This window comes from Neodiprion virginianus, chromosome 3, assembly GCF_021901495.1.
Source record: "Neodiprion virginianus isolate iyNeoVirg1 chromosome 3, iyNeoVirg1.1, whole genome shotgun sequence".
Lineage (NCBI taxonomy): Eukaryota > Metazoa > Arthropoda > Insecta > Hymenoptera > Diprionidae > Neodiprion > Neodiprion virginianus.
The window spans coordinates 6,578,234-6,866,591 of NC_060879.1; the positions used below are offsets into that span (position 1 = coordinate 6,578,234).

At 37.8% G+C, this 288,358-nt stretch overlaps 12 protein-coding genes and 3 long non-coding RNA genes across 29 annotated transcripts in view; 7 read left to right on the forward strand and 8 right to left on the reverse strand.

Annotated features, from left to right (window-relative positions):
- Positions 1 to 1,275: 1,275 nt before the first annotated feature.
- On the reverse strand, positions 1,276 to 6,545 carry LOC124300840 (protein preli-like). 3 transcript variants are annotated; one of them, XM_046755264.1, is made up of 7 exons: positions 6,354 to 6,545; positions 5,867 to 5,958; positions 3,767 to 3,859; positions 2,901 to 3,283; positions 2,537 to 2,750; positions 2,166 to 2,414; positions 1,276 to 2,054 (listed from the first exon to the last, which is right to left on the reverse strand). In XM_046755264.1, the coding sequence occupies exons 4-7, from the start codon at positions 2,990 to 2,992 to the stop codon at positions 1,890 to 1,892; spliced, it is 720 nt and encodes a 239-aa protein (XP_046611220.1). In that variant the 5' UTR covers positions 2,993 to 3,283; positions 3,767 to 3,859; positions 5,867 to 5,958; positions 6,354 to 6,545; the 3' UTR covers positions 1,276 to 1,889. The 3 variants fall into 3 exon arrangements, with proteins under 3 accessions (XP_046611220.1, XP_046611218.1, XP_046611219.1); XM_046755262.1 differs by lacking the exon at positions 3,767 to 3,859; XM_046755263.1 differs by lacking the exons at positions 3,767 to 3,859; positions 5,867 to 5,958.
- A 354-nt stretch (positions 6,546 to 6,899) lies between these two features.
- On the forward strand, positions 6,900 to 8,794 carry LOC124300835 (uncharacterized). Its single transcript, XM_046755253.1, has one exon. The coding sequence runs from the start codon at positions 7,150 to 7,152 to the stop codon at positions 8,695 to 8,697; it is 1,548 nt and encodes a 515-aa protein (XP_046611209.1). The 5' UTR covers positions 6,900 to 7,149; the 3' UTR covers positions 8,698 to 8,794.
- Positions 8,795 to 9,984: 1,190 nt separating this feature from the next.
- LOC124300836 (free fatty acid receptor 4-like) lies at positions 9,985 to 39,652 on the reverse strand. 2 transcript variants are annotated; one of them, XM_046755255.1, is made up of 7 exons: positions 39,490 to 39,652; positions 38,876 to 39,395; positions 21,297 to 21,863; positions 17,787 to 18,014; positions 13,336 to 13,518; positions 13,041 to 13,235; positions 9,985 to 12,355 (listed from the first exon to the last, which is right to left on the reverse strand). In XM_046755255.1, the coding sequence occupies exons 3-7, from the start codon at positions 21,399 to 21,401 to the stop codon at positions 11,738 to 11,740; spliced, it is 1,329 nt and encodes a 442-aa protein (XP_046611211.1). In that variant the 5' UTR covers positions 21,402 to 21,863; positions 38,876 to 39,395; positions 39,490 to 39,652; the 3' UTR covers positions 9,985 to 11,737. The 2 variants fall into 2 exon arrangements, with proteins under 2 accessions (XP_046611211.1, XP_046611210.1); XM_046755254.1 differs by having other exon boundaries at positions 38,876 to 39,652.
- LOC124300843 (uncharacterized) lies at positions 28,667 to 48,202 on the forward strand. Its single transcript, XR_006907341.1, has 3 exons — positions 28,667 to 28,677; positions 38,326 to 38,329; positions 48,016 to 48,202. It is a non-coding gene; the product is annotated as an uncharacterized LOC124300843 (long non-coding RNA).
- A 1,735-nt stretch (positions 48,203 to 49,937) lies between these two features.
- On the reverse strand, positions 49,938 to 100,619 carry LOC124300833 (unextended protein). Of its 4 annotated transcripts, none has more exons than XM_046755248.1 (14): positions 100,111 to 100,618; positions 63,998 to 64,295; positions 63,646 to 63,783; positions 62,991 to 63,146; positions 62,146 to 62,334; positions 61,777 to 61,950; positions 58,133 to 58,304; positions 57,432 to 57,623; positions 57,033 to 57,179; positions 56,801 to 56,932; positions 56,411 to 56,680; positions 56,062 to 56,300; positions 55,276 to 55,515; positions 49,938 to 53,631 (listed from the first exon to the last, which is right to left on the reverse strand). In XM_046755248.1, the coding sequence occupies exons 1-14, from the start codon at positions 100,584 to 100,586 to the stop codon at positions 53,464 to 53,466; spliced, it is 2,991 nt and encodes a 996-aa protein (XP_046611204.1). In that variant the 5' UTR covers positions 100,587 to 100,618; the 3' UTR covers positions 49,938 to 53,463. The 4 variants fall into 4 exon arrangements, with proteins under 4 accessions (XP_046611204.1, XP_046611205.1, XP_046611203.1 ...); XM_046755249.1 differs by having other exon boundaries at positions 55,366 to 55,515; positions 56,411 to 56,683; XM_046755247.1 differs by having other exon boundaries at positions 56,411 to 56,683.
- On the forward strand, positions 100,550 to 103,144 carry LOC124300844 (uncharacterized). 2 transcript variants are annotated; one of them, XR_006907343.1, is made up of 3 exons: positions 100,550 to 100,623; positions 100,910 to 101,118; positions 101,545 to 103,144. It is a non-coding gene; the product is annotated as an uncharacterized LOC124300844 (long non-coding RNA). The 2 variants fall into 2 exon arrangements; XR_006907342.1 differs by having other exon boundaries at positions 100,910 to 101,017.
- A 1,891-nt stretch (positions 103,145 to 105,035) lies between these two features.
- LOC124300834 (lysosomal acid glucosylceramidase-like) lies at positions 105,036 to 111,280 on the forward strand. The gene is made up of 8 exons (XM_046755252.1): positions 105,036 to 105,221; positions 106,265 to 106,324; positions 106,744 to 107,068; positions 107,231 to 107,493; positions 107,630 to 108,061; positions 108,138 to 108,220; positions 109,019 to 109,302; positions 110,745 to 111,280. The coding sequence occupies exons 2-8, from the start codon at positions 106,279 to 106,281 to the stop codon at positions 110,857 to 110,859; spliced, it is 1,548 nt and encodes a 515-aa protein (XP_046611208.1). The 5' UTR covers positions 105,036 to 105,221; positions 106,265 to 106,278; the 3' UTR covers positions 110,860 to 111,280.
- Positions 111,281 to 111,710: 430 nt separating this feature from the next.
- LOC124300839 (lysosomal acid glucosylceramidase-like) lies at positions 111,711 to 114,717 on the reverse strand. The gene is made up of 6 exons (XM_046755261.1): positions 114,397 to 114,717; positions 114,059 to 114,324; positions 113,512 to 113,943; positions 113,339 to 113,415; positions 112,222 to 112,505; positions 111,711 to 111,970 (listed from the first exon to the last, which is right to left on the reverse strand). Exons 2-6 carry the CDS (start codon positions 114,090 to 114,092, stop codon positions 111,871 to 111,873), a joined length of 927 nt encoding a protein of 308 aa, XP_046611217.1. The 5' UTR covers positions 114,093 to 114,324; positions 114,397 to 114,717; the 3' UTR covers positions 111,711 to 111,870.
- A 2,464-nt stretch (positions 114,718 to 117,181) lies between these two features.
- On the reverse strand, positions 117,182 to 128,635 carry LOC124300837 (sorbitol dehydrogenase-like). 2 transcript variants are annotated; one of them, XM_046755256.1, is made up of 8 exons: positions 128,370 to 128,635; positions 127,284 to 127,317; positions 125,094 to 125,254; positions 124,324 to 124,487; positions 122,273 to 122,457; positions 119,140 to 119,318; positions 118,936 to 119,057; positions 117,182 to 118,207 (listed from the first exon to the last, which is right to left on the reverse strand). In XM_046755256.1, exons 1-8 carry the CDS (start codon positions 128,421 to 128,423, stop codon positions 118,048 to 118,050), a joined length of 1,059 nt encoding a protein of 352 aa, XP_046611212.1. In that variant the 5' UTR covers positions 128,424 to 128,635; the 3' UTR covers positions 117,182 to 118,047. The 2 variants fall into 2 exon arrangements, with proteins under 2 accessions (XP_046611212.1, XP_046611213.1); XM_046755257.1 differs by lacking the exon at positions 127,284 to 127,317.
- A 13,897-nt stretch (positions 128,636 to 142,532) lies between these two features.
- LOC124300086 (serine/threonine-protein kinase RIO2) lies at positions 142,533 to 146,173 on the reverse strand. Its single transcript, XM_046753749.1, has 5 exons — positions 145,704 to 146,173; positions 145,163 to 145,304; positions 144,492 to 144,870; positions 143,647 to 143,931; positions 142,533 to 143,551 (listed from the first exon to the last, which is right to left on the reverse strand). The coding sequence occupies exons 1-5, from the start codon at positions 145,767 to 145,769 to the stop codon at positions 142,924 to 142,926; spliced, it is 1,500 nt and encodes a 499-aa protein (XP_046609705.1). The 5' UTR covers positions 145,770 to 146,173; the 3' UTR covers positions 142,533 to 142,923.
- Positions 146,174 to 148,917: 2,744 nt separating this feature from the next.
- LOC124300087 (zinc transporter ZIP3-like) lies at positions 148,918 to 151,168 on the forward strand. Its single transcript, XM_046753751.1, has 5 exons — positions 148,918 to 149,750; positions 149,979 to 150,366; positions 150,461 to 150,625; positions 150,731 to 150,929; positions 151,003 to 151,168. The coding sequence occupies exons 1-5, from the start codon at positions 149,404 to 149,406 to the stop codon at positions 151,011 to 151,013; spliced, it is 1,110 nt and encodes a 369-aa protein (XP_046609707.1). The 5' UTR covers positions 148,918 to 149,403; the 3' UTR covers positions 151,014 to 151,168.
- LOC124300085 (neither inactivation nor afterpotential protein G-like) lies at positions 151,161 to 155,187 on the reverse strand. 3 transcript variants are annotated; one of them, XM_046753747.1, is made up of 9 exons: positions 154,575 to 154,791; positions 154,307 to 154,509; positions 153,423 to 153,782; positions 153,129 to 153,299; positions 152,778 to 152,931; positions 152,155 to 152,276; positions 151,881 to 152,064; positions 151,567 to 151,795; positions 151,161 to 151,367 (listed from the first exon to the last, which is right to left on the reverse strand). In XM_046753747.1, exons 1-9 carry the CDS (start codon positions 154,699 to 154,701, stop codon positions 151,238 to 151,240), a joined length of 1,680 nt encoding a protein of 559 aa, XP_046609703.1. In that variant the 5' UTR covers positions 154,702 to 154,791; the 3' UTR covers positions 151,161 to 151,237. The 3 variants fall into 3 exon arrangements, with proteins under 3 accessions (XP_046609703.1, XP_046609704.1, XP_046609702.1); XM_046753748.1 differs by lacking the exon at positions 154,575 to 154,791 and adding an exon at positions 155,147 to 155,187 and having other exon boundaries at positions 151,881 to 152,276; XM_046753746.1 differs by having other exon boundaries at positions 151,881 to 152,276.
- A 29-nt stretch (positions 155,188 to 155,216) lies between these two features.
- LOC124300088 (probable ribosome biogenesis protein RLP24) lies at positions 155,217 to 156,607 on the forward strand. The gene is made up of 2 exons (XM_046753752.1): positions 155,217 to 155,376; positions 155,711 to 156,607. Exons 1-2 carry the CDS (start codon positions 155,296 to 155,298, stop codon positions 156,146 to 156,148), a joined length of 519 nt encoding a protein of 172 aa, XP_046609708.1. The 5' UTR covers positions 155,217 to 155,295; the 3' UTR covers positions 156,149 to 156,607.
- A 29,214-nt stretch (positions 156,608 to 185,821) lies between these two features.
- LOC124300591 (uncharacterized) overlaps positions 185,822 to 288,358 on the forward strand; it is a 106,106-nt gene continuing 3,569 nt past the window's right edge. The window contains exons 1-4 of one of the 4 annotated variants that reach the window (XM_046754858.1): positions 185,822 to 186,890; positions 187,016 to 187,274; positions 273,000 to 273,248; positions 288,268 to 288,358. The exon at positions 288,268 to 288,358 is cut by the window's right edge and continues 25 nt beyond it. In XM_046754858.1, the coding sequence (XP_046610814.1) occupies positions 273,216 to 273,248; positions 288,268 to 288,358 (124 nt within the window). In that variant the 5' untranslated portion in view covers positions 185,822 to 186,890; positions 187,016 to 187,274; positions 273,000 to 273,215. Of the gene's footprint in view, positions 186,891 to 186,993; positions 187,275 to 271,866; positions 272,191 to 272,865; positions 272,886 to 272,999; positions 273,249 to 288,267 lie in introns of those variants that run through there. The other 3 variants (XM_046754859.1, XM_046754857.1, XM_046754860.1) reach the window with 3 other exon arrangements.
- LOC124300592 (uncharacterized) lies at positions 234,719 to 236,351 on the reverse strand. Of its 2 annotated transcripts, XR_006907249.1 has the most exons (4): positions 236,273 to 236,351; positions 236,011 to 236,189; positions 234,981 to 235,172; positions 234,719 to 234,882 (listed from the first exon to the last, which is right to left on the reverse strand). It is a non-coding gene; the product is annotated as an uncharacterized LOC124300592 (long non-coding RNA). The 2 variants fall into 2 exon arrangements; XR_006907248.1 differs by having other exon boundaries at positions 234,719 to 235,172.

The window sequence follows — 288,358 nt, forward strand, 5'->3', positions numbered from 1 at the left end:
GTGCTCAAGCGTGTCGTTACCGAATTTCTGATGAATATTGGATGAACTTTTTTTGTGTTGAATACAAGAATTATTGCAATGCATTAGAGGAACTAGTTTGTGTAAGAAAGCTACGTAGAAGTAATGTTGTAGATAATCAAATTGAATCAGACTTTATAAAAAATTTCCGACGTATAAAACTGGTGAAGAAACAGAAGATAATACCTCGACGCATCGAAGTTTAGAATTTTAATGTCCGGAGGAATTTTGCAAGACGACACTCGATGCGTGCAAAGATTTCTCATCATAATTTACAGACTGATTGACTTGTGCGAATACGGTTGATCCTAAGTACGATATTAATAGCTGGTAAGTTTTCTATATACGATTTTTTATTCAACCTCATCCATAAAATGAATACACAGTTATATGATTGCAAATGCACAGATAACAATGTATTTTCAAAGTCAACCTATGTCAATAATCCTAATCTAAAATGTATATAGTATATTATAGGTAATACCAGTTCCTCTTTCTCTTTTCCTCGACGTGTCATTTACTTTTGTACTAAAAATTATTCCTCAGGCTTCTTAAGACTACAGGTACATGCACGGGACCTAAAATTACCGTGGCTTTAATAACAAATTTATGTTCAACCGTTTGATTTGTTTTATAATAAGTTTTCTGTACGGTTTTCTTAATTCAAACTCGAATCGAGGTAATTTTCAGACCAGCAATTGTTCACTAGACGAAATATTCGCGACATATTTATCACTAAGATTACATCGCTGGGATCAAACAGCTATTGTTTAAAATTGAAAACCTAATTTTTTACAAGTACACACATTTAACGAAATCTAAAAGGTTTAGTCGTTCACTCGTCCTGCCATTATGCAACTGACGAGGAAGCATAACTAAATTATGGGGCACCGTGGAAATAACCATACCCTGGTTGCGGAACCTTTTTCAAGTAAAGATCTAAATACCGTTAATCGTATTCTTCAGAATATTCATTTGCATTATAATTATAGGTATACTTATGGCATATAGTATCATATAACGCGTAATATATTTTCGATATTTAAACACATGGCAAGTTAGAATTACTCGACAACACTACAACGGATATTTCGAACGAAGATTTTTAACCCGAGTTCTTAAGACAAGAGTTAAAATGGAAAAAAAAAAACAAAATAAGAAAATACTTTAACATAACATACTATATGTTCTACGATTTAGGTGGAGAAAAATTAGAAACGTATCGAACGAATTTGTTGATATTTGCGTTTTGACTACATGATTGATTCTTATATAGTTATTACATAGCGATTGTTTTTTTTTTTCAAACTGTACCTCGAAATATTTACAATGAATCAAAAACGATCAATAAAATCCAATCTTTAAATGCGTATGTCGGCCATACACGCGAATTAAGACTTTTATATGTACACTTACACATAAATTCTTGCCAATGAGAACACATCGGTATTCAGTTTGCAATTGTATAAGAAAAAAGAAACATAGATGAAAAACAAAAGAAAGAATGACATCAGAAACGAATGATGCTTGTGAAAAAATAAGATTTTAGACAATGTCTTTCGAAACATCATTATGAATGGTTAGTTATACCTAATCTGAATTTGAAATTAATAATATACTGTACTGTATCTCGTGGAATCGTAACACAGGATATATAACATTCATACAATTCACAAACACTGTTCGGACGTACTTCTAAGCGTATCTATACAATTCTATTCCCTGTAAACTACTAGAAACAATTGCATTGCAGTTATTGAACATCAGTATCGACGCATCGAAAATGCAGACTTATTTCACACATGTATATTTTATCATGCGGTGTGATTTAATTTTTATACACGTTCGTATAGACTTATCGAATAATACCATTAGGACTGACTTGGCTGACAAGACGCATAAATTGGTCCAGCCTTTTGCTTGGCAAGATCGGTCGCCTTCTTGGCAGCATCTTTCATCTTCTCAGCCTTATCGTGGAACGAATGCTGGATATCACCCGCAGCATGTGTCAACTTCGCTATGGATGGTTGCTCCGTCTGAAATGAAAATTACGAAGGTTATTCCACTCACGGATAATTATGATTTGCCCACTGTGCAACGTTGAACATATCGTCAACTATTCTCTCAAAATAAAAACTTGTTAAAACCTTATCTATGTATCCCATTTGCACCAGGCTGGGATTCATATATTCCGCGGTTCCCGGAAACATGTGAGCCAAAACGTAATTGAATCCACCCGACATTTTTGCACAGTTCTTTCTAAATCTGTCCATTCCAAAGGCCTGAATCGCCCGGCTGAATCCGTAAACTTGACTGTCGATCCAGGCCGATCTTACAGCCACCGTCCATTTAGGATTCTCGTCGGACACCTTGTACACAACCTTTTCAATGACGCTCTAAAACGAAATATTTTTATGAAAATTTAACGAGAATATAAACAGATTTCGATGAATTTCCGAATAACGATTCCATTCCACATTTCGTTGTTTACAAACAGTCATTTATTTTATGGCCCTACCATAACTTTGGCGTATCCCAAATTTCTCGTGTAAGTAGTCAAGGTTTTCTTTTTTGGGTCGACTACACTTTCTTCCACAATTTTCACGACATTCTTACTAATAAACCGTTCACCCCATTTTGGCACTCTGTTTGTTTTTGTTAAAAGTCTCTTCGAATATAGTTTATTGTTCTTCACTTCTCTTGATATCGTATCCTCGGATAAGACATGGGTGCTGTAATAATATTCAATCAAACGTAAAAACACAAGGTAAAGACTTTCCTTGGGTTAGGACTCAGAGTCCAATGATTACGTTGAGTGAAAAATTAGACTGAAACTTTGCATTGCGAATATTGGTAAGTGGTTTTTAAATTTGTTCACTGACCTGTGAGGATTTGGATAGCGATGCCAGTAACCTTGAGCAACTTGTTCCCAACTGAATTGGAATACTGTACTACTTTCAAAATATTTAACCATTTTGATAGAAGTTTTTTGGAACGTATATGACAATATGACTTTTGCGTTATTTGTATTTATGTGATTTTATTGCGATAAACAATACGATGCATACGTGATGAGGAATGGATCTGAGCACGTAACTTTGGGATTAAAGTTACTCGGTATTAATTCTGGCGTTGGCGCTTCGTTCAAACACAAACAGAGTGAAGTAATCTTTATCTAAGAACATTTATCGTGTCTCCAAATTTCAAGATGTTATCACAGTATTGGAGACTTCAACAGTCGCTGTGGATTACAATTCAGTCACACCTGAAACAGAAATATAGTGCGTTCCAAATAAGTCACTGTTGTTCTTAAAACTTTCATGGTATAATTAAGAAAATCAGTGACGTACATGTTTGTTAATCGGCATTGAAATGTTACAACAAGTGAAACAAACGATTTTCCGCACTTTTTCTATCCTAACAAGTTTTGGTTACAAGAAAAAATGTTCTCTTCGTTCGAATTCTGATTTTTACTCATAAACTCAAAACTGTGCAATCTATTCATGAACTTCTTTAATTTTCACGTCTGCGATCAACGGAATAAAAATCTTCTCGAGATATTATCGTATTAGATTTTGAAACTGAAACGGTATTTCAATTATTTTACCTAGCAATTGGGTCGTAGATCCCGTTTATTTGTATGCTAAATGAGAAGGTCTACAACATACATACATTTACAATTAGAGCAAAGATGCTAATTTTTAATATAAATAAAAATATAGCATGCATTTTCAAACTAGTCAGATACCTTTGTTCCATCGTCTCGTGATTCATGCGTGCATGTAGTTTTTATCAACGGTTATCTTGACCCCAGCAATATTGTTATCGCAAGACTCCTCATCTTATATGATATAAATAGAAAATTGTCTTATATTGAAAACTCGTTGATATTACAAGAAACAACATTTCTTTTGTACTGTTTCTGAAGTGAGGGATGCTTTTGAATGAAATAAATTTTGTAATCGTGATATATATGATGTAATTAAGCACACCGTCATTCCGTCGAGTGCAAAAAAATGATCGCTTATCTTTTCAATTGTGAAGATTTGATTTAACAATTGATTAAAACAAATATCTTGTTAGTTTGAGAGAGAATAAGCTTCTCTGTCCTGAGTCTGTGAAAGAAATTCAGACCGCATACTTGACTGAAATTTTTTAAATTAATTTAATTCTTCCACACATTAACCGATCAACAAATCAAGACAATTTGAAACAAATTCAATGGACAAGTTTCGATGAGAAATTTTATTATCCGACCACGTAACGTACTTCACGGATATCAGTCAATATTTTTGGGTTATTCTCGTTCACCCTGATAAACGATGTGTATATAAGAACATTAAGATCGTAGGTCTTCGTGCATATAGAGTGGAACGGAGCATGTCACTTGGTGCGAGTGATAATAAATTTTGTGAGTATCAATATGAATCCAGAGGAAAAGAAATATTCTATTGAAGTGCGACAAGAGAAAGCTTGGAATAATTTTATTGCAGGTAGAATATCAATTATTATCATGATCATTATTGTTATTGTGTAAAACTCTGATTGTTGAATTCAATGTGAGGTACAAAAGCAAAAAATTTTTGGTCAACGATGGGAATCGTTTACTGATAACAGTAGAATTGAAAGTGTCCAGCCTTCCTTTTTTTTTTTTATTTGTCAATCATCGACAACTGAGTCTCGGTAATTCATGAATTATACATGACACCAAAAATACATAATTCAATGAATCCCAAAGCCAATTTTGATCACAAGACAAGATAAACACGCTTTTACGTGACTATCTGTGTCGTAATCAAAAAATTTAGGTTATCGGTGTTTTGCTAAGGTACATTGTACATAACATACGTTATCTTTATAAGACAGAGAAATTACTTAGACGCCAGTTGAAGTTGCCTTCATCAGTTCATATTTCTTGTCTGAATTATTCAACAAATATTCGCCAATTTTCATTCAATAATTATAATTTTTGTATCATCTATTAAGGAAACTCTCGCAAATATGCTTATCTTCTTAAGCACAGATATTATGTAGCCACAGGTGATAATGATCGTCGTTAACAGTTGAATAAGTTAATAATAGATGGTCTACTAGCATAAAATCCCACAGCGTCCAATTTTAGCATCAACGATATACTTAGCTACAAATGACAGAACAAAGCATGGCATGCATGGTAAACTGGGAACATATAATCATCGTCATTTCTCTATCCGAAAATTTATTCAGTGCAACATTCAGCGGCAGCAAAACAATTATTCGCGTAAAATCAATTTGTTACATGGATAAGCAGAATGACGCAGAGAACTTAAATGCGAATATCACGATCGGTTCAAAATCAGGCTTAATTATTATGCGACAAGACTCTTAGCCATCGGACGAAAAGATATCTTTGATAACGGTAAATACCGACGACCTGCATTAATTACGATTTTTAGTTTCAAAATTATCGTTCCACAAAAGTTGATAAAGAAAAAAACAAAAAACAGGATTTAAGCAAATAAACTGACTGACAAAGTAAGTGACACGTGAGTAAAGTGTGAGCTTCACTGCTGATACACTGATAAAAATGTATAAACAATTGTATTATCAATGAATCAACAGTAACCGAGAATCATCAGGTTCAAAGTTGAAATTTGAAGTTTTCGGCCGAATATAAGATTCAAAAGGTAGTCGCATTGGCAACAGACTAAAGAGGCTCTAATTCTATGAAACCCTCAAAGACACTAAATCGAATAGCGTTGACGAGTTTTTAATTGAAAACACGCCTGTAGATAAAACGGAATGATATAATATCCGAAACCATTAAAATGTATGCTTGGGATGACGGCTAAAGCAGCGAATAACTTACGGAAAAAACAGGATTTTATGCGATCGATTCGCTTCCTCAATTCAAGTACCGAACGATGCTGAAATTTTTTTGGGGAGGAGGGTCGGAAGAATCTGTAAACAAGTGAAATTCAGGATGAAAATGTTGTGAGAGAAAATTCGAGAGGCGTCCGATGAACCGAATTATGACATAATGCGACGGCGTGTGCACGGATAGAAAATCAAACGGCATGTATGAAGTTCGTACACAATGAAAGACGTGTGCCTAGGCACGTACGCACGTGGATGTGAGGTGTGATTGAATGGATCTACGCCTCCGAACCTAAGTAAACAACAACGTGCAAGAATTTCAAGAGAATGATCATTGATACGTTTATGATTAAGCGAATCCGCTCGTGCCGAAGGCAAGGCGGCGGACTCTGGTTTATTGCCAGAAAATCAGTTATATAGCTGTGTGATTTTAGTGTATAAATGGCGATTTGAGGATAAATAATCTTGCCGCGACTCACCGGCACCGTTAACACCGTTCACAAATCCATCGGGCTCGAGAAAAATGTATAAATATACATCTTGTTTAGCATCAGCCTGTTATCACGCACAATCAGCACAATGCACGAGTGCTCGGAATCACTTCGTTAATCCAGAAAGCTCGGTCGGTGAAATCCACAATGCAAGGCCATTCTGCTGCCTGTGAACGTTCAAGAGCTGTTAGAAGCTCCTCGCGCACAGTCAGAAGTTTACTGTTCGCCTTGTATCCACCAGATTCGCTGCAAGCAGCCCGCTCCTACCGACGGTACCGTCGGTTCGTCATCTTCTTCTAATATTTGAAAGAAGAAGAGACGAAAGATCATTGTCAGCAGGCTAGTCAGTAATGCCGGTGATGCAGACAATGTACCGATCTGCTATAATTGTAGATCACGGTAGGTTACGAAGCAATTTTTGAACTAATACTCAAATACACACATTAATCCGTTGCTTTATTCGATGACTAAAGACTGCTGAAAACGGGTTACCCCATTACGGTCTGGTATTTGTTATGGGACTGCTTCCGCCGATAAAGAAACTACAGGATCGCCAACAAGACCTTTTATGTCCTCGACTCTACTTATCCGCCGAGTAATTCCTTCATCACACCTGATTCATTTTGTAAATTCAGCTGAACACGCCCTTACATGTGCCTTACATATGGCAAAAGAGGTTAGGGCTGAAATCAGTTTTAAGTTTTTTTACTCACAATCAGTTACGTGCCAATAAGGAATCGTAATCAAGACACGTCAATAAATACGCAATTATCAATTTATTGCGATGCGGTTATACAGTGAAGGCGGTGATTTTATTCCGGAGCATTTCGATATCCTCCAATTCTACGGTGAGACATTATTGTTCGCTTGGCATGCGAACAAATTGAAAGTATGGAACTACGACGATGCGGCAGGCGATTCGACCCCACGGACGATATTGGTTCCGGGAAAAGTTGAATGCGTTCAAAGTTTTAACGAAAGAATTTTCGTCACATGTAGCACGTCGGGTGTTTACAAATTGGCGAAAAATTATCAGTTCGCTGTACTGAGCAAATCTGCGATCGGTATCGGCGCGAAATTTTATCAGGTGTTCAGACTAGAGGAAGGCTACATATACTTGATCGACAAACAAGAGAAAACGTCCAAGCTCCTACTGAAGCATAAACCGAAAGAGGGCGTCACGACACGTTTTGTAGGACTCGGAGATAAAGTCGATAAAGATTTGCTGGCCGTCATGCTAGAAGAATCCGTTGGAGATAGCGAGATATGCATATTCAGCAACGGGTATGAGATTTATAAAATCGCCCAAAACTCGGTGAAAATTCTGTACAGCTCCTCTAGCCCTATCGTCGATGTCGTGAAAATTGAGAAAAACGAAAAAGTCACATCTCTACTGTACGTAACGAAGAAAAACGCTGTTATTCTTATGTATGCTAAGGACAACGAGCTTCGTTTCGAAAAAGTCAAAGTTAATAACAAGGTTAAAACAGCGTATGCCATCATGGACGAAGTTTCAGAAAACGTCGTGTGGATCATTTATTCCGACGGTACGAAGACTTACAAGATTGGTAAAGTCCTGGATAATGATAATCTCAAGAGCGTCGAGTTGAGTGAAAAGAATATTACCTGCCTATGCAGTCACGGTTCTAAAATTCTAGGACTAACTTCAAGCGGTGAGTTGGTAACAGTGGAAGCAAGATTGGATGAAAAATTTAACGATACGGATGACAGAGATAACTTCTTTAACCTGAAACCTGAAATGCTTGAAGAAATCAATTCGATCGTCGATGAGACTTGCAGAAAAGTTAAAGAACTGCAATCGATCGACGATAAGTTGCTCGAGCAACAGAATGTCCTGAAAAGAATCAGCATGTCTACTTGTGAACCGAATATTTTAGTCCCGAAACTGCGTGTGGAAAAAAGGGCGAAACAAACAGTTCTGAACTGTGAATTCGGACAATCTATGCCAGAGAAATGTCTATTTTCATTATCGGTGAAATGTTGCGGGCGGAAAATATTTGTTACGAAACAAGTCGCTGAAAATGAAAAGCAATTCGAACTCTCTGTTCCGGATTCTATGCTCGATCATGAGTTGGATGTTACCACTGATTTGATCACCTTGGCGGAAGAAGGCTCCTCTTGGTGCCTGATTAAAAATTGCGTCAAGGACACAGCAGGCCATCAGCCAGAGTCACAAATATCTGAACGCAAGATCAACTTTCTTAAAGCAAGGCTGACTGCACTGCAAAATCTGAAAGTTGAAAACAACCTAGACATCGCGAAATTAAATTCTATAATAAATGCTGTGAGAAAGGAATTTAATGTCGCTTGAAATAATAATTTTTTTCACTCTTATTATTTAACTAAATGTTTATATTACACACATAACCGAATGTCAATAAATGAGATCTTTTTATACTCAATAAACAAAGAGTCATCATTTATCCAACCTTAATACGATAGGCTGCAAGAAAAATTTCGTGTCTAAGAAAATTGACGTATAGGAAGAACGTCAAATTTCTGCTTTACAGAAATATGTATCTGAAAATAAAAACATACTAGTTTTGAAAAGTACAGGGAGGCGGCAGTATCTTGAGAAAAAAAAAGGTGTCTGAAACTTAACGATTTACCGGGAATATTAATTCACACAATTTTCCGACGTAATTGCGATGGAAAGAAATTGATGAAATGAAAAATCACCGATTTAATTGCAAACAAAACCAGTCAGTATTTCTGACGGGATCTTACACTCTATACTAAAATACCACAGCTTCAATGATACCACGGGAAATTCAGTCCCCCGAGTAATTATTCTAAATCGTTTGACGCCATCCATCCACCTCCGTATTGTCAGTCGTCTTAAATACCTACGATTTATCCCCGTCGTGCAGCAATAAAGCTTTAACTGTGTCTAGCCATAACTCTTGAACATTTCTAAACAGTAGTAGATCGTAGCGTCGATCCAAACATTGAACACCCTGTTAGAAATCACGTTGAAAAATACTGTGCGTCGTGAAAATGTGAAACTCTAAAAATACCCGGCAAACGCACAACGATTTTTATGGAACTAGACCATACATGAATGCACGCACACAAATTCACATACATCGAAGTCAATCCGATTGATTTACGGACCACGTCGCGAGCCTCGGTGTCGTTCCATGTGCCCGTTCGTATTATAAAGAGACTAGATTTCGAAGCTCGCTTTGGGAACCTGACGCAGTTGGCCTTACGTCTATCTACTTTCCACGTGACAGACACACCCCCGCGCTCATTCCACGGCTGTATTGTTCTTTGAAGAAAAAGCCAAGGACGAGCCTGGCGGAAACCTGCAATAGTATAATAGTTAATCAACGTCGGTCAGAGAAGTGATAAAGCTAATTTTGACTCCCAACAGTTGCGTAGTTTACCATTTCAATTTTTCCTAAGCACGAATGGGGTGAGCACGGTTTTATTTTCATTTTCTTACCTTCTCGTCAGCTGACGTAATAAATACATTTATTCATGAATATACATCGTGTATAATTATTTGTATCATAGATAATTGTATAAAATTTGACTGTAATAATATGTAATAAAATAATACTCACAACTTGGGCATTAATATATGTATATACCGTTAGTAGAAAATTTTATAATTATTAGCTTACGAACTATATATTTACAAATTTTTAAGTTAAGTGTTTGCACCACGAAAACGTCGTCTGAGTTTTGTTACGGTCACCTCGCACCTACCATTCGGATCTAAGGTCTTAAATATTTTTGTTTCCAAATTGAAGTACACTTTATACACAAATGCAGAAACATGTCGATCAAAACTTCCACTCATATTACACTTATACACACAGTTTACAAAATGTAAGTCCAGTAATCTGAGTTGATATCTATTTAAAAAAAAATTTACCCATCACAATCACTCTTCAGCCGTATTTGGAAAACAAGTTTTCAATGTGAAAGGACAAGAGAAGATCTACCACGACTCAATTCTTTAAGAAAATTATTACGAGAAGTATTTTTACAGCGTAAAACGAACAGAGTATTCATATGGGAATGTGTCATCATGATACAGCAATCTTAGACTTTCGTTCTTGTGCCTTTTAATCTTATTGTCAGAAGAAACTTAATTCTCAAGAGTTTTTTTTTCGGATGAACGTGACAGAGTATTTTTAGTCTACGATTTTCTTGTTCTTATATTTTACAATGACTGTTATGTACAGATAAGTTATTTAATAAGTAAGTGTCTTGTGCCTGTATTTCACCCGTCAATCATTCCATACGAAGGAATCACGATTCAATTTTTGCGTAAAAAAGTATTCAGTTTTATAAAACACGGCTACAAAGTTGAAATAAAAAGTATCTTATGTCCAAATGTAGAACACAAGCTGGATTTTTTTTCTATTTCCCGACTAGTAAACCTGACATACAATCGTATAGAATGATATAAAATCGTTCACGTGGAAACCACGCATCGCTATAATAAAAGGCGTAATTACTTCGCAGTTTCTCGCATGGGTTAATTATAATAGCATCGTATTTATAAAACGATAAAAAAAAAAAAAAAAAAATCCAGTACATCCCACAAAGGTTGAGGGTATTATTTTAATGGAGTTGGTGGGAGGGCGAGAATTTAAAAATAAATTTTTTTTTTTATGCTCTTACAAATATACACACGACGCGCGACGTGAGTAATTAACTTCGAAAAATATATGTTACGAATTGAGTAAGTATCGCAGATATAAACCTAACATATACATTATTATATTATACATGTACGTACAAGATGACAGCTGCTGACATCGAATTATATGACATCGCTTTATTCCTAAGTTGCTTGTGATCAACAGCCGTAGTGCCCATTCATTTAGCCTAGGTGTTGTCCTAGCAGAGATTCAATTATGTATTACACAGAAAGTGATTTTTCCGGTAGAAATCCAGATTTTGAAAAATCGGGTCTAATGCAATATCAGTAATACGGAGATTTTCATTTGCGAACATTTATCAAGTTACATTTAATACATATTTAAAAATTGATTAACAATAGAACAATTTCTCCAACATCGAGTTGGCCAATACCGTGTCTGATTTGGCTCGCGAATTATAGATAAACTGCGAATAAGTCGCAAGAAAAAACACAAATTCACGTGGTCGTAAAGTCAGCATTGTCATGGAAAATCCTGACAGTGAGCACAGCGCGTCGTGATGTCACAAACATCGACTGGCACCGTCTGATTTAATAACGAGGACACTGCCGTGTAAGAAACTTTGCCGCGGGACGAAAATTACTTACGTCCGAATCCAATTTCCGTTCTCGTCACGTCAATTTCGGTAATCAGTGAGCAAAGTTTTCGGGGATTAATGAGTACGGGGATTACCTAGAGCTTTTCAGAGCTCGGGACTTCGATGATGCTTCCGATGCTGCAGCTCGAGCTCTTCTTGGGTGGCCTGCCACCGGTTCGCAGACTGCTAGGAGTTCTGGGTCCTAATCTGTCCTGAAGAGCCTCAAGCGACCTTCCACCCTTGCGAGTTCCGGTCCCGCCGCTTCCTCTTTCTCCACTTCCGGTCCGGTCGTTGTTCCTTCCCCTTCCCCAGAACTTGGCGAAGCATGACCGGAAGTTTTCGGAAAACACGCCGTAGAGCAGCGGGTTGACAACGGTGTTCAACTGGGCGATAACCAACGCCCAAAGAAAGTGATGGGACTTGAGGAAGAAGTTCGTGTCCTCATTGGGACGACGGCCGTCGATGTATATCAGGAACATCACTATCGTGATCGGCAGCCACATCACCAGAACCGCCACCACGTTTAGCAGCAGGATTCGCACCACCCGAAGGTGCTTGTGCAAACGAATCTCTTCGTGGTGGGACAAACTTCCTGCGCGTCCTTGCCGACCGGACATCGAAGCTGTTGACAATTTTCTACCGGCCCAAGGAACCAGCGTACTGACAACCGACAATTCGGAGTCCCGTCGGACGGTTCCGCCTTCCACGACACCCTGTCAAAACAATATACATCGCCGAATGATTGTCTCGGTGTGATGATTCAGAAGCATATTTAATCAGCGGACACGTCAGCGTAACTGAAAACTTTTTTATGAACATCCGATCTTCTAATTCACGTTGGTAAGGTTTCAGGTATTTTCCTGCCTTAATTTCTGAATAGATTTTGGTTTAAATCATGGCTAACATTGAATGTGTTCTTCTAAAAGTTGGCATCCAATTTGCAATCTTGTGATCAACCATTGAATCACGCCACTGGCTTGCGATGTAAAAAAAAGCGAATGGATAGCGGAAAAATGCGGTAAAAATATTACAATACAATATCAAGAATATTCTGGTAGTTGGATTTTTATAAAACAAAGAATCGACGGAAAAAGTTTGAAATGTTACCGATGTGTTCTTGAACCATACAAAATATGTTCAAATACGACAAAGAATGAACTTAATGTATCGACGAAGTTGCAGATACTGTACAATTTCTCATGTCGACTTAACAAATAGCCGAACATGGCCAAGTCATCTACGTTTCAATGAAACGGAAGTGAGCGATGAAGTTGCTTATATTACTGAAATAAAATCGATGAGACGCTGAATATGACTGCCACGAAGAGTCGATTGGCTTCAAAGGGGATGAAATCTCTCCATAAAACACAGACGATAGGATGTGCGTGGGAATCTTACCTGCGCTACACAGGATACAGCCCATCTATTTCTGGTGTCCAATATTCTCTGAAATATCCGTTGATAATGGTATACCAAAAGTCCCATGGGTAAGAGGCAGGCGAGAATGATAATGGGTATCGTGAAGCACAAAGAGACGTTGATAGACTCGTTCCTTGGAAATATCAGCGTACAAATAACGTCTCCGTTTACCTCCTGCGAATGATACAAAATGTCGCATGTGTTAGAAACGCAAATTCTCGTTTCGCGAAGTCTCCATCGCGATACGTGCGTCGTTTCCAAAGAGCCTCTTTACCTTGGGTTTGAACCAGAAGGCGGCTGGCAAAAATAACGAGGCTCCTATCACCCAAGTGATAAGGCTTGCAGCAACGACTCGAGGACCGGTTAGCGCACTTCTGTACGGTGCAACGGCCAGGCATCTGTGCCTGTCCATCGATATCAGAGTCAACGTCCAGAGCAATACGAAACCGCATACAAACTGAAACACGATGGGAGGTTGGATCAGTCGTGACGAGTGAATGACACGAATGGTTTAAAAGTTGTAAATTTGGAAGCAAGAAGGCGTCTATCATGGAACAGTGACGCAGTAACGAAATTTCTTGGGATACCAGTTCACGTATCAGAAATGACCGACGATGAGCGGCAGAACACAGATACAAAAACGTTTTTATTCACGTTACACGTTATTTCTCGGGTTCTTTCACGCTGGGTGGAATATGCTTCTTTGTACCATTAGCTTCGATCTTTATCTTTGCTTGAAGTAAGTTGAAAAGATTGATGTCAGGCGGACACGTGTAGGGTAAGAGATAAGCGGGAATGAATGGCGTTCAATTTGTGGCTAAGTCGAGGTTGGCCTTCTTCTAGGCAGCAAGTGAAACTCTTTTAAACCAAGTTTCCATCCTTCGTATTCGGAAAAAAAAAAAATTGAAGGAATTGAAAGAATTGCCTCAAAGCATATCGCAAAGATACATCAGAGCACGAGTCTTCCAAATCCTTTCAGCTTGTTTTTGACAAGTTTCATTTTGCAAACTCGTAAACATTTTCCGAGAACCAAAGACACTCGTTTACGGTGAAAGAAAACATTGAAGAAGACCGAATACTGATGATCTCTGACATTAGGCCGCTAGTCTACATGCATAATATTCAGATTTACATGTAATAAGATCAGTCGATCCGTCGCATACCTACACGTACCGATCAGGTGATAAAGCGTGAATAAGTGGATTTGTCTGAAAGCTCTGTGCATCGAAGAAAATTGCGAAATTTCAAATACATATGTATGATGCGTACCGACGTCCATGCCGCATTACTCTTTTTCGAATGGCGTAGCTCTTAGTGATGCGTCGGTTCGATCCATTCTTAGGTGTTAACGTACTTGCGTTACTGGGTAGTAAATCACCGACTACTTTGGTATGGAAGAAATAGGTACAAATAAAAACATAGACACCGATCACCGAAAGCGTGCGACTTTAGAAAAACGAAACCGACAAAGAATACGCAGATCAACGGTAATCCCGAAGATCGTCGCGACGAGTACCAAAGGAAGTCGAAATTTTCGATTATGTTCTGAATTTGTTTTTACTGGATATAAAATGGGATCATAAATGACGGTGTATTCGTACAAATGTTCCCGAAATCTGAAATTTTTTTAACAAGTATATTCTTCATCCTTGGAATATTTGTCCTGATTTAGTTATCGTCCCATTTTCATCCCAATAAAAAACTTTTACGATATAATCCAAAATGTCCGGTTTTTTGGAATAAAAAATTAGAACAATCACTTTTCGTTGTTAAAAATGTGTTTCCTCGGCAGTCCCTGAGGATCTACTTTAAGACGTACGATGGACACAAAAAACACTTTGGATCATGTTTTTCTCCGACGACAGTAAGTGCCGAAAATTTGAAGACAAACCTCGTGTACAATTCGGAAGCGTGATAAAATTGATCGCAACGTGTTTCTTCTGTTAACGAAAATTTAGCGTGCCCAATATCGAAAGAACCGTGAAGGAAATGTAACGTAAACTGAAACGATTTAACATTTCTTGCACACTTATTTGTTTCAATTTAAATATCCTCACTTTTCCTTGTCACTCCATTTTCATCAGACTTGCGAACAATAAGAATTGTGTATCGAAATTGCAGCATGATGCAATAAAAATTGACGAATCATACGCTGTTAAGTTTCAAAAAATGACTGTGAACCGAACCAGCTTAGTTCAAATTTTCGTATATTACTTGAGAAGTTACAAGTTTGAGAGACCGGATGAGCGGGAATTGCGCTTCGCGGGCAGAGCGAGGCCTGAAAATCGTGGTAAACCGTTCTTTCTCAACTTTTTTGCGTCTGCACGAAGCAGCCGCGTCGCACGTGTTTCCTCTATTTCGGCCTTACACCAAAGACAGAACGCCGAAGCGGTCGTCGACACCCCAAAAATCGCTTACAGAACTACGAAGGTGTGAAACGACATGAGTTGTTGCCTTATTTCCCGTGTCGGGCATACAACCGCCCGTATCTCGCGCCTTGCTTTGGGTATAACAAAGTCTGGAATGCAAGGGTTGAAAGTTGCTGGGGTGTTTGAAGAACGGAATCGATCTTCGGAGGCTATTTTGTCACTGTCCGCCTGTCCGTTCTACACGTTTCAACTTTAATCATAAGCGATTAATCACAAAGTTGTCTCGCATTGCGGTAATTGTAAGCTAATTGATCGATACTGTCAGAGTGTGATGAATATTTATCTCCAAAATCTGTTTCGGAATTATGCCGGTTTTGTCAGTTTTCTCTCAATGTTTCGACAAACAAAATATCTAAACATTTCGGAAGGGATCAACGTTTTTCGGTTCATCATTGAATTGAATTTAACCAAATAATTTTTTCTGAAACAAAAGTACCTAATCATTGTGTGTCTTTGAAAACGTCTTTTAAGGTTTGCATCAAAGCAGCGAAATTTTTTTTTTTTTTTTTTCTATTTGGAATCGCGCGGTTCTAAAATTTTTAAATGCAATATTCGGCGGAATATTTTTACCGTAAAAGGAATCACCAAAATTCTTTTAAATATACTCAAGGTTTGTCAGAAAACAGAATTTCATTCCATAAACAACGTTTACAATGAGAAAATAATGAGAAGGTTTTAATTTTTTTTTTTTTCAATTCTTGCAACGCTATTTTTTCTCTTTTATCATCGCTCCGTTCTCTCCGTTTTCTTGCGGAGTGCGAAAAACGTTCGCGTTTCAAACAAATTTTCTAAATTCATCACGGAATCTGAAATACGTACCAAAATCTAGAATCTCTGTAGATCTTCTCTCAATTCTACAAGGAGATTCGTATTACAAGGAAAATTATGCGAATACCTCAAGACACATGAGAAAGCTTTGTGCAAGCCACTATATAGACAAAGTAAATGGAAAAACAAGTTTTATAGTTAAATACAGCCGGCAGTTGAAGCGTTCTACGTTTTAGCACCAGATGTTAGGGCAGCAAATTTTCTTTCTCAATGCCGTTTACCTTTTCTTGTCATTATACTTAAACTCCACGGCCCAGCTGTCGACAAAAGTTTGTCAATTTTATGTCATGCCGTCTGAAAAGCGCACATTATTATCTGCCCACTCGGTCAATCGCACCGGAACTCGTAATATTTCAGAATCCGAACAATGGACCGGAACTCGTGCAGCCGACGGTCGTACCAATTTAGTTATATTATTTCAGTATTTCAATCTTATTGTTAAATGAGCGGAAAGTTGTGACACGTCACGTGGAAATGTTTGTATACCATGGGTATGTATTTAGCCCGGAAATGTGATTAATTTATCGCTTGATAACGCGGCGAACGTGCACTTTAATCAAACTAATTGCCAGCGAACACACTTTGCAGTTGGTTGGTTTGATGTTCGGCATTATTAAAAGACCGGCGGTCACTCAATTTCCGGAACGACCGTGTCAACTCACGGCAACAACCGCGATGTCAGCTTTAATCGAAAACAAACTCCGATACATTGCTGCTTTTTGTAGCTCCGAGCATTTTCTTTTTTTTTTTTTCTCTCGACTGATTATTCGCGAATTGAACATTTAACAGCGGTACGAAATTACGGTGAACAAACCTTGTACCAAAGGGGAAAAAAATAATATAAATACACAAATGATCAAGTCTGGGATAAAAAAGCGAAACTGTGGAATGTAATTGAGTTGATTTAATTCATAGAATATTTCCTCAGCGTGAAAAACAAAGATTAATAACCGTATATTTTGATAAAGAAAAATTATTTGTCAAATAACTTCAATAACTTCAACTTTTAAATTTAACCATAGACAAATTGAAAGATTAAACTCGTATCAAAGTTTGTCTATTTTTGTTAAACCAAGGCTCGTTTCAAACTTAATTTACGTTTTGATGAAATATTAGATGGATTCATTTCATTGTGACCTGTAAAACCTATGTAGTCTAAGGTTTTGTGATTGGATAACGAGTTGAGGGTAAAAATCGTCGCCGGCAATTTTAATTGCATGAAAAAATTGATCAACAAGAAAGTTAGCTGATACGTTTTGCGCATTAGAAAAATTCACTAACATTTCTTACGTATGAATCTCTCTGCGCTTATCGATAATCGAGGTTTCCCGTTTGTAAAGGAACGTCGTGAATGGTTTCAAAGTCTCGTTATTGGATTTTAATCACTTACGCGATTGCTTTTTTCGTCAAAACAATTTTCACCGAGACTGTACACTTGACGCATCGTTATATTAAATCCCGGACTTACCTGAGAATAGGGCAGCAGTCTGCAAACAGAGTCTCCGAGTCTCCATTTCTGTGTGAGCCTAGTGTAAGCAACGGCTGGCACTCCAAGAGCGAAGAGGAGATCCGCTGCGGCAAGGTTGACGAGGCAGAGATTCGTTGGAGTCCGCATTTCCTTGTACCGTAAAACGCAGGCAGCGATACCCAGGTTGGCAATCACGGCGATGACGAAAGTTACGGCCAAAATAACCACCTGGAATAAAAAATGAAATTTGAAATTTTCACTTTGGAAACGATGAATTTTTGGATAGGAAAATAGTCGAGGATAATCATCGGCAATTTAAATTGTGTTCGAAAAGTTTCAAGCAATTCCACATCACTCGGTATAACCCGTCTAGTTTTATTTTTGCTTTTCAAGTGTTCTGCACGGTGTGTAAAAAACGCGGTGTTCAATTTCACACTTTGCTCAAATTTTATAGTTCTTCCAGCTCCGCAGCAGCTGTTCGGTGTTGAATTTAACTCCAAATGTTACACGTCTAAACCGGCGTCACGCATCTTTCGTAGAGTTGGAGCGGTGTTAAATTCTACGCCACATTTTCTGCAGAGTGATAAGTGGATTTTGATATTTTTTTTTTCTCGCATCTCCACCAAAGAGCGTATTTGATTGTCAACGAGTTGCCGAATTTTTCAACAACGGTTAGAGACGTCAGCAAAGTTTTTTAAATTTGGTGAAAAAATCGTAAAAATTCTGTTCGAAACCTGAGACATTTTTTATTCCGGAAGAAAAATTCACGAGTCAACCAACAGCTTTTGTATCATTTCATTCAAGCTGACTTCGTCAAGTTTGTAATTAAGTCTGCAGGACTTTATCAATACATCGTTTAGCCAGAGGAGTTATTTCCTACAATAAATTTTTTGATATATCTTGCAATTATGAGAAAAAATAGAGATGGTTGATAGATTAAAATCTAGTATTTTGGGTTCGATGTTTCCCTACATAATCGAAATCAGAACATAAGATCTAAAAAATAATCGCAAGTAAGAAAGTGAGGTAAAACAAGAGCGAACAGTTTGAGAAATGGAAAACGGCTTTGTTTCAAATCGTGTTCAAAGTTGCCCAAGCTGTGCCGAAGAGGTTGAAATGTTGATTTCCGATGCAACCACTTCTAACAGCAGACGCGTTCAGGCAGCACTTTGAAACATATTACATTTGAATGTATGTGCCAACGTGTGTCGGGGAGCATATTCGCACAGTTTACGGTAATGAGCTATGCTTTAAGCTTCCAATTTATATGCAAAGCAGTGCACGAAGTATCAAGCCCAGATGTTTCACTGGTACCTAGGGTCTTGATTGCTGCACCCTTAGTTTCAAAGACCAACTGGTTGTTTGACGAAGTCGTTTTCTTTTTTCAGCGAGGCAAACGCGGCAAGGGAAATCATTCGAGCAATTCGAATTCCCAGTCTTCACAGTACATTGATTCTACGAACTGAGCGAGTCAAGATCGTACGAAAAACTTGGATCTCTGTAACAATTTCGTGCAAGTCCGTTGAACTCTGGGAGTTAAAAACTCCGATAACTTATTACGTGAGGTTTCAATTGCAGCCCGACGCGTGGTGTCGATATAATAGTCCAATATTTTGCCGGTTTATTTTACAATCAATCTAACTTTTTATTCGCGTTTTTTTTTTTTTGCCTCAAGCTGTGTAGCACATTGGTTCAACAAACAGGTACAAATTCCTACCATATATTCGAATACAATACCTGACGCGTGCTTTGAGTCGTGTGTCAAGGTTTGTTGATTTGAAAAAAATCAAATTTTTTTTTTTACTAGTCAATACAATATAGCTATTCATTGTTCATAATCAATATCGGAGCAATGTTTTGTGAAATTAAATGCTGAACGATACCGGCATGATAAAAGAAAAAAAAAAAAAAAACTCGTTTAATTTCTCTGACAGAATGTGCTATCGTAGAGTGAAATCGAACGAATTTACTAGATTCTACACACATTCGAAGCAATATGAAACGAAGCATGCATATATAATTCTTTGTTTATAATTTCAATATTTGGGAATTTTGTATTTTTAAAGAAATCTTTGTAGCCGGTGAATATCATAATTTGGTAAATGCTGAATGCATAATTGAATCATAATACAATGAATACGAAGTATTGATTCTTGGCCAGCCTCGGTATGACAGGTAGGGCCTTATGGTAAGACAGGCAAGGCCCTATGGTAAAACAGATAGGGGCCTTACGATAAAACAGATAGTGGCTTTATGGTAAAATAGTAGGAGTCTCGACAGGTGTGGGCCTTATGGTAGAAACTTCTTTTCAAAAGAAACGTGAGCTTCTCGTTAGATTCTCACAATTACCAACGATTAGTAATCTCTTCAAGTTTTTCTCATTATTTTTCGAATACACTTACGAACTTTTGAAGCAGCCTCCACCGCTCGTCAAATATTTTGCCAAGATACAGACGGAGATAATCGTGCAATGTGGTAAAAAATTAATTGCTCGCAAAAGGTTGGAAAAAAAGAAAAGTTGTAAAAAGTGCAACGTGGGTGGCTTTAATGTAAGATAGAAACTGTGGGTACTTCGCCTACGGAATGAGTGGGATTGATTTATTACCAAGTTGTAAAGAACTTGGGAAAGGATTACTGCATCTTGAGACACGGCTATATTATATAGTGTCTATTCGTTTGCAAAACTAGTGCAGTTTAAACGATATACTGTATCCACATTCCTATGGCAGTCATTCTTTCACTACTATTAGCGCAAGGATGTGGATAAAATTTCATTTCATAATGTTTTAATAATCACTGAAAAATCGCATCCCAAACTCAGCGTCAGGTGGAATTTAAAGGTGATATTTTAGTCACATTAGAGAGTAATGAGTATGAAACAGTAAACACCCTTTATCGTTTAAGAATGAATGACCATCACCGTTTGAATCAAAAGTTACTATAAAATGGGAATGAATGGAAGCAAATTCGAATAACTCAACTTAGATGCCAACAATCCTAGATTATATTTCTTAATTAGAACGTTCAAACTGATTCGTTTTTCAACCGATTATAATGGTTTCAGGCTTACTTTGTTCACAGATCTCTAGATATCGCTAGAATTTTTTTAACGATTATCTTCAAAGTGGATAGGAATTAATTCGGTGATCGATCTTCGTCGATTGTTGAATTTAGGTGCATCAGCTTTGCTATAAGGTTGTGAATGTTTTTTAGCCAATCAGTGACAAGTAAATTGAGCTCAAAATCAATGGAATAGAGTCAAAATTATCACGGTTTGATCAATTCTAATGAAAAAACCATTTGTCGAATCTTTGATACGTTGGCTTGAGTTATTCAACTTTGTTCAGATTCACTTCCATAACGTAGTAGGGATTTGGTTTCATTTCTCACCGCTATCATTGGATCAAATAACATTGTTCGAGATTTTTCGAGCGGTCTTATCTCGCTTCCTAATTTTTTATTCAAACGGTGAGACCCAACCATGCTGAATAATCTAAATGCGAGACTCACCTCGACACCACTGGCTCCATTTCGTTCACCGAACTGACTGTAGTAGGTGAAGAAGTACCTCGGACCCCATTCTTCGTCATCGCCCCAAAGATAAGATGAATTCATTTTCCTCCTTGCGTTTTACTCGTAAAATATCAACACTGTTCAACGTCTGCAGCAGTAAATGCCGGAACTTTACCGTAGAAATCGTTATTGAGATTAGTCATGACTCGCACTATAGTGTAATCAAACATCTGCCGTTGAACCGGAGATATTCGTATGTGACGGCGATTTATCCTCGATTTCATCCACATTTATTACACCCTTTATTCTTTCACACGTGTTACTCTTGAGGAGATTCTTTCAAGCCGATCTGTATAAGAGCAGCCCAGATTGAAATCAGCACAAAAATCGAAAATTGAACCAGCCAATCTTCTATACAAGATGCAATATTCGTTTCATTAACACGTGGAATCTGTCGAATATTCGAAACCGCGATTTATCGGTTCTTCAGATACTTCGGAACCATCGATTTTTCCGATTCCCAGACGATGTAACAGTTTTATAAATCTCATCTTCTGTTACCACCTGAAATCAAAGAAACAGAAGTTAGATATTTACCTTTGACTAACCACAACTCGTAACATATTTTTTTTCAAATGGTTCGATATGATTCTCAGATAACATGTCAGAGTTTTTAAACAATATTTTGAAAATATTAACCATCACCAGCGAAAGTCTGAAGGATAAGGTGATGGTTTTTTATTTATGGATTGAACTTTTTCATCTTGTGCAACGAGGAATTCGAATCATTGTACAATTTTTATGACCGATTTTTTAGAATTTGTATGGCTAATTGACAAAAAATAGTAATTGAAGTGGCTCAATTAATTCCTACGTCAATAAGTAAAAGCGTAATTCCAACATTTTTTTTCAAAAAAAAAAAGAAAAATATATCGCATATATGTAATTTCCATTGGTAACAATTTTGAAAGTGTCAAGGGTTGAAAAATGAAAATCCAGAATTGTAGGTAAGCGGTATGAAAATTCATCACGTGCCAACATTTTTTCCACAGCATTCATGGCAACCCTCCCCGCAATCAGTGCTACATTCGGCAGGAACATCAATTTTCTCTCCGGAAAGGGTGCGTCGTACAAAAAAGACCGTGAAAGGTTTGGATGCTCTCGTCGTGTGGATACGAAAAAATCTCGCAGAGAAAAATATCGAATGCAAATATTTATGAATCACGACAAGCTTTCTCCGTCGGAGACGTATTCAAAAGTTTGATTTAAAAATTTTTAATTACGGTTGCTCAATTCGGACAACGATCAGACTTCAAGGTATCTCATAAGAAATGTTGATACGAAAAAAAGTCGCTATTGGAGTTGAATAAGCTTTCGAGACGAATCGAATCGATTGTAATTCAATTTCATTCTTAGTTCGTCTGTATTAATAAGATCATTTTTCGTATGTGCCTTGTTGAAAGTAAAAATAACAAGGGTGAGTGGGAAAAAGTTGATGTGATCTCTTATCTGCCCCTGAGCAGACTTCGGCTTTTAATGAAAATCCCATACGGTGTTTAAATAATTAAAATTCACGGTACAAAACAAACTTAGAAATTGCGGTGAAATTTCGCACATGTTGGATCGGTTGACACTGTGATATTAATAAAAACAACAACGTAAGTAAAAACACGTTGTCTTCTGATTAATTTTTGAGCGAATACACGACCACGTATACCGTTTGTTTTCGTTCGAGTTGCTGGAAATTGGAGCCAATCTAGTTTAACATCTGCTCAAATTTCCCGCAGCGACGAGAATCCTCGAATTAAATTGCATATTCATACATTACTCACTAAAAACATTACGGTAAAAGAAAATTCAATTTTCACCACGAGATAATGAATTTCAAATTTCACTTGATCGGTCGTGTTTCGTAAAAAATGTTCTTTCGCTTATTTCTCGATTTTGTATTGCTGCAATATGATTCGTTTGAAAATTTGTACAACATTTTGCTCTAATATCATTCTGACTCTAAAAAGAAGGAGAAGATTTATTTTCTTTGCCTATTTTGAAACAGAAATGTTACCTTATATCTCCACTAGGTCATAATTTGTCCACAATCAAAGTTAAAATTTTCACAGAAATCAATAAATACTTCATTATCAATCATATTTCTCGAATAGCTGCGAACACAATTATATCTTGAGTGTGAATTATTATTTCGGGCCAGTTTCTAACAAAAATCGTCCTTGGGGACTGATCGACCAATTGACCACATTTTTGAAGACAAAAAAAAAAAAAAAAATACCCTCACCGCAAACGGTGAAAAGTGCACAGCAGGCAACTCGATGACAGACGTGGGGTTGAGAGAAAAAATTTTGTCTTACAGAAAAACGGTGCAAGTCTGTTAAACACGTGGAGGAGATTTTTGGAAAGTGATTAATTACCCGAGGTTGACATCCAAGAGGCGTCGCGCGATAAGAGAACGTAAAAAGATGCCCTCAGCTTCAGTTTTTCCTTTGTAAAGATTTTTTTTTTACCTTGAAATACGCACGTGATATTACCATGCCTACTTATACATACGTATACATACATTGTACATATACTATAGGTACTAAACTAAAGGATATATGTTTTGCAGACTTTGCGAAGAATTATGGATACAACTAGATAATCATCGTTGAGTAACAGATGGACACACATTCTAAATGCAAAGTTGGAAATTAAAAAATTTCTCTTATCTATACTGTGTGGGAAAGAAAAATCGATGGGAAAAATTCAGAGATCACTCTTATTGATACGAATTCAGAAGAATCATCACGAAAAAAATTCGGTAATTTGTAACGTTGGTGTGTTGATGAGTTTTTTAGGAAAAACTCCTTTTTCGCAACCTTAGAGTTACCTGAAATTGAACACTGAGATAAATTTTTAGTTCCGGTTAGCGCTCCTTAAATATTTTCATTTTTCACCACAATCGAAAAATATAGTTCTAGGTAAAAAATGAAAATTAGTTTTGTAGCTGATACCAGAAAGTCTAGTATCCGTTACTATTCTTTCTCGTTACGATCACTGTTGCTATATTTTCTTGCAACTGTTGCGAAAATTTAATGCTTGTGCAAAAATAAGTTGACGTTAAAGCCTTATTTGACTAAAACAGTGGAGTAAACCTCAGAAACTGGTTTTGCGTCGCAATTACCAAAAAAGGATCGACAATACCGCAAAATGGTTACGCGTACCTCGTTTTTCGTAATTCCAACAATATTCAAACAGTTTTTTTAACGATACCCGTGTTACTGAATTTTTATAGTTACTATAATAAATGAAATTCTTATCAGTGAGTAAACTGTACATAACACATAAAATTCCCATTCAAATTCTACAAACTTAACCAATCTACGATCGTTATAAATTTGCAAAATAGAGTAAGATTTTTTAAATATTTCATTACGTTAAGGTTACTAACTTTAACCGGACAGACAAAAAAAAAAAAAAACTGACCCAGACGCACACTGAGAGAAATTTCTAGCTTCTTAACTATTTTCGTTTATTAGCATAATAAAAAAATATATGTATTTCTGGATATAGAATGCTAATGAGTTTTGTCGCTGTAACCATAGAATCACTCGTACTACATTTTATTACAATATATGCGATAATTTGATGTAAGTGAGAGAAAAAATTGACGTTGAGACCTTAATTAACTAAAAAATGTGGCCATCTCTGTGTTTTCAATTCTCCGTGTAATTTCAATAAATATTATAATTACTTGCACCATATTTTCTTGTGATTCCAAAAACATTCAAACCATTATTGCAATCTTCTAAGATCTACTGCAAATAAAAATTTTTTCTTTGCGATATCATTTGGGTTACATACGTATTTCACTGTTATACGCAAGCGAAGACAGATGTTCTCTCAATTTACGATCTCTTTTGTACCTGAACTCGACTCATTCCGAGTGTGGCCGTGCAGACGTAAAACCTACGTAGGTACAACTTTTTTTCGAATATTTGCACTGACGATGCCTCCGTAGGATTTCCCCACAAACACGACAGCTACTCGATCTCACGTATATAATACATATCGCTGCATTTCTGCAGAAGCTTGATACGTCTCTACTTTGGTGACCATGAATTCATTTACGAGGTAGCTTCTACGATGTCTTTATTAAGTTCGTTGGACAGCCGAAAAATATCGTGAATTTTACGGGGGATCGTATAAAGGAGCGTGTAAGGTTTAAGGTTATGTAACACTCCTACCCTTACCGACCGAGTAAGCTCGCCCTTCTTTTTTTCCTATATTAAATGAACAAACGTGACGAAAAAAACGTTCGAATTTCGACGGTGCATCGCTCTTTTGTAACGGAATTCAGGAAATTCATTCATATCCCGAGACGTGTTGGTATTCCCACATTTTCCGCATCTTAGGAGCCAAAAAGTGCATGGTTGAGATGCGTTGCGCAATTCCGGAAAGAATGAGGAGTAAAATAAGCCATCGTTAGACTGTTTTCAAGCAATATTGAGATCGTTAGACGAGAACTAGGAATTACATTAATTTCGTGGATAAAAGATGCTCGGTCGGTAAGGGTAGGAATACTACACAACCTTAAGAAATGCTTCGAGCAAGGCCAAATGACTGATCCGAGTGTCTGTTTAATAATATTGCCGTGCAGCCTGCAGACGTCTGCCGCAGTTTGCTTTGTTGGAACATTTTAATGACTTTCATAGACAGAGAAAAATACGTTGCGATTTATTCGGAAAAATAATTTCTCAATAAAGAATAGCAGAGTAATTAGGACAATCACCGTCTCTTTATAATTGCCCGCTTTCGGGGCTCTGGGTGCAGAGCATTTTCGGAAATAGCGAGGACAAATTCTTTCCGCGTTAAAATTCAAAACGAACAAAATTGTAGTCTTGTGAAAAGTTTCGATCGATGATGACTTCAGGTTCGTGAATTGCCTCTCTCTGTATGAAATTTCACAAAATCGGCGTTCAACTTTTACACCGTCCTTGATAGTATGCGCTATTCACGCGTGTACCCGAAGAAGAACTATAATAGCTTTTCTGTTTATCCTGTTAGTTTTTACAACAAAAATATTTTCTGGCATCGATGTTCTCAGCATTGAAATATCCTAGCTGACTTATAATAGCGATTAAAACCGTCCTGTGTGGGTGAATTTAAAATTAGAACGTTTGTCAGGTCCGCGCGTATGTATAATGCCCGTTGTGAAAATCGTAAAATCCTTAATTACACAGCGGCGACGATTCACGCTATTGCGGCACTGGTGGTGAAGACGATTTACTCACCCTTCCTCAAAATATCTCATCCGATGTCTCGTATAATAATCCCCGCTTAGTCCGATCACGGTTATTAAAACACGAGCAAACAAATATCCCCGCATTTCCTGATCAGGTTTCAAACGCTTTCAACAAAACCTACTGCCAAAATTTTCCTCAATTCTTTTATCAGAATTTGAAATTAAAAAAAAATATATATGTGATGATTTTTTATTTTATTTCAGTCGAACAGCGAAAAAACTGAAGCAGCTCGTACATCATGAGATACTGTATCTATGGCGAATAAAATTTGTCACGAGACTTTCCAAAAATATTTCAAATAATGACCGATGTAAGAAATTTACTTAAATTTTTGTTTTATTCAAATTCCTTTGTATCTAGTCTAAAACGGCTAAGCTCGGTTGTTGCTGATTCAAAAGTGAATTCAAATGGGATCCCAGACACTAGAGAAAAAAATTTACCATCAAGATTTGAATCCGTGAGGAGACGCATGGTAATACATGTACGTCTTATGGTGATGAAAAGTGGTGTTTGCAGAGCTGCTGTTAGGTTTTAGTTATAACTGCCCGCCAAAGAACAAACACTGTCATAATTAACAAGACCTGAAGTTTGACCAAATACAAATACGACCCAAACGTACACAATCAATTATCGGGCACTGCGTATTTGATGTGTTGTACCATTATAATCCCATCGAATCCCCGAGGGTAGATTAATCGATGAATTTCTAATTCGAATTCACGCGCATCGTATTTGTGCATAAAGTGTGAAAATAGCCCATCGTATTTACCGTTCGGTGTTAGAGGAGTATTTTTGAGCCGTCGAGTCGATTCAAGAACCGTAACGTGCATCGTACAACATTATTAACGTTCCGTTTCGAAAAAGCGAATCGTTTCGGTGCCGGAAGTGGCTCCTCGCGTTTAAAATTGGCTTATTATATCCTCTCGTACAGCGTTTCGAATATGTAAATGTTTTTATCGCGTTGAAGCCGCCGTTTATTCTCGTCGAAATTCTGGCACATATTGCGGTATAATTCAAGTTAGATAATATCCACAGACGAGGATTTTAAGGCTTTGTAGAAACGACGTCGCGTCTAAGCTACTGCCGCGATATTTTCCGCGATGAACTATTTATTTGCCCAATTAGTGGGGGCCCTGCAACCACCTTTGAAAATCCTTATAGACGGTAATATTCCCAAATATCGAGCGTTGAGTGAGTTGATTGCGCGTATATATCGCTCTCGGAACGATCTGTTGCTGGTTTTATTGACACTATGTCATGGACTATATATCCCAAATTAAACAGACTTCGTACTCGGTGAATTATTCTCCCGGTTAATACCGGTGCCAAACTGGCAACCCGTCTTGTCTCTCCTGCGAAATCCGCGATATGGAAATTGGCGATGAGCATATCAAACGAATTCTGCGAACTACATTTGACGCGGGTTCAGACGGATTAGGATTATTGCAGGTTGAATAATATCTCGGGGAAATCGTAATTAACCACCCGCAATATGTACACAAGTCGGATCGATTGCTTTTTACGATCTGCCGCGTGAGGCGCGGGAATGACAGCCTCCAGACATCGGCATCTGCAGCTTTTGAGATTGCGGAAATACGTAGTGCCGATCAATTGCTACACGATACTGAAAATACGTCGCACTCTCAGGCCTGCAAACAGTCCATTTTAAGATCTATGATAATTTTAAGCCCAAGCAAACGATCACTGATGAATATTATTTTATGCAGCAAGAAGGCAAACCGGGTCTTTTCGGGCCGAGCGTAAATTTAAAACTAAGTCGCAGGTGAGACGAAGACGAATATTGAAAATAACCGAGGCGAAAAGATCGCTGCTTCTTTGTTGCACGAGATTCTTTGTGTAACAAGAGTACGAAGCACAAAATTGAGGTTAGGATCGCGCAATGTCAGTTTTACTTGCGACTGCGCGTGCGCGCAGTAAGGAATAGATATTTTTCGGTTCTACGCGCATGCGCAGTGCCAGACTCGCTCTACCGTCATAAAAACTGGTGCTCTGTGTACGAAAAACACGGGTTGAAAAAGCGCTTCGAACATACTAGCGTTATGTAAAGAACGTTTCCGTTGGTTTTTCTCTGAATGATTGTAATATCTGTTACAGCTGCAGCATTTATCCTTATCGAAACGAGTCTACCGTTCATATTTCATAATTTATAATACATAAGTACTTTCGCTTTTCAAATTTGATACCCACTTCAGTTTTACCGCATTTTTTTCACCAATTTCATTCCCGAGAAAGTCGAAATGTGCACAAAAGCCAAACTTGTATAAGATTCTTATTACTAAAAAAAGCCCTGGCAAGGACTGCGAGAGAAAAAGTTAAAGGTCATGCGGGACCTTTCTTTTTCGTCTAGTTTATGATATCTGGGAAATACAATTTTCAGTTGCACGGGACGAAAACGTCTACACACCGCATTGGCCACTAATTATCCGTCGTAAATTAAAGTACTGATAAGAATCGGTTGGTATATAATTATGTATATTAAATGTACATGTACGAGGTTCTTCACTAATTAGCCAGAGCCACTTTTATCTTTTACAGTCAAAGATGCCTTGACGTTGACCAGACATTCGTTAACGTGACACACAAAGGAAGAAACAGACATTCACATGCTTTTAGGATTAACGGAAAGTGGGTAGAAATTGGTTTTTGCATTAATCTCGACAGTTTGTTGAGGATACAATGAGCAAAGAAGATCCTTCAAGATTAACAAACCATCATGGTCTTCGGCTGATCGTGAGGATATGATTATTTCCAAATTCCATACGATTTCTTTCCGTAACTGGATTTTTGGTAAGGTTAAAAATGGTAGAGAGTTTAAAAAGTTTGCTTGATCGGTTGCAGCAAGCTTGTATACCTAATCCTACCCGAAACAAATCAAACTAAACTTAAAACGAACGACCGCACGTAATTCGTTTCTGTAATAATCAGTAAAATAAAGTTTACTAAAAACACTTGGTTTTTTGCGTTGGAAGCTAGAATTCACTTATCGTTAAACAGCAAAAACGGGAATAAGTCCCGGGTTTTTCTTCCATCTGACCATCCGAAAATCTTATCTTCGAACCACTCAACCACCATAAGGTTGTAGGTGCAAAGACCAGACCAGGCTCATGCGTAAAAACTTGTCGGTTCAAGGATTTCGAAAGTTTACACGTGCACAATGACGGACAGGAATTACGGATCTCTGGCCAAGAAGCACTTGGCCCGTTATTTACAACGACTTTATCCTCCGGCTCAAGCTATTAAGAAATCCAACATAAAACGACTGATTAGAGCGATAGATTACTGAACTAAAATTTTGTCCGTTATACCCTGAGCATAATATTGACTGCACGATTTTAAACGAAAAGGAGAATTATAAAGTGTCTGCAATCCAAAGGGTTCAAAAAACGGAGAGAAACTGTTTTTTCTTTGTTCCAATATTATTCGTTGCTTGAATTCATCGTTTGAAAATAATAAAAAAAAAATTAAAGTTGAAGCATTTTTTAATATTCCTGTTCAAATAGAGTTTGCGCGTTAGAATTGGCTCGTAATCTAATTCAGATGATCGAACTGCCCGGAGAAATTCATTTTCATTGCGGTAGATGAAATTCAATTTCTTCGATAAATGAGGAGATCCTGCAGTCTAAATTTGTAAAATTGGGTTCGAGATGTAAGAGTAGAAAAATTTCTATATCCCGAAACCTGGAACCACGGAGACCGTAAACTTCATGCAATCTATCATGCCTGTACGTTTTGTAATTACGCCATTAGATGGTATTTTTTTCTCTCCCTAAGGCACGAAGTTAATTCGATAAGATTTATCCGAGTCAAAGCCTGTATGTTTTCCGGCACCGTGGTTGGAGATTATTCATTTTTCTTCGGCCGTTAGGCGTTCCACGAAAAGCCAATTGTACACCTAATTAGCTCAAGCGTTCCGACCACAAGCGTTCTTTCTTACATGATACGCAGTTAATACGTCTCATTCAACGTTCGTTACGTAAGCTGTTTAGATCAACAGTATTATGAGTATACATAAATAAATACTGACCGTCCGTCCCGGCTTCGGCCGCATACAAATTTAATGTAACAAAATGAAAATTCTATTGAGATAAAACGATCTATCTACTTACAGTCAAGAATATTTGTATGACAGCCTAATCTAAGCTAACCTCGATCTGTAAGAGTTTAGTCACCTTTCGTATAAGTGTGTGATCCCGTTCTGACTTAGTTTACAAATATCGTTACATCTTCAAAACTATTAGTCTGGTTGTAACGAAATATAGCTTAAGACGTGGCCAGATGTTGTACCTTTCCGCAGAAAAAAAATAAATCGAAATCGGTTCGGTAGTTCTGGAGTTATAAGCGAATATGCGGACAGACAGACTTTGAGTTTTATATATAGGGTATTCCACGCCAAATCGATCAGCGTGTGGCCTTGACCTCTCGGATTTGGTTCGAGATTTTTTATATTGTTCTTCCAGCTCTAAAAGGTATTTAACCTGTTTTTCAGAATTTTTTGAATGAATTTATCTTATTTATGATTTTTGAGAACCAACAAGTCTTTGAACGTGATTTAAAAATTTGAGAAAATTCTCAAAAATCTTGAGTCAGGTATCAAAATCTTTAACCCCAGACCCAGATCCAGCTGGCATTTGCTTTCACTCTTTTTTGAGCATTTAATAAAAATGAAAATTGAAAAAATTAGATTCAATAGTTGGACTTTTGCAAGCTGCTGTTTAAACATTTTTCTGCATAATCCAGCATTTCATTCAATTTTTCAATTAGCTTTTCCAGCCGACATGCTGCTTTTCAAAAATGATAAGTAAAACAAATTTACTCAAACGAAAACTGAAAAAATTTGAATCCATTTTAGAGTTCGAATAACGCTATAAAAAATTGCGGATCAAATTTGAGAGGTCGAGTGTCAAACCCTGGTTACTTTGGCGGGGAACGCCCCAGACATAGAGATAAAAAAGATATACGTATATATTTTTGTTGTGCGTACGTGGAAATTCAAGCCGAATATGTGCAACGATCGATTCTATAACAAACCATGTGTAGCTATACACTAATTAGTTTTTTCACCCACCGGAACGAATTTGACGAGCATGAAATTGATGTTTAGTTATTACCAGCAACCATGCAGTTATCACTCCTCCTAATAACCTCTGAAAGATGTAACAAATAAATTTTAAAAAGAATTGACGCAACCTTTTATAAAAACGAAAAAATTGTATATATATATATATATATATATATATATATATATATATATATATATATATATATATATATCTATACATGCACTTTACTGAGAAATAGCTAATTGTAATTGTTTTATGGACAAAACTTTGTGAATTTGCAATTTGTGGGGAATTCGAATAGGAATAGAGCGAAATATTTGCTACTTCGTTAAAATTCAACTAGCATCGCAATTGCGTTTTTGGCGTTGAAAAAAGAAAAAAACAAAAAACAAAGCTAAAACAAATGTAACCTCTCTGAATTTGTTATTAATTGGTCCGTTCCACTCGACTGTATTCACAGTTTAATTCAAACGGTGTCAGTAAATTTAAACCAATGTATTTAGTCTAAAATAACTGTGTGACCAAAAATATGAGAAAAATCACGTTTCTCATGAAAATTTAACGGATATTATTTTGTCGCAAAAAATCGTTAAAAAACGCGATTCATTCGCAACAAGATTTTTCAATTTTTGCCAAATAACGGAACAGCGTCTCATTCGAATTCAGCTCGGCTGACTTCGGTTACGTAATTTATTTCTTTCGAGACTTTGACAGACCTACAAGTTTGACGAATCCTTAAAAAATCGACCGAGGACAAAAAGTCATTTTTAGGTACCTAGATGATGCTTGTCTCGATCGTCTGGAGAGCCTCGAATCGTTAATTGGGATCCTAACTTCGAGTGTTTCTCAGCGACGAGTGACGTTTCCGACTCGCTGTTTACACGAGTCGTAATCACGGGTTGATGACGCGATTCCATTCATCGCCGAGTGTCAAATTGCGTTGGAATTTTTATTCCCCCCCCCCCAATTTTTAGACTAAATACGAAAATTTAGCAGCAGATAGTGTCGAATTGACAGCAAATCGTGTTATTTGTAAGTCCTCGCTATAATATTGCTTTCAGTGGAAAAGAAGAGCTGTTAGAATTTGAGTTACCAAAAATCGAAAAAATCATTCAATTCAAGCAACTTTTCGTTAATCGAAACAACAACGTTTTACTAATCAATATTGTAAATAATTTTTGAATCATAACCGCTGCCTTTTGTCTTCCTTATATATTGAATCGACAAGCTTTTTCCCCGATGAAATAAAATTTAACATTCTATTTCGTCGATATTCATTCGAACTACAATGTAAAACTTATTTTCATATTATTTCTGTTCCTGCTTCTTTGTCAATTCGTTATCAGACTTTCGTGCGATAATCGGTGGTTTCCAGTGGCTTTTAAAATAATCTCCGACGACAAGCTGCAGATAAAAGATTGCAGGCTATTGTCCTTTATAATCATTGTATTTGTTATTGTGTGTGTCTGTTTTTTTTTTCCTTTTTTTTTTATCTAAAAACCGGAAGTGACAATCACCGGCAGATTCGCGGTCGAAATGCAAAGTCCCGACGGACTTGAAACGATTTGATCGTCGTTGTTGATGTGGTTTTTTTTTTCTTTGCTTTCGGAAAGATTCGGAAATAAAGCGCGATTAAAAACTAATTCGGCATCGGGTAAAAACAATCAAAAAAAAAAAAGTGTTTTAGCTAAATATTTCGTGAACAGATTTTGCAACTACGTGTATCGAACGTTTGTTCGTTCATGTGTGACAAAAATTGGAAAAAAAAACCCACTGACAAAAACAAACGTTAAATCATTGAGAAAATGACTTGTCACCTAGGAATTAGAGGATTTGTCGAAACAAAGTGTAAGTTTAAAATCCAATATCGTGAATGAAATGTGTAAAAAAAATCTACCGATACACGCTCTTCGCACACTGTTCTTTTGACAGTATTTTCTGCGCCACGTGACTTCACTTTTATACTATAAATCTCGATCCATGAGACCATGGTGATAATTGTGCACGTATTCATGGAGCTGCACGTGATCGGATTGCATAATGTGAAAATAACAAGACTTTACCGAAAACAAGGAACCATTTACAAGCCCAGTACCGCTGGAACTTTATACATATTATATATATATATGTATGTATATGTATATATTGTATAAACGTACATACATACATACGCACCCTTAGATACATCATTTGTCGTGTTTATCACGGTAGGATGTTGACGCAGTTACTCTAAACACACGAAGTCTATAAAAAGAGGTTGTACGTTATACACGAATGTGCGTACATATATATTATTTTTATATATATATATATATATGTGTGGATCAACCCTCGCAGTGTGGCGACGAGTCTAATTCACTCCAATTAAAGTCTCGTTTGTGAAACTATTGATGTCCGACGAAAGAACGAATGAACGAACGCGCGGAGTGATTAAGACAAATTCAATCATTTGTTGCATTAACCGCCGTCACACCATCCATTCATCCACCTTCGCAGCCACCACGGAGAGAACAAAGGAGCTGATCTTACTCAAAGTTGCGGTAGAAGAAAGAATCGGATTCGGTTTTTTTTTTTTTTTTTTTTCGGTGAGATATACTTCGTTGAATGAAATCTGCTACATTTATAGAAAACGAAATATAGTTGACGCGCGTATTTTTTTTTTGGTTTTTTTTTTCTTTTTCTCACTTTTAGTAAAAAAAAAAAAAAAAAAAAAAGTCCGGTACAAGGATGATCTGCGACAATGTAACTCGTAGCATAAGAACGTTGAGCAAGTTAACACCTGGATTGTGAAATGAAAATCGCATCTTCGTTGCACGACGTAAAATCTTTCAAGCCTTGAACCTGTCATTTATGACGGACGGAAGTGGAATAGAGCCATTGGTGAGTGAAGGAAAAAAATTGGGTTGTAAGATAAGTTCAAAGACGCGAAGAACGTCTCTATTTTTTTTTTAAAAAACGTAGGACGCGTAGCGGAGCTTGCTGAGTATATATACGAAAGGCAGTATCTCTTATTTGCAGTGAGCTTTCTGTTTCTAAACAACCCATCAAAGTTGGAAGAAATATTATTTCTTTTTCCGAAAAATTTACGAATTATATACATATGTATCGTGAACGAGGCGAATTAGAAGCTTGGAATGAGTTTTGGAGTAAGTTAGTAATAACCGACTTTGTTTAACGGCGAAAAATTGTCTGGTATTAAACTATGTGCGCGTTTACGATCGATTTTTCTATTCGGTATTTAATTTGTTACGTAAAAGCTTCTGGCGAGTTTAACATTTCTGTAGGTTGTTAATTGGGTTTGAAACCACGAGATTCGTGTATTCGTCATGCTTTCGACAAATATTATAAATCGGCAATGAAACACGCGAGAGGTTTCGAACAAAAGTGAAATTGTTGCTTGGAATTCGCGTTGTATTTTCAGTTTCGGTCGGAACGTCTTGCATGTTCCGTTTCCGAAATTTAGCCAGTGAAAAATGGCGGAAAACATGTTTACCAGTGGCTTTTGGTCGCAGGTAAACAACGAATGAACTTTTCCCTTGTTCAAACGAAGTTCGAAACGTGGCTCAAGGCTTAAAGCTTTGGTTGAAAATTTCATTATACTCCTTTTTCAGGTTAAACTCCATTGGGATGTGTTGAAAACGCGTGTTTCCAGGTTATTGAAGTTCCGTCATTTATAAAAGAAGAAACTTTTTGCAATCAAATTCGGCTTCAGTGTTCAGGAAATATCCCGTGTTCTGCTTGATTTTGTTTCCGATGTTTCAAACAGTTTTTTTTTAACGACACCTGTCTTACTGAATTTTTCCAGTTACATTAACAAATGAAATTTTTCTCAGTGTAGATTAATCTGTGTATTTCAATGCTGGGATCGTAAAACATACGCGCAGTTTTCTAACCGAAGTTTGATAAACAATGCCGGGATATCAGGTTCGCGAGTGCGTAACTGCAGGGTTAAAATTTCTTTTCACCCCACCCGATTTCATTTTATTCTTCTTTCTCTCGACCCGTTTGGTTCTAAACAAGAGGGTGAATCACACATTTTAATACTCGTTGCGCGAACGAGTTTTGCCAGAGAAGTCATCCCGGTCTGTTGAAAAGAACGACAAAGGTCTGAAACGCAGGATGGAAGGAGTTGAAAGTTAAACGATCGTGAACTTTGCACGTAACGCGATGTGAGATGAATGTGGTTTTTGCATTCAGGCAAGGAGGCTCAAAAAAATTGAGTTATTTTACACCTAAATAGTGACAACGTCGCGTGATGCGTGTTGATGTTACGAAATGACGTAACAATAATCAGAAGTAGCAAGAAATCAACTCGCAGAGGCCAAACCGCAGCTTCCGATTTCGTGGTTGAACTGCAGTGTGATTAAAACGTCAACCAACGTCAACCAGCCAGCCTATTTGAAGGAAAAATGAAAGTTTCGTTTCTCTTGTCGTTAACTCAATTTTCTCAGACAATGCGATACTTTTTTTTTTTCACATCGCGATAATGATAATCGGAACTTCACGCAGTGACAAAAATTCCTGTTATTCCTTCGAGTCATACTTTATTATACTGACGATAAGTCAGCTTTTTTAACAAGACAACAATTTGCTGATTACGAATCTGAAATCAGATTTTTGGATCCGCCATCTTGAATTGTATAAACATGTATACGCGTAGAGGGGTAACTTTCTCGGTAATGAATTATTTCATCAATTTTGACGATCTTTTTCAATAAAATTGTTTCTAACGATGAGAATTCACATCGTATCGCAATAACGACTGTAGGGTATCGAAATTCTATTAGTATACTGTCAGAAATAGCAAAAAAACCGCAAATAGATATTTTGAAAAATTCTCTAAATATGCAAAAAATCAATATAAAACAGATGGGAAGATATATTTCCCACTATGACTCAAAGGGTCGTACAAGTAAACATGCATATTTCTCACCGAATCCCAAAATTTCAGTTCTGATTTTATAAAAAATTTTTACTACGGAGCAAAACATTTTTTATCGCGGAAATAAGAAGCTTTACTAAATGAGGTCCATTTCAAAGTACTCTCTCTTTTTAATTTCTTTTCTTCGTCACTTAACTTCTTTTGTCTTTTATGTTTTTTCGCTCTATATATATATATATCTGTTGAAAATTGAAAAATCATGCTATATAAGCTGAAGAAAACCACTAATGAAGTCCAAATGACAATCTTATATAAAGTTGTTTAGATATAATAATGTTGCACAAGTCATTCCCTCACTTTTAAATGTGACGAAGGAACGACGATTTCGAATAAAAGCTACTGCTTTAACATTTTCTGTACGCATTTTATTCCCCAAAACTCAATAAAAACAATTCGAACATTCATACATATTGATTTACCTTTATATACGTACAGTGAGGTAATGACAAAGAAAAATGCAATTTTGATATAATTTCAGCCAAATGCTTTTTCACACAACTCACTTCAGTGTTGAAAAGAAACCGCAATTTTTTTTTTTTTTTTTTTTCTACGACGATATCTCGATTTTTGTTTCAAATAATCTTACTGTAAATAACTTGCATTTAAATAAAAATGTTACATCGATAATAAATTCATGTGACTCGGTACTAATTACTCGGGACTTAAATTTGAGAATTTGGTGAGAAATACCCATATATTCATTCCATCAATAATTGGTTTCATTCAAATATGACGAACTGAAATATAATTAATCTACTAATTGTTAGATCAATCAACAAGTAAATATTGTCCAATGTCTAAGGTCTTCTCGGATAGTTTTAGGCGATTTGAAATTGTCAAATAATCGCTTTGATCGAATAAAGTTTACGCGAATTAAATTTTTTTAATATCAATCAAGCAAATATTTTAGGGATTTCAAAGGCCTTGATTATTGGACTAGTCCTTGACTGATATTGACTTTTTGTTAGAAAATAAATACCGAATCAAACAATCATTGCGTTTATCTTTTAGAAAAATTATTAGATTCTGTTGCGTTTTATTTGAATCAAACAAATTGTTAATCGAATAGAAAAAAAAAAATCAGGAAGAAAAATCAAATACATTTACATATGAAAAACGAGATAAATGGAACGATTGACTCGAAATTTGACAATCCTCTTTTCTACGGTTCAAATATTTTTCCCATCGAATTGCAAATGGATTTTTATAAGTTTTTTACAAGTTCGCAAACTACGTGAGTCTGGTTTATGAACTTCAATCGTTTTGCGATACAGTTTTAAGATAAAAAAAAAAAAAAAAAACTTATGTCTTAACAAAGTGAAAAGAATAGGATAAAGTTACACGATTAGTTTCTAAGGTGCGGTTTAACGCACGAGTGATATCGGGACGAAAATATATATATAATGCGACGTATAACTGTGAGACTTGATAAAACATTCATGCAGCGTAACGACATAGGGGTGATTATAAGTTCACAATTTAAGTACAAACATGTAAGGTAAATATTCAACGTATATTTCCAAAGAAAATTCAATTATTTCGAATTTCCGGAGAAGACGAAAATCATCTGATTGCAAAATAAAACTAGAAATTTAGAGTTTTGGACGCAGTGTATCGTAATCTGTTTGTTTGAAAAATTGGCGTTTCATTTGTCTGTTTCTTTTTTAACATTTCAACAAGCCAAGAATCTGAAATAAATCCCAGAGTGCGGTTCGAATTATGACTCGTCATTTTTAGTCTTCGAATTACTTCTTTCTCCACAGTTTTCCAAAAAACCACGTTTATCGTGGGTCCGAGATAAGTGAGGAAGAACAGAAAAATAGCTGCAGCATCGTGTGACAGAGATGATTCACGTTCAGATTCGGATTTTGCTTTTGAGAATCTATTAAGCACGCTTTGTTTAATTCCTGACGAATGAATGGTAGAAAAAGTTGTTTTTGTTCACCTGTGTAATTTATTCGATTCGCCTGGTTCGACAAGACATATATATGTTCGAGTCAAATAAACGACGTCGTTAGTACCGCCTTTTCATAGTCTTGTTTCATCGAATATTCGACGAATTTAAACAAATATATTTTTCACCATCTTCATCGTCAAATTCTATTCTACTAGATAAAAATTTTAAGCAACCATCTCGAGTTACACTTTGAGTAGAAAAAGAAAAAAAAAAACACCCGAGTGCATTTACGTTACAACTATTAAGAATTTATGAAAAATGACAAATCATGGTGGAAAAATGTGTTTACGTGTACTTACTAATTAGCGACACGATTCACTCTCTCCGTCACTTGCCTCGTTGTTCCTCCTACCTTTCTCTGTAACTGAATAATTTTTCAGTTCGAAAAATTGGGTCTAATTCATATTGAATATTTGAATTTTCATTCTACGCACTGTTCCCAATCACGATTGAAGTTCGTTGAATCACTTTCACTCAATTTCAATTCGTGCCAATTAGCTGTCAAAAGTTTGAAATTGGTACGTCAGGCTCCCGCCCGATCAATCCATCAATTTCCAAATAAGTTAATCACTTGGAAAAGCGCAATCACAGATCTCTGTGTAGTTGAAAAAAAAAAAAAAAAACTTTCCAACGAACATACAAAAAAATCGTCTTCACTTCTCGAATCGCACTATTCTTCCAGTCACTCGCAAATGTCAATTGAACGTAATACGTAACGGTGAAAAATTATTCGCTCACTTTTTCCATACAGCGACAGCTGCGCTGATTACATTACATAAACGCGAGCTTGATTCTTCGATTTTAAAACGAAAAATGGTCCTGAAAACACAAGCGGACACGTGGAATCGTTCAGCACAATTTATCGCGAATCACGGGCTCGGAGGTTCGTGTATAAATAAAAATTTGCTTTCACATTTAACGTGGAACTTCGCGTCACCGTGACATCAAGTCACGAATGCGTGCGCGATTCGGTAAGAACAAATTTTACTTCAGGCACTTTTCGGAGTGGATTTCTCCGCGGTCTCGCTCCGCGAGAGCACTTCATTCACCGAACGATTCCCGCCGACTAACGACGCCAGGCTCTTCGCATACCACCCGCTTTACTATCAGAAGAACGAACTCCCGACGCGGCGTCCCGACGCCATGCGCTTTGATGCACCCTCCGAGTTTACAGCGGGGTTGCAAAAATTCCCTGCATTCACCCCGTCCGAACAAGGAACATTTGCATGATTGTATTTCAGTGCAGGAACGCCGTTCTTTCACATCGTGCATTCCCGTGGATATAAGTTGATAATTTTCACCGCTCTTCGCAACGACGTCTTAAGGGGGTATTCTAGTGTAGAAATTTGAAAAAATCGATTTTTTTTTTTATATTTTCAAAGCTTAACCTTTCAAGAATGTGTCCTTAAAAGGACAAGTCAAAATTTCAATTATTTTCAGAGATATAGCTATTTTAGTGACACGTCTTCAATACTGGCTCGGCTGGAACGAATTTTACTCGAAACTTTAAACGCGTTTTTCTCAAAACTACATTTTTCAAAACGGTTGACATGATTTCTCAAGTTCTATTGAACCGATTTACTTGAAATTTGGTGAGAATCTTTTCAATACATGTCTCTATCGCACGAACTATTATTATAACGAAATAATAATTTTTACTATTTTTAAAAAATTCAGAAACGTCAAAAAAAGTCAAAAAAAAACGTATTATTTTTTCGGACTGCCGTAATTTGGCAAAAAAAAATTTGTTTTCGACTTTTTTTTAGTTAGTACGATAGCTGCATTTATGTAGATTAATAATCTTTCTTTTTTTTTTTCTGATTTTGAAAATGCTTGCAATCGTGACAACATTGGCGCGCCATTTTTTTTGTACCCCCCACTTCAACAACTCATAGCACTTTCAATTTTGTATTTTTTGACTTGTCTTTTTTTTTTTTTTGTAATCGTGAAATAATAATAAACGCCTGATAAAAAAATGGATGGTAAAAATATTTTTTGTTTTTTGTTTATAGCACTTCAAAAAACACCTCAAATTCATGCCTCTACACTAGAATACCCCCTTAATAGAGTAGCAGCCCGTTACGGCTCTGCTCGATAACATATTTTCAAATATTACTATTGTGGATAAACTATTGGACATAGCCGTATGTTATGGCAAACTTGTTTTTTTTTTTTTTCTGGAGCTTGAAAGCAATTTTACCCTATCTGTAAGAGTTTAGTCAGCCTTCGCATAAGTATGCGATCCCCTTTCGATTCGGATTAACCCTTTCAGTCGCATAAGCCGCTACAGTGGCGCCCTTTTTTCTTTTTTTTTTCCGCTTCGTGCAAAGTTCTGTATTTTTTTTTCAATCTTCGGGTAAAAAAATTATTGAACTTTGGAACGATGAGAATTTTTTGTTAATCCGTAATTGTTTGTTATTTTTGTGAATGAACGTGTGCAAAAAAAAGTGTTCTTTCGTGAACGTGATTCGTTGGCGGAGAAATTTGACGATGAACGTATATTAAAAACGCTTGGAATTCATTGGTTGACAAACAGAGATCTCAGAATGGCCATTCGATTTACTAAATTCAATGCACAGGGGTAGTTTTCACCCTCCTTAGGGGTGCGTATAGATAGTATAGAGGGTTGCGCATATTCTCGGCCTGAAATTGTACTGTCTGTAAATATATATGTTCACGTAAATCTCATTCAAGAACACTGTCTAAAACAATGTTGATAATTCACCCAGTTTTTACCCCATTTCGGGTGTTTTTATCAGCTTTATTAAATTTTTGACATCAGATTCGCATTCAGCGTCGAAAAATATACAATATATACACATTAGACTGGGCCAAAAAAATTGACTATTTTTTTTTTTGAAAAATATATTGAGAATATCATTCAGTATGGCAAAAAAAAAATTTCATGAAATTTTAAGCCCTTAATATTAACTTTAAGAGGTCTATCATCGCTATTTTTGATTTTTAGTAATAATTTGATGTTTTACGTCAGAACTGTCGAAATATTGAAGCGAAAAAATTTATGTTCACTTATCCCTTTATAGAATTAAATTCCCTACAAAAAAGGTCTGATTATAGATTTTTGTCAGACAAGCCGTTTCCGAGTAATTAAGCTTAATAAATTGATATAATTTCTCGATTAATTCTCGATTAATTCTCGATTAATTCTCGATTAATTATATCAATTTATTAAGCTTAATTACTCGGAAACGGCTTGTCTGACAAAAATCTATAATCAGACCTTTTTTGTAGGGAATTTAATTCTATAAAGGGATAAGTGAACATAAATTTTTTCGCTTCAATATTTCGACAGTTCTGACGTAAAACATCAAATTATTACTAAAAATCAAAAATAGCGATGATAGACCTCTTAAAGTTAATATTAAGGGCTTAAAATTTCATGAAATTTTTTTTTTGCTATACTGAATGATATTCTCAATATATTTTTCAAAAAAAAAATAGTCAATTTTTTTGGCCCAGTCTAATATACATGAACTTCCGTGCCAAGAAGAAAAAAACTGAATTTCGTAACTGAGGTGTTAAGAAAGCCGTTATACTTCCAAAACTGTTGATCTGACCGTAACGAAATGAAGCCTAAAATCTAGTCAGACGTAACTATACATAAAAAAAAAAAAAAAAAAAACGAATCAAAATCGGTTCAGTGGTTCTGGAGTTGCAAGCGAACATACGGAAAATCAAGTTTATGACGAATTGTAAGTCAGTTTGAGTACTAAAATTTTGATAAAATATTTTCTGGAAACTCTATCTCGTACAGTCTGACGTGAAAATTTTTTTTTTCACCGCAGGCTGCGCGATTTTTCAATATATCTAAAATTCTAGTCGATTGATTTATGGAAGCTTGGAGAAACAGCGAATCTCAATTTAAATCGGACCTTCGGCAATCCTGGTAAAAATTTCGTTAGACGCGGATAGAAAAACCGTACCAAAAAACGGTTTTTGGAGAGTTTCTTCGTTTAACAGAATTTTTACCATGGAAGAGCAGAATCGTACTTTAACATCACAACGCGAACCCGAGGACACGTGTCAATTCGAATTTATTTGAAAATATCTTGTGAAAGTTGAAAAAAATGACGACAAAATTATACCCATAGAAAAACGTTAAGCAATCGGGATAAAATCGACGTTTGGTCGTGAAGTTTCACTCGTACGATAGATTACGGTTAAATATGCGCGGGCACTGAACTCGATCGGTATCAACGATCGCGCTCTGATCGAAAGGTTAGAGGCATTGTCAGAGGTCGTCGGTGCTTGGATTAGCATAATTGTATTTTCGAAAGCCCCAGCTGACGATATGCATGAGAGTAATCTAAGCTCGTTTATCACGGGCACTGCCTATGGATTCCGTAAAAATGATTATCGCATGGTGTATCCGGTGCGTCTATTTCAGGCTTTTACGAAAACCACCCTTACGCCCGATGAAAATTACCTACAATTAAGTATGCGCAGCTGGATTTAGATTTTTTTCTCATAGTTGCAAAGCCTGCATATTCATGGTTCTAAATTCACGCCGGACGCACATTCTATAAGTTGTGTGTTTCAGCGAGGTAATTTACATTTTAATCTCCAATTCCTCGGAATCTTTGTTTGCGCTTACATCCATCCACTTTTTATTTACGTTACCCATATAAATATAATATTTAATCGAGAGATTACACTTTGAGTGGTTTCGGTTTACTCGTAACTTGAGCAGCGGTTCTATTCAAATTTTAGAATCTATTAGTATTCGTTTGTCGATAATGCTGAATAACTTTCATTGAAAACTGTAATTTATACCGAGGAAAATTTCATTTTTTACAGCAACTGGAAAAATTCAGAAAGCTTCTCTTCGCGACGTATGAAAATATACTTGTCGATAATTTTACTCGAGTTTGTACGAAACTGACGTATAAAAAAATTATCGTCAATCTGTCCGACGTGAATAAGTAAATTTGGTCGTTTACGTAAGTCAGGCAGTCGTTGGTCTGACTTTATTTTTTATTACCTTTAATACGAAATTGGAATACCGTTTGTTCTCAAGTGATTTCGAGTAACAGTTCAAACAGTCAAGCCAATATATGAGAACCGAAGTTGAATACGAGTGTCTTACGCAGTCCGATCGAAAAATAAGTGGTTTCGGACCTCGGAGTTCGTTTGTAGACAAATAAACGGAGACGGTAGTTTCTTGCGTAACCTGAGTAGATAGATGAACGAAAAAGACTGATTGCTGTGAAGTTGTAGGTACTCAGGCGTCCGTTTTTATGCGTCATCCAATTTCAACTCAACTTAGGCACATGTGCTCCTGACTTTTACGATTTTCCAATTTGCTTATCATCGAGTGTCTCGGTAAAACCTACGAGTAAGATATTCAATTTTTCCTCCACCCGTTTGAAATCCAATACTTCGATAAAACGCGATATTGTCTGATAAAAGTAACACCCGAGTTCAAGAAAAGGCGACTTAGAGTGCACTTGGGAATTTAAAACGCCTTTGCTTTACTTCAATCGACTGCAATCGATGTCAAATTACCTTCAAGTGGCACTCCGATCAAACACTTCACTTCTTTTCACATGGCTACGCTATTTCATTTGCATACACGTTATGAAGTTTAAATGTCCTCAAGTCACTTCAAACAACGTTATGTCTGTCAGCATCGCTTTAAGTGAGTTCAAATAATTTGGCTCACCTAATTTCGAGCGAGTATGCATGTTATATTTGTCGCATCGTCATTTTTTTTTTTATCAAAGCAGATAACAAAAACCAAAATTTGAAAAGTGCTCTTAATATATTGAAGGGTGGTCGTTGGTCTGAAATTACAACAATTTCAGTAGATGTAAAAATAAATAAAATAAATTGAAAACGGGATTCAGATTCATTCACTATAGTATTTTCCCAATCCAGATGTCTCTAAGATTTTAATGATTTTCTATTCTTCAACATTACGAATGTTTCACATCACATTTCATTCGAATTGATGTAAATAGGGATCATCTTGTCTTCGATCCTGAAAACCTGAATCACATGTTGAAGTATATTACTATTTATTAGAATGATGAATCTTTTAGGCTAATCGATCGTTTTATGATTTTTTGTGCAATTTCACATTTCACCATTTTTGGGTGAAACGAATTAGAACGTATTTTCCCTTTTTTTTTATTTTCAAACGCGCATCAAAATTTCGGTAGAACATCTCGATTAGAATATCTCAGCAAAATATGAGCTTTTAATATTGATATTTAGAGATGCCTATTTTATTTTTTCCATTTTCCATTTAAATAACAGGTGAGAAAAATCGGAAAATTTTTGAACTTTTTTTTCTCTCGTAAACAGTTTGACTTATAAACTGTCTAAACATAAGTTGTTACAAGAAATTTCACGCTCTACAATAAAGTGCTGAAACAGAAATCTACTAATTCTGATCGGTTAAGAGATATTCAAGACGACTTAAAGTTTATAGGCGAATATCTCGTACCATCAAAATATAGGGGAAAAAAAAACAAAACGTAAATTTCAGTTCAGGTATAGAAAAGCACAATACGAAGTCATCAGACTTCTGACGATTCTATACATATATTGTAGCTTTAAGCGAAGTAAAATTTGTACATTGTGAAATTCTGCAGATCTGATTTTCGGGTGTTTTAAAAATTTTATATCCTGACCGTAATATTTTCGGGTAGAGGTGAAAACGTAGAAGGATCAGAAAATAGGAAGGGCAAAGTATCGAATTTTCATAGATGCGAAAGTCCGTTGCATAAGATTTTTGAAATAGAAAATCGAAGGATAAAAAGTGAGAATAACGAATGGTCAAAGTATAAAAAGACAAAAAATACAATGGCAGAATGAATAAGAATATACCAAAATTACTACGATTCTCCGTTTTACTTTTCTATGCTTGCGCTTTCCTATTTTTATTTTTCTATACTTCGACTTCCTTCGCATAAAATATTCTGTCAAATAGATTTTTACCTCGATTTTCACGTTTTGGAAAATTTCATTTTGTGACTCGTTGAACGGTTGTCCATTCCAAAAATAAAAAATATATACATGCTCAACACGTATCAATGCAAAGTTGAAAACTTGAAAAACAATCATTTGTCCATTGCAACGTGATATAGATTTAGGAAAGAACTGCCAAAAAAAATAAAAAAATAAATAAACAAAATAAAAAATAATCAGACATCTTACTTGAAAAAGACAGAATCGAAATTATACGTTGAAATTTTTTTTTTTTCTTTACCCACCCTTGAATTTATTTCAGTTCTGAAAGATAATGGAAAGAATTCCGCAGAGTGCAAAGAATAAATTGGACCGCCACGCGTTCGCAAGTTTTTTATACAGCCTGCCTGCACACGTGCAGTCTGAAACTTTCCGAGGTATTGAATTTCGTCTTACGCAAAAAGGACTTCCTCAAAGGCAACTCAACGCCACTAGGGGACTGACACTGCCTACCCTATGCATCCCAGACCGTAGAGCTAATGGGGCAGGAAGGGTACAAGGGTAAAAACCGAGGGCGACGCTTTGCCAACCCCTGTAAGGGTCGGTCACGAACATCGGTGTCGTGGCTTATAAATAACTGCAGGCGTCAGTCTCGTCGTATAAGGAAATTTATCTCTCTTTGTCGGCATCGCAGCTCCTGATTTTTTTTTCCCTTCCGTATTATAATTAATAAGAATAAAATAGTCGCGATTGGCTGGTTAGGGTGTTTTTCAAAAATCATTAGATCCTGGCGTTGATGCAAGTGACGAAATTTTTGTAGTTTCATATTGTATTCATTATCGTAAATAATTATCCATACGTTGGTGCTACGCATCGAAGCAATTATTATCATCGAATAATCTATCGGCAAGCGATATTTGAGTCGACGAAACTGTTACGAATCATTCATCGGAACTGTTTGGGTTTTACGTTTGTAGGATGGATCGGAATAAATAATAGTTTACAGTGACTGGTGAGAGAAATGGGTTTTCTAGTAATCGATTATAAATGTATAACGAAGTGATTAAAAATGATTTATCGGTGTATCGTTGTTCGTTTTGTTTCGATTAATTAGTTCAGAGCACTTTTGAATTAATGTGGCGTTCAGTTCGAAATTACCACATTAATTTTCTCCGCTTATTGTACTTGCAGAAAAGCCTGCAGGTAATAACGATTACATATCGCTGCGGTATAATCGCTAGGTATCAATGGTTGCACATAAATATTGACGTTCGCCAGTTTTTTTCCACGAAAAAATTATCCCGAGGATTCGGGAAGAAGTTTGATTGATTAGGTTGAACGTGACTCGAAGATATTGGATTCAGACCGACTTGTAACGTGGAGACCACTTACGTCGGTTGACTGATGGACGGGGATCAACCCTTGGATAACGAACGTAATAAGCAGATGGCTTACGGCCAGCTTGATATCTAGCATCAGTTACTGAGAAGAAATTCATCAGTTACGGTGACTAGAAAATTTCGCTAAAATGGATGTAACGTCACAATAAATAACGGTTTTAATAGTGCCGGAATTACACGGAACGTTGGTGCACAGAGAAGAATTTCATTCGTTATAGTAACTAGAAAAATTCAGTAAAACAGGTATCGTTGAAAAAACTGTTTGAATATTGTTGGAATTACGAAAAACGAGCTGCACGTAACGTAAGATGAAAATATGATAACAGTGATCGTAATGAGAAAGAATAGTAACGGATACTAGCTAGAAAACTAATTTTCATTTTTTACCTAGAACTGTATTTTTGGGTTGTGATAAAAAATGAAAATAGTTAAGGACTAAACGGTAACCGGAACTAAAAATTTTTCTCAGTGCGCAAGTATAATTTTTACAGCGATTACAATTGAAAATCCATTTTCTGGTTAGTTTAAGTTCACCACGTTCTATCAGGACAACAAGTTTTTTAAATTAATTTCTTGTCGCTACAAATCAAATTATCGTAATAGGTACAAAAAAATATACTATTAGTGCGATCATGGTCGAAAAGAATAGCAACACGTACTAAATTTTTTTGATTTTAGCCGTAAAACTCATTCTCTTTTTATACCCAAAACTATTTTCTCAGTTATGGTGAAAAATGAAAATAGTTAAGGCCTGTATGGTAAAAAATTGAACTCGGGTAATTACCAAAATAAAGTAGTTTCATTGTCTAATAATTCGATCATCAACATTTTTTTTTTTTGTCAATCCAGCAGTTCCCATTTTGTGTATGTATAGTCCATTCGTATGAACAGTAGGAAGAGTCGATGATGTGTCGATAAGTCGCATCGGCTGGTTTTTGAGTTAATTTATTCAATATTCTTAAAATTAATACAAATTGTAGACAGAACTGATACACTATTGTTATACGGTGTATATACATATATATATATATATATGTATATGTGTATATATGGTAAATATAATTAATCTACATGATGTAAATGTATAGAATTTGGATCTCAAGAAGACATACATGATAAGTCTGCCTACGAAAGGGTTTGATGAATGATTTTCTTATTTAAATACGTATGCCTTATGTATCCTTGATAAATAGCTAGATAATAATAATAATTTAACAAAATGAATAATCCATTGTTGAAAAATATGTCAACCCTAGCGAAAATTTTTTTTATCAGAATCCTAACAAGGTCCTGTCACAGTTCCAAAATTTGTCCCAATTTACGGAAGTTTTCTTTTGTTACGTGATTTCATTTTGTACGAAAATGAGACTGGATCGGATGTAAATAATCAGTAGGGTATAGATTGTTCGTTTAAATAACAATGTTCAATATGTCCATCTTTATCAAAATGTATTATTGCAGCTCTTTTCTAGGCGTTCAATTTAATATACACAGGGTGAATTCTTAACGACTGCACGGTCCGTCGTCTGCTAATATTTAATGCGCACGCGCTACAATCCGAGAGCGGCTGTTTTTCAGGGTAACCAACCGTCGTAAACATAACCTCAAAAATTTTAACAGTTTGGGCTCACTGGCAGTTGTGCTCAACATTGACAAATTGTCACAATTTTTGAGGTTACGTTTATGAAGGTTGGTTGCCTTGGCAAACAGTCGCTCTCGGATTGTAGCGCGTGTTGCAGTCGTTAGGAATTCACTTATATATATATATAATATAATATATATATATCACGTATATTATTAATTTTTTTTTTTTCATTTCCTAGTCTAAAATATGCGAATATACATGTACGTATATGCAGTATATACACATGTGTGAGTGTGTGGGTTTATGTTTGTTGTGTATGGAGGTATATATTATATCCATACTGTGTATTCGGTTTTAAAGTAGTTGGTTCCTTTATTAAATACATCATTTTAACATTAATCGCAACAACAATACCTTTTATATCGACAACAAAAAAGAAAAAAAAAAAAAAAATTAAATAAAGAGGAAAATAATTTTTTTTTTCAATAACTACAACTTTACCTTTGACATGAATTATTTATACCTTTAAATGTTCATTGATTATCTGCATGCAGAAGCATGACGGTTAAAACGACGACTCGGAAAGTTTTTCCATTTATTGTAAAACTCAGAACATTGGTAATAATAATCAGCCTGTACTCCATAAAACCAAAACTATTGCTCAGTAGATTTAGCAAGTGAATACAAGTTTTCATAAAACATTGGCTCTTTTTCTGCGAAGGCTGCTCGTACAATTGTTGCTTCGGGTTGAATAAATATTTGTTTCTACATACGTACAAAGAATTGCAACTTGTAGTTTTGTTTGACAGATCTTTGATATAAATTGATTGTGAAACTAAGGCATAGCAGTTGGTGAGATTTGAAAAAAAGGAATGGGTATTAGGGATTCGCAATAGCGTTCGTAATTCAATATCATTAATTGACGATTAAATTTCAATTATCGTAAGAGATAATTTGAAAAGACCAGGTTGAAAAAAAAAAAACTCGATTACAAACTCAGTTATTGATTATTTGTTATTCCTCGGGCTCGTTTCAAGTTACAGAATTAATTATTAGCACTATGTTTGAAGGTATCATTTTACGTTGGCAATGTACTTCGCAATACTAATACCTTCGGATTGTAGTGCATAAACGGATATTTATGGACCGAATTGAATTTATATGTAGATACAAATCTACGTAGGTATGTGAATCAAGAATTAACTGGAGAGAAAAACCGTATTGTATTTTGATAAATGAAGCATAAGATATTTTTTCTTTTTCATGCAAACGTTATTTAGAATATTTACGTACTTGATTGCACTTGATTTTATTTTATGTAACAGTATTTTTTGCAACAATATATTCTACCATACGTATGTTATATAATTATTTCTTTTTCTCTCTGTAAATATACATATACAACTCTCTTAACACTTATTGCATTAGAAATTTGGGTTCTTCTTTATACTTCATTTCATGATCATGTTATTATAACATGCGCGGCAAACTTTGAACATTAAAATTTCACCTTCTCAACGATGTGAGTTAGAAGATATAGAAAGAAAACTTTTGCCAAGTTTCAATTCCAAGTACCGTACTTACGAAGTGTCGTACCAAAACTTTGTTTTCGGCTGATATAAGGCTACCGACTTAAAAAAATTGCACAAAAATCCATTTTTTTCACCTTCTTTTCGTCCATCAGCATTTTTTTTTTTCTTCTTTCTTTCCACTCCTGCCTAACAGTACCATAAACCTTGCTTGCATGCATATAACACGCATTAAAATTTTGCAACATTAAAAGTCAATAGCACAGCCTTAATTTTGGGTTATAACAGATAAATATTAAAAATATAAAAGATAAAATGATTCCTTATAAGTACATAATAGTAATAAATTTTACTAGAAAAAAATTGTAACCCGTTAAAAATTTAATTCGGCATAAAGTTTCAAGAGGTTCGTTTAATCTGTCGATTTCTAACTTTTGATTTCATAATTTCTGAGAATAAAATTTGAAATTTAAACGTTTACTTGCCATTAAACATACATAGACTACTGCGATGGTAATAAGTACGTACAGTATTAACATTTCCCCCAATTCTATCAACGTATGTTTATACAGAATATGTGACTCTCCTTTGCTTTTGGCTGGCAAAGAAAACACTGGACAACTCAGAAAAATCAAGAAAATGAAAATTGCATCATCTGGATCAGCGCAATGATTAATAATTTTTTCCAGTTACACTCAGACACATACCAATCAGTATTATTATTTCATATTGTTATTCAAGGAAGAAAATGCTCTGTGAAAAACCAACTGTCATGCGTTTCATACATCTTAGTTAATACGTTTCAACCGATCATCTCATTCGGTAGTAACAAGCTTGAAGAAAAGAAAAATAAAATAATAAAACGAGTAGCATCGTCGAAAACTGTTACTTGATTAGTAATTATAAACTGTCGAGACAAAAGCACTTTCGTTTTTCGATCGCAAAGATCTTTCAATGTTGCTGGGCTATCGCAGACAATACTTTGGAGCAGAATATGCGATAGCTTTCAAGGTTTTATCGGCGACAATTTTGTCCAACCAACTCAATTGGACAGAATTTTGTGATGCCAATACAATAAGTCAAAAACTACTTTCCAGCCTGATTGTTTTGTCTGTTATAATTTACTATTTATCAATAAATTAACAATTACAATGTAAAAACAACAACAATTCATAACATACTAAAATATGGCAGTAGTTAGTTTTAATAGTGTTTTCAGTTATTATTCATTTTTTATTTGTGCCGATATTTCATTTTCTCCTTTCTTTATTCCCTCCCATAGACTTTCACTTTCGCTATCTCCTTTTTCCACTTTCTTTATTCGTGTCTGCATACTATCACATGTTTTACGAAATCAGAAAAAAACATGTTAATTTTGGATTAATCTCAGGATCTCAGGTTTGAACTTTAAAATTATAAAAGTACATAAGCGAATTAAAGTGAAACTATAAAAAGTCTACATTTTACTTCTAGTTAATCGTATAATTATTATTCACTGGATCACACATTCGGAGAACTGAAAAACTGAAGTGAGAAAATATTGACAAGATTTATTCTACAATAGTAAAACGTCGATGGGCTGATACGATGTACGAATAATCGTGAATAAAACTCAAAAGGATCGCATATACTCGAGTTTGTGATCATGTCATTCTAACGAGAGGTGAATTAGTGAGAATGTATGACTTGATCGAAAGTTTGAAAAACACCTCCGCCTTGACTCAGCAACACAATTTTCAGTGAAAAATAATTTCTTTACCTTATTAGCAACAATTTTTGCACCAATTTTTATGAGTAGCTCCGATATTGTGAATTTCGTCCTTAGAATGTCATCGAAACTTGAAGTCTCACCGAAAGTAATATCGTAAATTTGCAACATAACTTTCGCATTAGATGATTTCATTATTCTGAATAACTCATTAGTGTGATTACAGGATTTTACTAATCCCAATAATAGAATATAGGAAAGGTAGAAACGTATGAGAATGGAGTCGGGATAAATGCTGTCGCACTCGCAAGAGTGATGTGTTTTATGTTAACGTTCACAAGAAACCATGTTCTGATGTTATACCGGGATGTTTGTATGAGAAAAAGAAAAAAAAAAAAAAAAAGTTTTGCGATTCAAAAAACATAATGTGCATGAAGAAACTGTCCAAACTGTCGGGATAACTTTCTTACGCAATTTTCATCTCACTTTCTAACGTACTCTGTGATTTTTTACGCCCTAAATAATTACACAATATTACCATTTATACAATATTCGCGCCATACCAAGCCGTGGAATTATAAGGCTGTGTGTTTGACATAACGTAATAAAGGATGGTGGTTCGTTAATGTTATTTGTTTTTTTTTTTTTCGTTTTCTTCTTTTGTAAATGGAAAATACATTAATCTCATGTTTAAGTCATATTTCATCACATGCGGAGTAATTCAATAAAATACAATATACAATATAAAATTAAAAGTCTAAGCTCATTCGTAAATTCGCTGATTCTGGTGCTACTGTTCAAAATTCTCTAGATAATAAAACGTAATATTATCCCTGGTTACTTATAAGTTTAAGTGTAATGTCTTTGCATTCCGATAAAACTTCTGCATATGCCTCATTTCCGCAGCGTTCATGTTGACTCACTGGTATATTATAAACTATATTGACAATATAATGTTATAAACTGTACATCGTCAATTGCAGTTTCTTCTAGAGTCTTAAGTAACAAAAAGTTTTTATTGAATTACTCCGTACTTTTTCATTTCGATTCCATTCATATTCATTGTTATTAATAAATAGAATGGGATTGAAGCAAGTAAAAAGATGTGATATTTACAAATGCTATACGTATTGTATATGTTATACCTATATATACATATACATATGTATATATGTATGTATGTATATAGATACTTGTAATGAATTCTTTAAATTATCGAATACAAAATACAGAAATACCAAACAAATATATAGCAGCAGTAAGACTACTAAATGATAAAGTTCCTTTCTCTTTATTTCTATTATTATTATTATTATTATTATTATTATTATTATTATTATTATTATTATTATTTATATTAATATTATTATTATTATTGTTATTAATAATAATTTTTTTTTTTACTGCATAAATTTTTTTTCTCTCTGAATCGAGTGACTAATAGTTAAGACACGATTTATAGGTACTATGGCCGTAAGTTTGCGTTCCCCTAGGTAAAGTTTGCCTGCATTATTCAAAATTAAAATGAGATCAGCGCGAACTTTCTCACCTGCTAAGTACATAGAAGTTGTATTGTTTAGACATGCCTCGTAACAATCGATCAATTCGATAAACAAATTACCTAGTTTTTCGGGTTATGTCACGCTAATTGGTGTTCCTCGTTGCCTTCTTTCTTCTTCGTTGCTTCGTCGATTGTGATTACGGCCGAACCATTTCGACCGTTTTCTATGTGTTAAGAACGATCTTGTTTAGGCAACAAGTTAGTACTTTCTTCTTGTTCGTGTTCATGTTCTTGTGCTACTAATCCAGATATAATACGAGCTTCTAACTGTCGAGCCTGGATTTCTGCGTCAAGATCCGTACCAGACGTTGGCACCTGAGAACCAGACTCTTCCTGAATCTGTTGTAAATGTTCAAACACATTAATACACTTGGCCATGTTAAAAAATTGACAGACAAAACTTGTGGTGCTAATTTTATAGACGTTCAGTAACATGTTACGCATTGAAAATCAGTACCAACACTCGGACAAGTCATTGTCTTTTTGTTAAAAATTTGCTTCTGTGCCAGTTAGATTTCATATCAATCGCTTCAAACTTGGGACACCAGTTTACCAACTCTGGAATTGTTTTCGATTTCAATGAATCAAAGTTGCGCGTAGATCTTGGGAAATTTAGCGAGTATTGAGAAAATTGAAGCTCGTAGCAAAGCCATGCTGCATTAAGAGGATGCTATGGTCAGTTTTTATCGACAGAGTATAATGTCACTGTTTTTCACTATTATTATGGTATTTACGTTTCTCCAATCGCACGTAGCGTTTTGAGGACTGTGTCGCATGACCGAGAAGAATCGGCATAAATTTCCCACTCTTCGCGCTCTATTTCAAGAACGATCAATTGTATAAAATACGACTTAGGATCAAATTTCTCGAGAATTTTATGCTGTACAACTTTTCTAATAACTTCAAATGTTATTTAGAGCGAAGGAAACAAGATATTTACAAAAAAAAAAAGGTTTTTGCGATCTTTGACCTTGAACGTCTTGACTTGCATACACGAGACTCTATGAGACATCTGAGGTAACTAACATAAAATGTGAAAAGAAAGATTTATGCAAGTTTATAACTTATTATTTTTCATTCCGAGGTTGGACCCCTATTCGATTGGACTGTTGGAATTGTGCACTAGTCATCTAGGTCTGAATAAATATCATCCAGATTTTTTATCGATTAATTTTTCTATGAAACGAGCTTCAAGGTATTCCTTAAAATATTCAATTATTGATGCACACAATAATTTATCAGTTCTGTCTATGACCAGAGCAGACTTTATCATATGACAGAGCTCATATTACAAAAAATTTCAAATCCGGCTGACATTTTAAGAAAATATGGGATGAATTCTCATGTATACTGTTAAATCGGTTATGGCACTCCACACTCGAAATGACTTGAAAAGCTTGAAGGATGTGATAATTAGTCTATACTGCCCACGTAAAATTTCATTTATTTTGACTGTTAGTAGCTTTTTTGTGTCAGTGATGCGTAGGCTTATGTGATGGTCTGATATAAGTGAAATTTTACTCGGTTGGTAGGGACTCACTGTAGCATCTTCTTAAAGGGCAGCCCTGGTCGATACCGACGTGACGTATATATCTCCAAATATTAAAGTCAATGTACCTCAACCGCAAAAAATAGTTTAATAGCCCCATTCTTTACACAATTATGAACAAAAACACTGAATACATCTTTATTTGAGATAGAAGTAAAGAAATTACAGATTTTGCGAAATCGCAGTAGCAAATTCGTAGAATTCATGCCATTTCTTTATTTCTGCGTCAAATGAAAATGTGTTGGACTGTTTTTGTTTATAATGGCGTATAGAATGAGGATGTTATGGCATTTATTGCGTTATATATATATATCAACGTCGAAATCGACCAGGACACTCCCTTAAGCTGTAAGCATGTGCGCGTCAAAGTTTGTTATTTTTTATTTTTTTTTGTCATAAATTAAGCGAAACAAGTGGAAAATGCTGAAGCAGACCTTTCTTGGTGAACCTTTGATCTCGCCGTTGTAAATTTGACCCCCTTTAGGTGAGATAAACTTGGCATTCGTAACAGGACTGGCACTCACTGGTAATGGGGACGACGGTGCAGCAACATGCAGAGGTGTCTGATGACTGTCCTTTTCTTTTTCTTTATCTCTTTCTTTTTCCTTATTCGATCTCGACAATACTGGTGATTCCGGGGCACTTCGGTCATCTTCGTCCAGTGAATGAAGTAGCTTCAAGAAAATGTGAATATTTTCTAAACTCACATTATGTGATACAAAAAAAAAAAAAACTACTGGACTGACCCATGACCAGAAACCATTCAAAGGTTCCACGTTTTTGCCTTCAAATTTGGCAAGGGCGCGGATCCAAGAAATTATAAGCAAATATTAACTCAAAGCATATGTAAGTCAATATAACAAAGACCAAGAAATAATCGGTCTATGTTCATTTCAACATCTGCAGTTTTCTGCGTGTAATGTTGCAGTTTCAACAAACAAATAAGAGAGCCACGAGTATTTAAAGGGACACCATAAGGTTAAAAATTGGTAGGAAATGATCAAGCACTATGTGGGCTTAATTGTTATATTATAAAATCTGGCAAAAACTTAAGCATACTTTTTTACATGTAATTTAAGAAATTTTAGTAACAATCGGCAGAGATGGTTGTTTTTTCGGAATTCAATGATCATGATAATGCGCTTTATTAGGCAATTGTCTGCAATTACTGGTAATTGCACACGTGAGTGAGCTAGCGAAAAAAGAAATATCGACGATACCTTTTCTACTTCGTCGTCAAATTGATCCTGGCTAGGTTGAGGATCCTTTTGACTGCGTTCCAACAGCGAAGCTCGTTTTGCTGCCAAATATAGAGACCGTTTTATTCTCACGTAGAATACTTCGGTAACTGCACGCACGGTGTAATCTGGTACGAATGTGTGGCGCAGCATAGAGTCTAGATTCACCGACTGTATACTTCCCAATGTTTGCGGACTTGCATTTATAGGTGACTCCGCTGCTGTAGACAAAACAAAGATATGTAGATAAACGTTTATTAAATTCACAGATAAACTTGCGGACAAATTAACAGGTAATACTGCTGCCAAAATTAATTAGGTCGTTACTTACCAACGCCGATATTGGCGGTCAAAGCCTGCGTCCCAAAGTAAGTGAACGGACCGCTTTCGAACATCATATTTTCCCTACCGACCGTAACTTCTACACGACCCTCCAGTATCAGAACGAAATAATCTACCGGTTTGCCTTGTTGATAAATTACCGTAGCTGGATCGTTTCTTGCCTTTTCACGATTCTTTATTTTTATGTGATATATGATGTCTTGTTTCAACAGGCGACGTAGAATTGTTTCTGATATGGTATCAGGTTTGAAGGGATCAACAGCTGAAACGAACGTTATTAAAAAAAAGATTTTTTTCAAATATTTGATGGCACATGGTGGGTAATATATATGTTCAAAGATAATTCAAAAACCAAGAAGGTGTTGAGGCTAAAGCTTACTGGTGGAAAGATATTGGAACATGGCGAGGGTCAACTGGGGTGAAATGTGTATACGTTGGTTTTCTTTCTTTTCGGCAAAGACAGTGAAGTCCTTCGGATTAGCCTGTCTCCTTCGTTTACTTCGATTGTCGGCTGTTGGCAGAAAGAAGTAACGTGAATTAGAATTAGGCGTAACAAAACTCGACAGAGATTTCAAACCAAAAAATGATCATACTGGCATCAGTATACTTACTAAACACATCAGTTTCATCCATAATTTCAGCTTGAATCAATTCTTCGATGACATCTTCCAGAGTCACTAAACCGACTACTTCGTAGAACGGATCGCCTTCACCTTCGTTATTCACTCTGTGAACAAAGGCCATGTGGCCTTTGTGTCCTGCGAATAGAAACACACCGTTATAGATACATGTGTGTATGAAATTTGTACTACGTACATCTTTGTAAATGTGACGATTCGTTTAATATCATCTTTCGTTTTGCGATTAGGTCACAGCTTGGTAATGAATTATATATAAAGTTATTGGCAAAAATAGAAGTGAAAATCGATCAATCTCATTGTCAGTAGAGGACGATATAACATAGTCTTTAGGAATAGAGAGCATCCTTATTCGCGGTACGTAAACTTTACCTTCTTTAAAGTGTTTGAACATAACGTCCAGTGTAACATCTTCAAACACAAAGTTACACGAGTTTTGATAGAACTGGCACAGAGTTTTCAATGGTGTGTTATCATCTGGATCAATGAACGCAAGGTCCTTGGTGTACAGCATGGTGACAATGTTATTTCGTGAGCCCTCAAATACAGGTATACGTGAAAATCCTGTTGGAAGAAAACAGATATTGTTGCATATTTATGACGGGTCAAAGGTCTTGATCATTTGGGACTATTCGGAAACATATAAAATTGATGGTATTGATTCAATGGAGGTATTTTTCAGCTATGAAAAAGCTTAGAAAAAGTAGAATTCTTGACAAAATTGATAAAATGTGATATTCTACATGGATATAAGTATTAAAATTCATCGTCATTCGAAGTCATAGGTATAGCAATTACATCTCGACTGAGATTTTGATTTTTTTTCTCCAAGGGATTGTTACAATATCACGTAATACCAGACAGATAAAGATTTACTGAGTTATTAATTAATCTTATCTCACAGCCAGTCGAGTAGATAGTAGAGTAGGTCCGATACGAAGAAAAACTTTAATACGATCCAACTTTTGAATGATTTAAAAAATTAAACATAAGATTTAATGATTCACTGACGCGCCTGTATAAACTTTCGTGACGGTTAAAATGTATTTCTAATATTGATCTGAAAAGCTTACCAGACTTCATGATTTCAGAGACAGTTTCAAAGTCTAGGATAGCATCATAGGATAGCATATAGACGTCTTCAATACGAGTCATCACATCGGAAACCGTCTTCTTTCTGAGTTCAAGTGCGCCTGAAATGATATTCACTTCTTCCTTTTCTAAGTCGTTATAATCTCTCGTAATCTGTAACAAAATAAAATTGCCAGACAGAATGAGTAAGTGGATAGGGGATTAACTGAGATAAGACATTTCATATTCTGAGTATAATGTTCGTATTATAATTGAAATATTAAATCCAAGTGATATTACATTGTATACAAAATAGAATTGACGTAAAAAAAATACGCCGAGCTGTCGCGTGTTTGATTTTCTTTATGTAAAACTCATTTTACATTTGATGAAAAACACAATGAATCACACATTTTCGACAAGCTGCTCATAGTTTTGGTGAATATATTAAAGCTTACATAGATTATTCTTCCTTTCAAATATCCAATTATATCATTACTCCATGCTTTCAAGATGTCGTCAACATTACTCATTATCTTGTGAAATGACGTTAATAAAAAATGATAAAACTCATACAAAGATCAGATGATTATCAAAATTCGAGCCTTCAATTTCTCTGTTATCGGATCATTGAAATGCGGAAAGATAATGATATTGACACATCATTGAGCAAGTGTTGGTAAAACCAGCCTTGGAGCGCAATTTTATCAGTATTCAATAAAAGAATTTTATGCAAGATATCTGGATCAGAACAACGATCAAATCCTTTCAGAGAAAAAAAAAAAAAAAATTGCTATACAAATGTTCGAGGGATATAATCGAAGGTAATCAACTTGAACGTTTTTAACCAGACTGTACATTTGATATCTTGTTAATTATTTTAAGACATCACAGGTGCAATTTGGAGTAAATTGATAAAAACATTTTCTCAACTGTAATTAATTTCAATCAATAACTATTTATCAAACATTGGACAGAAAGTCGAGAATCAAGTTTTACGTTATAGTATATCGAGTTAGACAGAAACTGCGACCGACTTTCTCAATCCCCAACTCTAATTTGTTATCATATCGGATCCATGAATCAATGAGAAATTATCAAGATCGGATCAGAATTCAGAAGGATCTGATTGCAAACACCAATGAAGCGATTATCGAAAGTTGACAGCTTCAGGGTCGTTAGATCTCTCTGTTTTCAATCAAACTTTCAAAATGTGGAACACTGATTTCAGCGATGATAAGTATTCACGTTTTCATCATTTGCTGCATCGTCAATTGCCGATACGCTTGAAAATATATAAGTTATTTCAGGTCGCGACAAGATAATAGTTTGGCGTTCATAGGAATTACCCGTAGTTGCGACATTTCAGATGAGCACTAATTAGTTTTCATCACAATTTATATCGTCTGTGTCACATAGAAGGTTGGGCTAATTAATTGATTGGCGGTATTATTGATTAAAAAATGTGACGTCAAAAAGACTACTTCTGCAATACTCGCTGATATCGATAAATACTATAGCCTTCTGAGATTTTTAATTGATTAATTAATAAGTCACATGATTCTGTGCGTTAAATATATGTACCTATATATATATATACACATATATAAATATGTATAATCTAAGCCGTGACTATCAGAGAGCGTACAAAATTTTGTCACGAGTTTAATAGAATCCATGCTAATTTAGAACTTCACGTACATGTTCAGCATTCTAAGTGCCAGAAATAGAACTTCTCTATGAGAAAAAAAATATATTTTTCATCTTAACATGACCGTGCGAATACAGACAAAACTTTGGGCGGATATTTCTAATTTTATTTACATGTAGAAGATAATTTGCATATTACGCGGCGATACTTTGTAGTTTCAGATTCCGAGGGACCTTGACAGCTTTTAAATGCTCATTAATTATTTGAACTTGAAATTTTTATTAAATTGCACATACATTCGCAACTCTTGATTCGTTAGAAAGATGTATCGTTTTATTTTGTTTTAATTCGCCTATTTTAATTTGATTCTTAATAACAAAGGAATATTCTGAGTAGTGTAGCATAAAATAATTGACAACTGGTAAATTATTTGTAAGTTATTACGAGCGTAAAATTTGAATGACTGATAGGAAAATAATCGTTTACAGATCAATGGAAAATTCCGATGAGATTTATACATTCGAAACGGATGGTTTACTTTGAAAAACAAAGTCTCGCATCTCAAAGAAAGCTGTAATTTGTCAGGGAAAGTGATAATTTCCTAAGAACTTCCTTCCAACAATTCAAAGTCTATCTTGACTAAGCATGTTTTCTAAAGTGAATCTGATGTAAGACAATAATTGCTGTATCTTACTCCAAAAACTGGATAAATATAAGCTTAAACAGAGAAATATGCTTTCGAACATTGTTCGGATCGTTTGTAAGATGATTATGGGATACATTCGAGTTGAGACTCAAGTTATAAAATTAACAAACAAGAACTGTAAGGATAATTAAAATAAAGACCCTTATCCGAAGGTATTAAACCTGAATAAATAATCTAAATCGCAGAGCTCTTTGCTTTTAGTGAGCTTTCCCTGACAAACTTGTGTGACCTGGTTCTAGGAGATGAAGAGAGCCATATATCCACGATTCTAAATTTAAAGATTGCTTATTTGAGGTACCATCACACAAAATCTAGTTACCGAGATGATGTATAATTAGCCTCGACTTACATTTTAATCGCGAGAGTAAAACGAAACAAATATGTTTGAAACAACGTGTGAAAGGGAGTTAAAAATACTTTATCGAATTGTGTGACATGACGACCTTGAATTTATGATTTAATAATTATGAGTCTCAAGCTTCAAGCAGGAATGCATAATTTTAGAGCCAACGAAACTGTATAACGAGTTACACAATACATCCAATCCGTCGGAAATCAATTGACTTTGATTTTTGTCGCGAAGAATGACATGAATATGATCGATCCAATCCACCGATTAATAACAGCGGAACATGTGTCGTGGATTGTGTTACGAAAGGCTTATCTAAGAGATATCTTCACCGAAGCCGCATGCAAAGACACGATACACCTTATATCACGATGCAATATCTTTCAATTGGAATAATTTGAGAGCCGCTGGTCGCTGATAAGCTCTTACTAGAAAATTTTACTCTTTCATTGAGACAATGTTGCAAATTGAAATACTGCGTATCTTTGCGTACCTCAGGATTTCGCATCTTCTATTGCTTTGATGCAATTGTGAAATGTACTTCGAATGACAAATTTAAACTCTGACTCAACTTGAATATCGTTTGCGAATCTCCGCGAATTTTTCAAGCGTATCCATCAAGCTAAATGCCACGCAAACGACCGTCTATTCTGTAATAAAGATCAAATGTGCGGCGGTCATTTGAGCTAATAACACCAGTGATGAATATGTCGCAAATAAGATCCAAAAATAGAAACTGGCCATCAGAAGCAAAATTTGCCTAACCGACAAGAACCTATACTACGATAAACAGCTCAAAAAAGTATATTTCATACGCATCTCTACTTTAAATCTTAACGCTAATAGTAATATTATTCTTTTCTTTTTTTTTTTTTGATTTTCCCAAGTTTTTTATCATGTATCTTTGCGGTAGGTTTATTGAAAAGTTGTTGATTCTTACCCTGACAAGCTCCTTCAGGCGTTCCCGGTTATAGACATTTCCAATTTCTTCACCGAGCAGGCAGTCCAAGAACTTACTGATCGGATAACTCAGCGGAAAGGTCAGAATCATAGTGAATTTGGTGATGTAGATAGTTTTCGCACCTACGCAGAGACCGTGTCTGCTACAGACAGCCTAAGAGGAAAAAGGATAAGAAAAGTTAATCGATCACGTTACAAAACGTGTTAGATATACGTTGTGTCATGCGATATTTGGAAAAGAAATTAGATTATAAATAAAGAAAAGGAAAGAGAAGAAGTAATGCTAGGAAAGAGGAAATAGAGCGACTCATTATTTTTCTTCTTTGTTTTGAAATAAATTGCCACTAACCTGGGGGGATATTTCACCACATATGACGATTGCCACAGTAGAGAAAATCACAGCAATGAGACCAGACGTTAAGTCGTCTAATAAAATTGTGAAAATTGAATTGACGAATACGTTAGCGAGAAGAATGGAACAAAGTAAATAATTTCCGTGTTCTCTGACCGGTTGAATAGCTCTGGCATATTTTTGTTCCTGTGAAAAAGTAAAATCTTTGTTACGCTATTAAACTTGAATCAGAATTCTTTTTATGAACAAAATATAGATGTTTTATAACCGATCGTGAAAATTCTAAGAGGGTAAAAGAACGTGAAAACTTTCTGTGTTATAATTTCCAACGATTATGCGATCCAGGATAAAGAGTAATTGATGTGAAGTTACACATAATTTTCCTTAAAAAATATGTCCTTAATGCAGATTTAGAAGATTTTTCTCAAAAGTTTCAACGTAGTTGACACGTAACTACATTCTAACGGAGCAACCGGCTCCGGTTCATCAACTGATACATCAGCTTTGTTTCGCGAGCAAAGTTCAAGTGTTAACACGGCTCAAGGTCTGCCAAATATGAAAAGAGTCGTGCACACTTCGTTGGTCTGTATCACGCGTACGCACAAGGTACGTATTCCAAATATTTCCATTACATAAGACGATACGGTAGACGAATCAAGCAGGAAAGATGAATGCTCACTTTCACTAACTTCAATCGAGCGTTTGTTTTCTACTATTAGTTTTTTATTTTAATCTATTCTAATACCCTCTGAAGTATACTGTTAGTTGCGCTTCAGACATTCGTATTACTACATCACCTGCGATTATCGTTACTATTTGAGTTACAACGTAATTTGTCTTACCGTTTCTGTACCGGTGTTGCATAAAATTTTCAATTCCGTTCTGTCCATCGACATAAGACCCAAGTTCAGTCCAGAGAAGAGGGCCGAAGCAGACAAGCAGAATATGATTATACAAATACTGAGCCAGAGCGGTAACATTTTTTCGTAACTGTCAACCTGCAAGACAATTGAAACTAATTAAGGATGACGGTTAGTAAATTTATTTCAATTAATGTACGGTAAAAAAAAAACAATAAGAATCGTTGCTACTTGTAAGAAATAATAGAAGAACCTTTCGAGATACGAAATTTATAATATACGAGTATTAAACTCTGTAAAATTTTCTTTCCAAGTTCGGTTCATCTGTAGATTCATTAAAAACAATCTTTATGTGAAAATAAATACATTAGCGGCGAATTGAAATTGCAAGCGGGTAAGTCTTAATAGAAATTCATCAAGACAGTGAGTCATATGGTAAATTGCAAATTCGCCACAATGACGAACAATTGCTGAAACATTCATTTGGCGGTCTTCTCGCCGTGTTATTCTTGACGCATCGTCGCTTTATCCGTCGTATTGTTGCGATTATTACTTTAATATAACGAGAAAAATTCCGGATACATCTGTATTTTTTACAGTAAAAGAAGTAGAATTTCCGAGGAGTAGAGTAACTTACTATGTTCCAAGAATCACGACCCTGATGTTTAAAAATCCCTGCATCACTTCTGTCTTTGACACAAATGTAAAAATGCTTCGTTGGATTTGGGGGAAAACTAACATTTATCAATCCGGTGATATTTCCCAGCGCATATACCTGTAAATATATGAATAAGAAAAATCAAGAACTAGATACGATACTTTACTTTCAAGATTAACGTGATCGTTTGAAAGATTTTATCCAGCAACTATCAGGCAAATTTAATCAAACTAATTCTGTACAAATAATCAAAGATCAGCATTTTAGTGCCAATTCCGTACAATTTTGCTCAAACAACTTTGCTTAATTTTACAAGTTTAAAGGTGCTCACCTGATATTCTGGTGTTTTTAACTCGTTGCAATTTTCGCCTCGATCAGCGGCGACATCGGTGAATCTAATCACTGTCTCGCTTGACAATCCGTCACCGAACAATCGAATAACAGCATTTGTATTGGCGTACAGTGTCGGCACTTTGTCTTCGTCTTCAGAGATGAATGGCTCCTTGTCGGCTGATTCAATCCTGAGCCCCTCGATTCTGACCTCTGGTCCAAGTGAATCTGTTTCCGCTGCGCCTGGAGGTATGCTATCAACTTTTTTCCCATCCTGCCGCTTTGTTCGAGAGAGCGAGCTGCAACAATTTTTACAATGCTATATATTAATTCGTTTAATTTATTGTTTCTACAATTTTGACAATCTGTCAAATTCAAGAAGCATTGCTTTTTGTATTATAATTTACTGTTGTAGCTTTTTGTCGGTTCGATGTTTCATTTCTACGAGTCGATTGCGCAGAAATTTTTTAATCCACTCTACAGCTTGAGTAATATTCTATCCTATAAATTACAATTAACATTATAACCGATAATGTTTAAAAATTAAAAATTTACGATATAAAGGATGACCGACAATGAGAGTTAAAGTCGAAGAATTAGATCCATTCAATCGGAAAGTTGGAAAATAATTGCTGCAAAATTTTTTTTTAAGTACGTTACGAAATACCCTAATGTTTAATAATTATTAACTAAAGTATCGTGTGAAAAAATTTGAAATATAGTCGATCTTGTTCTACGCATTGAAACTAATATTCAATATTCGTCCATCTCTTCTAGTTACGGATCTACGCATGTGATCGTTTAAAAATAAATCCAAGAACAATTTAAGGTTTTTCTTTCTAACAACGATTAATTTGCACGAGTAAATCGATCTGTTACAATGTTAGATCGAGATGACTAAGTCGGTTGGTCAAATATAGAAACAAACTTCGTTTTTTCACCTTCTGCTGGATTACACATCTGCGTGGTTTTATAATTGTACTTCTATAGATATAAGCATTATTTGCTATCTTCATACATTGTACATATACAGGTATATTCTACACGCAGAACGTGCAGAGTTATTAAAAGATTATCTATAATTATCACGTTACATTGACACGCGAGAAATCACATCCAAGATAATGACTTTTATTTGTGGCACATTTATCGAACGGTTGGAAATAACGTTATTTCGATTCAACGATCGGCTGCATGCAAATGCTTCAAATATATTTTACACAATTATTCGCGAATCCCTTAAAACTTTGAATATTTTTCGTGTATACATGTGTGTGTATATATATTAGGGTTCAAAACAGGTTCAAAAGTTTCATTTAGGTATACAAAGACACCAGTTAAAATTTTAGATTTTAATATTAATATTTAGGGGTGGCTCATCGCACTTTTCGATTTTCCATAAGAATAACATAGGAAAAATGTCGTTTGCTTCTTATAGTTTTTATAACCAGCTAACGAAGCGTTGTACAAAAAATCTAAAGACATATGTTTGTAGGAAATTGAATGCTCTAGAAAAAAGGTCTCTTGTCAAAATTTCGTAAAACAAACTGTGTCAAAGTTACAGCCTGTCAAAAGTTGAGTTACTTATAATTTCATCTTTTTTGAATGTTATAGCGTAACTACCGGTCTTATAAAAAAGTGTACATGAGTTTTTTTTTGTAAAGCATATACTCGACTTTAAATAGATGATAAATGATAATTCATTTTTGCAACAATGAAAAAAAACTATCTTTTACCATTAATAAAAAAAAAAATAATAAAACGAGAAAAACAATTTCAGAGCAGATTTCTGCTAAAAATTTTTTTAAAGTGTACGATTTTTTCATTGTTGCAAAAATTGATTATCAGTTATTTAAAAATTTTTTTTTTCTGAATCACCCTGATATATATACATATATACGTATACAAAACGTACGCGTACGGAATCGGTGATTTACGATATGTATATTCGTTCAACGAGGTTGTAAAATCTCTCATTTCATCAAGTATAAAGTATATTATACGTCTGTTTTACGATTACACATACATATGAAAAGTTTTCTCAAATTTGATGTAATTTTCAATATTCACAGCAAGATACGTATAACGTGTAATAAAAAACTTCTTATTGTTAATCGTGTAATACCTGGTGATTACTTTCTTACAATGCAAAACCAAGCAGATAATTGATTGTATATTTAAATGATTCTAATGATCGTAAAGACTTGAAATTTCGCGTTCAATCGTAATTTCCTTCGATCGAAATAAAAACGTCAAGCGAGTTTATTTACGAATTTTCATTTCCATAAATTATTCCTGTTTGCCAAAGTACTACAAAGATTCGACTATCGTGTGACTCAGTTTCACATTGTATTCGAAAATCAATGACTAATTACTAAAAATAAAAATAACTTTAATAATAATAATGTTTAAAATGAGTTAGATGTCGGAGATAAATAAATTTGTCAAAATCGACCGGTATGTGATAACAAGAAAATTCTTTCTTCCCCGAAATTTGAATGCGAGTTGAGGCCAAGGTTTTGATTTGACTTAGTATGTGTTTTCTTCTTTCTTTCCTTTTTCACTTCGTTTATCACAGCGTGGTATTGACACCTGAACGTCTGCCAAGTTTTCGATTTTAAAGTTTTAGACATCCAGGTCTTACCGTTCCCAATATATCAGAGCACCACGCTCTGCTCTTGCGAATATTTCGTACAATTTCTGAGCGGAGCATAGATTCGACCATCTTTCGCATTTTTACGTACCGAAGTTACGAACCTAGTCGCTAGATGGCACGGAGCGAAAAATTTCTCACTTTCCTTGTTTTATTCAAGCTCAAATATCACCATAACCTATAACACATAATCGATGAGTAAATTTTAAGGATTGAATTTCCGCGCCTATGGGAAAAAGTTTGGAATCTCTCCGATAACCCGAGAGTTTTCCCATTTTGCAAACTTGGGCTATTTTTGAAGAAAATGTAAATATTATTACGTAAGCTGTTTAAGAGTTATAAGGCGTGTTGCGTATCAGCCTAAAATATATAATTTTTCCTAGCTATAAAGCAAAGATTTTTGAACTACATAGTATACACACATAAAATGTAATCAAGTTAAAATCGTCAATAGTCGTGTTCGAAGTTGGGTAGAAAATTATTTTAAAACTTTACGAAATTAGTTTTACTTCTTTTTTTTTTCATTTTTTTTTTTTTTTTGCTTGTTTTCCTTTGTTGTTTACTGCAAAGGGAAAGAAGACAAGCTTCGACAAATTCGATCTGACCAAACGATGTGTCAGTATAAAGTGAAACAGCTGGCTGCTAACAACGCGTCTTCATAGGAATTACGACGAGCCAACGACCTAAATATCGAGAGACGCACAAAATGAATGAAATGAGCAATTATAATTGTTGCGACAGACGACGAAGATGAAAGCGGCAGTGAATGAACCCGGCTAACAGATAAACAAACATATATATATATATATATATCAATTATGCCTAGTCGCTGAGAGGCGGTGAAAATAATTAATCGTTGACAAAAATTATTGTTTTGACGAAATCAATTTCCGCTGTGACATCGAACGATTGTATATTTACTCATATACATGATTACGAATATTTCCTTATTTTTTTTTTTAAATATACTATCAAAATTTTCTCACAAACATGCAATGCGCATGCGCTAAAATCCGAGATCAGTTGTTTTTCAGGGCGACCAACATTCATAAATTCCCTAAAAGTTCAAAGTAATCTCACAGCTGTCAGTGATAACTGTTAAAATTTTTTAGGTTACGTTCATGACGGTTGGTAGCCCTGGCAAATAATTTCTTTCGAATCGTAGTGCATGCCCATTGAATTGTAGCACCCGACGGACTATTCGACCGTTAAATAACCACTTCGTATGTGAATTAATGAGAAACAATTCCCGCATCCAATGACAATTTCTTTTATACATCAATGAATCGACTTAACTTGGACAAACCTGCAGATATACAAATATTTAAGCGTATATTTTGTTTAAAACTTTACTACACATGTCAAAATTTTGTCAGGGCTTACAATTAATTTCAGAAAACAACATTACGCGTACTCTCAAAGTGTTGGAGCAAAACTGTTACAGCCACAATTCCCGAATACCGTCAACTTTACTACATTACGAATTTTACTACGACTCGTCGGTTTTTGCTTGAGCAAACAAACGCTGTGTCAAAATATTAGGTCAAGTATTTATTTCGAATACATGTATATTTATACGCATGTGAAAATAATGTATTTAAGGATCCGGAACTTCCGGTTAAAAATGGGATAAAAATTCGCTATTCAAGTATGATGTACCGTTTAGAAACTGGAGGTAAGTCCGCGACAAGTTTTCCCTCGAGTAATTTTCCGAGACTTGGCAAAATTTCAGATCCCGAATACCGCATGCGTACTCCTATAATAACAGGGGATCAGGTGAGATACGCGACACGAAAAATCGAATTCGAAATCCGAAGAATCGTGATTTGTAAATTTGTGAATTATATGTCAACTGACTTAAAGAATGTCAGGAAAATTTTCACGAATCATGTGAAAGAACGGTGTCATTTGTAATAAAAAAAAAAAAAAAAATATCATCGCAACGTTGAACCAAACGTTTACGAAATCTTTGTCGAAGAAACAGATTTCACGATTTAGAAAAAAAAAAAACAACTATAAACCGAAACGAAGCAATCTCACCTAGTGATAAAAAGAGTTCGCCAGGTAGAGAAATAATAAAATTAAATATTGAAAAATAATGAAACTCGGTTACATAATATTATACACTCCAGTATCGGTAAATAATTAAAGATCGCTTGATTCACGTACGTTAAAAGTACAACATATGTACATAATATTACGCCTACATAATTAATTTTTTTTTTTTTCTTCCCGCCCAAAATTCCTAATACAGTGACTTTTTACTCATGTTCTGTTATTTTTGTTCAAAATAAAAAAAAAGGAATAAATAAGGCTAGGCGAAGTTGTTTTTTTTTACCAATTTAGCTACGTAAAAATTGGTGTAGTGTTGCATTTTTGGGAAAATTTTTATACATATATATATATATATATATATATATATATATATATATATATATATATATATACAACGTACGTTATACATGTATATTCACCGACAATAAACGCGAACGGAACTTTTCGTCGCTGCCAAATAAAGTATGTATTTATAGAATGAAAGCACGTTTGAAGTGCTTTAGAATGAGAGCAAAACTCAAGTCTCGAATCTATATATCCCGCCGAATATTGTTGAAGCGGTTGGTTCGATATTCGGTATCATTTTTGCAATTCAATTCGCACGTGTACTGAGAAGAAATTCATTTGTTACACCTTATACCTTTCAAAATTCAAGTAAAATTGTTATCGTTGCAGTTAGGACGGTTTAAATGCTGTTGAAATTAAAGGAAAACTTGTCAAAAGTTACTATTTAGTGTAATTATAATTGTCATTGTTACATTCGTCGGGTTACCGATACGTTGAACTCGTTTGTTTGATGTTCGAAAAAAAAATAATTTTTTTTTTCACCTCAATAAGACCTCACATCAAATTATTCCAGTAGTTAGGAATTTAAAAGAATAGTAACTAACTAATTCTGTATTCACTGGTTACATTTGAAAAAACTAATCGTACAAATTTTCTGCCTGGAACTGTTTCAAAATTTATGGTTCTAGTGAAAAAAAAAAAAAAAATTGCGTTTGTAATTTTTCCAAAACTAAAAATTTCTCTCGGTGCAGACAGAGGCTGAAAATCGGTATTTTTCCGCACCGCAAAACAAGTCAAAGTATATAACCATGGAGGATCAATGAAAATCAATTATCAAACAACAAGCTAAATAAAGGACAATTGACGTCACGTGGTGCGGACGCTAATTAATGTTATACGACTCGAAAGAAGTGAAAACCGTGAATCATCACTCGTCGTAAATTGTGTAACCTTGAGCCTTCAAATTCTAGCGATTTTCGGCTACTGTAATTAAATATTAATAAAACGGTACGTTACGCCGATATAAAAATCATCTCTGCAATTGTACGAAATTTGTAAAAATTACGAAAATCCATAACCGATTGTAAACCCGTAATAATGAAATAATGTGGACTTGAGAGCTTTTGTGAATCTGTTGTATTTCATATTTATCAATTAAAACATCCAATTATTTGATTTTACGTTGAGTAATTATTTATTCATTTCGAATAAACGCGTTTATCTGATTACGGTAGAACCTTTTTCCCCTCTCATATTGCCAAGTTTATCGATATCTTGAACAAGTGTTTCTGAATTTCTAGTTTGCATTTTGTTTGTAAAAAATACGAAACAAAAGTTACAAAACAAATAGAAAAGTTACTCAAAGATCTACACGTGTATTGACATTTGCAAAACCGGAAACTCGTTGGTTATATTTTGTTTTTTAATACAGTAGCACACTTTTCAAAACCAACGTGCCGCGCATTGCATGCGTATAATAAAGTATTTCTTGCGAAACTTTCCACGTCTTCAAGACCCTGAACAACAGGAAAATGTAAATTTGTCAAAACATCCGAATCGCAAAAGAACCGAGGATTGTATAAATTTTTGATCAATCGTAATGTCACGCGAAGAAGATAAAACGATCGATCAAACAATTCGTTATTTTAATATTATAATTAAAAATACATCTTTTTCAGAGAATTAAATCTAGGAAATTATTCCTTCTCCGACCTATTTTCATTCTGTATATTTCAACTAAAATAACTGATTTTTTTAAACAATTTTCATAATTTTTCCACGGCAGTGAACGCCGAATATTTTTCAAATTCACGGCTTTGCAATAATTGGTGTTTAGCTTTACGTACACTTTTTTGCATAACGTTTGAGACTGTTCTAGAAACACAAATATTTTTTCTCGCGCACAAAAAATTAATGTTAAATAATCTAAAAAATTAGAAATGAGAACAAAATTACACCGAGAACTTTGGTTTTCGAAACGAAAGTTTCACTCGTTAGATTGAATATAAGATTTCATTACGTCGCAAAATTCAAGTCGAGTGAAAAATTATCAGTAAAAAGAATTTGAGAATGACTTTCAAGGAGTTGGCTTCATCAGAATAAAGCGTATATTTTGTTTAAAATGGTTACTAAATTTCGGAAAGTCGCGAAGGTACGAATCAGCCATTTTTCCTGCTTAGAAAAAATGTTTATGCTTCGTTACAATAACCTTACTTCATTCTCACTCCTCTCCGATGTTTACACGTGTTTCTCTTTTTTCAGGATAGAAAACTTGGAAAAGTTCGTTAACATTCGATGATAAATACTACATTGTGAAAAAGAAAATAAAAAAAAAAAAAAACGATCTCAATTTCAATCATTTCGATCTTCATTTTTGATTTCAACGCGTTTTTCATCATTTATCGATAACATCATGGAATTCCAATAAATTCTTCGTTAATTAACACCCGTTTATAAGATTCACAGCTCGAACTCGTTTTTTGCGGAAAATAAAATCAGTCTTCTTTAAAACACTCAAATATTGCATGAAACTTATTTTTCCAAACACCTGCAATGATTGTAAAAATACCAAGAGATGTGCAAAAAAAAAAACCAACTGTCTAAAAATTCGCCAAAATTTTCCGCCCACGCGTCTCCACGCATCATTTCCAAATAACATCTCACGATGATATTATATTTGTCCATCGTACGCGATTCACCCATCGTGAAAATCCGATTTTCGGTATCAAGGCTAAAGAGAAAATTCCTAAACCTTAAGCCTATATACACATATATGTATATATATATGTTCTTGTACAGCGATTCATGGTGACTGCTTTTCACATAATATACTTTTATACATATGTACATATGTACACGTATTTTCTGCACACCCACGCAATCACCGAAACCTTACTTTTTACCCGGTTTTGATATCGATTCGGGGTGGACTGAGAGTCGCATCTACCAGTTTCAATCCGAACTTTTCTACTACGCCCCGGGAATCGTCCATATATAGACATATATATATACATATATATATGTATATGAGGCGTTCTCCACCAACTCAGTGACTTTTTGTTCATCCTCTCGGATCTGTTCCATAATTGATAACATGTCAAGTACTACTTGAAGGTACTCTCTGTGAATTTTTTTTACATTTTCTAATTTACTCGTTTCGGATACGTTTTTTTTTTTTTTTTTTCGAACCGTTATAATGTCGCGGAAGATTAAGATCGGGAAAAATTTTTGACATCTTTTTCCATGAACCGTTTAATGCAATACATGTTATATTTTTGATGGCGTGAAAAAGGCGATTTTCAAAGAAAAAAAAAAAAACTTTATATTTGGCAGTGTGTTGGAAACGTATAAAAAAAAAAAATTGGCAATATTCGATTCCTTTCGTCCGTAAACTATTTAACGCGATATATGTTAAATTTTTGATTCCATGCCAGTGTAGACATGTATCGCGTTAAATGGTTCATGGAAAAAATGAACGAGGATGTATCTTGATTCACCTCTTTCGGAAAAATATATTTTCTTCCCGTCAAGAATGTCGACTTCCGCGATGCCAATTGCTTCATACGTTCCCAATACATACACCGCCAAATATCCCGCGAAAATTTATAGCAAGATCAAAAGGTGTCGCGTTAGAATTAAAGAGAAAGAAAAAAAAATGTCTTTTTCTTTTTACTTGATGCCATCAAAAATATAACGTATATCGCATCTGATACTTCATGAAAAAAACACAATTTGTTTATGTTACATTTTTTTCTCCCTCTCTCTCTTTGTTTTCTTTCTCTCCGCTGCGCTGTTTCGAAAGTTAATTTTCGAGTGAAAAATTATATTCCATGTAATTAACTCAAATTTGCGTACCAATAAACTGTCATATTCTATATAGTACAAAACATTTTATCCATCAGTATTTTCTCACGGGCAGATATATTATTTTTTGTTTATCTCACCGATTTCAAATCTAAGATAAAAAAGCTGTGGAGTATTTTTTTTTTTTTTTTCTAACTTGACTCAGAACGACGAATATTGTAAAATAATCTGTGCTGGATTTACGTGAAAATTAATTTACGATATTATTTCTTTATTTCTAATATCAAATTCAAAACAATTTGGCCCCTGACCCAAAATTTTTCGTATCCCAGAATCGATGTTTTTTTTGTTTTTTTTTTTTTAAAAACATTCGTTAAGATGAAAAATTTATATAAATACATCCAAACAGCGTAATAAACTCTAGACTAAATTATTGATACGCGTGATTTGATGTGAAAAAAAAATTGCGTTGTTAGACTTTGACTTATTCTACGTAACAAACCGCGAATAAATATATAAAATAAAAATATTAGTAAGGAATTTCGTTGCTCTTTCGTTGAATTCCGCAATTTATCGTCTTCTCAAAAGCATGACGAGGATGAGAATTCCACACCGTGACCTTAAAACGTACAACGAAGCCTCAACCTCGACCTTCGCAACGGCGCTGAGATGAAGATCGTACGGAAAGGTGAAAGGGCAACTGGGTTAAGGCTGTATTAAAAGCAGCCCTTGACCAAACCACGGCCGATGAAAGGGTGCGGAGGGGTTGCTGAATCGAAACGGTGCCCAGGAAAGGCCGGCACACCCTCGGCGATATCCAAATTACAACTATCGATCTGCGAATCATATCCGCCCGAACGCGTATGGGACATTCCAAGCCAAATCGGCAGACCGTTGTCAATGAATTTCTTATTTTGTGTCGTCAAGGATTTTTCCCTGTGTAAGAAGGACCGCTGAAAGCTTGTCGAAAGATATTTAAATTTTTTTTTTCTTTTTTTCCACCCGTCCTTTATACCCCGACGAATTTTTAAACCCATCTCGAAAAACACTCGAATTCACTTTTTTTACGAATTAACAAAAAAAAAAAAAAAAGAAGAGAAAAAGTTTGTTAAAATCTACGTTTTCGAAATAAATACTATTTCACGCAAGATTGAGAGTCGACGGACGGTTTTTTCGTGTATTTTTAATTGTTATTTACTGTTTTATACCTGTTTCGATTCTATTTACAGTATAATAAATATCGCATCTCCGATTTGTTTGACCGATTTTTTTTTCAAATTTTGGAATACAGCGGGCAGCGTGTCAACTACAAACAAAAAAAAGTATTGCAAACAAAATATTGTAAAAAATCGTGAGATTGTCTTGAGATTAGGGAAAGAATTTTGAAAAATCAGTTACAAATTCAGAGACGCGATATGTTTGTTGGAATAAATTTTGAACAGGTATGTATGAAAATAGAAGACACGATTCAAAGAATAGAAAGAGAAAAACAACGTCTTTTTGTACTCTCAATCTTGCGTGAAAATATTTTATTTCGAAAACGGAACGTTTTTTCTTGCTTCAGAAGAATGAATTGAGGTGTCTTTGAGATGGATTTAAAAAATTTGTAGAGTAATGCAGTGATGAAATAAAACCAAAAAAAAAAATCTGTTTCAGTGACTTTGTCGAAAATACTATTCTGAATAAAATGATCCGTCTAAGAGTGAAATCGAACAGATCGACCAGATTTTCAATAGTTTCGAAGTGATTAAAAGTCGAGCATCGAAACTTTCCTTTACAATTCCAATATTTTGTATTTATTAAATTTTTCGAACAGATCTTTGCAGCTTACGAATATAATAATTCTACAAATACCGGAAGTACTATTCATTTGGTAATAAAATGAATCAAAGGTATAAATTTTCGGCCAACCAATTTTCCTAATTCACGACTCGTGCTTTAATATCTCATTTATTCCCGATGACAGGAATTCGATTTATCACGCGACGTTAAAACCGCGTCAAACAACTGATAACCATATATCTATGAACTTCGCTTCAAGAGGTCGCGGGAATTTTTTTCATCACCAATATAAATAAATAATGCGTAAGAAGTGAGAGGAGGAAGAAAAAAAAAAAAAAAAAACTGATTTTTCGGTTGACGATTACGAGGAAAATGAAAATTCAGCAAGAATTAGCAACGAAAATTTATTCACTTTACGTTGAATTTTTCTTTCATGCTCTAAATATGTGCATAAATGTTTTTGTTTCAAACACGTTCCTTTTTTCCTCTCGCTGAATGAAGCGATTCGTCTGCTCGTTGATCTTCGTGGTCCGATGTTTCAAATTATACAGCATACACGTTGTGCGTGTCTGTTTTTTTTTTTTTTTTTTTAATTTTCTTTTTTTTTTTCATCACAGATACATACCGGAAGTGTGTAATCGCGATCTTATCGTAAACATTTGTACGCATAGCAGCGCGGTAATTCTACTGCGGTGAATGACGCGGTCTAATAACCGGCCGCATCCGGTAGCGAACACATCGTGACGAATAATAGATCCCAATAGTTAACTGTTAATCGTTAAAATCTATTTCGTTTGTTCACGACTTTTTTTTTTTTTTTTTGGTCACTCGGATAAGAATTATATCAAGGTCGCGTAATACTCCTACTGTTGCCGACCGAGCAGACTCGCCCATTTTTATACCGTGTTAAGGGGGTATTCTAGTGTAGAAATTTGAAAAAATCGATTTTTTTTTTTTTATATTTTCAAAGCTTAACCTTTCAAGAATGTGTCCTTAAAAGGACAAGTCAAAATTTCAATTATTTTCAGAGATATAGCTATTTTAGTGACACGTCTTCAATACTGGCTCGGCTGGAACGAATATTTTACTCGAAACTTTACACGCGTTTTTCTCAAAACTACATTTTTCAAAACGGTTGACATGATTTCTCAAGTTCTATTGAACCGATTTACTTGAAATTTGGTGAGAATCTTCTCAATACATGTTTCTATCGCACGAACTATCATTATAACGAAATAATAATTTTTACTATTTTTAAAAAATTCAGAAACGTCCAAAAAAGTCAAAAAAAACGTATTATTTTTTCGGACAGCCGTAATTTGGTAAAAAAAAATTTTTTTTCGACTTTTTTTTAGTTAGTACGATAGCTGCATTTATGTAGATTAATAATCTTTTTTTTTTTTTTTCTGATTTTGAAAATACTTGCAATCGTGACAACATTGGCGCGCCATTTTTTTTGTACCCCCCACTTCAACAACTCATAGCACTTTCAATTTTGTATTTTTTGACTTGTTTTTTTTTTTTTTGTAATCTTGAAATGATAATAAACGCCTGATAAAAAAATGGATGGTAAAAATATTTTTTGTTTTTTGTTTATAGCACTTCAAAAAACGCATCAAATTCATGCCTCTACACTAGAATACCCCCTTAAGTAAACAAACGAGCGAAAAACGGGCGATGCACCGTCGAAATTTAAACTCTTTCCGTTCGTTTGTTTAGTTGATATAAAAAGAAAAAGAGTCAGTTTGCTCGGTCGGTAAGGGTAGGAGCGCTACGCGACCTTAATCAATAGAATTTCTGGACACATGTTTTTGAAGCATACATTTTTTCCTAAAAAATGTTATCTCACTGCGGCGTATAATTATGTGAGGTGGAAAATTAAACAGTTTCCGGAATTGAAAAATGACAACGATGTCCATCCTTAAACAACGTGTATCTTTATTCTTTGAAGATAAAGAATGAAAGAAAGAAAAAAAAAACTAAAAGTGCAGAGCAGAATGCGTTCGGTTACTGTACGAATTATTTCACATATTTTTTATATTTTCCATCGCTATTTTCTCAGTGAAGACAAAGAATCGATTAGCCAAAAATTCATGAAACAAGGAAATATGTTATGCAAAAAATAGTATCGAGGTTAATTAATCGTGCCTGACAGAATTCTTCACGTTTCATTTTATTGTTTCATTAATCATCATTACGACAATAAAAATTATTCATTCGATATTGCTTTACGATACAGGATCAAGAAATCCTTTGGAAAAAAATATTCCAACCTTATTTTTGATTAAAGGAGACAAAATTTTGTAGAAAAATAAAAAAATAAAATAAGAATAAAATCTTCAACAACTCTGAATGAATTTTGCAACTCTTGCCTATCGTTCGAAAGATGTTGTATTCGTCAAAACTCGCGTCTACGTAAATTCATCAATTCCATCTTTGAACCTCGAGTTTCGTAACTGTTTTTAGTACCTGAGCTTAATTTTAAACAAAACGAAAGTGGAAATACGTGCGATAAAATGATTTTTGAAAAGCAATTGTTTGTTTCTCAGTATGAACGATACGAATATCTTGTGCCGAGATTTAACACGTGGAACAATGTTTTGTCTTCACAAACTACGTAGCGAAGAAACGAGTTGCTGAACGATCCACGGATGAACTAAAATAACCAAAGTATAATCTGCAGCGGTTGATTCGATCTGATCTAATTTTTAACAACAGCTGCTTTTGATTCGTCTTCGAATGTGTTTTATGCATACATACATATATAATATATGTATTAAATTTTTCTCAGTGCAAAATAATGATATCGACGCATTTACACGCAGGTATAATAAACATTGGCAATAATTATCCTATGTTTTACCACTAAAATATATATCCGTTCTTTTTTCCGTCGTTATTGTTGTAGCATAAAAAGGAAAAGAAAATAAAAAAAATCTCCCGTCGAGCAGTGTAAAAAGACAATAAACGAACGGCAACGCCGCAGGACGTAGATCGAATTTAACCAATACTCTGACAAACCCCCTAAACGTGTGTCATAGATACAGTATTGTATATGGGAAATTCCATGCGAATTCGACCAACGTCTGAACTTGATCATTTCTGACTTCTTTTAAAAAATTTTCTGCAATTCTCCCAACTCGAAAGCAGTACCCTGAATTTTCACAGATTTTTCATTCAACTACTCAATTGTTTGTAAACAATAATAATATTTTAATATTTAATTGTTTGTAAATATTTAAAGTGATTTTGAGAAGGTTCTTTTTGAAAATTGTTACGAAAAAAAAAAAAAAATGCTCAGAAACTCTACTTTTTATTGCAAATATTGCGAGAACGAGGCCGTTGTGGGCCGATTTTTTTTTTTTTTCGAACGTGCTGAAAACGCCCGAAAAATCCTCGAAATTTCAATTTTTTACCTGCAATTGAAACATTTTTAGGTACCGGTTCCACAAAAGAGTCATCTTCGTTTAATTGCTTGGCAGATTCAACTTTTATTTCGTCAACTTCATACCGAAACCGGTCTAGAAATGACTTAACAAAGTGAAATATAGAAGTTTTGAGAATTTCTAGAGGATTTTTAGACAGTTTAAACAATGTTTTAGTTGCTCAAAAAAAAAAAAAAGACTAAAGTGCTGATACAAAATAGAAACAAAAATAGGCTCGTCATCGGCCCTATTTTGAAACGTTTGTAAAAGAAACTACGGTTTTTGAAAATTTAAAAAAAAAAATAAAAAACGATCTCTTGCAAAATGACACTATATATGTTTATAAACAGCTAACTAAGCGAGTAAAAAATGTGAAAAAAAATTCAGTCCAACGTTTCTGAACTTGGGACAATTGCAGAAAAAAAATTTTCAACAAAATGAAGAATGTTCCGTATGGAATTCCCCATATATAAGCCGTGCCCAAGCATGGTGTTGATCTCGCGTGTAATTCCCGGTCTTGTTTAGCCTTCCATCCACCCTTGGTTAGTAGATAACGGCGTAAACTCGTAACGATCTCCGTGGTAAATTACTCCAATAAAGTGTTGACGCTACGGCACAGCGAATTAATCAACAGCGATAAACATTCTTTCTTCCTTTCTTACTTTTTTTTTGGTCAACCTAGATCCGGCAAAAATAACGTGACGTGGCGTAATACGGCGGATTTTTATTTCACTTTTTTTTTGTTTTTCAAAACATTTTCCCAATTTTTTCCCAATTACGGACGCATCGCTTCTATATTCCAATCAAAAACCTGTGAAGAGGGAAATGTTGTGTAACTAAGGTTCGAATTAAAGTGAGATCGAAGGTAATCGAGTTGAATTTAGTTTAAATGATATTTCCTTGATGCACAAAAAAAAAAAAAAACAATTAAATAAATAAATAAATTAAAATATGATGTTTTTAGTTAAAATTGAAGAGATCACATTATCGAATCATTTTGACAATAAAAAAGATTCCATCGTTTGAACGATTTTAATGAACTTGTTCGGCTCGTTTTGTTCGAAATTGAATTCTCTCAAAATATAAAAAAACGAATTTTGTATATAATTTTTCGATTGTTCAGATAGCTAAATTTCAAGAAATCGAATATAAATGTCGATATCTTGAGAACGGATGGATTCGAACGAAAATTTAGTACCGTGACGTTTTTTGTTTCACCAATCACGAATTTAAGGTCAAATTTGCGAGATTTAACTTTGGCGTATTCAAAAAGCTGAAAAAAAAATAAATAAATAAATAAAAACATTCGGATTCGAATGAAAATTGGCACTCGTAGATCGGTCGGGTAGTTGATGACGAATCTCAAGTCAGGTAGGAAAATTCAAAATGGCGATCTAGGATGATGGAAGAAAACCTAAAAATACTCCAATTTTGGTAGAAATTGGTAACCGTAAGTTTTTTGGGTCACCGATAACAAATCCAAGGTCAGACTTGCAAAATTTGTAATTGTGGATCAATTACAGGGGTTCAAAATTTAAATAAATCATCAAATTTTCTTGTAATATGGTATCCGAGGGCCTTAAAATCGTTAATCACGAATCCGAATTTGTAATTCGAAATTTGAACTGGAAGTTCGAAGGCTGGCTAACGGCCAGTCTAAAAATCGATTGTTTATCAAGACGTTGGTTCACCATTTACAACCAATAATTATTTCACTGATTATGTTTTTCTGATCAATGGAAAAGACAAATATAAAATATGACTTTGTTGATTTGTAGGGAATTAATTAACGGTCAACACGAGTCCTAGTTCGTTAAATTTGTTCAAGCGTTCCGATTTTTTTATTGCAGAAATAATTTTTTAATATCTATAATTGTGCTATTGTAGTTCAAATTTACAGTCTTTCGAAAAATGAGGAAAAAAAATTCTGTTCCAAGGAAATATTGTTTCAATTTTTCAACGTTTCACGTACGGTTATAACATCATCTTCAAGAGACTTGATAAATTTCGTCTCCAACTGGAACATGAAAACTTACCGAGACCGAGTAAAGATTATCGAATGTACGTAAGTGAGTAAAAAAGAAAAAATTGTTTACACAAGAAGACTTGATTACACTGTTTTTTCCGAGCAAAAACTTATAATCGTATAAGCTCGTACATGTTTCCTAGTTTGTACAAAGAATCTAACGAGCACGTGCCATTGTAAATAATAATCGCATATAAACACATATCGAATTGCTGCCTACATCGATAAAAAATCTCATAATCTCAATATAAATACCAATATTTCAGCTTGCTTCAACCGCATGTGAATTAAAAAAGCGCGCAACTGTCGGTATTTGGACGATTGTAAAAGTAATAAACTTTTTCCTTTCACTTTGGATAAAATATCTACCCCGCCAAAATTGTTATTATATATCAACGGAAATCCACATTAACTTTGCATGTGTTTCCGATTCTAATTCAAAAGACAATCTGCGGTTCGATTCGCATATTTTTACATTTATACTTACATATTTGTACGTACATTTAACTTGATTGGTATGAAAATAAATGATGATAATAATAATAGAGGCGGTCAGTTGAACCGTAGAATTTTTGCGTAATATATGTTATAGGAATTTTTCTTGGAACTTGAACGCAAGATTTGAAAGACGAATTATTGATACACTTTATTTATTCATTTCAATTATTTGTTGCAGCTATTGTTTGTGTTTTTTTTTTTTTTTTGGAATTTATGAATTTTTGCAAAACTGTCAAGTTTATAGGGTAATTTTTTCAAATAATTAATTCATCCGAAGAGTTTGAAGAGGAAATTTTTATAATATTCCCAACTGAGAGAAAAAATGATACAACAAACATGAATTCTTATTTCTATGGGTATAAGAATGTGATCTCAAAATCCTGGAACCCGATTTGAAAATCAATGCATCTTTTTACACGTTATTATACATCGTCCGGATTTTGTTCAACGTGTAATTATTACACATGGGGCATTCCGTGCCAACTCAACCCGCGTTGGATAACGATTTTTTATAGGATTCTGGGGCGGAGTCGAAATTCCGAATTTGAAATCTTCCGAAAGCGGTAAATTCGGAATTATTTGGTGGTAAAAATTGAAGTAAAGAAATCGAACTTTGATGAAACATCAAAGTTCCGAAAGGGCAAAATTTCGAGTAGACAAAATGCCAAAAGTGCGAGATAGGAAAAATTTCAAAATCTGAAGCATCGAAATTTTGAATGATCGAGGATTTTCAGTTTTGTGAATTTCTGACTTGGTCAAATTTCACCACTTTGATCTTTCTTTGTGTCGGATTTGCGATATTGTTGTTTTCGGAATTCTGGTTAACGTTTTTTTTTTTTATTTTTTTTATTTTTCACTCTCCAACTCGTTGAGTAAACCATGCTGTTGACATTTTAGTATTCCAAATTTTACTCCATCGAGTTAACTTCACTTCTCGGAATTCTGCCCTATCGTAACTTCAATCTTCGTAATCTTGAATTTCGAAAAAACAATTCGAAATTAAGCGTTTCCGGATCTTTTCTGATTCGTATCTTCAATCCCATTTTCCGTGTCAGACAATTTGACTCTCGAAGTAAGTCAGTTTTTCTTTTTTTCTTTTTTTTTTCCAAATTCCGATATCCGTCACGCAACGTTTTCCCAATTTCACAATTGTCGATCCGCGATGTTCGTTGTCGAAAGTTTTGCACAAACGGTAGAAGTAAAAGAAAAAAAAAAAAAAAAAAAAAGTAGCTTCGACGGTCGAAAAGATCACGTCAAAAAATCGCGGGTCAAATCAGGCCGAGATTGAGTTGGCATGGAATGCACCGTGTAAAAAATGCCTGAATCTTTATTTAAGAGGAACAACTCCGATCTAGGGAGATTTATTTTGGCGCACAAGGTCTTCCGTCGTCGTCGCGTATCGTTGTACCCAACGACGCGATCAGGGCCACCACCACCACCACCAACAACCGGACTGTTTCGTCGAGACGTCGTCGTCGTCACAAACAGCGGGAAGAACGACGACGACGGCGGCTGCTGCGGCGTCTACGCCAAAAAACCAGAAACGAGAACTGACGCGATGAGAGCATCGCTCGGCTACGCGGTTCGGGCGATCAGGAAAGGCAGACGACTAGACGATTTCAGGGTATAAATAAAAAGGAGGAAAGAAAGAAAAGAAAAAAACGTCGCTCTCGCGTTTGTACGCGTAAAACTGATCGTTGCTCGAACCGCGGTGTGGTTTTTTTTTTCTTTTTTTTTTTTTTTTTTAATTTGTTTCATTCTTTCTTTCTTCCATCTAAAAATGTATCTACGCTTGTGAGAAAAATTTCATCTCTTGTAATCATTAGAGAGAATATTTCAGTAAAACGAGCATCGTTACGACAATGGTTTGAACATTTTTTTTTTTTTTTAGGGTTACATGGGTTGTTAAGAGAGATCAAAAACAACATATTTACTCTGATTTTTGTTTTTTTTTTTTCATTCAATTTTTTTAATTCTCATAATAAAAGAGTGATTCTATTCAAACTTCAACCACATGGACAAAAAAAAAAGAATATCTCGCCAGTATTTTACGAAATATTGATCGAAAAATTTTCAAAATTCACCCGTTGAGAACTGGTTTTCCGGAGAAACAAGTATCCTTCGAAATTTTGAGAAATGTAACTTAATGACAAAAATATGTGTTACAAGTTGACTTTTCGTTATCGAAACGTTGAATTTGCTTTTCTTTTTTTTTTGCTTTTTTTTCCCTCAGCGAAACAAAACTTTGACACGAATTTTCATATTCCACAAAAAATCAAATTATAAAACTAAATTTTTTGGTTTCAGTAAGAAAAAAATAGTTTTCATTTCGTACTCAGGAACACGATACTTTTTTGATCGGATTTTATGAAAAAAAAAAATGACGATAGTTTAGGATTGTGTAATCATGATCACACTTTTTCTGAAAATTTCTCTCCCTCTTTCTCTCTCTCGGTGTACATCTACATACATGCAAATAATACATTACCTATAAACTCTAACTTATAAGTTGGTGAAAATTTCTCAATGTACGTAACTTTTATCTACGCTATCTTCATTGATTCAGGAACATATTGTATATATATACAAGCGATAAATATATTCTCTTTTCAACGCCGTGCCGATTATATTATTGATCTACGTATAATGTATACACATTACTACGCGTATCCACGAAGTATGAATGAATGAATAAACTGTTTCATTCTTGGATATTTTTCTCTCTCTGAATTTCACACTTTTTTAATTTTTTTTTTTTTTATTGAACCTTCAATTTACAGAAAATTCTTCACTTCACGGTTAAAGTCAATTTTATATACACACAGCAATAAAAACTTGCAGCAAGAATTTACTGATTTTTGTTTTCTTCCGTAATTTTCGGGAGTTTTCGTTTTTTTTTTTTTTCTATGTCTTGTTCACTTTACAAAATATTCTTTATCAAAGAAAATAGGAGAAATTGATCGGTAAAAATGATTGTTTCGTTTGTCTATACTTGGGGAGAGAGAGAGAGAGAGAGATGGAGGGAGAAAAAAAATACAGATAAATAAAAACGATTTATTATCAAGACTTCCAAATACTTTTATTCGATGAACATGAGAATTTCACTTCATATATTGTTGTATACGTTGAATAACAGAAATAGTTTGAGGGTCAAAAGATTAAATAATATAGTTGGGTTAGGTCAGATTATTTATAAATAAAATACGTTTCGAAACACATACGCAAATTAGTAAATTTCTCTCTCTCTCTCTATCTCTCTATCTCTCTCTCGTAACAACGACGTGTAATTATAGTTTCTACATCAGATTGGATATCTTCATGTTTACACACACATAATATTACAAACGGCTCTTCAAATAAAACGAAATTTCGCAATTTTAATCCAAACGAAATTTACGTCAGTTTCGTACACTCTCAGGCAAATAAGATAAAACGAACATAGAGAAACTTGTTTCAGTGTACCTAAATTCAATCAGCGAAAGTGCAATAAACCGTATCGCAGGTAATAATAACATAAATAAGTCATTCATATATATGGCAAAGTGATAACCGAACTTTGAAAGTGTTCCACGTGTCCGTGATATATCATGATCCAAATGTCTTTGTCATTGTTTTTCTCTCCTTTTTTTCCCCCCTCCTCTCTCTTCCTCAACTTTTTCCCTTCTTTCATCGTTTCTCCTTCTCTCGAACAAGATTTATTACATAACATTCTTGCGTGTGAAATGATCGTAAGTTACCTGATCTCTTTCCTCGATCCGATCCGACTTTAATTTTTTTTTTTTTCCGATACACGATCAGACCAAATAATAATAACAACAACAATAAAAATAATGTTAATTTTCAGGTTCACGTCTCGTTTTACGAACAGGTAAATATTAGAAAAATAATTACAATATTTTAACGAGAATTTGTGACCGATTATTATATAGAAGATTGTGATTCGAGGTATAAAATCTAATCCGAACGCAAACATTTCATTGTCAGTGATAATCAGGTCAAGATACAATGATCAATGGACTCAACGAACGGATAATCAGGGTCTTCGAAAGAAGAGAAAGGAAAAAAAAAAGAAAAAAAAAATTTTTAAAAATAGCTCGATCAAGTTTTTGAAAATTTTCAAAAAGAATTTGGTTCGATTTCTCTGTTTTGTAGCCTGAACTTCCGAGCCTTCTAAACGGAGACAACGTTTAAGGAAGCGAATAAACCACAAACTTCGACATTGATAAAAGCCTATCAATGAGATCGTAAAACGGTAGATACCAGAGGAGAAATGTTAATTCAAAAATGTAAACAAGTTATTAGCCTAAATGTTTTAGCATTATTTTACTATTTACGCGAACAATTGTAAAATCGTGTCCAACTTCATTCATACAATTAACGTAATCAATTATTAATTCTGTCAATCTCAAATGTTGATCATTTCTTATCTAGTTGGTGAGAAAAATTATCTGCCGCGATATGAATTAGACAAAAAACTGTATACCTAGAGTACATTTTTAGAATCGTCTACATCGACTATTTGTACACGGCTACGAGGACTTAGATTTAGGTTTTTCCTATCTCTCGCAGCATTAATACCTTGACGTAAATGAACGAGGAATTCCCGCAACGTCGACTGAATTTTATCGATAAGACTTAGCTTGTAGAAATTTACCGAATCGCCTGTTTTTATCCTGCTAAAATCTTTGGATATTCAATTTTACAACGATGCCATCGACAGGTTTATCATCGTCGACGAATAAAAAAAAAATAAATAAATAAAATTCTTCTCCATAAAACGATCAATCGTAAAGTGAAATCTAACAGCTACTAATTTTTTTTTTTTTTTTTTTTACCATTTTCGATCGATTTAGATCAAAGCATCGATACGTCTTTTTTTTTTTTTTTTACTTTTTTAAAACAAATCTTCGTTAGATAAGGAATACAATGATTCGATAAATAATAAATTAAATCCTAAGTAACGATTTAAATTTTTTTATAGATAGAAAAACATGCACTTGTAATTTTTCTCTCTCGTTACAAGTAGTTTTAAGAACGCTTTGAATATTCCTCCGGCATTTTATAAAGGATAAATAATCGTGTTGAAAGAAAACGACTAAAAAAAAAAAAAAAAAAATTCAAACTTACAAGTACAGCTAAAACGATGTAAAAATATTTTTTATTCGTCACTAACGTTTAATCGGACGTTTATAACGAAATGGAATTTTAATTATCGTTGTAACGAAATATCTTCTGTGTCACAATTCCATTTTCATGGTTTTGTTTGTTTCCCTTTTTTTCTTTTTTTTTTTTGTTTGTTTGTTACCTAATCGGAAAGGTAATTTCGAATAAGTGAAAGCTCTCGTGAGGTGAAACTAGGGGATTTTACTACCGGTGGTAAATAATTAGGTCAATGCTAGCAGAGAGTGAGTAATTTGTCAGAAATCCACGCGCTCGTAATCGGATTGTATTAGCGAATGTTGGGGGAGGGGTGGATTACCGACTGGAAATAGATCTGATCTTTTTCCTTATAGGTGTAAAACCACGGAATTTACTTAGACGATTTTGAAATAGTAACAATATGCGTCTTTGTAATAAATAAACGAAATTAACTCCTCGTGTTTCATTTACAAATTTGTCACGTTCAAAATTTCGACTTAAAATGTAAACGTAATAAATTAACGCTAGAAAACGTTACGAATTCTATGAAATATCAACGTCACTTCGTATTCCGAATCGGCAGTAAAAATGTGAAAACACAAGATTCGTAATCGAGGATCGGAAAAAACATTCGGCACTTCGATACACGATTTTTCTTTGAATTTTCATTTCTCTCATTCGGATTCTCAATAGCTACAAATTTTAATACACGATACTGCACATGGAACTCGAAATCGGTAATTAGGAACAAGAAATCGACAACATTAATAACAAACACATTTAATTTAATAATTAATATTAAAGCAATCATTTCACGTGGTTCATTTTCTTTCACAGAAGGAAAAGGAAAAATGAAAATAAGTAAATGAAAGTGTTGGATGAAATAAAAAAATTCTCAATCCGCGCCCAAATGATATACCATCAAAATCACATCGTCAAACATACGATAAACGTCAATTTTTATTGCAAAATCAAATTAATATTCACAGCAGGCACAGGCAGCAGAACAGAAAGAACAGAATAGTTACGAAGCGTTAACGTTACGTCAATGTGTGTACACGTATGTATATCTGTGAGTCACTTCCGTGACGTAGAAGAGATGATAATATATAGGCCATTCCTCTTAAGCTTCAACGAAAATCAGGAAAAAAAAAAAAACGATGTCTTTAACGTTTAAATAAATGAATTTTGATTCTATACATCGAATAATGACCAAAATCTTCATTCGTTACTTATAAAGTTTAATTTTGTACTTTTTAAGTTGACAATAAGTCTTGAAGTTTTCGTTCAATCAATCGTGACCTAAAACTTCGAGACTTGAGTTTATAAACGTGAGAAAGACAAGAGCAAACTTTATGAGTAATAAATGAAGATATTGTTCGTTATTTTGTATAAACTCGAACAAAAAAAATTCTCTCGACCCTCGATTAATCAGTATTTTTGAATAAAAGTGATTTAAATTAGAAACTGATGTTTGTTATAATTGTTTTTTACGATAAATGTGTGAGAAAATAGGCAGTTTTTCTTAAAATTCCAAAATATCGTTCTGGTTTCTGTAAAATAAAAATTTATCTAATAAAACTGTCTTTTTTTTTTATTAGTTACGTGAAGGAAATAAAAATTTTACTTATGTGTACATATTATACCGATCAGTGACACAAGAGTATTAAATGCATAATATAATGTCGTCACATAATTTCGAGGAATGAGGCGATTTTTATATATTTATTTTTTTTTTGTTAGGAATATTAATTTCGAACTGTTATATAATTCTATTCATTTCTTGATACAATTAATACTGTGAGTCTGATTAATTATCCGGCCAATCACATCTGATACATATTGTTGAAACTTTTGAGATGGAATAATAAAAAAAAAAAAAAAAAAAAAAAAACAATTACGCCTAATATACTTGTGGCGGATAAAAAGAGGAAAAAAATAATGAATGTGGGAAAAAGAATTTTGTTCACTTCTAGAAATAGTTACGTTACTTGCAACGAATGAACGTTGAATTCCGCTTAACGTGTGCTAAAATTTTTTGCGTCAAAATTAGCACGTTTTTTAAGTTGATTTTAAATTTTACACCGTGCTGTGTAGCTGTATTTAATATAGCCTCAATGTCACTTCGTCTCTGCAAATGCGTCGAACGGCACTTATTTGATACTTGTAAAAAAGAAGAAAAACAGAAAAAGAAAATTATTCAGTTCCAAGATCATCGAATAAAAATCAACGCCCACGATCATCTGTCAAACAAATATGTATGTATTTTATCACTTATATAACTCAACTAAACAAATTATATCATCAATTGTTTCGCATCGTGTGATATAATAAATTGAATATGCGGTTTATTGTGTTTAAACTCGTTGCACAGTTACAGTTGGTGTAATAAAAAAAATAACTGAACAAAACTTTATATCAAAGCGATTCTGAATCAAGGTCATGATTATTTGTGAAATATAAACAGCGAGCGTAATGATTTTTATTGTTAATTTCTTTTTCTTTTTTTTTTTAATACCAATGTTATTGAATCAACTTTCATATAGATTTTTTCTTTTCCACGACCTACTTTTCAATCCTCGATGAAAAATCAATCGTTGCCATTTGAATTCGCAAAGAGGAATTAGGAGACTTTGAAAAAATTAATAAATAATCCCGAAGGTATTTTTCGAATGTCACGTGATTGACCTGGAAAAAAAAGTGGAATACAGGCGATATTCAGTCACACGTGGCAGCTAATATAGACAGAGTAACCGATTACATGTAAAACTGCAAAGAATTAAACTTCAGAGTTATAGAATCGTCGGCTATAATATATTGACAGTGAAATTTCGAGAAACGAGTATTGCGAGAAAAATTCTCTAAATTAAATTATTCTCTAAAGTAAATTTTATACATATTGTCCAATATTCGTAACAACATGAAAAATCCTGTGCCTCAAGCACGCGTAAACGAGAAGCGTCATCTTGTTGTAATACCTTATCACTTACGTGAATATAACCTTGTAAGGAATAATTCAAAGAGATATTGAGTAATAACGCGTATCGCATAATATGACGATTCCACGTGGAGAGCAAGCAGGAAGAAAACGATAAACTTTATATATTTGCGGAAGAAATTTATAATTAATATTGTTATCCGTTTGCCTCTCCGAGGACGACGAAAACACGACGACGAATAGAGAAGAAAAAAAAAAAAAAAGAAAAAAGAAAAAAAAAACAAGAACAACGAAGCAATTATCACAACACCGCGATGATGAACAATTTTTTGATCGTTCCCTTGTACAAGAGTATATTGTTTATACACTGCATGATATAATTAATAATAATACACGCTGCCGACGTGACCGAGGAATATAATTATACAACACACTTGAGCATGAATACACAAACGCAAACGGATATGAATTCAACGAACGGATCGAGTTACTCGCGAGCTTCGTAAAATGTTCGAAACTTCTACGGAATGCTTACCGAGAAATTCAATCCCAAATGTGACGTTTAGTTTATAATTAGCTGATTGGAGTGTCGAGATAGCGACACGGGAGAAACAATAACACGTGTGTGTGTGTGTGTGTGTGTGTGTGATATAATATTTGGGGTGTGCAAAAGTTATCGGCGTTGAAGGTAGATACAGAAATTCTTGAGATAGAAAAGGAAAGTTTTCAACAGAACCAACGTTTGGTATCGTCATCCACGTGAAAACGACGAGAAATTTTGCACACCAATAATACGTTGTACCGGGACAATCGCTTGAGACTTGAAAATCAACCGCGCATGCGCCAAATAATTCGATCTCATTGGTCGGCGAAATCTTCCCGCAGCGATGTTCTTGTCTGCGACGCAGGCGTGCCAACGTACGCAAAATGTGTACGTTTGAGTTTTCAAAGAGCATAAGCGTCGAATTCCGATCGTTCTTTGAAGAATCAACTTTCCGACCCGATAACAAATGCTTCCCAAACATTTCCGAGTCGCTGCTTCAATTATTTGAGATTCTAACCTCGAAAATTTGTGTCAACTACATCGCCGTCAGATACAGTTTGACAGCCGAAACTCGGGATGGCCAGCCTGCACGAACAGCCAATAAAACTCGCGCATGCGCGGTTGATTTTCAAGTTTCAAGATTTTTCCGGTATGCGTGTATTAGGGTGATCCTTATTTGGGGGTCGGAAAAATTTTCATTGGGAAGTGTACCAGATCTGTTCCAAACCATTAAAAAAAACCTCTGTGTAACGTTTAAGCTTCTACGTCAACTGAAACACGTATCTGAAAGCTCCGAAAGTTTGAATGTAAAATACGTGTAGTTTATGAAAGCAGTTATTTCGTTTTGTGTAACTTTGGTGTGAATTAAAGAACCGATTTTAAACTAGACAGAGTTGTTGCTTGTAATGACAGGGAACGGACTGAAAATTTCAACATTTAATATGCGGTTGATTTTCAAATTTCGCAGCAATAATCGCAGCATCGTTGTACACCTTTCGTATTATGCACCCACGGCTGACGATGACGGCATTGGTTTCACGCACAATCGAGAGGAGTTGATTAGGATACCGAGAACGAAACGACGATACTCGAGTATCGACGATGAGATGCCTGGAATGTTTTCCAGCTCGCTGCTGGTGCGTGTGTACCACACACATATATGGCGTGGTAGAGATAGGTAAGGAGAATTATCTCATACGACGTTTTCGAGTGAAAAAATGTCGGTCAATAAGCAGGAAAAACTGGTTCGACAAATCGGCAGAACGGCGTTCGTACACCGTTGGAGAAAATTTAACTAAACATAATGACTCGGCAGGTTGACTGTGTATTTGTGGGTGACAACCGATTTCAATGATTTCAAGCGATTTCAAGGGATTTTAAAGTGCCTGCTTACCAAAGGAGTTACCGATTTCACCAAGTGAATATCCCTTCGTTCTACTCCGCTCTGTAGATGCAATTTCGAGATTATGACGATGACTGGGAGTGGAAGCGTTTTATCAATGAAACGTCGTCGCGCACAACAAACATTTGATATATTTTTATACACCCAAGTGCTACCTGTGTGTAGGTTTATATCCACAAGTGTGTAAAAGTCACGCACACCAAGTCCGTTCGTAACTGGGCCGAGTCAAGTTTCACCTACCAAGATCATTCTCGGTCTTGAATGTACAAGGTAGCTGAAATTCCAACGAAGTTCAAGTTCGTAGCGTTGGTGTATAACGTAATAAAGATGCATGAAATTTCATGGGGAAATAACGCTTGTTTCGCCATTTCGAAATCGTCTCAGAAATATCGATAAGCCACGATGGATCAAAACTTAAATATGCACCGTACGTTCTCACAGTTTGCAAATTGAACTCCTTCAAAACCGTTTGCAAAATTGTGAAATAGTGTTGGCAGTGTTTTTTTATGTTAACGTTAAAGATAATCGTGCAAAGAAAATAAAGAAAACTTCAACCTTCAGCTGCAACAATAAAATATGTTCTGAAATACTGTTGTATATACGTACAAAATTTGTTCGCGAATCAAAATTCGATCAATAAAAAAAAAAGAAAAAAAAAAAATTGAAAAAAAATAAATTGTCAACAAAATACTTCGCAGAGTGCGGATTTTAGATCGATTCTACGACAGATTCGATCGTTGGACTTGATTGATTGGTTACCGACCGATGACGTCATGCCGCGTTGTCCCGCAATTTTCCTCACGCATTTCATATCACTTCACTCTTATCCTCAAGTCTGTTTTCGGCCCTCCCATCATACGGTAAACACTGAATCACCCGACAAGGTCTATTATATACGTTTATACGAACGTGTTGCGTTACTCCGACGATACAAGTAAGAGCTGCACTTGCAGCTACATCGAAAATAGCAGACGTCGCATGCCGCATGTTCACCTAGCTCAACGAAATGCGACTTATACTAGGTCAAGATGCGCAGCGTGTGCATTATTATTTCCTTCCGGCCCCTTCCGTCGGTGTGTTTCCTTTTCCGTATCTTTTTTCATCGCCTAATAATCGTCATCGTCATCGTAATCGCGACTTGCAGTCGTAAACACACACGTAACAAAAATTCCTGGACAATTTGCGTGACAAGAGCGTGAATTCCTAACGACTGCACGGTCTGTCGTCTGCAAGAGTTTAATGCGCATGCGCTACAATCTGGGATCAATTGTTTGCCAGGGTGACCAACCGTCACGAACGTAACCTCAAAAATTTTTACGATTGTCGCTGGTGCAGTCGTCTGTGTTCGACACAGACAGCTGTCAAAATTTTTCAGGTTACACAAGCCGCGGTTAACCGTCGTCTAAATTTACGACGGTTGGTCACCCTGATAAAAAATGCTCTCGGATTTTAGCGCACGCGCATTAAACCGTAGATGTCGGAAAATTCCGTAGCTGGCAATCCACACTCTGTACAATAACACATGCATAAAACTCAACATTTATACGTTCGCTCTTAAATCCAGAACTACTGAACCGATTCTATTCGATTTTATTTTCTTCTGTGGATAGCTGCAAAGTCCGGCAAGGTTTTCGACTCTGTTTCGTTACAAACAGATCGATGGTTCTGGAAATGTAACGATATTTGTGCGCCAAGCCGGAACGAGATCACAAACATTCACATGCGAACGCTGACCAAACTTTTACAGATCATAGATGAAAGTTACGCTCTCAAGAGTTTTCAAGGTCTCGATCAGCTCTGAAAAAAAAAAAAAAACTCACCGAGAACTTGTCTAATAATTTTTACACAAAAAGCATTTGAAAATATTCGCCGGCGGACCGGCTACGGACTTGTGAACCAGGTATGACACGAAGTATGGAAGATGATAATGTACGATCGTGATTATATGCGGCCGTGATGTAACTGGACATCGCACTCCTTTCATGCGTTATTCAAACGCCACGGCAACAGCGGCAAACGGGATGAGCTGATGGGTTACTGACGACAGTAAGTACTGAGACATTGCATAACAGTACTTTCTTTGCCTTCTACAAAATATCGTCGGTAGCCGGTGGCCGTCGTCATGTTTCAAGGCTCCAGGGACTCAGGGTGTCCAGCAATACCGGATTTCAAAATTCCCCTATAATTCCTGGTGCTTTTTTTAAAAAATTCCCAGATATTCTTAACAATATTTTGAGCAGCATAAATACTGAATATTAATTATTTCAAACGGTAATCTTTAAACAGGCATGTTTCAAGGCTCCCGAAACTCAGGGTGTCCAGCAATACCGGATTTCAAAATTCCCCTATAATTCCTGGTACTTTTTTTAAAAAATTCCCAGATATTCTTAACAATATTTTGAGCAGCATAAATACTGAATATTAATTATTTCAAATGGTAATCTTTAAACAGGCATGTTTCAAGGCTTCAGAAACTCAGGGTGTCCAGCAATACCGGATTTCAAAATTCCCCTGTAATTCCTGGTGCTTTTTTTAAAAAATTCCCAGATATTCTTAACAATATTTTGAGCAGCGTAAATACTGAATATTAATTATTTCAAACGGTAATCTTTAAACAGGCATGTTTCAAGGCTTCAGAAACTCAGGGTGTCCAGCAATACCGGATTTCAAAATTCCCCTATAATTCCTGGTGCTTTTTTTAAAAAATTCCCAGATATTCTTAACAATATTTTGAGCAGCGTAAATACTGAATATTAATTATTTCAAATGGTAATCTTTAAACAGGCATGTTTCAAGGCTCCAGAAACTCAGGGTGTCCAGCAATACCGGATTTCAAAATTCCCCTATAATTCCTGGTCCTTTTTTTTTTTATATAAATTTCCAGACATTCGTAACAATATTTTGAGCTGCATGGCTACTGAATATAAGTTGTTTCAAATGGTAATATTTACGTAGACACGATACTTGTAAATAATACGCGCTTCGATGAGCATAAATTTCCGAATCAGTTGGATTTCTCGAAAAAAAAGCAGGGTTTAGCATTATAGCTTATATTTATTAATATAATATAACTAGATGAGTTATTATGCCTGTAACACTTCGAAGATATGATTCTAGTATGAAACGTGTTGATTAAGGGCTTTGATTTTTAAACCTAGAAAAAAATTTTACACAAGTTTAATTTCGTGAGAAAATTCCCTGTTGATATATTGAATTCTCGTAAGTTTACAACATTTTAAAGGACATTTTCAAATCCCCAGTCGCTGGACACCCTGTAGAGTGAGTCTAGGTATGTAACGTCTGACTTCTGACTTCTGAGCGTAAAGTGAAAGAACAATGACCACAAGCTGCACGAGTCTCAGAACTTTTCGAATTCTTTCACGACGCTTACGAGCTTCGACTTAATTTTCAGCCGATCTATGAGCTACACGATTCTGTAAGCCAACGGCGGAATCAATTTTTCATTGATTTAGAAATTTTGTATATTAAATATTTTTAAGAATGTATGCTTGGAATCCAAAATAGTCAGTGAATCGGAGATTAGGAAGATAGAAAAAACTGTATTGAAAATTTCCAACAACGTTATTAACGTACTTAAAAAAATTCTATGTATATTTAAACTATTTGAGAAAAGGATTTTATAATTAGAACGTTCTTGATTATTAAACTCTGGTGTTTTTGTACCGTTTCTCATATATTTCTGGGGTCATCTTATTTATTGCGGAAATATTCAGAGATTGCATGAAAAATATTTCACAAATATTTATCTCCAGAGTGGATGAAAATAGATTTGTACGACTAAATTTGCGCGTTATAACTGTAATACAACGTATGAAATTTCATTAATGTTTTATGAATGAGTTCAAAAACAGTGGAATCGGTTTAAAAACGCCATATTTTAATAATTACGAAAGATTTTTTTTAAAAACAAATCTTCGAATTGTTGACATGTTAGCTCGCGTTAATCAAATTTGCTCAGATTCACTTCTATCACATATTAAGTATGTCATTTAATTCGTGTTCACCATTATCGATGAAAATAACACTGCTGCAGACTTTATAAACGGTTTTTTCTCTTTCCCTAACTTCTTAATCGCCGATGATAAACGATGATGATGGAAATTTCAGAGCACAAATTCGATAACATTCCGTCCACTGATTTAGAGCTAATTATTATGTAGAAAATGTGAAGATATCGAAACGAGGAAAAAGCAACAAACCATATTATCACCGCTTGGACGTTATTTATGGATACACGTAAATATCGTTCGGTATTCGGCGAAGAATTGAACATACAAACAAGCGACGCGTGTGTAAATCCTGCACGCGGATTCCTTTTTTTACATATTTTGCAAATTATCTTACCGGCCACATTTAACCCGCAGGAATTTGAAAACAAAGAAACATCAAGATTCATTTGTTTTAAACAACAAACGACAATTCGTCTGCATTAATAATTTTTACCGATCAATTTTGCGAGTCTGTTTAAAATCAATTTCAACAAATCAAAATATCAATCTTCCTAATGAAGATTAGAAATCGCTAAAAAAAATAAACAAAAAAAAAAAAACGAACAATTCGCCAAGTAAAATTTTTGGGTGAAATTTATCACAAAAACTGCGTGTTTAAAAAATATGTTTCACTGGGTTTAAACTCGCACTTAGCTCTCATTTTTTTTTTTTTTTTTTATGAGTCTGAAGTTAGCAACGTTATTGTAGCGATTCGCGATTCGGAAGACTCGTGATTTCGTAATTTTAAGAATATCTGAAACGCGGGAAAGTGCAATAAAGCAAAGATTATTTTTCCTCCTACGTTTCGTTGCGCCAACGTTACTTTCATACAACTTCAGTCTCGTCACGATGATAATCACTGAATCACGCGTTGAAACAAAAGGGAATATGTTTAGACAGAACAGAGACAAAGAGAATAAAATCCATTTCTCACACGGATGTATGTGCCTTAGATAGTTTTTTTCACAATGTGTATTCGCATATGTGTAGAAATTTTTTTTTTTTTTGTGTAGACACAACTGAATTATATTACAAACGAACTTCGTTCTTTCACAGATCGGTAAGGTATGCATGAATATCCATCGTGTGTATCCGAATTCGATGTACAAATATACGTGGAGACATATATACGTGTAAACACATATGAATGGAAACAATGAAACATTGTGAATTGAATAAATACACTGTAACAAATGTATGGATGTACGATGTATAGACACCTCAATGACTATCAGTGCGTAAATGTGGTGTACACCCCGTTTGCATACATACGTGTAGGCGCTTTATAGAAACCTCAGAGAGAGAAAGAGACAGAGAGAGAGAGAGTGAGAGAGAGCGAGAGAGCGAGAGAGATATATAGGTCACACATCTATTTTTACACAGTGACGTGTGGAGGAGAGTCAGTCTCTGACGAATGTTTGGACAATTTGCTTTTTTTCATTTCGTTACTCCATTTAATAACATATCCAGCAAAAAATATAAAAAAAAACCAGCGGACACTGCTGGTTAATTTTTATACGCATGCTACTTGTTGAGAAATAAATTATCACACCGCACACAAGTTTGCGTGAAATTTGTATGAAATTATTGTTAAACCGTTTGTACAGCTGGGTGAATTTTTCTTCAATGTATCGTGTGACCTGAATCATTGTTTCTTAGTTAATACACAATCGGAAAAAATCACACGATGGATTTTCAGCTGCGGCGCTTACCAAATTCTCATGCTTTATTTGTTTACACGGAAAATTTTCGCCGTCGCAATCTCGACTTTTCTATCATCGTGTTCCTCGATTTACGTCGATGACTCGGACCTCCAATCTCCTTATCATTTCATTCACACTGTGTAAAATAATTCTTGATTATTCATAACGCTCTACGCATTTCAAGATCCTTCAAACTGATTGCGAGTATAAGGATTATCAGTCACCGAGAGGAAAAAGCGACAGAACAAAAAACATACGTTTGTTGTATTGAAAATGAATTGTAGGAATAACGGAGCAGTTTTTATGAATTACATTTTTCGGTACATACATATTTTCTTTAAATATTCTAAATGACGATGATTGTTGGGTGTTGAAACGAAAAATCGTCGTTCCTAGATCTTCGTTCGCAATTTAGAAAAAAAAAAAAACAATGATAATTTTTCAAAAATTACCCGACTTTTGTTTTCATTGTTATTAATGTTATTTACTAACTGAATTTCAAAAAATCCTAGGGTCCAAGTAACGAATGTTTTTTTTCTGAACATGCATCGTTAAAGTAACGTTACTAACTTCAACCTCACATTTCTAATGACATGGACAGTCAGAAGTTTTTTTTTTTAGTGTCTACTGGCAGAATTTCAGGGAATCGGTGTTTTAAAATTTCGATATTCGAACGGTACATTGTATTTTTTATTGGTCAAAAAAATTTTAAAATCAATTTCGATCGAATAAGTATAATATGTTTGGACACCACGAGTGTCAATTATTAAAATGCCAAAAGCGACGAGGTTGGAGTTATAATATATATTTTGCAACTTTAGAGTGAGTTCAGACGAGTTGTGTTTTCAAAATATAAGCACGTTTTGTTTTGTCATAGCTTATTTAATTTCAGACTATCCTCAGGTTGATTTTTTTTTTTTTTTGTAAAAGTGGAACATTCGTCGTTCAAATTTCGAAGATTTACTGCGCGTTTCGTTCATATTGAATTATATACTCACTACAAACAACTCGACCAGAGTTTTCGACAAAACTTGAAATATTTTTCCAAAATCATCGATTCATTATTCTTCATCCAAGTGACGATTTTAATATCTCATTTTATCAAGCGATCGTTTTCTATTATGCAAAGAATTAATTTTAACCGAGATCGCGGCTACAGTTTCTTACAAACTTGTCAATCGAGATTATACGCTTCGGGAATTTTCAAAGTCGTTACAATTAAGTGATCCCTCTGAAGTTGACGATTCGACATTTCTAGTTGAAGCTCACAGTTTAATTTCAAATTTGCGTGTATGGAATGCACAACGTGTCATTGAAATTCGGTTAATCTACTTACTTCATTAAACATTAACCTATTGTTTGGCTATTATTTAAGAATCGTCGATGACGTTCAATGAAATCTTTAATGAAAACATTTTCATTTTTTAGATTCGTTAATTTGTCGTTTATTAAAATCGAAGTGCCGAACGAAGAAATTCAATCGCTCGTTGCAAATTACATTTCATTCATCTCGAGTTTTCACTAAAAGCCGAAAACGCATACAAAGCCCGTAACGCTAAGTATTTCGTTAGAATTTCGTAGACAGATGTAAAACTTTGAATTTCAAATTTCAGTTTCTTCGGAAATTCGGTAAAATTCACTAGCTCATTCATTTACTGTGAATCAATGCGACCACCACGTACGTTTATTGTAAGCTTCGTCTTCGCACTTTGCAGCTTATCTCTACTCGATGGGCGTGACCATAAATTAATTCATAATAAAATTACTGAAATTATTTCAACAAAAGTAACAATTGTTATCCTCCATTTTCTGTGCCAGATATCTCTAGACGCTGCGTAGTAATTCTATTCTACAGGGTGAACGATCGAGGGGGAAACAGAAAATCGATCCAAAGTCTTCGTCTGGCTGCATCAAATAGCACGGAGAATTTCCCCTTCTGGATAGTAATTTCGGTCGGTAAAGTAGAACTGGGCGACGGGTGGCCTCAAAGTTGAGAACGAGGAGGAAGAAAAAGAAAAGGAAGTGGACCGTTAATACCGGGAGTTTACTGCGCCACAGAGAAACGACGAAGAAGAATTCTCGCTCATTCGCGTTGTTGGTTAAACTGAAATCGTATTAGATTATAACACGTGCGTTGCAGCCATGCATTCGTACGTCGTGAAATGCAGCAACGTGTACATAATATTCATATATACGATGATGTTGATAGATGTTGAGTTACAAACAAAACAAGTCTGGGGCGTTCGATTTCGCAATTAAACAAGTTAAGAATATAACAGCGACTACGAATGCACGCTACAATCTCTCTATTAATGGTTATTTGTCTCATCGTTGACGTCTACGGGTCGATATTTATAATCGACGACTCGGATATTCCTTGCACGTAAATAAACAATGGGTGATACAATAACGTAACAAGGATTTTTACACCATCGTTTGAATCAACCGCCCATACCATGGTTAGAACGAAGTTGGGACGTGATAAATTTCTGAGGTTACTTGCAATATCCGACACGTCTTTTTAAAACAGGTTTCCGACATTAAACGTTACGTTATGCAATACTCAGAGACGTTTATTTACATCGTTTTTTGGTATAAGCGTGGGTGAAAAAAATTTCTACAGGATTAGACGCGCGTTACATAAATTCGGGAGATATTGGTAGCCTCCTCTTGTTGTGTTATGCTGCAGATTTCTTCTTGACCGACCGATGTTGTCCTGATTACATTTCTTCGAATTTGTTGTCAGTAGCTGATGTTGATTGGAAATCGAGTTTACATCTCGCGCATGAGCTGCTACCGAATATCACGGCCAAATTCTAATCGTAATTATAGCTTTATCTCAAACAGCTACGAAGCTCTTAATGCATCGTCAACGTTTTTATGTCAGATGGGGAACGAAAAATGAAAATGAATCAAAGCTTTAAAAAAAAACTGTGACTGAAGTGAAACAAGTTTTGAATTTAATTGAACGAATATCGGAAGAACAAACTTTATAATAACACCCTCGAATGGAAAAAAAACATTCGATTATTCCAATTTTTAAATACTTATCAGATCGTTTTGCCCAGGAACGAATCATCTAGAAACTGTGTACTAAGAATGAATTTCACGTTCGTCACAAAATCATTTATTATGCAAAATGATTATTGCAGGTTGCTGTTGATAACTTGTTAATTAATGATTAATATAATTGAAGATTGATTTCAGACAATTTTTAAAGAATCTACTCGCAAATCGTGAATCAGCCCTGACACATCAGAAACGATTTTTTCATCCAACCAAAGGAGCAACAAAGCAACATTTCCGAAAAGATAAATAACTCGAACAATCTCAATTGAATTCAGATGGATAAAATTCTGTTCAACTTTCATAAAGCTTGATATTGTCACGTTCTGCGATGCATTTTTAAACTCTGCCGAATTTGACAATTGGAAACGTAATTCACGGCGGTTCGATTCTGAAACGAACAATCGACGATCGAAGAGTAGAAAAAGAGGGGAAAAAAAAACTGACTCGCGTCATCGGTTTTTAAAACTGATTCAAAACTGCCAACGTAACAGTTTAATCGCAGCCACACTCGGAGCGGCATAAACTGCTGATAAGTGTCTGTAATCTCTCGATGGATGAATATTCGTCGGAAATGGAGAGGCGACAGCTAGCCGAGATATGAAACGAGTGGTAGCGTATAACGTGAAATTAACAAATCGAATGTCCCGCTACGCAGCGGCGGTTTTTTTCTAAGAAAAATACAACGACGAGATATAAAACGAAAGAGAGACGGAGAGTGGATATGCCACATTGGCATTCGCCGATTTATGATGAAGAATAAATAAAGCGCATGTTTACTTACGATCGGTCGTATAATATGACGGAATAATCCGCGCCCAGGTTAACCCAAACATGTTGAAGGCGTGATTTCCGTTGGAGGCAAAAATAGACGGTCGTAACCTTAAATTGTTCGGGTTGTTGATAGTCGATCTCGTAAATAGCACGGGTTCCATCACGGTCGAGTGACACTTGACGCAGCTGGTTATTCCCATTGTAATTAACCTCACAGTAACTTTGGTCGAGTGACAACACCAGGGGAAAATCTTCGGTAATACCGGCGCCAGTAACCTCAATATAGAAAAGTGAATTACCGGGCTTTGGATTTGCTACCGAAAACTCCGACGGCAACGACGATTCGTCGACTAATTTCACCGAGGCGATGCTAACCGGCTTGCCGGGCACTCCGAGCGCGTTGCCGCTCGCTAAGTGAAATACTCCGATAGTAATAAATAGAATAAAAGTTGTCCGAGCTCCCGAGTTGATAACATTTTGCGCCATCGTGCGAACACGGGTAACGAGCAGCAACTTCACCTCGGTAAGGATTAACGCATATACTTATAACCTTCGTTTCGGACGGTGCGCCTGCGTAGCTGGCCTTTACGCATCGTCCAGAAAACATCGACCTATTCCGTCTACCTATCTCTCTCTCTCTCGGCCCCTTGACGCCCGGCCACCCTTGACGCCTCTGACCGAGGATGCCGGTGGTCATTATCATCGCCGTGTTAAACCCACGTTCAAAACACGACGACTGGATCGAAACGATTGATTGCTGGACCTACTCGATAGCGATGCGATGCGAATTAACGTGTGTCTGTGTATAGTTTCAGAGTCGCAGCGATTTGAAAATCTTATTCTTATCCGGTGGAAGCCAGTTGCTGATAATCCAATCTTACCGACGGAGTTACTTCCATGGTAATGCAGCTCGCTCGGTAAGGCGCGAATTCAGGGGATATTGACGGTTAGTGTTCATGAATTTCTGCAGGTGTCCGGTGCGCGAATAATGGACCTCGATTTTTCAGTATAAATTCAGGTAAATAAATATCTCATATTTCTATACCGTCGCAGCAGCAATTTCATGTGGTAAATATGTTCTACATTATCTGCTGTGGTGGTAAGTACGGATCGGTGGCGGAAATTTATTTATCGTTAACCGATGATTTCATGAATTCATTTTTTTGCAAGTAGAGTTATTTGGTTTGCGGTTTGGTTTCTACAAACTTTAAAGAAATGAACTTATTTCAAGCATCGGATAATTTCGCTGATTCAGCGTGTGTAAGGTGAAATTTTTATTGCGGAAAATCACGCCGTTATAAAGTTATTTTTCAGCTAGTAGCTGTAAAAAATATTCGATTTCCTCACTTATTGTCTACTTCCAAGGATGGTACAGACATAAATTTCAATTTACAGCAGCTAATATATTTTACTGCTGAAGTAAGTAATGATACATTTCTTACAGTCTAGATTGTCAACACGCAGCGATTCTAAGAATCATATCTCGATGGCCAAAATAAGCTAATGCAGACTGTTGAGATCGGAAGAACATTTAAGATGACGATCGATGATCGTAGATTTTACTGACCATTTCGATCAAAGTTGCACAACATCGAACCCGAAGGGCAAACGCAGTTCAGGTCATTTCTATTTGGCCTAGAAAGTGGATGGATCCGAAATCCGAATCCGATCTGGCATCGTAATATTTCGGTGTAAGGTTGACACTGTCTCTGGGAAGCGAACTTACCGATATCTTCACGACCGGATTCACCGAAGATCAAGCCTCTCAATCCTCCGATGAACTCAAATTTTCAGATCGAAAAATATGTTCTTTCTCACTGTAATGTGAAAATCAATTCTATTCTAAGTGACGGAGAATTGAATTATTTCATCACCTACAGAGCCATTCGTTTTGATGAAAAAAAAAAAAAAAAATGTCGTAATCGAAGGCAAGATCCTCGAAGAATTTTCCGCGGGTATCACAATTCTCCCTGCTAATGCGAAAGAAGTGATAAAAACTAGCGAAGAAAAATCAGCTACATTTGGATAAAATGTTATTTTTCAATATTTGCAAATGTGTGCGTAACTTTGAGAATATTTGTTGGATCGACATGAAATTTTCTGTCTACATAGGTACTTGAATATATATTATTAGAATTTATTGACATTTATGTTAATTAATTAACGAGTAAGCATTACGCATATTTTACAAGGTACGATGAACATAGCACGGATTCCTTTATTCTTTTCTTTATCGATGTATAAAACACGAGCCGCATTAAAGTTTAAAATTCATTCGTTCATCCGGTTCATCATTCATTCATTCCATGTGTTAATTCTTGAAAATGATATATATTGTTAAAATTGTAAATAATTGTCTTTTCATCGATGCACTTGACTCTTGGATTTCACTGAGTTTATTTTGTTTCTTTCTTTTAAATCGTCTCTTTTCAATTTTTACGTGGTTTTTGGAGTTTTTGCTTTTTAGTTTCGAAATGTCTATCTCGATGGTAACTTTGCTTTAACAACACATTAGTCGATCTTCGATATCTGATGTGCGATTACCGAGACGGGAACCTCCGTACCTCGTTCCTCCAAGAAAGTCGTTGTTCAAGAGAGCCGTTTCTTCTGAATATAGTCGAAATTGATGAAGAAACACACCACGTGTCCCCACTCCATGGATCAGATTCTGATCACCTCTCGTTGTGTCCATTTAGCGGGTATATTCGAATCATTCAAATATGTACATTGCGAAAATCCAATTAAAAAAAAAAATCCATTTTTGAGAAATCCTAATTGCGTATAAGCCCTTCGAACGAAAATCACAAAGTTATAAAAGAAATAAAAACCGTCGTTTTTCGTTGGTCACAGTATGTCAATCGCGAAATGACGTTCTGCGTAATTATGATTAGAAGTTAGGAAAGATTATTGGGAATTGATGATACTGCAAATCCAAATTTAACGGAATCTGGTTTACTTTTAATATATTTTCAATAATTTCTTACGCACTGCAGTATTTAAAATTCATCCGTCATTCGTCAAGTCAACTTTCGCTGAAATATTTATAACTATTTTACACAAACATGTAACTGTAGAATAAATTTTTTTCTGATCAACTTTTAAAATAAACAAAATGCCTAGAAGTGTTACTTATACATGTATTATGTATTACGCGATATAAAGGTAAGACAAAAATTCATTGTCTCAACTGAATCGTTGATTATGTCAAAAACTATAATAGTATCCATAAATCTAATAGTCATGCCGAAGCAAGTTGAAAGAATAATTGTTAATGAGACAAAACAGCACACAAAACTGCTTGGTACAAATCCGAATTTTACTTAAATTATATACACCGATATTTGAACAATGCTTTGTGATACTTAAAGTCCCAAAATGTCGCTAGTTGTTCTGATCTTAAAGTCGGAATCTGAAGTCGAAGAATGATGAATCTAAATTCTAGGGTTAATTAAGCTTTATACTTACATGGATATGCAATCATCATAAATGATATTGTGATGTTATAACGATCACGCTTCACGCGCAGATCAGTTTATTTGGCAATTAATCAACATATTGAATCGACGTTTTTTTTTTAAATGGCACCTAACTGAGAGAAAAGAATAACCGCAAACACGCGAGACGAACTTTTTAATGATACGTATTAAAGTAATAATTTTATGTTTCTATTTTCACTCTCAGGAATCATTTAATACTGTGCACTATTTTAATTTCAATTACTCCTGTTATTATTATTATTATTGTTGTTTTTGTTATTGTTAGCTCCGAATTAATCAAATCGGAACTACCCCCAAACCCGTGGAGGAGTACTAATAGGTCTGATTTTTATAGATATTTGCCAAAAATTGAAATCACTTGAAGGTAACGTCATGCAAATATTGAAATTTGCCTGAATTATTCAATTAGACTTTATAAAAATGATATTGTATGCACTAAACTATCGAAACTTGTTATTTATTGTCTGTAGTTTCCGTTGAATTTGATTGAAATTCATTTTTCGACACGAATGTTACGTACATGGTCAAGGAAACTTGACTGAAAATCTCAACGATTGTGCGAAAATTGTTATATTTTGACGAAAATGAGAAAAAAAAAAAAAATATTTGCAGGGCATTGTAGGAATTGACGATGAATAGCCCTTTTGCAATACGAATTTGTCGATATTCGTGACCAAGCGGTTTTTTCGATGAAGAATTCGTTGGAGGAGGTCAAGGAAGGAATAAATGCATGGTTAGCGTTCGATTACGGCGACGTTTCGGTGCTTGGAAATGTTATTTTATAACCGAAACGTCGCCCTAATCAAATGTCAATCAGGCATTTATTCCTTCCTTGACCTTCTCGGAAAAATTCTGCATCGTAATTTATTAATGAAATGCGGAAGATTTCTGTGATGTTTTGGAAAGATCTTGATAAAGAAATTAAAGAAATAGTTTCCATGCCATCTCAGACGCGATATTCCGAAATTTTCTACATTTTCGCTAAATACTCTGTATTTCTTTACACTTCTTTGAATATTTCGGATAATCTCAAAATCTGTGCGGAGTTTCGAAAAGAAATTTTGTATGATTATTTTGAAAAATATTTCTGCAAGAATTCCATCCGGGTCATGTTGTAAATTTATGGAAAATACATTACCCTGAGTTTTTTAGAGTAGAAGGTTATGACTTGGGCCCATGTTTGAAGTATACGTGGTATGTTTGCCCTCAATAATTCCAATTTATTATTTATTCAACTTCTTCAAGTTCTCGATGCGTATGAGAGGTGCCTAATTGAAAACCTATAGCTGAGTTTGCTCAGAAAATAAAGCGCCAATATCGAGGCACAAATACAGTCGTGTAAATTGAATCACTCTAATTTCGCGACATTGAATTTGCGATTAATTAATTAACCTTAAAATAGGTTACAAGTACAGGTTTTATCATTTATACACGACCCACTTAGTCCAATATGTTCACGGACATCAGATAGCGTCTCCGAACTTTAAGGATGTCACATTTGAAAATTTATAAATAAGTTGAGTGATATTACGAAGACTTCAATAGTTGTTTGGCTGTGAATGAAGAACGACTACGTGATCTTTAAAGACCCCTACAGGCGAGCGGTTTGAGTGAACACTTACCGGTAAGTAAATTTTTAATATTTTTAGAACTCGCCGAGCAACTGAAAAAGAATAGAATTTTCAATACGATCTATTCCGATTTCTTTATCCGGCAATTCGAATAAAAACGTGTTTGAAGAAGGTGGATCCGAACATCCCAACAACTGAAAAAGAATAGAAACGGAACGATTAGCAAAATTATGGATCCCGTTTCTTTGGTTTACCGATTTAAGCATGTTTTGTTCCAATGAGTAACTGTTCGTTTTAGTCCGTTTATTCGTTTATATTCGATTTCATCTGTTCTTTTCTATCCCGTCCTATCCGCGACAAACCCACCCAACACAGCCTATTCGTTTCGATCATTCAATTGGAATAGGGGATTGCAATTTCCAATTCGATTCTGTTCATTCCACCCGAATCAGTTAGTTTCAAAGAATACGATTCATCCGAATCCGATTCGTATTTTTCTTTTTTATTCGAAACGAATTCATTCGGATGGAAACAACAGAATCGGATTTGAAACTGCAATCCTCTATTTTAAATGAATAATTGAAAACAATAGGCTGTGTTAGGTGGGATTTTCGCGGACAGGACGGGATAGGAAAGAACAGATAAAATCGAATGTAAAGGAATAAACAGATTAAAACGAACAGTTTCTCATTGAAATGAAACATGCTCAATTCGGTAACCTAAACGAACAGGATCCATAATTCTGCTAATCGTTCTGTTTCTATTCTTTTTCAGTTGCTGGGTCTACACCCAGAGAATTTGATGGGAAAAATTCATGTACTTCGTACAGTAATTGTGAGATATTCTGGCATTATTGCGATCTATCCTATATTTATAGTCAGTCAGGGGTAGTATAAGTATATAACAAACCAGTATACATTTCTCTCAGTGTATTCAGTGTTTCCTGTGACGTATGCAGATGAATATGATTCAAAAGGGAATATTATACATGCAAAGATAATATTTGGTGTTACTTATAAAACTTTGATTTTAGTACTAGGAGAAAAAAAACAAACAACATTTAAGTTATTTTCCAGCTGTTTGAACAAATTTGCAGCCTTCAAACGCGAGATGATGCAACGATGTTTCCTAGTGTTGATTTGGTGGATACAAGCAGGTGAATATACTACTAAGAAAGAATCCTAATTGTCATCAAATGAATAATCAAGGTTTTCGTCACGCATGAAATGGCAGTTTATTTTAAATGCATCGTTTAAGTTTCTTTTATCAGTCATCGTTTATTCATCATTACGACAAAAGATAATGGAAAAAAAAACAACAAAAAACGTATCGAATAAAAGTAGGTATATCATCTTCAATCATTCGTGTTTCATTGTTCAATACAACATTATAAACACTCCTGCCGTGGAAAGAAGAATCTCAGTACTTTGCCAATGGTCTTGATCGCGGTTATAAATTCATCGCAATTAAGTGATTATCCCAATAACCGATCGCTAAAGTAGATGACAATGCTCCATAAATCAGCCCGTCAAGAAAGTGTTCAGGTACTCAAAATACGTCTTGTAATATTTCCAGCGCAGTCCTCTCCGTGTGCACATCGATACTATGGAAATGATCACACAGTGTGCGTGTGTAATTCAACATATTGCGACAGTATTCCAGAATATGATTTTTCGAGTGCCAGTTCGTACATCCGATTCACGTCTGATAAGGCCGGCCAAAGGTTCGAGAAGTCTGAGGGTTTTTTCAGTTATGAAACGACACCGGAATGTAGTACCCGTTTATTTATACATTCTACAAATCTCTATCAAACTATTCAGGGGTTCGGAGGCGCTTTTACAGACTCAGCAGTGATGAACATAAAATCACTGAGCAAAGATGCGCAGGAAAATTTACTCAGGTACATATACATATACCAACTCAATTCCCTCCAGTGTACATCTAACAAAACTCTTTCCCGTGCATTAGTCGTTGCGAAATCTGCTGTCAGACATCAACTGCGAATAACAAGTATTGTAAGATTAATAATAAAGAAAAAGAAAAAAAACGTCCATATTTTCAGCGCGTATTTCAGCATGAAAGGGAGCAGGTACAACCTGGGACGTGTTCCCATTGGTGGCACTGACTTCTCCTCCAGGAAATATACCTACTGCGATAACGCCGATGAAAAGACGTCGAAACTGAACTTTAGCCTGACAGAGGAAGAATACGAGGGAAAAATTCCGTTGTTACAAAAAGCTCTTGAACTGAATCCGGAACTCAGATTGATCGCAGCGTCATGGACAGCGCCACCGTGGATGAAGACGAATAATGATTACGTTAACGGTATGTGTCTTTCGATTTTTGAATCGCTTATAGTAGTGTGTCTGTAACGTTGAATCGGGCCACTGATAAAATATTGCAGATACAGTAACGTAGCACGGGAATGTTCACTAGAAACTCATGGAATTTATATTTCCAGGATCTTTGAAGGAAGAGTACTACCAGATGTACACCGATTACCTCTTAACGTTCCTGGAAGAGTACCGAGACCAAGGATTGGGAATGTGGGCGATCTCGACAGGAAATGAGCCGATCACCGAGTACCTACAATATGTCCGTATCAACTCTATGTCGTGGACGCCAGCCGCCATGGCGACGTGGGTTTCCCGTAACCTAGGCCCAACGTTAAGCAAGTCAAGACATAATCAGACTCTGATATTCGGTCTAGACGACAATAGAGGCCACTTGACCTCTTTCTATGAGGAATTCCTGAGTTACGAATCTTGCACGAATTATATAACCGGGGCCGCTATTCATTGGTATCAAGACGATACGACTTCCGCAAGTTTGCTTGATCAAACCCATTATAAGTTTCCCGAAAAACTCCTCGTGCTGACCGAAGCCTCCATATGTGAGTTATAACGTAACATTTTGTGTACGCATAACCATGTGTCTGACGCTTATAACGTACCGATTGTTCCCAACAGTACCTGATACTACAAAATCGAAGATACCTGTCTCTTTGGGGTCTTGGGACCGAGGGGAACGATACATGCTGAATATAATTGAAGTACGTATTTAATGTCAATACTGTCGACGCGACGGTGAGTTTGTGTTGAACAATGCGAATTCGAATCAGGGTCACATGATATCAATGACCAAACGCTATCATCGTTCGTACACCATGCACGGTACTAGCAGGTACGAGAGTTTCACCATTCATTCGACAATATGCAACCGTCAACGAGAGCTCGTTCACTCAAGGAAATTATAAATTTGACAGTTGGAATTGAAATTGCGAATCAAAACGACTTAAGTAAATGAATGAAATAATCTTCGGGACAGCGAGGAATCAACCAAGATAACTGATATCATATGGAAACCGTTACGAATTACTTGAAATCAGGTGTTGGTGCTAAAAAATCTCACGGCAATTGTTGAAAACAATGTAAAATGGAGTGGGTCTTGCGGTTGACATCAAAATATGGTTTCAGTTCGATAAGATTCTATCAATTTCCACCTCATCAGCCGTTATCGTTGATTTCCAGTTGACCATGTGATTTCCACTTATGTTCAGTGGTTTTTTTTTTACTTACTATGATTCTTCCCAATCCGTAAATCAATGAAAATCGCCTAGCGTGATGAAAAATCAGGGGTAGCATCGGAAATCAATGGAAACCGCTTGGTCTAATGGAAATCCATGGGAATCACATGATAAGGTAGAAATTAATAGAAAGCAATCAAAATCAATGTTCATAAATAGGAACCATTCATTTGATTTACAATAAGTGAACTTCTCTTGGTCATTAATATAAGTATTTGGTAAATTAACAATCGCTTCCCTGTAACGCAATTCTCAATTGTGAAGAATCTGGAACACTGGGTCTCCGGTTGGCTGGACTGGAATCTCGTTCTAAACCAAGATGGCGGACCTTCCTGGGCTAGAAATTACGTAGACGCCTCAATTATCGTGAACCCAGTTGCAGATGAATTTTACAAACAGCCGATGTTCTACGCCATAGCCCATTTCAGCAGCTTTATCCCGCGAAATTCCGTAAGGATAGAAGTTTCTCAATACAATAAATCCACTGGTATCAAATCCGTGGCTTTCCTAACGCCGGACAACGAAATTGTTGTTGTGATCTCCAATACGTAAGTGAAAGACCTCGTGTTATGGGAATAAAAAAAATAATTATTTCGATACTTTTCCACCATAAATATCCCGTGCTCTGGTGAAAATAACTTGTACGCCTAACTACGAATTTTATTTTACGATCAAGGGAATTAGAGCGTCGAAAAAACCGAAAATGCACTTTTTTCATGAATAATTTAGGAACAAATGGATGCCAGTAAAAAAAATCCTTTCGCGCAATGTTCGTTAATACTGTCGAATAACGGAATACAAATTTTTTTAATCTCATAAAGTTAATATTATTAACTCAATGTGGAGTCAAAGGTTAGATGACGTTTTGTACATTTGCTTCGTTTTGCAGCGACAGCTTGAGTTCTGCTGGACCGATTTCAGTCAAGTTTCACTGAAATGCTCCTAGGACTTGTAGTTTTCGGGCCGTACTCGGAGAAAGAAAAGACGAATCAATAAAATTCAACCATTTTCATTGAAATATCAATTTTTCACTACGATTCGAAGCTTTGTTAATTGATAATGAAAAAATTAAATTTTTCTGGCAACTTCCGAGCAGGGTCCAAAAATGAAGCACGTAAAGAAGACGCTGTTCAAATTTCAAGACGATTGAAAGCTCCGTTTTCGATAAATCGTGCAAAAATGTTCGAAAAAATGAAGTGTGAGAAAAGCTCTCTGAAAATTTTGGATGCCTTTTCGTAACGATTGCCAGTGCTTATTACGATCAAAAGTTTCATTCACTGTAATACAAAGTTTCTAGTCGTAAATAGGCAACATTTCTTTTTGGACATTGGCATAAAAACCTGATTTATGTTTATAATCCTGTAGCAGCCCTCAGCTTTTGGTTTTTGCTATGTACACCGACTATCAATTCCGCTTGGGTAAAAGTAGTGCCGCAGGCTTTAATCCGTCAAACTGTTCTGGTAGAGAGTGGCACTAATTGATTTTTTTGATTTTTTCCACCCTGAAACTGTCGCTTCTCATTGCCATTCCATAATATATCATCAGTTCTTTGTTAACTTTTTTTATGAATTTTTTTATGAACTTTAGAGTCCATCATCTTCTGACCGTGACTCACAAACTCTTTTTTGTGGACTACGAAGTCTTCTCCATATGGCTGTTTTTGCCAAAATGGCTTTGAAGGTTTTTGAATCACCATCGCCAATGTAATATTTGTATTCACCTCCATATTGCTCTCAAGTTGTACTTTTGAACGAAATTCTAAGAATACTATGAAATAAAAAGTTTTATATTGTTTGGGTGCAAAATTGTAATTATATTCATAGAAAATTGTTGATTTTGATAATTTTTCGTAGAAATTCGTAATTTTCCGTACAAAATACTACGATTTTTGACGATTTGCTACAATTTTCAACAAACTGCACTTTATCGTACTTTGGCGTAGACATTATTTTCACTAGAGCGTTTTCAAGTAATTGGTTTTTTTTTTCAGGTCGACTAAAGAACAGCAAGTGACTATTTATGATTTGCACAAAGGACATATTTCTGTCCGATTAGAAGCGAAATCATTTCATACTCTAATCTACAAACAATTACTTTGTTATTAAACCAATTGTGAATATACGCTGCATAGAGAATGCAAACGAAATGTACGAGGCCCTGAAAAAGAAGAAGGAAAAGAGAAGTAACAAAGTTTCGGGAACGCTACTTTTAAGGTCATACTTAGAAGTACGGTGCACATTTAATATTATTGATACTAAAATACTTATTTATTTTTTAACATCAAATATCGTGTTTTGGACTGTGAGAATGTTACGATGCTACTTATATTCATATATCAGGCAAATATGTTCTAAGAATATTCAAGTAACTGTCTCTAAAGGTAATTTATGCAAGATGTCGTAGAAACGAGACAACTGTCAAAATTTAATATCATTGGATGTTCATGTATTATATTAATATATGCTCGTTGCCGCCTTGTACGAAAATTTATACTTTTAAGAAATAAAAAGTGATTCATGCGTTTAATATACATACCATAAGTCAGTTTTACGAAACTTATCCATTTTCCTTTCCTCCGCTTAAGATCCAGTATTAAATTCAAACACATGATCGATACCATCGTGAACTAAAAGTTTCTTCTTTCTTTATTAGATTTCTTTTGTTACTATGCATCATGATTGTTATCCGCCACGAGATAGGATTTATTCTTATTCTAGTCAATTGTGAAACAAATTTTTTACCTGACCGATTATCGCCAAGTTAAACTTCATTCGCCGTTTCTGTAATGCTTTACTATTTTGGAAGATTTTGTGTATTTTTTTTTCCACGATCCAAGCTTTGGGTTCATATTTTGTTTGCCTTATCAATGTTTAGTTCATTTAGTTTCAATCCAAGTTTTTTATGTTTCAAACTATACTCCGTATCTCGATCTCAATTGTCTCGTTAAAATTATACACTTCTCGATTTCTTTAGTTTTGTTAAGTTTCGCATCATGGTCATAAACAGTGAACTAAATTTTGCATAAATGATTATTTATGTCAGATTATCGGATACAAGTAGGTCAGTCAAATTTAACCCTCTGTAAACACAAATTTCATCAAAGTAACGTGTAACAATCACTTGTAGAGAATCGTCTGAATTGATTTATATGGTAATTGAAGAGTGAAGTTTCCCCTCTCTGGATCAGAAACAGTCACCTGCTGTTCTTCAGTTGACCTGAAAGAAAAAACATTCAATTCGAAGATACGGCCTAACTTGACAGAGATGTAAATGTATTATTTACTAATAGGCAACACAAACCGATGCTATTTTTATTACAGTTTTTTTTAAAATAATTTGTGGTTAATTGTACGAATTTGAACGTGATTGAAAAATGGAATGGAGAAAATTGTCGTGCCGCTTCTGTACAAACCACCATACCATAAATTTGAATCTTTATGAAGATTGTCATTATATCTTTCACTCACATATTATAGATCACAAGAACGGTCTCGTTTTCCGGTGTCTTGAAAGCGACGGACTTGACCGAAGTCTCATTTTGACTCATTGAAAGTTCCACTCGTACAGATTCCCGTGGGATGAATTTGCTGAAATGGGCTATAGCGTAGAACATTGGCTGTTTGTAAAATTCGTCCTCATCCGCGTTCACGACAATTGAAGCATCCAGAGTATTGTTGTCCCAAGCAGGACCGCTATCTATGTCCAAATCGAGATTCCAGTCCACCCAACCAGTCACCCAGTGTTCCAGATTCTTAGGGAGCATCAGATTCATTTTAATTTTTACAAACAGACAGCATCACGCTGCAGAAATTGCGGTGTGGAATATGAGAACGTGTAGTGTATCATCGGTATGTTACAAACACTGCCTGATTAGAAATTTTCATCAGGCTCAGACAAGGCCATGGTCAGGTACACATCAGGCTACCTGGTCAGAGCCTGACCAGAAATGTAACGTGCCGTTTTCGAATGACCTGATCAGGCTGAGTTCAGTTACTATGGTCAGACTCTGATTAGACGTTGATCAGAACTGGACCAGGGCCTCATCAGGCCTTTAACAGTCCAGGTTAAGGCACTACCTGATCAGACTGTAGGTGGATATCTACAAAAGTAATAAGACGCAAAATGATATTTCGCGCGATTTCGTACGTAGATGGCCAGACTTGATTACAAGTCATTTGATGTTCCCATCGTGAGAACGCCCAGGGCTTCCAGGAGGCCTGGTGGCCACTCGCGGTACTTGCAGTGTTTAAGGTTTAGTCAGGATCAGATCAGGTACGCCGTAGTAGGGTTTCCCAGTGACGGATGCCTGGTAATAACCTGACCAGGGACCCAACAGGCACACCTCAGTAAGAGATCTCTGATGATAACCTGCCGAGGGTCACGTCAGGTGTACCTTAACGAGGCACGCCTGATTTCAACCTGATCAGATCCTGCTGGTACATCAGGCTGGCCTGATCAAATTTCTACTCGGGAGGTATCAGAGTGAACTTTGATGTCATTATCCGAAATGACGACTTCGACTAGACTGATTTGCATAGTTTAACTTGTAAACCGTATTGAACAACACTCTCATAAGATACGTACTTCAATTATATCCAGTATGTACTGTTCAGCCCGATCCCAACATCCCAGAGAGACATATGTGTCAGCTGTTGCATTCCCTTGATAAGAAAGACCGTCAACCATGGACATGAGTGATCAGAAAGTGTTGCGGACATGTGCAGTGTGTGCATTAACTGTGGCCTGCTGTTACTTACATATCGCAGCCTCGGTCAGTAGAAGAAATTTATCGGAATAATTGGAATGGGTCTCGTCGAGTAAATTCGTGGAACTCATTTGATCAAAATACCAATGAACGGCGATTCCGGCTGTATAATTTTTTGCTAACTCGTTTTCAAACATTTCCTCAACGAACCATGATAAACGAGATCTCTGGTCGTCAAGGGTGAAGATAAGAGTTTCACTGTGATTTGATCTGCTGATTGTCGGACCGAGATTTTCGGCAACCCAATTTGCGATACCCTGTGGTGTCCACGCCATACAGTTGTAGATACTTTCCGGTAGGATCCCATTTACCGGCTCATTGCCTGTCGAGATTGCCCACATTTCCAGTCCATGTTCTTTGTACTCGTCCATGAATTTGATGATATAGTCAGCGTACACCTGGTAGTACTCTTCTAACAGGAATCCTACGAATGGAAGTTCTATCAAATTCTAACGAAGCTTCTCAGATCCCATTAGAGGTTGCAATGCATTTTTCAAACGACCCTTGCTTGTGTCGTAAATGGGTACGTAAATCCTCACCGTCTTGGCACAGATAATAGTCATTAGTTTTCATCCAGGATGGAGCAGTCCATGATGCTGCAAAAAATCTGAGTCTCGGATTTAGTTCAAGAGCTTTTTACATCAACGGAATTTTGTAGATCAGATCCTCGTCCGCCAGAGTGAATTTTTCCAGTGACACATCGCCATCGTAGTCATCGTAGGTGTAAATCCTGATAGAGTAGTCAGTCCCAGCAATGGGTACACGTACAAGATTATATTTACTACCTTCCTCGCCAAAATACGATCTAAAAATTCAGGAAACTTTAATAAAGATATAAGTACTATGCAAGTACTACACGCATATAAGTATATACTACCTCAGTACATTTTCCTGGGCACCTTCACTGAGTGATTTTATGTTGATGGCCGCCGAATCCGTCATGGCACCCCCAAATCCGTGAATTCGTTGGTAGGTGATGTCAGGTTCGAGTCGAAGAATGATATCCGCCGATGTGTTTTCGTCGTCGAAGACACCTTGCGTCATGCTCAGCGGTAAACCATCTTCACTCGAGGTGTACCGAATGTATGAACCGACATCCGGAACCTCGTACTCTGGAGTGCTGTCGCAGTAAGTTCCGTTGCACACGCAGACTGTTCCGCCATTTCCGTAATCTCGAGATATACATGGAGTAGCTTCCGCTTTTGGAAGTTCAATACATGTCTTGATATGTGAAAGATGTCTTTGGCAACTGTTGGACATCAAGAAACGAAACGGCAGACATTGCTTAGATGGATCTTTTTGTGCTGTTTGTTCTGACAAGTTATCCTGTAAGTAAACTAGGTCGTACGATGTATTGAATCTATGTCAGAAATTCTACATTCTTCGATTTCGAATTCATCTCACCTATCAGAATTGCGATACAAAGTTCAACCAGGATTTGTTATAAAGTTTGGACATCCGTTTCAGATATCCAACTACGCCGCAATATTGAGAAATACAAAAATTCACTTACCGTCGATGTGCACCTGAAATTTTACGTCTGTGATTGTCGATGGTTCAATTTGCGCTGTGAAAGCGAATTTTTGAGTGGTAAAATCCATACTGATAAAATTGCATTTTTAAGTGGTAAAATCTAGACTGATAAAAGTGAATTTTTGAGAGGTAAAATCCATACTGATATCTCATTGAAACTGCTTTAACCTTTTGTAATCAATTTCGATAATTATCGCCTTTTTATACTATCACAATCAGAACAAGTACTTCGCACGTAATTAAAAGGCTGCGCACTTGGCTTTACATATATCAAACATCTATGGACTTACAATTAGATTAAATTTTTCAAATGCTGTAATCACAGGCTGGTCGATTCTAGAATCTTAGTTAAGAAAATTTGATCATCAACCACGCAAATGTGTAACTGATCAAACTTCAATCTCGTTTCTAAATTCTGAGCTCGACGGACGATAAACATAATCTTTAGCACCGTGTACAGTAGGGTGTCCCTTATTTAGGGCATTGACGAATTTTTTCTGTCTCAGCCCCCAAATCAACTTCAAATAATTCAAAAATAATTGCCTAACTTTTTTCAAATTTTTACCTCAACTCCAACACGTGCCACCAAGCGGATTTTGCCATTTCAAATACACGTATTTCGGATACATTGTCAGTACATATTTTATTGTAACAGTTATAATTCTCAATAAAATCCGTAAATTCGAGGTTTTAGTGGGCATTGGTGCTCCTGTCTGAGGAAAAATTCACATCATCGTACCAGGCAATCTATACGAATCGCACTTGACCTCTAAATGTAAACAAAAAAATAAGATTTCGAGGGTGTGAATGACGAACCAGTAGATGACTTTTGCTACGAACCAATTTTGGAGGTCTGAGATTAAAATCTGTATTTTACCCCCACCCCCTCCCCCAATTACTTGGTTAATTGATAGCTTGCCGGTGCTGATAGTAGACAATTTATATCGACGAATTACTTCAAAGAGACTTGTATTATGTAAATTATTTGGTTATTATAATTTTGAAACGAGAGCATCATGATGTAACATTGTTCGATACATTTTTATGACTTGTTGCTATTTTTTCTCGGTAAGCGAATTCTCCGCGCAAGTGAATTATCCATCAAGTTTCCATCACTCTATCATAGAATCATAACTAGCGAAATTATTACAATTTAACAATAGTAAATTATTGTCTTCGTGCAATATTTTTCCGCCATAAAAACTCTAGCTATATGACCATTTGCCTCGATTTCATAGGCTAGCAAAATCTGATAATGGATTTAAAAAAATAAAAGAAACTATGGCTTTAAATTGTGTAAAAACTTTGACTATTCGTTTTAAAATAGTGGGGAAGAGTGAGGTAAGTGATGAATGAAAAACTCAGCCTGGATTATGTTGAAAAAAGCTTTTTCTTATAATTAAAAACTATATACGTACTGAGTTAGCGCAACGCCATGTCATTATTAAGATTGCATAATTTCTCTACACATCGAAATCAGCGGATAAATTTTTTATTTCGGTTCTTAAGATCTATCTTGAGCTTCTGGTCTCGTATATGAATCAACAGAATATCTTCGCAGAATGATTTGCGGAATGTAATTTGTATACGATAAACAAAACAAAAAAAAAAAATGCTTAACTCTTATAATTGCCAAGATATTCAAATCTTCCGGAGGTTACATTGAATTCTGCAATCTTCATTATCATTATTATGTTTCAGTTAATTAAAGTTCTCCGGGAATAATAAAACCAACGCCTCGATAGTTAAGTAACGAGCACTTTGCTTACGTGAACAAACAAGATTTCGATTTATTATTAGTCGTAATCGCAAAGTAATAACGCAATCAGCCAGGCCCCCAAAACAGAAGTCTCATAATACTGACCTGGATCAAAACTTGGACGCAATAACAGATAGTCGGTAGAAAAGCTCAATCCTGGCGAAAAAAGTTGAAAATATATTTCGAATCGCTGACGGAGACTTCGAAAATAGATTTTTAAATTCGATTTAAAGATTTGTACAGCGGTCCGAAAAGTTTAACTACCATATTTTCTATGTTTCCCTGTAAGTATTTTGAAATACCGTGCGTAATTTTTTTAAGCAAACCTACAACTGTTGTAGTTTCGAACTATAAGCACTAGAGACAGTTGAAATTTTTAATAGTTTTATTTTACAATAAATTCTTCCATCGGGTGAGTTTATACAAAGTTTTATTGCCGCACTTTATTTTACTATACTTGTTTCCGACTCAACCGTAAAGTTAACTTTTCTGACCTCAAAAGAGGGACAAAAGTGGCATATTTTTTCTTAAAACGCATTTGCGGGAAACATGAGCCCAATTTAAAAGTCCCAATTTTCAAATAAATATTCCGTCCAGAGTTGAGTCGAAAATAAAGTCTTACATGTAACGCAGGAATAAAAGTCGACTTTATTCCCTTGTTACATAATGTACTATTTATTTTTGCAGTATAGAAAGATGGTGAAGATATATACAAGGTTGATTAATTTCCAAAGGTTTTGCTCACTTGTACAGTCACGCAAATATGTTATTTAGGAAAATTAAGTGTTTTTCAACAACTGGAATAAATTTATCCATTCTGTACCATAGTATTTTTATCTTATTGTTCTCGTTTTATTTCATTATTATTATTATTATTATTGTTATTATTATTTTTGTCTTATTTTTTTGTTTATCACGTTTTTAGATCGAACTCGTTGAACTTGATTGTTACTAGACATTGAATGTGGTTGTTTTTTACCTTCATTGACAAAACTCTCTCTCTTTTTCTCTCTTTCTACACATAATTGATACCCGTTACGCGTTACAATATATCACAGGATTGTTGATTTTTCAACATCAAGTACACTGCGACGGAATGAGTTTTTTTAAAATTATATTTCCTCTTTTTTTTTTTTATCTGCTTATTTGGTAATTTAACATATGCCCGAAGCAAAAATAAATTATTCTAAAAAATTTGACGGCAACCATAGCAACACCTATGAAATAAATTATATCTCAAGAACGTTTGCAGTGAATCATCACTTTTATAGCACCGCCACGGCCCGTTTTTGCTGTCTCGAATGCTTCGTGCGTTTGCTCGATGTCGTAGTTGTGCGTTATCAACGGTTTCACGTTAACTTTTCCACTTGCAACGAGATCCAATGCGGTTGGATAACTAAAACACAGATACAACATTGTCGTTAGCATCAATGTGCATAATACGAACGACATTCGCGTTGGATTAGATTTTTTTTGATTGCAACTTTTGTAATGATCATTATAGGAGTACGTATGCTCGGATGATCGAGGAATCGAATTTCTGCAGATTTCTGGATATACGAATAACATATATGAACGGGAAAAAAACCAAACGAATACTCGAAATGACTTGTCAAGTGTATGAAAAAGCTGAACTGTGTTACAAATTTTGCGAGCAGTGCAGTAAAGCTTATCCAAAGCACAATAGGTGAGGGTGACTTTAATGGCAAAATTGTATATCCGACTTGATCTATTCTTTATGGAAATGCACCGAGAAAAATTTATAGTTGCGATCGATAGACGAACAACATAATTCTGGGTACAAAATGAAAATGTGTTTTGCAGATGAAACCAGAAAATCTATTACGTGTTATTATTCTTTACAGTTGAGGTAATTCGTACTTTAGTTTCCCTTGTAACTATCACGATCATTTAACGTTGATGCCAAAAGTAGAATATGGCATTAAAAATTATAATCACACCGAACCATTAACTCGTAACACATTTGTTAACACCTTTTTTCTTGCAGTCAAAGAATATTTAGATCGTTATCGCAACGACGCCACGCATTTTACAAGAACCATTAAGTGAAAAAATTAAAATTTTCCTAGGCGTGATTAGTGGATAAGCAGGATTCCAACTCACCAATTAACGTAACGGAAGACTCCTCTGATGTCGATTTCTCGGGCCAACGCGTGGACGAGAGGAAGTTTTACTTCAGGTGGGCCCATTCCGACGAGCACAGCTACGCCACCCGACTTAGTGGCCTAAAATTAACACCAGCAGTGATTGAGACTGTAAATTGATTCTGGAAACTGATGACATGTATAATCAACCTTCAAAACTGACCAGCAACGCCAAGCGAGTCGAGGATTCGGCACCTGAGGCATCCACCGTCTTGTCTGGTTCGCAGCCAAACAGATCGTGAACTTTCTTGACCAGGGTTGCTTCGTCATCGGATCTTTGGACCAAAAGCGTCGCATCGGCGCCGAAATCCTTAGCCACGTCAAGTCGGGTCTGTACGAGGTCTGAAAATTCATTTCAATTGGCTGTTTCACGAATGTTTTATTTCGTATCTAAAGAACGAAACGGTGAAATTTAGCAGACCGAACGTCCGACTGCGCACGCGCAAGTTTTCTTGGATATTCGTGAAAGCTGACCAGTCCAAGCTTATGTAGCAGTTGTACCCTTACCGACCGAGCAGACTCAACCTTTTTCATACTGTATTAAATAAAAATCAACAAAACGGGCTCAATTTTCAACGGTGAATCGCTCTGTCGTAGTTGAATTCAGAAAAATGAGTCATATTCTGGAAAACATAAAAAAAAAATGAGTGGATTTTTGACACGTGTTATTATTATTGTAATTTTTAGTTTTCGTTTAGCGATTTCAATATTGTATGAAAACAGTCCAGCGAAAGCTTATTTTACTTCTGGTTCTTTCCGGAATCGCGGAAATTATCTCCACAATGCACTTTTGGCCTCCGAAATACGGGAAATGTGGAAATACTAACACGTGTCAAAAACCGCAAATTTTTTTGACGACTTTCAGGATATGAGTAACTGTCCCGAACTCTGCTTCGAAATTTGAACTCTTTCCGTTCGTTTCTTTATTTAATTTAGAAAGAGGAAGGGTCAGTTTGTTCGGTCGGTAAGAGTAGGACTGCTATATTACTTTAAGCTTTAGCTGTATAAAACGCAGCTAATGGAGGTTATGTAGGCGATAAGAATTTTTAAGAGTAAAGCGAATCTCAAACGCTTGATGTCACGATTCAGAAAGGCTTGGCAAACTTTTAATTTTAACTGTCAACTGACTGATGGCCATCAGCTACCGTGAAAACGTAATTTTGATTTGCCACTTAACGCGGGAGGTTTTGAAATGTATCTCATTTGCCGTTCCCATTAAATTGGCTGCTCTGATTTGCAAACGAAAATATTGTCGCGGTACGATTTCGACGACTAATCGAGTTCGATTCGTTTGCGCATGCGAAGTTTGTTGCTCGGTATGCTAAGTTTCACCGTTTCCTTTTGATGTGAAATAAAATTGATAAACATTTATTTGAATACAATACAAACCGTGAATATTCTGTTAACCATGCCGCAGAATCTGGCATATTGTTACAATATTAATTAAAATAGCCTGCGTACTGTTCAACGGCACTCACGATTCGGTATAACCACGAGGCAAATGAGCGTCTGCACTGATAAGAATCACCCTTATTTTGTACCAAGACGAGTAATTAATTTTTATGAGTTACTATCAGTAATAATTTATTCGGTATATTCCTGGTAAGACGACAATATAATATGCTTGGTGTTTATTGCCCGTAATAAAGATACTTATTGCACGAGATAAAACTGCTTGGTAACATAACCGATGAACGAACATTTCAATAACAAATACCATTAGTTTAAACCTGTAATAAGACTTAAAAAAAATTCACGTTTAAAATTAAATTAAATCACGAAATGAAAAAAATGTTGGGAAATACCCTTCTCCACTAACCATTAACCATTAATCGTAATTATCTATAGATAATTTTCAAGTTTTCGCAGTCTTTTGAGAAAAATAAAACGGCCCGTATAATTCCAACCTGTGCTCTGTCACGTGGAAGTAAAAGTTGGAAAACGGTCGGTGCGTGCAAGTCCCAATCATTTATCACTCCGAAGATAGCAGATGTGGTTCGTTGGTTGACATGCACGTGGTTCATCTGAACATTCCTAGTGAATACTACGAGTATCGGAGTATTATCACGAGATACTGTGAGTGAAAATATGCATGGAATCCTCCCACAAGCGTTCAGATAAAATAAAAAAGAATAACGTTGTACGCACCGACCGTGGCGATGATGTGGAATCTACGTAGAACGAAAGGTTTCCACTAATGTATCGGAAACGATGGACCTTGGAATGGTTTTTTTCTTTTTTCTAACGGATATCACCAATGACAAATTCGTAATATTTGTCAAAATAATTCACACTTCGAGAGATATTTAAACCGTCCGATGGTCAGATAAGCAGAATTGCAGAATTCGTCAAAGAAGAAAGTATATGTATATTTTTGATTTTGATTATTCAGCCACTTGGAAAATACAGCTTTATAAATATTTGACTAATTATTTTCAACGTTCACGAAGATCTAAGTAATGAAGAAGATCCCTAGAGTTACGCAATTTTATATCTGCCTCTCGATACAACGATGTAAGGATACTTTTATTCTTATACTTCCAAAGAAAATTAGCAACGACATTTCGAACAACTATAAATCATTTGTATTAGCTATTAACTGGACTTGAGTTGTAACTTCTTCTTTTTTTTTCATTCTGATGAAATCTGAGTGTCAGATTATGTCATTCTATAACGACTTATCGAATTGGAGAACGACAACCTTTTTACCTCTCCAAGTTTTAATTTATTCACCCAAAAAAAAAAAAAAAAACATTTGCACGTTTCCGTCTCCAGACAGTTATTATCGACCATTTAGAATTATTTTACTACACGTGTAAAGTAGCTCTATAAATTTTACCTAAAAATCCATTCACGCGCGGACAAGTTGCGCTCGAAATAATGAAATATTGATGCAATAGACGCTATAAACTCTCTATAGTCGAAGATAAAAATTCAGATTTCTGGAAAACGGATTCAAATAATCAGCGAAAAATCGTTCCTGGATACATTCTGGCTTATAACCCGTTTAATCCAACCGCATTCCTACCGCCATAAACACACGGAGACTTTGACCTGCCGCACGGTAAGACTTTCCATTTCGTAAAACTACTCGAAACCCTCTCTGTACATTATTACGCGATTACATAAAGTGGAAGCAGCCTTGATTTCGCGATATTCAAGGCCAGTCACCCGAAATTGTCACTGTACGAAGTTCTAGGCCAGGAATAAAGCGTGTTCCGATTTCAGGACGTGAGTAATTGCTGTTCGTTAATGTCTACATCGCATCTAGGCTTCCAAATGGAATTCGACCCTACCTGTAATCACGGTTTTTGTAGCTCCGAGGGATTTCGCGACCAGGAGAGTGACCAAGCCGATGGGTCCGGCACCTAGAATCAGCACTTTGGATCCCAGGGTGATTCCGGCCCGCTGACAAGCATGGACACCGACTGACAGAGGCTCCAGAAGTGCGCCTTCTTCGAGGGAAACATGATCCGGCAACCTGCGTTGAACAATCGTGCTTTATTCGAACGTCATTCGTGACACGGTAGGTGAAACGAAGGACGATTCTTCCTTAGGATCACAATTCAAGTTACAAACAAGTCATGATTGGTATTCCGATATAACTACCGAACCCATATAAATATCAACGTACAAAAGTCACCAATAATCAATAAAACATCAACCTTATAAAAGGCCGAGATTCGTTACTTTGCCGAGTTGACAGTTTCAAAGAACATGATTACTCGTTCGGAAATTGCCACACGGGATTGCACAAAATCCGGGCGTGACTCGGCGATTTCGGCGATTTTCCACACGGTCTAATCCGTCATGCACGTCGTCATGTTTTCTGGAATAACTTTGTTGATTCGAAATCTGGGTCACGTAGCTCAGCATGGTTTACATATTGTGTAACGAGATTATTGGCATCGATCCATAATGGGATATTAAGTCGCTTTAAAATAGTATGTTTAGTGGTACTTTTCACAAAGCAGTTCAATTATACTGGAAGTACCGTCGAGTATAGTGATCAAGATCTCTTGTCAGATCGATACTTTTTACAGCCTATAACGTAAAATGCCGTGTATCTTAGATTTGATCAAACGATTTTCGAAATTACGTGGTAAAATTCAATGTATAAGTGTCGAAAATCACCATGAAAAAAATCTCAAACATCACTATAAAAGTGGTGACAGTAATAATCATTTTTTATGATTGTGAAATCTACTTTAAATTGCATCTGTTTTGATCCCGTAATTACATGGACACATCTTTTGTTTGAAAATAAATGTGAATATAGGCATAATAACGATATTCGCCTGTTAGATTATCGCAGAATTTCGACTAATTTGTAACTTGGTTTTGCGATTTAACTATTTTTCCTAGATATTGGTTTGAGTGAAACAGTCCTCAGTGGTTGAGTTCCCTCTGGCCAACTCTAAATATTGATCCTGAACTTTTACCATTCCGAAACTTGCCAGTTGGCAATTTAACTCAACTAAAAACTGCCTAGGGTAGAGTCAGACGTAGTTAGGTTATGTTCCAAGTTTGCCACCAAGTCGTTCACTTTCGCTGCAATTTCTTTTCCAACACTAACACCGATTTTTCGTTTAAATATCTGCGTTTCTCCTTCGTTCATGGCTGAATCGAGAATCAGCTGATTGTACTCGACTCAACTAAACTAAACCTAACTCAACTCAACTCAACTCAACTCAACTCTAGGCTTAGGTTTTGGAACATACCCAGCGCCTGCAGAGCGCACAGAGTCATTCCAACCTTAAAATGTGGTTCCATTCGACTCGAACGGCGGCCATGTTTGTTGCGTCAATGTGGTGCATCTGTGTTTTAGTTGTTCATAGGCTATTCTGCCAATATTTTATTCCAATATCAGACTCATTTTTGATTTATCTCGACTGTTTCTGCACCTACCACAATTGTATCCAAGGTACTATTTCCACCCAACAAATGCTCAAAATATTTCTTAGTTATCGAGAATTTAGGGGACGAAAGTCACTCACAGTAGCGTACATTCATGTGTCGTGTATGCGAATACCCCTCCAATACCCTTGAGATAATACATCCATACTATAATCGTCTTAAAGTCAATTAGTGCGAAGAGGTCGATGAACTGGGACTGCTAAGATGAGTTTGACGTCACGTAGTAGGTCACCAACTGCCATTATATTATTCTAGGTCTCGGCCACGGTCGACCGATAGCTCTGGGCTAGTATCAGAAATATACCGGAGTTCGGGCTCAATTACTTCCACAAGGTTCGGTAACGCGATCGGTTTGGAATTCCGTCCTTATTTTGGCAACCCTGACAACGAAATTGGCGGGAAAAATTTGAATACTCGATACGTTACTCACTTGAAACAATAGTCGGCGGCGTGGGTGTAGAATCGTCTGAGATTTCCGTGAACGGGTGGCGTTGCGCAGAATATAACTTCGGGGCAAAGGTTGTATCGTCCGCTTCTGCAGAACTCGCACACACGGCAAGGTACGCCCGGCTCGATAGCGACACGGTCGCCAACCTTGAACCCCATTCACCGATTTAGTTTCGCTATTTATCACCTTCCTCATACTTTACCACAAGCGTGACATTTTCTACAAACGTAAGCAGCTCAGAGGCAAATTAGTCGGACTTTAACTGGTGGAAAAAATTTTCTGTTTGCATGATTAATTCTAATTATAATTCAACACATCTTAAGTAAGTTTAAATTGCCGGAAATTTGGTATCCAAAATAATTTTCACCGTTTAGTGGTTGTTTAATTCAAGGTCATGAACGATGACACCTGTTGAATAAAAAAAATTTTTCCTACATCGAATCGAGCTTTGTACCGAATTCAGTAAAATTCGTCAGTTTCAACGATTCAAAAGAAATATTTTCCAAACTGCGAAATTAAGCTGTTTTAATTATTGTATCGACTTGAGTGAAATTCATCGGTTTTGACAGTGGAAAGTTTGAAATCATCGTAAATCTTGCAGATATTCGGTATAATTTTGTTTGTTTTTTTAATTCAAGTTTTGGTATAAGTCAATGATATCGATTGAATTGAAAGAATATTTTCCCTTGCGTGGAATCAAGCTGCAGTTTCGTACGAAGAAAATCTCTGTATGCACCAGCGAAATTGAGTACCTTGAGGTTTTTCACATTCTTCCCAAGCTTGCTGACAATTCCAGCTGCTTCGTGGCCGATGATCATCGGCGAATTAACTACGAAGTCGCCTATTCTACCGTTCACTAGGTAATGAACATCGGAGCCACAAATCCCAACGCAAGACATCTCCAGCAGTACCTCTGTGAAAATTAGCACTTAGTAGCGAAAATTGTCGACTTAACCGAAAACCCGATGTTCGTCACTAAGGAGATCAGATTTATTCAACACAAATAAAACTGTACACACAGTGAAAAGATACTTGTTGATTCGACTCGTGTTCGTTTGACTGAACGAAATTTAACTAACAACGAAACAAGGCTAAAAGCGATCATTTTTATTTCTCAATCGAAACTAACATGAGTGGATAAGTTGACGCGAAATAATTTTTCCAAAAAGTATAACAACTCGGTAAGTTGAGTTCGAATACTCAAAAATGAGAGAGAGAGAGAGATAGAGAATACTCAAAAAATCATTTCTCTGTGTGTGTATGATACAGAATTCCTTGGACAGTATGAAATTATGACATGATCGTTGTCTCGTGCGTGTAATAAAGACAAGTATTATGGAGTCGTAAGGATACAATTAATATCAATGTGTGAGATTTCCGATTATGACCGATGGTCGTGTAGTACAAGCGTGTCGAGTAAAACGTGCGGTCAAAGTGAAAATAGTTTTGTTATAGATATTGCATTAGGCAATATCGGAATGTCTATAACGGTCAATGGCTAAAAATATAACACGAGTACGTTTCGCGTCGATTGCCATCGATTGGCTTTATAGAGATAAATCTTCGTACACTGATGGAATCAACGCCAGCCTATACAATTATGAAACCGATCTTTGAGCTGTGCTATACCTCAGCCGCGTGCATAACTAACTGGACATAGCTGCGTTTCAAGGATCCCTCCTGTATCTGACATTCAATTTTTTAGATCCGATAACCGAGAAAAAAATAACAGGAGTTACCGCGCGCTTAAACGAAAAAAAAACTCTTGCCGTTCGGAAAGCAAAAAAAAAAGGAGACGAGGAAAAAACGAAGGAACTTCCAGACACTTATTAAGAAATTCGTATTATAATATTAAGACGCTGTCGTCTTATTTGGCAAATAAAATTATATAATAATATGGATATATCCTTCAACTAATACGGTCTTGCCGTATCTAGAATCAAGATAAATCTGTCATTCGTTTGTCACTTTTTCTGCAAATAGAATTACACGTTAATACGGACATTTTGTTCGAACTGTATCTTGCCGTATCTGGAATCAAGATAATCCCGTCATTCATTTATTACTTTTTCTTCGATCGCAAGCTACGTGAAAAAAGTTTTCCTTGTTTCGCCAAACTTCGATAAAACAAATTACTTTGCCCGTTAAATATGCATATTTGTATATATTAAATGTAAAACTATCGTTATTAGTTGATCAAGAGTTAACCTTACGTCAAATTAATATTTAATTAATTCTTCTTTTTATAACGATACAAGCTGTAAAAATGTTTCGCGGCACTCAAGCCTATGGAAACCGATTTACGATTAACGTGTTGGCGAAATTGTTATTTTAATCAATGAAAGTGCGGCCGTCGCGTAACGGACCACGTGGCTCACAGCAAGAACTTACAGTTGCCGGTTATCAGCGTTGGCCGTGGCATACAAATTGCTATATCGTACGTATACGTGACGTAAAACGACTGAGTACACACAAATTCTATCTTTGCGAAATTTGGTAAATTTTTCGAGTCACAGGCATTAGCCTTGCGGTGCGTAGGTGTTGTAAAACACGCGTATCCGCATTCGCTTATTGATCTTTCTGTTACACGAGTGTTGCGGCAAGCTGACGAAAAACGTGTACAAGTTACGTTGGAGGAAGGAATTATAAACCGACCTTGAAGCGTAAAAAAGCGACGCGTGCTTCCAAATCATTACAATATTCAATAATTGCCTCCAATACTTGTTTAGACGAGTCTCTGCAGAAAATTTGCTAAAAACTTGACGAGTGTAGTGTTTTTTTTTTTTTTTTTATTTTTCTTATATAATTTTTTTTATCTCCTTATCTCGTACGTTTGCTGAGCGTAAAGTCTTGTAAGTCGGATTGTAATGGTACCTAATCAATAAGCTGTACGTCACACGTGAGTAGCAGACGAATCACAAGTCCGTAAATAAAAGGCTTACCATCATCTTTCGGCTCTGGAATGTCAGTTTGTTCCTGAAACGTGAAGTAAAGAAAAAATGCCTCTATATTTAAATCTCGGAAGGAGCTTACTATTTAAGTAAAACGAAGAGAAAAAAAAAACAACAAACGAAACAAAACCAAAAGAAAACGATAATCAGGAAAAGAAAACGCTTCCGTACGCAGTCGATATTTCAGAAATATGGAATTCTTTCTCTTTCTTTGTGTATTATTTTTTTTTTTTTAATTTTAATTTTTTTTTTTTTTTTTTTTTTTACGTTTCCCTCTTTTGTTTCGTTTTTATTCGGGGATCATACGATGTGCAAAATTTGCGCAATTCGCCAATCCGCAAATAATGCAATCCCAACAGCTGAGAATACACGTGTCTATTCGCGGACGTCACTGCCACCTCACTACATACACGTACAATTCAGCTCTCAGAGCGGCACACGCTAAGAAATCGATACCGTATTCAGCTTCCTACACAGGAATATAGTGTATACTATACGCAATATTTAGGTCAGCATTGAATTTTAATTTGACCGTATCGGGGTTACGAGTGTATAAATATTATACACATATGTAAGGTGTCGCGGCGCAGCTTCGAAAATTCTAAACTCGTCAGAGACGCGTCGAACGGTAAATAAATAATGATGAAAAGCCGATGTAAATTAGCGTAAACGCGGAACTAAAATCGCGTGTAAAAATCCCACCTGTTACGGTGATTATCGATCAATCGTTAACTTGCTTCGCGAGATTATACGATCATTCTATAAAAGCGAAAAATTTATCTAATCTAAATTGTTCAACCGCAGTTATCTCGAAATCGATTCAAAAACTGTATTCCTGAGATCATTTATCACCATTAATAGCCACAGTTCTATATCGATAAAGTCATTTTCTTCGTTCCTCCGACATATCGAACGTCAAAAATTTATCTCGTTGCAAATCAGGCGAATATGCGAAATAATTGCGGACAATGTTGGCGAGGAACGTGAGTATGAAAAAAAAATGAATTAAAAAAAAGAAAAATTAAAATTTCCAACACGTTTCCCCCAAGTGTCTGAAAAATTGTGAACACTACTCACCAGTCGGAGGTCGTTTATTTTGTAAAGCACCGCGGTGAGATTATCCTTGCCCATATTGCTCGGCGTGTCTTGAGATTTGAATGCTGGTGCAGCACCGGCGGATATCCTCTTCGAGTGCAGTTTTTACTCTGAAACCCGTCTTATACGAGGCAAGTGGCCGTAGTACACGTGATGTTATCACGGTTTCCACCACCCGACAGCAGCAGCTCTCGACTTTCGTCGACTCGACACAAACCGACGTCGAATCGCGCGCACGTTGCGACCAACGCGGATCATCTTTGAGGTTCCTTTGTTTTTTTTTTTTTTTCTTTTTTTGTCCCTCTTCCCTTTCTCCCCCTCTGCTCTCTCCCCCGCCCCCTCCCCGCCAATCACTACGCGCTCGTTCCTTTTATATTCACGCCGCACGGCGATACTTTGTACAACCGTTTTAGTGATTATACCTGCTGCTTTTTGTTACTGGATGCTCCTGCACGGTAGGCAACCATACGTGGTTATGCGCATGCGCAGTACGCTGCGGGTCGGATCTCAACGCAGAGATGAAGTAGGCTTAATCCGTCCGGATGGACGGAGGATGCAGTGAGAAGAAGTTCAACTGTTTATAAAGTAACTAGAAAATCCTGGGGTAGAATGTTTTTGGAATTACAAAAACCGATCTGGTACAAGTGACTGATTGTATTTGTGAATACTATATTTTAGACCTAAACGTCGAATTATCGATGAATCAACGTCAAATTATTGCAATAGTTGTAGGAAAATACAGTAGGAGTGACAATGATGAAAAAGAATAGTAAGAACTGGTAGGAATTTCTGGTTACAATTACAAAACTCATTTTCAATTTGAACTTGGAACTAGACTGAGAAAAATTTCATTCGTTATAGTAACTAGAAAAATTGAGTAAAACAGGTATCGTTGAAAAAAAATTTTCGAATATTGTTGGAATTACGAAAAACTAAAAATTTCTCTTGGTGTATATTTTTCGGTTGTGACATAAAATGACAATATTTAAGGTGCGTAGAATAATCGCAATTGCAGAAATTTCTTTTGGATGCAAGATCTTGTGGCTAACGCGGTTTCGACCTTTACAAAGATCAAGAAGAAAGAATTGAATTGATGTTTTACGTTACATCAGTACCGATTTCCAATTTTTCGCAGCATCCCAACGTCGAGAAAAATACTTTGCAGAATATCCGGTACTTCGGTAAAGAGAAAATTGTATGAAACTTCTCGCAATTGACAACATTACTCGAACAAATTTTAGCTCGTGACGTAATACCAATTTCGAGGATTTTCGGTAAATATTTTATGTTATGTAATATTGTTATGTGATGCGATATTTTACCATTACATTTCGATGATTGTGGTTCATCAAATAAAGAGTAGGTATTGAATTTTGGTGAAAAATCTACTTTATTGTCCTGACATTTTTTTCTCCCTATAAAATTTTGCATATATTCAGATAAAGAATTCAAAATTGCTTTTGAAATGTAAAAATTTGCATTTAAATTTTGCTATCCGAATTTATAAGCCATTTCAAAGAGGGTTAGAGAACTTTGACATTCATTGATTTTTGCATTTGAAAATTTTCTTATCAGATTAATCTAAGGACACGTTTAAATCGGGTTGTGTAATAAATATCATGACAGCGCCCAATTTTACAATTGGAACGATTGAGTTCCTCGTCGTTCGGACCCTCAAACAAAGATTCAGACGGTCAAAATTAGTAAAAACGCCTAGATGACCGTTAAAATCTTACTTGACTTGCAAAAATTCTACCTGCTGAGTCGACTAACATTAACCTTTAGAGGGCCGGTACTTTTTCCTTGAAATTCGACATTTTTTTAAGGTATGATTGATGTATATAAACGGTCAACAGGTTCGGTGGAAAATTCGGGTTTTTTGCTGACTTCTAGAAGAGCCAGGCCGGCCCTCTGAAGGTAAATAATGTGTTATTAGTGGTTCGATCTATTCCGTGAACTATTAGGTCCTATCATAAGTCGGTGGTCACTTTTATTTTTCAACAAATCTTTTATTTTTTATTTAATAATAAACGATATTCTTGTTTAATAATTATTAGTCCCCTCCGCCATCAATGACACGCTGCCAGACTGACGGGAGGTCATTGACCCCATTAAATGTTCCATCTTCATTAAGGCTAGTAATTGCGGTGTTAATGGCGGAATCCAATTCTGGTTTGTTGCTATATCGATGGCCAGACAACCGACGCTTCAAATGGCCAAAGCAGTTGAAATCGCACGGATTCATATCAGGTGAATATGGTGGATGCGGCAACTCAATCCAACTCCTGTCTTCGATTAACTCCTGAACTACGTAGGCTTTGTGGGGTCTGGCGTTGTCATGCGGTAGAACTGGTGCTCTGATGTTGCGATGTATCGCCTATTTTGGGATACATTCCTCTAAAAACGATTTATAGTGCTCGGCTGTCATCGTGATATTTTCCTCATAAGTTTTCCAAAACGCCATGCCGTGAACATCCATGCCCACTATCGGCAAGACCTTTCTCTCGTGCAACTCTGTGCGTGGTATGGGCTCGGCTGATGTGCCTGGTCCAACCCAGGAGCGCGCTTGATGTCTTTGAAGGGGGGTGAAAAATTCGATCCAACTTTCGTCCAGGCAAATGAATCTTCTTAAGTCATCTTTGCGACGACTAAGCCACGACAAGTTCATATGTGCAATATTAACTCGCTTCTCCTTCTGGGAAGGCGACGACGAATGAGGAACATTTTCGCCGAGCTTGGACACCAGACATAAATCGTCTCTTAACAGTCTTTCTACCGATGCGGAAGGTATGTTCAGTTGTGCGGAGATGTCATTAATGCTCACTCTACTGGAGCATCGCTACAGTTCCTGGATTCGTTCTTGCCTTTCTTGTCTGGAAGGCGATCTCGGTCGACCCGACCTCGGTGCAGCCTCAGTCCGTCCCTCCTTGAACGATTTCATCCAATTAATCACTGCACTTTTCTTGAGCGCGTTCTTGCCTACTGCTTTTTGCAAAAGATTTCCCGATAGTCCAGTTGAATAATTCAACAGAGTACAAATTTTCAAAAATGCGCGTTGTTTTTGCACAGTTACAGACTTCCTCAATTCTGCCGTTGTCAAAACGGCGCGTAAAAACAAATTGCGTATGTTTTCTGAAATTTAAACGTCAACAATACATAGAATAACGTAACCTCAAACTTATCACAAACAGGTGGACAACTGTGAAAAAATAAAAGTGACCACCGAATTATGATAGGACCTGATAAAAATGTTTATCGCTGTTCGAAGTGCATATTTTGCCATTGGTCCTTTAAGATCGAATCTTTTTATTAATGATTCAATCGATTCGTTTGGAAACATTGTAATTTGAACTTTTTCAATACATATGAATGACGAGAGCAAATGTTTTTTTTTTTTTTTTGTAACATACATCGAAACTGTTTTGAAATAACACGAATGTACTCCATTTTATAGTCGATACTGAACTCTTGTCGTTTTTTTTATAACGACGAGTCTTTTCAAAATAAACCTTTACGCTGTCTATTGCGAATGAACAAAGACTTTATTTCATTCGGCCTGCAATAAGTCGAATATAAGTCATTTGTGCGTTACTTGGGATACAATATCGTTTAATTACAATGGCAAAGATATGATTAAACAGAAGGAAAAATAATACGTTAATTAATCATGTTATCAAAAGACTGCCTTGTCAAGACATTGAGAACCGCATTACAATAGGTATTTTTTTTCTCCCAGACGGCTTATGTTCAAAATAATAAATGGAACATTGTTCATCCACGTCGCAAATATATTTTCGTGGCGTAACTTTTTGCACTCTAATAATATCGTTAAATACGGTGCTGGTGGCATATACGGATAGTGGAACATAGAGGATAGAACGACGATGTTTCCAACCGGATATCGGTTCAACAATAGTTTAGTTTCGATGCGTTTAGGATGATTTATTATCCGCATTTCGACAAAACCTTGGGCTTATCACGATTAAACGGTTTCACAGTAATACAAGTTGATTATAGATGGATTTGATATTACTTCGTCCGTGCATCGAATTACCGTATGACTGCAAAATTGTGTACAAACATTCACTTTTGTATGGAATTTAACAATGAAGATACGGCTCCAAAATGGAGACTCTCTGCATTCATATACAAATTACAGCGACATATACTTTTCAAAAAAGCTGAATTTGAAAACGTTCAAATGAAGCCAAACATTGTTGAATATACAAGACCTTAAAAATGGCAAGTTTTGTAAGCGAAAGGCATGTTTTCGTCAAAAAGAAAGTTACACAGTTATTTGTACAGTATAATGCGTGGGCTGAGAATACAACAAAAAATAAAAAATATTCACAAAATTTTTTAGAATAGAGAAAAAGAGGAAGTTGAAAATGCAAAATACGCTATGATCGCAATTCATTACGAAATATTTATGGTGATCACAAACACGGTCATAAGTACCTAAATTATTCAAGTGATTATACTCGGTGTTCGTAATTTATTTTTCGTAGATCTATTTTCACTCCACTTTTTCCACTTGCTGTTACATTTGCGTATTAATGTTATCGGCCGGCACATTACTGACAGTCGGATTGACGTAAGATCTTGATTGTGTCAACCTCCGTATAAAAATAAATATTCGTATTGACTGGAGACGGAAAAGTTGTAGCGGCGCCATACGAACGATTGTTTGGAATAGAAAGTCATTCCGTGTATAGTTCACAAAAAATAACAAGGTTTCATTCGAGTTCTACGAGAAGTTCGTGGAAGTTTCCAATAGCTGATCTCTGATCTCTAATACGTTATTAGATAATATATGTATGAGTAATCCAATACGCGATCAGAATAAATTTTTCGTCTCTTTCGAGCTTTCAATTCTTTCCATTATAATTATTATTATTAATGCGCACCGATCATGCGATCGTAATACCGTGCATGTAATAATAATCACTTAAACAAAGTATAGAAATGTTGGTAACTTTGTTTGTGCGTGTTTATGTTATACAGAGTGAATTCCTAACGACTGTATGATCCATTGTCTGCTGAAATTTAATGCGCATGCGCTACAATCCGAGCGCGTCTGTTAGCCAGGGCAACCAACCGTTATAAACGCAACCTCAAAAATTTTTGAGGTTACATCCATAGCGGCGGACTGTCGTCTAAATTCATGACAGTTGGTCACCCTGGCAAACGGCCACTCACTGATTCAGTGCTGCCAACTGTACGCTAAATGTATGGTCTTGGAAAAATTCTAAGGATTTAAATCATTTTTTGGATAGTCTGATATTGCAAAATAATCAAGTTGCAGAAGCATGAAGAAAATTTCCTAGCAATTCATATTTCTGGTTATATATTTTCAATTATACGTTCAAAAATAAAGTAAATAATATTTTCTTCCAGTCTCCAACAACTGTTTTGTGTAATTGCAAATTTTACAATCTTTATCGTTGGTTTGAAACGTTCTTGAACGTAAAAATGTCAATAACGTGGTTAAAATCTGTTTGGTCCTTGAGAAATGAAGCAAAATCATGATATGTATACGATTATAAAATATAAAGAACAAAAATGTACTCCGTGAAATCTTTGTACGATTCTGAAGTTTTGAAGTACGGTCTATTTTCACTTTGAATACAACTTGTTGCCACCAGAGGGTTGGCAGCGCTGCGCCGATTGAAGCGCGTGCGCATTAGATCCTAGAATAGAAACAAACTTTAAATTTTAGGAGACAACGAACCATGCGGACTTTTGGAATTCACTCTGTACATGCACATTGCGCGACAAGCGTCAGTCATTCTTACAAATTTAACAATGAGTCCACATTCTTTTACAAGGTATATTTACGCAAAGGAAACATGAAACTTTTACCGTTAAATATTCATAGTACTTCGCGTCGGTTGCTTCAGCTCGCGTGTGAAACGATAGTAAATTAGAGTTCCTTTCATCTGGTAAAATGTATTGAAACTTTAAAAACTTAGTTTCTGTAATAACGACACATTTCGTATCTCATAGTTCACGTGGTTTGAAACAAGGTTAAGATAACTCAGACAGAATTGAGAATGTTATCCACGTATCTTAAAAGCGAAAAGGGCTCGACAGCCTCATTTTATATGCAATTATGAACAAAAACACTGTGATACATTTTTCACTGACGCAGAAATAAATATATGTGATGAATTCTACGAATTTGTTACTACAATTTCTCAGAATCCATGCCGTTTCTTTATTTCTGCGTCAAATGAAAATGCGTCGGATTGTTTTTGTTCAGTATTGCTCAAAGAATGGAGCTGTTAAGCTCTTTTTTGAGTTTGAGATACGTAGACTTCGATATGTATAGACAAACGTTTTGCGTACATGTGAAATAACTAAAACATAATAGTCATTTTGCTACATGTGACTAATAATTAGTTCCAACTCTCATCATTTATTTTCGTACTTTTGTACCCTACTGAAAATTATTTTGCGATAAAACGCATAACGTTATGACCAAAATTCGATAAAATACATAACAAATCGTAAATCGAAATCTATGATTCGCCATACGATTTTTTTTGTACTATATTTTATATACAAAATTTAAATAATATTGTTCATGTCGTTCGTTAAAAAAAAAAATTTTGAAAAGCAGTCAAATTCTCACCCACTTGACCACAAGGTCCCATTAAGTCATATTCAGATCTTAAATTGCCTCATAAAATACATCAGAATTTCGGCCATAACATTATCTGATTTATCACAGAATAATTAATTTTTAGTAGGGAAATAGGGCAATCAGTGTAATTAAGGCCAAATTTACTAGGTCAATATAAGACCCGGAGAACGTTGTGTCGTTAAAGTTTTAAAATTTTTTTATTAAAACTAGAATAGTGCTAAAAACAAACGTGACAAATTGTAAGACGCGTTGGTATAAACTTGAACTTTTGTTACGTACGTATACGCATGAAAATTGTATAAGCTTAGCTCATTTGCCAAGAAAATACACAATAAACAGAGTTACGCAATACGATTCGATATCTTAGCCTAATAAATCTTCCGATAAGGAACGTCATAAATTTTAAGGTGGAAAAATTTTCTCGAATTATATCCCAACTACGAATTACGATGATATGAAACGGTGGGTGTGGTGATAAAAAATTTACCGACTGTACAGAAGAAAGTGTATAATTGATATAAAATATTATTAATACAGCGGAACGCCGTTGATTAATTATTTTTTATCTCGGGTATATGTCATGTGTCAAAAAAATTCTGTGCTGTATATAATGATAATTAAGTAAAACGTGATGAAAATCACGACAGTTTTAAGCGTGCGCGTGTACTCGACTGTAGTTGAAATACAATACGTTCAAGTAACCATCCATCACATCAGGGCTTAATGCGGTACCGTCGTCATTGCATAAATCCACTTTAAGCATATTTGCGAGCCGTGTACGCAATCCACCCTATTCGTCATCTAATCAAACATCCTTTAATCAGTACTAGACTCCAAGCCACGCAGCGTCGCTTGAAAGGAGCACAAAAATACTTCATTCATCGGTTCCAAATGCATCGTATCGGTTGACATCGTCGGAACTCGACACACATTGAATCCCCCAAAGTGATCAACGGTCCAAATTACGAAAAGATCAACATGTAAATCGGACATGGTAAATTTATAACAAGGACATAAGGATTACTCGACAACTTAGAGCTTTAATTTATCAGGAATTCGAGTCATTGAGAGTTTTGGCTCTTCGGAATGATAAAATTTGACATTTTGGTCCTTGATCCATTCAGCTTGCACCTTTATCTTCACAAGGGAACACTGCAGTTCCATGTTTATATATTTCTTGATATTCTCCAACTGCAGTTAAAATAGAACTAATGGAATTGCAGGACCAACTGCAGCAGACTGTAATAAAGTTACACCGCAGGGTCATGGTCATACCACCAATGCGGAAGTAGCCCGACAGCGGTCTCTAGGCAGAGGCCGATGGCGAGTGTTCCATGCCGATGGCCTTGACATGCACTTGTAACAAGAGCTGATTGCCACTTGGTACGGAACAACACTGCACATGTTGATGTTGCTGGGATAAAATTTTTTAACGCTGTTTCACGACAATTGTTTCTAACAATTCATATACAGGGTGGGGCATTTAAAGTGTGACAGAGCAGTAGTACTCAGACTATTGATGGTACTCAAAAAAGTTTCCGATGAAAGTTACGTTGTTCGAGTAGGCCGTTATGCCGGAACATCTTGTTTCTTTTTCGTTGGAGGCGCTGAAGTTACGTCAAAGTTGACGCCACGTTTTTCAATGGAACAAAGTATTTTTTTTTTTCTACGTTGACTTTGGCGTAGCTTTAGCGCCTCCACCGAAAAAGAAACAAGATGGTCCGGTAAGACGGCCTCCTCGAACAATGTAACTTTCATCTGAAACTTCTTTCAGTATCATATCAGACTTCAAATGCCCAACCCTGTATGTGCAGTAAAATTTTTCAGCAACATATGAATTTACATACGCAATACGGGGTCCGAGTTTCCACTGGAGACACTAAACGCTGCAAGTAAAGATCTCGACGGTCATTGGATCATCGCGTATGACGAAAGGCGAGGTTAAACGGTCATTCAAATGACGGTACAACATTGGGTAACTCATTGTGGTAGATTTCTGAACATTAACTGAGAATTATGGAATTTTTGCGTATCTGAATATTGTATGAGAATGATTTACGATCAGTATTTAATTAGGAACGAAAAAGATCTTGTAATCCAATTGGCGAATTGCTACAGCGAACCTGATTATCAGCCAGTGTGTTATTTGAGAGGAAAAAAGGCCAATCCATTTGGTATGTCGAGACAGCCAATGAAACATCTGGCTCTTAATTACGTCTCGAAATACTATTCGTCTTTCCACAATCAGCACGTAATGAAACGTAATCTTCTCGCGTCATCTACACTACACACCCATATTTCTAAAGAAGCCAATTACCGATTACGAGTGTGTATAATTACTGCGCGATAACGAGCGTCTTGGGTTATGTCATCGGGAAAAATTTTACCACATTTCTGAGCAGTTAGATTAAACGTAGCCCTTGGAAAGCCTGACCGAATTTTTTACCCACGGGTTACATCTGCCAACACCCAGTCAGTGGACGTTAGGAAATGTTAACGTAGAAAATAATTTTCAATTTCATTCGAAGAGTAGCGAATTTTAATTCTGGAAGTTGTAACCGACCCTGACGATAAGATAACCAACGCTCTCAAGTTTCCTCTCATACAGCGTATGCTTGCAGCCTTGAGGAAAGTAACCGATGCTTAATTAAACATGTCGACGGAAAATTGATCATTTTTTTCAAGCATTAAAAACATGCAGTGCTCGATGTGAAAAATATCTTCCCTGTGTGCGTCGTATCAATACAGTTAGCTGCTCATTTAAGCGCATATCTCATACTTTGGCGTATTCAAACATGACAAGTAAGTGTACAGATCTGCAGTATCCGACAAGACTTTGGATAAATTTACAAGCGCATGCCATTTGTACATGATATTTTTTGAATATGGTACTTGCACACCAGTTTTGACCTTGGCAGGTTGATGGCGACAGTGCAAGTATTGAATGTGAATGAGCATACGAATTAACAGCTGTGCTAATTAAAAATAAACGTTTTGCTTATTTTAATTGGTAATATCGCGACGTTCGGTTAAAAATATTTCAAACACACTCACGAGTTGAAATTAAACGTCCTTACACTTCGATATGCGATTGACTAAAAGGAAAAAAAAACCATTTTGCAGAGTTCTGTTTATCTTGAACGGACTTCAAACAACTGTTGGAATTTCTACAGGTAATGTAACTGTCACTTCGGTATGATCAGAGGCTTCTGATACGAGGTACATAGGTATGATAATATATTCAAACTCCGAGATGTCAGGGTCTCTGTCGAGTTTTTTTTATACTAGGTGCCTGACACACTCGAACTTTCATCTCAATTATTTTTATTGTACAAATTAATTCAAGCGTACTTATAAAACGGGCATATTATTTGCGTCTTGTTTAGTTAAACCATGCCAAGGTAAAATTTACGAATAAACAATTACGACGGGTAAATTTTATAGGTACACAAGTCTTGCACACCGATAAACACAAGTGTGAAGATCGTATTATGTATGTACATAGTCGTAAGTACTAGAGCGAAGTGCGTACTATTTATGAATTGTTTAGTAACACAGATGTTACGCTTTTGCAATACGTATCATGTGTGTGTATACAGACCGTTAAAAGTTCGAAATACTGCACTATATCGAACACATGTGTAAACCAGTCGAATTTGACATTTTCTGAACTTGACGAAAAGTTGTTGGATCAGGAACGAAATTTTGCAAGCAATTTTTTACGCGTGTGTGTCTGTAAAAACAGATAAAGGTCGGTACATATATTGGATCGGTTCGGGTTTATCATTGATTGCGTGAGATTCTTGTTTGACATCTGAAATCACGTTACGGTATGATTCGGATCATCATTATTGTAAACCAACAGTGACTGTTGCTGGACCTTCGTACTGTACGCACGTCTCCCCTCTTTAATAAATACCTTTCGCCTGTTCGCCTTTTAATAAGAGTACTTTTATTTTGGCTATAATCTTCCACGTGAGTAAAGAGATAAGATGTTAACTGGCACAAATGCAGAGCTCAACCTGCTACGACTCTAATAAGATTTTACGTAACGCAAACATGTTTTTTCATGTGTGTTTTCCGTACGCAAACTAACCGACTCTACAACGGCAGCGTGAATCCGCTAATGCGCATGCGCGTAGTACAGAAAAGACTGCTTTCAACTCCTAGGGTTTAAAAGTGGTGTTTTCTGTACCGCGCGCATGCGCTGTCGCGAATAAATCTGACATTACGCGATCCTAACCTCAATTTCGTGAAAAAAACGCATAACATACTCTTATTGTGTAAAGAATTGCGCGCAAAAAGGTGGCAGCGGTTTTTTTTTGCCTCGAGTATTTGCGATATTCGTCTTCTACCACTCATATTGCAAACTTACGCTCAGTCTGAAAAGACCGAATTTGCTTTCTTTTACACAACATCCTATTTCATGATCGAATATCTTTCGAGTCGGATTAGTTTTACACCCAGTTCTTAAAGTATTTCGCAGATATAAATCTGCACTTGATACGTATATCAGGTATAATAAACATTATACACACGTGGCTTTCCATATCAAATCGAACAGCCGATTTTCCTGACTCTTCTAAATTTTTTCACTATTTTTCCTGATCGTTAAATGCGATACCGACGACATGAGGTTCGCGATCTAGTTTACACTGCACTTTCGATATCGTTTAAAAATCAACTGAGTCAATTGCGATAGTTTGAAATTTCCTAATCGCAATTTCCGTTGTCTAATTCTTCTGTCGTGCCACGTAACAGTGTTATTTTTCACACATCACATGTACCGACGTATGCATGGTCATATCTCTTATGACACCGCAAATCCCGCCAGATGATCCGACCTGGATAAGAGCTTTTTTATTTCGCATAATAATTATTTATCTAAGCCGGCGCTTTCGGTCTCTCCAATTTGAATGACGAGGAGATTACGATTTCTTCGCTACGCGAACGTTCGAATACTCCAAGCCGAGAGATAGCACCAATATTACTCAGAGGTGTTGATTTGATTTAGTCGCGATTGTGGTTGCTTTTTTTTCCCCGTTGTTTCTTCGTGTTTTATATCCCCACATCGCTCGAACATAAATAGTTCAATTTTTTAACTCATTAATTCGTTGATTTATCAACAGTTTCAACTCGGCGCAATGGTTCGTAATTAATTAATTAGTGATAAAATTTTTATCAACATATTTGTTTATATTTTTCGTCTCATTTTTTTTGTACAATATATAGTTTCTCCGAACAGTGTATAGTTGATAATGAAGACGGGATTACGATTAATTACAATCGACTCTGGCATTTGCAAGTAAATAAGTTGGGTTATTCCTATTGCAAAAGTTACACATGGTAAAGAGATATTAAAATTTAAGGTGGTACTGACCTAGGCGTAAATAATTAATAATGTTCAGCAGGCTATTCACAGTTGGAAAACCACCATGTATCCACGTAAATGTTTTTTTTTTACATTATTATGAGGTTGGTGATGGAAACCAATGAATAATTTTTTTTCAGAAAATTTCAGTGAAACAATTGACCTGATTTTATTGAACTGTCTGGTTTCTGTGAAAATGATCTACAGTTTCTAATCTATATATTTATCTTTTACTAGCATTCTATGGAAATTAATTTCTCGTTTAAAACTCGTGACGCCCGGTGAAGAACAATAAAAAAAAATAGAAAACATTAAAAACACGAACCATAGGTTTTTACAATATGCACGAGTTCAAATTTTAATTCCTAATCTCATTCAACGCGGTCATGAGAATTGCGTCAATTGAGCATGTGTGTACATGTAAGCTACTACGCAAATAAGTCTGTCACTTGCCGTTAATTCAATTGCAGTCACATATAATATACGGGCATCAGATTCTGAAAAAGGCCCTCAACTCGGGTCAAAAAGTCAATTACATCTTTTCATAATCGACCTTCACGTTTAAGGCATTACGATACTCGAATCGAGGTCGAGAACTGTACGACAAAAAGAATCGTTAAAAACAGGTTGATACGAATTGTTCCAATTCAGAGAAAAAGTAATAACGCTTTGTTCGACCTTATTTTAACCACCTAAAAATAGAAAATACTTATTAACGGAGACAGACTGTTTGCTGTTTATAATTTAGCAGTTAAAAAATTCAATCGCTTCGCAAAGGTTGAAGCAAAAAATATGACAAATCGAAACTGCGGTCAACTTTGAATTATGCAGAACCTTTGACGAAGACCGCCGATTGAAGGAGATAAAGTTCTCTGAAGCTAGATAAAACTTTCGTCAACTCAAAGTTAACTAACATTTAAAGATTCAGACTCGATCCAATGAATGTACGGACAACTGATTTTGTATCAGTGACTAATACGGCATTGAAATGAAAATGATTTGTAAGTGAAGTAGTTATTTGATCGATATAAGACGAGTGAATTAAAAATTGTACATCGGATTCAACGGCAGTTGAATCGCGTGAAAATTTCAGTCTTGCTGTATGTCGTAAAAATATTTTCAACGATAATTTAGTAGAGTCAACAGCTGTAATAATAAATTACAGTAGAATTCAGGCTGCATCTTTTATTGCTGGCAAGACACGATCGAGGAATAAAACGTCGAATGAAAAAAAAAAATAAATTAATTTTCTTAGATAAAAATCGAAAGTCTTACGGGTTAAAACTTATCGTTTATATTGCGCTGCGGATGTACATAAATACAATTACGTAACGAAGGATGGATGGAGAGATATTGCTGATTAAGAAATACAGAAAGCGTTCGATCAAGTTTGAAATTTGAACGTGAAGATAAATACGCTCCTGTTATCAAAAGCAGTGAAATGGTGCAATTACGATTACGTTTCGCGATATCTTGTACGGGACTTATCTCAAGTTCTAAATTTCATCGATACTTTCATGATTTTTCATGATCGAGAAAAAAAACATGCGACGATGTTTGCGGAAAAATATTCGGGATTACTTGAATTTTCATTTTCAATCGCGTAAATACGTTTCTTCGTAACGACATAGATGTCAGAAAGAATCAGGTTTCTAATTCTTGTTGAACAAATTGCTGATAAGATTTATTGTTTTCAATAGGAAAACAATGTGAAACACAGAAACAAAATTGATTATAATTTCCGATTAAGTAATATTCCAGATTTCTTCGAAATTGACATAAATTTGGTTTATTGAGCAGTTAATGATAGTAGTTAAAAATTCGGTAACATGTCTGATTCTCCTAATGTACGAAAATTTCGGAAATAAATCAAGAAATAAACCAGTAAATTGACTTATTATTGGCAGGTCAATTTGAGGAGTGTGCAGAACGTCGCCCTTCGAAGAAATCATTAGGAAATTGATCAATATGAGACCTTGCGTTCAATAATGCGATTTAACGCGAGTTTCTACGGCTGCTAGTGACCTAAATCAACGGAAAATACGTAGAGCTTCCCGTGACTTAAACTTTTCTGGTGAATCAGAATATCTTGTGAGCCAAAACACAATAAAATTAACAACACCACCGCTGTTTTGTATGTAGTTGTATTTTCTGAAGCACGATTTCGCGTGAATCTTATAAATTATAATATACCTACATAATAGGGCTGTGCGGATACCAGAATTTCTTGGGTCGGAAAAAATATATTGATTTCGAGTAGGGTTCTCGAGATTTTCGGAATTCCGTGAACATCATTGTTGTCAAAATTTTCAAGATATTTTTTCTTGAATTTTTTTATCGAGATTTCGGGAACCCGCACAGCTTTACCGTATTATTTAGCTGATCGATTAAAAGAAAATAGAATTTCACTAGATTATGTACACATACACGCGAAAATCAAGCACCGTATTGTAAACCTCACATTCACCCAATAATCGATTTTCCCTTCACAGAAGTTCCGCAGTAACACGTCCAGACAATTATTCACAGCCCCAAATACCAGAGCCGGTAGATTCTCTGATGGTGTCGCGATTTTCTCTACGACTTCTGGTTGTGGCGCTGGCCTCACCCTTTGCAAGCGTTTTTCTAGAGTTGTTTTTCCTCGCTCTTTTCTCCAACGATGATCTAACTCGCTTTTTAATTACATCCGGAGCGATTGTAGCTGCTGTTGAAATACTTCTAACACTTTGAGCCACGCTCTGTGCTTGGCTGTAAACTGACTCATCGTCCGATACATCGCAGTTTAAATTTGGGGCGAAGACATCGGTTTTTTGTAAATCGTTATCCTCTGCCAGAATAGTTTGCTGTTTTCCTACTGTGTCGACTTTGATATCTTTTGGCTCGGTATTTTTTTCCGTAGCTTCTGTAGTTTTGCCTGATTGTTGAGAATCCCCAAGATCTGCCTTGAAATCTTCTTCCGATACTTTCTGCACTTCAAGTTTCAATTTTTCAATTTCATTTTCTAGATTGTATCCGTCAACTACTTCGTCATCGTTATCTTCGCTATCCATGTCATCTTCATTTATTCCCATCTCTATAAGCAGATCTTTTTCCATTTTTTTTGTCAACCCACTTGCGCTTACTTCTATGTCTATACAATCTTCACGCCTTAAAGGAGAAAATTTGGAATTAAATATTTGAACATGAAATATGGTGTGCAGTTATCACGTGGAAGTGTGAATAATAAGCCATTTAATACTCACGAGATATCCGAAAACTTTGGATGGAATTCACTTTCGTATGCGAAGCGCCTTCTGAAAAAGTCCCGAATACAGTTCACATCTCTGTCGAACATTAATTCAGCGTTTGGATGCTGTGTTGAAATCATTTGAGGGAAGTCAATTATTACTGGCTTTCCTTCGTTGGTTATCATGATGTTGAATTCGTTGAAATCTCCATGAATAACACCGTGATTTGCGAGCTGATAAATAAGATCCATCAGATCTTGGTAGAGACCTTCTACGTCATTAACCTCGTAAACGCCACACCTGTCCAACATATTTAAAGTATTCAATACTTATTAGTTTGTTCTCAATTTATTTTAAATTTTCAGAGTATTCCTGTATAGTTTATTCTTTTTGATACGAACCTACTTTTTTTCAACTATCATATAGTTTTTGTTAACTGAATATTAATATTGTCGATTTTGGACAAAAAGTCGAATTTAAATTATAAATAGTTACCGTTACAATAAACAGAAAATTCCAGATTGTAGCAAAGAGTATAAAGTATCAAAGAATGCTCTCTCCGAATTTAGAGTTAATCGGTTAAGCCATTTCTAAGATATCGTGGGCAAAATATATCACCAAGCAAAATTGACGTTATTGTTAATAACATTGTTTCCTGAAAATTGAGTCTAATGAATCAAAAGTGAATGAATCTCGGTCTACAAACGTTTCAATAAAGCAAACTGCAATTGAACTGAGTAATTATTTGTCCGCACATGATTCACGAAATTCACCCACTTTTTCTGTTATTCACTTGCGCAGATCTCGCTACATACAGGTCAATAGAAAATTAGAAGTTTCCCACAAATTTTGAACCGTACATTGGTTTGCCGTCAATAAGCTCCATAACGAGGCAATGTCTATTAAAATCGATGGGCTTTGGTACAGGAAATCCTCGATCAAGAAGTGCCTTCATGTAGGCGAATTCCCGTGTAGCTGATATTCGAGAAAGGTAGAGCCAAGACATGGATTTTCTGTGCTGATGATAATCTCTTTTATCCTTTATATTTCTAAAACAAGTGCGTCCCAGCCTGTGTAGCTTCAAGCAGACAGGATTTCCTTCCTCGTCAGCTACTACATAGATATTCGACTCTTTTCCAGTTCCAATCTGGTTGCCGAACGATGAAACAACTCCTCGCGTTGCCAGAACCTTCAGAGCCAGATAGTCGTACCCTGAATTAGTCAGACGATAACCGTCATCTGTAATGACAAATTTATGAAAGTATTCGATTTGACTCTATAGATTCTGTTTACGAATAGTAAAAAGATGAGTTTTGGAATAGAAATAGTAATACAAGTTGTCTAATAATTTTTTCTGAAAATAAATCAATAGGTAACACTCTAAAAGCCTTTGAAATGATGAAGAAAAATGGAAATTACGGTCGAAAAAGCGACCGACACTTAAAGAAGTCTGCAGTTAGCAGTCCTATGATCCAGCAGATCAACCGAAATTCCCTAATCCTGCTTGTCATCCAGAATAAAAACTACTCACAATGTTTTCCACGTTCGTAACTCAACAAACGATGTTTACACAACTCTTTCAGCAATTTGTGTACTCCGCCATGCCGTAGATTAGCTATCTGAGCAGCCAATGATCCTGGAACAAGTTCGTGATTCTTCATTCCCATTTCAATCTGAAACAATTCAGAAAATTATGATTTGAGAAATGTGTCAGAATTATTAGGTATAATTCGATTATTATTAAGGGAATTTCACAAACTGTGATCTGTACATTGAAACAATTTGAGATGAATAATAGAGCCTAAATTGCATGTCAACTTGGTATCGGTTCTCACAAAAGTAAGTGGTAAGAAATTGAACCGATGTGTTGTGTTCAACCCTCAATGATTGATAAATGGATAAAACACAATTTTATTGATCTTGGTTTGCATCAACAAAATCTACGTGTGACGCCTCACAGATATCGCACCGCAGATTTGCATTCATGGACTACTCGACTGCAGAAATAGCGCTGTACTCGAGTTCGAAAGAAAAATAAGAGTGCTTTCATTAATACTATTAATTTCACTCACGGCTGTTAGGACGCGAAAATCTTCACGACTTAGGTAACGCAACATTGTCACGTTCAACTTTCCCATGATGGTTTTTAGAGGTTATGTTCTTAGAGGTTACGGTAATATGTTTCGCAAATTTGCAGACACGTGTCAGAGCAGTCAGTTCTTTTTTGCTTAACGGGGCATACACTCGTAACACTTTTTCACTTTTATTCTAAAACATATTGTTGAAACTCTTTTGGCTTATCGTGTATTATACTGAGTGAACAAACAAATGGCACAAAGTCAGAGTTACTTAAAAGCGGTACTCATCCATACTGTGCGCCCCTCTCTCATGGTCGAACTCAGTTCCAAGCAGTTCCATGAACCTATTTTGCTGTAATTTTGTATGTCAAATTGCATACCATTAGGCGGTTACATACTGCATATCTCTTGCCTACAATTAGGCTGTTAGTGATGAGCAATCCAGGCTGCTTACCGAGTCTGGGTCAGTGGCGTAGCAACCATGGAGCAGTTGGAGCAAGATGCTTCTGAGCGAGGGGCGCACGCTAGGGTAGGGCACTGCGGTGGAGTAATCTGTGCCCGGCGACTGAATTCTCAGATTCACCGCCAGGTGGCGGCGCTTCGTAACTTCACTCACAAGTGAAGTATAGTTGAGCGAGTACTTGACTCCGAATGCTCCCTTTGTTGTTACCGGAAGGTTACCGGCGGTTGTTCAGTCGCGTGTGGGAGTGGTTATCGGTCGGCGTTATGAGAAGTAGATGAATATGAATGATTATAAAGGGCACTTCTCACGTACGCAAAAGCGAGATTGCTGCGTGTTGAATGTGGGATTCGCGGTGAAATCGTGCAACGTGATGACACTGTAAGTGAAGAGGCGGTTGGAGAAGGAAGCGATCGAAACTCCGAGCTTGAATAGCGTGGCCTAAATTAGCGAAATCAAATATAGAAAATCCACTGCGACTGATGAAATTCCGCCAGTTACACTGTTTTCTGACGGAATATTACGACAGTACGCCGCGCCCTCAGGGGCTCATTTTCACTCCAAATGAATACGCAGATCCACATAAATACGTCTGTGCCAAACGCAACTTCGATAACAAATTCGGCCAATGAACAACCTCATGCAAATGTTGATTGCAACACTATCGATCAGACTGAGCTAATTTTCACAATGTTCGCCGCCGGAATAAAACAACTAATTTTTAAACTTGGTCTGAGTCTACCAGTGAGTAGTGTTGCTAAAGACACAACTGGTCGTAACAAGAATCGAGGGTTCAGCGCGAATCTTTATACAGGTGAGGGGCCGATGAAAATCACAAGATGATGGTTGGGTTATTCGACAACAAGAAATATTCTTTCTTGTCGGCCGTATTGGCTTTTTGATGAATCGAATTCAGATGCGAAATTTGTAAAACGAAACGCAGATTGGGCTCATTTAGGTCGCGATATTGAATCACATGAGGAATCGAAGCAACGTGGAATTTCTTGCGAAATTTACTATCGTTGGCAGAATTATTAGCGTAAAGTAAGGAACTCAAGGAACTGATAAAGACATAGAGAAATCAGTTGAGATGCTTTCCTCACTCATTATTCACTTCGCAGACATGAGAAATGATTGGGGCTCCGTGAAGGCTGAGATGCGATTGAGTTATCAAATACATGGAAAATTGAGCCCACTTTTTCCGAAACGCGAGTACGACGTATTAGGCAGTTTTTCGACGAGTTTCGGGGAGATGAACGTACTTCTAACTATTAGAAGCGTTTCAAAATTGAGGTGTTTTATAGAATGCTAGATGTAACAATTACCCAACTTGACACCAGGTTTCAGTCTGTTAATCGGTTGAGTGCCAATTTCAAGTGCCTACAGCCCCCGTTTTTATTACAGTCATCCGATGGAACTATTCTGTCTGCATCAGATGTACTGTTATCAAGGTATTCAACGGAATTGTCAGCAAGCTTGTGTTCAGAACTGCTCCGCTTTAAATCTAGCTACAATAGTCATCTTCCAATATTAACTTCCATTCGCGGAGTAGCGGAACTGCTTTTGATTCACAAGCCTGCATCAAGTAGTTTCACTGATACAATTACAGCATGCATGAGTTTTTAAACCTTGCCAGTTACTGCAGCAGCATACGAAAGCAGCTTTTATGTTTTAAAATTTATGAAAACCTATCTGAGGCATAGGATGTCGCAACATCGTTGAAGTTCTTTGGCAACGTTGTCAATCGAAAAAAAGATAGCACGCCAGTTTGACCTTGAAAAAAATAATCGACCAATTTGCTGAAGCTAAGGTTCGAAAGAAAGTTTTAAAATTTCTTAAAGGTAAGCCTAGTTCTGAAGTTGTGAGTGGGACTAATAGTAGAATATATAACATTGCGTACATACAATTGAAAAAAAATCTAGAATCATGCAACTTGGAACGTTTACAATCATTTTTGTTGCACAACTATGCGAATTAAGATCCATTGGGTCTCTGTTAGAGACTAAATTGTGATGTGATGACAATCCGTTGTAGTGTCAATTACGTAGGTTGAATTACGTGCAGGATAATTTTGCGTAGAATTGAGAGAGTATAAAGAATAGCTTTCTCCCTTCAGAGAGTTACATCGACATCAGAAGTATTCTCATTTTTTTTTTTACTGAAACCCAAGTGTCCACTCAATCTACAACTCAAATTTTTCCCTAACAATTTTTGCCTAACAATTTTTGCTTTTTGATGGAAATTCTTATGGCGCGTCTCTGTATGAAAAGACAATCGATGAAATCCTCATACACGCGGAACGTGATTCATTCTATGCGTATTTATATCCGAGCATTTACCCACCACCATACGTGCAGACGGTGCTTTTCAGTTCAGTGAGAACAATTCACAGAATTTTTATTTATTGCGTTTCTTTTTAGTGAAATGTACAAACAATTTTGCGTATTTTCGTTTTCGAAGATATGTCGTAATTATAAAACTTCCGGAGTGTTGATCTTCACATGAAGTCATTGCCTCGGAAAATCAACATTTTTATGAGGCCATAGGTAGGCATTTGAGATAACTACAAAAATTTGGTTCATTGTTTCAAAGCAGTGATTAAACTTCCACTTGACCGACTTCACGTGACCTCGAAAACGAGAGATCGATGATTGTTTGGCAAATGTATTCTCTATATCAAACACATGCATTACTGCTATCGGTGACCTGCATCTAGCATTTATAGCGGAGTCTCCGAGATAACGTAATCATTGGTATTGTTACATCGAACAAGTCATGTGGGGATTGTGTCTTATAAACTCTGCTGCGTGCTGTCCAAGAGCATAATTTATAATTCATAATTATTATCACAATGCATTGACGTATTGTCGGGATAAACATTGCTTTGGTATGCTTGGACGTGAAGTGACATTAATTTGTAGACGCCTTTTCGCCCGTAAGAAAATTAACCACTTTTACGCGACTGAATACTTCGATGTGCATAATTCCGTTTTCATCACTTCAGCGCAATCAAGCATTCCATTTTCATGCCAGGCACAACAGACAACACACTGCGAACCGTTGAGATTATTGGAGTTATAAATAAAGAAAAAAGGGGTAACTCTCGTTCAAGTTCATGGCAATTATTCACTGCTGTTTGTCGCGGTAAGCTGTAGAGTCTTGAATCGTTGAGTGTAAAGTTTGGTGTAGAAAAGTTTCGACTCTTACCGCAAATCGTGTACCTATCTTGAAACGATGGAATTCAACGATTTGGTCGCGAAGATGTTGTCGATGGCGTTGATATTCGGGGGGAGTATCTTCATCGGAACATTACCCGTATTATGCAGAAACTGCAGTGGACAACGAAGGCAGGTCTCCTCTTCATTGCTTTGTCTCGGCGCTGGAGTTTTATTTGCCACTTGCGCGCTGCACATGCTTCCAGAGTCCATACAATCTCTCCCTGCCTTAAACGCAGGGCTATTATTCTGCGGCGGGTTCTGTTTACTTTACGCGGTGGACGAAATGATTTACTTTATACGGGGTCGACCCATCAACTTGCCGCACGTCCATCGACCTGCAACAAGTCGCAGGATCAAGCCCACGTAAGTCTGGAAATCTCTGAATCGGTGATCCTCACTGAAAACTGTGCAGTAGGACAGTGTAATAGAATTATTGTATTTCATGAGGCTAGATATGATTGTTGGGTTTGCTCCGATGAAGAAAATCTGTGCGACATTTTCTTACGGATAAAACTGAAACGAAACGTAAACTGATGCACGACAAAGATATTCAGACGATTCCATTCAAAACAGTAATCATATTCCTTTCAGATCAATACTTCGACGGAATGATGATTGTAAGGTCACTGTCAGAGATACCAGGGAGGGAAATTTCTCCAATGAATACGTCGGTCACAACCCTGATTCTCAAGTTTCTTATCAGGCTTACACTCACGGCAAACTTCGAGATCATTCGTACGAGCCAAATCTGAAAAACACATCTTCCAATCAGAGAAGTGTATCTGACAATGAGGTCCACTCTACGACACCTTCGACTCCATCACTTTGGCCCGATGAAAACGAAACCTTACTTACCCGTGAAGCACACATCGAACCCGATTCTGAGTTTAACGCGAGTCTACCGGGACTCTTGGCGGCGTTGGCCTTGCATGCGATTTTGGAAGGAGTTGCCATTGGGGTACAAACAGAGACTGCTAAGGTAAGGATTCCTTGATGATACCCATGGCGAAGGTCTTCGCTTAGGTATTTACTTAAGCTGACAATTTAACAATTGAGGGAAATTACATTCTTAGGTGTGGCTCCTCGTGATAGCAGTAGCTGCGCACAAATTGGTCGTCTGCTTCTGTCTTGGCGTCGAAATGGCAAGATCTGTATCAGTTTTGCATCACGTATTCGCTATCGTTCTATTCGCAGGCGGCTCGGTAGCTGGGATTGGTATCGGGATGGCGGTTAAGGAAGTAAGTGTTGAATGAGTAATACTTTCAGATTGATCAGACCGCCTAAACAATCAACTCTCCATGGTTTATAATCGAACGCTTTTCGACTCTTTTCCAATGTTGCAGAACAGCCATGATTGGGTAACAGTGATACCCGCGCTTAATGCTGTGGCTGCTGGGGCACTTCTTTATGTGGCTCTCAGTGAAGTTTTGCCGAGAGAAAGAGCCAGATGGCAGAACACTCCAAACCGCTGGGCAAGAATTTGGCAATTTATTTTCTTCGTATCCGGCATTGTCATAATATTCATAATCAAGAAGTATATAAGTAAGTATTCTTACTGTACCTCATTCGTTGACGCTACGAATAGTTGAAGTTGACAGTATTTTTTTTTTTGCAGAGGCGACCTAATCATCGACTGGCAACGACTAACAGCTTCTATCTCATTGAACGACCATCGACTATAAGTTCCAGAAATGTATCGTAAATTACATAAATAGATTGTAGCGTTTTATATTTTTTTGTAAAATTTGTATTTAATAATATGATAGTCATTTGTACAAATAAATTCATTTATTAATAAAATTTGTAACGTCGGATTGTTTTACACCATCATAGAAAAGTGGGTTTATTTCTTATTTTATTTTCATGATAATGTCAGCGGCTCGTTCTGCCATCGCGATAATCACTGAGTTTGGCATACCTGAGATAGGGGATGGCAAAATACTTGCATCTACGATTCTTACCCCGTTGACTCCAATCACCCTACAAAAGATGTAAAACGAAACCATCACGAGATATAAAAGCTTACATACAATTCTGTTGCATAATCTGCTGATAAATCGATTTCGGAATCGCGTACCTATTCGGAAAAGTTTTCCCACCTTTGTTAATGCAGTGAATATGAATTTCTGGACGTTTCGATGACCGGAGAAATGGATACTCTAGGTCAGAACTGACTTACCTCAGATGTTCGTCCACCACTGCACGATTGTCGTGTCTATTACCCATCTGACAAGTCCCACCAAAATGATGACTGGTTAGACCTGCGGTTCTCGTTAAGCAGTTCGTAAATTCCAGGTTTGAGTAATCCGGTTTTAAATGGTTGCACTCATCCAAATTAGGAATGTGAGGCGTCACACCCAACTCCATGAATTGGCGTGTCCTCAGTGTGTCCATGGCCAGATTGATCGCTGCAAGAAATTGACCACGATATTAAAAGCTGCAGTTTCCAGTTAGCGGCGAGAACTGAGCGGATGGAGAATTTTATTGTTGTACCTTTGTGCGTGCACGTGACGTCGTAATCGTTCTGAAGATATCTGGGATCGATTATTGGTGGATCTGAGAAATGAGATGAACCTAAAGTAACCCTTCCACGACTCTTCGGTTGTAAGCAATTTGCCAAGTAGATGAAACCTTCCTGTTTGGAATTGGCGTACGAAGGGAAAATCGCCCTGAAAGTCTGGATTCCGCAAAAGGATATTACGCTTTGTGTTTGTTCGAATGTCGGATGAAAAGCAAACATTCGTCCGAAATCAGTGCTTGTTTTTACCGTAGTATGGAAATTGGCGATGTCTTTGAGCAAACTCTCGTCCGCTGATCCCATGCCAAAAAAAACAATTCCACTGTGGCCTGTTATTCCTGTGCCCAAAATCGCGGTCGATGCCAAAAGTCCTGAAATTCAACGAAAAATAATAAAACGCAATCGTCATCTTTGGCATCAGAAGTTGATATCCAGTCGTAATTAATTTCGGTCAATCTGGTGGCGCACCATTCACAAAAAGCTGAAATAATTCGTGTTCAAATCAATTTACATAAGAGGTCCTTTGGTAATGGATACCCATAATTTTTTTCACAAGGATCCGGAAATCGTGTCCTGGGATAAAAAACGAATACATAAAATGTTCTTTTACTCCCGAAGAGAGGGTGGAGGGGGGTGACTGAGTTATGAACCGCAGGGCACATGTTTTTATGACTCGAGAAACATTTCGGAATGGATAGTTTGAAAATCCGAAAACAGGAGCATTTGTGTTGAGAAAAAATCAAAGAATTCCGATGCCAATGATAAACAAGGTTAGATCAATTTGTACCGTGCAGGAACTTTAACTCTCACATTATAAACATGCATTACGCATTCGACTTGTGTGAATGTTGGTTTTTCATTCAGGCATTTACCACTGCCAAAAGCGTAGTACTTGAAGATTTCACTCAGTGACATCAACTTGTTCAAAGTGACGCTTACAGGTGTTTTGAGACCGATGTAAATCGGGACATTCAGGTGATCAAACAGGTTCTCTCCAACTTTTTCGAGGTGACTCACAACGGGGATCTGAAAGTGAATCGAAGACGATATCGAGGTTCGCTTGGAAAACCGGCTTTGGGAATTTTGAAAATTGAGAAAACGGGATTTGATATCGACCTTCGGCCATGAATTATCATCGCCAAAAATAACAAATGACAATAATCAATTAGGTGAGACGAATATCTTATCAATCAATTCATGTAGGTCATGCAGCTTTTACTTACGCGATATTTTTTAAGCTCATTAGCCGGTCCGATGCCGGATAGTAATAGTAATTGCGGAGTGTTGAAAGCACCTCCGCACAGAATTATTTCTCTGTTAGCCTTTATTTGATCCATTGTGCCGTTTGGATGTTGAATTTGAACGGCTCGTGCCGTAAGTTTGTCAAAAATTATCTAAACGAAAAATGGACTCTATCACTCCATATGAATTCATTTGATATTTGTTATCTCATAAGTAAGACAATCACGCGATGATTGAGACTAATTAAGACCCACCTTAAGATAGTTAAGACTTACCTTAGTGACGAATGTATTTATTAATATGTGCAAGTTCTCTCGGTCCCACGCTTTATTTAAGTAAGCGTTATAACTGCTCCATCTGGCACCGTTTTTCAGGGTGTGTCTCGCTAAAATAAGACTAGTATTTTCCCGAGAAATTTCGATTCCTGCGTTATGAAAGGCTCGAGCTAATTCTTCTTTCACTGAGACTGTAGTAACAACCATTGCATCCTCTGTACGTTTAAAATACGGCAAAAGATCAGCGTAAGACCATCCAACTGGCCAATTGGCATAGTCTTCGGGTATTCCAAAGGAGTGAAGCAGATAGTTCATTTGGCCACTACCTCCCAATCCCTTGCCTCTGGGCACAAATTGCTTCTGTGTAAATATTAAAGTCAATTATCGGCTATTAGCGACCTTATTAATCGAATTATAAATTACTATCATTTTGTGATCGCTATTATAAGTTGGATGACACAATTGAACGTATTCGGGGAACGTCGATTCATAAAAATATATAAGAGCATGAACATTAGGGTTTTTCAAAAAAGGACAAATTTTTTTTCTTCAAAAAGCAAAAAACAATATTAACAACTTGTTATAAAAATTTTTTAACTTTCAAAATAAAAAAAATAAATTTTCCCGTGTTATTTAAATGGAAAATAAAGAAATGGATAGAGGCAAACCTTACTATTGATATTAAGAGCTCATATTGGCGCCAAAATTTTTGTTTTTAGGTATACTATCAATTTTTGGGCACCATAAGAAAAAAAATTCTTTTTTTTTTTTGAAACCCCTGATGAACATGTTCAATGATGAATCCCTGTTAATTCTTTACTATAGACCATATATTTCACGATACTTCAGTATTTAAATCGTAATTAATATCTATGTATAATTACTTGATCGCGAAGGCCTCTCGATGAAAACGTTTGAGGCTCTGTTTGGTAAGCCCAATTTGCGTCGGTTCCTTGTAGCAGCGGAGCTGCCAAGGGAACGGATGAGAACCATTTGAAGTATCCACCGGCTTCTATAAGAAGAACCGATGCATTCCCCGATTTCGATAGTTGTGATGCAATAACGCACCCTGCCGTTCCAGCCCCGACTAGGTTGAAAACGGTTAAATTTCAGTAAACTAAATAAGTTTTGTAACGGAATTTTCATAGTTACCGATTATGTAGTCGTAATTGTTCGCTGGATTTTCAACTATGTTAATTGGCGTACCATAGTAATAATTGTAAAGTACGGACAGCGTTAAACAAACAAAGGGAAATATGAAAATATTCCACATCATCATTCACGTAATTATCGATAAACTTTCAACTCGAATCAACAGCTCTGCCTCTTCACAATGTTATCAAGATTCTTTTTGTTTCGTCTTAATGATACGGCTACGTAATTGGCATGTATATGTATTATTAAGTTAGCACATGCGTTGGTATGTATGTAAAAGAAATCAATACTTCTAGCTCGGTGAATCTTGGCATTCAAATTTACCGTTTCTTCGAACACGAAAAGACCGCGCACTTGGTCGGTAACTTGATGCAGCAAGTTATTTTAGTCGGTAAGTAAAATAGTAATGCTCGGATTATGTGTGTGTTGATTGAACATCAATCCTTCGGAATTTCCAAAGAAAAACATAGTACCTAGTAAGTGTTGAGCTTACAGATGAAGCACAATTCATATCTGACTGAAAAAGTTGGGAAATTTGAATAAAATGTAGATACAACACGATTACTTACCGAGTTTCGGTAGATAAGGTAGGCAGCGCTTCATTGATGGCTTAAATGCTCAGACTGTCCATTGGCAGCACTGAATTCTTTCACTCGTTGCCAGCAAACGTGATAGTTGATTTGTTTCGGTCTTTCGCGTCTGGTAGAAACGCAACGAGATGCGTATTGAAAACTGTTATTTCTGTTCGTCCCGTATTTATCCGGGACACGGTATACAATTCGTTAGAAACGACTCCAAGGTGAGTAATTTTCTGAGCTTTGCTTTGGTTATTGTGCTTGAACATTCTTAGCGACATTCACAAGGCGTTTATATTGAGATTCGTGAGCACGTGTCTAGCGTGACAGAAAATTTAGGTTATGTTTCTCAACCTCTTGGATATGGATATCAATAATTATTCACTGGATTCAACGTTTTGCTCCGATAACTAACAACTGATAATGAGATAAGAACAAACATCAAATCCCGGATAATGATTATAAGAACTTTTTACAGATTTTCACATTCACAACTCGCTCAACAACATTTGAGCGAAAACAACTTACCGAACTTATCGCATCGTTATATTATTTCAGATATTCAAATTCTGTCGATCAAAATGCCACGCGGCATTCAAAAAGAAGAAGAACCCAAGGAAGGTGAAGTGGACTAAAGCCTACCGAAAGACAGTCGGCAAAGAATTGTCGGTTGATCCGGCGTTCGAGTTTGAAAAGAGAAGAAACGTACCACTTAAATACGATAGAGAGTTGTGGACGAAGTCAGTCGACGCCATGAAGAAAATCGAGTTGATAAGACAGAAAAGGCAGAACGCGCACATAATGCAGAGACTGCGCAAGGGACGCGAACTTGAACAAGACAGAGACGTTAAGGAGGTTCAACGTGATCTGAGTCTAATCCGCTCACCAGCGGCGGGTCTTAAGGAGCGCAAGAAGCTTGAGGAGTCTGTCGAAGAGGATGAGAAAATGGAGGATTCGGATTCTGAGGAAATGGAAGCGGAAGAAGTTGTGCTATGAATGTTGAAGAAGCAATCAGCAATTATTTCTTTGTACAAAACTTTAAGTATATAGTTAATAAGTTATCCGCGTTTTTTTTCACTCAAAACATCGTAACTCAATTATCATTAGCTATTACTCTGCGCAGCTCTGAGTTCTGCACTTTCATAAGTTATTAATATCGTGATTGTTTTCTTGTCAAATTCTGATCACATCAACGTACAGTCACTATTGGCATCCATAAATAAGTACTAAACTATGGCATTGATCCTGATGGCATATACGATTTGGTTCCTATATATCATGAATTAATATTCGGTTAAATTTTCAAATATGTTACGAAATTTATTCATCAACAGCTTATTTGGTACTCATATTTATATAAGCCTATGATCAGCACAGGTTCAAATGTAATGTCTAACTGTTGGGACAAAGTAACACATGAAAATGTAAATAAAATTCATATTCAAAAATTTTCAAGTTATTGTTTTACTGTATGATAGTAAGAGAAGAGTATTTGGGTGTTTTTGAATAAAGAGAATCACATTCACTGATGAAAACAGTTTACAACAATCAAAATTAATATCGGAAATTGTTAATGTTTGAAATTGAAGATGTGTTTCTCAAAAATATTAAGCGCTTTGTTTTGGGTTGTGCGATGTCAACCACGAAGTTTTCTTTCAACATTAGTGAGAATGTCTCGGTCGATGCATCTAATAGCAAACGGTTAGTTTCCGTTACCTACTATTGGTACACAGCCAACCGTTGGAGAATTAGTAATTTGAATCTTGACGTCTGGTATTCAAGAATCCGTACGGATACATGCTAGATCATATAATAGATGACGTTATGGTGTGAGGACCGAATATTTCAGGTTTGCGAGGGAAACAGAAGAACAGTACTAATTACTTCGGAAAGTAGGAAAACGAATTTGTAAAATTGACCTCTTCAGGAATTCCGTAATATACCTTCGAATTCATCGGTGAAGTTAAAATAAACTTAAAACTTGGAATTTGCATCTGATTTGGATGTTATTTAGAATCAGTCCAAATTGTCTTTGTATAGAAGCATCGATTCCCTTCGATCGCAACTATTGCTGCAATAATCGAGAAACAAGTGTTTTTTATCATTAACCCTTTCATACATACATTTTTCCTTATATACGCGATTCACTCGAAATTTTGCGCACATGGGCTATTGGGGTCGCTGATTAAGAATCTGAACTCGAAATTTGAATATTCGAAATGGCGGATGCAATATGGTCGACGTAAATTCGAAAATTGATTTGATTTTTATATAACTATATTTTACATGGTCTTTGGGGTCACTGATTACGTATATGAAGTCGAAATTCGAAAATTAGAAATAGGGGATCCCATATCGCGGGTAAACAAAACAAGAGGTAGAAAAATTTTGAAAAAATACTGTATAATTTTTTGCCGTGTATTGTAAGTTTGTGTAACAATTGGCATTTAGATATTCATAGTGGATTACCAAAAAATGCTTTTTGTCGTGGAAAAGTACAAATTCGACCGTTTGTTTACATGAGCTAGTTTTTAGACTTGAAAATAGTTCATAGATTATCTGGTACCAAAAAACTCGGCAGTCATTACGAAAAAAGTAGCTTAATAAATAAGAAGCTGTAAAAAAAATGAGATAAATCGTGAATTATAGGGTTGACCAGTATCTTCGTTCCCCAAAGAGTGAATTTATTTTATGTAGCCGAGTTTAACAAATAAGCCATTATGTCAAGACCACATCATCGTTTTCCGTACTTTCTTGGAACAGTTGGAAGAAGCGGCTCGAGGAAGGAGATTTTTTGAGGATTCGATAGGCCGGAATGCGAAGGGTGGAAGAAGATCGAGGACTGCCGCAGCGGGACCTCGAGTAAGGTGTGAACCTCGATGACAGAGCAAACAGTGGCCCGATGTTTCGGCAATTACTGGGCAAACTGGGGGCCTTGTTTGTTCTGCCCGAAATGTGTTACAACAATACTAACCCCGAGGACTAACAAAACACTGGCTTGACTCTCAAAGCGGTCAAGAGCGTGACTCGCAGATTCATCTATCGGTCCGAATTGGCCGAATAACCCGCCTTCTACGCGCGACGCCTTTGACGGGCACCGCGACGCCACGACGCCGTTGTTCATCGCTGACAGCTTTCTTTCTACCTTGAAAGTTTGTGTTTTTCATCCTCTACCTTTCTTCGTCCGTACTTTTTCCCATTTTCTGCATCAACGCGGGTGCCAAGTAGTTGCAGCGAATCCCCCTTACCACGATGAAATACATTACATTTAGGGATGAAAGGTGTGCTTTGGTTACACGACAAACTTGACACCACTCGTCGAATCAGGATCTTTACATTCCGGTGAAACTTGACCTGAAATTTCCAGGATTTTTGGGTCAGTGTGATTTTTTTTAACTAGTATACTTCTTGCGAAATCCTTGAAATTATCCATTAATTTTAGCATTGGAAAAAAACTCATTTACCTGTTCGGACAATATCAAAATCAAAACTTCGAAGATATGAAAACTATGTTACCTTATTGATCTATCGATGAAAAAATTATTTTCCCTATACTTACACCTGAAAGAATGTGAAAATTGGCTAGAAAAATCTTATATTTTCGAAGAAATGTGTTTTTACATTTAAATAGACACTGCGTTTACAAAGGAATAGAATTTTGGGTGGAAAACAGAGTACCAAAAATAAGGATACCTCGTAGACTTGATATAACGATGTATTTAATTAATAGAACCGCTGATTCAGCGCTGAATTGTTTTTTCGATAATCGAGTGATCGAGAGACCGATCAACTGAACGTGTCAATTACGAACAACCGAGTGACGACAATACCGATCGATCGAAAAGATTGATGATCGAAATTTCGATGAATCGACGGATCGATAAATTGACAAACAATCGATCGAAGTTCACGATTGATCGTTGAATCGTACACTCCTAGTTATTTCACATCCAGGACCACTGATACGTCAATGTATCAGTGACCAGGACGAAAAGTTCGTGAGGTGAATATAGTCGCGGATCGCGCGCGCGCCACGCATGCTCGAAAATCTCTGCACGATGCTCGACCGATTGACAAGGACAACTTCGGTCAGGTGCCGTCGCGGCGGGCGGTGATTTATTCAAAGCTTTTCCCTCGACTCCTGTCATGTACGAGTGAAACGTGTTTGTAGAATAAAAGAACCGCCGGCTCCATCCGTGGAGTATCGAACTCTGTTTATTGCGAGCCTGCGTCCGCCGTGGATTCTTCTCATTTTTTCAATTTCTCTTGACAAGATCAACGCATCACGCGTGTAATTATAAATATCGCGTCACGATGAACATATTAGATTATTTTTCGTTCAGGTGTTCGGACGCAATTCATCCGCAGGTGTAGAATGATTTAAATTCGTCATAAATGGTACGGTGAGAGTTTGTAGCTGGTGAAACGTTCCTTGCATAATTTGAACTGAACAAACGAGACGTGAAATTGCGGAATTGGATAGTGAGTAAAATTCGAACATCTTTATACTAAATCACAGCTCCGCTCTGTTTTTATTCGGTATTGAATTATGGCTGAAATTGAATTGCTCTTGGTAGTAACAGAGTTCGATTCGAATTTCGTCGATGATAAATTGATCGTCTTATCCAGGATGACTCAATCAGCTCTACCCACCTGCCGCAAATTGAGAGGCTAACGCACGTTACTGTTGTCCATTTGACCAAGCACCGCAGCTTCTCAATGCAAGAACTTCGGATATAAATGGTCCGATTATCAATTATCTGAATTGATCAATTAGTCTGCATGCGGCTCACGTAGTTCAGTAATTGAGTGATTAGGTACAACTTCCTCTTCCGATTTGGTTTTCAATAGGCAGACATGCGGTGATTCTTGCGGGATTCTTCCTCCATTCTTTTTTACTCTCATCCAATTACCAGGGAATTTGGCTCCGAACTCATTGAATATACCGGTCAGGAGTATAACCGTTGTTTTGTTATTACACTCCTTTGATATTTTACCACTAGACTAGACTGGGTGGGTAGGACCTGAGCAACGTGTCGAGACTCTTGTAATAACATGTTCTTCGAAGATCGGAAATACAATAAGACGTGTCACGCACAAATAAGTATAATGCACTTCCAACCACTGGAATTCGGTCGAACAATATTATTCTACGGTGCTTTTCTTTGTCGACCCGACTAAATTTTCAATGTATTTTGAAAATTCTTGTGATTCAAGATGCGGAGCAGTGACACATATATTTTCGAACGCTGGACCAATTCGAGCACCCGAGTTTGGTACCCTATTTACACTGCATTTTGACAGGAATAAGCTACAAAATTTACTCCTTTCGATACCCAATTTGTCGATCGACCGATGTTTTTAGATTGAGATTGATTCGGTACAATTTGGACAGAAACGGACCTTCTCAACCTAGAAATAAAGTTACACATTCAAGAACGACGACGTTATTTAATCATTTCTTCAATAAAAAAGCTTATAGTTGCAACAATTTTGATAAGCAAGTGGCTCGTTTAATTCGTGAATGATTTTCCTAAATCACCTGAAAAGTTTGTCTTTTTTCGTGACGATCAAGTATTTACTAATAAATCACAATTATAGTGGTAGATGTACTATTCTTGTAATATATAATACGTTGACTAATCGTATTGTTGTAATCGAACGAGGAGCCCAATAAGAAAACTGACAATCTAAAAAGAATTAATCCAATAGCGAATTTAGCGATTAGTTCGTCAGGATTGGTTAAATGTTACGATGATCCGATTTCAGAAATAATTCAACGGTTATGTGACTCGCTAGTAGTTATTTTCATAATACATTATTAGAATTGAAACTTGCGATTTTATAATTTTTTCCTCGATTCTGAAAGATTCAACACCGCAATGATCTCAATTAATTAGAAATCATTTGCATCAAGTGCTGAGTCAACTTAACCTAAAACCACTCGGGTCAAACATTAATTTATCGAAATTGGTCAAGTGGTGCGATGATTTGATTAGAAAAATCGTTCCACGATCATGCAATTTTCTCAAAGTCACTAATAATTATGTTATTAGAGTTAAAATCGTGATTTTTGGATAACTTTTAAGGCTTTTAAGGGTTAAAATTTGGCAGCAGTATCAATTAATTACAAAACACTTGCAAGAGTCGATTTAACCCAGAACTATCTGGGGTTAGACCAATTTGGGAATTGGATCGTTGATCGTAGTGTCAACTCAGTTCGAACTTTGGAAGTCCGGCATGAAGTCAATTACAATTTTTTAAATTCAGAATGCCGGTCCATGTACCGGTGACAAAATAACCGTTAGAAGAAACCTTTGACTGCTCGTGGAATGATTTTTACAAACTAATATTGGTGTCCGGGTTCATTCGTGGGTGTCTCAGGTACCGCGTCATCGGCAAAAATTCACCGAACGAATTGATATGTATAGTTCGGAGCGGTGCGTATAAAAAGAAGGGGACAAAGAAGTTCGCAAGAAGTTTGAAGCAAGAGCTGAGCTGCAGGTCAAATTTTGCGAGGACTAGGCCGTCGAAACGCATATCCGGAAGCTCAACGCGCATAAATTCGTCGTTGTCTGTCGGGTTGCATCGGGAAGCTGCAGGTATACTTGTCCCCAGTGATTCTGAGACGGCTAGTTATTTGGACCAGTAGGTCACGTTGGCAATGCAGAATCAGGTCGTAGCGCCACCGCTGGCCAGCCGCGAAACTTTGGCTCAATCTTAGTAAACATAACATAACCTATGACCGAAGAATCTAACCTAAATATAAAAAATTTGACGATCATAGGTTACGTTATGTTTACGAAGTTTGAGCCTGTTTTATAGCTCGCTGATTTCGCGTTGCCAACGTAACTGACTTTTCGAAAAAATTAACGGCCTCAGAATCACTGCGGACGAGTGTACACGGGATATATTGCGGCAACACGCGATGCACGGGACACACGCGTGCACTCAAAGAAACGGGGCCCCGTGCCCACAGTTGGTGGCCTTGAAAGCGGACGATGGAAGTTCGGACAACCGTGTTGCAGCTGGTTCGGTATTTCTCAACCTTATGCACATACCCAGGCAGCGTACTGGTCGTAAGTTTTCGTGATTTCACCACTAAATTAAATACTGCAGCAACAGCTTCTGATCAAGCCGAGTTTACAAGTGACTCTCAGCCGTGGCGTAATCGCTCAAAATCGATGGTACGTTGATTCCGACCGTTCGGCTGGTGTCAGTTCCGCCACTGCTTAATCAAAATCTCAATTTTTATTACAGCGATAGAAAATATCCACGAAAGAAGCCGGTGTCGAGTCGAGGAGACTCGAAAAAAGACTGCTGGGTTTGCCGGAGGTTGAGAACCCCTGAGTCGATCGGACGCCATCTTATATCGACGTTTAATTAAAAGTTTGTCAATGTAAGATGGGCTTAGGGCTAAATTCTTCGGCCGTTACGGAGAGTGGGGATCTTGCCCGGTGGGCATGTACCGAAAGAGAAAGAGAACGAGAAATATGTATATCGACGCGCGAGGTGAATCAAGTTCTGTTTTCCAGTTACATCGAAGGACCACATGGCTGGAATCGTAGCTATAGATGAATCAGGATAATTTATATATGACTGTATATGATACCGTGCACCGCGAGCACAAAATCCCTTTCAAGTTCACCATTCCCCGAGAGCAACCCGAAAACCGAGATTAATGGTGCTTCTACTGTCGTTCAACGTTCCGGCTTGAGTCCGAGGGGAAAATCAAAACCAAGTTCCTAAAATCCCTCTTAATTGGAAGACCGCGATTTTATCTTACTGATAAATGACTTTATTCTTTCTCTTTATACGTATCGACAATAAACAAACTGATCAACTTCCGATATACTTTACAAAGGAATTCACTGCAGTACCAAAACCTTTCGAAGCCTAAGTTTTATACAGAGCAAAAATACGCGTGTAACAATACGATCAACGCTTTTTCGAAAAAAACTTTCCGATTTTATGGTAATGTTCGGAATGAAAAAAAGTCAGCCGATAGCCAGCAACATAGTTGGTAGGTTACTGATAGAATCGAATCTAACTTAATACCATCAAATTGATTACTCAATTTGAATTTTAATGCGTCGCTTGGGTATTCAACGTGTTAATAATAACCATGAAGTTCAAAGGTGTTTTCTATTCTTTCGGGCATCCTTTGAATGGCTGGCATCGCAACTCGGAAGTGTTACACGAAGCCAATGAGCACAGACTGACTTTGTATCGAACCTTTGTGGTACCGAAAGACGAAAGTATTGATCTGGAACATGCTCTGTAAGGTGGTTTGCGTCATTAGCAAGGTTGTGTTAAGGATACGATAAAATATGTGTTACAGGATATGAATGGTACCCAAATTTTCGTGGGTGCGATAAACGATCCACTTGCTGTGTACCGGTTAGAAGCTCGTAGTCGGGACAGATCGCGGCAACTGACAAAAAAATGTCAGCAGCCTGTAGTGATCAGATTTTTGACGATAACGGCTGCTGGTTCACGTCTTAGAGCCCGTGCATACCTAATGACATTCAAATATTTACAAAGATGGTCACGTTCCGATGCTCGAGGCACGTGGATGTTTAAAATTCCTGGATCGTCTTGCGCGGGTCTGCGTGGTTGATCTTTGGATTATCGCACCGGTAAGTAATGCATTCGTATATCATCCGCAGCTCCGTAACTAGTTAACGGCTGTTTATTAATCACCTCCGGGTTGGGATGCAGTCTGAAAAAAAAAAAAAAATAAAATACATATGTATATATGAGGGAAAAAACCACTTGTTTTCCAAGTCTTAGATCCGTCTGTAAATAACCAGAAATGCAATTAAATGTTGTGACACCGGCTGTCGTCGAGGAGCTGAACCGGGAAACCGAGTGCAAAATGACAAGTTTTAACTCAAGCTCGACGATTTATATTCGGGGAGCTTGAAACCTGGATCCTTGAGTTTCATCATCAGGCTACAAACGTTCGATGAAATAACCGATTTTCATCACGAGCAGAATCTTAATACCTGACCTTATAGAAATTAATATTTCACCTCCATCTGACTGAAATATTGTTCGAACTATGCACGGTGAATTTTATTCTCTTTCTATTCAACAGTAAACCATTGTGTGCTAAACCCGCGACAATCATGCGAATTGTTCGTGCTACCAGCTAAATACGACAAAGTCGCAGGCGTTGAACTAGCAATCTCAATTTTTTTTCGCAAGCGGAATAAAATTTCATTTTCATTTTATTGCAATTTCAGAATGTTTGTGTATTGTTACATACTTTTGTCTGTCTCGAACACTTTCAACTTCAAGAACGAAGATAATTATACTCTGAATTAATTTACCATACAGATTAATGTTGATCCAAAATCGAAACTGGTTATACACTCACGTCATTTTCAATTTTGAAATTCTATCGCGTAATTCAAGTCATTACGATTGTGGTTATAAGCGATATTTTTCTCATAATTTGGCTGAATGATTATGTATAGTTAAGGGTGCTAAAACGGGAGTAGGGATTCCTCAAGCACTGTGAGTTTCCTGAAGATTCAAAAATTTCCGCAGCTAGTAAATGTTTTCCATTGGGTTTTTGTTGAATATCTAGAAAAATAGCATTCTCGGTGCGTCTCTATAATTGACAAACTTTTCTTGAAACTCAATTCCATGTACATGAATATTTACCCAGATACAGAGTGAAGTATGATATGGTTAAATATCGACATATTATATTTCATTGGAGTTGAAAAAGAAGCCGAAATCCATTTCTAGCGTTTTCATGCAATATTGGATGGTAAAGATTACAGTAAAAGCAAATATCTCGATACAAGGAAGTCAAATAAAAAGATTCAATTTCGAAATTCAACCGATACTTACCTACGTGTAAATCTGCACATTTGTAATACATTGGGAAGAAAAAGAATGACGCACCAAATTATTCCAACATCGGCATCAAAACGTAGTTCGCTAAACTCCGTGTGTGAAATTCATTTCAATTGCCGCGTGCAATATTTTCAAATACCAGCGGAATTTTCGTACTATAGAGTAATTTAGACCAAAAGCATCCGGACGTTGAGTTTTCGACATCGCTGAATCCGTACTAACTACCTACACTCTCAACAAACCAATTAATAAGACCACTGTAACTCTATCATTCGCTATGAGAGACAATTGTGTTAAAATTGACCAAAATCGGTAGGTTCCGACGACTACAAAACACTTGTGTTCAATTCGAAAAATCAATATCAGATGGTAATGGATTGACATCAGGTATTGTCATAGATTGACATTAAATGCTATTAGATTGACATCAGGAAATGTGATATATTTGCACCAAATACTGTTAGATTGCAATCAGGTATTGTCATACATTGACATCAGATAGTGTAAGATTGACATCAGGACTGTTACATACTGACATTAAATAGCGTTAGATTGACATCAGGAAATGTGATATATTGGCACCAAATACTGTCAGATTGCAATCAGGTAGTGCCGCAAATAGACATCAAGTACCGTAAGATTGACATCGGGATTGTTACATATCGACGTTAGATAGTGTTATATTGACGTATGGTAGTGTGATTGATATCAAATAGTGTTAGATTGATATGATTAGCTAGTGTTGAACATCAGATAGTGTCGGATTGACACCAAATTATACCGTTCAGAAGTCGATGGCGCATTTATCTTGAAGCTATTCGAAAAAGGTCCGTATGTAGTTTTGACGACAGCTAGACTCTCCCGCGGTCCATAAGAATGCTATCCCAGAGTTTCATACTTGAGACCCCGAGCCGACGTAATGAGTGTGGGAAACGACTCTAAGAGTCGACCGCCGCCCTTTGCCGCCCTCCTTGTAGCTCGCGCCTCGCGGCTCACGCCAGGCACATCGCGTCGCCTCAGCTTTCCAACCGTTTCATCCGAGTTTCGTGGCTCCGGTAGTGTTTGTGTTTCCTACCGTGTTTGTATGCTCGGGTATGCCCCGTAGCTCCGACGAAGAGCTGCAGCAGCACTGCTAGGAGCCGTTGCCTCGACTGCCGACCGCCGTAGTTAATCGGCCTCGAGACAGGTTCAAAGGAAAGATCGCGATCGAGTTGACTTTAAACCCGGTGTGAATTGAATAATCCAATAACAGGAATACCTTCGGCTTTCGTCCGCAGCTCACGGCTCCACCTAATGGACGTTCTCCCCGTACCAACTTGGAGAAAATGCGCACACAACTTCGGGATAATTCCCATTCCGAGGTATCGCCGGATGATCGATACGGTACTTGGAAGAAAGATGCAATGTCGCATGTTACCGTCGATCGAGGCACGACGACGTCCGTCGACCTCGCTGATAGCTGGGACAGTTCAGGCTGCACGTCCCAAATAGTCCTCATTCGAGACGTGTGATTGAGGGCCTCTTCACTCGGGCCATGGCGTTTTCAACTTCTTATTCTCGACTCGGTGGATGTCCACTAACAGTAGTTAACTACTGGCTCAGTGATTTGTTGTAGTAGGCAGGAAAGTCCTTGAGGCCTGACGTATGGTACCTACCTAGTACCTACTCTTCGGGGCTCTTCTTCGCTTTCAGAACCAGACACCAAAGAGACTCGAGCGCGCGACACACTCTGAACTCCAAATTGCTTTCAACCGGCAGCGACGAATTCCTCGCATGAGAATTTCACCGCTCGCACAGGGTATGCCAGTGGGAAAATTGTGCCATTGCCCGTGGACCTTTCTTCGAAAGAAAGATGGTGAACGTTCGACAGAATTTGAATTTTGTTTCGCCGGTAGATAAACGAGCACTTGTTTTCACCGTTCTGGCTGTTCGGGTCGGTTTCTAAGACTTTGAACTCTGGCTAACAATAATGTTTCTTATTACACTTTTACAACGTGGTCTGAGACCTAGTCGCTTTGCAGTTTCAATGATGTACTAATTTTATGGCTGTAAATTTTACGATGGATTTTTCTACCCGCGCGCTCAGTTGAATCGGGCTTAAACCTTAGTCCCTCTCCGATGCCTTGTGGAGTTTCGGAACTCCACCAGCTCTCACGGGCTCTTCGCACCTTCGTGTGAACTCCACCCTCCGCTAGGATAATAACTTCGAACAGGACCAACCCAATGCAATGCACGCCAACTTCTGGAGAATGGAATGTCGAGTGTTGCTGAAACTCTTTCCATCCATCACTTAAATTCATCCACGCATACCGTGGAGAAATCTACCTACGTCTTTTCAAGAAATAATGCAAACGAGACCAACGATGTGAGTTTGGAAGTTCTCGGCCCAATTGTATAATCACCATCATGGGCAACATTTCAAGACTCTCTTTAAATCTTACCTCTTGATCAAGCAACAAGTCACAACTGACCTGGTAAATACTTTGATGTGTAAAAACGTTCACCCGAATTGAGAGTAAAGTCAACCGTTTCACATGACGGATATGTCAATGGTTAATCATTGCCTTATATGAAACAATTCGGTAGTAAATCGATGAGAAAAAAATTTATGTATAAAATATTGCATCGTTGAAATCCAAGCAAATGTAAAGTATTATACAATATCTCAAGTACTTCACTCATAAATAATCCAACAAATGAAGGTAGTAGGTAAATCCAGCGAATCTTCTGTTAAAATTAGATAAATAAACACCGCGCGTCGTCAAGCTGCTGGATGTGAATATGGACTGAGTTGATGTCCGATAAACTTTCGTGTAAACAAAATATGTTCAGCCAATCTTAAAGACTATGGTTCACGTGCAGAATAAATCAGCAAAGTTAGCGCTATGATATGTGGGTAGATACTACCGACGCAAGCATTTTATCATTTCAACAAAAGTAACTTACGTATGCAAAACGACATGTAATATTGTTAAAAAAAAAAAAAAAAAATAAAAATATCAAATCCCAGTAAAAAAGTTTACCCTTTGGGAATCGTGTTCGATCATTGGATATGTTACTCACGATCAGGTGCTTCACTTGTTCGCCTCGCTTGAGCGTAACAGAATTGTTCCAGCTCAAGTGATAAAAAAGTTGTATTTAAACAATACAAACGACCTTTTACAGCGCCTCAAGATATGACGTAACACTTGCCAGTGCGACGCGACGGGCCGACTCACAAGCTTGGAGTGAAAATCGGCGAAAATTAGTCAACGTCCGCGTCGAGGAAGAGCTGATATTTCTCGCCGCTTTGAACCCGGGCCGCTTTCTAGCATGTATACATATGTATTAACGGCTGGTAGATGTAGATATCTTTTGTAGTGCCGTCTTGTTTGCAGTAATCAGGAACATGTTACCAGACGTTATTACGACACGGAACAATGTGGACCGACTTGAGGCAAGACGGAACCGCTTCGACTGGTTCTGTAACAACTTAAGCATGAACTCTGATCGGGAAGTGGGATCTCGAATAAATTAGCGGGAAGAATCCTTACACATCGGAAGTACCTAGTTCTATGGTATAAAAGGTTGAAACGTGTGTTATCGAAAGAAATCGAAGAGCTTGAAGAAAAATTCTTTGGAGTAAACGCCCACAGGATGACGAGCGAGGCTTTTTGGTACGAGCCGTATGAGGTGTGCGTCCTTCTGGCACGCGAAAGACAAACCGCTGAGTTAATATTGATGCATTGAGTCACGGTGTTCCCGTAAAACGTTTTCCAGGAATTTTGCAAGCGGTTCCGGAAGGCCGGGGAATTCTTTGCCAGTCACGGGATTTTTTTTTTTTTTTTTTCTCTAAAAAGTCGTGTTGAAAATTGCTTAGGAATTTCCTGTGATCACCGATCGGAAATGTTGTATATTTACCGATAACGCGCTACACGGATCCTTCTGATATTCGGTGCTCACGTCAATCCGGTAGCATAAATAATTTGTTCTATTTTCACACACGGTGAACGCAAAAATATCCAAGAATGTGGGGGCACCTCGTCTATAACCGACCGACTTTACAAGGAGCTTATGAACTGATGTAATAACAAACTATCTGATCTAATGAACTTTCTGTGCGGCCCAAGTGTATCGCAACCCCTTCTTCGTGTATCCACGGCATAGCGAACCGGAAGGACCCTTTTTTTTTAATCACCTAGCAAGGCAAAACCAATCGGCATATCGGAAGGGCACGTGGGGAAAGTTACTAAGGTTATTTAATTTGTGAGACGTATTTTATGTCAAATTTTGCGTTATCGTGTGATGTGTGGTTTGAATCGTTTGTCTTGAATCCTAGATAAAATCATGGTTTTTAACGATTCTCTGTCATTTGATAATCCCAAGGGGATTCTCGACAACAAGATATGTAATGTAATGGAAGTCTTTCGGCTTTTATAAGAAAAATTTTACCAGCGAATGGTGTGTGACGACTCGACGGAAGAAAAACATATGTTTCCAAGGGCGGAGCACAAGAATCAAGACGTTTCGTTTTCATATACGGCAAGTTTAGACGGAAAGACACGGATCCGTGTTTGCTTATAGTAAAACAGAAGTCTCGGTCTAGGCATCCGTTTGTAAATGGTTGTAGTTGCCGCAGAAAGGACTCGGGCATTGCTTGTTACGAGGAATAACGTGAAAGTTTCATTGCTCGGGGAAGCAAAATTTTTGTGTATACGAACAGGTCGCGGAGTTGGCAAAGTTTTGTGCTGTTCGACTGATGGTCACTGATGGATAATGATAAAACCTGAAGTGAACGTTGAGGAAATTGAGTAAATGAGCACAATTTTTTCGTCTTAATGTCTCTGTCCGTAAAAACTGCATCACTCAAAGTATATAAATAGCCTTTGGGTTCCAGGCTCCCATGCTCACACAAGTTTTCTACACAAGCGTCGGAGTTTGAATCAACACCGTCTTTGGCGGGCAAGAAAAGCCAGACTCGCGGGATACGTGTGGACGTCATTCGTCTAAGCGTAAGCAGAAACCTCGTGATTGTTGGCGCCATATTATTTTAGCATCCTACACGTATCACTGGCTGGATTTAAACCAGATTCTAAGGCAGGAAAGTTTAGATTTCTGTGTCCAAAGAATGCGGGAGAGAATGTCGAAAGGGTTCGTCATTTTCAAGACTGAGAGCGGTAAGTCGAGGCCACCCAAGGTTCAACACCGCGGGTGATTACAACATCGTTACTCATCTCTTAACAAACTACTATAGATAATAAACTGTACAATGCTTTACTGACAAACTTCCAGCCTTTCGGCTTGTACGCAGGGTAGTTATAACTTACCAAACAAGCATATCCATGTACCTCCTGATGCTCGTAGCAATATCACGCGGTTGTATTATTTCCACCACTATGAAAACAATTTACACTCCGTCCAGCACAGATCGAGTCATTATAGACTGGTACAATTAACTCTCCCAAGCTTGATTCCGGGGTCAGAGACAGTTTAGTGAAAAGAAATGTTGCAGGGATTTATTCGAGTTTAGCGTAAACCTTGTCTAACTTATTTTGATCAACACATGTTGAAGAATGATCAGGGATTCTACAGTTTTTTGGCTATCGATTCTCGTGTTGTCAAATTCATTTTACATATTTATCTGTCAGCAGTGTCAATGAATGTTGACATAGTATAAGAACTACGCGTTCTTTTAATAACTATCCAAGATCGTTAAAACGATCCTTAAGTTTGGAAAAATTGTGTAGTTGAAAAACTATAAACAGATTTTCTTGAGAATAAGAACGTGCAAATGCTCTTCTGTCACTCATGATTATGGATATTTTGTTTTTATAATTCCTAATTCTCATCATTGGCTTGTCATTAATTTCATGTGACGATCTGTTGAAATTTCATATTGAGACCCTTCAGATGATATAATTCCAGATCAATGATAGGTAATTTTCGTCGAGTAACGGTCAATTGAAGAGAAATTTTTCTTGAGCAATATTTTATTGCAAAGTATCGATCGGAATTTACCCTTTTTTGTAGTCACTAATAAGTGCTTCTTCTGAGAATTCAGATCTGCGGTATCCATTAATTACGTAATTGACTTCATCATCTGTTAGATTTTTCGACATTGCGAATAGTACTGGATTGATGTGTTTATAACTCTGGATAGCTAGGATGTATTTTCCCAACTCTATCTGGATAGTTTCCTATTAGTAGGTCGTTCATAATTTAGGTTCAAGTTTCTTAATTTTAGAAAGCTATCTCTTGACAAAAGTTTTGTAGAATTGATAGAAAAATAAAAAAAAAATTGAATAAAAAAAGTTCCAGATCTTCGGATTTATGTTCAGCGATACCGATCAGCCATATTTAACTTGTTTTTTCACGAGTTTGCATGCGATGATTTTGACGCTTCTCTCAACCTTAGTTTTCCAGTAAGTACATAGATACTCGTGAATTCCATTCGAAATAAATCTATCATTTCGGTTCGAAAATTTTCTACTCCTCTTCAATTGGTGTGTTTCTGTCTGGAATCAAGGGCTTCTTGATAGCTCTACTAATCAAAATCGACGCCGTTGCGGTCGGTCCATAGTTCTATATAATTATTATACGCCTAAGCCACAGTTCTTGTTTTTCGATGACCCCCCGGATTCGACAGGGATTAAATACCAGAGCCGCAGATCAAGCGGAAACAAACGAATGTAGAAAACGTTTGTGTACTCGCACCCCACGGACTAGTAAAAATATTCGTTTCGTGGTGGTAGAGGGTTTGAGACGGGGTAGCCGTGGCGGTGGTCCAATGCGGTGCTCCGTAACACTATAGCCTCGGTAAATCAGCATCATTAGGAAATTGGTCCCGCTAGCCGGGTCTTGTTGTGTTTCTTGTGCCCGCGCTCTCTCAAGATTTACGTTCTATGAAAATATGTATCACCGCGTGGGATTATTCCCCCTTCCAAACCTCAACTTCTAAGCTTTTCGACATTGCCTTGGTTCACTCGATCGTGACGTTGTACTTATGTAACTGGTCGCCGGCTACACGTGTGTGTGTGTGTTTTTTTTTTGTGCTTTATATCTTCATGACATGCAGTAGGTTCGATAATTTTATCAATTGATTCATTAATTTTCACTAATTCCAACAGTAACTGTATGTGATTGACTTTTGGATAGCAATAAAATGTAAATGCAAAGCGTGCATGCTGACTAATCTTAACGGCAATGTGATTGAATTACTTGGATGAAAGTAAAATTAAAACGCAAACCATGATCTTGGATCAATTGCTCAGCGTCGAGGGCGACACTCGGCGGTTATCACCCCCCTGGGATTATGTCTGAGGTAACATCCTTTGATAGCTGTACCGTGGGCTAAACATAGTGACGTATACGTCGTCGAGCCGGAACGTGTGAGGTCCGTAAGTATACTAATTGGTGCTTTCTAAACAAATTAGTAAGCCACGCGGAAGTTTCAAATCATTCTTCTAACGATATGATTAGGGAGGGTTACAAGTCCACCGGTACTTAGACTTCAGAGGGCTAAGAAAGGGGAGATTTGTTTCCAGGAGTGACTAATTAGTGGGTGTGCCACCGAGTGATGGGACTTTCATCTCGTCTCATCTCGTAATGACTCCTGTAAAGATATATACTCTTCACCGCTCGATCGAAGCGATCTATCCCGTACTTACGGTGCCGAATGAAATACGTCTTAATTGCAAGTTATACATCACAAGGAGAAAGATGGGGAGACGGAGAAGGAGGAGAAGCTTTAGTGGCTGCAGTCGGATTTCCCGCACGCGACGTACCGTCTATGCATGTCGTTGATCGAGATATTGGAACAGGAACTGTGTTCACGAGGCTCGGATCTCCTCTCGGCACGAAGATCGCCAAGATTAACCTAGACGTCTATCGAGTGCGGAGATCTTGGAAATTTGTTAGTCACCTCGGTGAATGATGAGTCAAGGTTAAGGGGTTGAATCACTCGGTAAGGAACCCGGGGGGGAGTAAAAAGGAAGAGTCTGCTGCATTTCCGAACTCTAAGGTATGGTAGGACTTCTGAGGCCGCCTCTATAAGAGGACTTCGTAGCTATTTTCGAGCTCCGACTAGACACCGACTGCAAATGTGTTCAGGGTACAGTAGTGGACACGCACCAAAGAGAAACCGCGAAGACGCCGCGTATATAAACATTGAGGGATGCCTGGGCGTCGAGACGCCTCTGAAACGCCTTCGTTTGGAAATAAAAAGATACGTATCAGGCATACATCCGTGTCGTATTCCTTCGCTGCTGAGAACCATCATCATATGGTCGCCAAGAAGTGTTTACCCCATCAACGAGAGTTCAATACTTTAGTACAGTTATCGATACTGATATTGACTTTCGTACAATTGGAAAGAAATCGACACTTTGCTCTTTGGAACGATATTGAAGTTGAAGAAAAATTTGAATATTGTCGAATATGAATTGCTTCACAATGAAGGTACACAACACTAATACAGCATTAGAAATTAACGAGCTCTGCGAGACACGTTGAAGTGGTGATACTGCGGACGGTGATAATTATATCCACATGGACCAACCACGTACTTCGGCATTTCTGGTGATCAAGATGTCCGTGCACCAATCATTGATTGCATCCCAGATGCGAGTCACATTGACTAAACACTATAAGTACTAAGATAATAGGCCGGCACGAGAGGCCGTAAGTAAAACATATCGGGAGTATGAGACTGGTAAGCTGCGCACGTACGCGTTCACTCAACTTTTAAAGGGATATAGGTATTGTTGAAACGAATAAGAGCCTTCTACGTCACTTTCAAATATACGAGCAACACGTTGTTTGAGGTCTTTTCTATTGTTAAGTGTTTTTCAGACTAAGGAAGCTCCGAGAGAATGGGTTTTCACTCGAACAATCACAGTACTTCACTGAAAGCTTGAGTAGAGATTTCATTAAATTACCTTTTTTTCAACTTGGATAATGCCAGAGTTTTGCAACGTGCCTTCTTCGGTCGTTAACTTTACGTTGCCGGTGAAATTGAAGCTGTTAGTCAGAACGCACAAAATCATGTTCCTGTTTATTTCAGCTTTGTGCTCTTTAAGAATCAGTCCGATGTTATAATTGAACGAAACAATTGTATGATTGGCACATCAGATATAGAAATAATATGCTGAATCATTTTAGGTGAAAGGCATTTCAACGTTCAAGTTTTAAGTTTCAAGAGATTGTCCCGGCATATATATATATATATATATATATATATATATAATCTCTTGAAACTTGAAAATCAACCGCGCATGCGCCAAATAATTCAATCTCATTGGTCGGCGAAATCTTCCCGCGGCGATATTTTTTTCAAAATGTGTACGTTTGAATTTTCAAAGAGCATAAGCATTAAATTCCGACCGTTCTTTGAAGAATCAACTTTCTGCCCCAATAAGAAATGGTTTCCAAACCTTTGGGAGCCACTAGCTCAATTATTTGATATTCTAACCTCAAAAATTCGTATCAACTACATACATCGCCGTCAAAAACAGTTTGACAGCTGAAAACTCGGAATGGCCAGCCTGCACGAACAGCCGATAAAACTCGTGCATGCGCAGTTGATTTTCAAGTTTAAGGAGGTGTTCAGTGACACTTGGATGCTTCATTTATTTGTTTCTTGTTGTTTCATGGACGCGCAATCACTGTATTCCACACGTCGGAATGGAACTAGTCAGTTTTGGAGGCAAAAATTGAATAAGTGTTCATCACTTTATCAATTCAACACCGTATCGCATCATTACCAAGGTTACACTTCAAACTTTCATCTCCTAAGGAAGTAATTATTCACTTATTTCCGTACGGTTTCAGAAGATTTCATATAGATATTATGTGACGACACAAGAAAATTGGAATCTCCAGGCAGTTCCATGATTTTCTTATCACCTTGACAGAGATTCTTTGACTCGTGACATTTTCTCTGGCCTCCAAGAATCTTGCGAACTAATTCTGCAACCTCACTCACCATGACAAACGTGATACCGACGTCACTCAGACCTGAATCAAAAAAGTAGCTCGGAGCTCTCATCTCTACGTAAGATATTGCAATGGAAATGTCATAACGTGACAGAACAACTGCCATGTAACGTGTTGCATGTATAGCTAGATAATTGGTGTGAGTGATTGGAAAATATTGAATAAATTATTGCACTTTCTGCTCAAAGACAAGAAACCTTCCGATGTCTTGGCAACAAATTCGCGGGGACAAGTGTCGGTTTCACAGCAATGAGTAAATTGAGAAGGGCGATGAGATTTGCGGTCGGGATGAAAGAGCGCGATACTCTCATTCCTGAAGTTCATCGCTGATGCCGTCGGCCTGGCTGTGAGGGAATTCCTCGACAGGAGCATCAGCGGCGGCAGCCTGAGCAAGTAGAGGCGACGATGCTCACCGCCGGGTCCTAGAAATCATCTCTGAAGAGGATAGCCACGCCCCCTCGTTGCTGGGGCCTTGAGTCCCCCTCCTGCAAACCGGCGATAATATCTTGGCAAATACGTCGGCTGAAACCCTTTAGCTTTGCTCGTTTCGCCGCCTGCACGCAATGCCCTAAAATTAAACAGCCCTCGGCGCCGAAGGCTTTGCGTCGCGTCGTTGAAGCTGAACCTGAACCTCGGAGACTCGCTTTCGGTCCCAATCGGGCCCCGTACTTCGGTCTCTTCTTATTCTCACGTGCGGTAATTGGAATTTGTGCCCGATACCCGTCGAACGATTAAACGTCGACCCCGGTTCCTGGTTATACACCCTCCTTGACAGGGTCTTCCAATATCTCATCTCACGCCTTACGTTCAATTTATGTCAAGTCACAGGTATGCGGATATCTGCAAACTTTAAAGGTCAAAGTATTACTCCGAGAATGATACGCGCTTATTAGAGATATGCTTTTTCATCTCGGTGTGACGGAACGTTTGCTTCATATAATACAGAATTCTATATCGAGGATTAAAGCTTCTTGTTCCTTACTGAATCGATATCCCTTAACTTATTTCTTAATACACGTTTATTAACTTTATTAGCGTAAATATCAATTGTACGAAAATTAGTCGACGAATGATGAATTCACCGATTAAAATTTACATACTCTCTAAATTTGAATCAGTTATGAGTTCTCCATTACAAAATATCAGTGAGATAAACCACATAAAATTGTATAAAATTTTAAAATTTTATACATATTTTTCTCCTTTGCATTTGTTGGTTTAATATAGTTTTTGAGCAGCTTACTGCTTATTCAAGAGCCATTTGATCTTTGAATTTTTTATCACTCCGACGGATCAAAAGTAGATGTGTAAGTATCAAACGGTTTATGCTACAGGCAAAGCAGTTCCTGCTCTAACTTGTTTATAAAACTTATATATATATATATATATTTCTCTTTTTCCGATTTTAAACGCAACTTAATAAATATCCGATGTTATATGTACATGCACTTGCGTAATTATGGCGGCGCCACCACTTGGCAGGCACTCGTTTGCCAGTTGAGTCGTTAATCCAGACTTTGCATTCTATTTTTACGGAAAATAGTAGATTGGCAGCTATTCAAGACCCCGAGGAAAGCATGCTGTGTGCAGATCAAATAGCACGCACCATTTCTTATACCTGCTGTAAGTACGTTATATACCTATACATACATGAAATGCACAGGTATGTGCTTGCGGGAATTTGATATACGTGATGTAAGAATCGATATCATTGAATTCTTGGTGTGAGTATAATCGGAAAATACAAAAAAAGAAAAGAAAAAAAAACCATCTTTTAAACAAAGAAAGAAGTAACTAATTTCTGATTGACGTTGAAGACTAAAATTTGGTATCTGAATAATGAGATAAAATTTTGCTAGAGGAAAATTTGAAATTTCGTTCATTATGTCGTGAATTTGTAGGAAACAGTTTTTCGAATAAAACGAGCCGTCGTAGATTGAAATCGAACGAATTTTACAAGATTTCTAACAAATTGGATGAGATTCGATATCTAAGCTTTTGTTTACAATTCCCTTTATTTTATGTTTCTGTATTTTTAAACAGCTTTTACAGCTTACGAAAATAATAATTTGACGAATTAGTTGGTAAAAAGTATCGATTTTTGGCCAACCAATCTCTTCAACATATAACGATCCGCGTTTATCGTCCTACGTATTTACTTATTCAAAAGCGAGAAGCACGGATAAGATTTTTACATTTATCGAATCTTGATAACGTTTCATCTATACCGCTATCCTTGGCGATAAATCTTCAATATTACGAGGCTGCTTACTTCCTGGAGTACTTACGTTTTATAATTCTTGCCGATGAGGAGGCGAGCAGAAGAAGACCGAAAGAAAAGCTGCGCTGATCTGCGTGAGTGAGAAAGAGACAGAGTCCGGGATCGGAACTCCGATGAGATCGATACTTAACCTATATATTAAATGTAAACAGAAGATACGGTACGATTAGAATTGTTTATAAGATATCCGAGTCGTTACTCCTGTGAATTTATTCCTCCTGTCTCGTACAAAATACGAAATATCCCGTCAAATCTTCTCGAAGAAAAAATAATACCCAAACCAAGCGGTCATTTTACGACGGACATTAAAAAGAGCCGATCCAAGTCGCCTGTTTTTCATATTTTTTCATTTCCCGACGATAGTTTTCGTCTCGCAGCAGACGAACGTTCGTTACATAGAAGCTGCACAGGTATTGCGTCAATGGAAGATGAAGATGCCTGCAGAATGTATAAATATCTGGTCACCATTCAATGTGCCGTGTAGGGTTCTCTGGTTTCCAGCTGGGAATGCGGATTCTAAAACCATTGCTGCTTCAACAATGCAATTGTCGCATCCAGACTTCACTCGAGGAAAATTTCTGACTCTGAAAGATCAAGAAGCATTTCTCAACAACTTAGCGTCTGCTTGGTATCGAAAAATTTTAGACACCCATGATGAGTTATACGTTCAAATTGCCGAACAGTTTCACAGTGAAAAGAAGACTGTCAAAATACGTCAATCATTTTTTCTTATTTGTGTTAATGGACAGCGAAGTTCGCCGCGTAATTAATCCTTACAATCCACACCGGGGTCAAAATGACCCCATTGGATGTTCGCCGTTAATTCCGTATGAAAAGCATCCGAAATAATTTAATGTGATCTAATGTAAATAATAAAATATCGTATAAATCGTTGATTCTTTCTTTTTCCAAAAATATAACTTCACTCACTCGAATGAATACTTTTTTCCATCCCGCAGTATCTTCATATTTGTTTTTTTCTCAAGTATCTATGTCTTGAGAGTTACTGAGTTAATTGTCAGTTCAAAGTATTAAAAATTCAGTTTGTTATGATTTTTTCAGCAGAATCATCCATTTTCCGGTACCTTGTTGTTTTATAAATTTCTCTTTTATATTCAAAATTTCGTTTTGATTAAGACGACTGATTTGTTGTGAAATATGACATTTGAAAAGTATTCCAAATTTTTTTTAAGATATCTGAATCAATATCTCCTTTTCTGTGCAATGATTTTTGATGTCGGTTTTCCAAATGTTTAACGTTAGAAATTAACAAAGAACACATTTCACTTTGTGTATTTCTCGAGAGTCAAATTTTGTATAAATTTTGAGTGTTTGAAGATTTTTGATCGCTATGATTAAAAGTTCATCAATTTTTACCCTCATGAAATTTTCGTACAAATATTTTGGTGTATCAATATTTTGCACCGAGTTATGAACTTGTCCGATTTTTTTTTAAATCTGAAAGAAATATTTTCTTGAAATTTTGCCAAAGAAGTTGAGAACCACGTACCGAGTGAAACACAAACTTAGAAAATTTTCGGAAGCAAAGGAGGTCAACAATATTGACGAGTAAAATATTATTTTATGTAGGTAACGATGCTAAGTGATAGTTTAATAAATATAATCCCCGTCGTGTGTCGATATAAATTACTAAATACCTATCCATGAATTTATTTAGCATATATTATTGTCTGTTTGTCGAGGGAACAATACACGGTTTAGTTAGTAATCGTTAACGAATGAAGTGTAATATACACGTATATAAATATTGTGTTGGTTATTTTCTGTAATAAACTTGTTAGCCACGTTTACAAAATTTTTTTATTACACCTTACTAAAGACATTCTTATACTAAATGGTGATAACCAAACCCTTTTCTCGGTCTATTGGAGCGTGAATTTGAATCTCCAACTCAACCGTGCATTCAACCGCCAGGGCTAACCGTTTTTGTCAAATACCTGAATGACTTTTTCAGTTCCTGCAGTCAAGATATACGCTGGGATTGACATAAAAATGTCTCATATCGTTGTTCAAACGTCAGGATTTTTTACCACGCGCCTTTGAGATGAAATCGACGTTCGTATTTGGATGAATCCTTAGAAAATGTTATGGAATAAAGTTATTTTTGCGAAATTCATAGCCTTGTATAAATTTGGCAGATATTTTAATTCCAAAAAAGCCCCGTAGCATGTATTGGCATTGAATAGCTGTTGAAGTTGAGTAAACTAAAACGAATGTTGGAAAGTATTTTTTGCTAGTTTGAGAACTTGATATTTCTAAGAAGAGAATTGCAGCGTGACCAAATCTATTTTTCAAAACTGTCGGAATCACTTCACATAGTTGACCTTGAATATTTACCATATTATATTGTGGATGGAAAAGCCCGGACAGGTTGAAAGATATTGAACAAAAAATTCCCTCAAACTGTTTACCTTTAATGTGGTAACTTTTACGAGTGATCCGTTTTTAAGCGTGACGACGTGTTAACCTGAGGATAATTCCGAGTATGAATCCTGATAATAAAACGCGCAAACAAGGGCGTAGGTGAATTTGCATCTCTAAGACGCAACCGCGTGCGCCTATATGGACTAATTCGCGTGTAAATATTTACCCGACCAGTTCGAAACAACGTTGCCGGTAAACCGGATTGCAGAGATGTGTCCGGCTTTGTACCTTTTCCCAACGACCGAGTTCAACAAATTCTATATTCTGCATGTAAACGTACGCGCAGTGTTTTTCTGGGGTCAGCATTACGGTACGCTTGCCTTTTTGTCACGATTCTCTTCATACCGACAATTTTCACTTCACGTCTTGACGTTTCACCAGTCGAACACTGCAGAAGTGGTTCTGAATTTCCGATGAAACACCCTGGAGTGACTAGTTTGCGAAACTCTTCGTTAGGGTCATGCAGTACTTCTACCCTTACCGACCGGGTAAACTCACCCTTTTTCTTTCTATAGTAAATAAATAAAGATGAACTCTACTAATTTGCTATTACGATTTCGTAGAATTCATGTCATTTCTTTATTTCTGCGTCAGATGAAGATCGATTTGAGTGCTTGTGTTTTTTTTTTTTTTTTTACTACGTGTTATAAAATTTGTTGCAAAAATCTCTGAGGAATTTTGTGATTCAGGCTTTTGTGATAAATAACATAGAATTTGAACTATCTGTCAAATTTTTTCTAACGCAAAATATTACAAAATGGCAGATGTAGTCATAATAACGTGAAAGACGTGTTTTTTGCTGATTGACGTGCTTTTTGAAGTTCCAGTTGTCACACTGAGAAAATTCAACAAGATTATTCGATTATATGTATAAGTTGAATAATTGAAGAAACAATTATGTGGTTAAAGAAAGGCGAAAGAACGACACTTCAACGTTAAAGTTTAATATCGACATGATTGTAGTTTGAACCATATCCAAACTGAAATAATCTGATCTTTCAGAATTTTCTTTCAGTTTTTACGCTATCATATCTGCAGCCGCTATTTTATAATATTTTTCAATAATAATTTTTCAAAAAATAGTTCAAATTCTACAGTATTGACAGCAAAAACCCGAATCCCAGAATTCCTAATAAATTTTTTCAGAGAAAAAATCTATCAAATGGACAACTCACGACGATTATACTTCAACTCTTCGTCGTTGAAAGTGACTAAATCGATAAATTAATGATTAGATAATGATTCGGTTATGAAATTAAAATAATCTCGTTGCAGACAAAAAATGGTAAGAACATATTTTCTCTCACGCACCGTGCATCTTCGTTTCAAATGTAACGTACAAATTTCCGATTGTCTTCTCCGAAAGTCCAGGTTGTGTTTTTTACGGACTTCTGCGTGAATACTTCTGTAGAAATAATGCGAAGCTTGGCTTCCGGTTTTAAACTGAACTCACTTTTTCGAGGATTTGACTTTCGTCACGGTTTTTCCTTAAACCTGAGACCACTTAGTGCAGGTAACGTCATCCGAGTAACTATGTATACAACACTAAACACTTCAACAACAGCCTCTCGATTGCCTTCTCGGAATTGAACCAGACACTTGAAGTCTGCAGTTCAGGCAAATGGTTCATCACTTCCTCATGTTCCGTGTCAATTACATTTGCCAGAACTATACATCGATACTCGCAGCAACGACAAAAATGTTTTTCAAAACGTGTCATCGAGTTTCCGATCCTCGATTGATCGTTTCTTATCAAAGTAAGGACCGAATGGTTGGCAAAGACCAAAACGTTGCGAAAAAAAAGAACCTTCAAGATTTAGTGCAAATACCATCTTGCATGATTTTTCTATCGGGATGGGATGTTACCAGAAACTCAAGCACATCATTTTCATCAACATATTGGCTCGATGTAAGTGATTTACTGATCAACACTCAGCGCCAATTTGCGCTCACGCATGCGGCTGGTAATTGGAAACCCTTTTACACAGCGAACTTGATCCTTTTCGCGCAGTTATCACGATCATATTCTATCGTCCTCAGCGCTGAACCTGTTGCTCGAAATATGAAGAAGCAAAGAACCGTCTCGAAGCATTCGCGTTACGCTCACCCATGCGAACAGGCATTTGTGACGGAAGATAACATGACGTCGAAATCTGGAGGTGTGGAAAATTGATTTACTGTTTTCGGCTGATGAGTTATTGATCTCAACCATAAGTTTCTGCCTGTGGTGGCCATCACATCCACCCCTCGATTCGACGATACAATCGACTCTGTCATCCGAAGGTTGAAAACTGACGTTTCCGGGTTATACGAAGATCGTGAATGGTGTTGAGGTATGGAAAGCGGTGAAATCCGGCAAAACGAGTACCTACGTTTAATTCGAGGAAAAAATCATTCACCTCGAAGTGAAAAAGAATTCGTACACGACGTGAGAACTCGCGAGAGATACGGAATGACGGCAAGTGAGATTAAAGGGGTCGTTCTGTAACGGTTTTTTTTTTTTGAGGTTCAACCGATACGTTTTGATTTTATGTTATATTAGAAATCTAGATATATTCAATAAACAAAATACATTAAATCAGGAGGAAACAATGTAGAACACAGATTTATTGAGTTTTGGTATAACCTTTTAAAAGAACAGGCAATCATAGAAAATCTCATTCACTCTTTCATTCACACGTTAAAATTACTCAATGCGATTACCGACGTTTTGTATATAATTATTCTGGTAAAATTTTTGTACCACATTAACGAAAGACTGGCTCTCTTTTCCTTTATGCTTCAAATTTAAAAATGATTCTAGTGAAAGAATGAATCTACTGACAAAGGACTCTAAATTATGGTGAGATTACAATAAAGTTAACAGACGAAGATATAAAATACTGACTTAAGAAGGCTATTACAGATTTGTGGCACAATCCACCTACAAATCAGTAATGAAAAGATGACTTAGCTCGGAATATCTCTGATGAAGAGAGGTGGCCTAACGGCTCCGTAGATGATCATGGATGTTGAAGTTCTTTGATATTCCTTTTATAGAATCGGTCTTCACCGATTATACTGCGTGGTCGTTCGTCGATCAGATATTTGGATTTGTTCTTTAGGCTCACAGGCTCCGAAAGATTCGGATTGCGTTGGGTTACACTTCTGGTATGAATCGTCGTCTTAATTTTTTTTTTTTTTTGTTTCCCCTTTTTTTTTTTTTTTTTTTTTTTTTTACTTGTTTTGTTTTCCCAAATGTTAACGAAATTATAAGAATGTGAATATGACAGGACTAGACTTTATATCGACCGTTCGCTTCGACCCCGGCTCGCAGAGAGAGAGAGTTACACTTATTTCACCGGATAGGTGATCTTGACCGACGTGACACCTAGAGTTAAGCGTTTGCCCTTTATTTTGAAACGTTGTATGTGCTTAAGGCGCGTACATACGAATTACTTTATATTCTATGTGACTCGCATGTAATATCGTTACAGTTCCAAGTCCCGTTTCAATGTTGTGTAAGATTAGAGGAGATTACGTAATAAGTCGACGAAATAGGTAGTCGTAAAAAGAAAGTATTGCTTCTTGGAATTCGTCGACGGGGGGAATGAGATGTATATGAGACGACGAAGCGACGGGCAGAGGAGCGGGTATATCCGAGAACAGATGGACTATCGCCGCGGCTCCTCCCTTATCCAGATTAGGGGCCTTATCTTGGGTAAACAGCGGAGCAGTTGGGACAGTGGTTGAAACTGAGCTGGTCATCGGCGCCTCTCGCACCTTCGCGTCACCGTGCATCGATTGGTCCCTCAGATATCGTCATAGGTATGCATCCAGGCACCGACTGACTATCCCTTGGCATAGTTACGACCCGCGTATTTTCCGAGATCTGTGATGCCGCGTGTAGCACGCGTACGTATATGCAAGTACACACGTCCACGGTCCCATGTGTCGCGGCACTATCGCCATGGATTTACCGTTACGCTGTAAGTCAAGCTCCGTTTTTCTGGGTTATATACATACATTCAAGGAAACGACAAAATGCCACTTTATTAAAATCCAGTTCATTCCAAGTAATCGAGTTTCTTTTTTTTTTTTGTTTGTATTTAAACTCCATGTTCGACAGCTACTTACATGGAAGGAAATCGGGGCTACGATTGCTCTCCGATTCTGTTCGTTTGTTATCGATCGCGAACAACAAATCCTCGTCATAAGCATTAGTATAAATGCAGTGTGAACTGTTAGCGACGGAATGGTTCGTTGTCTGGTATAGTTTAATGCGTTTGCGTCGCAATACGGGAGCAGCTGTTTGTCAGGGCGACCAACCGTCATAAATTTGGACGACCGTTCGCCGCGTGTATGTAACCTTAAAAATTTGGACAGCTGTCAGTGTTGAACACAACTGTTAGCGATAACTTTCAACATTTTTGAGGTTACGTTTTTGACGGTTGGTCGCCCTGGCAAACAGCTGCTCTCGGATTGTGGCGCATGCGCACTTTATAGCATTCAAATTATAGCAGACGACGGAGCGTTCTGTCGTTAGGAATTCACTCTTCATATGAAGATTCTTTGAATCTTCACGCTACAAAAATGTCAGAAGATTTACTTTATTCGTTAATCGGTACTCTAAGATTATTTTGCTGATAGGTTTACCTTCTCAGCTGCTCAAGAACGTGCCTCTGCGTTTATTTCATTGGAGAAATTCTAAATCATATATGTTGTAAACGAAACGTCGGAAATTTTTGAATGGCCACCCAAGTTCGAGCCCAACTTGGCATCTACGGCGTAGTAGGATCATTTTAATAGTTTTATGTGTGAGAAGTTTATTCAGCATCTGAAATTGTTGCGGCACCTGCATCGTTCCAAAATAGGAAATTCAACGGAACTCGGAGCGATTTATAGTTATATATATGACGTCAAGAATCATGTTTCAGCGCTTCATTTTATGAATTACGTGGTAATGTGTGCGGTTAATTTTCGAAAGTATTAGCTTCTTGCATACAAAAATTTTTTATTAGTCATTCGTTTATGTTTTTTTTAGAACGACTATTTCTCGATCACTAATTTAAAAATTCTCAAATGTTTGACGAAACTTCGAAAATTGGTAGTAGTATGAAATTCAGGCTGAGAACTAAATGAATAAATAATAAAATATATATTAAAAACGTTTTTTGAGAACATTATTTTCAAGGTTGTTCTCAAAGCAAATATTATAATCAACGCTCGTAAAATAAAGCAGACATATCAAGGAACCGATGAAATAATACGTCAAGTATTAGAATGACGAATTTTCCTATAGATTATATGAACCTATTCTCATCTACGAACGAATGATTTTTTTCAAAGTTGATAACCAAATATTGGCAAAATTCAATTAACCAAAAGAATTAATAACATCCAAATAAAGCAAAATTCTAACCACCGTAAAAGTTATCAAGCTTATTAAGGACAACTTAACGACAGCTGTTACAAAGTTGACTGCTTGTAGAGCTATGCGATTGATCGATTAATCGGCCCTTCCAATGAACGGTTTTTCAATCAATGTATCAATTAGCGCGTTCAATCAATCAATTCCCGATTAACCGATCAATCAGTCTTTCGATCTTTCGTGTCGAATCGACCCCTTTGTCGTCAATGAATTAATCAACCCTCTCAATGAATCGCCCATCGATTGACCGATGAATCGCTGATTCTCCAGCTTCTACAACAATCGACTCGATCCTTTCCGCCAAAGACATACGAGTACCGATACGAAAATCACCCAATTTCCGTATCAGGGCCAGCTCTAAACTGCCCAAAAGCTGGCATCCTCTCGTTCGAAAGAATAGAGCGGGGATAAGAAACGCGATGAAAAACACGTTGTTCAAACTACAAAATCGCAGGGTGTCCGGCTTATTGCGGCTGGCGATCAGCTGATCGACGAGCGAATTCGGAGCGAGAAACGAGGGGCCCGATAGCCGAGCGCGGAAAGTTATCGGAGTCCGTTTCGGGGCCCGACGACACGCGTCCCCCGTTTGGAGTGGGGCGCGAACGAACGGTGGAGGATCGAGGGATCGCTCGAGCGCTCGTGGCTCTCGGGCGGGTCTCGTGGGCGTCCTCAGCTCGTTGGCCAGGAGTCGCCGCGTGGCTCAGTCTTCGGCTCGCACTGTCCTGTCTGGCCATGCGTCGCGCACAACTGGCGTCCGCCGCACTATCGCCCAAACCGTACCGCCGTAGCAGCAACGCCAAGGAGACGACGAGCACGAGAATCACCGGCGGGAGTTTTTCTTGGGTCCAAAAATCGGAATCCAAGGATCGGCCGGGCCCCGAACCCGGACTAACCCCCCGGGCCTTATCCGCCCTCGCCGCTAGTTCAGGAAAGGTGTCGACGGTCCTCGAAGAGCTTGCAACCACCGAAGGCGGTCCAACCCTCGGCGGGATTTCCGGACCCCTGTTCATCCCGGTTTCATGAGTTTTTTCTCACTCGCATCGCGACGCTCGCAGCCCCCGGAGGAGGAGTCAGTGATACAGGATCAAAGTGCATGGGCCCAGTCGATAAGTTACCTTGCGGAACGGTTTTTCGCCGATCGATATCGATCGCGGATCCCTCCCTTCCGCGCTTCAGCCTGAACACTTGCAGTTTCGACCGATTTTTGACATGCGTCACGATCGATCCATCAACCAGCTACTACTCGCCACGCGACTGAACGCCGGTTGAACGAGTGTGTGTTGTGCTTGGTTTAAAAATTCGTCATCGTATAGAACAAATATTTGTTACTCCTTCCCCTTTTTATCACACTTTGTACGTTAATTTTTTTTTTTTTTTTTTTCTTCTCTTCGTTTGTCGTGACGCGTTATCAGACGATCGCATCTCTGCTGTTCTATATCAATATACGGCGGACGATTTATTAATTATCCGACACAGAGTCCAACGAGCTATCAGTGAAATTATATTTGCCACAGTTATGCATTTCGCTGTTACGACGGCGTTGCTATTTTCGAGCACGGAACGTTTCGGAGAACAGGAATAATCAATTCGATTACAGCACACGGTAGATAAATTATCACAATATCGTTGCGACGTTACAATTATGTTCTGTGCAGTTCTACTTGCGACGGTGAAATTCTTCAGCAGTATGGGCTTGCCGTAATCGCTAGTGTGATTTTGATTTATATTGGTATTACGACAAACTGTTTTCGGAACACTTGGTTCGTTTTATTTAATTTATACGTGTGATTCTTTATTCCATCTTTTTTTTTTCTACACGCTTCTCTCATCTTTCTTTATCTTACGAAATACGATCCCGGTTTTATGTTCGCTACGCGTTGTTTAGTTTAGTGATACCTAAGTACTAGCGCGAGGAACGCGTCACGTCGCTACAACGCTACGTTCCAAACAATTTGCGCGATCACTGATATTCTTCTTCACTCTGCACCGTGAAAATACGCTCGGTAACTTCGCATTGTGCAGCAGCTTGTGAATTGTTCATTCAGTGTGTGAGTTTCATTTTTTGTGACACGTAATATTGTTCATCCCGTGTTCAAAGGATCGGATGGTGCGGGCTGCCTTCTTTGCCTCAACTTATCTGAGCGGTAAGTCATTTATACATTATTTTGATCGATCGGTGATCAGCTAGAAGACAGATTGTGTCGCATATACTTGTTTCAATGAGCTAAGTACCTATTCACTTATATTTGGAGCACATTTTGCATCGATTCAGACACTCGTTAGCTGTGCAATATTTTTTTTTCCCTCTTCGTTCACCGCAAAAAGTGTCAACAATGAAAATGTTTGCCTAGAATGTTCGCAGAATTTTTGGTAAAATGTAATTATCATTAATCCAGATTATTTTCAGTGCATAATTAACGGTAAAAGATTTATTTTTTACTCGGGCTCTGTGTCAGTTTATCTTAAATTTGCATCTCAAATTTTACTAACTATATCGATAAAGAAAAGTTTTCAGCCAAGAAAGTATATTTTTACTTCAGAGTTGTATTTAATGTGATGATTTAATCTTTTGAAACGTGTGAAAAATGAATCGGTTTTCAAGTTTATTTTTCGATTATTCACGTAACGGCTTGAGTAGCAAGTCTTTGGGTATAATTTCAACCTCACCTTCTCACTCTTAATTAAAAAGTCACCGGAGTCAGTTTTTTGTCGCGCAATCGTACGGCTCATTTCTTCAAGGATTAATTAAATTTATGTCGTTGTAATTAGCTGTTTATTCTAATCGTTTGACAGCTGGTTATAATATAAATACGAATTGGAATTTAACACGCAACTTTGAATAGCTGTAACGACCGCGAATATCTTTTGCAATTTTCCTGTTTCCGTTTCTGAAAAATATCATTATTATAGTTGAATTATAACAAAAAAGAGGAACTTCAGTTACTGTGATTGAGAAAAGTCACATGTTTTCGCAAATAAAAAATTGACGACTATTCTGGTAAACAAATTGTATTTTTTTCTAGGATTAAAATGAAATTTCATTACAATTGTATCGGTAATTGGTAACATATTTCAATAAATTCACGCTCATGTATATTTAAAGGATCAAACGTTGACACTTATTGTTGTTCATTTTTCGCTCAAACTGTCGAAAATATTTGAAACTCCCTCACTTTGTAAACATCACAAATATGACTCGATCTGTCAACTCGCTCGTATTGTTTTTTCGTAAAAGTGACGGTACGATTTCAGATAATGCGTTTAAAGTACACTGTTGAAAATGATTGTGAATTTGCTACACATTTACTGCACAAAAGAGGTGCAAATTTACAAATTCAATGCAGCAACGTAAATTACTATGCATTTGTCTGAAATTTACAATGAAAATTTTTGATTTTACTAAATTTGACAGGAAAAACACAAAAAATTAATTTGATTTCACTAAATTTTGTAGTAAATTTATTGTGTTCGTAAACTGAATACACGGTAAATGTATGGTGAATTCCCTGTTCCGTATCGGAATAAAATTTCTAATACAGTGTAAGAAGTTCCATACAAAAATTTTTAACAGTGTACCACGCATTATGTACTTGAAAGCTTACAAACAAAAAAATGTTCCAAATTTCCCCAGGGTGGTAAAAATAGGAAATCCCAACATCGTCATGATCAACATGTTTTTTTGAAAATTTGTACTCGAATAAAAAAGAATCGGACAACGACGAATCATCGAGTCGATGCAAAGTGGCCTGTATATATTTTCAGGCAGCTCGAATAACAGAAATGAAATCTGAAATTTAAGTTCATAGTACGACGTATGCATACAAGTTTGTATATTGCTCGAATTGTCGAACATTAAAATGCGCCACGTGACAGTCGACGACACAACATTCCGCTGCGGTTTCACCAGAATCTAAAACTGTTACACAGCTGTATTCCTAAGGTTATGACACTTATACACAGAGACCTTGCCGAATGTATGGTAATGAGAAAATTAATGCGAAATTTGTTATTATTCGCACATCTTTTGAATATCTTAAGATCAGGTTTCACGACCCTGGTCGAAAGGGTAATTTGAAAAATCTCACCTCTGACGACTTCGTCACGGCCAATATCGCCGGTCCATATAATTTGCGAATTTTCGTGTATTCCTTTGACGAGCTGAGGGAGATGGGTGCGAACTCCAAAACGACCCGCTCTAAAAGGCATGAAAATCCCCGCGGGCCGATGCAAGCTAATTGCACGCTTGCCGGCTGACAGTTTGCGGGGTATTCGCTAACGGAGCTGAACGTGTCGGTGCGGCCGATTTTATTTTTATTTTCGCTCTTTCCTCTCCTTAACCACCGCCGCAAGAGTGCTCGTGCAAAACGAGCATTTATCCTCGTTGCATATTAATACAGAATTATTTATACAAATCAGCGACCATAAAATCTGTCACACATTAATTTTATATCTTGTATAATATAAGTACGTAGTCGTTTTGAATTTTCCGTAACTCTTATCCTACTAAATTTCGCGAGAGCGCAACTGGAATGTGGATTAGACAGATAAGAGCCGAGATAGAAAACCAGGAACTTGTGGTGATTTTCAACAGAATTATAATATAAGTATATAAATTACTGGTTCACTTAGCGATCGGAATTGCTATGGTGAAAATTTTCCACGTTCATTTCAGGCGTTACAAAGTTTTGCAAATTCCGAATGAAACGATTGTTTGGAACAGATAATTGCAGACCTAGGTTTTTATCAGCGTGATATTTCGTCTTCGTCGATCTATTTTGTTACCTCAACTGAAAGAAATTCTGTAGATCAATTATAGCGGTATCATTACGTGTGATTTATTATCCGAACCAGTTAATTCCAAATTGACTCAATTAAACGTTCTCTTTACCAAACGATTAATACTTACAGACAATAATCGGCGGTTTTTAAACTAATTCCATTCTTTATCCGGTTAGACGAATTCCGATTGGATTAATCGAGATTGGTACTTGAACGGATGAAGAATGCAGTCGGTTGAAAGGACGGCAACAAGAGTACAATTAATTGCTGACTTTTCTTTTACTGACACGGTTTTTGAAGACGTCGGAAGATAATCAAATGTTCGTGACTACGATTCCCCCACACGAATGTGAACATTCAGTGAAAATTACAAGTTATCGCAAGTATAATATTGAAAAGTCAAATCGAAATCTTGGGTACAACTCTGATTACAAAAAAGCGCGCTATCCGTAACGAAAAAAGGCTGGAATACGTGAAAAAATTGAAACTACCGAAAAATTATTTGATTTTCAATGGAATCCTTTCCCCCTATTTGGTAAATGCGAACCGTTCCCGAATATAATACGACACTCGAAGAAGTGAAAACGTTTTTCCGTTTTCTTTTCGACGATATATTATCTCCTCCTCCTAACGTATTCACGCGTATTATGGGCACGGAGCCAACAAGATCAATATTTATGTCTATTTAAATACCGGTGTTGCGCAGAGCTGATATGTATCGTATTATATGCACACACAGATACGCGCACACCTCGAAGAATTGACAATCTCTATTGCATTTGGTAATACCGCGTAGCGTACGAGTTTTAACGTCGAAGGAGATCCGCGGCTCTCGAGGTCCTGATCAGCTAAGCAAACACCGCGAGGTTCTCACCTTTATCGTGATAATGGCTGTAATTTTGGCAGCTCGTCGCGATGTGTAAACGCAGATTGTTCGACCCCCGTTGATTGCATGGTGCGAAGCATGAGGCCGACGATTTATTACTCAAACCTGCGGTATGTACGCGTATTTTACACACACACACACGTATGCTCAGGTATGCGTTCGAGGCTGTTGTTGCGCCTCCTCGCCGGTTAACTGATGGGGCTCCGCGGACTTTCGTTGAATAAACAATAAATATATTCTCGCCTCCTCGGAGAATTACCTAGTGGCCTATACACCGCGTGGCTCTCTACCCGTGATTACATCCTGCAACGGGGTTAAAAAGGGGGTTCGGATTCTTGCCCCCACGTATTATTTACTTCCTTCGACCTTTTTCCCTTCGCTCCGTTCTCCCTCCCTCCCGACTTACCGTTCTCACCCGACCTCACGTAAGCTCCTCGATGCACGAGGAAGCGCCTCCGCAGTTATGAACCTCTTTGGAAATTTCTGCGTGCATGCAACGCGCGTCGTAATATACATATATACATGTAACGTCGTGTCTATCTCAGCGTAGGGAAAGTGAGAATTTTTATTATTTTTCTCTTCAATCGTCGAGGGGTTAATTATTCTCAAAGTCCGGTTTACACTGGCGCTCCTCGAGTCCCATGGGATACTCGTAAAGCTCTGCGGATCCTTGCGAAGTCTTTCCAAATACGTTGAACAGCACAAATTTGTGTGAATTATTGTTAATTTTACACGTTACGTCTCTGGAACTTTTATTAATATCGTTTAAACTCCTCGTGATATCCATAAATTCTGACAATTCAATCCAACGATGTCTTCGAAATCTGAGAAATACCATCAAGTTCCGCAAAGTCTTGTCGGATTCCACCTGACAAAGTCTGTAAAGTCTTCAAAGCCTTGCGAGGTCCTGTCAAGTTTGAATTTCTCTATTTTTTAGGAATCGTTTGAAGTAGAACTTGAAATGTCGTAAAACCGTCATTATTTCAGATCTCTTGTTTCGTCCATTTCATTTTCCGTCTAGTTATCCAGTATCCTCAACCTTGATGGAACAGGCGTTATATAAATTTCTTTGATACGTAAGAGGACGATGCTAATTCATTTGGCATTTGGAGAGAGTAAATTAGTCTAAAGTCAAGTTTAGTTCACGTTGACGTGTTTATGCTCCCGACATCCAGCTTCAAAGTTATATTCTCCACATTCGATTCTCAGGCCCGATGCTGCTGCTGGAGCATCTGCCACCGGCTTGTTTCCATTTCCCTCCCGTTCCATTAAAAATCTTTTAATTTTTTTACGTATTATTTGTTAGGAAACGGCGAACGGCGACTGCTAATGGTTACAAGTCTTAATTGTAACATGTGCCAAAACTCAGAGCCATGGAAATCCGTGTGGAAGGCTTTTTTTTCTCGGATTATGAAAATCTTTGAAAAGGTGTAAAAAATTCGATGGACTCTGAGCACCGAGAAACGTGCGAACGTGTAGCCATGGACACTTTGACGAGAGTGAGACGGTACATCGGCGATGCTTTTTAACCCATGAGTGACGTTCAGGGCGCCGGGCGATCATGGAGCGGATCACTCGTCAGCTGGCTAAAAAGCGGTGCAACGATAAGATTGACACGTATTGTTTATTGTTGATGAAACATGGTTGGGGAATAGGTGAAAATATTCCGTCTGTCGTGATTGTAAAGAAATAAACACGCGGGGCTAGAGCGTTAGGAGAGTAGCCTAGCCAGCGGGCTTAAATGGCGTCGTCAATCCGGGAGCTGCGTGTATAAAGTATACACACAGTCCAGGCCAACTGAGAGCCGAAGGATGGAAGAGACACTGGATAAACAGACGCCTCTAATCACTTACCGTGAGCACGAAAATAAATTGAGTTGTTGGGGAGAGCCGACGACCCGTGACCCTCTTCGACGGGAACTTCATCAATAATATTTTAACAGTATCGGAACGAACCAGCTCTCGACGATGAACGTAACCAAGCTTCGTTCGAAGTCTGAGGGCTTTTTACCGCTGCGATTTGACTCAAGGACCATCGAAGAAACTCCCATATTTCAACCCCGAATCGGTAGGTCACTGCTTTGGAATTTGGGACACGAAAAATTAATTCTTTCCACGCGCGTTAAGTATTTGGACAATTGGACACAAAAAAGTTTGGAGAAAAATATGCTGAGAAATGAATATGCTATTCATGACACATGTTTCCAAGTTGAGGACGAATCTGTAAGAGGCCGCACTTACGCCTCGCGATCCTGCATAAAAATACCGACCACGAATAAATTTCAATCCAAAATGATGAAGGTTTGCTTTTAATTATACACAAGATTTGGTAATTCGTGATACTTGCCATCGCCAACACTTCGTTCGTGTATTTATTGGAAAAATACACACTAATGATAACACGGGTCAATAAAATTTTTGTTTTTTTTTCTCGAGTCTACATTTAAATAAATAAATCCTGATTCTGAACATCGAATAATAACCAAATTATTCATTTACTGCTTATAAAGTTTGATTTTGTTGTTTTTTTATGTTGATAAATAACACCGGTCAACACGAATTTTGAGTCTGGGTTCTAGATGTCAAATTTTAATTTCTTAGATGTAGCTAATAAGAGAGAAAGTAGTTTTATTATATAGGGTTTACTTTTGTAGAAACCAGATCAATATTTTGGATTGTATGAAAAATTACCTATTTTTTCAAACGCTTGATTATAAATAACAGTTAAACAAACTTGTCGTTTCTACAAAAGCAAACTTTATCTTGTTAGATGAAGACAAAACTATTTACGTGGAAGAAATGAAAATTTGGTATCTAGAATCCGAACTCAAAAATCGTGGTATGGTGTATCAGTGTCTGTTGGGTAATTTTGAATTGATCCGTAGAATCGGTATGGCTTTGCGTCCCTGTTAATTCCCATTTCTCACTGCTTGCACAAAAATATTGATGGTTAATACACGAGCTCAATTACATGTTTTTTATTTCCTCAATTGCTCATGAATGGATTTTGTCCAGTGTACCTATACCTACACTCTAACGGACTTGGCGTGGCTGTTAGTTATATTCAAGGAAACACGGTACATTTTCAAATCAGGAAATTTTGTCTTGCCGAGATACTATTTAGCGGGCCACTGTGTTTAAAGTAGTATGAGAAAATTTTTATGAGAAAGTAAATACTCGTCTCGTTTTTATTTCAAATTCAATTATATTGCAGATTATGTACCGCGAATCGTTATGGTATATAAAGATAAATGTATATATGAGCTTGTGACGCAAGATGACGTAATTATGTTGATATTTGTTGCCGTTCCCAGACCACTCGTGAATATTCTATGAACATATCAACATTCGCGAGTAATATGTATACACAGATAGGCATAGTAACGACGAAGAAAGAAGAACTGAAGAATTTGGAGAATGAACTCGAGTGCGAATGCTCGCCAAATAAGGTATAATAAGTTGTGCGGGAGGTTCGTCGAATATAAATACTCTTAAAAGTTCGTTAAGTACTCCAATATTTGCGCATTCCCCGACTAATACAAGTAATGCGGAACCGGCTTCATAATATTCACAATATTCCCATGATACGTTCGTGTAATCAAACACGAAGAGACCGTTCAGCGATGCATGAGTTATTTTCGATCATTGATTTCAAAAATCTTCAAGAAATCGGTATCTCTTCCTCGACGCAAAAAATCTCTCGAATTCTTCACCGACGCAACTCGACAGTAGCTATTACCGACGAGATGGATATGTGTCCCTCAGCTATAGCCCACTAGGCTAAGTGAGTGTCAGGAGTCGGCAAACTCTGTACAAACTTTGCCATTTTCAAATATCTGATAGACTTTTGACCTTGCTTGGTACTTCTGTAGAAGTAATCGGTCATTCAAAATCAGCGCAGTTCTACCTGCCAAGAAACTTTCACAGCGTGAATTGCCATCGTGTGAATTAAGCATTGATCCTTCAGCCTCGTCGACTTCATCAAATCTTGCAATTTTCAAACCGTGGCTTGTAGAGTACCTCTTGGTACCTTGGGTCAATTTTGACACTTGACAGTTCTTCGATATTATTCGTTTTTTATTTACCATTGATTTCACTCTAGGTCCAGATTTTTTAGGGTCGTTGTCTTTGTGGTTGACGAGTACCGGATTCACTGTTATTAATCTTTCAGTGACGTTCGTCAAGTGTATTCTTTGCCTATGTACCTCGTGAATTGTTCTCGGATAACTCGCCGCATAAGGATCCCATGAAAATTCAACCTCATCCTTTCAAATTATTATGGGACGAATATCGTGGTTTCTCATCAGCTTATGCGCATACTACCATGCTTACCACATCGTTACCACATAACGTGTCCGTCTTTGAGTCAAGCTGTGTTCTAACACATGAGTAACACCGTATCGAAACCATGTAACTCGTGTCAGAACCATGCCTAAATTTCATTAAAACAAGATAACAGCGCGTGAGTGATATATTTCTACAGTGTAAGCCGTGGGATAAGACGTTGTGTTGGACAGTTTTTTTCCCCTCTCATTTCTCCGTGAAACAGGTATTGTAATTCATTTTCTCGTGTTCAAGAGAATTTCGTGCTTCAGGACATAAATAGTCGCTTCATACCGACCGCGTCCTCATGTCTATCCTTTTCATGTTGCGTGCAGACGCATGATTTGAACAGCTTCAATTCATCCGATGAGTTACACGGTTATCGTGTTTAAACTGCTGCAGTTGCATCGCAGTACCAGAAGACGAAACCTTCCAAGCTTTACGTACCGGTCGTTCTGAAATCGGTCACGTACTCGATCGTGCGTGTCACGTCTGTGAGACGAACACTGACCGAGGCAAGAACAAATAAGTTTAACCGTTCGCATCACGCGCAACCGAATTTGACGAAGTATGATGATTGTGGGAACAGCGCCGCAGTATGATCCAAGTAAATATGCGTAGATAAAATTTTACTCACAATCAGTTTCACTCTCGTTCAGCGTTTCCGAGACATGTTCGGGGCATTAAAAAAATCGAAATGAGGAGAAAGGTAGCGACCGGATAACACGTTAAATCAGGACACAACATCGCGCAACATTCGCAAATGTTGATTTGCGACATTCAATTTCCAAGCCTGCAAATCGGAGAGAGAGCACATAATTATAAGATTAATGAGCCTCGGCGAAACTGGGCGTAGTTTTCTCACAAGAGTCAACTTTGATAGATAAACGCGCAAATGAGCTGGGGACCAATGGATTTCTAATGTAACAGGTTCTCACTCAGTGAAAAGCTTCCTTCAATGGTAGTTTCTCATCTTCGTAGAATCATTACGGCATGGACTCGAACCAACCGCAGGTTGTGGCACGGTGCGATTAATTAGACTGATGAAAAGTCCTTCGAAAAGGACTTCTCTGGGAGATGAAGAAAAGAGCACAAAGTGTTCAAATCCCTTCGGGAACATTATAACTTCGGTAGTGATGGAGGTGGCTAGTTTTATGCTGCATATTTTGTGACCAAAATGCTTTGAAGAATGGGGAAAAACCACTCAAGTGTTGATTGTTGCAACGGATGAAGGAGACAGACAAAGTACCCGAATCTTTTGGGTAATACTCCGATGGTGATACAGTGGTGGCTATTTCTATGGTCGAAACTATCTAGCTTTCTAAAATCACAGAATCGTGAAACCGCGTGTGGCCCGAAATAGATGGTATTTAGACGAGGCCCTGTGGCCAAAGAGTGTACTGCCACCACCTCCGTAGCCACCCCTACGCCAAGTGCGGAGGTGTAGAGGGTTCTGTTATGTTTCAAATCCCGCGTGATCTTTGCGCGGCCGTCTCTCTGTGTAAACACCGTCGGAAATACACTCACCACGCTCCTGGCTCCCTCGGGTCCATTCAGAGCGCGTGGTTAGTTTCATTCACGGGTGCCCCCACCCCGAGATCACTCTATACTACGCTATGATATTTCCAGAAACATCGACGCCTCGTGGAAAGATGAAATGGGTACCTCGTATTTCCATCATCCTCCCTCGTATCGGTACAGAGAGACTTGCAGTGCCATTCACCATTCCTCCGACGATTTTCAATCCACGCCGGTGATTCATGGTAGAATTTTTACTTTTGAAAGGTATCGGCAACAGTCTTTGATCAGTTCACCACTAATTTGGTGTCGTCGACGATACGAAATCCACATTATCAGTTTTCATGTGGAATTGAGTCACTTTTAGTTCCATTCTTCAGGGTATCATACGAAAGTGTCTGTACTGTCGGAATTTCGAAACATTTTAGACACACTTCTGACTGATAATGTTTATCAATCATGTTTTGTTTACAGACTTATCGGTTCTTCGTGATTCGCATTCACTGCAAACTGAGAATAAAGTTCCGTGATACGGCCGAGATTGAGAACTCGGTCGCTTTCCTTGGTTGGATAAAAACAATTGCCTGGTCCTTTCCAATTTAGAATGGAATATAAATATCTCAGGTATCTATTTATGCGTATCATGGGTAGTTCACGGTTCAACTGCATAATTATAAACCATGAACACAGACAATTTTTCAATATATATAAATAGTAAAATGGTTTGTTTCTCGTGAAAAATCAATTCATAATCCTCGATATTGGTGAATGCTATTGCGATGAACGTAGAGTAAATTTCAGGTCATTCCAAAGAGTAAGTTCTTGTTTTTAGTCTTGCTTAAAATTATATCCAGGGTAGACCTCAATGACTCATTCCATGACTATTGAAACACGAAAAAACTTCTGTCTAGTGGATTACTTCCGTGAATTTCGCTTCGGTATTTGATGCTGGTGTAAACAGAAGCAGACGGAGAATGTATTTTGTGGATTCTAGTGAAACTCGAGGTGCGAAACACTCGCGTGACTAAATGAGCGTCGCTTCGATCCTGAGAAGGTCTCCTGGTAGAAACAATAGAAGGGAACCTCCCGTGGCTCGGACCTTTACCCATATGTAGGTCGGCTGAGGTCCACATGGAGCATTACCGCAAGTACCCAACATGTTTTTCGTATTTGGGTTCCGTTATGACCATTGGGCGATAGCCATTGACGTATAGTTATAAAGAGAATTATTGGTACTGAGGCAGTTAGTCAGGTAGGTAGATAGGTAGGTATGTATGCCTAGGCACGAAGTGACGGCTTTACACTTATGTCATAGTATGACTTCGGGTGGCACGGACAAAATATTCGTGCGTCAGTGCTCTCTGTTGAACGGATGGGAGGCTGGAATTCTGTCCCCAGGGCTTAGGATCAATATTGTCATTTATATGATGTATTTTTTTTTTTTTTTTACACTTCTAAGACGGTATGTACTTACTCGGCTGCTGCTTGTGTACGCGAGCTATGTTTAAAAATAAAATTCTTCGTAAACTCATCTGATTTCTTATGCGTGACGAATGGGTTTCTCAGCGCTGAAAGAAGGCGCCTTTTTTTTCTGGAAACTCAACGCTCGTTTTTTAGGCAATGAATCTACTGATCCTAGTGTTGTGTCCCACCGTGAGGCATTTGAAGCGTTACAAATTAGTGTGTCGTAAATCCTTCCGAGGTATTGAAAAAATACGTTAAATGAAAAATCAATGGCTTCGGGGGATGCGCATATGGTAGTTGGCCTGTTTCTACACATTAGGAACCAACATTTTCTCACGGATTATCGTAGGCTTCGATTAACAAATTGAACGTTCAAACTTCACGTTTGTTTACGCTTGCTTATTCATTGTACTTTCATGAAAAAAACATTTCGCTTCCAAGAACTTCTACCTGCCTACTTTCACGCTGAAATTTCACTAATCAACAATAACTTTAGTATTCCGTACATTGCCTACTGGACCCGAAAAAATAACATTTAATCCGGATTCTTCCAAATCTCGCAATATTGAGTCACCGTAATCTTGCACAATCTGCTTCACTTGATTATTTGTCTGACGGAATGGATAGGCAGACACTTGTAGCGATTGAATCACACTTTATAGCTTCCAGGCATTCTGGACAAAGAAGAAATGCAGTCGATCGCTGCTTCCACAGGAAAATCAAACCATTTTTCCTAATGTTTGACGGCTTGGCGTTAATTTTTTAAGCTTGTGTGTTCCGTTTCACGATGGCACGCACCTCGTACAGGGTACAAAGTGGAGTTTCGATAAATCCATCACCATTGACAGAAATAGCCTCGATAAATGTCAGGGTGATTAAATTCGAGGATAATTACGATCGAGGGTTGGACACTGACTTCGTTAGAATTGGTCGTTTCGTAAAACGTGTTTTGTTTGGGTTGGATATCGCTTGGCCCCTGACAATGAGTCAGAGACGAGAGTTCTCCGACGTTTCCTCACGCAGAACCCTCTTGGAAGCGCCTCCCAAGTTGTTCCCCGTTGCGCTTTGTAGAAAACAAATTGTGCAATTCGCATTTCGTGTAGCAGGCACACGCTGGCTGTGATTAAAGAGTGACCGTTTATAAACAGGTCAAATTTATTTTCAGTTTAGAGTCGACTGTGCGTAGTTTTTAATACCTTCGATCGGCGTGCTCGGCTCTGAAGATTTATGACTGCCTAATTGAGGAAGTCGTACGTGTTTTATGAGTTATACGTGATCGTGCCATGATTGCTTCACCAAAACGCCTATAGTATAATCTTCTTATCGACAATTGTAACACCAAGCATGCGACACCTACTTCAAATAGACATTTATCGCACATGGCGTTATCGGCCATCGATGAACAGTACTCGACCTGACCAAAATAAACTTATCAAACAATATCACTACTGTGACGTACCTTTTGCGTCACGTCACGCGGAGACTGGATTCATGGCCATCGTCAGTGAAACGCAAATAGGTACTGAAATTCTCAGGGAGGAAAACTCGGGCTGTCCTCAAAATTTTCACTTATAGTTCAATCTGCTTGCGCGTGGCTGAGTTTATTCTAAGAACCGTGAAACCAGCAGGACTCGATTTATCTATCGAAAATTGGAAACGGCAGGGTTTCATTTGAGTCCGAAAATATGTTGCTCGTTTATTAAAAAGCGCAAAACCGTGTTCTAAATATCGCCCACACAACCGCCAGAACATGGTCAGCATGACAAAAATTCTAATAAATATCATTCGTGGAGAAAATTAACGCGTGCACACTCTATGCTTTGAAATTTATAACTCGACACCTGAAACTCATTACGGTTTCGCAACACGTTGGGATGAATTGTGTAGTGGGTAATATTTGGAACACAATGTCGCATTCAGCCACATTAGTCATAGTGAAAGCCGGAAATCTGATCACACGAGTGATCATTGTCAGATGTAAGAAAACCTACCAAATTTTATATCAGTCATAAAATGACAAAAAAAAAATGGCTATTCGTCACAGCCGTAGATCGAAGGTTTCATGGTCTTCACTTTTGTAATGCCAGTTAACCAATGGTTTCAATTGCTCCTAGACGTCAAAGATCGAAACAGAGAATTGTCGATGACAAAATAGTGCTCAGTACTTTGACTTAAGGTTATATTGTCAGATCCAAGATGTTTTCGGGTTGAAAACTTGGCTTCTGCATTTTATTGCCAGAGTATTCATCTTCGAAAGCATAATGTTGTGGAGTCGTGGACTGAACTTGAACCTCTGTTCCTGCTGTTCGAGGTTTTTCTTCAAAATTGACGTGAAAAGTATACTCAATATTGAGGTGGAACATCTGCCTTTTTTCCGCTCTCTGCAGTAGCCGCAGTCGGATCTCAGCAAAGCGATGTCGTGTCGGGACGCACCGCTACTTTGTTTACACTTTCTCTCTGAAGCTGCGCGACGGATAACATCTTTGCGGACACGTTTCACGGTGCACTTTACACAAAAAAAAGTGACAAAACAAAAAAAAAAAATAAATGTTAGGAATTTGAGACCTTCTTTGATAACTTGGAACTCGAATTCGTAGTCCTATGGAATCGAGAACTTTCAACCCAAGTAACTGTTTCACTGTTGGTTGAAAAATATGTACCTTCCAGGAGTGCTTTGGTCACACGAAATTGTTCTCGGGTCTTCGGGTTATCCACCTTCGTCCTGTGTCCAGTTATTCGAAAACCAGCCAAGAAAATTTCTCAACTCCGCGGCATGACGTCCCTCGTGGCGCCATGAATATCAATTTTCTTTGTCTTCTGGTCCAATAGAGTTTGAGCACTTCGTGCGGTACAACAAAGGCCCCATTTCTGGACCTTTAACGTCTGTATACAAAGAGTACTGGACATATAATATCCGTCAACAGAATCATGTTTCTCTGAAAGTGAACAGGACGCGTACAATTTCGTATGATTACCGTAAATGTTCGTAATCGGGGTGACTGAGTTATCGGTTCATCTTCATTCGTCGCTTTATCGGACTGCCGGATAGTTACCTATCGTCTTCGGGATACTCAAAAACGATTTCGCAATACATTATCTGAAGAATCTTTATGGAAAACATTTTCAGCGTCACACATTCCAATTGCCACAGTTGTCAATGAACCACCAGCACGCATGTTTCTCAATCTTTCTCTCTCTCGCGTATCAAAGCTCGCGCCGTTGAGTTTCAAGACTAATGAAACAATGAACGGAATTATTAATTACCTACCTCAAAGGTGGAGCCGGTTTGTGAGCATGTGAAGATGTAATCGGTACTTGATTATCCAGAACTTCATCGATTCGAAACGAGATTGGGCTTGTACAGTCGACAGAATTCTTGGTGGGTGGTCATGAGTGCTGTACTATCTCACAAGATCTACCTCATTATTTTGAATTAAAGACACTTAATTACGGTAGTCGCTTTATCGGCTCGTATGATTTTCGGTGCAGGTCATAATTCACGCCCACGTGAGTCGCGGCTCTACTATATACGCATGGATTACAGTCTCCCTCTGCACAAGGCGTGCGTGTGTACAAAATCCGAAATGCTACCAGGTCCTCTTCTTCCTAGAACTAGACTTCGGTCGATACCTTCCCTCCGTTTTTTCCCACGAGTTGTTAAACGAGACTCTCAAGTGCATTTCGTCTGCAATCGGTGGGCATTAAATTCCGGACAGTTCTTCGATTTTCCATGTTTCATCGTAAAGTGAATATCAACATCGCCATCATCCGCTGCTGAACGTGGCTCTCGCAAGCTGGTTAAGGATGTGCTGGCTTGTGGATCGAAATTGTACTAGGTCAACGACAATTATACCAATTGTTCTCATTTTTAATTTGGACATCTGTATCAGATTTGAAAGCAATTGTCCGAACTGTAACCGAGTTATTTTTCTTTCAATTTTGTGTAATATCACGCTGCGCTAGTCCAAGGGGGCATTCGCTTGTGAAATCGCAAGCCATTTGGAAGGCAGTCAATTTGAAATCACTCTAAATCATGTGTAATCGTGTGGAATCACGTGTAATCGATTGAAATCGCGTGAAATCGGAGGTGTATTCACATGTTGAACTCGCAAGTTACTTTGGAAAGCAGTTGGTTAGAAATCGCTTCAAATGATTTCAAATCATTTGACATCGCCTGAAATCGTATGCGATTTCTTGAAATCACGAGAAGCCACACGTGTATTTACCTGTTGAAATTCCAAACGACTTTGAAAAGTAGTTACTTTAAAATCGCTTGGAATCGCATGAAATCGCTTTCCACCCGATCTGTGATTGATCCTTATGGGAAAACTTTCAGACTCAAAGTAAAATGACGGAAAATGAGAAGTAAAGTAACTCCAGTATGATTCAGAAAATCACCTTTAAATTTTACAAGTATGCTTAAAATCAAAGTAAAAACAATCTGTAAATCCTCCAGCCTTCTAATTACAACAAGTCGTCGATGACCAACCGAGAATGGTATACGCACTCGAGCTAACGAGAGATGATCCGCGATGCATAACCAGTCCGAAGAACAAGGCCTTGTACGGAGGAAGAAGCCTCGTAAACTCGCCGCAGACGTATCTATAATAATCACCCTTCGGCCGTTACGGTTGCCCCGTATTTTCCCTCTATCTTAACGCCCGAGTCAATGAGCCCCGCCCTATCGTCGTTTTGCACTTCAAATGGCTTTTAGTTTACGCCGTTTTTTCCCACTGAAACACAGTTGCAACTGTTATTTTCGATGCCGAGTAAAAAGGAAAAGGCTGTAGGATACGTCCTTGAATTATCTTGCCTATTTGGGGTGCAAGAAAATATTTCCATGTTTTGAGAATCGTTTCCAAGATTCAACTTGGAAAATTTGAACAGAGCTTGGCATGCCGGATTCTGAGTCGCGATCGCGATGTTTGAAGAAAAGCTCAAATGCTGTGTAAAATGCGCAAAAAATTGCTCTCTAGAAATGTTTATGAATTGAAAACCGCTGTCAGCTGTTCGAAATGGTAATACATAAACAACAAATAGTTTTGTATTTCCTTAAGAAATATGAAAAGGCGTAGATATAGAATCGAATTACATGAACAAGGAAGAAGGAAATGTTGGTCAGGATAAATGTGGGCAAAGAACGTTACATGGACTGTTGGATGTAATTTTAGACGGCAAATTATTCCGCTCTCTGTACAATTTATCAATTAACGCTGATCGCAGAATGTTAAGTGAGCGAGGAACTTGGGGAAAATCGTTGACACAATATGTGTCCCTACCATACCGGTTCCAGAAAGGGAAATGTCTTGAAAAAAGGGTAGGGGAATCCGTATATAATCATTTCCTTTAAAACAAGCTGTAAGATATTTCAGTCAACTAAAACTTGCTCAACTTTACACAAGAACAACATTCCGCGTTGCGTTAAATTTTATCGAGGTACAAGTCGTCCGATTTTCGAAGTGGAAATTTTTTTTTCGGTGCATGAAATCAACGCAAGAACTTCTGACCCAGGTAAATTTTGGTTACGATCTATGTGATTCCTTCGAGTTGATGTGTCGAAGTAATTCGCTAATTTGGTCCGTTATACTGAAACGTAACAAGATTTCACAAATTTTCACCTCTGTTACGCATCCTTACAATTAGAATAGATAACAACGTATAAAAGACATAATGTAAAGCATCGAATTATCGCGTTATACGCGAAGTTATCGCGAGGCTCGTTAGCGAGCACGTGATGGTCATTGACCACTGCACAGGTTAAAGCCGAGAGCAGAGATTGAGGAATTTCGAAGAAGCAATGCGTGTTCGGGTTATAATTGTAGGAAATTTATAACACCGTAATAACGATCTTGGTTATCAATTTAAAAGCAATCAACAAAGTGATTGGTCAGAGATCGTTGCGGTTTCGTTTTCCATTAGCTGCTCGTACCTATCTGCGTTTCTAAATAGCGGCGATAGATTCTCACGAGTTTCTTTTCCCCCCCGCTAACGCCTAATTTCTAGGATCTCAGAATTCATTGACCATCGTTTTTGAGATTATTCAATCGTCCGAGAAATTACGTTCGATTCGGATCAATTAGTTATACGCAATTCAAACTGTCTGACAGGATTAATGCATTCGGCTCTTCTTATTTACTATTCGGACCTGAAATATTTCATTGCCATTAAAACCGTAACAGAAATAAAAAAAATCCAACATAAAATCTTTTGGTTAGATATCGGAGCGTGCGTGAAGTACTAAGTTCGATTTTTTCCTTTTTTCTCAATTTGTTAATCCGAGACTCCCTTTCCGACATACGAGGACATAATTCGATGTAACATTTTCCGCTCCACACGATGGTCAACTCATTTTTAATCCATCGATAGCAATTTTTGAGGGAAACTCAGAAAAAAAACCTTCAATTTCGTTGCTTAGATTTTATTTCCTGAGGATCAAAAACCCCTTTACACAAAAATCTAGCCATATCCCGAATATTTTTAACGCACACCCATTTTGACTAGACTATCAAACCTGAGCTGTGACGTGTAAACGAAAAGTTGGGGATGTTTAGGGCCCGGTAAAAGATCCGGCGATTTTGTGTACATGCGTATACCGGGAGAATCTCTTGAAAGTTGAAAGTCAACCGCGCATGCGCAAGTTTTACCGGCTGTTCGAGCAGGCCCGCCACCCTGAGTTTTCAGCTGTCAAACTGTTTCTGGCGGCGATGTAGTTGATACGAATTTTTGAGGTTAGAATCTTAAATAATTGAGGTAGTGACTCGGAAACTTTTCGGAAGCATTTGTTATCGGGTCGGAAAGTTGATTCTTCAAATAACGGTCGGAATTTGACGCTTATGCTCTTTGAAAATTCAAACGTACACATTCTGCGTACGTTGGCACGCCTGCGTCGCAGACAAAGAATATCGCTGCGGGAAGATTTCGCCGACCAATGAGATTGAATTATTTGGCGCATGCGCGGTTGATTTTCAAGTTTCAAGAGATTGTCCCGGTACGCTTAAGGCATGAAATGCGAAGAGACGAGTCATGGTCGGCCAGGTCGGCGGGCGCCTATCGCGTAGCCTGCAGACGACCACCTACACAACGCACAAAAGGCCCATTACCATTCCGCTATAAGTCACAACGCGTCTCAGCCCGAAGCTATGTGCGTTCGGGTATTATCGACTCATTTCATTCACACTCTCCATAATTTAACATCGCGCAAAGAATAATGGCAAAATCGGCAGAGCGTCCCCCGGGCGTACTTTCGAAACAGACTATCCTTCATCCCTTTCCCCAAAATTTTATCCCCCACAATTTCGCTTCATCATCATCTGCGATACTCTTAAGGTTACTCTGTACTAGTCCTGACGTCGTTTTCAGTATTGGCGTAAGCTTTTTGAATGGAACTTTTCATCGCTTTGAACTTTACGAATGATTTTCTGCAGAAGCGGGAAGGCGAGGGAAAAATAACTCGATATTTGAGTGACACGATAATTTTTTGAGTTGAGTTAATTTGAATCAAATTTTTTACTTGAGATAAATTTTTTTATTCCAACTCGGTTCGTTTCATAATTCATGAATTGCAATTTTTTTTATCGCCACATGTCCAATTCATTCTAATTCAAGCGAGTTTCGAAAAATTTTTGTATTTCCTGAAAATTCGAATTGATGTTTTTTAATTCGATATCATTTTTTTATTTCTCTGTAAACAGATAATTCTGGTAGGAATCCAAACTGATTCAAATCAACGTCATTTCTCGGTTAATTTTCATCGTTTCAGGTGAATTATAATGATTTCACAAACCTACTGGCGACGGGAAAGATGGAAAATAAAATGATAGTGAAAAATTAGCCAAGTTTCGTGAGATCTTGTAAAATGCGTATCTAAACATTTTAATTATAACTTGCCCACGGCGATTGAAAACGAAAAGATGTTCACAGCCACTTAAATTTGAAGAGAAAAATGACTTGATTTATCTGGTTTTCAACAAATACCGGTCAAAGTTAGTAATTTACAAACTGTGACTCACATAAAACCAAATTCCAATGGCTAAGTCAATTCGAATACCGAAGTAGACAGTTTCACGCGTATAACATTAGATTATTGACCCTGGCTTTTGACCGAACTAAACCAGTTGAATATTCAATTCAAAGAAACGGCGCAAATCTTGAACCACAACTGGAAAGGAAATTTCCTAGTCTGCGATATCCACGTCCAAGATCATTATAACAATACTGAAAAGTGGCAAAACTTACCCGACTAATTGACCTCCGGAGGGCAAAGCGTGACTGACGATTAAGCCATGCACCGGGGCTTTTTTTTTATGAACTCTGAATTTCGGTCAGTTTGTTACTTCGCCTTCCGCCTCAACAGATCCATTATATGACCGTCCATATAACCCCTTGAAACGTGCCACATTCTTTTCGCTCTGTTGGAACGCCGTGACGGGTGTTCTTCCCTTCCAAGTTTATCAACCCTGAAATCATAGTTTGAGAAGAAAAAAAGAAGAAAAAACACATCATCGACTTAGCTAAACACGAAAAGTGTCGATCCGATCATTTTATGTACTTGTTTATAGCGCATGTTCATAGCGCACAGGGACGGTCGCATATTTTCTCTCTCTACCTATCTAACAATCCATTAAATTACGTAATCTGGGCGTATACAGATCGCCGTAATTACAGGTGATTCAATTATAGGTAACTCGACCGCTGACCGATGAAAAAGCAGTCTCCATATCGAATTATGGCCCCGAATCAAGCATGCAAGCTGGTCGAATTATCATACCGGAAGCGATGCGAGCCCACGCGGCTAAATATTCCGAATCTATTTACTTGTTGTTTTTTTTTTATTTTTTTTTCTTTTTGTTCTTCTGATTTTTCTTTCCTTTTTTCCGTTCGTCGTCCGGTTCCTATAGATCGAGTACGTTCCCCCAAATGTTCCGCGACTGCAGGCAGGTTCGTGTGACCGGGAGCCGACGATAAATCGACCTGTCGCGCCCCCTTCTGGGATCCAATCAGTACAGTAACTCGTCTGTTTCATGTGCCTCGGAATGGGACCACAAATTTATAACTCGTGACGGCGACGGTCACTACAGAACGATATCACGTTTCAATTTTGTGTTAAACACCCGCGTCTGAATTGCCAGAGGCCGGCGAACCATGCCGGAGAAATTCCACCAACTCGGCATCACGCTGCGTATAAACTACATTAGCGCTTTGCTATACCGGTAACCGAATTTTCACATGCATCCAGAGTTGATTCAAACATTTTCTGTGTTTTTCTTTCATTCCCTTGTTTCTCCAAGATGCTCATGAAAGAAGCGTTTCTTTTAGGTAATCGTACAATTTTTTTTATATAAATTACTACGCGTGTCACGTTTTTTTTTTAATTTTTTTTTTTTTTTTTTAACAACTTGTGAAGTATGCATTTTAATCAAGAACGTTGGGAAAGAATTTTTGTAGAATAGTATATCAAATCAAATTTAATCCACCCGTCTGTGAGTAAGAAATCGTGTCTGGTGCAAAAAATATTTGAGATCCGTGCTAATTTCTACTCGAAAAATCCACTTCTCAGCAACATCGTAGACGTTTTACGTGGCGTTATTTTGCAGTTCTTTCAGTACTGGATATGTATCGTTTGTTCAGTTTCGTTAAGAATTAGCTTATTTTACATCGTGAATTATTTCTGTACCACATTTTCCAAGATGGGCTGTTTTTTGGAGCTAATGGATTAATTAAAAAATTACGGTATGAGGGAAAATATCATCGAGAGCCGTTTAAATTATGTAAAATTAAGATTTATAGATACTTATTGCGAATACGTTATTTTTATTTGGTTGTTAGTTGAAAAAAAGTTGTAGATTGAGAGTTCTATACAATTTCGTTGACAATCACGTGTTTCAGTTAAAAATTATGGATTTAATGAAACTGAAACTAGCAGGCAAACTTGTTAAACTTTTTCGTAATAGAAAAATGCTGTTCAGTCTTGTGCTTGAAATTCTATAAAAGTATTGGGGGCTCAAGGTATTTCACAAAATTTTCATTTTCAGACTCAACTACCTTATTCAAATGAACATTAGAACGTTTGGCTGCTAATTATCGCTGCTAGTTTCAGCTTTCTTGGATGTAAAACTTCTTCCGTATTCGAAAAAAAAGTGTTTTATAAAATTTGTTCCAAATTTATCTACCAAGTCGTGAGTTCTCTCAGCAAACATCAGTGAGTCTTGGCGCCCTTTTGTCGTTCGCTTTACATTTCGATAACACCGCGTTTAGAAGTAAGACTAGAAGCCGCGAGTCCAGTGAAGTGCAAGATGCAGCAGTGCCGGAAAAATCTGATTTCACGGAGGCTGCTGGTCAAGACGTCAGACCAGGGCTGATTTACTTTGACAAATCGTCGGGCCGTGCTTATAGACCCAAAACCCCTTGAGCTCTAGGACCACAGGGAGCGTAGGCCCCACGGGCCGGTTATTAGTGAGTCCCCGCCCCTTGGATTTCGACTATAGCAGCCGCCGAAGTAAGAAATGTCTATCCTCCTTCATTCATACCTTCCTCCGTCCGTTGACACTCTCTTCGCTCTTTGAAAAAATCAGTCCAATTGATAATAAAACGAGAAGAACAAGTTTTCTCATTCACGAGGATGAAGTCAGTAACGATTGTCTGAGGTTTAGTAAATCATGATGATAATCAAAACGTACTCATATATTTTGGATTCGTTTCGTTACGCTTAACGTTACTACCTTTAGCCTCGTTCTCATTTGCCTTCCAATTTCAGGTCTCTATATTTTCGCGAGTTGACTGATTATTTTCAATCACGGTACAGATTCCAGATAGTTTCGACGAGTCAGAAATAGCGATGCTCGATTCAACGACTCGTTTGTAGATGTCCATTTTCGTGCGTTATATTTACTGAAATTTTTTCTTCAGCGTAGCTCTGAAGTATAATCAGCTTCTACAAGTTTGAAATTGAGTAACTAAAGATAATGTCAAAAAGTGTAAAAAGGGTCGAAAGGGTTCATTTTCATACATACGAGGCACCGTATATGAATACTTCCAATTCAATTACATTGCTTTCGAATGATTTCTATTGATTGCTTGAAATTGGAGTGCAATCTTTGATGATTTTTAGTGTAACAATGAAATTTCAACGATTGAGACTATTTGTCGTTCACCGCAAGACTTACGCATCGATTTCCATGAATTCCAACGCCTGTAGTGTGATTCCCTGATATTCGTCCTGATCTCCAATGACTTCAGCAGTGATATTCATCGATTCCTGGTCATTAACAGTCGGATTTCCTCCTAGTTTTCAAAAAGGAATTCTTACCCACAGCCGAAACACAACGCAACCGATGCTCGAATCCTTCGATGAAAGAAATTCGCTTCTAAATTCGGTCAGCAGAATACTCGCGATTCCGGCAACGAATTTCTACCGCTCCAAGATCCCGTTAGCAGGCTTCCGTCTTCCACAAGACGTGGCTCAGGTTTGGCGGTGGTGAGAAACGCGCGATTTTCGTCGGTCGATTCGCAAAGTGGGATACTCGGTCAGTCGGTTGGCCGACCGAAAATCGGGGATGAGCAGTGGACCTCGACCAGCGCAAGGGTGCAGTGACCAGTGTAAATAAGCAGGCTTGGTTCTCGGGGCCGAGCCCGAAACCCGACGGTCCGAACCCTCCCACCAGGTCCCCTGACAGCGAACAAGAGCCACGGGCGCACCGCGGGATGCTTCCGAATTTCAGTATCCCGAACTTTCGTGGGAGTATATTTGTTGCCTCCTGGATACCGAGACTGACGGATACACAAAGTCTTCTGCGGCGGAGTCGCGTGTCATTCGGCGATCGGCGGCTCGGCTCGCGTCTTACGCTCTTTCGGATCATTCCTCGTCGCGTTTTCTCGTCAATTTATTCCGTGTCAGACGGTGTGCGAAAGGGAATTTAGAATATTATTACAGCGCGCCTGTATTTGGTCGAAAAGTTGTTTCACGCGCAGCGTTTCCGACGAATATATTACAAACTGTATCGTGATGTAGGCATCGAGTGATAACGTGCAGTGCGATTTTTTTTTTTTTCTCCTTATTCTTCCTCTGGTGATAGTGTGAAAATAATTTCGGAGTTACACTCGTTTTCAGAAGACAGAAGATACTGCGATTTCTGATTGCGGTCTGGCGTGCCCTGAACCCTTGATAACTGGTAACTGTGATTTTATCGTTACTATTTACAATTTATATGGGGTCTGGGAAACTTTATATAATCGTTAACGTGTATTCAAGAAAATTGTTACTTCACCAGTGATATTCATTATTTTTATTCATTTTGGTCAGGTTTCTGTGGCTCTGACCATGATTTCAACGAAGTGATTGTAACTTTTGTATCGAACTTATTTTGTATCGATAAGTGCCGGTAGTGTTCAGCATTGTTGAAATAAGTCAAAATCATCAATGACTGTTCAACTTCAAGAAGTTTAGTTTTGTTTCTCCGCAAAGATTTTCATTTCCATCGTCAAAGGAATTTCGAATATTGGAAAAAAAAAAGTAATTTCTATTCGCTAGTTTTGATAATATATGTGAATCGAGTTATTGTTGGAATTTAACAGTTTTTGAACAGTTCGGTTGGATAAGCAAGTGCGAACCTAATACCTGTTGATCTATTTTTGAAGTTTAACTTAACTTACAATTATAAACAAGTGTTTTTCTAGAGTTTTTTTTTTTCTTTCACCGAATCGTGTTATAATTTTTTTACGAATCAATTATAAACTACCATTTTATCCCCTACTCGACCGGTTAATTTTTCTCGTGAAAAATATTTATCCTCCTTTCAAATCTCGTAATCGTTGATCATTTTCGTTTTCAACTTCGAATGAAACGAACACGATGCCCCACAGTTGATATTCAGTTAATATTTTCTTCTCCATCCATCTCTCTTCGATATCTTGGCTCGTATTTATCGCCTCAGAAACGGCGCGTGATAAATGGAAGGTTAACGACTGCCAAATCTGAATAGGGTACCCAACACCAGCATCGTCCACTTGATCCCTGATCAATTCAAACGCTTGGGCCTTTGAATATCCCGCGTAGTTTTTTTGTCTCGCGAGTTTATGTTATTATACCGCCGGGGAATGAGCCCGGAGCTAGTGAGCGTATAACGAGATCAGATACGCGAAAATCTATGGTTGAATTTGCGAAATGAAATCTGTGGAAGTATAATGGAGCAGGTCGTCTAAATTTGAAGCCTGAATGGCGCGATGAGAATCTCTGAAAGTTCTTTAACGTGGTTTTCGAGACGTCGACGAGACCCTTTGAAACATGGGTCGAGCCTTGTTCCCAGCTTTCTCGCTGAGCTTTTATCAGTCTTGTTAAGATCTTGTTTCAAGCCTCCGGAGATGCCGCCTCGAATTAACGTCTCATTTCCAACTGCGGGATGCCAACCGAAATAATATGTACGAATGGCTTCAAGCGATGAAGCGTTCATTCGTAATTTATTCACGATGATCGCGAAACTCGAAGTCTTTTTCTTCTATTTTCTTTCTTACCTTTTTCAACTCGGCCACAGTTTCTGGGGCCATTTCAGCGAATGAAGACTCACTGTTTTTTTTTTCATACTCTTTACCGCTAATTGATCGTCAGCGATTCATTGGCATGATTTGATTTTCTGGACAATGTTGCGGCTTCACGTAGTTTTTTTTTTTTTTTATTTCAATCGAAAGTCAAATATCTTGGCTCAAATACGAGATGTCAGAATTTCCTCCATTCTTTATGTGACAATTTTTTTTCACAAATATTGACAAACGAACAATACGATAGTTTAAATTGAATTTTCTACGAAATTAGATCCTTTACTATAAATTAGATCGGGCTCAGATCGGCCCATTTTCCAGCGTGCACGTAGCGAAAACGATTAGCTTAAGCAGCTTTTTAAGCTCCACGCATCGCGCTTAAGTATCCATAATTACAATAATACCCGTGATAATTTAGAATTTATAGAGCTCCGAGATATCGAGGATATTTCAAATGAATTAATGACACTGTTTTATTTTACCAACTTTGTTATTACTTTATTATTGAAATGCGATTACTCAGCTTTACTTCCCTTGTAATAATGCTGAGAGAAATCCATTTTCACAATTACGCGATTTAAGATTTTGGTGATAATCGTCATGAGAAAATGAATGAATTTTGGTTTCCGTAGTTTCTATTTTATGACCAACGATTTCGATAATTTTGAAAAACTTTTACAACATTTACAATTTTCACGAATGACATAATAAAACATGTGCAATTAAACGACAAAGTTATTCTAGAACACGAAGGTTTTATTTAAAACTTGTTCTACAAAATTGTAACGATTGTAATGATTTTTAAATTTCCTCCTTCATTCCAAGGAATCAAAAATTTGTACAGACATAAATCAGCGAGAAAAAAAATATCGAGAGAGCAAATCGTTGTGGTTGAAAAAAAAAACAGTGCAGGAGTATTTTCGGTCCATACAAATTGTAATTTTAGAAACGATACAAAGTGTACTTTTCTCCCGTATTATGGAGGGAACCGAAGGAGGGGCGAATTGCAGAGGGCGAAAAAAGCGGCCTCTCACCTTATGCACGATGCTGTTTGCGAAAGTATCAAATTCGGAATTACCGGTATCCATAAGCTCCCTGCCGACTAAACATATAGCGTTGTTTACGATTTTGCCAAGGCAGTGAGGCACGTTTATATGCCACAACAGTTACCGCTGCTGCGGGCCATGTGCGTCGGCTCAATTTGCCAACAGGCGAACCTTCTTAAATCACTTCAAACGTCACGGAGCTGCACAGCCCTCATCTCTCGCATCCGTAAAACCTCCGACCGCAAACCGCTGAATGTATCCGGTTATCTTGACACCCGCGTCGCGTTTGACCGAGAAAAACGCCTATGCCTGTGGCTAACATTATGTTACATTAATAGTCCGTGACTATTCTCATTTGTCGTTATACCATTACCGGAAAAAATTGAAGGTTGGCAATACCGGAATGTTTCTCACCACGTGGCTTCGAGGACGAGAAAATTCGTCGCTTACTACTATTACGCTTACTCGGGTAGCCACATACCTGGAAAATCTGACAATTTTAGGGTATTTGAAAGCGAGCGTGCATAACCTGGAATTGTCGGGGGATTTTTAATTTCGCGATGGAAAAAACTAAAAATATCAGTTTTTTATCATGGAAATTAGAAATGATCCTTTGAGGTAACAAGCTTACTTTTTCCCGTCGAGAAATCAAATTGGCTTGAACTAATTTTTTTTTTTTTGTACATTATATTTTTCTTCAATTCGAATTTAATGTGAACCGAATATAGAGTTGATAAGCTGAACGATTTAGGTTTTGGTAACTTATTGGAACTGGGAAAATGTCGGAGAAAACCTAGAAATATCGTGGAATTTTTTTTCCAAAAATTTGTGGCCACCCTGTATTCGGAAATAGAAGAAGATTGAACACGAGGACAGACCGCACAGGAAGAACGGTCATTTTCGGCGAAAGGGTCGATTTCCGCGAAAATCTATTTTCTCAATACCGTTTTTCGTCTCGGTTTTGAAAACTCTTCGTCACTTTATGCGAATTCTGATTCTTTAGACAGAGTTTTCATAGTTGGTGAGAAAATTGACTGTTCATTGTTATTTCTTTTCTTTCAATTTGTTGCTGCAAACTGCCGGTGGTAAATGATATATTTTTGAAACAGTCGATCCTAGATTTTTAGTCTATAATTGCTGTGATACGTCGATCTCTTACCATTTTTAAAATTTCGAGTCCGAAGACGAAGTGAAAGTAACATTTCTGAGACGAGGTCGAAATTCGTACGGGTGATAAACATCAGTATCAAAAGTTAGTCCTGCTGCAGGGATATTGATCGTGGTAGAAAATCAGAGGCATATAAGTAGTCGGATAAGATCAACGTCCGAATGTCATTCGTAGGGAATTTTACAGCCGCAATATCGAGAATCATAATTCACTGGTTCAAGGGTTACGGTAGTTGAACATAGGATAATCGTAGAGTTTAAGTCGCGGCCGTTCCCCCGTTGCATGATTTATTAACGACCGGATTCTACGGCTGCGGTACGTGTATTATAACATATACGTATATACGGTATATCCTTACAGCCTTACTGTGTGATACCTGCTGCAGCGAACGCTGTAATTTCAAAGAGAACGCGGCTCGCTGTAAACCGCAAGCCTTTGCAAAAAGCATCGTTGATGCGTTACGACGATGAAAAAAAAAAATTATGAATTACGAAATACGGATCTGAAAGCTGAGAAGTTAGTTTCTCATTGTCGGACTTTTCCTTATTCAAATCATCACGTTTTGAACATTTAATATATTCACAGATAGATCACTTTTTTCTCTGCTTTTCTCATTGTACCGTTTCCTTGTACGAGAAAGAAGACTATTGTACAGTAAACCAGTGGTCAGGAACGAGCAATTACCGAAATGTTATAATTATCTTCTGAAAAAATTGGAATTATCGTATCGGTTTCAGTTAATTACATCAAGCATTGCATTCGGCGATGACGTACCGCTAATGAAATTCGCTGTACGTTTTGTACTTGGACGTAACGTGATAAATATAATACCGCGTGTCACTATCAACACCAGACGTGCCTCACACGGTGAAATTTGTGCGTATAGATACGCGACGCAGACTATCGTAGGAGGAATTAGTTTGACGAAAGATTGCATTGGCTCCATAATAATTGACGGTTGGTTTCGACGTCTTGGAATTGACATTCGGCGAAAGACATGCATTCACCAACGTCGACGTCTCAACTTGCGTCGCAAGCGTGTCAGACGTTATCTTCTTCCAGTCATTCGTTATACGTCGAGGGTTTAATCTTGTGATCAAATCCTGATCTACATTTTACAGCTCGCCGTCTTCTCTGTATAACACGGAGAAAAAACCTGTTCCTCAGAAAATTCTCGGTTTGATGATTCGTCAGCCATAGAAAGCTGAGATAAAAGTGGCGGCGGCGGGTAAAGTGCGAAAGAGAAATGCTTCGGCGGGTGTGGAAGAAGTCGTAAACCCGAAGGGTCAAAGTAATCTAATCCTACCGTAGTTGAGGATTTTCAGGACTTTAGTATTTTTCGAATCTTGTTCCTTCGTGAGTTATTGCTCTGGCTCATCGATTACTAATTGAACGAATCAATTGTTCCGGTACTATCGAGGAGACGAGACGAGATGAAAGAGGAGAAGAGGATCGCTGTACGCAGACGCCCCGCCGCATCGGGCCAACCTCTTACGTTGGTAAATGATATGTCAGTCTTGTGTTTACGGGTTTCCGCTAGATAAACAGAGACGGGTAACCGCCATCCTTCACTCGCCCCCTTCCCCATCCTCCCCCCCCCCATTCCCCCACCAACCCGCGAGCCTAGATAGAGTCGGCACATATCCGATGTTTACTTATCTCGAAGACAGGGTGTAATTTAGCTCCCCTCAACCTGAAAATAAATAATCCCCACCCCCTCGCCCCTGAGCCTCTCACGTGACAGTCCGCTGCACGCTTCACGAGACTTATCCCTCGCTTTTCGGCTATACCGGTCGTGATCTTATCAAAATCCGAGCATGAGAAGACTCCGCTCATTTTAGGATCATGAATGGGCTGGACTGTCTGAATCGAAAGTTGGGATAAGAGCAAAAATCGTTTAAAAAGTTGCCAAGAAGGCTGTTTGCATCAATGTCGATAGTGAAGGCGAATGAAAGAATACGTAGGTGTTGTGAAATTCAAATGAATCTGAGCAAGTTCGAATTACCCAAGGTATTGGGGTATGAACATTATGAGAAAAGGGTTTCATAATGCAAACGTTCGAGGTGATTGATCTCTGGTAATTTTGTAATGGTTAACTTATATTGTCAACGATGATCGCATTGTAACCGTGATACCAGATTTCTTGGCTTGTTTTAGACGTATAATTCACTCAGCCAGAAAATGAGGCCAAAAACATAAAAATCGGATGGAAAACACCAGAGTTTAATCATTTTGAACGTACAAAAAATATATAAAACCTTTTATCGAGCTGCTGGTATTTTAGCTTGTGTTTATCAAACTTGTTAAGATTCATTTCAATCACGTAGGAGATATTATTGTTTCATTCGTGTTGACGTTCAGTGGGGCGAATAGCGTTTTGCTATATATTTCAAACGATTTTTTCTCCCTTTTTAATTTTTTGTTCATCCCTAAATTCGGCCCATCGAGACAGACGCTGATGAACCTGGGCAAGGAATTACTCTCACTGAGGAATCATAAATTTCAGCCGGATGAGCAGAAATAAGTCAGTCCCCGAATGTCAACCGCAGTAACATCTGAAGAGACGGACGTGTAAAGCTGTCCTCACTCGCGGATGGATCTCGGTTTGAGGGGATGCGGAGATGGGAGGAAGTTGTGTGAATTGCTATAGACACGTACGTACATGCGTGTGCGTGTCTGTCTGTGTGTGTGCTTTTTCCAAGCGGCTCGGAGCTTTTGGGTACAAACACCTTCGGGGTCGAAGGATCGAATCCTTTCCCGCGGGCTCCGCGAGCTGTGGGACTCGGGCGGTTTCCCAATGTCCTTAGGAGAGGCGAACTCGGCAAACAGCATGCATTAGTACAATTATCGAGTCGGGCTCTCTCCCAAGACGGAAGAGATGCGATGGGGCCCGTGTGGGAACGCCGTCGGTGGCGGGCCGGCGACGCGAGTTCCCGCCCGATGTCCAAGGTTTGTACAATCAGTTATAAGCCTAATGTCCGCCCCCTCCAACGACGCGCGTTTCACCTCTGTGACTGGGACCGTTGTTCTAACCGAATACCGTCGTGCCCTTCAAGCCGCGCCGACCTACCGAGACGATGGTAGCAGCCCCCATGAAATCGTCGAGGCGGCACGTACGACCTACTCGTCCAACGTGTCAGAGACACCTCAAGTGGAACAGGGGTAGGCGAGGGAACGGTTGGATGGCAAAGGAACCGGTGGCTGCGGGCCGACATCACGGATGGTCAGACTCAGGTGGCCGTTTCGACAAATCCCCTCGGTCCGAATGGTTCGAATTTGCGAATGGTCAATACTGCTGACAGTCCTTATTCAGAATGGTTCAGGGCAACGGAAGGTCAATATTACTAATTGGTTATATTGTCCTAATACTATGACATCGAATTCTACCCGTCCGCATGGTTCGAATTTGCGAATGGTCGATACTCCAGATAGTCATTACTCAGAATGGTTGAAGACAACGGAAGGTTAATATCACTAACTGGTTATATTGTCCTGATACTATGACATCGAATTCTACCAGTCCGCATGGTTCGAATATGCGAATGGTCGATACTCCAGATAGTCATTACTCAGAATGGTTGAAGACAACGGAAGGTTAATATCACTAACTGGTTATATTGTCCTGATACTGTAGCATCAAATACTATACACCAAATCTTGCTGGACTGAATGGTTTGAATTGGCGAATGGTCAATATTATCCAGATAGTCACTATTCGGAATGGTTAAAGGCAACGATAGGTTAATATTTCTTACGGATTGTTCTCCTGATACAATACCTGATACCAATTGAAATTGATATCCTCATATGGTCCGTATAATTTGTCCGTTGATCGTAACGTGATATGGTCATTGCAGAAGCCCCTGGAATATGTTTCTCCGTAATAACAGTGGCCGTAACTTTTGGCGACCATTCGATTATGAGTTTTTTTTCATCTTCAGCCTCTGATGTTTCACGATTTATTATCTGGCAATGATTAATATACACCCAGTGTAATGGAACACATGCGAAAAAAGAATACGTACGTTCAAGGTAACCTTGAAATGAAGAGTTCACATTCTTCATTATCTAATAACCGTATATTTGAGTCAAATTTTCAACTGCAAATCCAAACGAAAGCTTGTATACGTAAAAGCATTTGTATCTTTGGTGAATGGCTGGTAGAAAATTGTACTGAGTCTCCAGAGCCAACTGCGTATCTAAGCCGGGATATTTGTTCGAAGGTTGTCGAGCCGGCACAAGAACTTAATCGATCAGCACCAATTGGCATCAATTTAAAGCTTCAGTACTTTTTTCCCGTTTATTTTCTCACTGGCGGTGTATTCCGATTTTTGTTTTGCCGCTGGAGTTTCGACACGATCGATGGTGATGCCAAATTCGAAAATAGAGTAAGAAAACGAAGAGAACATTTGCGTATAAGATGACGTACTTTGTTCGCAATCGTTTAGGTCAAATCCAAACGACTTTTCAAAAGAAAGCACCGCTATTGGCTAGAAAAATTATCATTATTCCCTTTCTTGGAGTTTATAGAAGAAATATGAACTGTCAATAATATTAACAACGGAATCCATTTAGGGAGTGAATGAAATTATCAACAACAGTGCCGTAAATCACTGCAGTACTGGTACAATTTCGAAGTCGAGATCATTTCAAGTGCAGTCTGTTATACTTGCTTTACCAATTATCACGGGTATACACTGTACAGTTCGCCTTATATTCACCAAAATGAATAGTGACTGTGTTCCGAATCATACCAAACCTTTCTAACGCAAGTCATCTCGCCGCGTTTGGACTCGGCATACACTTATCGTGCCCAGAGAGCTTGGGGATACACAGGTGCTAACGTGAATCAAATTGCACGTGATGCCAGCTGGAGTGGTGCGACGACTCCTCGGCTTGTAGAAGCGCGTTTTCTAATTGGCCGTGGTCTGCGGGTGAAAGGATTCTCTGTTATCACCTGCGGGAGCAACGGCGCCAGTCGGTGCCTACTTCACTCCCCCCGCTTTATGCGCATTCACCAACTTTTCGGTCCTTCCCGTTAGTGCAGAAGCTGTATTGGAGCCTCATAATTGTGCACGTTTCTGAAATATTATGACTGAACTCCAAGAAAAGAGATGAAGAAATGTCACTTGTCAGCTGATAAGTTGATACGAAGACCGTTTGATTGCTTATGATAGACTCGTCTGTACACTACTTCCATTTTCTGGAAATTTTTCACAATATCATGTGACCTAACCTAAATTACTGTTTTTGCAATGAACTGTTTTTTTGCAGCGTTTAATATTCTTACCTGCAGTTTTGAATCTGTTTACGATCCTTGGAACCATACTCTGGCATAATTTCGTCTGCTAGGCAGGGAACTCAACTTACTCGAAACAAAGTGGGACATGTTAAAATCCCCCGTGTCAAGTGGTGGTTTGAAATTATGTTATTACGTTGACAGTCATCGGTCATTAGTCAGTTGTCAACAAAAGTTTGCCAAGCTTTCTCCAATCATTGCATCGACTATGTAACATCTGGTTAATCCAGAAGAATTCGCGTCACCTACATAACCTCCCCAAGTTGCGTTTGACAGTTGAAGCTTGAGTTGGCAGGTCTGAAAGCAAATTCGTGAAAAATTGCGCATGCGCAGTCGGATGCTCAATCTGCTAAGTCTCACGGTTTCCGCTCGATATAACATTCGAAGATGAGACGGAGTTTTAAGATTCCATCACGCATAATAACCGACTCGAGACATGGCAGTTACGGCAATTGGAAAGTTGCCGCATGCGTTTGAAGACGAAGACTGGAAAAGAGACAACGCTGCAAGAGTGAGAAAGAGGGAGAGAGAGAGAGGAAAAAGGGTGAATACAGGATTACGGATCACGGGTGTAATGCAGCCGTTCAATTACACGGCAAATGATCGCCATTTTGTTTTCATCGCTTCAACCGCGTTGCAGGGGTAATGAAAAAGGCGGACCCTGCCTCGCGGTCAGCACTGTAGCCGTAGCTTCAAACGGAACGGTAAAACTGAGCTGATGATGGCTACGTTCAGTGCCTTTAGTTGCTCGCTGCAACGCGTAACACCCGAGTAATTTACAACAAGTTTTCGCTATATCGCAACGACATCGCCTTCAGCCAATCGCATATTACATTCTTGTACCGCCCTGTACTCAACAGATGGTTATCACTGTGTTACACGGTGCCAGTGCAAAGCGGGAGACTCCCAGCCGCATGCTCGAGCTATTTGCTCCTGTTTGGATACCGAGATCATCGGAATATCGCTGGTATCATTTGGGCTGAAACCAATGATTCGTCACTCTTATAATTTTTCGCGTCAAAGTACAATTGGTCTTTGTATTTTTATACATCGTGTTACGACGATGAAAATATAATAAGTTTTCCGGAAATTTTTTATTTCTAATTTCATCAATGCAGAGATTAAATTTACGAATTATCAAATCTAACAATTTTCAGATTATTTTGACAAATTTTTTTGAAGCTGATACGCATGAAAGTAGAAGATAGTCATGTTATAAATTTCTTACGTCATTTTTTTTTTTTAACAAAAGACTGTCGTCCGTTCAAATATCGAATACATGATTATGCATTTTATTCGTATATCAAGATTCGATTCTTTGATTCAGCTCTGATAAAAAATTTGTGAGGTTCCATAATTGTTGCTAAATCGATGGTCTCAGCTTTTTCACCCCTAAAAAAAAAGAAAAAGAAAAAATACGTTATTGTTTTCGTTGAAAGTAAGAATTATATCGCGATGTTTTTGCCATCTAATTTGTCTCGATAAACATCTGCAGCGTGAAATTTTCCTGCCAGTACATTACATATTCTAAGGGGGTTAATCATGTCCTCAATCACGGAAAAGTAGTTAGTTACATAGGATTAACCGATGGCGATTCATGGGCAAGATCTTATCTCCGGTGATTCTTCGCCCCAGAGCTGAAAGCTGGGGCTTCGAGCATGGCGCTGAAACGCTCGACTCGTCGCATCGCGCGATCTGGTTCTTAAAACAGGTAGAAATATACCTTATAACCGAGCCACGGTTACGTGTTTTAAACGCGCGATGTAATGGCATACTTGCTCCGAGAGATTTATCTCCCGCGTATTAATAACGCTACGCGACGGCTATTACATACGAAAGTGTGAAACACGTTCGCAGCCGGTGAAATAACCCGCGTATCACACACGAGGTGATTCGTGTCTTGGAACGTTCGTCTGCACTTTTCATTGACGCTCCTTTCTCTTTTTCTGTCAAATTTGCATGAATTTTTTTTTTACTTCAATTTTGAAAATGCGACTCTATGTATTACGCCCGGTAGTCAAGTTCAAGTTTGAGTTTAGAATAGAAAAAAAAAAACGATGGACATAAAATATGATTCAATTTCAACTTGTTTCACTTATCTGTAACTAATTAGGTGTATAAATCTTAATCAGTCTAATTGCAAGGTTGATTTTTTTCTAGGCAGGATACAAGTTTCCTTGAATCTGGTACTCTCTCATTTACATGAAAGTTGCACAGGTAGTTTTACTTGATTAGCGCTACTTGAGCTACTAATTGCTTCCCTTATGTGATTAATTGCATTTTGCGAACGCGGAACTACGAAGGCACAAAAATAATTCCTTCTCGGCTAGTTGAAGATAATCGTTGGATCAGAACCCTTTTATTGTCTCACTAATGTTTGTAATTTGCTTTACGTATAGCTCCAAGGTTATAATGTCGAACATCTAGTAAAAAATGATCGAATTGTATTTTGGAGTTTTGTCTACTCCTGAGTGATAAAAATCACTCACTCAATGCTCGGAGGAATGTAAAATGACTTTTAATGACAACCAAACATTGGTGAAACGGTAATAAGATTCGTGAAAAACATGAAACTCAGATTTCTACCTTAGCGTGACATAACCTAGAAGCGAGTAATCATTTGCAAGTATGCGTATTCATACTGGTTTTTATTTCTAACACCCTTACCACAATTACGATCCCAAATCTCATCATTTCCAGACGTATGATGAGAGACTTCGTTACTCAGAAGAAACGAAGTGTGAAATACGATCGGTGAATTGGTCGGTAAAACAGGAAAGGTGCTAATCCTGTGAACGATTCTCCCGGATCCTCTGATCTTGGGCTGTAAGTCTCACGCGCCGACTGGAACCTGAGGAAGAAACGAGCGGCGTGGTTGATTATAAAACCTCAAAGCCAAGAGTTAGCCGGCAACCACTGAAGCTAGTGGCTCGGTTTCGACGGTTGGCATGAAAAGTAAGAAAAGTGGTGCCGCCACCGAAGTCGGAGCTGTCTATCTGTTGTGGCAAACGAGGCGCGTTTGCGTTTTAGTTTCGGCTCAACTTTTCAGCCCTCAGCACTACGTATCAACGAGTCTTCGTCTTCGTCTTCGACCCGCTGCCGCTTCGTCGCGTGACACGCGTCGGTCTCCTCGACGTTGGCGGCATCGTCTCCTCTCTATACATAGCCATGTCTATGCGGTATTAGCGCCACGACGCGACGCCCCGACCCGAAACCTCATTTATTATTTCAAGGAGGGCGGGAGCGAAGAGAGGGAGAGACGGGGATTTGATTTTATCTGTACGCCACCCCGCCTTTGTGTGGATATTAACTGAACCAAAATGAATCCTCCCTCCTTTCCTTACTCCGGTCTTCATAGACTCTCGGTATTAATAAGGATACGAGAAGAGTTCAAGCGAGATCCTTCTTGACTGCCGCTCTCGCTCACCGTCGCGTCGCCCTTTGTCGATTCGACGAGACTATTTCTGACGCTCTGTTTCCTACTCTGGAAGCTTGATCATGTTGTATGGATATTATTCACATTGTCTGCATTAGATGGTATGGTATCGACTGATCTTCAATCAAGGACATCGTTTCGCAAAGAGATGGATAAAAAACGAAGCAACTTTTTGCAAATCCCTTATACTGTTTCGATGTCCAACGTACAACATTTAGTAGAAATTTGAAAATAATACTTTTTTCAACCGATCTGATCCGAAATTGGAGAACTTGCAGCTCCAATTTAGTCCTCGTTCACAAACGGCGATCGATCTGCGGTTGCGGAGGTAAAAAAGGTCAGCAATCGAGGCCAGTTGACATCCGTAACTAGTTCAGTTATCGACTCCCGTTTGACGCGACAGGACGACATTTATTTGTCTATTTATTAACCTGATTTTTCCTGTCGCCCTACCTACACTCTGCATCTGTGATTGCTACTAATGGATATTGTGTGTTCACGTTAGTCGATCGAGTAACGGGATGGATCAAGTATCCTGAGTAATTTATCGAGTTAAACCTGCAGGTTTGCCTTCCTGAATTTTGACTTCAGTCTCGCTGATGTCCCTGCGCTGGTGTCTTTGACAACCAACCGCACGGAGAGAACTTCCCCTGTCGATCGAGCTTTCCGTAATTCTCTTACTCTCGTGCTTGCAAGTCGATGAAACCATCGAGATATTCGTCCGAGTTACCCCGGCCGTTGTACTCCCACGGTTTATTTATTCGTTCCACGTTGTAAATGTATTTGTCTGGGGTTTATGACGAGTCAATTCTTAGGTGGTACAAATTTATGGCCAGCTGACACATCGTTCGATGGTAATAAAGATCTCCCTTGTACGATCCGGCAAATGAACCGAGGGAACTTGAAAAGAAACAAAAACTTTTGTATAGTAGCGTGACGGTAGCGGCTGATATTTCCTGGAATTACCGCCGTCCCGATGCAGGATACGTGTTTCTTGTATCCGAACTTGGAACCGATCACCGCAATTGTAAAGAGAGTAAAGTTGAAATTGAATGAATTGAATGGTATCGGTATGTGTAGAAGAATATTTTTGACCAATTCCAGCGTCATGTAGCGCTAGATTGACATCGGATAATGCTAAACTTACATCAAATAGTGTCATACTGACACCAGGTACTATTCAATGGAAATCAGATAGTATGATATTGACGTCAAATAGTGTTGTATTGATATGAAATAGATTTAATCTGACATCAGGTAGTGTTAGATTCAAAACAGATGATAGCATGCTATTGACATCGTGTAGTATTACGTTGATATTAGATAGTATGATACTGACGTCAGATAGCGTTAGATTGACGCCAAACGATATTTTGTTACCACAAACAGAAGTCGACACCGAAATTCTTCTCACAGTGTTCCTCTTGTTCCTTACGTTTTTTTTAGCTAGAACTTGACGATTGACTTTCGATAAAATTTAGTACGTTTCATGGTTACGCAAGTCCGAACTATCCTGAGAAAAGTAACCCCTTCAAGTTCTCTCTTCGAAAAATCAGTTCAAACGAATCTTGACACATTCCACAGCGTCGTATAAAGAACTATTTCCATTAAAAGTTAGATAAGATCTGAGGGAATCATCCGAGAGTTACTGCCCATTAAGTCGTGCGTTGGGATACCGGCGGTCATCTCTCTCTCCCTCTTTCTCTCTCCCTCTCTCTCTTCCCATCAAGTCTCTCCCATGTCCACACAGACACACCGGTGGTTCCCTGCAATTCTCATCAGGATTACTCGTCGGTCCTTATTGTTCACAGTTTCATTCTCATGAATCGGTTCGAGGAGGGTATCAGCATCGCCAGACGCAGTTGTTACACACGTGTCTAGAGGATCTGCACGCCTCTGCGAAGAGATTATCGCAAAAGCCCAACTTCTACGATCCATGAAGTGCAACTGCGCCCGATTATTCCCCTATCGTTAAGGTACGATCTGACCAATAAACAGGAACGATATGTCAACCCGATCACCGTTTTACGGAGATAAGAGAGGCTCGGTTCTAGGGCCTATTGCCCGCTGAACGAGAGAGTCTCGTGTAGAACTCTGGTCGTAGGTATTTATTATACTTCGGAAGTGCCTAGACAAATACTGTTGTTGCATAACTCTGCGAAACTCTGATCGTAATTCAGTCTCTGTTGCAGCTGTAATGTTTTCCCAACCGATGTGTTGTTCCTCCACCTATTGATTTATTCTTATTACAACCGGGAGTAACGCGCAAAAATTTATCGCCTAGTATTTCTACTGGTTTCAATTCCCTTCCTGTTTTAGGTACGGTTGTTTTACTCTGATACGATAATCGAATCTGCAATTAGTCACATAGTCGAATTTGTCGCATGGTTTGAAATTCCGTAACATAAAATCTCAGATCCGTTATTCGGTCGAATCTCTGAATGTTTCGTATTATTTAATTCGTTCAAATTTTACAGTACCCAGATTGTGAATAGCTGAATTTCCGAGCAGTTGGCACTCCGAATGATTTGAATTTACGAATGTCAAAGGTGTCAGATGCTTCGAACTATTTCTATGAGCACTTGTATACTCACAATGAGTGAAAAAATTTGCTTATGCATACTGGTAGGGGCTTAATCCTAATTTATAAGCTTTTGATGATCACTATAACATTTTGGATAGCTTATTTCGAGTTGTGGACAATTTTCACCATATTCTTCTTCCACTGTAACGCATCGTAGAATTTCAGGCTATTTCAAATTTTGAATGGTTAAACATTTTTGAGCAGATCATATCAGTGGTCAAGCAGATCATCTTTTCACATGACGCGAGACAAGACACTTCGATTTTTCACGCACTCGTAATTTGAATCTCTCGAAAATTTGATCACTGGATAGTTACTTCGAACAATTCGGAAACACAGACCAACGGCATATTCGAAATTTCGATCGTACGTGACTCTGTACAACGGTAAAACCGAATTTAAGCTCCCTCAGATAGCATTCACCGTCTCCTGAACGTGATTGCAGGCATTATGCAATTCTGTAAATATATCCCTCGCCACGACGAAGTCACGTGCTGTTTGGAGTCGTTGGTAAGGGTGACCGAGCTTGCAATAATAATTATTGTCGCAGATCGGCGTGGCGTTTATCGTGCAGAATTCCGAGTATCCCAGCTGCTTGTGGATGATATTTCGTCTACGGTTTGTAACGCGTGATCTCAGCGTCGGTCCAGCCTCCGAACTTGACAATGTCACGTGTTCTCCAGTCCAACGGCTCGGCTGCACGTAGCTAGCGAGAAAAGCGGCGGCTCAAAGTCCCGAGGACCGGCAGCTGTCACCTTGGAAGTACTGACAGGGCGATAATTGAGATGCGATTTTGTGACGATAATCTGACAGGTAAATTACTCGGGACTTCGGGACTCGGAGACTCGTTTGTCTTCAGTCTCTTTTCGGCCTCGCGTCTCGTGCCGAGAGGAGGACTCGAAACTCGGTCAGGCCGATATACCGATTCCATTCGTTTTCGACGATGCAACTCGACTGCGTCGTGTCGCTTCTACGTGAATTACAAATATAGAATGCTCCGCGGACTTCGACGTCGGACTTTGTGGCGTAAACTCAGCTACGAAGAGGCGCATCGCTCACTCTGATCGTCTCGTAGGGCGACGGTAACGCTGAAAGATTTGTTCACCGGAACAGTCGGAAGTTGGAGTTGTTATGGAGATGGATTAATTCTACTTTCAAGTGACTCATTTGGACTAGAATTTTCCCCGAAGTTGCAACCTCATCGTCATCATGACTGACCTGCATTCGTAAAATCTATATTCCCGATGGTCTACTTCGTGGTATATTTGTAGCTTTGAAGTTGAGTCGGAAAGAAGTCTGTCGAATATTTCGTCGAAACTTGGTTTTTCCTAATTATTAAACTGATCGGAAAGTTACAGTCAAAAAATAACAAGACTGGCTAGATTTTTATCATCGATAGACAGTTGTTGGTTAGTGAATAAGGTAACCATTGTTTGATTCACGATAGTCTTTTAGTATCTTTGAATTGAAATTTTTCATTTGCCTTAGCGTGATCCTTTCGAAATTTCCTGTAATCTGAAACTTCTAAATACTGTTTGATAGAAGAAAAAAAATTACAGAATTGAAAAGTGCTGAAACAAAATCCCAGTAGACATACCGATTGTAAGGATTTTTCTTAAAAATTCTGTACTTTTTGTAATAGCTCAGATTTGTACGAGGCGAGAGAGAGAATTTAGAGTTTAAGAAAAAGTGTATGTCTTTTGTAAATCTTTGAAATTTATCTTTCACTTTCTAAATTATAACTTTTTTCGAATAATGTATGAAATTTCGGAGAAATCTGTCTCGAATACTTGAGATTCAAAGAATCCGCACGAGACTTGGCATCGAAAAATGTTCACCAGAAGTTAGCGAGTAACAGAATTAGCTAAACTCTCGAATTCGATAAAAAATGATCGCAATAAATATGAATCAGCATGAAGTTGGCAAAAGATATCCATTTCACTCCAATTCGTACAGGATCAGACAATAATTATTAGTTCCGAGTGCGGCAGACGATTTATTCGCATGGTTTTGATGGCAATAAAATTTGTAAATAAAATAAAATGAAATTCGTTCCCTGGCACAAATCTCGGCAAGCTTTATCGCGCGCTCTTCGTCGTGCTTGAGTTATCGCCACAGCCTGGAAGCTTTCGGGATTCGCGAGCCCGCCGTAAGTTCTGAAAGCCAAAACACGTGTTCAAACTCCGGGTGCACTTATAATTCGTGTGACTTACTCCCGGCTCTGGCCGACGTCCAGAAAATTTCTGGCACCGATTGTCCGGCTGTTGCGAGATGAGAACGTCGCGTAATATACTGCATTTTAAAACCAGTTGTTGAAAATCTTGGGAGTCTGGCTGCACATTCCCAATGACACCGCTCTCATCGCCATGCTGCATCATCTTAACCGAAGGCGATGAAAATTTCTCTCCTTTCATCTTCTTTATCCCTGCCTCCTTTTTTTTTTTTTGAGAAATAATTATATTCCGGTGTTATACCGAACCGTCAAGTTCACCTTCATCGGTGTAACGTTTCTAGCGACAAACGTGCCCTTGGCTGACGGAGATAACGAAAGTTGCAGGTGTTAAAGCAGCGGCGCACCTAATCCAGTATCATCATTTCCTTTTCAACTTCCCGTTTCTCTGTTTTCGGAGAAAAAAGAAATTCATTGTTATCAACCTGAAAATCAAAAGCTGAGTTTTTCCTAGATTTTCACATTTTAATGTTTAGAAAATCACCTCCAATGATTTTCAGATGAACTCCTGTATGCGTGTATGTCTGTACGTATGTGACCAATATTTTTGTCCGACGATATCTCGAGAACGAGTTACCGGAATTCAATGATTTTCATTTCAATCGACGCGGCTTTTCCAAACTTAGAACTGATCAGAGTGTGGCTTTGATCAATTCGATTCTCTTCCAGTTATTTGAATAACAAAATTCCAACAAATGATTTAAAAATAATAATATTTTGAGGATGGATGAATAGATTTGAATGAAAATTAGTACTGCGACGTTTTTTCTGTCGCTAGTCACGAATCTAAGGTCAGATTTGCAAAATTTAAATTTGGCGTATTCGATGAGCTGAAAAAAAAAAATACTGAAAAAATTTGGACTCGGATGAAAACTGGAACTCGTCGATTTGAAGTCAGATAACGAAATCCAAAATGGCGATATAATATGGTGGAAAAGAACCTAAATATATTCCAATTTTGGTAGAAATTGGTGAACGAAGTTTTTCACGTGACCGATAACAAATCTAAGGTCAGATTTCCAAAATTTATAATGATGGGCCATTTAAAGAGGCTCAAAATAAAAAAATCCTCATATTATCATATAATATGGTATTCAAGGGCTTTGAAATCGTTAATCATGAATTTGAATTTGCAGTTCGAAATTCAAACTGGATATTATTGTTTCCTTTTCTTTATGAACTTGGAACCTGCAGTGTGAGAACGGGGGAGTTCGAGGGCTGGCTCACGGCCAGTGTAAAAGGCGATTGTTTGCTCTGGAAATAAAAATCCGACAGTCAATTTCACCGTTGAAATAAAAATATTATATGCGTCTGCGATCTGCGATTGATCGAGTGATTCGAATCGGTAAACATTTTTTCTCGGAACTCCATGGCACGACAACAGAATCTTATAATAGAGACAGCTCCGTTGGATGCTGTGGATCATTCCGGCTTGCTGGGATAGGTCAAGGATTACGCCGCTTTTTTTAACGCTGTTTTATTATAGATCTATATTCTGCGCACCTTCTGCAGACAGTGTAAAAATTTTGAAAGACGTAATCTCGCTTCAATCAACGACGCCACGCTGCGATTGCCTCGGCTAAAATTCGCCTCCACCCACGTTTCGATCCGGATTTCATTGATCTTCGTATCATTCAAGCTTCGCTCCGATCCATCAAAGCGTTTCTTACCTCTCGAATTTAAATAAACTTTATGTCATTTCGGAATTCTTCTGGCGGACGTTACAATATACAATCGGTAAAAGTATCTTCTATTATATTGCTACATCATCCGTGTTACGTATTATTCTTAGCACCTAAATTCGTTTATTTTCTTCACAGAGCAGCGAGTTATTTTGTTAAGTATTTGTTGAACACTTTTTTTTTTATTCAAAGACACACCCGCGAAAATTGACGTTGTTTTGTACAAACCGATTTTGCATTACAGTTTTATCACCATCTACTTACGGTATGGAAAAAAAATCTATTCAGGTATTAATTAACTTAACTTGTCAACTCTAACAGGCTGAAACAGAAAACTAAGCAAGTCAAAATATGAATCGTCAGAATCGATAAGATGTTGAACAAGTCAAAACATACAATTGTCACTATTCTTTATTTTGGTTTTATATACTCCGACCTTTCTGCAAATTTAGATTTGTCTCTACTTCGATTTTTTACATTCTAGAATTCTGTAAAATAGAATTTCTCGTTTTTGAAAATTGGATAATATATCCCTTCAACTTTTCGATGCTTACAAATTTTTGTCCTCACTATTTTTGTGGGTATATATATATATACATATATATATATATATGTATGTATTCAGATTACAGTGATAGAAACGAACCCTGAAAATTTTAAACCTGCGACATAATTTTAAAATATACATTTTTTCAATATAAGCCTCATATTGTCACTTTTATTAAGCTTATATATGAGGAAACAGTAGTTATTAAATGTTGAAATTTTCAGTCAAATCCCTCTTATTACAAGCAACAACTCTGTCTAGTTTAAAATCGGTTCTTTAATTCACACCAAAGTTATACAAAACGAAATAACTGCTCACATAAACTACACGTATTTTACATTCAAACTTTCGGAGCTTTCAGATACGTGTTTCAGTTGACGTAGAAGCTTAAACGTTACACAGAGGTTTTTTTTAATGGTTTGGAACAGATCTGGTACACTTCCCAATGAAAATTTTTCCGACCCCCAAATAAGGATCACCCTAATACACGCATACCGGAAAAAACTTGAAACTTGAAAATCAACCGCGCATGCGCGAGTTTTATTGGCTGTTCGTGCAGGCTGGCCATCCCGAGTTTCGGCTGTCAAACTGTATCTGACGGCGATGTAGTTGACACAAATTTTCGAGGTTAGACTCTCAAATAATTGAGGTAGCGACTCGGAAAGGTTTGGGAAGGATTTGTTATCGGGTCGGAAAGTTGATTCTTCAAAGAACGGTCGGAATTTAACGCTTATGCTCATTGAAAATTCAAACGAACACATTTTGCGTACGTTGGCACGCCTGCGTCGCAGACAAAGAATATCGCTGCGGGAAGATTTCGCCGACCAATGAGATTGAATTATTTGGCGCATGCGCGGTTGATTTTCGAGTTTCAATAGATTGTCCTGGTTCATCGGCAGAACGCTTCTTCCAGAAACGGTTCAGCGTGTTTCCGCCCCTCTGAAAACGTGCATCAGAAATAGTTGACACCGAGGAGTAAGTAAGACCTCTGTTTACGCAGTCACATATCCCGCGGGATCAGATGGCTTAAATACGAGAAAAAACATCGGGCAAAAGTAACGACCACGTTTCGGTACGCCCGGCGTTTAATAGCCAGGCATAAGCCAGCCGCTAATAGGCCGCAGGAATACGAACTCACTCTACGGATTCCCGCCCCGCTTGGATCCTGAGGGTTTATCTCCTCTTCGCTTTCTTTCAAGTCCGTTACACGCCTGTTGTTTAGCGCTCGTATAAAATGCCGCGTTTTAAGCGCCGTAAATTCTGACCAATACAAAATTTGCAAAATTTTCTTTTTAACACTTGTCTCGACCCACAGGATTCGTACTCTTGCTTCGGTGCTGCCTCGGAAATATTCTTACGGATGATAATCCGTGAGATGAGACGTGACATAGAATTTCATGATCGGAAGAAACGAGGTGAAAAAAAAAAGTTTCTTTGTACGTTGAAACAATTTTTTAAGGCTAATTTTGCGGCGCTGAATATAAATTTTAACAACTAAACCTTTTTGTTGCGTTGCGCTTTTTTTTTGCTTCTGGTTCGAAGAAATTGAGTACACATGAAACTAAGAACGTATTTGGAGTTTCGATCGATGTCGAAAATTCGGTTGAAACGTTGTTGTTGGTTCTTCAATTTAAAACAAGTGAAATTGCTGTCGAGAAAAGTAAAAACCAATATTAACTGTACGGATGAAAAATTTTCAGAAATTTTACGAAATGAAAAATAGATAATGACGAAACAGGTTAACGATTAAAGTTCTAGTAAATTTGAGAAAAAAATCTTTTCAACACAAAAAGGCATAGCAAAGTAAAAAGGAACGAATACGGTAATTTTTTTTACTTTTCTATTTCAAAGAGATTTCCGCAACTTACGAATACAACTGTCTCGTAATAAAATTAGTAAAAGTTGTCAACTTCAGAAAGGTGATTTTCTAATCGAACTGTTGAAACATTAAGTGGTCGGGTCATCTAAATATTTGCCTCTTTGACGTGCAACTTGAACTATTTTTGGCTCGGGACTGACAAAGTTCGACAAAATCCAGTCACATCTTGAATATTGACTAGTGGCTGATGTATGAACATACCAAAGGAACGAGGGTTGCCCGCGTCTAACAAGTGACGTCAATGATCGCCAGGATATTTTCCTGTTGCTTATGTGTCACCGTGTGTCGTTTACCGCAAGAGGGTTTGGACGAGGGATTCTTCTCGGCTATAATCCACCGCTGCGGCGCATCTCAGAGTTTAAAAGCATTACTGTTATATCTATACGGTAGGAATAAACTGCCGGCACGGTTCTTTGACAGGATTGTCGACTGGCCACTGCTCTTCTTCGAACCCTAATGACCGGGTTCAACCCTCTAATTTTCGAGAACTTTTCACTTTCAAGACTCGGCCAAGTGAGTATAATCAGTGAATTATAGACACAGTAACTTACTTGTAGAGACTGGGTAGAACAACGGAGTAGCCCAAAGTCACCGACCGCTTGTGAGACATTGTTGTTTTTTTTTTTTTTCTCCTAGTCAGTGAAAATCCCGAAATCAGTTACGTCACTTTGCAACTTGAGACTTGTCTGAAGTCCAGTAAACCGCAATGAAGCCAACCATATTCATTTGGTTTTAAAAATCTTGAACTCGTTCGAAGTCGTTTTGAAATTGTAAGATAGCGATTTTTTCCTCAATGTTTCCTCGGTTATTTTCAAACGTGTTAAAATTTTCATTTCATTCATTTGAATTTCGCGTAAAATATATTGAAATGATCGTTTTCGGGTAACTTGTAAGTTGTTTGTTGGATTTTGAGGAAGGAATAATTTTTCCAAGCAGTTCTTTTAAACAGCATAGATTGAGATTTGTTATTTTATTATTGTTTCATCCTCAACTTATCACTAGATTCTTAGCAACATCCGCAGACTGTACGAAAAATAAATAACATACCTGTGCAGAATATCGAATCGTAGATTTTGATTGAAGCAGGAAATGATGAGATCAGTGGGATTCCGGCGTAGTTGCGAGGTCGAAAAGAGTTTCAAATAAACTTTATCATTCATGAAAAAAAAAAAAAAAAAAAATGAGATCTGTGAAAACCGTTTCGAATGAATTCAAAAATTTGATATTTTCAACAAGAAACATGTTGAAAATTAATATTCATGTTATTCGGGAATGTTGGAAACGAGCTTTGTTTATCTGGTATCTGATATTTTCTCGATTATCCTTAATTTTTGTTCTCTTATTTCTCTTCGAACTGCTAATCTACTGAATCGTTACTTCATTTAGCACCAACCGCCATCGGTAGATTCTCGAAAGCAAACCAGTCCCGAGTTCTTATCGCTTCTGATCATTTAATCCGACTATATCCTCAGAGATTCGATAAAACTCGGTGAAAAAGGTCCTCAAGCAGCGCGACGTTCGGCCATTTAGCCGTGTCTGTAAGCCTCTGGAATTTGCGAAAGTAAGTTAACGTCGTGTAAAGGTATGTATATGCGGGCCTGTTTCGACGGTGGCTCAGTATTTGATGTTTGAATTTCTTCAAAGAGCCAGCGGGTGCATGGCGTCAACGCCCACCTAATATTATCGTCATTTTAAGCGTGAGGAGAACTCGCAAAAACAAGATCACACTCCTTGATACCGGGCTTGTGCTAAGCCTTGTTTACGCCGTCGGTCCGCAAGAACACGCGATCCACGAATATCCCTTTATACCATTCGCCCCGATTCGCGTATCACAGTATTCAAATTGCCATTATTCCGCCGTATTTCACGGCTCAAATCGCCGCAACAAATTTGGACAGACTTTTTTATTTGTTCACTTTGCATCATTAGGGAGGAAACATTTCACCCTACTGTGTCAGATGGCAAAAGTGGAACATATGGATTGTTTAATAGAAGAACGAATATTTTAGGGCTACAAAAAGTGAGCTGATTTTGGGTGCGAATAAAGGTGGTGTTATTTAAAGTAATTTGCCCATCCAAAGTTGGATTAAGATATAATAAGTGTAACTGTGTAACTAATTCCGATATTCAATTTTGTATCGATCAGCGCCACGTCGGTTATTTTACGAACCCTTCTTTGCCTACAAAATTTGACCACATTTTGAACGCGCCGTTCGTAAGAGAGTGTCCTCCTTCTATACGCTCCGTAGTGGTGGAACAGATTCGTGTAAAAAGTTCGTAGTACCGACAACGCCACTCGCAGCGCTAGTGTCGTTTGTTGCATCGAGAATATGCGCGCGCAGAAGTGAACCGTTACGTTAATATTGCCAGTCATCAGGCGCAGTGAAACAAACGACACCAGCGCTGTGAATAGCGTTATTGGTACTAAAATCTTTTGACCAAAATTTGGCCCACTTTTGTCGCGTGGTGATAATAACGTCTCCTCTCTGATATCACTTTCTAGAATCAATAAAATCCCTTTCGATTTCAAACCGCATCGCAAGTTGACTTCGTCGTGCCTTTGGGCTTCGGAGGAAGTTTTTTTTTTTTTTTTTTTTTGAAGTTTCATAATGCCGTCGGGTTCCTGATCATACGAACAGCCCCGTTTTCAACAACACCGACGGGGTCTCATCCCCCTTTTATGCACCGCCGTTTATTTTTCATTAGTCTGGCCGTTGACGTATCCTACAGACCTCGTGTCACCGCGATGCAGAGCTGAAACTTTTCATCTCGGACTCTGAATTATGATACGAGACTAACCTCACGAGGTTCGGAAAGTTATTGTCGTTTCTGTATGACGAAAAAATCCGCCCTGTCATCCGGATTAATCCGACTGACTGGCTACGCTCTAATAGAATTGTCGAGATACGACTATTTTGAAAATAGAACGTGTCTCTCTCTTGCTCAGGCTCGTCGCTTTATATAGAACACGACGTTACTCGGAACCTGCGGCTTTCTGACGGGAGATTTCGGTGTTTTTTATAATCTATTCACTTACTAGTTTATTTGATCAACTGGTTTTAAAATTTCTAAAAAGTTTGAAAAAACTATTTGCCAAAGTCACGAATTGTTAGGTTTTGAATACACTATGTTTCGTTGCTTTTTGTAACATATTTCTTTCGTTTTTTTGTTTGCACACGACTAATGAGCAAACTAAACTTTAAAATTCAAATCAACTACTTTTGAAACGTTGATTTATCTAGTCTTTAATTTATGTTTATTTATTGATATTTTGGAATGGATCCCAAAGGAAGTTCGTAAATTTTTTCCTGGCTCAATCAGTTGATCTTACGTCAACATTTATCAATGGTGTTCCGGTCGTTTCTCATTCGTTGCGTTTCCACTTGGCCAAATGAAAATAAAGACAAAAAAAAAAAGAAATGTACATAAATTTGGCATTAACAAGTGGAAACATTACGTAGTATAATAAAAATAAATTACCATTGGGCGAAATCGCGGGCTGACACGTGTAACGAATTGGCAATAAGAGTTCGCAATTCGTTTACTTTTCAAACCATTTTATCAAAGTCTTGATCCCCTTGGAGAACGCCGATAAAACTTTTACAAGTGACCATGGCAATATAACGAGTGTCTGCTTAATATGTTCTCCATTTGTGCCCGTACATTTGGGATCTGTAAATCCAATGCAGGAAAATACGACTTTTAGTGCTGATAAATACGGATTACGACGACAAGCTTCTGGTAACCTTTAAACTTCCTAAGCTGCTTAGGATCAGCAATTGCTCTTATTGCTCACCGAGGCATCGTTGCATCGGTGCAAGGATCATATCAGCTGCGTAAGCTACGCTTTCGAAGAAGAGAAAAAGAGAACGAAGAAGGATGTGTAAAGAGTTTCGAAAAATCTGGCAAGTCAACGATTTTTAGGCTAAAATTGAAAGACATTCGTTATGAGAATTGAAGCCCGATGAAATTGTCCACAAAACTTAAATTTTTTATGACTATCAAATAATTTTTTTCTGGAATGTCTACAGATTGGCAATTTGATTCGATCCTGTATTGAAAAAAAAGAGAAACAGCTGTACGACTGGTACTGTAACGATTGTGCGTGGGTTTGAATCGAAGGGGAATGTTCCAATTTGAAATGCAAAATGGTATAGGTTGGTACAAATGATTGTTCCGCGGAATGTGTTTAAGTCGGTATAAAATGGCGATGGAAAATTTGCATTTAACACACGGCTAGAGATGTCGAAATGAAGTGTTCGGAACGGTATCGAGCCTTGACCACGGTTAACACGGTATAAGTGCCATGGTTCAATAACGAGTGTTCGGTCTCATTTCTGTTCTATAAAGAGCCGAGGAAGTAGTTCTTCGCATGCAGAATCAAAGTTCTAATCAAGAACATCCGTACGCCGAGGTAATAAAATTGATCTCAAGTTGGAAATTATAGTTTAGCGAATGAACGTTACCCGGCATATAAGTGGCGCGTTGAACACGTCCAGGAAACTCTCACCTCTGCGATATCCATATGCATCTCGTGTGTGCATGGGTGTATATTACACGGGTCCGACTTCCCGGAGGCACGTATCAGAACCGGCGGTTCCCGAAGCCGCGTCCCATGCCGAGCCAATCCGCACGGCGACGTGCCTGCAGCATTAACATGCGAAAGTCTGCGGTAAGAATTTCGCCAACCTAGTGTAAAAATAAAAATAGATACTCGACTAGTTTACACGGCTGTATTGGCCAGACAGATCGTTTAATGGCGCCAGAAATACCTGCTCGGTTAATTATCACGCTTGCTGAACGGCATTGGCTCTGGCTCGCAACGCCTTAACCGCGACGTATCGAAAACCGCGATAAAACTTGCCTGTACCCGCATTCCGATCGAACTATATTGCTCCTGTTACAAGATAACGCGGCTTATACTATATGAGTAATAATTATAGATCACCTGCGTCAATTGCCATGTTGTAGCCTTCAACGATATACTTGAATTGTGATCGTTGTATACTTTTAACTCGCCGTCGAACTTGCGAGGCATTGCATTCAACGGATATACCATGTCACAGTCGTTGGTGCATAGCGTCTCTCAAATAGAAACACAGTATTTTCAACCATACTATATAACCAGAGCTTGCAATTCACTGCACATACTGTCAATAATGTACAGCTTATAATCGTAAGTGGCATACCAAACTGACAAACTTTTTCTCATGCCTTTGTTATTGAATACTTATCTGATACAAGACCGAAGACTCTAGTCTTCATCCAATTATCTCAACTCAGCACTTACACTGCAGATCACTATTTTAGGAATCGATATGGATGACCCACTCAAATTCCAAATGACACCTGAATTTCGGGGAAGAAAAAAATAATATCTGTACACAGTGACTGAAACAAAGATCGGTATAAGATTAATAAAACATCAACAACTCGTTTCGAACTATTCTCGGACATAATATCGCTAAAACGCATCATCAACAGTGCACAAACCGGAGTTGCAGTGCCATTAAATGCAATGCGGTGCAGTGCTAAAGCACTTTGTAAATGAGCGTTGATAGACAGCATAGGCGTCGACTCCGGGGTTGCTCAGGTGTAACTTCATAGAATTTTTACACCTCTCCGTTAGTTGGTTTATTTTTAACATGAGTCATCAGCTTCTTGATTTAAGATTTCTGTTTTGAAGATGGTTAATTTTTTTACATCTACATGGGATTTACAAAAGTTGGCGCCTGTGGTCGATAGCATTACCGAAGTGTTCCGTTCCCCCTGAAACTCCAGGGACTCGGCGGTATTCATCGGTACCTAGCAGCTGAGCCAGAACACGGCAGTGATTATAAAATTACAGCGTCTCGGTTGTCGGTGTTAGTCTTACACGGATAGCACAATCCATAGCTGGCAACACGCTTGGGCGGGATAACAAATAGATTTATAAGCGAGCGGTGCTATCAAAGAGGCGGGGTTCTAGGCGTGTTGACGCGGAGTCTTGTCCACGCTGACCACTTTTACTCCGCAGGCTGAGCTTCGAGCCAAGCTCGATGATGCGCCTCGAGGCCGTGATCGACGACCGGCAAGTTGGTTTCGACGGCCCCCCGGTGGCTGGGGTCAAGCTGTTTGATTCCACCGCTGGAACAACACGCACCGCTTCGAACCTGGTGTTGACCAACTTCCGCCTGGGTATTTCAATCTTTTACCCCCTAGCACGAGCGAGATATTAGTTATGAAGTTTATTGACTTTTTTTTTCACTTTTTCATAGCGTGTAGTAGGTACCTTCAACGGCTTGCATAAAGAAAATCCTGTTCACAGGATCCTCGGTCCCATCTTTTTCAACACGAATACTTGCGAGTACTTGCGATTGGAATTGTTAATATGCGAAATGGGTGAGTCTTGTTTGTTTCCTGATACGGACTTGAAGATACTTCGACCTTGCACAGAGTATGTTAGTCAATGTTTGGAGCACGAGTTAAGTATTGAATAAAGTTTACCGAGTGCACGGTGATGTCGCAAATTTGGGAATTCGTTACAAGTTACAGTTGTTCAACTCGTAGTTGACTCAATGGTAAATTACAGTCGTGTAAGATCAGAAATTTATTTCTGCTCAGGGCTATCGGAATGTTAGAAGAACATCCATGCCGCAGTTATTATTGAAAAAGCAAAATGTTCATTAGTGGGAGCCAACATCATCGGCGTGTTTTAAAGAAACATAAATTCTTGAATGGACCAGCTCTGGGATGTTAGAAGAAAATGTCGAAATTACCATATAAAATTTTGTTTTCAACACTACATCGTGTAGCTCGACTCAAATTATGAAATGGGTATTATAATGATCCGTATGGTTTACGAGTGTTTCCAATGTGACCATTCGCCAATTGATTTACGGATCTTTTTAACGGCCATTCCAGTGTCTACGTCAGTGCAATTCGTGGTACACGAATACCGTCAAGGGTCAATCAATCATCGGTTCATCTTTACGATACGCTGTATATTTTTTGCCCGTAAGCTGCGCTCGTCCAGCCCGGAAGACTTTCGTAGACTCAATTCGATCCAGTTGCGCACACATTAAACGGCTCTCAAAAACGATCCCGCGACGAACAGAGCCGCATCATGATTATCATAATCTGGCCCCCGTCATGCGTAATTCAGTAACCCAAAACGGCGATAAAGTGCAATCTGTTAACACATGCCATCGCATTTTGGCGTTGCGTGTTTTAGGTCACGTGCACACTGTCGTATCGTAGATGCTCACCATTACGAACTAGCCGTTGACACGGATCGTGATATAACCGCCCTACAGAACCAGCAAACCAAAGGCCTCTGGGGGTGTTTCTGACAATTAGTTGACCGTGTCGGGTTCCCACTCGGACATTCCGAGCACTCGAGGAATCCGGGCAGTCGGTGGAACTGCGGTAGCGATTACCGATTACATCACGGACCGAGCACGAATATCGTAACTATAATAATATGAAAGCTGTCTCCTAAACCTTGAATTTATCGTCCGCTTGGTAAACCCACAACAGCCGTTCGGCAATTAATAAATTCTTCATCGCTTGGCAGGTAACAGGAACTTAACCGGTATTTATACGGTGCACCCGAATTGGGACGAATCTGATCTCTTTTTGAAGTAACGGTACTTGTTTACGCGGTTACTTGTAGTCGGAGTAAATCTATTTTCAATATTTTCACATGCAGACAGACGTGAAAGACACCGTTTGATGCAATTTTAATAACTTACATAGCGTACGTCTGAATGTCCAAGTGCATGAACATTCGCATTCAATCCAATGATTTTTAGGACTACAGAGCATTTTCTTTACACCGATTAATGCCAAAGGCTTCGGGACCATCGTACTTTGCTAAGTAACCAAACTCAGGCGTGAATTTCCTTCACAATTAGAGGTAAGTGCTGATGGAAGCTTGACTGAAGATTGTGTGAAGTGGTGAATAGTTTCGCTAAATGTTGTGTTCTGGTGAACGGCTGGCTGTACAATATATCAAAATAAGAAGTGGGGTCAGATTACGTGCCCTGCGCGCGTGTTTTCCCATTCGGAAAGTAGGCTGCGTTCAAAAAAGGGCCCACCCGCCCAGCTATTTGGATCATAAAATATGTGAGGATTTCTTTTCTGCTTGCGTTTGGTGGGACACGTCGTCGACTGATTTATAAGCGTGTCCGTGGTTTTGGTCACGATCACACGGCGCTAAGCGTAGCTTTTTTTCACCCTCATGCTCAAGGGTTTACACATGGCTCCACAATGACCCGAAAACTGTTCCAAACAACCGAAAGAGCAGCAAGCGCTGGCTCACGGTTGAACAGCTTCCAGCCTCGTAGAGAATCTTGTTGAACTCGGGCCCGGCACTTCCTTAGCGGATTTATGTACTCTCGGTGTGCACTTTGGAAAAACTTACCGAGAGTTCCTTCGCTCGAGAATGTAATTAACATGCAATTATTTGTGTGGAAGGAACTTTTTCGTAAAATGCTTTACTGCATCTCACATATTTTCAACATTAGAAATCTTCGGCCAACAGGAAGCATTCTGTGCAGTGCGTATGTTTGTATGCATATTACATATCCCCCAGATTATCTTAACATACATTTTCATAAATTAAACCTCAAACGTTCTCGATGTTAGGACCTATAAATACTCTTAACGAACCTTGTATATTTCAAGTCTGGCCACGTCAGCTGCTGCCAGCGCATCTTCTGAATCAAACTAGTGGAAAGTATATATCCTAAAATCAATTGGTTTCTGCCGCTTTTCGAATCTACTCAAATGTTTACTCACATACCTTATACATTAGCTCTCGTATATAAATTTCATTCCAAATTCCGTCATCTACTGCAGGTGCATCGTTTACTTTCCAACCTTCGGCTTCATACTGTTCCGGAATTATGGGAATGAAATACGGTAATTCGAATCTCGAATAAACTCGAGGCTCTGTAATGTAGACGTAATATTTTTTTTTCTCCTCTCTCATACGTCGTGGCAAGTTTAATTATATTCGCATCACGAACTCTTTGCCGAACGTCAGGGGACGTTAGTCAAGGACCGATGCACCCTGTTCGTCCAGTTGACGGCCAAAAAAACGAAACAAATAAAATTGAAAACACAAAAAAAAAAAGTACTTGCACCAGTTCAAAGGTGAATTTATTCTACCCGTACGGACAATCCAAAACTCTGTTGTGTACCCAAAGTTTCGGCGTACTGAATGGTCAGAAATTTTTTCATCCATTTTCATGAAATTTGCAGTTTTTTTTTACTTTAACAGTTTCATTTGTAGACTGTCAGTAATTCTCGCTTGACTCTCTGACGATTCACACATTTTCTACGACTGTGAAGTGCAAAAGTAAGGAGCAAATAGGACAGTGCTACAGATCTACAGTTTCGCTATTTCTACCTTGGTTTAGTATTTTTCAAAGAATCCCCGAGAAACTGACATAAATATTTACGAATTAAAATAAAAAGAATCCCGAACTGTTACAGATAAATGTTGGAACGATTCACCAAATGCGTGACGGTGACGAGTGTTTACAGCGACTGTAGCGATACCAATAATTTCTAACCCGGGTTGTATCAATGATTACTCTAAACCTTCCGTATGGTCTTATCTTTTCCTCTGATGGACGGATAATGATTCGCGAGGAACGGTCGAAACTAATATACTGTCAGTCAAAATGTCTCGTGCCTAAGAGGGTCCATTCGGTTTGATGAGCGACTATCAACTTTCCATCGTTTGTTACAAAACCAGTAATCCGCACGCTGCGGAGTACGAGTGCTTTGAGACCTTCATATGTGACATCAGATTAAAAGGGTATGAATAGAGTCTCCACCCACCGGTTGGTTACACTTCGTGATATGCTCTCCGCCCATTTGGCATGAGCCGAATCACACGGGTGGTGCTCGCGCAGAATGAATGATGGAATGCATGTTTCATGGACATCCGTAAAAGGATCACGAAGGAGCCGACGAGACGTGCAACAGCGCCAGTCGGCCTGCAGCGTTGGCTACTGCTTAACGCATTACCAACCTGACAACGATACGATCTGAGTCCTCGGAGATATATTCACTCTGTTTCAAATTGATTGTCACACACGTCGGAAGCGGTTACAAGTGGTCACTTATTGCGTTGGCGTATCTCCTCGATCTTCTGGATATCGCAAGCGTGCTTGGCACTCGGTTATGCGTCTGCTTACGGCCACTTTTAAACGCGTGTCTCTGATCTGCGGATCTTAAAAATTATACGCCGCTGAGCGCGACGGACATTACGAGCTTTCACGCTTCTTGATGACGGTAGCTTCTAACCATTTTTAGACCGCAAAGTAAAAATTTCTGCCCGAGCAGTCGCTTTCCTACTTGTTGGAGTGCGAATTTCAGGTTAAAAATTAAAACTCGTCATACGCCAAGTCCCGTTAAAAGTTCGATAATCGTTTTCAGGCACATATCATTGCTGTCATAGAAGGTGGACTTGGTCAACCGACCGGGTCTCCGGTTTCACCGTCTATTTGAACCGTAGAAACGATTGTGACGGTGCTCGAGCCTGGTGATAAAATACACCAAGTGGAGTTAACGGCCTTCGAAAATGCCTCTCAAATTTTAAGCGAGGAAATAAAATCGACAAGACACTGGTTTCAACCGAAGCTGTGAATAAGATTTAATCCTGTTTTAATAGCTGGTCCGCTGTGTTCCTCCATCTCGATTGGCAGCTGAAGGTGATGCCTCGAAAATTGATGTTTCGTGAAATATACCGAAGTAGGCTAACCAGCAAATTTATATTCCGCAAAAGGCGAGAGAGTTTCTTCTAGAAAATTCCAAGCCGAACAGTTGGTCGAGAGACACTCGTTAGCATACAAACGTGCACAAATTACGTTGTTACCTTCGATCCTCCAGGGATTATAATAACCAAGTATGAGATACGCAGACAGATCGAATAAGCAGCACGATGTTTTTTGGGAAGCAATTATTGGGGAACGATGCTCATTCCCGGAGCACAACTTGGCGGATTATGATCGCTTGGCTGACGGGAAAAATGCACTCCTTCAAGCTTTGGCGGATCATCTTTTACAGGCTTTTTGTCGACGCCGGAATACTTGACGTAGCCTGAAGCTATGCCGCCCATCGGTAGAAGGAACCTGCACGCAAAGCCGATTATTGGCGTTTAATCGCCCAGATGGATTACGAGTTGCCAAAGCCGGCAATTCATTGCTATTAGGGCGTTTAATAAGTTATATCGCAATAGCAAACGCACCTCAGGATTGTACGTCAGTTTGTTAGTCCATATATACATCAAGCGATAGTGCGGACAGTTTGCTCGGAGATTGATGGAGCATAATTGAAAAGCTCGCGATAAATCGACCGATGAAATATCACTCCAAGAGATTTTATCATCGTTCGCGGATGTCAGTAACAATACCAATCGCCATTATAACCCGGAGATTTAGATCTTGATGTACGCGTTTACGTGCTGGTACCCAAGCACGTAGCCGATTGGAAAAAGCTGGGAAACAAATTTCATCGTTAATCTCTCGTGTCTAGAAGCTTCCATTGTCTGGATTCCGATCACGATCAGCCACTCTATTCATCATTGCAAACGTAACAACAAGTTGAGTTCTGGAGTTTCTTTCTATGATCACTCGGATTGTTTTATCATCAGACAAAAATATTACTTCTTGATTACGCAAAGCCTACCACCTATATACACAATACCTTACGTTGTAGGCACGTATTATATACATCAGGTACGAATTATTGCCTTACAAATATCTGAGATGCTGCGAATTGCTAGAAAATGGTTTCGTTTTCTGACAAGTGGTTCGATACCACTTGTGAACGGATTTCTAACAATGCCGCTGTTCCCTCCTTGTAGAATCTTTGCGTAAAAATGATCTCTCGTGACTTTCGCCCAGTGGTTAGATCGACGAGGAACTGGTTTCATCCCAGGGTATGACCTTGCCACCCACGGTGCTGTCAGGCGTCACAGTTGTCAGTTACAGTGGTGGCGGTTTTACCCTTCACAAGCCGGTTGTCTCGCGCCTTTTCCGGTGGGTCTTAAACGGCGTTACAACCGTCCAACATACGCTCGCCGTTAATGTACCGTGCGACAATGTTACGAACAATCTCGTTTATCGGTCCTCCCGAGCCGGAGAGTCGGCGAATCAAATCGCAGGAATTCAATTCAGCCCGATCCGCTCCGCCGAGGTGTTTTCTCCGGCAGATCACACCCGCTTCAAGGTCCACGGGACCCGACTGCACCTACTCAGTGGCACGTGAGTCCAGCCTTGGAAACAATTACTGTTCGAGTAACGGCGATGAGGAACAATGCGACACGCTGTCCTCAACGGCAATTAACAAGGTCCTGGCAAAATTCATGCACCGTGTGACGAGAACAGCAATGGAAGCGCACTTCGCTTCGACCACCAAGAAGCAAATACCGTGATAACATCTCGACGCTTCTTGTGTCGGCGCTGCGGCGGCAGAGGTGTCCGTATGTATACAGCACACACGACTAGGATGTAACCAGATGTGGAGGAAGAAGTGTACGAGACTTGAGTCGAGTGACGAGGGAGACGCCACGAGACACTGCTCCTCGCACTCTTAAAGACGCTTAAGTATCCCCGTTGGGAAACTAGATACAGAAACAAAAGGAGAAACTATACCCTAAACAAACAGATCTCCCGACGAAACCTCGAGTTCGTTCGTTCGACCCTGCGCACCACCCTCTTCAAGAGAGGGAAATACCCGGACTAGCTGGCTAGCTGCAGCTCATCGCGGGGAAGGTGACCAAAGCTGATTCTCACAGTAATTATGTGGATTTTAGACCTAAGCAACCAAATAGATTGTGTAAATAATTCCAAAAATGAACGCTTTCTGTTTGGATTCACGCGGGTTTCTCTCTCTCTCTCTCTTTTTTCCAATTCTCTTTTTTCCTCAGTTTCATTGTATCGCCTCTTGAGAATGCACCCGAAGTGCTGCAGGGTACTTGGTGACTCAAACTTGAAAAGTCAAGGAGCGCAAACTATGATATTGCTATGCATATAACGTACGAACACGGGAGTATAAGGTGAAGAAAAAAGACAAAGCCGGGGCAAACAAATATTATACGGGCCGTCAACGGTACCAGAAATTGGTAGCCGATGATCGAAGATCAACGTTAGATCATCAATTTATCACCTTGATCGAGAATACATTTGTTTAAATTATTCTGGCATTCTTCTGGCATAAGCGTTGCGAGTTTGAATCGTTAAAAAAAAATTTCATTCAAGTATACTGTGCATAAAACTCCTAGTCTGATACTACGATCTGAAAAATGAAACCAACGATCCGCAAGGTTCAATTGAAAGCTCGAGATAGGGACAAAAATCAATTCCGGTAATCGTATATAGCCTAACAGCGCGTATATCTCGATACACCTTTCAAGTTCTATATTTATCTTCTTTGCAAAGAAACGTAGGCTGTTCAACGGAATGTTTCATACGATAATAATCGAAAGTGATAAGAAGATAAAAAATTTGAAGCCTCCGGTATGCGAATAACACTCGTGATTACGCGCACCTTCGATTAAGCGCCACAATCATCGGTGTGACGTGTATTTCTGTAGTGGAAAAAGACCAACCAGCTATGTGCAAATGCCGAGTCAAAGGCGATATATTGCGGATGGATTTTAAACCGACGCGTTATTTCTCTCGCGCCGCAATTTGTCACTCCAAAACCCATTCGAAGGCTGTCGTTCCACTTGTCCCAGAAGACGGTGTGAATGTCTTACAAGGGTAACAGCTCGTCGATCGACGAACTGATTTTTTTCCTTCAGAAACGATCCGTGATCCTCGCGTTCTGGATCCCGCGGTAGTCGCGTGTTCAGAAAAACATGACACAGATTTGGATTCATCTAATCAGTCAATCAGAATGCAGTACCAACAAGTTACCGGGTGTTTGGACGGTCAAATGTGGAGATTGTTTTCCATTCGAGGTACGTGAACGCGTTGAAGATCACCATGGAAACTCTCGGGACGGGGATCTAGGCATTCGACGAATGTCCCGACAGATAAACGATCTTTTTCTTCGTGGTCGGGTTCCTTTCTTTCCCGGGATACCTTTGCGGTGAAATATTTGGTGAAATCATGTTAACAAAATTCCTATCTCAGACCGCTCGTTAGAGGTGGCTTGCCTCTATATGCCCGTACAAGGTAGAGAAGATAATCACTGGGTCAAGGACTCTTCTTAACATCAGCCGGCTTTCGATTAATGGGCTGATTAAAATAAAACGTCGAGTAAATGACACGTTTTTAATATTCGTGTTGAACATGTTTTGATTGGGTTATATTTCATTCCCATATATAGCTTGAACCGTAGTTCGGACGAAAAAATTTACATTCCTGAAATTGGGCCGAGTGATTAAAGGAGTGCCATTGACTACTTCCTTCAAGTCTAACGAAAGTGTTATTAAAAACAAGTCTTTTTATTTACGGTACGTCAAGAACCCGATTCTACGCATGACATACAAGTAGCAATCAGTAAAATAATTATGGTGATCTTACGTCATAAAATAGCCTGAAATTTATTGCTTGCAAACAAAAGGGTTTCATTGTTAGTGATGAATGAAATCAGAACCAAGCCGACAAGAATTTTTTTTATAAAATAAAACGTTGCGACTCCTGGTTGAGATTCTCGTACAGGTCCGATCCTCAGGTCCGAATCATCGCCATTTAACGATCCCATAACGAGTTGGATGAAACTTATTATAACCTTATCCAGGATCTCGATTAGACGGACCGATTGTTTTTTGTCTGCAATTCAAGTCGACCGTTTAATTATAACCTTTCGTACACATTTACGTTCCAGTGAATGTTTATTTGATTTGAAAACGTTTTGTCTGAACGAATAAGTGAAGGATACACATCGTGTCCATTTCAAATGGGAGGTGGGGTTCATCTTGCAGCCAGTACTGAATAAATGAATGATACAATATCTCGTGAGTTTCAGTTCAGATTATATCTAATTCATTTTGAGACAGATTGTGTCAACGAATTTCAAGAGCCGAGTTCACAAGTACCTCGTTTTACTTCTAATCTCTTCAAGCTGGTACTCAGAATGAGCTTATGGAACGTTAAGAGGGTGCATGGATGTCAGAACAAAATATCTCTGAAGAACCGATGCTCGTCCATAGCTGTTTTGTCTTCTCTCTCTTTTTTTTTTTATTTCAAACAATGTTAACAACCGATAAACCTGCAGTATTTTTCTTGATTAATTTTATTCATGACTAATCAGACTCATCCATTTGTCTTTACTTCCAATTCGGTCCCCGTTTTTCAGCCATTTATTGGGTGGTGTAAATTTTTGATCACTATAGTCTGCAACGACTTCCTCATATTTTCACCTTGTTTATGTATTACGCGAAGTGGCAGACGGAGGAAAAAAGAAGGGGGACGGGAGGGGTTAATAAGAAGGCGGTTGGTGATTGCAGTTCAATCATCGAGCGGAACTGTGAACCGGTGGTGTTACTTATCCGAAGTGCGTAAGTACGCCGGAGTTAATAATCGACGTCCAGCTTCGCTTCCGGCGTATAAACAGCGCAATTACTGGCAAATTTTTTAACGGAACCATTTCTTTTTATTCCGTTTCAACAAGCTTTTTACCAAGCTTAGTGCGAAACGAATCGTAAGTTCGATATTATTTCCGTAAGTAGATTTCGAGGGAAAATATCGAATCAAAGTGACGAATACGCAAAACTGTGATGAAGGCAAAGGTATGGAGAAATAATTTGGAAAGAGATTGGTTGCGGTTACAATGACAAAATGGCTTCATGAACTCGCGATTACTGTGTAAGTTTACTCGGTTTACGATCAATCGGTGACTTTTATATTTACTATCGATAAAAGCCATGCAACTTGACAAGTCGAATAAGCTGTTTGGTTACGAAAAAGTACAGTAATTTATTGGCTGAAGACATTAAAATGTGTGTTTCACACCGCGCTATTACCTTCACGATTTACTCCCCGAAGCGAAATAACTCTGCGGGAACGACGCGTGAAAGATTATACAGCGATTATACGTCATGTGAATTATGTGAAAACAGGCTGTTACGCGAAAATCGGTTCACCTATCGGACTTGCCGTCTTTTCATCCCCTCGGCTTTATTTCCATGCGAAATATTTATTTTCACTACTCGGTGCGCCGACTGAAGTAGAACGAAAAATTCTCTCGGTAGTTTGTATTAAAATAAACAACTGTGAATTACTGTGCAATCAAAAACAATTATCATTTCAAAGTCCATTTGTCCAACTTTTTCAGGATCTTTTTTATGTTGCGGGCGAAAATATTTCTGAATTTCACTTCTTCCTCTCTGAAAATATTTCGGCTACCTGATTGAGACGAAAACGTGATAGATGACTATAGACGTGTTTGAAATTCGGGAGTCTACAGGAAATAAACTACGCCCTGGTGAAAATGTCTGTTGAACGTATTTCTAATTGTTTATAGAAAGATATAATAATGCGCTGAAATCCGAAAATACCACGCTTCTCAAATACTTCAGATTCGAATCAGTTCATGTTTACAGGTTCTTCTTTACACGCACGTGCCTTCGTACTGTAGAAAAAAATTTACGCGTTGAGGCATTTTTCGATCAACTTAAAAATAATGTTTCAAAAAACATCCGGTTGAATAGAATTCGCGTTATTTTCGTCAATTTTCTTTTTTTTTTTGTTTTTTTTCTCTAGATTTCTGATTTTGTTCTATCGAGGCAAAATTTGGAATCACGCTTTCGAATCTGACAATCCGTGCCTGCGATCAAATTTCGCTGATATCTTTCATTTCTTTCTCATTCTGGTCCTGCCTTGATCAAACCGTAACTTAGCTGAGCAAAAACAAAACATAACATCGTTATACGTTTATTTTCATCCAATAAAAGCGACAATATTTTAAGAAACAGTTTTAAGATTTTTATGAAACTCTTCAGAGTTTTTTGGACGGAGGATTTGGACTTTTTTTGGTAACTTTACTACAAGATAATAGCACATTAAAAATTTACTTAATTATTATATTCCTAAGCTTCGAAGATAATTTTAGAAACACGGAAATAGAAAATACTGGAATTATGAAGAGCGGTGTACGATTAGATGACGAAGCTTCATTTCAGACTGATTCAAACTTGGTAAAAATCTAGTAGATACTTTCGATTCCGATCTAAAAATGGATGATTGTATTTAGAAGATTATATTCTATTGAGTTACTGTCACAGATTCTTTCTTTCTAGCACTCGATTCATTACTGCCATTTATACAAATCATGATCAACATTGGCGTAATGTCCTAAAATGAGATATTCCACGATGCAAGCACGATAAAAAGTTTGAATTTCAACAATCGTAGAGTAAAAGCAAACTGACATCTTCTGTTTTCACATTTTTTAAGACATCTTCGAAACAAAATCACTAAAAGGTATCGATTCTCGACCAATCATCCTCCTCAAGTGAGTCTCTACGCAACAGCCTGCTGCATAAGTGCCTGCGCGTAACGTCCTGTTCCGATAATTGTGCGCGCAGTTGACGAGAAGTTTCCAAAGGACGTGTGAACTATCTATTCTGTATGCAAATTTCATATTCAGTAGTCGCGGTCTTTCGCAATGCATTCGGAGCAATGAAACTCGGTTAGAAATGTCATAACGGTGAGTATTACAGTCAGTACCTAACCCACAACTCTCCCGCAGCAGCTGTCAAATCGAATGAAATATATTTAATTGCAGTTGACAATCCGGATAACAACTATGACAATTCCTCTCACGCGGTATGAAAATGGTGAAATGATTACATGGAGGTCGGCCGTAGGTGTTGGCCACCGGCGTTTCCTGAATGTGGGCACCGGATGATTTATTCACTGGTTAATCTCCGCTTTCTCGGCCCAGCTCGCAAAGGTTAAGCGTCTTGACTTGACTTGACTTCGTATACTGAGAAAAATTTCATTTGTTACGGTAACGAGAAAAATTCAGTAAAACAGGTATCGTTGAAAAAAACTGTTTGAATATTGTTGGAACTACGAAAAACGAGGTGCGCGTAACCATTTTGCGCTATCGTCGATCCTTTTTTGGTAGTTTGTTCGGTTCACTCTACTTTTTTAGTTAAACAAGGCTTTAACGTCAATTTATCGTTGCACAAGCATTAAATTTTCGCAACAGTTACGAGAAAATATAGCAACAGTGATCGTAACGAGAAAGAATAGCAACGGATACTAGACGCTCTGGTAACAGCTACAAAACTAATTTTCATTTTATACCTAGAACTGTATTTTTCGATTTTGGTAAAAAATGAAAATAGTTAAGGACTGAGCGGTAACCGGAACTAAAAATTTCTCTCAGTCGAACCGACGTATGGCAGACATGCCTGGCTCGTTTTAGGCGTGGTTTCTCCAACGGAGGCGGTTGTAATGTCCCCCGCAAAGTACGTTCATCACATGTGTCGAGCTTGTATCGCTCGATCAGCTCGGTAGCCCCGCGAGTCTTGGATCCTAGAGAAAACGCGATAGGGAAATTATTATGCCAGAAGCGTAAAGCACGTGTTCACGTGAGTCGGTACTCCGCATCCTCTCGACTTCTTCTTCTTCTTATTCTTCTTCTTCTTTTACACCATGGACTCGTAATTTAACGTACCGTCTACATAGCACTCGTGCTTACAAGCTCAACTTGTCGACTCTGCAGCAACAACGGCTTCGGTTACTCGAACTCGGAACCGCTGAGAAGGCGACTCGCTCCTTCTAATCGTGCCTACTGGTTTTTGCCGCGTCCCACTTTACGTTGCATGAAACTTGACCGTTTGTCATTTTTAGGATTCGGATTACTCAGAATTTTTCACTAAAACGGCTGACGATTGCCTGAAACTGCGAAAGAACCGTGGATCGCGCACACGGATCGAGTCGTAAATTCAAGCACGATTTTTTCGATTAACGACGGCTTCTGGAATTCAATCAGTTCTCGAGTTATTTTTGGATGAGGAACTGTCGTTTGGCCCTTAAAGTCAGTTTTGAGAACAAAGTAACGGAGACGAGTAATTTATATTTGTTGTTTTTACATTGCTACCGAAATCCTCTTCGTTAAATTTATCATAGAAAGTTACGCGAGGTGTCTTTTTTTTTTTATTGTTCGTTTTCTGTTTTCTGCGTGTGTGTTTAATAAATTAGTTTCCCGGCTCGTAAATGTATCAGGGATTTTATGATCTGTCGTAAATATGTCAATTTGTATAATCTTACACTGTCTTCCCTCGCATTTTTATAACAAAATTTTTACTACGTGCGGGAATTGCTCGAATGGTAAAATAACGCTAGTTTTCGGTAGAATTGATGGAAATTACTTTTTCCGTATATTGTCAATTACATATATAGTTTATTCCCTTCGTTAACTCGGGGAGGCTTCAAGTGATTTGTTAACTTCTGTTTCGAGTGTTTTTATTATTTTCGTATAATCTCTAACAGACCATTTCTTTGATATCTCGCGCTGTGAGTATTCTTACGTTTTATGATACACGATTATGTATACGTCTCCATAACGCGGATGTGGAAGTGGTTATAAAGTTTTTAAATTCCTATAAAATCACTAGTAAATTCACTCCATCTGAAAATATCTATAAATCATGTTTTTATGTTCATTATACGAGCGTAAAAAGAAATATGAATCTTTCATCGGTCGGTGGTCCAAAATAGCCGTAGACAAGAAGCCCCGAACTCTGTTCGTTGGTTATCAGTAATTCAATTTCAGTCAATCGCAATGAATTCAACGAAATATTAACGAGACTGAGAAAGACTGAAAAACTCCGCCACGGAGCAAATCTGGCTGAATATACCGTTCGAAAAGTAAAACGGCGACTTCAGGATTGCGAAGACTTGAATCGAATAAAACGGGACATGATCTATCGTTCGAGGAAAGGTGTTACTCTCCAGTCTGTTATCGCATGATGTGACGTGTATGCGTACACATATCTACTTTACACGTTCCCGATCGTTATTTACGAGGGTATCGAGACGCCGAAGAGCTGTGAATATGTCGGGGCGAAAGCCGAAGGGAAAAGTGAGGGATGGCGAACACCCGGCACGTTATTAACTGCACGGTGATATAAAACCTGACGTAGGATTTTTTACGGGATCAACAGGCCACGCGAAAGGCAACGGATATTCGAAATGGGAAATTGAGAGTGACGCAACAAGGGACTGCGGTTCAAGGTGATAAAACGGCACACTCTTTTATGGGACGTTAAGCCGTGAAATTGTAATTTAATTGCTCCTCTTGCCTCTCTCTCTCTCTCTCTCCATCTCTATCTCTCGAGATCTCAAGATCTCTGTACGAACTGAAGCGACGCTGCATAATTTGCATCGGGTTTTAAAAACCGTCCTCAACCTCGCTCCAAGCGTATTTATAAAACGTATTTTGGAGCTTTCGCACGCGAGTCTAAGAAATTAAGAGATGCATGTGCAGTGAGAAGAAATCCGAGTCAAGTGTTGTTCTTGGGAGGAAGACAGAGAAAGTTTACACATCTTCTTTCCTCTCGAGGCAAGAGGCGGGGGAGGATGAGGACACTGTTGAAAATAAAATTATGTCTCATTCTCAAGAAGCCGGTAGTAAAATATGGAAGTCGATAAAAAATCACGAGTGATCTACAAGTACAAAATATGTTTTCTTTCTCTTATTCTTATTATTCTTCTTCTTCTTTTTTTTTTTTTTTCTTTTTCTTTTTCTTCGGAAGAACGAAACCTGGTTTTGAGTGTCGTTTACTCAAGGGTCGACATAACTACTCAAATATATTGTCACTCTCCTTTTAATCTAAGCATGCGTTGAGTGTAACGCTAACAGATGATCGTTGCTCGAAGTGGATCATAAATTATGGATTTTACATCTTTCGAGATTTGACATGAGAACGAGTTGAAAAATGCCGCGCATTTCTTCGCCAAACACTTTGATGAAAAAACGTTCCGACCGAAAAACCTGCGAAAAGACATAAAATTTTTTATAACTGTATCAGAATTTCAATTTTTAAGTGAAAAGGAAAAATACTGTCCGAGGTAAAGTTTTATTTTACCTAAACAGAACAACGATATTTTTGGCATAGGGAAACGAAGCCGGAATAAATTAATTAGTAAAGAAGCTTGCAAAGCACAAAAATTCTGCATTTCTCAATTACGTTTTGAGAAAAAATTCTTATACTAATGAAATTAAATTGTGATCCACAATTTGTTGCAGCTTTTTTTGAGAGTCAAACTCCGAAAGGTTATATTAGGTTACGAAGGGCATATTTTTTGTTGTTTCTTAATTGAAAAAAGATCGGAATTGATGATGTGCATTAAATCGCGAAAATTGAATTTCAAAATCACGATGCTTGCAGATTCAACTAATCAAACTACGATTGAAGATTATAAATCTTGTTATTCAACCGAACATGTTCAACCAAAAGGTTAAAAATTCAAAAGTACAGAAAAAAATATAAAATGCATCGTCATCAAAATTTGTAGATCTGAATGCAGAATGTCGAAGGAGTAGAATGTAGAATCATCAACAACAAAGTAATAATCGTATATTCATCCAGCCGTTGGTTCAGCAACGATTAAAAAATTCTCCAAATTCTGGATATTCCGAGCATTTCGATTTTTTTCATTTCCTCAAAATTCGTATTTACCTTGTTTTTTTTTTTTATTTTTATTTTATATATGGAAGAAACTGGTTTGTTTGACTTTCAGCCCAACTTTGGGCTGCGCAATATCCTACCAAACAAGGAATTTTGATGCAGCAAAGATTTTACAAATTTGATTTTCACGTCTTTGAAAATCCGCTTGAAGCTAATTCGCGATTCCACCACTTGGTAACCTTATTCATCATTCGTGGGTAAAGTTGGAGCAGATTAAGATAAATAGGAACGTACATTCCTTCGGTGTGTCACACAAAAGGTCTTCCAGGCGACTTTGGACAGAGACGATTATATGCGAAAGCTCCGATCTATCACCTTCCGAGCTTAGATTCGTCACGCGTTCGCCTATATTTAGAGGATGAAAAGGCCGGTGCTGAAATTTATGGCAGACCGGCATCGCGCAGCTCTTATTTTCGACTCACGTGAGTTCAGAATCCCCGGATCATACGTCACGACTGCGTGTTGCCGGCGTGACATCGGTAACAACAACGCTGTCAAGCCTCTGAACATCAGTCTTGCACGTCTAGTGATAAGTCTCAAGCGTTTTCTGACACTCGCAAGATTGAACTGTTTGTCTCGTTATAACAAGTGGAATTTAAGCACGCGTTTTCTTTTTTTTTTCTTCAATATTATATCGGCGCCCAGTAATTGCCAGCGATTTGACGATAATTTTGAAAATTAAAAAGTAGAGTTAAATACGGTTGTAGGTGCAATTTCTTCTCAAAGTCGTCATTTTTTTTTTCACAAGTGTCATTTGTCGAAAAAAAAAGAAGAAGAAATGGTACTTATAGCTGTGTTGAATTCTCCTTCGAATCAATTAGAAAAATCCTCGTTCAACCGCTGCAATAATTGGGCAACGATATAATATTGACAAAAAATAAAACATATGTGCTTAAATTACACACCTCTCACGGGACAAACCGTTCAATACGATAATTTTTTTTTTTCACAAGTGCTATTTTTGTCGAAAAAGAAATAAGCGGTACTTATAGCCTTCTATAATTTTCGTGAAAAAATGACACTTACAACCGTTTTCAATGAATGAAAGTAAAAATAAAAATGATACAGCCGTTTTTGATTTTCCTCTTCAATTATCACGGAATAATTGGCTCACGGTATCATCAACAGATCACATTATTTATCATTTACCATTTATCGTTCAACATGGCCATCTTTTTTTTCAAAGTTGCCATTTTTTTTTTCACAAGTGCCATTTTTGTCAAAAAAGAAAAAAATGGTACTTACAGCGTTTCTTAATTGTTCTGAAAAAACGACACAACTGTTTTCAATAAATGAAAATAAAAATGGTACCTACAGCCGTTTTTGATTTTCCTCTTCAATTATCACGGAATAATTGGGTCATGATATCATCCACAGATCACATTATTGGTCATTCGCCGTTCACCGTTTAACATTGCCATTTTTCTTCACAAGTGCAATTTTTGTCAAAAAAGCAAAAAATGGTACTTGTAGCCTTATTTAATTTATGTGAAAAAACGACATAACCGTTTTCAATAAATAGAAGTAATAATAAAAATTGTACCTACAGCCGTTTTTGATTTTCCTCTTCAATTATTACGGAATAATTAGGTCGCGATATCAACAGATCACATTAATCATCCGTTCATTAGATAATTTCCTGATGTCAAATTTTCGCAAATACAGCTACGCCGTTTCACTTTCATTTAGCGATACCGAAATTGTCTCACGATTTCCAATTTGAACATCGAATAAAGTATGACACGTGTAGTTTTAAAAATTAATCGTACACGCGAATTTCTGTTACAGTATAAAGACCGTTCTACAGAGTTTGAAAGAATGTTCTTGACCTTTGTAGTTGACGGGATAAATTGGTCTTGTTGGGTACGAAGGTCAGTGTCCACAAAAAAAAACTTTTATTTATAAAAACAAAACGTTGGATGCCTGGAAATATTGTAGCATAACTTTCAGCTTAGTCTTCTTCCCAGGTTCATTCTTACGCAGAACATCATCAGTCATCACTGAACACTAGAATAGTTGTGCTCTTGGGATCTCATAGGAAAGAGGAAATACAGATAAGATCGTGGGGGAGAAGAATGCATTTGGCATCTTTTTGTAATCCTCTCCAAAAGCTATCGAGGGGTCATAGATGTTTCTTCCAAGACCAGCTACGAAGAGGGAAACTGTTATGAAAGGAAGACTAGCTGCAATTGTTGGAAGTGTTATTGAATTGGCTTCCAAAGGAGTTCCCGCAGCTCTCTTTGCTGTGTCCATACCATACTTAACCTTGAGCATTTCCATAAGCCGAGCCATCAATTACATGACCTCTTCATAATTTTGTCAAAAGCTGCTCCTCGCGTAACAATCGATGTTCGATCACTTCTCCACTGGGACGCGTTCAAACAACATCTTGACGCGTGATAGAAGATAAGAACACGTAAGTGAAATTGACTGTCATCTAAAATTTCTAAAAAAAAAAAAAAAAACAGTTACAAATTGTGTTTATTTGTTGCCCGATATTACATTAAAAATAATTTTTAATAACTTAAATTTAAACTTATTATAAATTCTTGGTTCTCAATGTGAAGTGGGGTCCCAAAAACCTCAAAAAAAAAAAAAAAATATTCAACGAATTATGTCTGACAACAGTTTTATCGTTATAATTCTTTACCCGTGTGAAAATTAATATTTTTTTATATTTTTATGTTTTTATAAATAAAAGTTTTTTTTTTCTTTTGTGGAGACTGACCTTCATACCCAATAAGACCAATCTATCCTGTTCTACGGAGTGTGATAAACTCTACTATTGTTTTGTTATCATCTTGACGCACGTGTGCGTCTCTTCGCGTTCAAACATTTTGAACATAAATATTCCGTATCTCGTGAACGCTGAACTAAACAACTGCGAAGTTTGTGAAAATTAGCTACTTATTAACCGGCTGAAAATGAGTTTGTATCGAGTTTGCATTGAGAACATTAGTTTATTCGGGAATTTAAATAAACGAGATTTATCACCGACACCATGATCTTTGTTTCCAAAGTACATATTTTCATTTAAGAATCAAATACGTTTTTTTCCGCAACGTTACGTCTACTGGTTTTCGTGCCTGTAATTCTACAAATTTGCGTACGGATTCTGCACACGTATTACCGTAAATTTACAATTATATGCAAACAAAATTACGCACGCGATTCGGCTTGAGAATAATTTCTCACAATTCTTGACTTCTTTGCTACCGAATGCAGATTTGAGCGAACGTATTTGGTGAAGTGAAAATTTAATACCACTGCAATCGTGACAAATTACACATTTGATACATACTACAGTTGTAATATACAACACTTTTTCAGGCACCGCAATAAACCTGGTTTAAAACCCTTCGCTGGCTTGCATTTGAATAAAAGAAGTCTGTCGTGCGCCTGGAAAAATTCTTGAGGTTTGTTCGAAGTTTGAATATATAGCTTTGACAGCTGTCAGAGATACGAAAAAATAAAGTTTTCTTATCAGTCGCGGTTCTCTTGTCACTCTCTCCACCTGAAACTCATGCTTACGATTCTGATTTTCGACTCGATCTTCCGGCTGATCGGCAGCACTTATCGATATTTGAAAGCTGTTTTTTAACGTCAGTTAACAACTCGTCTAGATTTCCTGTTATCGTCTTTACAAGACACTCAAGCCTGACAAATTCATGCAACATCTTCGTTTCATCGTTCGCACTTTCGTATCTGATAACATATCGGATCGATTTCGCGTCACTTTGCTTTCTTCGTTGTCTGAAACACGAAACAGTGACGATACAAACAATTGTAAAACAAACTTTTAAAACTATTGCTTGAGTTGATATACAGATCAATTTGACACAAACAATGTCGTTTGAAAAACAAAACAATTTTCAATTATGTCTTTATAACTTTCCTGAATTTTTGATAGTTTCGTTTTCAAGTGAATTCTTTCTGAATTTTAAAAATAAATGAAAAAAAAACAAGAAAAAACTGGTATTCGTGGAGATACTGTATGAAAGACTTGAGATCAATCAAAAATTGTGGGTGGACATCAAGATTGTATTTTTTCAAACGTTAAACGAAGGATGTTAGGAAACGATTATATCGTTGTATAAATTAACGTTATAAAACGGTTGAATATCTCAGGAGTAACTTGAAGTGTGTTTGTTTGTTCAATATATGATTGAAAACCGTGGTATGAAAAAGTTCTCAAGATACTGTTGCATAATAATTCGGTTAACGCATGATAAAGTTATCTCGTGGGAAATAATATTGACATCGGATGTGTCGTGAAAATATATAGTCCGTGTAATGTAGTGACAGTTTCATCGTGAAATTATTAAATTGTTAGAGTAACAAGAAAAGTTCAGTAAAACAGGTATCGTTAAAAAAACTGTTCGAATATTGTTGGAATTACAAAAAACGAGGTACGCCTAACCATTTTGCGCTGTCGTCGATCCTTTTTTGGTAATTGCAACGCAAAATAGAACTGTATTTTTCGATTGTGGTAAAAAATGAAAATATTTAAGGACCGAGCGGTAACCGGAACTAAAAATTTCTCTCAGCGTGGGTATGGCGTTGAGTTATTGGTAAAATGACACGAGAAGCACTACGAGGCGTGAAAAGGAAGGTGATTTTCGAGGGGCACACGTGCCTGGCGCCAGTAGGCGAAGCGTATTCTTTTCACCATATCCGGAATTGGAATTATTTCTCACGTGCTTTTGAAGAAGGCGTGGCGAGCAGAAAGAACTGACTTCGGTGCAGGGTGTCGATATTTACTTAGATATTGACATTCAACAGGCTTCCTCAATATGAGTCAATTGGTGGCTGGGTGCAGACGGTCAATGATGTTTGCGTTCCCATATGCGGGACAAAGTCGCGGGGTATTTGTAAACGTTTTGAACACCGTATTATTTACCTTGGGAATCACGGTTTAAATGTTTACGCGCGCGTTGCCCCGGATCGCCTCGAGTGGTGTCATATCTCCCTGGAGTCGCGGGCTGACATAAGCGAAAGTACCTTAAAACTACGAGGTATCATGCGCCTGATGGATTTCGATGACGCATCTCGACCCGATCTGCACTTGTTATGCAGAGTTTCGGAAAACTGGCATACCGAGGCGATGTCTCCTAATGAAATTCACCCAGGTTTAGAGAGACCGATTACAAAAGACCTATTTTTCACGCGAAGACTGTAATCCAAGTAACTCTACGGACTCCGATGATAAAACAGAGTTTCGGAAAACTGGCATACCAAGGCGATGTCTCCTAATGAAATTCACCCAGGTTTAGAGAGACCGATTACAAAAGACCTATTTTTCACGCGAAGACTGTAATCCAAGTAACTCTACGGACTCCGATGATAAAACAGTCAACTCCTGTGTATAAGCGTAGAAGATAATTGGTTTATCATCGGGGTTCGTAAAGTTACTTGGATTATAATTTTCACGCCAAACTTAGATCTTTTATAACCAATCCCTCTAAAGTTGAGTGAACTTTATTGGGGATCATCGAAGTGATAATCTAACTACTGTAGCACGTTTCGTTGTCTGCTAAAATTTAATGCGCACGCGCACGCAATCCAGGGTCGATTGTTATAAACTTGGACGATATTTTGTCGCGATGTATCTAACCTCAAAAAATTTGCTCGATTCGTAACTGTTGAAATTTTTTAGGTTAGAAATAAGTCGCCGGATTGTAGCGCGTGCGCGTTGAATTTTAGCGAACGAAGGAACGTGAAGTAGTTAGAAATTCCCTCTGCAGGGTGGGGGTAAAGAACTAGAAATTTCGATCGATAGAAGGACCAGGATATCGAATGTTCATCGATGCGAAAATCTGATTCGTAAAATTTTTAAATGCGGAAAGTCCAGGCATAGAAAATTGTAAGTATAGAAAGTCGAAGTACAGAATGACAAAATATAGGAAGGTCAAAACATAGAACGGCAAAGTCTATATTTTCAAGAAGAATTCCGACGATTATAAAGTCCGACATTCTATGTTCTGATCTTGCTATTCTTTTACTTTTTCATACTTCGAGCTTCTACATTTTTCAATTCTATAAATTGACTTCTCGCGTCTGAGAAGATTCTATATTGTGACTCTTCGATTTTTTCATCGTTCTCTATTTTAACCCCCAACCCGTTCTGCATATATAATAGGACGGAATAGAAAAAAGACTCAAGGAGTTGAAGAGGAAAGTAGAGAGAACGAGGAGGATAATAGAGGGGGGGAAAAAATCACGTGAAGAATCATCGAGAGAGAGAAGAGAAGTGTCACAATATCGTGAGAATGGCGTGAAAAGTGCGGTTCTCTTGGACACTCGAGATTGTCTGTTTCTTTGCTCACTCGTTAACAAATCCCTGACGTCGACATTATACCGGCATAGTCATGCAAATGATATTCTATATACATGTATTTTTTTTCTTTCCCCTCTTCGGGCGTGCTTTTTCTGATTTTTTTTTCTATCGCTTTTCAACTTCAGTTCTCAGTCTTCTAAGGCCCGATTCGCCCGCACCTTTCAATTGCTTGAATACTCACCCATCGCTGTACTCTCGCTTTTTATGTGCCACACTTTTTACAATGTCCAACCGTTTGACCCCAGTCGATATAAATCGAGCATCTTTTCTGGTCTAAACTATTCTCAAACTTTTCGTATCACAAAAATTTCAGCAAATTGAAAGATTTTCAGATGAAATGGGATTTTAAATTATTTTGAAGTATGTGATATAATTTGAGCGGATTGAAAACGATTTTGATCATTTTTAGGAAGTTTCAGACAAATTTCGTACGATTTTAATAACTCTGGGATTTTAATGATTGTTTGGAACTTTGAAACCTTTGTTGTAATCTATCAAAATAATGCTCACAGACGCTCAGCAAGTTTTTCGGAGAACCTGCAGGGGCGAAAGTCATTTGATTTTCAGACGTTTCAAAGAATTTCGATCAAAATTCACAAAAATTACAAATGATTCGAAAGATTTTTGCAAAAGAGTACTCCTGCAGATTTCAAAGATATTGCATTCCCTGTGATTAGTACAAATTTTTACGGCTTGTCGTGGGATTAAGTACAAATCTGATACTGTTGGATTTACGAAAAACAATATTTTGCGATTGTGATAAAAATTGAACATATTTAAGGACTGAGCGGTAACCGCAACTAAAAATTTCTTTCAGTATATATTTCAGACACACTCTGCTCCGAAATAATAAGACCGTATCTTTGAACTCGCTATCCTGACAATGAATTTTCATTGCTCAGAAACAGGGGCGCGTAATAAATAACGGTCTGTATCAAACCAAACGGTAAGATCTACTGTTGAATAATATATAGTCGCGATGCAGGGGTTGTAAAAAAATTGAAGAAATGAATCAAGTGGCGCGGGGGTGAACGAAAAAAGGAAATTAAAGAACTGCGTAATAAAAGAAATCCCGTAGTCTGGAGAAAGAGAAAGAGAAAGTGAGAGGGAGAGGAACACTTACCCGGTCGTAAATTTGTCAGTGCGGTTTCCCACGTGGTCCATTAGTTACCGGCTGTTGGTAACAGTCGAGTCGAACTCGAAAGGCCCCCACAGGACGGGCGCCATTTTTGCAGTCGAGGGATTTATGCAGCTCGTTCCTTTCGACTATCGCCGGCGACGTCAACCGTCCGTGACGTAGCCAGCGGTGAACCCGTCGGTGATAAATTAAGCATAGGATCGCGCGTCGCGGGGATTAGAGTAAACCCCTCTAATCCTGGCGCCGGCGTCGCGACGCCCCCGAACAAAGAATGCGGCAACGTGGTTGCCTTTTCTTCGTCACGCGAGGGAAAAACGTCGGGATGGAAATTCGGTGAAACGTTGCGCTGAAGAAAATTTATAGTTACCGTATGTAGAAAACTCTCGTTGAATGGGTATCGTTACAATAACGATTTAAATATTGTTGAAATTACAAGAAAATGTGGGACGAGTTGGTAGTTGGTATGATTATACTTGTCGATACTACACAGAGAGAAATTTTTAGTTCCGGTTACCCCTCAGTCCTTAAATATTTTCATTTTTTACCACAATCGAAAAATATTGTTCTAGGTATAAAATGAAAATTAGTTTTGTAGCTGTTACCAGAGAGTCTAGTATCCGTTGATATTCTTTCTCGTTACGATCACTGTTGCTATATTTTCGCGTAACTGTTGCGAAAATTTAATGCTTGTGCAACGATAAATTGACGTTAAAGCCTTGTTTAGCTAAAAAAGTAGAGTGAACCGAAGAAACTGATTTTTCGTTGCAATTACCAAAAAAGGATCGACGATAGCGCAAATTACGTGTACCTCGTTTTTCGTAGTTCCAACAATATTCAAACAGTTTTTTTAACGATACTTGTTTAACTGAATTTTTCTAGTTACTATAACAAATGAAATTTTTCTCAGTGTACATTTTCTGATTATCACATTTTTCATGCAAATCTGTACATATGTAAGAAAATTTTAATAGGATAACTGCATTTGTAAAACTGATTATGTCAAACTTTTCAGAACAGTTTAATTTCTAATATTCGAAAATCTCCTAATTTTTCCCTGTCGATTTTTCTGTGTCACGTTTTGCTCAAACATTATCCAGAGTCATTGCAAATTCTTTAATAATTCCCTATCGATTTACTGCTACAGTTTTCATTCACTACTACAATTTTGTCCATGTTTCAATTAGGTAAGCCTCTACGTTTCTGATCGGAAAAGGTGTCTTATTTTCAAAATTAGTCGCCGAAATTCACGTTTAAAATTCCAAACAAGAGATTATTGTTCGAAATTCTTTGTTGTTCTGATCTAGTATGAAAATATTCACTTCAAAAACGGTATTTTCTTCAAGATTTTTATTTCAGCATCTGGGTTTGAATATCTGTCACCATTACAGTATGTTCAATAATAATTTAGTTTGAAATTTTGCATGCGATTATTTTACAGTATCGAAGTTCGAACGAAGCGTCCAGAAAAATGTTTACAGTTTTCGGAGTTTCAAGAACGAGATAAAAAAAACAAAAAAAAAAAAACTAAAAATTCTCTTTTGGACGAGCTGCACTATCGGTGCTTACGCAAGAGCGATATTAATTAACCGATTTGCATTTGAACCAAGTAGGCTGTACAAAGTGCTGCTCGGGTAAGATACCCGAGAGTGTATTCAGATAACGGCATTCCAGATATTGCTCTTGATCTTTGCAGTTTAGATAACCGAGACTGGCAACTCAATTAGATCTCTACGCGACTCGCCGCGGTGCTTAAGATAACTTGTAGAGATCTCGCCAGGACCAAGGATGCGTAAATACGTTTTCAGGCGTTCCTTTATCATCCTCACCTTCCTCCGGGGCTGGACCATGTCATACAGTCGCAAAAGAATTTTATGGGAACCGCTTAATTAACAATTAGAATGTAGCTGAACGATATATCATTACTTACCGTGTTCAGGAATTTTCCACTTCTAACTTGCTCGTTCAAAAGTCGAACGAGTTACTTTGGATATTGGAGCATTCTTCAGGCTATTGAAGCATGAAAAACATATTAATTATCGCTAAGATTTTAATTTTTTCTCGCAATCGCTTCTAACGCTGTTTCGAAATCATTCGAAAAGTTTTTTAAAGTTGGCTTGCAAATTTGTCTATAAATTGATTTCAGGACGTGTGATTCTAAACTTTATTTCACGTTATGATCCAAGGAATTACGAATTCACGACACATTACTTTCTGGTCAGAATATCGATCCATTGCTCAATTTTATTTTTGGCTCGGTGTAAAGTAAATTGGTCTAGTTTTCAAAAGGGAATCCGATTAGTCTCTTACATAGTAATAACCCTGATTGAATACTCGATCATATCTACCGAAAACACAGCTCCTAATCATTTTTACCTCTGCTAATTTTATATATCATTTCTTCTACGGTCTGGACAAATGCGAGACATGAAAAAATTATTGCTAGACAAGATTTCTAACATTTGAATAATAATCATCGTCAACTGTGATCGGACGAAATATCTTCCTTCAACCTAATTTTTTTTTTTCGAATTCAACTACATTGCGTCATTCATTTATCAATTTCGTTGTAATCTTATCGATCTCACAAATAAATACAATAAATTCGCCGTCTTTCTGACCTATGTTCGCTTATAAATCCAGAACTGCTGAACCGATTTTCGTTCATTTTTTTTTCTCTGGACAGCTAGAACGTCTGTCCAGGTTTTAGGTTATAATTCGTTACAATGAAATCAACAGTTTTGCGGATATAACGATATTTGCATACCCTGATTGAAATATTACAGATCATATAGAGGTGGGTTAGGTTAGGTTAGGTTGGATCAAACATCAATCTTCATTCAAATAGGTATGTAAACATAAACTATGAGCAAGATTGTTTTGTCCGAATAGAATGTTCATTAATTTAGTTAAATTTAATTTCGAATGCTGGTAAAGTTGTGACGGGTTTGCTAGTTTCCTGTACGCTGAGAAAAATTTCATTTGTTACAGTAACAAGAAAAGTTCAGTAAAACAAGTATCGTTAAAAAAGGCATAAGCATTAAATTTTCGCAACAGTTACAAGAAAATCAAGTAACAGCGATCGTAACGAGAAAGAATAGTAACGGATACTAGACTTTCTGGTATCAGCTACAAAACTAATTTTCATTTTCCATCTAGAACTGTATTTTTCGATTCTGGTAAAAAATGAAAATATTCAAGGACTGAGCGGTAACCGGAATCAAAAATTCCTCTCAGTGTAAGCAACTGTAACACGTATGTTGAGATTTCTCTAATGGAATGTGAAAATTCTTTTTTTTTTTACGGCCAACTAACTTACGGGATGTGAGAACGTACTCTGCTCTGGCGATTGCTGGATTACGATCAAGACTACGACAATTCGTGGCGCTTAAAGCGAATGCAGTATGCGGTAAAAGCGCATGATTATTCACAAGTAGCGTAAATAGCGTGCAGGGATCGGTTTACCTCCATGAGTGAATGATTATCCAGATATTTACCAACTCGTACAACAAGTATCTGTATTGTATACGCGTGTGTGTGTATATATATATGTATATATGTATATATTATACACATTCACATGCGAATTGCCAGCCGGCGTCGCGTGGGCGACGTCGTAAATCAGGGATAATTTCTATTGCCGATAGAAAAGGACAGTTCTGCAGGTATCGGATGAGAAATTATAGCTACTTTGTCACCGGTTTCATTCCCGTTGCAGCGTCGTAAGTTATGTAATTCAGTAACAGCAAGGGACGCGTAATCCATCAGTGCAGAAAACTGTGATCCGAGCTTACGCTTCGCGGATATGTGACATTTCGCTAATGCAGATGAATGCGCTTTTGACAAGCAATAATTCTCAACAACACGACGCATGTTCGTTCCGAGTATCGTGACAAGTATTATGAATCATTAGGATTCCTTTTTTTTTTTGGCTAATCTTTCTTTCTTCATTTAATTTCTCAAACTAAATCCAGCTCATTGTCAGTCTTAGTCTCGGGTCAGGATTATAATAAATAATTGCGCGCGGATTAATGTTACGGAATATATAACTAGCCGTGCGCGTAACATTCTGCAAGCTCACTTGTCAGTGAATCAGCAACAACGCGCGACTAACGATCCGCCCTAGCAGGTCGGTTAATAATCCGTTAAAACAACGCAATCTTTCTTCTCAATCATTAATTTCACCCTGCAACAGCTGCGAGCCCATCTTGAGCTTTGACGCGTGTGCAAACAAAACGCCGATGAAGGCTCAACGCGACTTTCTTGACGATAAATAACGAGCTTTGCTCAATGGCTTAGGGCAGAACGTAATATCCTTGTCGTATAGGTGTACGCATATGCACACATATGTACGCACACGTGGGCGTCGGTGCAAGATATGGCAACTCAATCCCGTCTCGTGGCTCTTAATTACTTGAATTTTTTTTATTATATATGAAAAAATTCTGCCGCCGCCACGCGCTTGTTTTTATAATTGGCTCGTTAAAATCTGTCAATGTATTTCGCACGCCTTACGCATCGGCGTAAAGACTTTTGCACGTCGTGAATAAAATTGGGTAGAAACGATACGAAACGTAAGAAAAAACTATTGAAATCATTTTTTTTTTCTTTTCAACGGAAAAAAAGTTTCTCATTCATTTGACGGATTCAAACTGCACGCAATAATCGTTTAAAAGAATTTTTGATACAATTAACACTCATCGTTCCGTTTCAATGAATTTTCGATTAATGAATTCTCTGAAAATCTTCGTCAGTTTCTGATTTTATGGAATGAAAAAAACGTACGATGCGATATCGTGGGTTATAATCATTGACATTCTACTCATCGAAGAATGTATTTTACTACGATAAGTTAGTAGATGCGGTGAATTCGTAGACGATCCATTCTTAAATAAGAGAGTCGTAAAAATTAGGCAGAAGATTCGGGTTTGGCTTTGAAAGAATGAAACATGAAATCGGCGGCTAAATTCCCGATCTTCAATTTCCGTCTGGATTGAAAAAGAATTCTCTCAACAATGTGAAATTCAATTAACTTTATATTCTGAAACTTGGTTACATCGTCATTTTCCAATTCATAAATTCTATCGTCAGACTTGCTTTAGATCCGAAGTGAGACGGTAAAAATGTAGATCATCGACAAGAACGCGATTGCACAGCGGGATGAAAATATCAGAGTGCGGATTAGGCAAATTCGAAAAGTTGCGAAAAAAATCCGCTTCAGTGGGTCAGGACTTATTTGAGGAGAGAGAAACCAGTTCCAAATTATTCCGTGTATTTATTCATCAAGTTTTTTCTTTCGAGTGAGTAATAGCCAAATGCAAATCGGAATATCAATTATTATTATAGCGCCAGCCGACCAATCCCAATCCAGAATCGCGAACGGGTGATCGAACGATTAGCGAATACCAATCGCCGTGTGTCCGACGAAATGAACATTTCACCTGAAATTTGAGGATCCATAAGACGTACAGTCGGGTCGAAGACGTGTTGAAACCGAAACGTAGCAAAACCGAGGCTTAGAAAGCTCAACTGAAGCTAATCGAGTTTGGTCTAGTTTGTCCTAACCAGTTAATTTTATCCAGAGATAAATGTTAAAGCACCAAGTCAATTAACTGTGATAAAATTTTTCCGTCAACAATTACGTCGGTAAAATCGGTGAATTATAGGTATTGTTTTTTTCACTCTTATTTAAAAAGGCAATGTGTGATGGAGAAATGAACTTTAAGACACTAAATTTCAACTGCAAATCCATCAAGCTGGCCCCCAAAAAGAAAAAAATTCTAAAAAAACAGTCCACTTAGTAGATTCGAGCGTGATGAAAAATTGTTCGATTTATTCGTGATTGAATTTTTTACGAACCGTCTCGGATAGATTTTTGCAATTGAACTCATCAGCTGTTAAAAAAATATTTGACACGTGCCATCATCATAATTAACGAACGATATGCGTTTGATTCAAATGCGCGTAACCCATTATCCAAAATCTAAATGAAACGATCTATTGAGAATTTATTTACAAACGAAACAAGTGATTACATTGATTTTGTGATTAAAAAAAAAAAAAAACACAAAAGTTAAAAGAAAGTCAGAAACGGGACAATGCGATCGAAATAAAAAAAATTTCACGTAATTCACGTAATTTCTCGACCAGTTTAAGTGAGAATTTTTCAACTTATTTTATCTGATCGCGTTTTTGCCTAACCCTTTTTGGCCCTGACTGTACCTCCTCAGCTTCAGCTGAGATCCGAAATTCATCGAGGAACGTTGGTTGTGAATGGCGCTCGGTATACGGAGAATGGCCGTGGCGAGGTGAATTAGTTGACGTTCGACGCGTCGAGCTGGGGGCGCGGCTGCGCAGGATTACTGGTTCCAAAACCAGTAACTAATTAAACCCATCCCGACAAAGAGAGGAGGATCTCGCGTTTATTACGTATTAAATGATTCCGGTTTAAAGAAATCCTGGATCGCCGGCTGTCGTTGCGTACTCGGACCTACCTCTGCGGCATCCTCGTCTCCCCCTTATACTGGGTGATTTTTTAGATTCAGGAAAGACGGCGATCGGATATCGCGAAAAAGTGTTGTTTCTCATTCAAAGAAACCTATTGTTTGCGCGAAAGGAGTATTCGGAACAAGAATATATGCGTCGTTGGGTGAAACCATATTCGGTTCAATTCGGAAAACATTTTTTTTTTTCGATGTATTCGATCGATTCAGAAAATTGTTTTTTCTTCACGACTTGTTAGAAAATTTGCTTTGGAATATTGTTGGCTATGGAAAGAAGAATTCCAAGTTACCGATCGACGCGCTGGAATTTGATAAACAATCATTTCGAAATTTTTTCTCAGTCGAGAACATTGACACGTCGATCAAAATGGTTATCCTACACTGAGAATAATTTCATTTGTTAGGGTAACTAGAAAAATTGAGTAAAACAGGTATCGTTAAAAAAACTGTTTGAATATTGTTGGAATTGCGAAAAACGAGGTACGCGTTACCATTTTGATCCTTTTTTTTGGTAATTTCAACGCAAAATCAGTTTGTGATGTTTATACTCTACTTTTAGTACTTCTACTATTCGAACAATCAGAGAACCTTTATAAAACTAAGAATATAATGAAAAGTACCAACCGAAATTTCAGAAATTTGCTAGCCGCTACCTTTTCAAGTTTTCCATTTTCCTCTACCTTGTACCCTTTTTCTCGATGCTTCGAGGCACGTATTCATTTATATCACCCGTTACATATTTAACCGCGTGCATTTTTCTCCGCTTTGCATAATAAAAATGCTCGGTCATCAACCTTTCATTTAATTACAGTTAATTTTCACGCAGAGAAGACCCTCGCTCGATACAATTTCCTAACGAACGTTTCGTTGCATTATTCCAAGGCGAGGTATTTCCGGGTTAATTTGAAGCTTTCTTTGCCATAGCCTGATCAATATACACTCTCGGTAAAAATTATAGGCACAGTTTCCTTCAGAGGATAATTCCTATGGTGTGCATTGATTCATCCTCACCCGGTCTTCGTGCTGCAGGTGAGAAGCAGTTTGATTCGCAGATCACCCTGTCCAGGTGTTGCAGGTAATTTGCGGGCGGAGTTGGTGTAATGCTAGTCCAAGGATAGTAACTACGGAAACTACAGGCTGCTAAGAGATTTTATCGGAAATCGGGTTCAACGGGTTCAATCGGGTTCAGTCCTGATTCGACCGCCCTTGACCTCGTCACCTGTTTCAAACACTGAGAAAAATTTTATTTTTTTTAAAAATGTCCGACAAGAGCTTTTGGCTTGCCGAGGATGATCAAAGCGACTAGCTTTAATATTCATCTCGCTGTTTTTCTACTCATTTATTGCACGCAACCCTTTGTTCAACTCGACTTTCGAGTGCGCATTGTATACCCAACGTTCGAGTTTGAGATTGACGAGGGTCGGTGGCGTTTGCGAGATTGAGTTGTAAAACTGTCAAGTATCTCGAAGCTGATCGGCGGAAGAAACCTTCCATGATTTATGCAACGCAGACGTTGCGGAAGATCGCAAAACGAAAGTTTTTACTCGGGCATGGAATAATCAGCCTTCCAATACAAATCCCGGAATACTGATAAGCTCGTTCTCAAAGCTCCGTGGTGAGCATGCCACACGACTTGAACGACATTTTCCTAGTACAGCAAGTATCATTTAGAATACGTAATCGTGACTGTTTCAATACTGTTGGCAGTTCAAATATGCTGGTATAGTGACGAATTGAAATATTTCTATGGAAGCTAGAATCTAAGCATCGAACCTTATTCATCTTTACTGTTACACAGCCTAGCTTCTGCCATAAGTGATCGTGAAATAAACAAAAGTTAAATAACGTGTTCCGAATTCGGATTACTGGGCTTATAGTTCCGATATCGTGACAGTTTCGTCCAGCAACTCAATTCCGACTATCAGATACGGTTTACGTTGTCATTTCAAGGCAAAATTAAAGGACGTGAAACCAGTCTCCCGATCGGATGATGCTTCAGAATGCTATTAAGTAGGTATAGATTTTAATAATACGATTTGTATTCCTGACTCAATGGTACCGTAGCCCATTCGACCCGACGTGTACAATACGATAACCGACAACTTTCGGTTTCTAGCATCGCTCGATGTATTTGGAACAACGAACTCCGTTATGATACAAACGACACAATAGTTCGTATTGTGCACCAAGTTGAGTTACAATGGTATCGTCATTCTTTGGAATTGGTAAAATGGCAGACAAATGGTTTTCCATTACCATCAATATCTTACGATTATTACGCTGAGGGACACGGAAGGGCTTTTTTCCGGTGATGCTTCGGCTTTCAAAGTCAGTCTTACGTAATCCAAAATTTCGCGATCGCAAGAAGCATGGCAAAAAGAATTGTCGCTTCGTCAGTTACGTCGAATATTTCGTCGCCGCGTGTATGGAACGGCGAAATTCGCGAATGACGAAGAAGGCCGCCTGTATACAAGACTTCGCAATTAGCGAGAAAATTAATGATAATAAAATAATGACACAGTAGAGCACTGGCGCCGCGTAGTTACAACGGTACAAGCTGAGGCCGCGCGAACCGTCCGATCTTATCAGATTTACTGTAGGCGCCGTTGATAAAGTGAGCTGACGTTGGCACACACGCACACACACACACACAGAGACGCACGCAGGCACATTCGCATATGCTTGGCGTCGTCGGCTCGGAGACTCGTCAGAAATGCACTGGGTCTCAGATCGTGTGGATTAAGTTAAACCCTATCGGCGAATCGTTGAATGCCGATGCTGTGACGTTTCGTGGATAGGTAAAAACTCCAGAACTTACTCTCCTTACCTGGAATCGATGATGTACAGCCTTATCACTGTTATCGCTTCGTACCTGTAATAAGTATATCGATTCGTAGAAAAAATTCTTGGCAGACGATTAAATCGTGAGGGCGAAAAACAAGGAGAGAGAAAAAAAAAATAAAAAATATCCACTCGTCATCGATAATTATTTTTAGTTGTTGGGTTATTTCCCGAGAATTTCACCGTTGTTTCTACGTCACAGATATATTGTAACTCAGCTGATATTTTGCTACGGATTGTGAATAGTCATTTACCTTAAACGCAAAGAGGAGAAACAAGTTCAAATGTAGTCGAAAAAATGTTTACTTTTTTTGACAGATGAAATCGAGTTATCGTATTCAAATTTTAGCGTCGATACATACATTTTACCAAACGTTGCGTCAGAGAAATAAACAAATTCTAATTGAAGTATGTATTTGCGCACGAAACGGAAACATTTTAGTCATTTAGAAACATTTAGAAAATTTTTTTATTTTAATAACCTAACTACACTGAAATGAGGAGAAAGTTTTCTAAAACATGCATAAAGCTCGTGCAGGACTCCGCCAAGAAATTAGACAATCGATGCGATCGGTAAATTTTTTAAAAGACTGATTATCGTCACAGTACAAGTATGTACATCATCTGCTTTTATTCATGCATGACGTTTCGTTCTGTTAATTTTGATTGCCTAACGTGTCGATATCTGGATTGGAATTCCAATCAACGATTAAGTCCGTGGATTACGGTAAAAGACATCCTCGTGATTCGAGGGGAAAGCTTTGGTCGCACAAGTGGCGAGCTGTGTCGTAATTGGGATTATCTTGAAGCGTTATTGTCATACGGGGTGGTACAATTAGACCAGCGAAACTGTAAGGCAGGCCTTCTTTTTCTCGAATACCGTGACTAATTCCAATCAAGAAACGGAATGGCTAATCTAAAGAATGTTAATATCGGACGATTTGCTTTGCGATATAAATTGAACATCAGCTACGGTTTGCGATAGATTGTACAGGCGATAAAAATTCATTGGAAAGATCGTAAAATCGTTAGTATACTCCGGATTTAACTCGACCTGCACCTATAAATTCCTACATGATCGAAATTTTCGAGACGGCTGGTTTGTAGAATCTTATTTAACGTATTCGACATCCCGCCTTTGTTTTTCGGCCAATGGAATTTCGCGCAATCAGCGAGCCACGTGATGCGGGTGCTCCGTCATTTTACACGGTGTGATTTCCACGTGGTTCGATAGCCGAACCGGTGATTTATCGTTTTTCATATCTAATAATTACCATAGAATGCGAAACTGCTAACAGAATCAATCAAAGATTCTCCGATATTTGTCTGTCGGTGGATAAAAGCGATACCGAGAACGAGTTACGGAAAGTTATTTGCCCCTTTCCAACTTGCCCCTTGATCCTGCAAGTTACGAAATCGAATATTTCAGCCACTCCGTCACCACTATAACGTACGAACCTTATCTCAGATTTCCAGAAAAATCACTCATCGATGAATTTAGTGCAGATATTTCTTTGGCGCCGTTCGGTCACGCAATAATTTGGACTTTGAAATTGCGCAGAAATCGTTAACAGGAAAAAAGGATAACTCATGTGTGGGAATAGGTCAGTTATAAAGCGGCCTGAAATTTCAACGGTGCAAAGGCACTGAATTATGCGTTGATGACCGTTCAGGAACATCCACACTTCGAAGTATAATACAAGATAAGATAAAGTGTGCGTCGAAGTTCGTGGCGGCACTTCCGTTTGATTTCGTTTATTCTTATATGTGTTTTTTTTTTTTTTTTTTTCGTTTGTTCCGTTTTGTTTCTATATTGCTTCAACCAGCGCCTCGAGTTGACTTTTATCGATTGATCAATAAAGCACGGTTCAGTCGATCGCGACATGCCGCAGCGAACGCGTCGCGTTATCGGCATGATATTAGCGATTGACTCCGCCGATCCGGAACATTTTAACCCAGTCCACCGTTTTTCATCGAGTTATTATTTCCGTGTGTGATGATAATCAAAGTCCGAAAACGATATTATCGCATAGTGATATTGGTGACGGTTTTCGCACCGTGCCGTCTCACATCGACTAGTCACAACTATTTACCCTACAAATATAAAAGTTTTCACTTTTTTCATCTGTTGTTATAAAAAAACATATGCAACTATAAAACAGTGTTTCACTTACCTTGGGAATCTTACCTACGTTGGATCAAATGGTGAACAGCGATGACAGGTGCTAAAACTTATAAGCCTTGATTTGATAGACAGTTTCTATGATTTTTAAATAACTGCCGATTGGCATGTCGAGATTGTTGACCAGGCTTATATCTGATAATAAAAACATAAAACGTGATCTTAAGATGGCATGTGCGAGTAAATGGTTAAAAAAGTGGGTGATTTTTGAGAATTTGCATCTGTACGACAAATCATTCGAGTCGATTGGGGCTTATTTTATGCAAAAGTATGCAGATTCATTCGCATAAAAAAAAAAAAAAAAAATAGAACCGATTCATTGGAAGGATTATTATTGTTAATAGACGATAGATGTTTTTATGGTGCCCACAATGTTTTCAAAAACGACTTGACCGCTTCATCTCAAAATTTGGAGGAGGCACTTTGGAATAGTTGACTTACAAAAAGAAAAGTTCAGTCCATACATTTTTGACAGAACTAAACCCAATCGAATTGAATTATTCGTTATCGACGTATAAATTCCCGAAATTTACTCTTCACTGTCTTAGCCGTTTAGTAGTACAATGTACTCACTTAAACGAGATGTGTTGCGTACAAACATTTATTTCGAAAAACATAGAAGTGTACCGCATACCTAAAAAAAAAAAATTTGAATCACCTTTCAATACTTGAGCAAAAACGCAAAAAGAATCGATGATTCGAGCGATGAATAAATTGAATAAGGTTCGCGTGGAGGTAAATCTTTGAATGCTGATCGACTCTCCGTGCTTCGATGACGGAGAAACACGATTTGTACCCCAAATCGAGTCGAAGTCGAAAGTAACTGAAGACTTTGCGTACGTGTTTCAGGTTGGCGTGCTAGCCATGTCAGGGGATCGCCGGGCAGGAGCGCGCCGTGTCGACGTGGAGCCAGGAGACCTGGATCGCCGGCCCCATCCAAGGAGCTGAGCCGAAGGACGCCCCGCGGGGACGAGATTTTACAGAAGGAATTGAAATTTAGCTGCACAGTCGACGACGAGCTGAGGCTTGGGATCTACGGCCTCCCCGCTGGCCTGGCCAGCTACTATGCGAATTGAAGCTCTTAGCGCCTTTCTCGCGGTAAGTTCTCGTCGATCCCTTCTTATCGCATTTTTCCCCGAAACGACCAGATTTACCAAAGAAACCAGCAACGCGTCTCGCTGAAGCTCGAGACTGTGCTCAAAAAGGTCTTTGCGGCACAACGACGACGTATTGAAAAGGAGGCTTAAGGCGGGCTGTTAATACCATTTTTTGGAAAAGTGCCATTTTTTTTTTTTTTTTTTTTTTTTTCTTCAAACGGCACTCACAACCTTCTCAAAGACTTCTTGGTGACAAATTGAAGACGATATTTAAAGAGGGCAGTAAGTGCCATTTTCTTTGGAAATGTGCCATTTTTCAGAAACAAGTACCATTTTATTTCTTCAAATGGCACTTACAGCCTTCTTCAATTCTCCTTGGTGACAAATTGGAGAGGAGAATTAATAAACGCTGCAAGTGCCATTTTTAAATGTTTTTTTCAAAAGTACCATTTTTTTTTTTTTTTAATATATAAATCGCACTCACAACCATTCAATCAAGTTCGAATCGTGCTGAATTCAGCTAGTTATGAAACTCCGTTGAAACTAAAAGGATAATAGTGTACTTTATAGTGCTGCGCAAGATATTTCCAACTAGGATGGTCAGATTTTCGATCGACGCAATTACGTCGGAGACATTTGACACTGAGAATAAATTACACAGCTTACCGTCGTTCCGTGTTGTCTACCAGGCAGGTCGAAAATCTTTCCGGTTAGCCTGAGATCGACTTCAGGCAAGACGCACGCACCAGCCACGTGCTTCGCTTCACAGATTTGAATATAATCATTTTTTATCGCGATATTGGAAGCAATTTGAGTCACAAGGCGTGGCTAATGGGGCAAACCACCATTTTTGGTACCTGTAATTCTGAAATACGGAAATCTCTTACAAGAACAGAATCTTCACTTCGGGGGGTGGCAATGAATCCTCTGGCCTCATTATAAACAGCTCCACGTCAAGTCACTGTACGAACACATTCGAGTATCAAGTTTTTTCAAAATGGTTTCTGGCCACTATCAAGTTCCAAACAACCACAAATTCTCACACGAAGAACTTACAGTAGCAAATTAACCGTTCGGTGCTCGGCAGTTAGGAGATCCTTTCATTCAGATCCGTCGTACGAGGATGAAGGCTAGAAGCAATCAGTCTGCCCGATAGAACAGCGCATACGAGTGAGTATAATGAGCACAAATGCCCCCTGCCGAGAGTGTTATTAGCGTGTTATGAAGCCAGACTCGCGTACGCGGTGAACTGGAGGCAGAATAGAGCTGTAGATTTCAGATTTCATTCACCCTGTCAGGCGCAAAGAGATAAACCGCGCACCTTACGACTCGGGGTGCTTCTCCAGGCGTCTACGACTTTGTCACATTTTCTCATCATCGCCAGATAAGTGTAATTTAAAACACGATGCTCAACGGTTTGGTGCGTGAAAGTTCCACATCGTGAGCCGAGTTTTTTTTCTAGGGAGTAGAGAATGGATGGTAATTTTGTTTCGGTTCGTACGAAGAAAAGAGACTTGCGCAATGTCCTCCTACTCATTCTTTCCATCCCAGATTCACACTAACGAGCTGTTTGTAATTACGTATTTCGTAGTCATCTCTTACCCATTTAACAAAATCTTTCCGATGACTCCGGCGAAGCCCTGAAAAGTCTTGTTGTATAAAATTTTTACAATCCCTTGCGATCCAGGTAGAATTTTTTCAATCTCTGAAGTATCAAAGTCCGTTAAATACTATTTTTCCCAATAGACTGTTTACCGGTGGCGAAACATGGTGTAACAGAAAGTTATCCCGCTATGAAAAAGTTTTAGTTCAACAGTGCTTGGGACTGGAATGCAGGCTTGAGCCACTTCGGTTGAAGTCCTTGCAGGTACGCAACGTCGTGACAGAGACTCTTGAGCAGTTGTTGCGATCGGTTGAAGGTTTACAAATTGCAACTCACTCAACCTAAGATGGCTTACAATCAGCTACGTCAACGCAACATCTCGGGACAATTCAACCGTCGTGTTGCCGCAGTCTTGAGCTGAGATGCAAATTGCTTCGCAGGAGGTCCGATCGAGATACTCGTTTACCATTCGTCGTGTCGTCGTTACAATGCCGTTTTAAACAAGAATCGAATCGAAATCGAGTTTAATGCAAACCCATCTCTTGTCACCGGCATGTGTTATGTGTCACGTTCAGGTGCGAGGTCGAAATTCAATGTGGAATAACTAAACTCTGGATTCGGTTTAGAAATTCTTTTAACTCGTTATTGCGTGTATAATTTAATTTATTGTTTGTCGACAATTAATGGAGGTTATTTGAAAGCGTAAATATTACCATTCATCGGTTGAACAATTTCATATCGAATTCGATTAAAATCGAGTGTTTATCGTTGGTCTGGTGCGAAATTGTTAATTAGCTAGGAAGCTCTGGCCTGTTTTCGTATGAACAAAAGAATTCGATAAGATTTCTGTTTACAGTTATTCCGAAGAGCTGCGATTTTATACATACGTTTCGAAATTTCTTTTCATTCAAAATTATTCGACAGTTAAAATCACTCCGACGCTCCGCTCGGAAGTAATTCACCAAAACTGAATAATATATGATTTTTTATTTGAAAAAATGATAATTCATAGTATTTTTGTTCAACTATTATGCACCCAACCATACAGATTTTCAAGAGGCTTGCAAAAAAGCAGATGTTTTGATTTGTGCAGACTACAGCTATTCGATTTTGTCAGATAATGACCCGAATAACTGCGAGTTAATCTGAATTTTCCAAATTGCACAATGTTGACAATTACTAGGTTCCGTTCGAATCAGAGCTGGATGATAATTCAGTTGCCGGGTTGTTCGCAAATTGGCGCAGTAAAAATAAAAAAAAATCAAAAAATGATGAAAGTGCAAGAATAACTGCCGCCAGTTTTTCAACCTTTTTATAGATAAAGTGTCTATCGCACCGCGCATACCTTAGCTATCTACATAATATGTGCTACATGCCAATGCAGTATCATGAGTGATTATCCGCATGCCCTGGATATTGATAAATATTATTATTGGCAGCCGCAGGTATAATGCGCGTGTCTATCGGTTGTCACAGACACGCGGACACGTTCGATTATTATCTTGTTACAAGCTCTGCACCAATTCGACACAACTGTTCGCGGCTCGCCGACAGTGGGCGTGATTATAGGGATTAGGATACATTTCTTTTTTCAAACAAATTATTAACGTATAATGCAATCAATTATTCCTTTTCGCACCGCAAACGCGGCGCCAATTCAGCAACGCGATATTAATATGCTAATCATTTACTGGCGCCGATATTTCCGATAAATAATCCGCTTAATGCGCTCGGCGAATCGATCGCATCGATGATCATCGTTTCCTTGCATTCTTGCTGGTGGGAAACTCGGTAATTGGCAGGGATTACTCGAGGATATCATCGCTGGTATTATAAATTATACATCTGGTCGAGATCAGGTACCGAGAGACAGATTCGTAAGGGAAAAAATGAGCCGGAAAAAGAGAAACAAAATTACCAAATATCGTAACGACATAAAAGCGCCCTCGTTTCGAAGAGTCTTATCGTTCTTCAGGATCATCGAAACTAAGTTTAATTCACTCGTTGTTCTCTTTATTTTTTCGTTTCACCTGAATTTTTACCTCAGCAGATGACGATTATCGTTTGTCGAAAAAAGCCGAAGCCGCGGAAGTGCGGACGTAAAAATGGGCGTAACATCGGGACTCGCGGTTGACCTTTCGCGAATATTTATTTAACGATAGAAATTAAGATATAAAGTAATCGCTTTACGAGCGAAACTTGGCTATGCTAACGGAATTTGAAGCTCGTTTCTTACAACCAATTATATTAGTTGATAGTATGTTGAACGTAATGAAGTTGCTTGTTATTGACGTATACATGTGTGCAGTACGTGGATTAAAAACTGGTTTTCAAATACTTTGAGTATATCTGTAATCCATTATTGAAACAAAAAGATAAAAAAAAAAAAAAATCGGTGAATAATGACTAAGAATTGACAAAATTGTAGAATGCATGAATCGATGTTTTATGTTAACAACGCAGCAAACGGGCCCAATTTAAACGTCTAGTCAGAAATCTAGTTTGTTTTAACCCTGAGTTTGTAAACGTCGCGGAAACAGAAGTCCGGACAAAAATCAGACTTAACACGGAGACATAAAACTAAATGAAATCAGAAAATCATAAATTATTTAATTGCTTGATCATTTGAGCAGTTAATGAAACAAAGAAAAAAAAAAACTGAGAGATGAAAAGAAGTGTCAGTTGTTCGTAAAATTTCGAGGGTCCCAGTTTTATCGAAAAGTAAATCGTAAATCATCCGAGAAAATTATCTCTAAACTTGAAGTGAATCGCGATTAAAACGTTTCCGAGTTTCCGTCGTCTGTCAAATGACGCCAAAAATCGTTGAACCCTGAATTGGACGCAGAAGAGATCGGCATAATTTTTTCCCACTAAAAGCCAAGAGCAGCGCAGCGATGTCAGGCAAAAAGAAAAAAGCAAGGAAAGCATTTCAGCTCGCACTTTCTACTCACTCTTCTCCAGGATCCTCAGACTGCAGGGTTTTTGTAGGATGATACTGTCGAGGAGCAAACGCTCTTCTATTATCACCGATGGCATCCCAGCCGTGAAGCCTATAATTTAAAACAATTTTCAAATAATATATTACGAATGGATTATACATAGAAGGCTCGCCTCATCCGACGCCGTATCTTTTGAGTGATTTAGTGAGTCGTGGGTGTATCTCGCCGCCGGGTTTCAGCCACTTCCAAAGAGGTCCTTTATTCGAGTCAGCGATACCACTCCAATGCTTCCTCCGTGTAAATTCACAACCGTATATATATATGCAGTTTGAAATTCTGCTGCAGAAGAGATATCATCACTCCTTTATTTCACCCTTGTCATTGATTCCGCGATATTTTCATCTTACGTTCCACTCTCGTTTTAAACGCTTTCGAGATCCCATTTTCTCGACATATTTCACCTCGATTCTTGTCACGTTATTGCTCTGACTTTGTCTGGTTTTTTTATTTTTTTTTGCGAATAAACGTTTCTCTTTCACTGCGTTTAAGTTACTCGTCGTTTAATAAAACAAAGCACAAATATTCAGCGATCAAATACTTTCGCACGATCATTCAAAAAGGTAATTGAAACTTCTCATTCTCATAATATATCGTCTGGGATTTTTCAAGTTTCAAACTTAGATAAAGACTCCAGAAAAAATGTAACTTTTTTCGCTCTTTTCTTAAATTTCTCAACAAAAGTTCTGTCATGTTGGAACGCTTTTGAGTCCAATTTTTAAAAACATTCAGAGATATGTTTGATTTTCAAATGGTTGTCATTCGAAGCGTCGAATCAAAGCTTTCGAAGAATAACGTACAATTTTATCTATACATTCATGAGAGGGGACATAAAATTTGCTCAGTTCAGCTGCTTCGCTTTGTTTTGTTCAAAGTTTGTTACCCCGTTGCGTCGAATGTTCAATACGCGGCATGCGACGTTCAGGTACGCAAGCCTTCTACGGGTACTGCGCATATTTGGATAGGAACAGATATCTACGGCTACACGTATTGCTACTTAACTGATTAGTACCTATCCAAGTTGGCGTCGCAACGCGACGCGGCAAAAGCTGCGCTCTGCGTTTATTCTTCGGATTGAAATGAGCCGAGGCAATTTCAAAGACTTATTACTTTCTCATTATCAAACCAGTATAGGTTGATATCGCGATACTCGTTAATGGCAATCGTTATTGCACCAATATGCGATAATTACCACCGTATGCAAATCGCATACCGGCTACTCAACGAGCGAGTAAAACCGTGAAAAATCATCCCGGGGAATGGCCATTATAACCGCCAACGATGTTCACTGCGGATACTTTGAAAAAATAACAGTCACATATCCTCGTCAAGTAAATGGGATGAAATTGAAAAATAAATTACCCGAGACTGAATAAATCTGCACAATTATTTGCCAAAGGATTTTTTTTAGCAGATCTGTAAATTTTTTAACAATTCAAAGTAACACAAAGTAACTTTTCGGTAAAGGATTGGAATGTAAAAAAAATTGAATTTGTCCAAAACGTAAACATTATTAGAGACGAGAGTTGGGGGAATAAATTCAAACTAAATGCAGCAATGAATTAATGAAGACATATTATATGGACAAGCCGTATCAATTTCAAGTAAAAAATCTAAACGTTTTCGAGATATCGTAGCAATATTGTTGTAAAAGTGTTTTCGGTAAAATTTTTTATGCTTTGTGCGAAAAGATGTCTCATCATTGCGAAGAAAAGTAAAAGATAAACCCAAGCAAATACTTGTTTCAATAGTCCTTTGTACAATAGATATTTCGTAACGATTTGAAAATTTTATTCACTGCATTGCGGGGACAGGGGTTATTTTGAAAAAAAAAATGTTCTTCTAAAAGTGAAAATCTTTCTATCTTCAATCCAAAAATGTAATAAAAAATTCTGATTCTGAATTCTGTGAATGATTATAAAACAGTGAAATTTTCAAATACAGTCTTGAATTTAGCTTCATCCTAAATGAGTAGAGTTTGTCGCTTGCAGGGTTAAACGAATACTCTCGAAAGGTTTCATTAACCGAATGAGTGATCGTTATGTTGAACCAGGGGAGTAATTTTATGCAACTGTTTACGATTTCCATGCGAGACAAAACGAGTTTCAAGCATGAAGATACAGGTATACTCGTCGGGTTGAACCGACAAGAGTAACGTTAATTTGTGGCAATTACTGAGATCAGAGCTCCCGCAGGCGCAGAATGTCTGTGATTTATGGAATGCGATCAATTAACTTAATTATTATCATCGGACCGAATGTAAAACGTGTCCCGATATCACGTGAATTTAGTTCACGCGTCGTTACTTCGTCACCTTGCTTATATTGTACACGTACAGGTATACATACATAACAATAACAATAACAATTCACTAGACAAACCGTGTATCTCCTAATTGGCGCAAAGTATCGAAGTAGGTCGTATAATTGAAATCGTTACGTCACAGAGCCAGATGAGCCTGATAACAACTTTTCTTATCTAGACCATTGGTCTAAGGCGTATAATAACAGTAGACGGTGATACAATCCAACGGTATCCAAAACTATCCCCCGACAATGAAGAGAAAATCGAACGTAAACGCTTCGTTGAAATAAAACGGGTAAGCTAAATCTCAAAATTTCGATTTTTAATCACTCGAATTTGATCCGATCGGCATCTCACTCACTCGAGTTTTATTTTTAGTACCAGTTGATGAGTCGCGTGAGAAAGAATTTTATCACCTCTATGCTCGGTTTTACATACGAATAGGTATGCGACTTATCCACTATACACATACGTATGAGGTTATGTACCGATCACTTTTTTTTTTATTTATTTTTTTTTTTTTTCATTTCAAATAACAAGAAACGTTCAATCTTATCGGATGGAAATTTTTTACCACGCGTCAAACAGTCTCGCGTTTTTTTATTGCATAATCTGCGCGGTTACACTACAATGGAATAAACACACCAAGGACAATTACGAATTGCGCGCAATGTGGGCGTTATATTAAATCAATTATCTGCCAGCCTGCACTGACAGAAATTTTTAATTCCGGTCACCGCTCAGTCCTTAAATATTTTCATATTTTACCACAATTGAAGAATATAGTTCTAGGTACAAAATGAAAATTAGTTTTGTAGCTGTTAACAGAAAGTCTAGTATCCGTTACTATTCTTTCTCATTACGATCGCTGTTACTAGATTTTCTTGTAACTGTTGCGAAAATTTAATGCTTGTGCAACAATAAATTGACATTAAAGTCTCGTAGAGTATAAACATCACAAACTGATTTTGCGTTGCAATTACCCAAAAAAAGGATCAAAAAGGTTACGCGTACCTCGTTTTTCGTAATTCCAACAATATTCAAACAGTTTTTTTTTTCAACGATACCTGTTTTACTGACTTTTTCTAGTTACTGTAACAAGTGAAATTTTTCTCAGTGTGGCTGCAGATAATATGAATTTCTTTAGATAATATAAAAAGTCACTTTTCCAAACACTTTGTATGCAATTAATTCATTCGTCGAGCAGCGGTGCAGCAGCTGCGCGATTTCGCGAGGATAGGCGAGGATATTTGCTGTGCGAAGTCCTCGAGGATGCTGCACAGAAGTAAAACGCCGCGTTTCAAACACTCGTCTCAGGCTGTTACGAGGATATTACGATACCTCGATGCCGCTTCGACTAGCACGTGTGTACGTACCTACCTACGCGTAAATGGAGACTCGTTTAATTTCTAATTTCTAACATCTCATTAGGGATTGAAAATTTATATAAATTATTCAACGATATTAGCAACTCGACGACTGCACGGATGCTAATGCCACGGATTACACTTGTCGTCGATTATAATTGGTTTGATTTGTTTACCTGCAGCGGATAATTATATGTCATCATTATACGACGATGCGTTAGACTTTCTTCCTTCTTTCGCTGGGTAATTGTACGAGTCGTCGAATAAAAAGCAAATACCTTTTAAATCATGCATGTTTCCTTAGCCAAATATCGACGAAATAAAAAGTTCCATGTTCAACTAAACCGAGTATGAATGACGAAGATTTCAAAATCGTCAGACTTGGGATTCATTCAACGGTTGATTTTAATCTTCGAAAGGAATGCTTAAAATTTTTCTTTATCGTAGAACGATTTGTCTACTTTTCACTACCTTTGTTCGGTTCGTTTCAATCGTAAATCAGTTCTTAATACACTCACCTTAATCGGATTTTCAATGTACAACAAAATTAGAAAAATTATATCCAACTTACGTTACAAAAGTTATTGAAATATTGTTATCTGTTACAAATTGTTGCGATACAAAATTGTATACCCCTACTTAAAATTTTTTATGTACTCAAAGGATGTTCATTGGATAAAATCCAGTTCTACCAGCTCGATGAAGTTTAATGTCGTTTTTTACCCTTCGTTGCATAATTATTTGCGAAGGCAAAAAGTTCGTTGACCAAACATTGGCGTCGGTAAATCCGTGTAATAATTTCACGCAGTGTCTGCTAACGACGATAAGCAACGAATCATTCCGAAGGGGATGACAAGCAAAGACGACTTAGGGAAAGCTGCACAGGTACCGATGTGAAAAACCACGCGCGGCTATCTTCGGGGCACTCACGAGTTCGGTAAAACCAAGCACGCATGCGCGTCCGCAAGCACGAAAGCACGCAAGCACGGAACGGCAACGCGACTAAGTAAATGTTGATATATGTCAATCACAACACACGGCGAGAGTTCACTGTCTAAACAGCCTAGAGGCATCGCAGACACCGGCAGAGACGAACGTAGAGAGACAGTCCCATAGGTACGTTTTCCTATACATACGTACAGTGCTACGTACCCGCAACTGAACGACGGAGCTTCAATGCCGCAACTCGGTAATGTTACTATGTAGAAGTACAGACGGTGGTATTCATTGTGTACCGGAGCGGGGAGAAAAAAAAAATCCCTGTTATTACCGACACTTAAAGTGGCACTAAATAGTTACCACTTGCCATACGTGCGGCTACTGTATATTTATAAATTGTTTGGGTGAAAATTCTTAATTATATTCGAATGGCTCTATACCTGCACAGCAGCTCTTGGATCTAACGTTCGTTCTAATTTTTTACCGTTTTGCTGGATTTCTTTATTTTTTGTTTATTTTTTTTTCATTCTGATCCAATACCTTTCCAATATTTCAAGAAACAGTTCCTCGATAGATCACCTCTTTGGTCTTCTACTATTTTCGACGTATTTCATACTCATTACGCAGATCCATGGTTTTGTTTGATCAACTGGAAGATGTGTTTAGAGACCATTTGATTCACTTGAAAATATGCAAAAAAATTTCATTGTATTATCTACTTGTGAAGTACAAATCTTGATGATTCGACTCTGACTCTTTGATTTCACGAGTTGATAGACATTACAAACAAATTTATTTTGCAACAAAGTGATCGTGATTTATGAATATTTCAATACTATGATCGTAATGCTATTCGTGATTAGTTACACGACTGTAATTTCGATTATTGAAAAAAATCGTCTAAAACCATGACCAGAAACAGAATTGAAGTTTTCTTCATTCATGATCATTTCACATTCTGTTCAGGTGAGGCCATATTTTTTGTCTATTCGGCAGTTAAAAAGCAACAAATTTGACACCCTACACAAGGATTATAATCGAGAATCGTTTCACGAAGAGAATGAGTTACATGCATCTTTTACAACTAGTTCAATATGCGTTTCCCACTTCTTTTAAGACCGATCTCCAGATCTGATTGTACTGAAACAGTAAGTTGGGCCATGACGCCACAACAAATTTTGAAACAGATCTTGCCAACGCAAAGATTTTTGGTAATAAATTTGTGATAAGTGAGACTGCCGGCTGAATAATTACATTAAGACGATGATACTTGTTGGAAAAGACGTTCAAGCGACGAAGAAGTTAAACCGTCCGATGGCCTCGCGATCGGGCTGCTATAAAGTTTCGTACTATCATTAAATCGTTGGCTAATTGCCAATACAGTTTATACGGTGTGCCTTATATTTTACGTGATACTGTAACGCACCCACGCGCCGAACCTCGTCTACCATTCACGGAAGTCTCTGAACGTATCCTCAAAGTTAATGGCTCACAAATAAGATGCCTGAAAATGAGAGACACGTGGTGTTGAAGCGATCGAGGTGCGAAACGAAGCCCGAAGCATGAGGAACGATCATCGGCGTTGTATCGATGAGGCGAAAGAAATGGATGTCGGGATTTTTTTATGGTCGTTAGGAATCGCCCTGCTGGAGAATATAATGAGAAGCACATCGGTGACGTCCGATAATGGCGAAGCGAACCAAGTGTTGAAATCGCCTTTACCTTTGGGTTGTTCTTCTTCTCCTTCTTCTTCTTCTTCTTCGTAAGTTCTTCTCTCCTGAACACACAAAGGCTATGCTAATGATACTCCCGGTGCATTGACGGCTTCGTAAATATTGTGGAACTTGCCACGTTCTCGACTCACCGTTTTTTAATAATTTTTTTCCGGTGAAAGCCAATCGCTGCTTCTTTGTCGCATGAAATAACCCTTCTGGCCTGAACTGTAAACTCGGGACAATTCCAACTTGCAAAGTATAACCTCAGCAGCGCACGCGCGATTAATACAATTCATAAACGAAGCCAATTTCACTGCTGCAAGCAGAATACGCTGCGTCCCAGGCTAAATCCGATATACCACGTCCCCACTAATTTATGTTCATTACGATAAAAGCCTCGCGATTAGATGAAGATCAAGATCAATCGCAATCTCTCAAGCACCCTTACTAATCTCAATAACTTATAATGGTACAACCCTCGATTTTTTTTATTGTCAAGTAGTAAGTGAGCCAAATTTTGTGTTAGCGTAAAACTTTTTCAAGTTTGGAACATGAATGGATCAAATAGTATCGTTTGAAAAATTATGGAACAAACAGGGCTTACCAGTCTCATTATTCTGAATTTCAACTTTAATCGGACTCTGTTACAATAAAGTAAATAATTGTAATCATAGGGGCTATTCACAAAATGGAGCTACACAGCTTATGGACAGCCTAATATTATATACTGACGTTTCGTGAACATACACTCTATAATTATAAGACACAATGTTTTATAACTGTAGGTATCAAACCATTTTGAGGTTATCACGTTATTTTCGTGTCTTTTGAAACAAAATCGTTGAGGTTAATTGTTAAAATCTTTTCGAAAATGCAGCGTAAAGACTGGGGTAAGGTCAGGGTATATTTGATTTCCTTTGCGATGAATCGAGAAACATATTTTCAATAACATTCAAAAAGCGTGGACATCTAGACAAAATCAGCATGGAAGTCGTAAAAATCCATAAAAAAACCATCATGTCCCCGTAATACGAGTGCCGAGATTCCAACGTGCGTCGCAAATTGGCGATATCGAACTTCAGAATCAGAATCGATGTCTGAATACCAGCCGCGCTCCAGTTTCTTCGATGGACATATTCCCGGCGGATCAGTAGATGATCGGAGAACGAGCTGCTTGACGACTCGTTCTGCCCCGTCGAGATCGTTGAGGACTAGGAAAGCACATTCCTGTCTAATCGACGACAAGCTCCGGGAAGTGGTGCATGGTTGTATAAGTGCATGTGGTACCTCGGCTCTCTCTTTCTCTCTCTCTCTCTCTCTGTTTCTCTCTCGAGGGGCGACATATTTGCATTTCACGCGGGGTCCCGATATCGACTGCGCCAGGTTCCTCCTTGCTTCGACCTTCAGCACCTCTTGGTAACCCCAATCAGATCATGTCTTCGACAGTCCGCGAGTCATTGGGCTTCAAGAAAGGACGGCCAGTTGATCAGGGACTATTTTGTTTCGGCGATTGGTTCTTCATTAAAAATCGTAATGCGTGATAGTTCGCAAGTTATAATACATGGAAGTCCATTTCGAGAAGTACTTAGAGTACTTTTGAAGCATCGAAAATTGATTTTTGATGCACTTTGAAGACAAAAAGTAATGTTGACGATTCGGAAAGCAGTAACATGAACGAAACGAGTTTCTACCATTTCATGTTCTCCAATCGCAATCCAGTGTCTGTCGAATAACGGAGAACGGCGTTGAACGGTGAAAGGTATGATGTGCACCCGTAGGATTAAAGAGAGCCACAAAATATATGTGTAATCACATTTCTCAGCTGAGCGAATGAATGTCACTGAAAGTCGGCGTGCTCGTTTGAAATACAAGCCGTAGAAAAGTCGTCAATTAAGTTTCATTGCCTGCTCGAACTCTCTGCGTTGGTATCAATCGCCAAGAGTTCTCGTAGCGTTAACGTTACGAAATGTCAAACCGCATGCCCGATGTCCGATACGAAGTATTGAACGTGGAAGCTCATTAATAAGAATAAGCTCACTTCGTCTCCAGCGTCGTTGAACATATTTCGTTTTGCGAGTTGCCGAGTTTCCTGGTTCCGTTCAACAACTGAACTCTGATCGGTGCCATTTCAGATAACAACGTCTATTCTATGCTGGGTCCTCGAGATACGCCGATCACATGTCTGTGTTAAGCCTTAACCGTCTGGATAACGTCAAATTTTGCCCACATTACGAAAGCTGACATATGTGTGCTGCGCGGATAATTGCATCGAGAAAATCTAACATAGCGTGAAAATCATTGACAAGTACGTGCGAACCTGTTACCAGCGTTCATCAAGTCCCGATAACGACCTCATCATCCATCACCGCAGTTATGATCTTCTTGTGCCATCAGGCTTCGGTGCTTTTGCACCGATTTACATGTGACGGATGAAGTCGTTGCGAGATATTTCGTCACATCCCACGAAGGAAATCCTATTTCCACACTTATTCACATGTCGAAAGCGAGAAGATAGGATCCCATTTGCAGACTGATGAGCAAATGATGAATTCTGGGTAATTATTCGAATGTCAGATCACATCGAGGATAAAACTTTGCCTACGCATGCATGTGGCGAGCAAAGGATTTCGATCATATAAATTGACGTTATTTGCGATGACATGATATACTAATGAGTCTCGGCTCAGTCCATTATCGACAGTTTGGAATCGTACCTGTCGGCGTGTTCTCGATTCTCTTCACACCCGTAAGCTGATTACATGCAGGAAGTGTCCAGCAGCTCGATGTGTGGTCGCTTCGAATGATCGCGGACATCGCGCGACCATAGATATAATATATCTATGGAATGACTCGCAGGATTGAAAGAACCAGCGGGAAGATTTCCATCTTTTGACTTATTGATGAATTGTTTTGTGAATTTTACTGACAATGAGCCTGAAACTGTTATCAGCTATATCCAGCATACACAGTGTTACTTGAAAATGAAATGCATATATCCTGAATTCAGGTAGAGGGACCCAATCTACCTAATACGGTTTTATACTGCCCGTGGCCCACGGACATGGTCCATACATTATCGCCATCTGAAATGAATTAAGTATCGCTTATAGTGCATTCCAAGACCTTTGGGCCACATTCCAGACTACCGTAGAGCGTTTCTATGCATTCTAGGCAGTAAAATTGATCTCTTGGCCAGGACTCAGGATTGGTTCATCGGGCATTGAATGCAGCGTGTCGAGGTCCGGTGTCCGAGGCAGCTGCATGTATAAGGCACCGTTCGTGAGATTCGGTTGAATATACAAAGGACACCAAGTTCGGAGAAGTAGCGATACGAGATAACGGTTCATGATACTTAATTAAGTCATCCCGCGGTTGGGTGTTCGTGTAATTAACGGCATCTAAGTGCACACTGCCACCGAGGTGGTATTCAAATTAAACAGATCAACATGACCACACAACGAGATCTTGGAACCTTACGTTACTTTTGTCCCGGTTCTATGCCCGATACGTAACCTCTGTTCAACCGGTCCCATGGTACCGTGCATTGTCCCGTGGAAATTGAGAAAGAAAAAAGTAGAAATGAATTCGCTTGTGAACCTATTTTCAAGACATCAACAGACATTCAATAATTTTTCAAAATTTTCTCAGTCGACTGTTGTAAAAGTGTAGATATCTTCGACAACCGAAAAATAGTATTTCATAATCTTGATGCTTTTAAATTTGATCTGTCAAGCATTTGTCAATGTCACGACAGCTTTTTACTGGTATGGTACGACTAAAAAATCCGTTTAAAAAAACTGGAGAGGGTGGGCAAAATTATTTAACGGCAGAACGGTACTTGAATTAATCACTTCGCCCAACTGGTTGGCAGATACAAGCATCATTACAAGCATACATGCACATTTTATCCGTATCTGCTTGCGCACCACACTTGCTGGTTCAGCTCGTAACTCTGTTGGGCTAAGCGTATGAGTAATGCGGTGTCTCGCGGCTGCACCTCCTTTCGCAAAGCATTTGACCAACGTTCTTATATTCCAGGCATGTTTGCCTTACGAATAACTTGTTAACATTTCGTGGATCGTTCTTCATGTTGCAGGTGGTTTGGGTGACCGCAGTCCTGTGTCCGTGGCTTGTTGCCGCGAATAACCTGACTTCTTCCTTCACGTCACGTCGGCCCAGGGATCATC

Excerpts from the sequence above, each read along its gene's own strand:
- LOC124300837 (XM_046755256.1), bottom strand. The coding sequence starts at position 128,423 with ATGGGCAAGGATAATCTCACCGCGGTGCTTTACAAAATAAACGACCTC. Across the intron at positions 125,255-127,283 it reads TCCAGAGCCGAAAGATGATG|AGGTACTGCTGGAGATGTCT; the intron begins GTAAGCCTTTTA and ends TAATTTTCACAG. Across the intron at positions 119,319-122,272 it reads TACAAAAACCGTGATTACAG|ACCTCGTACAGACCCGACTT; the intron begins GTAGGGTCGAAT and ends ATGAATTTTCAG.
- LOC124300086 (XM_046753749.1), bottom strand. The coding sequence starts at position 145,769 with ATGGGAAAGTTGAACGTGACAATGTTGCGTTACCTAAGTCGTGAAGAT. Across the intron at positions 145,305-145,703 it reads ATTTTCGCGTCCTAACAGCC|ATTGAAATGGGAATGAAGAA; the intron begins GTGAGTGAAATT and ends GAATTGTTTCAG. Across the intron at positions 143,552-143,646 it reads CCAAAGTTTTCGGATATCTC|GCGTGAAGATTGTATAGACA; the intron begins GTGAGTATTAAA and ends TTCTCCTTTAAG.
- LOC124300840 (XM_046755263.1), bottom strand. The coding sequence starts at position 2,992 with ATGGTTAAATATTTTGAAAGTAGTACAGTATTCCAATTCAGTTGGGAA. Across the intron at positions 2,751-2,900 it reads CGCTATCCAAATCCTCACAG|CACCCATGTCTTATCCGAGG; the intron begins GTCAGTGAACAA and ends ATATTATTACAG. Across the intron at positions 2,415-2,536 it reads TGGGATACGCCAAAGTTATG|AGCGTCATTGAAAAGGTTGT; the intron begins GTAGGGCCATAA and ends ATTTCGTTTTAG.
- LOC124300834 (XM_046755252.1), top strand. The coding sequence starts at position 106,279 with ATGATGCAACGATGTTTCCTAGTGTTGATTTGGTGGATACAAGCAG. Across the intron at positions 106,325-106,743 it reads GATTTGGTGGATACAAGCAG|CGCAGTCCTCTCCGTGTGCA; the intron begins GTGAATATACTA and ends TAATATTTCCAG. Across the intron at positions 109,303-110,744 it reads GTTGTTGTGATCTCCAATAC|GTCGACTAAAGAACAGCAAG; the intron begins GTAAGTGAAAGA and ends TTTTTTTTTCAG.
- LOC124300833 (XM_046755247.1), bottom strand. The coding sequence starts at position 100,586 with ATGGCGCAAAATGTTATCAACTCGGGAGCTCGGACAACTTTTATTCTA. Across the intron at positions 62,335-62,990 it reads GCAACACCGGTACAGAAACG|GAACAAAAATATGCCAGAGC; the intron begins GTAAGACAAATT and ends ACTTTTTCACAG. Across the intron at positions 56,684-56,800 it reads GTTCCAATATCTTTCCACCA|CTGTTGATCCCTTCAAACCT; the intron begins GTAAGCTTTAGC and ends CGTTCGTTTCAG.
- LOC124300087 (XM_046753751.1), top strand. The coding sequence starts at position 149,404 with ATGGAATTCAACGATTTGGTCGCGAAGATGTTGTCGATGGCGTTGATA. Across the intron at positions 149,751-149,978 it reads AGTCGCAGGATCAAGCCCAC|ATCAATACTTCGACGGAATG; the intron begins GTAAGTCTGGAA and ends TATTCCTTTCAG. Across the intron at positions 150,367-150,460 it reads TACAAACAGAGACTGCTAAG|GTGTGGCTCCTCGTGATAGC; the intron begins GTAAGGATTCCT and ends TTACATTCTTAG.
- LOC124300085 (XM_046753746.1), bottom strand. The coding sequence starts at position 154,701 with ATGATGATGTGGAATATTTTCATATTTCCCTTTGTTTGTTTAACGCTG. Across the intron at positions 153,300-153,422 it reads TAAATACATTCGTCACTAAG|ATAATTTTTGACAAACTTAC; the intron begins GTAAGTCTTAAC and ends TTTTTCGTTTAG. Across the intron at positions 152,277-152,777 it reads GTACTACGCTTTTGGCAGTG|GACTTTTGGCATCGACCGCG; the intron begins GTAAATGCCTGA and ends GTTGAATTTCAG.
- LOC124300835 (XM_046755253.1), top strand. The coding sequence starts at position 7,150 with ATGCGGTTATACAGTGAAGGCGGTGATTTTATTCCGGAGCATTTCGAT.
- LOC124300836 (XM_046755255.1), bottom strand. The coding sequence starts at position 21,401 with ATGAATTCATCTTATCTTTGGGGCGATGACGAAGAATGGGGTCCGAGG. Across the intron at positions 13,236-13,335 it reads CCTTCTGGTTCAAACCCAAG|GAGGTAAACGGAGACGTTAT; the intron begins GTAAAGAGGCTC and ends TATCATTCGCAG. Across the intron at positions 12,356-13,040 it reads CTGTATCCTGTGTAGCGCAG|GGTGTCGTGGAAGGCGGAAC; the intron begins GTAAGATTCCCA and ends TTGTTTTGACAG.
- LOC124300839 (XM_046755261.1), bottom strand. The coding sequence starts at position 114,092 with ATGAAAACTAATGACTATTATCTGTGCCAAGACG. Across the intron at positions 113,416-113,511 it reads ACTGACCGAGGCTGCGATAT|GGAATGCAACAGCTGACACA; the intron begins GTAAGTAACAGC and ends TTTCTTATCAAG. Across the intron at positions 112,506-113,338 it reads ACATACTGGATATAATTGAA|AATCTGGAACACTGGGTGAC; the intron begins GTACGTATCTTA and ends ATGCTCCCTAAG.
- LOC124300088 (XM_046753752.1), top strand. The coding sequence starts at position 155,296 with ATGCGTATTGAAAACTGTTATTTCTGTTCGTCCCGTATTTATCCGGGA. Across the intron at positions 155,377-155,710 it reads TCGTTAGAAACGACTCCAAG|ATATTCAAATTCTGTCGATC; the intron begins GTGAGTAATTTT and ends ATATTATTTCAG.